This window comes from Marmota monax, unplaced genomic scaffold, assembly GCF_021218885.2.
Source record: "Marmota monax isolate L192 unplaced genomic scaffold, Marmota_monax_Labrador192_F-V1.1 WCK01_AAM20220418_F8-fsc00088, whole genome shotgun sequence".
NCBI classification, from domain to species: Eukaryota; Metazoa; Chordata; class Mammalia; order Rodentia; family Sciuridae; genus Marmota; species Marmota monax.
Window position 1 is genome coordinate 86,994 of NW_026694492.1, and position 288,358 is coordinate 375,351.

Sequence of the window (288,358 nt, forward strand, 5' to 3'; positions counted from 1 at the left end):
AGACGCTTGACTGAAAATATTCCAGATTTCTTTCTAGTCTTCTAAATGCATAAACATTTGCCTTAAACTTTTCTAGGAGGCAGTTGTTTCTAGTCTCACTCAGCCCAATTCAAAAGTTAATGCATGTTTAAAAAAAAAAATTCATGAATGAGCCTGTATGGGAAAGTGGGTAGAAGAGAAGAAAATTGAACCTAGGTTGGAAGACCTCAAGCATAGTCTCTGTCATTGACTATTAAGTGCTGCCAAGCAAGTGAGGTTCTCTGAGACTCAATGTCTATACCATCAAAACTGGGTTAAATGAAATTAGAAGTTCTTGAAGGCAACTTCCAGTGTGAACCATCTATTGATGCTCCTGCCCCCTTATCCTTCCCCCCACATTTACCTCTCTTGCCCTCTTTTTCCTTCCTTTTCCCCTTCACTCTTCTTTTTCCTTTTCTCTTATGTCTGCTGTTTTTCTTCCCAGACCTTGACACAGACTCTTTTATTTTCATCATCAGGAGATTTGTTCCAGCGAATGTGATGCAAATAAAGTTAGACAGGATTTTGGTTCTGGCTGAATAAGAATCGCTTCACTTGAATTTATAAAACAACAACAACAGTAACCCAGTCCCTCTCAACTGATTCTATTCAAAATTTCTTGGCTTCTGAATTTCAAGAACAAGCTGTTCTTGTAGGAGGTTAATTATAAAATGTTTGGCCCACCTCCTTCCCCATTAGTGACCAACACCAAATGAATCCCCAGAGAAGTGTGCAACGTCGGAACTGCCCTCAAAAGTCAGGACTGGCCCCTCTCCTGCTAGTTCAGGAAACCCAAGTTTAAAATGTAAAAATTGTCTACAAAGCCATGAGAGAAAGATTCCCAGAAATGGTTAGTATTCACATACACACACACACACACACACACACACACACACACATGGCTTTAATAGTTCCTCTCAAAGCAGACCGACTTTAGCAGCTCTGACTTTCTAAATGTTCTCCTTTGCTTCTGGAAACAAGTGGCAGTGGTGAGCTGGTGGCTTTGAGAGGAACAAGAAAAGCTACACAAATAGGGAGCATCTTGAAGCTGAGACATTTGGAGACCAGAAAGAAAAGTAAGTGCAGTGGATTCAAACACATAAAGCATATACAATTCCATGAGCTTATAATGAAAGTAAAAATAAACACATTGTTCATCTTTGGAGGTTACTAGGGTGCTAATTCCTTATACTGAAAATTGATAAATAAGGAGAAAGAATCAAGCATTTATTACACCTGTCAGGATGTATGCTCCTTTGCAGACAACCTGCAAAAAGTTTACTAGGAAAATTATTCTTCATAGATGAGTCATAGGTAATCATTGCAGGAACAGCAAAGAATTAGAAAACTCACAATCTTAAGGCTTAACAAAATAATAGATATAGGCATTTCTCATCAGTGATTGCTAAAAGCATTTAGATGAAAGATGGGATCACAGAATGGATGAGATAAGACTTCATATGAATGCACTGGAAGCTTAGTGTCGCTAAGTGGAACATCTAGTCGGTTAATGCATCCTGATAAGAAGTGTAGGAGACAGTACTTCCATGAAATATTCTTGCCCTTTCCCCACATTGGACCTAAATCCAATCAGACTCTAGGTCTACCGGAGAAATACAGGAGATAGTGGCACATGTTCAGCAGCACCACAGAGATGCAGGCAAGGCCTCAAAGGGGTAAATGCTAAGTTGTACAAGAAAATCACCCAGTTTAATAAAATATATGTGGCAGACACAAAGAGAGGGAACAGCTGTAGATAAAATGAGACAACATACAAAGGTAAAATGCAATGTCTACATGGTGTTTGGATCTTGAACTAAGTATGCCAGCTACATTTTTAGATAATCAGGGGCTTAAACATGGACTATTAGATAAAGCTGAGGAATGATTGCTATTTTATTGGTTGTGACACAGATTTGTGTTTGAATTTTTTAACGTTTTCTGAAATAGAATAGCCGAAAGCTGATGTTTTGCATTGGAATGGAGATGAGGAGGTTCCACTTTTCTGTGTATTTGAATTTTTCCCTAATGGAAGGTTAAAAAAAAAAAAGACAGCTTATGTAAAGTATCTAACATTGCTCCTAGGAAGCACTCAAACATGTATGATTAGCTATAATCATAATAATCATATGCATAAAAATATTCCATTTTTTCTGACAAAGTTAATAAAAGACATTGAAGTTGCTAATGTTGATATGGTTTTGTTTAGAGTCTACTGTAGTGGGGAGAAAAACACTTAAGTTAGGGCTCTGTGGCTCAATTTAACATATTTAGTTGATGTCTCAAGTACTGCATATAAATAAGCTCTTGGACTGTGAATAAGAAAATTAAAAACAAAATTCTTAAGCTAGCAGTTTAAAATTTTCTTGGTTTAATGTTTCTGGAGGACAGTTTATTTTTAGCATATTCTGCTTAAGTAATTTTATCCTTTTTATTTTTAATATCCTTATATTTTCTGAACTCAGGTATTAAAAAAAGAAAATTAAATCATCTGGAATTTTCAAATTACTGTTAGGAGAAAAAAAGCAAAAAAGATATCTTATCACATGATATGTATGATAAGATATGATGTCTAGTGTCTTTCACTCTTGGGATCCATTTCACATGTACTCTTTTGCTATACAATTAACCCAGCTAACTTCTGATTAGCCTCTAATATGTTAGGAGGGTTCATTACATCTATAGGACCATTTGCTTTCAGAAAATAAAAACCTCCCTATATCGCCCACATCTACTCCTCCTCACATGTGGGTTGTATAAAAAGGTGAGAATAAAAAAATATGTTGAGATAATGCTGTGGTCCATGAGCTTCAAATGCAGTTTCTGGAAATATCCTCTCCAAGCCCTGGGTAAGCCAAGTCCCTAGGTGAGACTGGCCACCTTAGGGAGGCTTAATGTAACCATTAACTTCCAACTTTCCAAGTCTAAAACCTTCTGGAACTCCTTCTATTTTTAGATGATAGCCAGGTGTGATGGTGTACATCTGTAATTCTAGTGACTCAGGAGGCTAAAGCAGGAGGATCCACAAGTTCAAGGCCAGCCTTAGCAACATAGTGAAGCCCTAAGCAACTTAGCAAGACCCTGTCTCAAAAAAAAAAATAAAAAGGGCTAGGGATGAAACTCAGTGGTAAAGCACCCTTGAGTTCAATCCCCAGTACCACCAAAGGAAGGAAAAAAAAAGGAGAGAGAGAGACTAAAACACAGTAGGTCCTCCACACCCTTAAGTTTTATATCTGTGGCTTAAACAAACTTAGAAAATATTCAGAAAAAATATTTCTGTACTGAACATATGCAGACTTCTCCCCCTATTTATATAACATTTACATCATATAAAGTATCAGGTATTATAATCTAGATATGATTTTAAGTATATGTGAGGGTCAGCCTTGGCAGTGTACACCTGTGATACCAGCTACTGGGGAGGCTTGGACAGTCTGAGTTTGAGGCCAGCCTCAAAAACTTAGCAAGACTCTGTCTCAAAATAAAAAATAAAATGGGTTGGGGTGCCGCAGTCTGGCTGGACACAAAATCACGAGCCACTCAAGCAGGAACAAAGTTTATTTTTTGAAACTGCCGCCAATGTCCGGTACCGCCCGGGAAGAATTTTTTCTTCCACCCACGCGGCCTCCTCTCGGACCCGCAGAGAGAGAGCTCCTCCCCCGGAACTCACTCCTACTGTACTTCCCCAACCAATGGGAACTCTCCAGGAGTCCCATAGCCGGCCTAGGTGAACAGCAGGAGTCCAATATCCATATGAATGCAAATCTTAACATAATCATATCATCTCAATGGCTAGCTGGCGTCACCTTTCCACCAAAAATGCCATGCATCATATACTTGGCTCTTAGCATCTCCCCCCTTCTGTTTAAGTAACAAGCAATCTGGCTAGGGACCGTGCCTGTTAGGTTTGTCCAATTCAACATATGGTTCTTACCCGTCATCGGAAAACTGACTTTTAGGCGTCAGCCTCCTGTCTTAGGTTGATACCACTGCAATTGGATTATACCCGTCACTGACTACCGGTCCAGCATATAGCCATACTTGTGGATAGGCCTATGTACCAGTGGGGGGGTGAGGTTCTTTGCCTCACCTCTGTTGGCCCCCAAATTTGGCCTTGGTGCCGGTGGGGGGGTGAGGTTCTTTACCTCACCTCTGTTGGCCCCCAAAATTAGACCATCACTAGTAGAAGGGAGGAGGATACAGAAATGTCATGACACCAAGTCAATTAACGGCTCCTAGGAAAAATTGCATCACTGGTGACACATCAGCAAAGATACGCTAGCACTACCATAATTTGTTGCATCAACAAATAGATCACAAAGCATACAAGTGATACATAGTCCAGGCAAGTTCTGTAAGCAGTTCAAAGCAGAGGAATCTATCAATATATCCATATCCTCCCAAAATAAAGCATACAAGTGATACATAGTCCAGGCAAGTTTTGTAAGCAGTTCAAAGCAGAGGAATCTATCAATATGTCCATATCCTTCCAAAATAAATCGACTCATTGATTGAGCATTACTTGTTGAGTTATAAATCATTGATGTATCAGTTTACACGGTTTGTTGTGATAACTCTCGAAGAAGTTGTAGTTTGGTTTTATCTTTGTCTTCACCGGCACTGGGATGAAAATAGGAATTTTGACAATGATGCTAAAAAAAAATATGTAACATTTCAACAGGTACTAAGAAAACAATATTTAGAACAATTTACATTATCCTGAACAGAATTATTAAATATAATGAAAAGGAAAGGTGAAAGTAAACAAACAGATTTGTTAACCTTCTATTTGTTCATATATCAGAACAATCCTCAACAGCTGTTTACCCAAATTAAATTAAACTATTAAAATCACGTGAATAATAAAAAAAAAATTTTTTTTGGATCCATGTGCATGAGTGCTCCTCATATGTGATATATGGACATACGCACATACAGACATACAACACAAAACAGAAGTGTGCACACGTAACATATAACACATAAGACAATAGTAAAGGCCTTGTAGCTTTACCTAGGTGAAATCTCCATTGCAATGTTCAAAAACTCCACAGTCAAAAAATAAAACTGATCAGAAAAAACATTAACCTAGGTCTGTATGAGCTCAAAAATAAAATAGAACTTTATGATGTGGGAAAAAGCAATAATAAAATAGATATTGAAAAAAGCATCCTGGTTAATCACTGTCGCAGATGTAAGAATAGCCAAGCTGGAGATCTGGATATCAGCTGTTATGGATTTGAGTCGAATCATCTTCCTTTTGGTCTGTAGAAACTGTTTTAGTTAGTCTCTCTGGAATCCAAATCGGCTGCTGTTCTTCCTGTGGAAAAACACAAACAGAGCCCCGACTCCAGACTATCACTGGGTCAGAACCTTTCCATTGTCCTGTTAGAATATCTTTCCAAAGTACCTTAGGCTTATGTACATTTTTTGGATACAAATGTCTTTCCGCAGCACTAAGCCCTGATGAATCCAAATTTAAAAAGTTTAGAGTAAAAAGGGTTATTTTAAGTTTATCTTTGGGGGATATATACCCCTTTCCAATTCCCTCCTTTTGTTTTAATAAGTACATTTTAATAGTTTGATGAGCTCTTTCAACTATGCCTTGTCCTTGTGGATTGTATGGAATTCCTGTTATGTGAGTAATGCCAAATGATGAGCAAAATTGTTTAAAAGAGGTGGACGTATAACCAGGACCATTATTGGTTTTTAACTGTTTTGGAACGCCCACAGTGGCAAAATTTTGTAAGCAATGAGCTATAACATCTTTAGTTTTTTCTCTGGCATGAAGGGAGCCCATCAGAAATCTGGAAGAAGTATCAACTGTAACATGTAAATATTTTAATTTTCCAAATTCTGGCAAGTGTGTGACGTCCATCTGCCAAATATGGTTAGGTATCAGTCCTCTAGGATTGACTCCAAGATTAACTTGTGGTAAAAATGTCACACAATTTTGACATTGTTTTATTATATGTCGGGCTTGTTCTTTAGTTATTTTAAAACGCTTTTGTAAAGTATTAGCATTGACATGGAACCTTTTATGAAAATTTATAGCTTCTTCTATTGTGGAGAAAATATGTATGTCATGTGTAGATTTATCTGCTAACTCATTGCCCAAACTAAGGGCTCCAGGCAATCCTGTATGTGCCCTGATATGTCCTATAAAGAATGGATCTTTTCTGTCCCAGATTAGACTTTGTATAGTAGAAAACAAAGAGAAAACAGTAGAAGAAGGGGAAATCCTACCAGCATCTTCAAGGGATACTATAGCATTAACTACATACTGACTATCAGAAAATAAATTAAACACAGAATTTTTAAACATCATAAAAGCTTGTAATACTGCATTAAGCTCTACCTTTTGAGCTGATTGTTTGGGTACTAAAAATGTAAAAGTTTGATCAGGGGTAACTACTGCTGCTGTACCATTATTTGACCCATCAGTGAATATATTTGGAGCATTCATGATAGGGGTTTTTTTTGTCATCTTTGGAAAAACTACAGGATGTTTAGACCAAAAAGACAACAAAGGATTAGACGGTAAGTGATTATCAAATGAAACATTAGATTTACACATGATTATTGCCCAAGTATTTAACTCATTAGCTAACTCATCAATTTGATCTATAGTATATGGAGTAATAATTTTATTGGGAGAAATCCCAAACACTCCCTTGGCTGCTTTTATTCCTTTGAGTATTAATTGTCCTACAGCCTCAGGATACCTAGTAAGAATAGTGTTAGGAGAATAAGATAAATGTATCCACAATAATGGACCTTCTTGCCAGAGTACTCCTGTAGGAATATTTTTTGTTGGCAGTACAATAAATAATAAAGGCAAACTTATATCAATTCTATCCAAATGCATATTTTCCATATATGTTTCAATGATTTTTAATGCCTTTCTTGCTTCAGGCGTCAACATGCAGGGTGAATTTGGATCTGATGGACCTTTTAGAATATCAAATAAAGGTCCCAACTCTCCTGTTGGTATGCCTAGATAAGGCCTTATCCAATTTATGTCTCCTAATAACTTTTGAAAGTCGTTAAGTGATTTGAGTTGATCTACTCGTATTTGAATTTTGGGTGGACGGACCATGGTTGAGGATAATAAAACCCCTAAATAATTAATTGGAAGATTTAATTGTACTTCATCTATTGCTATCTCTAGATTATAATTTTTTAATAAATTTGTAAGTGTGGCATAACATTCTAGCAATGTGTTTTTATCTTTATGTGCCAATAACACATCATCCATATAGTGAAATATTTGTAGTTCAGGATTTTGATTTATAAGTGGCTGGATTGCTTTGTTAACATAAATTTGACACATAGTTGGACTATTAGCCATCCCTTGAGGGAGTACTTTCCATTCATATCTCTGATCAGGACCTTCATGATTTAGTGCAGGGATAGTAAATGCAAAATGTGGACTATCCTGGGGATGAATTGGAATTGAAAAAAAACAATCTTTAATATCTATAGCTAAAACATACCAGGTTTTTGGTAAAGCAGACAATTGGGGAATCCCTGATTGAGCAGGTCCCATAATAACCATCTCATTATTAATGGCTCTTAAATCTTGCAATAATCTCCATTTACCAGATTTTTTTTTAATGACAAAAATGGGAGTATTATGGGGAGATACGGAAGGTTGTATATGTCCCTCCGCTAATTGTGGTTTTGGGCCCCGGAGCATTGGGCCCCCCAGTCCGTTTTTTGGCAATGGAGCCTGATGTCTTTCTCCATGATATCGTGGGTAAACACTTGGTCCTTGTCTGTTTTTTGATAACGGAATACTTTCTATGGTGGTTTGAGAACGGCATTCATTAGCCCAATGTTTCCCTCTACGGCATCGTGGGCAAATACCCGGTATTCTATTCCTTTGATATCTAGCCTTGTTAAACCCTCCTCCTATGGGGCAACTCCTTTTAAAATGTCCTGTTTGATCACAATTATAGCATGTTTTTGGCCTGGCATCTAAAGCCTGTTGTACTGCTGCTAAGACTTGCCCTTGTTCATTAATGTCTCTACATAATTTAATATATGTGTTTAAATCTTCATGTTTCCATGGTCTGATGACCTCTCTGCAGCAACGATTTGCTTGGTCATAAGCCAGTTGTTTTATAAATGGCATTGCCTGTTCTGTATCTCCAAATACTCTAGATGCTGTCTGAATAAGCCTATCTACAAATTCAGCGTAAGGTTCATTAGCTCCTTGTATTACCTTAGATAATTGTCCTTGTAAATCCCCATGCCCCTGTAAAGTTTTCCATGCCTTAATTGCATCTACAGCAATTTGTGCGTATACGCCAGGATCATATTCAATTTGTTGCCGTTGACCCTCATAAGGTCCTTTTCCTAATAACATATCTAGATTTCTTTGAGGGTAACCGGCTGCTGCATTTCGCCTAGCTGTCTCCATGCAAAATTCCTCATTGGCAACCTTCCATAACAAATATTGTCCTCCATTTAGCACAGATCGACACATGTTAGCCCAATCTGCTGGCGTCATGTCTAAGTTGGTAATGGATTCGACCATGCTCACAGTGAAGGGTGCTTGCAGCCCGTAGGTTGTTACAGCCTCCTTTAATTGCTTCACTGTTTTGAAATCTAAAGCACGGTGAATTCGTTGCCCTCCTGCCTGCTCAAGTACAGGGCATGCCAATCTTTGGGGTCCTGCCTCAGGGTTCCGTCCATCAACTATGGGAGTTGAGGGCCGCTCAGCTGTAGATGGAGCTGTTGGTTGAATTACGCCCTCTGGTGATAGGACGGGGTTAGTAGCAGCCTCCTGTTGTAATTCCCTGCCTGATGGTTGTTTTTCCTCTAAGCTTTCTTTCTTCAAATCTTCCTCTGTCTGACTAGCTTGAGAGACCTTCTCTTTCGCTTGACCTAACATGTTTTCTACCATAGTCTGGACCTCTAACAATTTACTTAACAGTCTTTCGGTTTGTTTTTTACTAGTTTCTAATCTACTATAATGGTAACACAACCCAATAAGATAGCATAAAACAAAACCGAAACAGAATGAAACAAAAACCGAACAAAGAATAGTTGTATCAATTTTCTCTTTCTCAGGGCCGAACAACTTCAAACCTTGAGCCAACCATTTTTCCCAGTTTGCCTGAGAAAATTCTAGGGATAGGCAGCTTGAAACAAAAACAAGATAAATCAAAACGAGAACACATTGTTTTTTGAAATGGTCACCCATTTTGTTGCCTTCCCTCAGGGGCGAGCAATTTTACTCACCTCCAAGCTTCAGGCGTTCCCCGTGCGGGCCGCCAGTTGCCGCAGTCTGGCTGGGCACAAAATCACGAGCCACTCAAGCAGGAACAAAGTTTATTTTTTGAAACTGCCGCCAATGTCCGGTACCGCCTGGGAAGAATTTTTTCTTCCACCCACCCGGCCTCCTCTCAGACCCGCAGAGAGCTCCTCCCCCGGAACTCCCTCCTACTGTACTTCCCCAACCAATGGGAACTCTCCAGGAGTCCCATAGCCGGCCTAGGTGAACAGCAGGAGTCCAATATCCATATGAATGCAAATCTTAACATAATCATATCATCTCAATGGCTAGCTGGCGTCACCTTTCGACCAAAAATGCCATGCATCATATACTTGGCTCTTAGCATTGGGGTACACCTCAGTGGTAAAATGCCTCTGGGTTCAATCCCCAATATGCAAAAAAATAAAAATAGAGTACATAGGAGAATATGCCTAGGTTGTATGTAAAATATCAGGCTATTTCATAAAAAGGGACTTGAGCATTGGTGGGTTTTGGTATATGAGGAGCGTCCTAGAACTAAAGCAAGTCAGAAGAGGCTGGACACCTGATCCTACTTTGGAACCAGTCCCTTACTGATGCAGAGGAACAACTATGCGGTAAGAAAGAGGAGCAGGAAAATGCTTTTCAAGATCACAACTGCCTTCATGCTGTGAAAGTCAGAGCTACCAGAGTATTTGCCAGTCTTCTCTGGAATGGTTAATGAGCCCTGCTTTTCCACTGGGCACCATGATGGCTGTTATGGTTCAGATACCATAAAAGCTCATGTGTGAGATAATACAAGAATTTAGATATTAAATTTTTGAGTTATGAGAGGTATAACCTAATCAGGACCTTAGTCCATGACAGTGATTAACTGGGTGGTTAGAGGCAGGTAGGGTGTTGCTGGAGGAGGTAGGTCACTGGGGCGTGCCTTTGGAGTTTATATTTTGTCCCTGGTGAAGGGAGTGAGCTCTCTCTGCTTGCTGGTTCCATGTCCTGAGCTGGTTTTCTCCACCACATCCTTCCACCATGTTGTTCTGCCTCTCCTCTGGCCCAGAGCTATGGAGTTGGCCATTTGTTGACTGAGACCTCTGAAAATGTGAGCCTCAAATTAGCTTTTCCTCCTCCTTGTTGTTCTTGTCAGACCTTGGGGTCATAGTGATGAAAAAGCTAACAACAACAATGGCTGTTGGTTTGGGTTGCTGCAGGCGTAAGGAGTAGGCGCTGAAGAGAGTTGAAGTGCGTATCTTAATCAATAAGAAGAATAATTTGTGATTTCTGTGGGCAATCTGGTGGGGGGAGGGAAAGGTTAAAAAAAAGGGACTAGATGGGCAAAAGAGAGCTAGATAGTTGATATCAGATTGGGGCACCATATATGGTAGGGAGTCTGACCAGTAAACAGCTAGTGGCATAGTTGCCAAAATGACCTTTAGGAAGAGAGAGGGTTAACATGCAGTTTTAAATTGTGTTTCTGCAATATAAATATTTTTTTCCCAAGCATTGCTGTAACAACAAGGACTTTTATGATCAGACAATGTCTATGTCTTATTGCTTTCTTGGTAGGAAAGGGGTGTAAGGAATCAAAGAAACTGGCTCAGTTCCCTATCAAGTTGGGTGGATCCAGTAAGGAATAGTGTAAAGTTCATAAACTCAAGTAATTCATCACAAGAAAGAAATTAGAGCCAGGGGTGACCATCAGGACATAAGTCTTCAGGAATGTTCAAAAGTCTGAGGTAAGAGCTTAGACTTTCTACAAGCTGTGAACTGTGTATTAGAACCAATCTTCTCTTGCTTTTAAGAGGCTGGGTTACCTCAGTTGATAAGGAATTGCAGGAACCTGTTGTATGTGTTTGTCATAAAGCACCGCCCAGCCTTCAAGGAGGTAATGTCTAGTTTTGGTTTGTTTTCTTGATTTTGTCCCCCACTTTTTTGGGGGGGGTGTCTAGGGATTGAACTCAGGGGCACTCAACCACTGAACCGCATCCCTAGCCTTTTTTTTTTTTTTGTATTTTATTTAAGACAGGATCTTGCTGAGTTGCTTAGCACCTCTCTTTTGCTGAGGCTGGCTTTGAACATGAGATCTTCCTGCCTCAGCCTCCCGAACCTCTGGGATTACAGGCATGTGCCACGGTGCCAGACTTCCCCCCACTTTTTTGAGAAGGGTTTCACTGTGTTGTCCAGGCTGGGCTTAGGTGATTCTCCTACCTTAGCCTCCCTAGTATCTGGGACTACAGGCACTCACAACGATGCCTGGCCATAATGTCTACTTTCTAATGCTGAAATGAAAGCTAAGTTTGCTTCATTAGTCCCCTTCAATCTGTTCCCTTAGAGCCTAAATAGCTGTAATCATTTCAATCCATCTTCATATGAAAATAGTTCCATCTCCACAGGCGTTTTAGTCGAGCTTCTCTGATTTGTTTCTATGATGACTTATTTCTTGTGTAAGCTTGTGTTTAAAACAAATTTACCCAAATTCAGTGCTTCTAACCCTACTGCTGCCATCAAAAGGGCTGAGCATGCAGTAGATTTTCCTCATCTTAGGAAATGATGAGGATTCCGGACCAGGAATCTGCAAGTCTCAGCTTGGGGTCTCAGCTCTGCCACTTAACTCACAGTGTGATCTTGAACCTTCAGTTTCCTAACCTGCAAAACAGGACAACAGGGATGGGGGTGTAGCTTGGTGGTAGTGCATGGTGGCACTTACCTAACATGCATGAGACCCTGAGTGCCATCCCCAACATGCCAAGAACAAAAAAACAAAAATCCTGCACTGTCAACTTCACAAGATTTTGTAGAAAATCAAAAGATAACACACCAATGGTCTTATTCAGAATGTGTTCTGAGAGTAAATGAGAATAATAATTGGACTGATGATAGTTAGAAAACAAGGATAAAGAAATGCATTTCCTTTGTTTGATTTAGTGGCAAACCTGAGAAAAGAGTTCCTGAACCCTGAATGTTCTGAATGTTTTTTATTTCTCAATGAGTGACCTGGTGATGGTCTAAACAAACAAACAAAAAACTGGGAACCCCTTTAAACCTTTATTTTAGCTAATTTTATTTCAAGCTGGTCAACAACCCAACTAACTTCCAATTTCTCTCTGATGAATGAATTCAAAGTGTTCTGAGAATTTCGGCCAAACTTAACTTGAGCCACTGCTACCCTGGGGTTCTTGGTGGTTCAAGAAGTACTTGGATAAGCCAAGAACCAAATCTTTGGAGAGGGCTGATCTCAGTGAAATAGCTTCAGGACTGTAGGACTTCACTGCAGAGGAGAAAGCCAGTTCCCAACAGTGTCTTCCAGCTCTCCTGCTGGATCTGAGCCTTTGGTTGCCTTTCTCTGCTGTACTTACTCTTCCTTGCTCCAGGGAACAGGGCTAAACCATGAAATGTTTATCAGACTTAGATACCTGGGCAGAGCTTTTTATGATAGGGTGGGGAAAGTTACTATTGTGTCTCTGTAAATACAAAGAAATTCAGAACAAGCTCCCTATGCATCACCCCTGGGTACTTGACTGTTCTGGGAGAATGGCTGTGAGTCTGGAGCCACCATGGCTTGACCTTGGTTTCCCAGACTCTCATTCCTGAGCATGTAACAGGTACTGAATGACAATTAAGGCCCCATACTCCCTGAGAACGGATCCCCACTCTGTTCCTCCTTTATTTTTCTCTGTTACATTCTTTCCTCAGGCTTTCCTCTTTTCTCCTCCTCCTCTTTCCATTCCCAACAAGTCCAAGTGTGATCTACTTATTCCTTTGCCGGGTTTCTGTTCTCGCGATTAAAAGGCTCAGGGGTCACTCAGGGCTGACTGGGCTGTGCAAAATAACCACACAAGAGACACAATTACCTTTTTCTTTGGGGTCACTGTGACGGCTCCTCTGACCTTAAGGGTCCGCAGGAAGAGAGAGAGTGAGAGCACATGCTAACCCCCTTTATTGAGGAGAAGCTATTCAAATGAGGCAAGGGGTCAGGTTTCAGGGGGCTGAGTCTATCTTCATGACGTCCACTGTCAGCAGGTTGACTGACATCTGGGTAGGACATACCCAAGGGCACAGTAAGAGAAGGGGACACACACAAGGCACTTCCATGGAAGATTCTATGTGGGAAGCCGTTCTCACACGTGATTGGGTACCTCCCTGACTGGGTGTGAGGCGCTCAGGCCAGCTGTGTCAGAGCTTATCCCCACCCTTTTTAGGTACGAGAGCCTGTCTGTGTGGGAGTGTGACTGACCATTGACCTTGAAACCAATCACTGACCCTGACCTTGGAATGCTGTCCCCTCGACCTTCCTTGGATGGAATTTTCCCCTGAATTTTTTGTTTCCCAATAAAAGCCCACTCTCTGGCGTGCTCTTTCTCTCTCCTGCTGGTCTCTTGTGTAAACCTCGCTACCACATCAGGTGGCTTGAGGCAGGAGCCAGGAAGGGCATTCTCTTAGCTGGGCAAGAAAAAGGTAAATTGAGTTTATGTGTCTTTATTTTGATCTCACTAGTTAACTTCTATGTTTGGAACCTCTAATATGAAGCTAACGTTCTGGTTGCGCAGCAGAATTCTATCCTAAACAGGGCAAGGGGTTATATTACAAAGGAACAGGTGAGCATAGCTTCACCCACGGGGCTGTAGCAAGACACACCCATGCACGAGACACCGACCCTCGCACCTAAGAAGGGTGGGAAAAGTTCTGCCACATTTCTGCAACTGAGCGCCTAGCACCCAGCCCGGGAGTGTGACTCAGTCACGCATAAGGTTGGTCTCCCACATTTCTTTATTGTTCAAATACTATCAGCCCAACTTTTAATCATAGACCCCATAAAGCAAGTCAGTCAGAGAGCAAGGAACAGATTCCATTTTGGTTATTCTAAAAATGTATATTTGGGGAAAATGAACAGTTGGAAGTAATTATAAGGCTTCTTAGAAGAATAAGTTTTTATAAAATAATAGATGCTCATTATAGAATTTGGCAAGAAAAAAATCTGAATAGCCTTAAAATCCTTTCGTTGGATATACGTGATTGTGCATTTGGCTATGGATCCCAGATGTAGACCAATTGTACCTTACCCCAGAGACCCTTCCTCTCCACCTAGTGCCCATAGGAGGAAAATGCCAAAGGAAGCAAGGCCAAGAAAAGGAACTCCTTACCAAGAGGAGGGGTTGGGCTCTGAAGCCAAAAGTAGAGAGGCTCAGTACCTGCACTGGATCACACCAAGTGCTTCTTCTTCTGGAAATAATTGGGCCCTGATGGATTTGAGCCAATGCCAGCTACAAGCTCTTGCATCTAGGACCTCCAATTCTGACCTAATGGGAGTGACAGCTGAAGCTGGAGCTGTCACTTCCTCTTCTTGGAGTCAAGGAGAAGAAGAGTCAGAATAGGGGCTACTTAGGCCACTGTTGCAGATTTCTGATGGGCAGAGCCTTGGAGAAAGAAAGAGAGGGACCTGAGTCAGCTAGGCCCCCACTCAGCCGTGCATGCTGGCTTGCAACCAGACCCCTCCATGACCGGAGCCCCACTGGGTGCAGAGCCCTCTTGTCTTCCTAGGGGTACAATGAGGAAAGTGCAGGGCTGCAGAGCAGGGTGTGGGAGATAGGGGAGGAGTGTTCCCCCAGAGGCCTTTACCTTTGGCCCTACACTCTACTTTTAGGAATTCAAAGGAAATAATCAAGTACATGCAAAAAGCTTTGGCTTTAAGAATGGCGAGTACAGCATCATTCATGACATCACAAGTAATTTGAACGTTAAGTTCACATAAATTATGGTAACTAAATTGTGAGGCTTCGAAAGGCAGACTCTACTAGATCACTGGGTCCATCACTCTATCAAAGCCATTTTCTGATGTCAAGGCTATTTTCAAGGAGTTCAGCCCATAGTTCAATATTTATTTTTCTAAATTTCATGTGATCAATCTATTTTTCCAACATGTTAAAAAACAGGGAAAAAGGGGCTGGGGATATGGCTCAAGCGGTAGCGCGCTCGCCTGGCATGCGTGCGGCCCGGGTTCGATCCTCAGCACCACATACAAACAAAGATGTTGTGTCCGCCGAAAACTGAATAATAAATATTAAAATTCTCTCTCTCTCTCTCATCTCTCTCTCTTAAAAAAAAAAAAGCAGGGAAAAAGGACAGAAAAATAAATGCCTTTATTAGATCCAAAGAGTAATGAAAAAGCCAACAATACGAACATTTGGAGCTTAACATAATCCTGGAGATAATAAATTGAATAAATAATAATTTATTATTATTTATTATTAAATAATGATAATAAATTGAATTAAATATCCCTCATTATGTGGATAATAAAATGAAATCCTAGCGAAGGAAAGTGACTTACCTAAGCTTAGGTTGAACCAGAATCCTGTTCCTTTGATACTCTCTCTCCCTAACCCCAACCAAGGGCTCCCTGGGCTGCCCCTCCCTGAGGCTGTAGGCTTGCATTCTGGCAGAGATTGGATCAGGCCCCCTCTCTTGATACAATCAGCATTCAGACAAAGATGCTCAGTTTAACAAACACAAATACTCAGTAAAATCTGAATGTCAGATAAACAATAATTTTTTAGTGTGCACATGTGCACTTACATTTATATTATATTATATATTATTTATAATATTTATTTACATATGTATACACATTAAAATTATTATTTACTTGAAATTCAATCTGAAAATTGAAATTTGAATGTTTATTTTTTTAAAAGTGCATTTTTGGGGGCCAAATATATTTCCTATATTCAAAAAGAGATGAGTCAAAGATTGTTAGGTTAAGAAATACTAACGGGGTTGGGGGTGTGGCTCAGCGGTAGAGTGCTCGCTTAGCATATGCAAGGCCCTGGGTTTGATCCTCAGTGCCACATAAAAATAAATAAATAAATAAAGGTATGTGTACAACCAACTACAACTAAAAAATAAATACTAAAAGAAAAGAAAAAGAAATACTAACAATTCCATTCCAATTTCAGGACTTTAAAAAAAATATTTTTTTAGTTGTAGATGGACAACATGCTTTTATTTTGTTTATTTTTATGTGGTACTGAGGATTGAACCCAGGTCTTCATATGTGCTAGGCAAGTGCTTTATTGCTGAGCCACAACCCCAGTCCAATTTCAGGACTTTTTACAGATGAGAAAACTGATAAGCAGAGGGAACAGTGTTTTGCCCAAGGTTCCATAGTTGACAGATGACCAAGTTGAGACTAAATTGTGGATGACTCCTCGAACACACCACCATGTGTGTCTTGTCATTAAAAAAAGTCCACTTTGTTGGGCCGGGCTGTAGCTCTATAGTAGAGCACTTTCCCTAGTGCATGCAAGGTCATGGGTTTGATCCTAGTAATAGAAACACACACACACACACACACACACATACAATTTGTAAATCTTTTTAGGCTACAGCATTACAATAAATGATTTCTTCATTGCCAAAACATAAAGTAGCAGAAGATTTTTGGAAGATCTTTTAGCTCTCAAATTCCAGCATGCATCAGAAAGAATATCATCTGGAGGGCTTGTTCAAACATACATGGCTAAGTCCCATCCTCAGAGTTTCTGAGGCTGGTGGTCTGGGATAGGGTTTAAATTTGCATTTTAACCAGTTCTGATGGAGGTGGGGGGGTGTTCTGTTGCTATCGGTTCAGGAACATTGGAGCACCATCGGTTCAGTCAATGTGAATGTGCCCGATCTACATGAGTTCTCTGTTTACATGAGTAAACAAAAATCCTTGTGATGAGAAATATCATATCTTGGTTATAGAAAATCATTCTCTGCACTATTACAGACACTTTTTTTTTAGAGGCGAAACCAGTCCAAATAAGTTTGCTGACCAATGAGACTGGACTAGAGCAATGAGTTAAATGATAATGAGGCAAATTTAGCTAAGGGAAAGAGAGAATAGGAACAATAAATAGTGTCAGAAATGAGGAACCACGTGAACAATATGAAAATTTGCTGCACTCAGACTGTTCTGTGACCATTTCATACCTTTTTTTCTCCCCCTATCCCAACTTAGCTCTTCAATTATGTGGCTAATTGCAGCTGAATGAGACATTTTGTTGAGATTATTATGGCCATACACAAAGTTTTGAGGCCTTTGTTCCATTGCTCCTGTGGGAACACAGTGCCCTAGTTCTACCATCACAGCTTCCTGCTCCATTGCTCCTCCCCCACCAGGGCTGCCTCTACTGCCCCTGAACAATGACCAGATTGTTACACCTCTTGGCTTCTGAAGGATCCCAGAACTGAAGTTCTCAAACCCACCTTCTCATCCTTGTCCTTCTTCAATTGGCCCCTGTGCAGCTCTGAGCTTCCAGGCCCAGAAGTCATGTAATGATGGCATCTCGGACTTTGCATGTAGCAACACATGTATGTGATGGGCATTTCATCTTCCACCTGATGGCATCACCTGATTCTAAAATCACTGGGGAAAATGCTATTAAAACAGTCAAATTACATCTCCAAACTGAGAGGTCTGAGAGAGAGATTCACTTGGAAAGAGCAGTCTTTTCTGAAAAATTCAGGTGATTGTGGTGTAATTCTGCAGACAAAACTTAATTGGAAAATATCCATGGCAGTAAATAAAGAACAAAGGAGAAAAAAAAAATCCTCCCCATTCTCCAACACTCAGGCGGAGAGGAGAGCCAGCCCTGTTCAATGCTTATGGATCCCCAGGAGCCGATTTCCAGCTTGCCTGAGGCATAGTCACTGGCCCCGAGAAGTCAGAAGGTAAAAACAAAGGGAAATATTTCCCTAAATGTAACTGGCAGCCTAGCAGCCCTCCCAGGAAACAAATGATATTTCACCCACATGGAAAGTGCAGTAAAAGCAGATTTCAGATCTCAGCTGGGAATTCAGGAGATGAAGTTAGGATTGATTCCTTCAAGTATACAGGGTTCTGGTTTCATCTCTGCCTCTCAAACACCAGGACTGTGATTCCCTGCAGAGGAGGCAGAGAGGCCAACGGAGGCCAGGAATACAGAACTGTAATAGATTCGAGCAGCATTGATGTTCAGGATGAAAGCAGTGAAAGGAGAGGTGGGCTTGGCCCCCAGACTCTCTCCCTGCCATGAATCAAAGTCGTCATGGGGGTGGGCTGATATTTCTTGGGGAGGGGTTACATATTATTTAACAGGCCACAATTAAGTGTTGGTCAAATTGATCTACAAGAATAAACAGTCTTGGAGCTGAGAAGCTAAGCAACCCCTCAAATGTGGGCCAGAGCAGGCAGTTCAAAGGAAAGTTACCTATACCTTAGACCTGGACCCCAGGGACCAGCCTTCAAAGTGTTGGAAGGCCATTATAGTGGCTTATGAAATCAAGATGACTTTACCAGTGGGCCAGAAACCAGCTGGGTACAAAAATTGATTTAAGGGCCCTATGAAGATTTCTGTTGCCAAATTCTCGTTCTTGAAACTAAACTCTATAGTCTTTAAAATATAATCCCCCTTGAAAGATGGTGGCTCACCATCTCCATGGGCACTTAGCATATTTTGATCTTCTGGATAATCTCCTCAAAAGAGTTGAAGAGATCTTACACCCACCCCTACTGTCTGGTGTCTTGGGGCCAACATCCTATACAGGGGCCAGTCACTTGCTCTCTCCACCCAGTACATCATGGACTAGAGTCAGTCGTAGCCTAAGCACAGCCAGGGAGGGAGCTGCCTTTCCCCAGGTCTCTGGACCTGGGAAGAGTGTTTTGTAGATACAAAGACTAGATTTCTATCACAGCAGCAACAAGCAGACTCTGCCTGCTTTATGACCATCTCTAGATCCTGCAACTCCTCTTCCAGGCCTGATCCTCCAACATCTTAACTTTTCTGAGCCCCAATAAATGCTTTCTCCTCAAATGAACCAAAATTGGTTTCTGTTGCTTATAGCCAGACCACTGACTAATAGAGTCTCTAACTAACCCCTGCATGTGTTTATGGGGCATTTGCATCTCTTAGCAGTGGGATGAGTTCATTAGGGGTGTGACCAAGAGGAGTAGCTGCCCAAAGAAGCCAAAAGGAACATACTTGGGAGGTGTGGCCTGACAATTAACTCCCTGTCAACTTCATGGAACTGTCCCAGGTAATGATAAAAAGGTGATAATATGTACTTCCGAGATTAGAGAACATCTTTACATATATCTTCTGATTTGATCCTCAGAATTACCCTGTAAATTGGACAGAAGGAGAATTATATCCACTTTTTAAAATGAAAGAGGTTCAGTAGTTAAATATCCTACTAAGTTCCAGCAGCTCTAATGGCAGAGTTCAGACTTGAATTGAGGTCTTTGTCTCCCAGCTCATCTGTGGTCCACACCAGAATACAGTCATGCACCAGGAAAAAAGTAGGCAAGATAAAGGAGTCAATCCTTGGGTTTAGAATTAATGAAGAGAATCAGCATCATGTCTTTCCAAGAGTAATTGAGCTAACGGCATTTTGAGCAGAACAGGTGAATGAGAGAGCACAGGAAGGATGTAGAGTAGCCAGGGACAAAAGAAAGAGCACAGAGGATTGAAGGCTGGAGAGGAAATGAATAAGAATAGGAGCAAACACACACACACACACACACACACACACACAGTTGCTAAGGGCTTTACCTAGGTAAGTCATTTTTACTTCATAATCCTGCAAGGAAAGTAGATATTGGGATCAATAAGAGAAGGTAATAGCAGTATTGTCATTTCACAAACAAAAGTACAGGGAAAGTAATTAGCTCACCCAAGTTCACATTGCTTGACTAAACTGCTAGTAAGTAGTAAGGCTTAGATTTGAACCTGTGTGGGTCCTTTCACCCTCTTGCACTTAACCACCATGATTTCCTGGCTTTTCTAGTGTGTAAGTCAGCTCTGGAGTTACCATCAAAGTAGAAGGACACTGAGGTGTCTGAGGTCCATGTGAAGCCTCTCTAGGTAGGACTAGAGGAGCAATCAAGGATGAGCTTGGTAGGTGGAAGAGCAGAATGACCTGTTTCCCTGACCAAGCCTTATTAGCAAGTATGTCCAAGTAAAAGGAGCATGGATTTGGACCCTGCTCTGCCTCCCATGAGCTGGGTCATCCTGGACAAATCACATAACATCTGTAGTCCTGAATTCTTCATCTAAATAATGAGTCAATAACGCCTCTTAGTGAGGAAACCAATATAATCCTTACAATATGGAGTAAGTAGTAATTAAACAACGCTGCCCTGTTGCTCTCCTGGGGATATTTAATGGTGTTTCACAGAAAGTGTCAAGGAATTGAGTGATGGGGGATTGCATTTTGAATCCCTCTCCAACCCAGGAAATTATTTTTCTCCCCAGGGGAGATTTAAAACACTCATCTCTTTGCCACCATATGCAAAGAAAGGCTGGCCCTGCAGAGAGGAAGCAGCCAACAAGGAGAAGACACACAAATTATCTGTATTAGACAATCAGAGAGGCACTAGTCCGTTTATTACTGAAGCAGGCAGACAACATCTCCCAGAAGATACTGATGGGAACTGACTTTGTAGAATCCACTAGATAAAGGTTATAGTAGTCAGAGTTCTCCAGAGAGACAGAACCAATATAATGGATGAATGGAAGGATGGATGGACGAACAGACAGATAGATAGGAGAGGAGATTTATTAGGGGAATTGGCTTGTGAGATCATGGAAGTGAAGAAGTCCCACAATCAGCTGTCCACGAGAACCAGGGAAACTGGTACCATCATTCAGTCCAAGTTCATAGGCCAAAGAACCAGAACCAGGCTGAAGACTCAACAACCCATGTGTATACTGGCACAAGTCCCAAGTCCAAAGGCTAGAGAGCATTGTGATTCTGTTGTCCAAAAGCGGGAGAAAAGGGCGTCCCAGCTCCAGGGGGTGGAGGACAGAGAGGGAAGGGCAGGGGAGGGGTTGGAGTCTGTCAGGACTCCCAGCTAATTAGATGGTGCCCACCCACATTGAGGGCAGATCTTCCCCATGTAGTTCACTGACTCACATACCAATCTTCTCTGAGAATGCCCTCACTGACATACCTAGATGTAATGCCTTAGCAGCTCTCTAAGTAACCCTTAATCCAGCCAAATTGATGCCTAAAATGAACCACCACAGAGGCTGAGTTTGGAGGGAAGTTTGCTCACATTTGGTGGGAAGCTTGCTGCTGAGGGCTTTATCCGAAGCATGAAGCAGGTGCCTCAGCACACAGCCAGGGAAGTCCTCCAGCCAGGCCCAGCAGAATCTTGTCTTGGCTATGGACCAAGGCTCACCAACCGATCCAGGGAGAAAGTGCTGGAGGGTGGCATCAGAACTCATGGTTCTCCCCGTAGTTGCTTTTATGTAGCCATATCAAGATCTATGTATCAATCTATCTCTTCATAAATATACAATCCACACAGAATAGGAATTCAGTCCTCTTGATGTACAGACAGAAAGTTTAAAAAAAAAAAAACCAGCCAAAAGATTACATGTATCTGTCTAGGTTTGGTGAACCCCTTTAGTCACAATTCTGTGCCTATGATGGAGAGAACAGGCAAGTGGCATCCCTTAAAAACTCCACATTGGTAAGATTTATTGATTTATTGCTATTTTACAACATTAAATTACTAAGAACAAAGCACTTAAAATATAATAGTGTTTTGATTGGGGCAGGTACTCTATAAGCCACTCTCTCAGGCTGCCTCATTTCCCAAGTGCCCTAGTGACTGTATTTGACTTGGTAGAGACTATAAGGAGGCTTGGGCTGACGAACTATAGCTGATCACACACATGCATCATCATCAATGGCTTGCCAGGGTGAGAAGAAAGGAAGGGTCCCATGAACCCAGCAAGGAGGAAATTTGGTCAATGCAGTGCAGGCAGACAGTTACAAAGCAATGGAAAAAAGGCGGTTTCAGGTTAAGAGAAGGGGATACAGAGGTGCCTGAATTCTGGCAGAGGCAGGAGATAGACTAGAACACAAATATGACATGAGCTAGGTGGAGAAAGGGATGTCACTAGAGAAGCTCAAATGCACAGTGAGGGATGAGATCAGGGTGGCTCGGTCATACACCCAGAAGAGGCCTCCAGCAGGATCAGAAAAATTCTGTACCTTAAACAGGACACAGAGATGAGCTTCTTGCCAAGGTTGTGATAGGTAGGAAAGTGACAAACACTTCCCAGGAGAAAGAAGGACGAATCAGGGCAGGTGCAGAGCAAGGATTCCCAATATATTCTGCAGGAGGATATGAGCACAGCCGAAGAGCTGATATTGATCCCTGGCTACAGAACAGCCCAGTGTGCACATGAGGCCGGATGATGTCATGGGAAAAGAGCTGTGTGTGTGTGTGTATGTGTGTTGTGTGTGCATGCACATTCCAGGGAGTATTTGGGTAGCAGGAGAAGACACTGGGTTTTTCTGTGGGAGTGTCAGGGCCCAGCCAGGTCATTTTGGCCATCAAGCCGAAATAGACAAGCATGCAAATAGGGAAGAAAAGGCCACATAGAGAAGGAGAGATTCCATAAGTGGTGCAAGAGTCTCGCTAGAGGAAGTGGCAGGACCAGAGGCTTGTGGTATGGCTTTTGAAGGAGAAGCAGGAAATCGATGAAGAAGAGAACATTCTGTTTGGTGTTTCAGTTCTCTACTAGCAGGTCTCAAACTTGAGCACCCATCGGAATCACCTGGAAGACTTGTTAAACAACTTTCTGGGTTCCAACCCTAGAATTTCTGATTCAGTTCTGGGACTGAGCCTGAGAATTCACATTTCTTGAGAGTTCCCTGATTTAAAAAAAAAAAAAAGACATTGCTGGCCTAGAACCACACTTTGAGAACCATTGATCTGAAGTAATGGTGTGGAGAATAAATTTGAAGTTTTACTTGTGCCCTTGGCAAATCAGTGTCCTTCAGAGAGAAACAATTTGGCCTGGCCAGGGAAAGGAGAAAGGAAACTTCACAAACCAGGATGGTGTTGGTAGAGGAAGGTGCCAAGGATTCAAATCCCAAACTAACTGAAGAAGCAGAAGGACCAGGGGTCAGGGCCAACCAGGGAGCCCTGTCAGACATGGAGAGTCTGCTTCTGCATTCAGTGGAATTGAGGGACACTCAAGAAAGGGCAACTGAAGCCAAAGCAATTTCTTCCCATTTTTACCTGGGAACTTGCAAGAAATGCAAATTCTGGGCCCCATCCCTGACCTGAATCACATTGTCTCAGGTATTTGAAATCCTGGAATTAAGGTTCATTTATAGTAACAATAACAACTAAATCTCCAGGTACTTCCCTCTTAACTGATAAAGAATTCAACCAGAGCACAGTATAATTTTGTCCACCCCGGATCCCGCCTTGCACAGGAGGTGCTGCCCTCCTTTAGCTCACATCAGCAGCTCGCTACCTCACACCAGGATTGTCTGAGCGCTTGACACAGGAGACCCTTCAAGGCTGAGATCACTTTGTTTCTTGCCCTACCCCCACTGTGGGAGTAGAGAGTTACACACAATTGGTTCTTTTAAATAGTTAAGAGTTGTTAAATATTAATAGTATAATAGTTGTCGAAGTACACCAGTACACGGGAACTCTGTCATAAGACAGTCTGATTTTGAACTGTTATGTTTTATGCACACATTCACGTGGGACAGTTTTAGGTGTAGAGAGCTGGACTTGAAGTTGCATCTTGGCTTCTGGGTCCAGCTCTGACACTGAGAAGCTGGTGTGGGGGGGTGGGACTTGGCACCTTTCAGGTTATTTGATTCCCCCATCAGTTAACTGGAGACAGAAAAAGATCAAGTAAGTGTGGAGAGCCATTCTCACGCATGACTGGGCGACTCCCGGTTTGGGTCTGAGGCTTCTGGCTGTGTCGGAACTTTCCCAGCCCTCTCCTGATGAGAGAACCCGTCCTGTGTGGGGGTGTGACTGACCACTGACCCCGGGGGCCCAATCACTGACCCTGACCTTGGAGTGCGGCCCCCCCTCAACCTTCATTGGATGGAATTCTCCCCTGAATTTCTTGTTCCCCAATAAAAGGCTACTCCCTGGCGTGCTCGCTCTCTCTCTCTCCTGCTAGCCCTGAGTAATCCTTGCTGCCCTACGGGTGGTTCAAGGTTGGAGCCAGAGAGGGGAGCCGTCTCGGACCTAGTCATAGAAAAAGGTAACTGAGTCTGTGTGTTTTATTTCGATCTCTGCTAGCGAACTTTTATGCCAAGAACCTCATTAATGAAACCAATGCGCAGGCCGCATGGTGGAAGTAAGATGAGTGGAGAGGTCTTTGAACTTTTAGGAATGCCACAAACACAGTGGGGGTGGGGTGCTTCTTTTGACCTGACTTCTCTCTATTATTCCCTTTGGAGAGTATATTCTTGTCTGTCAACTTTGATCCAGCCATTATATGACAAGTGGGTGAGACAGAGATTCTCCTGTCCTGGCCTTGAGAAAGGAAGTCAACTTCCTTTAAAGCCCTTCAAGGAAATACTTAGTCTGTGCATGAACTGAGATCAAATCCCAGAGCCCTGTGAGATCTGATAATAGAATTAATAGACTCACATTAAAAGGGCAGCAGTGGTCATGCCACATTGACAGCGGTGGATATTGTTACACGGATCCCTTCAGAGTGAGGTAAATAATTATTAACTCAGAAGGTTCAAAGTGCCACTCTAAGCAAGACCACATCTTTCTTGTATTTTAGATGTGCAGTTGTCTCTTTGGGCCAATGTACAGGACCTTCTCTTTATTATTATTTAACTTTATTTCCTTGTGGAAATATGGAAAAAATATGAGCTAGATGCAAAGAGAGCTAAATTTAGTGGTGACCATTTGGAGACAGGCATAGGCTAAAGCTAGAGCTTGAGGAATGTCTCTCCCAGGTGGTGTTAGTGCCATTAGTCAGGTGCTCTTGGGTGTTCAACCTAGCTGGGCTGTCCACTGTCTGATCTATTTCCCAGCCCTGAAACCCTACCAAGGATGGAGATGAGGTCAGGGTTTTCAGGCTGGGCCTGGGATTGCTGCTTCTCCTCACACGGCCCCACAAACCATGACTCAAATCCTCTGTATTGACATTAAGTTCAGTCCATTTATTGTCTTCTGGCACATCGCTCCCTCTCCAGGGTCCTCAGAAGCATGACATGGGTTGATCCATCTCTCCCCTGTCTGCTCCAGATGCAGCCTGTCCATGCTGGGAGGCACTAGGCCAGCTCAGCACTCTCAGACTCGCTCTTCGCTCTTCTCTTCACTCCTGCTCACCCCCGCTGCCCTCTGCAGTCCATGGCTTGTCCTTCTTGGTAGGGGGAAAAATAAAACAAAAACAGAAACATAAGGGAAAGAGCAATGGAGTCTGTTTGCTCGATGTCGTTTCCATTGTTTTTTGCTTCAGTCTCCTTATGGAACTCATTCTTCAGTATCCCTCACTGATCCTTGTTTTCTGCAAGATGTACAAAATTCTGAGGTCACCTGAACCTCCATCCATTGCTATAGTTGAAGTGGGGCTGCTTTTGGTGCCTGGTCTCAGCAGGGATTTCTATCCCACCTCTGGGGGGTCCTGGCTGGCACCCACTGGAGCTAACTTAACAGAGGGACCTTTGGCAATGAAACTATAGGCAGGTAGAAAACAGAATCCTCTTTGGTATGACAGTGTTCAGGAAACAAATTAGCAGGGGCTTAGTGCTGGCAGGATGAGAGCTTTGACTGTTCCTCCATCTCTCAGCCTGAGGTTAGATCACACTGAGGGTCTCCCCCTTCACCCCTTCCTGATTAGAGGAAGTGAAGTTTCTCTGGCCCCTGCAAGCAGGTGGGCACTTGGGGCATCAGAGAGTCCAGAAAAAAAGACCCTGAATTTATTGAACAGTTTAGGAGGTCAAGTGGAATGGATGGTCCACTCCCTAAATTCCACACTCCTGGCAATGTTGTGTGTGTTGTAACATGACTTTCAAGGGAGCAATGAAGGACTGCTCACGCATACATTCCTCTGAGGCCCTGAGTGTGTTCAGCTGGCTCAGAGTAGGGCTTCCTGGTGAGGGATGCACCTCTCCAACTCCCATCACCCCACCCTGTTCCTGTGATAAGGGGCAGAGCTAGCGATTCATTGGGCCACATTCTTTCTCTGGCACGCTGCTGACTCACTTTTACTAAGGTGCCAGCTGATTACTATGATGTCTACGAGGAGGCCTGATTGCATTCAATAATATCAAGCCCACACATAGGTATCACCTGCTGGCCATGTGTGGGGTCTACCATCGACACTGGGGCTATAGCACAGAGTAAGACAGTATCTACTCCACAGGCTTCACATTTTAGAGGGGACATTGAGTGATCAATCATACATTTTAAGCTATAAGAGGAATGTGTACTATAAAAGAGGAGCTCTAGGCCCTTGGAAAGTCCACACAGGGGAACTTAACTGAGCTTGGGAGGCCTGGGAAGTGTTCCTTCAGGAAGCGACATTTCATCTGAGTTTTGAAAATGAGTAGGACAGAAAGAGGTGAGCCCAGATATGACTGCACTGAAGTAAACAGAAAGAGTCTGCTATGACTGGAATAGAGAGACTGAAGGCAAAGATACAGAGGTGGGCAAAAGCCAGGTCACACAGGGCCTTGCAGACTGTTTCAGTGCTGGAGGATTTTATTCTAAGACCAATGGGAAGTCAACTAAAGGCTTTAAATAGGGGAGTGAAAAAGTTAGATTTGCATTTTTGAAATGCTGGTGGAGGGCTGAGGATGTGGCTCTGTGCCTGGCATGTGTGAGGCCCTAGGTTCAATTCCCAGTCTGGGGCTCCGGGGGTGGGGAGGTGGGGCATGTGGATAGAGTATGGAAAACAGACTTAAAGGGTTAAGGGAGCAGGCAGTGAGACCAGTTTTTTAAAGATCAAGGTTGACACGATGAACTAAGGTGGTGGCAGTGACAAAGAGATATGAATACATTTCAAAGCCACTTAGAAGATCAGTTAGCCATACAGAGGCATAATTACATATATGATGTGAGGGAACTGTTCAACACGGCACGTGGAAATGGCCTTTGCTGATGTAAGGATGGTGAGGGAAAGCAAGTATGGGAAGGAATCATGGTTATGCTTTGCAAATGTTGCATTTGAGGGATGCTAGAAACAACCACGATCTTCATGTGACAGTCTGAACCTGCCATCAGGACCATGGTGCATGCCTGCCAGAAATAGGCCTCCAATTACAGACCAGCCTATCTAACGATTCTGGCACCTGAAATTACTGAAGTGTGGGTCTAAAGACAGAGAGGAATTGCTAGGAGAAGTTGCAAAATCACCACATTAAACTACATAAAAGCAAAGCCCCAGCACACTGCTTAAAAGTTCATTTTGTAATGCACCTTTTTTTTAGATAAATTATACAACATTTACCTTTTAACTATTCTAAAGTATACAATATAATGGTTTCTGTTCATGCACAATGTTGCACAGTCTTCACCACTAATTTCATAACATTGTCAGCATACCCAAAAGAAACCTTATAGCCATTAAACAGTCACTCCTCATTTCCCCTCCCCTCCGCCCTCCTGCAACTGTTAGTCAGCCTTCTGTCCTATGGATATACCCATTTTGAACATGTATCATATACATGGAATCATGTAGTACGTGGTTTAAGGGTTTCACACAGCATAATGTCAAAGTTCACCCATGTTGTAGCATATATCTACCTTCATTCCCTCTTAAGGTTGAATAATAATTCATCATATGGTTATACAACATTTCGTATATGCATTCATCTGTTGAGGGATATTCGATTTTTTCACCTTTTGGCTATTGAATATACTACTGTGAACATTCATGTACAAGGGTTTGTTTGACTACCTGTTTTCAATTCTCTTGGCATGCACTTGGGAGTGGAATGCTGGACCATATGGTAATTCTATGTTTAACTTTTTGAAAAACTGACGTATTTTTCCCACTGTGAGCTACACCAATTCCATCAGCAATGTATTAGGATTCTAATATCTCTTCATCCTCCCTCCTGCTCTGGTTTGAATGTGTCCACTGTAGTTCATGTGCCAATCATTTACTCCCCAATACAACAGTGTTGAAAGGTATGCCTTTATTTTTTTTTTGGTACCAGGCATTCAGGCATTGAACCTAGGGGCACTGAGCCACATGCCCACCCATTTTTTATGTTTTGTTTTACATAAATGTCTCGCTAAATTGCTAAGGGCCTTACTAAATTGTTGAGGTTAGCTTTGAACTTGTGATCCTCCTGCCTCAGCCTCTTGAGCTTCTGGGATTACAGGCATGTGCCACCACACCTGGCAACAGGTGGGCCCTTTAAGAGTTGTTTCGGTTCATAAGGGCTCTGCCTGTGGCAATGGATTAATGCCATTCTCATCTCATAATGGCATAATTCTCATAATGGCATCCCGGTAAAAGAATGAGTTCAGCCTCCTTCCCTGCTCTCTCCTACTGTTTTTATAAACGGTTAATCTTTCGTAGCTCCCTGTTCCATCATTTTCATGGACAGTGTGTCTTTGTCTAAAAGACTTACAGGCTTCAAGTGTTGGCAGATTCCATGGCTGGTGTGAAACACAGAAGCAGAGAAGCTAAATACTGCCAGTAGCTGGCTTAAGGATGGGCAATGTCTGGGAAGTGGGACTAGGGACCAGGGTACAGGCAGACCCATCCAGTGCAGACCTACAGATGGGGTGAGGGAAGTACTTTTTCCCACAGCCTTGCCAATAAGGCATGACAGGCACTTTCCTAACAGTAGGTGAGAAATGGTGGCCTGGCATTAACCACTCAAGAGTCACATAGAAACTGGTCCTCAACTGCAAACAAACAGGTGTCCTTTGGTGGGCTCTCCAGTGCTGCCTGAGCTGCAGGTGGTTAACCTTCCAGTGCCCATCCAAGAAGGAATCCCACCAGTGGCAGCTAATACATCCCTCTGGCCACCCAGTAGGAATGCTGTCTGCCCAATTGAGCCCCCAAACTCTTCTCAGTTCCCATTTGGCTAACCACACACCATCACCAGGCTGGCACCCTTTCAGCCATTTGCCAAGATGGAGGTGCTGTGGAGCGAAAGGGAAAGGCACCTGCCCCCTGCACCCACTCCTGACTTGTGTGGGACTGATACAGCACCCCTGCTATTGCCTCAAGGTGGACAGATGGAGAGGTAAACAAAGGATCAAGGACCTGTATCAAACACAGGCATACTCAACTTTCTCTTGAAAATTAAGAGTCAGTGCCTCTTAAATGAACATCTCTCCTTGCTGAGTATGCCACTTCCTACCCACGGAAACTGTGGAGCAGAACTTAAAGGGAAAAGGGGACAGTCAAATTTGCCAGTGGTTAACTTTCAACTCATAATTACTTTCCTAATCTGCGCAGCTTGCAAGTACAGGACCATACAGGAATTGCCTCAGGTCTCGTATTTTAATACCCTTCTATGAAACCCCTCTCAGGAAGCATGGCTTAGGTGCCCTTAAATCCCTGACCTGTGACCCCCCTTCCTGGGTTGTTGATTGCAGTCCCTCCTCACTAACTGCAGTTACATGGTACATCCCTAATGCTCTGGGTTGCCTCAGAGGCTGCTGTACATAGAACATTTGTAGAATTGATTCAGTGAGCCAAAGACAGTCTTAACATTCCATGTGCATGAACAAGTAGGATTAGCCCAAGTGGCCTTTCAAAACCCTTTGCAGGATGCAGTCAAGACCTAAGTTACTGCCCAAACATTGATTTCCATTGTTACCTTGACTAGAATAACGCTGTCCCTTTCACTGCCACCACATACAGTATTCATTCCCATCCACTTATCTTTGCTCTTCCACCCCCACCCCAGATTGGACTGTCCTCCTGACCATGCAATTTCTGTGCATCCTTTGAGGTCAAGGTCAGCTGCGTCTTCTCCAGGAAACTTCCCTGACCTTCCGGCCCCATCAGTCTTCCCTTTCCATCTACCAGCACTTTTGCTGGGATCCTCCCCTTGCTTGTCTCCTATTGCCTTGTGACATGGTTGTTCTGATGTGCCAAATGACAACCCCCCCCCCACTGTCTTTTAAGTGTCTTCAGTGTGAAAACCATAGATGACAGATTGCTTTGTTATTTTACCCGATGTCTAGAATTCACTAGGCACCCAGGAAGTCTGCAGCAGACAGGTGCCGAATGAACCAGCGACTCTGGCTCTGCTCCAGACGCGGGAACTATGGTAGTGAACACAGGTCATCATTAGTTTTGACCCCAAACAAGGCTCTTACTCACTGCTTCCTCACCCATGAGGTCTCAGAATATGCCTGAATCATTCCTGATCAACCAGCACCTGTGGCCCGTTCGTTCTTTCTCATTAAGACTCCAACCTAGTTCCCTTTGACAACAGGAGTCCCAGAAATGTGCTGTTCTGCAGGACCCGCTGGCAGGGCCACCTATCTCAGCAGCCACCTTCCTGGGTCCAGGCTCTCCCTCCCTGGCTTTTATCCCTAGAGATGCTGAATATTGATGCTGAAGGGAGCAGCCTTGTTCCCCAGACTCACGTGCCCTTCTCAGCTGAGGCTGCTGCTCTTTGTGACCAAATACTTTCCAAGCATCTGAACCCTATCAAGAGAGGCTCCTCTGAATGCTCCCGTTTGCCTTCTTGCTTTCCTTTATATAGAAACCATTGCTTGCTCTTTCTTTGGACCTATTGCAGGATTTTCAGGAAACAAACAAGGAATTTCCATTCTAAATGGTAACCTGGAGGCAAGCCATTTGCTGAAATAAATGGAAAGCAATACCAGAGTTCTAGGATAAGTTCTTTGCTCAAAGATTCCCTCAATGGCTTGGAGTCAAGAAAAGTAATACAGGACAGAGCATCCATCCATTATAGACTTTGGCTTCCCCTCGAGCAATAGTCAAAACAGCACACGTTCACACAGCTTCTCATGGTTTGCCAAGTATTTACGTATTAATTACTTCACTTGACCCTCAGAATCACCTTGTGAGGTACACATGGGTAGTTTTGTCCTGTGAGGAGGTAGGGACCTCTCCAGGCTTGGGCACCTGTCTCCCTTCCATGGACTTTTCTCCCTACATGGAATATCACAGCATTCCCTGTGCACTTGGAGAAGAATTAGATTTAAACATGGGATAATGGATGGCCTAATAAATGTGTTCCTCACTTGTTCTTAAGGAAAGCCAGAGAATCTTCTAGAATGAAACCTGTTCAGAGGAAATGACTACTATATCACTGCCCATGAGCCAAATAACCCAAACTGAGATATAAGAGCCTGGAGCTGTGAAGGAGGGTGGGTGGATGGGCAGGGTGTTTGGATTGCTGTGTGTTGTGATGCAGCCCCCATATTCATCTGCAGTGCTCCCTCCTGTCCATGCACTCTGAGGACCAGCCTCTGCCATGCTGGGCTGATGTGATGCTGCCACAGATGAGGCAAGAGCCTCTCTTCTTCCCAGCTTGATGCCATGCAATGTGCTCTGAGTAGCTGGGGCTAGTTGTTCATTGCTGAATATTATTTTCAGTCTACATAGAGATCTCTGCCTGAGCCTTCTACCTGTGTCACTTGGGCTAAAGGAGTTTGGGCTGCAGGGGAGGAACCTGACCCCTCCTAGTGCTAATTATCAGTATGGCTCTTCTTATTTTTGCAGAGGAGAACACCACGGCCCAAGAAAGGGGATAAACCAAATAAACCAAGAAAAGAGAATAATAGACTTGTGACTAAACATCACATTTGCTTCCAGGATCCTTGGCTGCCTGAGACCAAAGGGAAACATGATGTTTTGCATAGACCTCTGCAGTGGTTGGATCCTAAATGTCCTCCAAGGGCCCTGTTTGGAAGGCTTGGTCCCCAGCCTCTGGCACTGCTGCGAGGGGGTGGAACTTTGAGGAGGTGGGGCCTACTGGAAAGAGGTTTGGTTCCTGAGAGTCACTGGGGGGTGTGTTCCTGAAGGGGATCTATAGCCCCTTCGTCTCCCTCTCTGCTTCCTGGTAGCCTTGAGGTGAGCCCCTTTGCTCCACTACGTGCTCCCTGCCACGATATTCTGCCTCGTCCCAGGCCCCAAACCAACAGGGCCAAGAGACCCTGGGCTTTAACTCTGACACTGTGAGACGGTATAAATCTTTCCTCCCTTTACCTTGTTTCTCTCATACCTTCTTCTTGGACACTCAGACCACCTGCTGGCTTTTCAGGTGTATGTACTTCCAGGGCCAACCCCATACCCACTACCCTATTGCCTTTCCTTCAGAGCAAATTTCATCATTTTTATTCATTTATTTTTTAAATGACAATTTTTATTTTCATTTGTAGTTGTAGATGGACACAATGACTTCATTTTATTTATTTACTTACTTTTTATGCAGTGCTGAGGATTGAACTCAGTGCCTCACACATGGTAGGTGAGTGCTATACCACTGAGCCACAACCCTAATCCAAACCCAGGGTCTTGAACACGCCAGGCAAGCACTCCACCACTGAGCTACCTCCTCAACTCTTTGCTGCCTGTTTCTTTGCATATAAATAGAATATATTTATACATCACAAGTTTATAATCATATTTTATAGCCTGCTTTTTTTTTGCTTCAATTACGAACATTACTCCATGTCATTAAAACATTCTTTCTCTATCATCTATATTGGTTGGAACAAGATTCCATTCTGGAAACATACCATAACTTATTTAATAATTTTGATGCTGCCTGATAGTCACATTGTTACCAGCATTTGTCTATTATTCATAAAGTAGCAATGATCATCCTTGTACCCAAATCTTTGTTAGTATCTCTAATTATTTCCTTGGAGTAGAACCCTGGATATAAAAAATCTAGTTCACAGCTTGGCAATATTTTCAACGTGTTTGTATGATACACTCCCTTGTAAGGAGTGTATGAGACGCCCTCAAAGCTACTTGAAAGAACCGTCTCTATTTGATGTCTCCACTTCCTTCTCCCTTTTCTCCTTGACCCAGTGAAATCTGACTTTTGCCCCCTCGGCTTCTCTAAAATGGCACCCATACTTGACCTTATACTTGAAAAATCCCAGGTATTTCCAGTCTCATCTTACTTGACTTCTTTGTACGTTTGTGCTGTCAATCACTCCTTCTTCCTTTTGAAAGCTCAAGAGGAAGAAGGAATGACTTTTGAATCTTTGTCTTTCATGTTCCTCTTCCTAGATTTTTATCACATCTTCCTAGGTTTAGTAATGATTTGGGCTACCAGTGACAAGTGAAGAAGGATTTATTTTTCTTACACACAAGATGATGGATAGCTGCCAAAACTCGTTTAGTAGTCCACTGATGCTAGAGCCAGCATTTATGAGATTCTCCTGTCTTTCCTGGCATACTTGTCCCCTCAAGATCACAAGCTAGCTGCTGTAGTATCAGACATCACATCTGCATTCAAGAAGTGGCAACTTCTCTGGTTCTTGTTTGTTTGTTTGTTTGTTTAATCTAGGAAGAAAGTTCTCTTAAGGAGACTTCCTGCTATTTTTCATCACCCAGAGCTGGGTCACACATCTGATTTTAAACCAACAATAATCCATCCTCTAAAAACCAGGGAAAGTGTTAACTTCTTGAGGTCAAGAGACCTTAACCCACTACCCCAACAGATCAGTGTTATTTTAGGAGGTATGGTCGCTGTAGAGAATGGCTTTGCATGGACAATGGAGAGCATGGCTGTAATTGGTGATTTTAGATTCCTTTCTCAACCCACAAACACAGATTTCTCCTCCTGCCCACACTGATGACAGCTCAAAGCCTGTATCTGCAGCCCAGGATACAGCTACTCCCTTGCCTTTCTCTGGAGTTCCTCGGGCACCAGCGTCCCCTTCATCAGAGACCCACTTTCTCCTCTGGGATGACTTCTCCAAATTTATCCCAATTACTTATGCCAGGAGCTTCCGAACATGTTCTAATGTCAGAACATTTTTGTTTTATTATATTACTTATTTATTTTTGTGGTACTAGAGATTGAATCAGAGGTAGGCCCCTGAGCTACATACTCAGCCCCTTTTAATTTTATTTATTTATTTTGGTACTGTGCATTGAACTCAGAGGCAGTTTACCATTGAGCTACAACCCCAGTCATTTTTATTTTTTATTTTGAGACAGGGTCTCATTAAATTGTTCAGTCTCGATTCTAATTTGCAATCCTCCTGCTTCAGCCTCCCAAGTCACTGAAATTACAGGTGTGTGCCACCATGTCAGGCTTAGAACTTTTTGTTTTCAATGAATCTTACCTGGAAAGATATTACATAAAACTGACAACTTGACTTCTGTCTGGTGGTCCTATGGGGGGTGGGGGATGGGAAATGAAGGTTGAACATCTGCAGTATTCCTTGGATGCTGATGAACGGAGGTGACCCTGGAGACAGCCTGAGGTCCCCAGGCCAGAGCCCAGGATAAATGCTTATCTTTTGCTTCTATACTAGGAAGTGCAGCATGTCAGAGAAGCCAATGGGGGAAGGGGACTAGGATTGGGAAGGAGGGAGGAAAGGCAAGGATCACATGAAGGAACCTGCTAACACCCGGCATCAAGTTCAAATACTTGCTGCTTCTTGCTAGACCCTCTTCTGTTGCATCTCTCTCTGGGAATAAGGTGAGAAGAATGTGCCTGCTGGCTCCTACGACCCACAGACCCAACATCTTCATTCCCCTGCCCATCTGGTCTGTTGTATATGAAGGTACCCACTGAGTCTCATGCTACACCTGCTTCAGGGGCATCAGGAGCAGGTGGCTAGAGAGGCACAGCATGATAGCAGGTGAGGTGCTGCTGGGGTACCTGAGCAAGGACAGCCCTTAGGTTGGGCAGCCAGGCCAAGGTGAAGCCACAAAATCTGAAATGATGCGCAAGAGGTCTTTGATATAGGTGAGCACTCCCCTCAAATAGAAGAACTCTGTAGCCCAGCGAGGGGAAACACCTTTCTGGGTGTCATCCAGCTAATTAGTGGCAGAATCTGCCCCGTAGACTTGATCCAGAGCTCCTTCATCACATGACACTGTCATCGCATGCAGTTTTTGTCTGTCTTTCTCCCGAAGACACAAGCTGAGCATCATTAAAGCCCTGTGCCCGCTCAGCTGAATCTCCTAAGTGGCATTTACTTCATCCACCACAGACTGGTGCATATATGTGTTGAGGGCCACAGCCGAGTCCGGATGACACATGGCATTTTTGCCAGAAGTAGTGGTTGAGAGGTGACGCTACAGAGCCATTAAGATGATGACTTTTGAGTTCTGGTGCAGTGCCCGTTGAGTTCCGCTTGAGCTCTCGCGGGGATTCCCGGAGAGTTCCCATTGCTTCGGGAAGTGCCGGAGGAGGGATATTTCTGGTTGCTGGTTCCTGGAGGAGCTGCATGGCGTTCGGGGGAGTTCCCGGGAGTGTGTGTGGAGTGTGCTGGTGGAGTTCAGAAATAAAGTTTGTTCCTGCTTCAGTGGCTCGTGATTTGTGCCCAGCCAGACTGCAGCATATATGAACTAGATTTTTTTTTTTTTTTAATTTTTGTCAGCCAGGTTCCTTTGGAGTCAAGGAAAGCAACTCTTCGAGGGCTAAGTGGAAGTCTGTCACTATCAACCACACCTGCCAATACCTGGCAATGACTTTCTCTACCTTGCCTGCCAGAATTGAGCAGTACCTGTCCTTATTTAATAAGATGTTGAGGATAATGCTCAACCAAAACTTCTGTGAGTGCCTAACCACTTCACATCTTTTTAAACACATTACCTCATACCACTTTCTGGAATTGAAAGAGTATAATTCAGGCACAACTATAATAATCATAAACAGATTTTCTTCCAGAAAACAAAACCAAACTGGGGAAGAGGAATTAACAATTCATAAATAAGTCCGATTTGTAGTGGCACAAAGATGGTCATTCGCTACTTCGTTCTAGAGCCTGGACCTTCCTGAGAACTGTTACTCTGTAAAATGGTTTCCAGAGGTGGGTGCCTCCTAGGAAATTACACTGAGGAAATTCACACTTTCTTGGAGAATTCGGGCACAATCCTACTAATTGACAAGCAGCTGGTAACAGACACACCACAGCAGCTGTGTAAAAACAAACCAATGATGATGGTGACCAGCATGCAGGGTCACACTCCCAATAAACTCACTGGTCCTTGCTTTCCTTCCTGGTACACACATTTCCTCGCTATGAGTCAGCCTATATGTGGCTCCAGGTTTGTGGGAATTCTTTCCCCAAAGTCATAGCACTTCCTAAAATAGTTGAGGTTGTAAGATTCTTGAGTCAGTTGAGTAAACGATGTGTTCTGATCTTTGATAGCTGCCTGATTGCCCTGGTGAAATAACTGGAACTCATTATGCTTTCATTGGAGACGTGTGTGTGGTGTGAGTGTGTTGTGTTTGCATGTGCCTATGTGCATTGTGTATGTGTTATTTACACTAAAAGCATAAAAAAAAACCCACAATTTATATTTGATTTACTCAGCCACAATTTTCTTCTCTTTTCTTTTTTTCAATACTGGGGATGAACCCAGGACCTCATGCTAAGCAAGTGCTCTGCCACTGAGCTACTAGCCCCAGTCTCACAATTTTTTTTTCCATGAAAATTACTTACACAAACTGGATTGATCATAAGAAGTACCATTACTAGTAAGTTTCTGATACCTAGACACTATGGTATGGCTGGGGTAATTGAAACTATATTTTATTTCCAATTATGCAATCATTTTTAAATGATGGTCTCCATACGGCCAGGAATAATTTCTTTTCACTTTTGAAGCAAAAATTATTTCAACACTTAGAAAACAAGTCCTTAATGTCCCTTGAGGTTTATTGTTTGTTAGTTTGTTTTAGTTCACAAACACTACCATCAACAACTGTGGCACGCATGTGCAATTATAACTGCATATTTCTCTTCTGGCTTTGATAGAGGTGGGGGTCGGAGATAGTAATCCAATTCCACATCTACTGTGTATGGGAACCAGTGAATGACTGACTTCCATATTTGTTAAATCCACAGCCATGTTTGGAAAATCTGGGGTCACAATAATGCTAGCTTTGGGTAGAGAACAGAGGCAGGGGAGGAAGAGAACACAGATTGTTATGGTTTTGATATGAGGTGTCTTCCAAAAGCTCATGTGTGAGACAATGCATGAACATTCAGAGGTGAAATGATTAGATTACGATTGTTGTGGAATAACTGGGTGGTACCGTAGGGACATAGGGTGTGGCTAGAGGAGGCAGATCACTGGGGCATGACTTGGGGTTTTTATTTTGTCCCTGGTAAGTGGAGTTCTCTCTTTGCTTCCTTGTGCCATGTCCTGCGCGGCTTTCTTCCTCCACACCCTTCCACCATGATGTTCTGCCTTATCTTGGGCATAGAGCAATGGAGTTTGCCATCTATAACTTTTCTTGCTCTAAAATTGTTCTTGTCAGGTCCTTGACAAATCATAGTGACAAAAAAAGCTGACCAAAACACAGACCAAGTTTAAAAAGTTAGACAACCAGTACTCTTTGTTCAATGGGTTAAAGTTGTCAGTGTGCAAATACAGAATATTGTTCCAAGTACGTAGTACACGCTCAAGAATTGACTGAGAGGGACAAGTATTTCAATTGTCCTCTAGGTCCCTGGATGCCAGAGACCACCCTACCTAATATACTAGTTTAGCATAACGCCAGCTCTTGTTGGGACAATGTTAGCATAGTAGTTAGCTCACTGGGTACCAATAAGACACGGGTGGTGAGCTTTATGTCCTTATAGGTATAGATTACTCAACAAACCATGAGCATTTTATGAGTAATAGCCACTGCTGATAAGGAGGAGAAAAACTCAAACTAAGCACCATGTTTAGGGGAAACACTCAAATATATTCCAAGAACAGTGGGTTGTTCTTGGAGAAACAGGGTATCTTAATAGACCCGAGGATGAATAAAACTGACTTGAAGAATGGAAATGAGGTGAGAGAGAACAGAAGGGTCTTAGAAAGTTCAAGTTTCTAACCAGAGCTGATGAAACTTTTTGAGATCATGACCCATAATTGATAAAATTATCTCATGTTGTCACCTGTGGTGTGCACGTGCTCGCGCGCACACACACACACATCTGGTATTAAAATGTCATAAGGTGATACTTTTGTTACAGTGAACTCTAATATTGTCTGTTCTATTTCATTGTTTCAAGAATACTGGCCTGATCTGTCTCACTGATTTCATGGCCCGTGAGTGATGATTGGTGGTTTGGAAAATGCAGGACTACATGAAGTCAGGCCTTGAGGTAGGGAACATGGAATTGGAATTTTGGCCAGGTCTTATCTATCCAGATTGACAGAAGAGAATGCTGGGATGGTCCAAGCTCCTCAGGAAACTTCTAGGAAGTAGCCTGAGAGGTCTGTCCCGTCCAAAGGGATGAGGTGAGAGTCCGCTGGGCCCTGAACTATTGGATACCTGTCATCTGGGTTGACTTGCATTGGAAGTGTGGTAGAATTTCCAATGAAACCTACAAGATATTGAGCATTTAGGGAAGAGGAAGAGCTGTGTCACTGAACAGTGATGGTGACAAGAGATCCTGGAAAATGCTCCCTTGCTGCAGTTACGACTTTTGCAGACTTTATAGAGGAAGTAGTTTCCAAGGGAGAAGCTCAACTCCTCCCGGCTGAAAGTGCAGAAAGGGCTTTCCACAACACTCAGGATAAACACTTTTTCCTCAGGATTCTCTCAAACTGTTCCCCTTGCTTGAGACACTTTTCCCTCTTCTATGCCCAACTTAATATTTACTTCTTCGCAAAGCCTTTCCTCGTAAGTACTGTGCTAACCAACTGCTCCTCATGAAGTTTCATTTGAGGTTAGGTCTCGCGTGTGGTTAGGCCCTTCATACAAGGCAAATCAATCATTTGTGTAAACATGTATTTGATAAATATAGTCCCCAGTATTGTGAGCTCCATGAAAGTAGGGGGCATATCTGATAAAAATAACAACAGCCAGGCATGATGGCGTGCACCTGTTGTCCCAGTTACTCTGAAGGCTGAGGCAGGAGGATCACTTGAACCCAGGAGTTTGAGGCCAGCCTGGGCAAATAGGGAGACCAATCACAAAAAGACTAACAAACGTAACCACTCTAAAATCATACTAGGAAATAATTCTCAAATTTCTTTGAAAAAGTTTAGAATATATTTTGACTCCATACTTACATCACCCTTTTCATTGACAATATTCTTATAATTTCTTTCTCTTTTCCTTAATCAGACTTCTGAGGAGTTTACATACTTTATTTTTCTCTCCAAAGAATTGGCTTTTGGTTTTATTTATTTTTCCCAATATTTCTAGCCACATTGCCACAGTCCCTTGGTTTGTTTGTTGTTGTTGTTTAGCAGTGCTGGGGATTGAACCCTGGGCCTCGCACATGCTGGGCAAGTGCTCTACCACTGAGGTGCACCCTCAGACCCATCTGTAGAGAACTTTTGTCTCTTCCTTTTCCATGCTCATATCTATTATTGCTTTTTCATGTCTTATTGCTTTATTTTAGCCTCTGAAACAATGTTAATAATAGTGGTAATAGCATGCGCCTCTTCCTCAATTTGGTGTAAATGGCTTTTAATTTTGTATGTTGTTTACTTTGTTGTTTTGAGTTACTAGAATTTATTGCTTCCTGAAAAGCAAAGTCAAATACAAACAAGAAGGTCCTGGGAACCAAGTGAAAAAGAAGAAAGGAGTGATTAACTATGTTGACTGCTAAGTTCTGAGTAGGTCAAGTAAGAGAAAGCCTAAAGAGAAAGAGAAAGCCTGTTTTTACCTAATCACTAGGTTTAAAAACACGGAGGTCACTGGTCCCCTCCACAAGCATGGTTTCCACAGAGTGATGGTTGGAGTGGGTTTGAGAGGGAGAAGAAGAAGTGTGGACAGTGAGAGAAGGCAAGTTTTGCCTTGCTGGGTTTTGTTGTAAAGGGTGAAGAGAGTTGGGCAGGGATTGGAGTTGTGGCTCATCAGTAAAGCACTTGCCTCTCACGTGTGAGTCACTGGGTTCGATCCTCAGTAACACATAAAAATAAAATAAAGATGTTGTGTCCAAAGAAAATTAAAAAAATAAGTAATAAAAAATTCTCTCTCTCTCTCTCTCTCTTGCTTAAAAAAAAAGAGAGTTGGGCAGTGGTTGGAGAAGAGAGGAGTCAAAGGTATTTTTGTTTTGTTTTGGATTTGTTTTTTAAAATTGCTGCTTATGTCCTAGTAGTGAGAAGTAACTGATGGTCAAAGGGAGAGAAGAGCATTTGCCAAATGATGTCCTTGTAGTGAAGGGAGAGTGTGAAATCCTTGCACAAATGGAACGTGACTTCATATAGAGCAGGGACAGTTTATTTATTTTTTATTTTTGGTGCTGGGGACTAAACCCAGGGACTCTCACATATCAAGCACCTTGCTCTACCACTGAGCCACACTCTAGCCCCAAGAAATGACTCGTTGTTTACAGTAAGAGGAGGGAAGGCAGAATATGACAAGCAGGGACAGATGTTGGTAAGTGGGTCATCGTGTCATCTACTGCTTCTTTTTTTTTTTTTAACATTCCTTTTTTTTTTAAATTTTTTATTGTGGGTTGTTCAAAACATTACAAATTTCTTGACATATCATATTCCACACTTTGATTCAAGTGGGTTATGAACTCCCACCTTCACCCCATACACAGATTGCAGAACCACATCAGTTACACATCCATTGATTTACATATTGCCATACTAGTGTCTGTTGTGCTCCGCTGCCTTTCCCATCATCCACCCTCCCCCCTCCCCACCTCTCCCCTCCCCTCCCCTCCTCTCTCTCTACCCCCTCCACTGTATAACCCTGAGGGTCTCCTTCCATTACCATGCAATTTCCCTTCTCTCTCCCTTTCCCTCCCACCTCTCATCCCTGTTTAATGTTAATCTTCTTCTCCTGCTCTTCGTCCCTACTCTGATCTTAGTTACTCTCCTTATATCAAAGAAGACATATGGCATTTGTTTTTTAGGGATTGGCTAGCTTCACTTAGCATAATCTGCTCTAATGCCATCCATTTCCCTGTAAATTCTATGATTTTGTCATTTTTTAATGCAGAGTAATACTCCATTGTGTATAAATGCCACATTTTTTTTTATCCATTCATCTATTGAAGGGCATCTAGGTTGGTTCCACAGTCTTGCTATTGTGAACTGTGCTGCTATGAACATCGATGTAGCAGTGTCCCTGTAGCATGCTCTTTTTAGGTCTTTAGGGAATAGACCAAGAAGGGGAATAGCTGGGTCAAATGGTGGCTCCATTCCCAGCTTTCCAAGAAATCTCCATACTGCTTTCCAAATTGGCTGCACCAATCTGCAGTCCCACCAGCAATGTACAAGTGTACCCTTTTCCCCACATCCTCGCCAGCACTTGTTGTTGTTTGACTTCATAATGGCTGCCAATCTTACTGGAGTGAGATGGTATCTTAGGGTGGTTTTGATTTGCATTTCTCTGACAGCTAGAGATGTTGAGCATTTTTTCATGTACTTGTTGATTGACTGTATGTCCTCCTCTGAGAAGTGTCTGTTCAGGTCCTTGGCCCATTTGTTGATTGGGTTGTTTGTTCTCTTATTGTCTAATTTTTTGAGTTCTTTGTATACTCTGGATATTAGGGCTCTATCTGAAGTGTGAGGAGTAAAGATTTGTTCCCAGGGTGTAGGCTCCCTATTTACCTCTCTTATTGTTTCTTTTGCTGAGAAAAAACTTTTTAGTTTGAGTAAGTCCCATTTGTTGATTCTAGTTATTAACTTTTGTGCTATGGGTGTCCTATTGAGGAATTTGGAGCCCGACCCCACCGAATGTAGATCGTAGCCAACTTTTTCTTCTATCAGACGGCATGTCTCTGATTTGATATCAAGCTCCTTGATCCATTTTGAATTCACTTTTGTGCATGGCGAGAGAAAGGGATTCAGTTTCATTTTGTTGCATATGGATTTCCAGTTTTCCCAGCACCATTTGTTGAAGATGCTATCCTTCCTCCATTGCATGCTTTTAGCCCCTTTATCAAATATAAGATAGTTGTAGTTTTGTGGATTGGTTTCTGTGTCCTCTATTCTGTACCATTGGTCCACCCACCTGTTTTGGTACCAGTACCATGCTGTTTTTGTTACTATTGCTCTGTAGTATAGTTTGAAGTCTGGTATCGCTATACCGCCTGATTCACACTTCCTGCTTAGCATTGTTTTTGCTATTCTGGGTCTTTTATTTTTCCATATGAATTTCATGATTGCTTTCTCTATTTCTACAAGAAATGCCGTTGGGATTTTGATTGGCATTGCATTAAACCTATAGAGAACTTTTGGTAATATCGCCATTTTGATGATGTTAGTTCTGCCTATCCATGAACAGGGTATATTTTTCCATCTTCTAAGATCTTCTTCTATTTCTCTCTTTAGGGTTCTGTAGTTTTCATTGTATAAGTCTTTCACCTCTTTTGTTAGGTTGATTCCCAAGTATTTTATTTTTTTTGAAGATATTTTGAATGGAGTGGTTGTCCTCATTTCCATTTCAGAGGATTTGTCGCTGATATACAGGAATGCCTTTGATTTATGCGTGTTGATTTTATATCCTGCCACTTTGCTGAATTCATTTATTAGCTCTAATAGTTTCTTTGTAGAGCCTTTTGGGTCTGCTAGGTATACTGCTTCTTTTTCTCAGTGTCCTTGAAGATTTCCTAGAGGATTCTTCCTGTAGTGAACATGCAGGATTAGAATCACCTGCTTATAGCTAGAGCCATGCAGCCCAATGAGCCTGTTGCTTTCTTCCCCCAAATCTACACTTGCATCTTGGATTGCATCTTTCTGCTGGAGGGAAGACATTTCCAGGGTAGCCTGAAGCAACAGGGAAGAGGGAGGGATCTCTGATTTCTAGGTCTTAGGCTGCAGGCTGTGAGACTACTTCAAGACAGTCTCATCTTCCTGGCCAGACACAGGGGCACCATTCATGAGAGGAAGAAAGACACACAGAGTTGTTTCTAGTCCTGCTGCTGAGGGGCTCCGTCATCTAGAACTCAAAGTCCAGTTGGTTCCTCAAACACAACAGGTCCTTACCCATCAGAGAGAGGCAACATTTTGGGGGCCTGCAGTGATGTCAATTCCTCCTTGGTGTAGAAGGGAATGAGGTGGGGAATAGAGTTTAATAATCTAGGTTGCTTCCCCTCCACCACTTAGTCAAAATTGGAGAGATTAATTGGTAGGCATGGTACTTTCCTGCTCCATGCAACAGCCCCTTTCCCCACAGCATACCTAGCCACCATAGACGCTGGCATCCCTGGTCTAGCTGCCAAGGAACAGTTGTGATGTCCAGTCATGGGCAATGGGGAAATGCTCACACATTTTTTTCCCCCCGAAAAAACATGACTCGGTGACCTTCCCAACACCTGGGTTTTATGCAGTTATTTTCTGTTGATTGACCTCTACCCTAGCCAGTTGTTTTCTGAGAGCAGAACACACAAGAGAAGGACCCCCATGTGACACAAGTGTGATGGAGGGCACCCAGATAAAATACCCAGTTCTTATTTGTTCCCCTGCCATTGTGCAGTAATGGATTCTGATATTAAAATGCATATTTTATAGTCTATTGTCCCACAACTTGGAGGAGGGCCATTCACCATGCATGAGCCATTCACTCACACTCATCACGTGGAGAAAATTACATTTCCCCGGTTGCCAAATGGAAGAAATAGATTAACTTACGTGGACAAGCACATAGCTCCCAAGAGCATTTTCCAGAACCCAGACACTGAGCTAAAACACCCATAAGGGAGACTGAGCTTTTCTGGTGTCCTGGGTCATCCTCTTCATTTGAACTCACTAGATCCTCATCTGGGTTTACTTTGGTGGGACACATGCCCTGTCTCTTTGGATAATATGAGCATCTTGGGGCCTCTTGTTCTTTCTTAGAAGAGATGCTATAAAAATGAATAAATCAACACAGAACATTTCATACTTATGCATACTTGCTGAATTGATAATACTTATTTGTAATGAAAATTAAGCAAGCAAAATGTTAAAATGTTCTCTTTGGGAAAGACACATTGGAATGTCTTCCCACAGATATACACACATTTGCTTGTTAAACACGTGGTCCTCATCCCTACCTATTCTCTTAGGTTAATGAAAGTCCAGATAACTACTGTCTCTAATTTAGCATATAATCCTAAACCTCTTACATATCTACATACATGTGATTCGTGGCAGTTGTATCTGCATAATTACAGCCAACATCTATTACCTATCACATGACCATCAATATACTAACAACTTACTTCATTTTCCAATATGATGCCACAATTTTTAATCTTTTTTTCCCACATAAAAATTAGCCCAGTTATATGATTCGCTGATTAATTCTTTCAACAATCACTAAGAGTCTATTAAAACACCTGAAATTGTAGAAGACTGGGAAAGGGGATGAAGCAGAAATAACCTTAGTATACATGCAGCAGACCCTATGAAGTTCCAAGAGCTGTTCTCACTTTGAATGCTTTGGTTGGGAGAAGAGAGGGCTCATGGACAGCTAAGCCACTAATGACCTCATTATACAATATTTAGGTTATCACATTTTTCTCTGCCTATGAAAGCAGCTCTCCAATCACTCCAGTGGGATACTGGCGTTCAGTGACGCATCTACTTGGTGCGGACTTCTTTGGCTTGCTAGAAGGCATCGCATACGCCAAATTATTACCAAAGTTAGGAATCTGGTGGCTTCTGTTCATTTTTTCTGGTTTCCAAAGTATTCGTTCCCTTCTATTCGTTTTATTTCGGCGGTGCAAATGAGCACGGATCACAGCCCAGGCGCTCCGCGGTGAACACAGGGTAGACACGAGACTGGCGCACGTGCGTTCTGCATCCCCTGGATCCTGGACCCGCTGTACCCAATTGTCCACGCGGGTCTCCCCGGGCCTGGAGCCGTCCGGTTCCCGCCGGCTCCTCTCCCCGCCCTCTCTCCTGGCCACTACCACAGCGCCAGCTGACCCGGCGAGGTGGGGTTTCTGTCGGGTCTCGTGAGGACCCCATTTCCCGCCTCTCCATCTCTCCCGGACAGAGCCTGGGGGATCCCCTCCCGGGAAAGTAGCAAGGACAGGCTTCTAAGGTGACAGGGAACCCTGGAGAATGTGTGTCCAGGAACTGTACTGTCCAGGTAAGGCTGTCTCCGGGGCTGGGTTGGAGAAGGCCGTCTACACGGCGCATCCTGGGCCGGGTAGCAGCGCGAAGGAGCGGCTGCGAGGCTGCAGGGGGAAGAACAGGGCGCGCGCGGAAGGCTGCCACCCCCGGCCGCCCTGGGCCCGGCTGCCCCGCGCCGCCGCCGCAGCAGGTGGGGGCCCGGCGGGCCGGGGGGCGGGGCTCGAATCGGGGCGGAGCCGTGGCGGCGGCGCGGGCGGGGGCCGGACCCAAGCCCGAGCCCGAGCCCGAGCCCTAGCTGGAGCTGGAGCGGCGAGCTGGGCTGTCCGGGCGCCCGCGGGAGCTCGCCGCGCGCCGGGGCTGGGACCGGCCTGGCTGAGCGCGCTGGCGCCACGGCTCCACAGACAAAGGCGCCGCTCGCGCCCGGGCCGCCGCGCTCTCCGGCTCTGCCTGGGTAAGTGGCTCCCCCCTTCGCAGGCTTTCTTCTCCCGTCGCCCGCGCCTCTCGGAGTTCGGCGGGCTCCGGAGAAGCTGGGAGAAGGAAGAAATGAGAAGTCCTCGCTCGCTCTGCACCCCCGCCTCACCTTCACAATAAACCCTTAGGCCAAGCAAACACCCTGCGAGCGAGTTTGCGGGCGGTGGGTTGTCTCCCGCGGGACCCACCCTGGCCGCCCTCGGTGACCTCTTCCTTCTCGGACCGCGCGCGCTGGTGCTGTTCCTAGAACGCTGGTTTGGATGTGAAGGTTGCCGCTGGGCTCCTCCGTGAGGGTGCATCGGGGAGGAGGTAATAGGGACCAGGTGCCGCGGGGGGACCCCACCCCCAGGAACAGACTCGCGCGATCGGAGTCTCCGAGGGGCGGTTCGCACTGCGAGTTCAGATTCGGATCTCGGTTGAGGGGTCTGCCTCAGTTCCCTATTATCCTCCCTTCCAGCCTCCTTCCCTCCCTGTTCAAGGGTTAATACAGCGCCCTCCCCTCGCCCCACCCGATAGAGGCGCCCACTCTGCGGGTCCTCGGGAGGGAGGGAACCCCGCTGCTTTCCACGGCTCGGCAATCCCCAGCCCGAAACTGCTAGGGAGGGCGGGCGGTGCGGGTAGTGGCTGGTTTGACATCACAGCTCGGTCCGGGCCGGCCCCCGCTGCCTCCTCCCGGATTGCTTTCCATCAGAGAAACAACCGGGATCCCGGGTGGCTTTTGCTTTTGTTCTGCTCGCTACTCTGGAATCGGTGGAGAAGCCCGGTGGGCGGATGCCCTGGAGGAGGCTTTGGTGGGAGTTCCAGGTGCGGCCGCGAAGTGACAATTGAAAGAGGCAGCGGTTTCCTGCCCCTGGATTGGGGAACGGATTCCGATCGCTAATCAATACCCGGGAACCTTCAGTGGAGGTCTGTAATGTCCGGAATGAGCGCGGTACCTACCCCCCACCCCCCCACCCCCTGCTACCGCGCACTGTCACGCGCTTCCCCAGCACTCTAGAAAGCGCTGCTTCCAGACGCGCATTTCCATTCATGGATCTGTGCCTGGGATTTGATTAATGTCACCTCTGCCTGGTTTCTCTAAAGAGTGAGTGCTACTATTTGATTTCATAGCCTTTTACTTGAGGCCTACTATGTGCAAGGCAGCTGTACTAAGATCAGCTTAATTTAAGAGACATTCATTGATCATCTACTATGTGAATAACTGATGTGCCAGGAGGTTCTCAATTTAAAAGATATTTAATGAGTACCTACTATGATCAAGGTAGCTGTGTTATAGACTTCGTATTGTAATAGATATTTACTGAGCACTAGCAAAGTGCAAAGGACTTTTTTTTTTTCTGAAGGATTGTCCATTGTAGTTTTGAGGGGCATATGGAAACAAGCAGGTGAGAATGTCTTCTGGCCCTTGAGTCTGTATCTCCTCAGTAAATTGCATTTTGACCTTCTGGACTTCTTAAGGTAGGACTGGGAAGAGCCGGGACATTATCGTCAACTTCCACAGTTGAGGATAATGTCCCAGTTTGAGGGTTTGTCAGACAGGAGCTGGGCAGAGTAATGAAAAGTCATACTCTGGGACCTCTCTACGATTCAGTTTCCTTATGAGAAAGAGAGGAGAGAGAGAGAGAGAGAGAGAGAGAGAGAGAGAGAGAGAGAGAGAGAGAGAGAGAGAGATTAAACGCCAGTTTCTTTGAAGAAAGCACTGGTCTAGTTATTGCAGGTAATGAAGCAAAGGTTAATGAAGCAAAGCCCTGGTGCTCAAAGGGATGGAGAATCTGTGGTGAGGACAGAAGGAAAGACACTCCACTAAAAAAGGAATGAATGAATCGACAGGGGAGGGGAGAAGGAAGCATGAGGTTGGGGATGGCTGGACCTTCAGCCTCTACCAGCACACTAGCACCAGGGGTGTTGGAGTGATAGTATTTTAAAAATCCCATCATTGCACATGGCTGAGGACGGTAGGGCTGTATTGAATGGTTTGAGGATCCTTCTGCTAAGAGATTTGATTAATCTGTTAGTCTGATTATCCTGGGAACTTGAAACACAATAGAATAACCAGAGTGGCAAGCAAGTTGTGCATGTCATATAGGCCATTAACAAGGACCTATAGTCCCAGAGACATATAGTCTTTGTCCACAAGGATCTAACAAAGGTCTTCAGAAAGATTCATAAAATGACAAGTTGCGCAGCATATATGAAAAGCCAGGAGCAACTTCCTCCTAGAATTACTGTCAGAAAAATAAATTCTGACTTCACGGAATTAAAATTTTTATTTTATCAGACCTTGAGAATGCTCCATATGCCTCATATGTTTATCTTTTTGCATTGGTTTCCGGCAGTTTCTGATAACTCTTTATCCCAGTCTCTTGCTGTGGTGAACTTTTTCTTCATAAACTATTTCTGGCATCCATTTTAAATTCTTTTTAAAACTACATTTTATTGTTTTTGTTGTGAACTTAAAAGCTCCCCCCCCCATCTTTTCTGGAAGTAGGACTATTATGAAAGATATTTGGAAAATATGGTAAGCACCAGATGAATGTACTTGGAGGCCTCTGCTTGCTCGTTAGAAAAGGGGAGAAAAACCGAAGGAGAACAACACCAGGAATTTATAGAGAAAACCTAAACTGGCCTTGCAAGATGAATTAGGATTCTCATGGCAAAGACTGAAAAGGATCCCCTCCCACACTGAGGGAAACAGTGCAGCAAGGGTGTCAGAGAAAACAAAGCCAACCTAGAGCCTCTGGGAATTTGATGGATCTTTATCTAGAATGCTTTCTATTCGCTCAACAAAAAGAGACACTGTCTGAGTATTTTATTGTGTGTCAAGGCCTGCGCTGGGGATCAGGCAGGGGCTTCACTCTGCATAGTTTCAGGTTCTTGGAGACCCCACAGCTGCAAGGACCCTTGCTCATCTCCTGTTCCAGCTGCCAGGTCACCCAGTGTCCCCACCATCATTCCCCCATGCATTCCTGGAGTGTTTTCACCTGAGCCAAACTTGACTGTAATCTTCCAGGCCAGGAATGTGACTTCTTTCTACATCTCTCCTTGCAAGTTCCGGCAAAGTCTGAAGAGTAGGTGACACTTATTTCAGTGCCCTCCTCTGCCTGTTTTTTTTTTTTTTTTCTTCACTTTTCCTTCCCTTCTCGGGGCCTGCGATCCTCTCCTTGTTCTCTTCACCATTTTCAGCTGCTCCAAAGCCTCTCACTATAAGAAAACTGGTCTCAGGGGAAAAACAATCTGTCACCTGTCACTTTGTCTTGAATATGAATGCAGGTCACTGTGTTTTCTCTTCCAGGGGTCTTTGCTCTTTAAGCCTCATCATGGCATGAAAGGCTGAGTCTGCAGTGAGAGGGCATCAAACACAGGCTAGTGGGTATTGGAGGTAACTAGGGGGACAAGGGGCCTTTTCTGGTGCTCCTGCTATGTTGCCACTACCTCCTCACAGAGCTGTGCTTGGCTAGGGTCCTTGAGTCCCGTGATCCATCAAAGTCTGGAGTCTTCATTGTTTTTTATCATGGGATGGTTTTGGTGGTAGATGTCAGACAGTAGCTCTCTTGGAGTCACTGCAGGGAAGTGGCAGGAGAGGCTTCAGTTCTGCAGGAGCTTGATGCTTATCTAACTGGGCAGGGGATTGGCTTTAAGAAGAATACAAATGTCCAGGTCTTGGAGTGCACTGTAAGGACCAAGTGAAGGGCTCTGAGTTTATACTTTGTTAGCTCCAAGGCACATGGATCTCTGGGAAAGGTTTCGAGAAACGATTGGACAGCGGTGTCTGCAAGGGCAGGTTACTAGGGGCTATCTTCCACTTAAGACTGGCAAAGCTCAGAGAAGCTTCTTAGAGTATTGACTTAAATTGAGAGCATGGATCAAAATAGAATTGTTAATTACAAGGTGACCTGTACTTCTGTTAATATCCACCCTCAGAAGTAAGAACTTCCATCTCTTCAGCAACTCCAGTGAGCATCAGCACCAGCAGCATCTCTGTAGGATGGAAAGAGGGTAAGGTTAATTCCATGTGAGCAGGAGGCTGAGTTCCATAAGTGAGTAAAAGTAACTTGTTGCATCATGTAAGTGAATTTAGGCAAGGCCCAAGTTATTGCTTCAGAAATTGTTTTTCAGGTCGCTTGAATGGTATTTGAAAGCCTTCAATGAGAGTTCATTTGATTTCAACTTCTCTTTTGGAATACCCAAACCTGAGGTGAGACTTGACCTTGTATTAAAACAGGCCAAGCAGAAAATATTTGTCCTCCCTTTCTTTGGGATGAAGGGGTGTAATTTAAGTACTTAAAAATGATAAAACTTTAAAAAGAAACTTTATCATTTGGACTTTTTATTCACTCATTATTTAGTTAATTAATCTTTTTTCCTTAGTCTAGATCAACCTAACTTCAACGAGAAAGCTTATTTAAATTGTCACTGGACTCTGTGAGGCTGATCGGTCAACATATAAAAGTCTTTATTACCAAACATTGAAAGGCTCTCTGTGTGAAGATTTAAAGGGATTTTTTTTTTTTTTAAATTGCCAGTCTTTAAATTGTATTTAAACTGATTTGATTTGTATAAAGATTTTCAAGAGTTGAGACCCATTCAGAGATTTTTGGGTTGTCTGCATATTCACAGGAAATAGAACTAAAAGAGATTTTAGGGGACCCTGACCATCCCTCCTTGCCCATTGTTTACATGGGGAAACTGAGGCTGAGAGCAGTTAGATGGTTTGCCAAGGTTACACAGAGGTCAGCATGGAGGCTGGGATTAGAGCCAGGAGTTTGCCCCTTCCCTTGACACACAGTGCTTCTGGGAGATTGTTCTGTCTTCGTAGTAGCCAGAGATTGTTGGTGGAGGGGACCAGGCAGGAAAGGGCCTTAATAATTTCTCTCAATTCCAGAGTACCTAGTCCTGGGAGAACTCCTCAAAGATTCAAACTAATTTACCTCTACACCAAAGATCTGTGTACACGTAGCTAGTACTGAAATGAAAGAGTTGGATTGATGGAATGAGATTATTTAAAAAGCTTCCTTCAATGTTCTTTTATATCATCTTTTCAGCAAATAAATCATAATGGGAACTTTTATTTTTCTATTTAGAAAAGTAATGCATATTCATTGTGGAAAGTAGCAAAAAGAATATACAAATCTTACCTGTGATATTTTTGGGCCCACTCACATTTCACTTTGTTTTTAGTATTTTTTTGTCTCAACTCATTTTTAAGCACGAATGAACATGGAGACCATACTGTCCATGTAATTTAAATTTTATCTTTGTTCAGTTAATATTAGAATAAACAATATTTGTCATAAACTCTTTTGTAAACATGATTTTTAATGGTCGTATAAGTCAATATTTGAGAGGTCCTGAATTTTTCAGAACACTTTGCTATTAGTGGACACTGTTTGCTCCTGGTTTCTCCCTGCTGTATCATTGTGTAACTTGGTGTCCCTGCTTTTTTTTAACTATTTGGAATGTTTTCTTGGTGTATATTCCCAGACCATGAGATTAGCTAGGGGTGTGAGTGCATTGAATGATTTACAAAAATGGTATACCGGTCTACCCTACATTGATAGCATGCTGTGGGTGATGGAATTTCAGCACATCATTGAGAGCATACAGCACTTTGTATTTTTGTAATTGCTTGTTTGACAAAGTTAAAAAAATATATCTTTATTGCTCTCATTTGCATTTCAGTTATCAACATAAGATTGTTTCCTGTTTGTATTTTTTTGGGTGAATTATCTATTTTTCTATTTGGGTTTAGTGGTTTTTAAAAGTTCATCTGAAAGCCATTTCTCAAAAGGGAAAACTGATTTCCAAGGTATAATTTTAGGAAATTTTATGAAAAATTCCATTTAAACCTGATGTTCCATGATTCTAACACCTTGAGTGCCATGTTTCAGGCTAATTTGTTCATAGTTGTAGAGCTGCCCATTAGTTCCTGAAGCAAGCTTAAATGGAGGAGGGTGCTCTGGCCTCTTGTGGAATCTAATGTCCATTGAGCATTTGCTTGTGCTTCACAGATGTTAATTCTTCATTCCTACAACAGCCAGTGACATGGGTTTGTCAGTCACCTCCATTCACATATAAGGAAAGTGATATATGGAAAGGTAAAGTAACTTACGCATACACTTTGAATCATTGCCAAATACCTCTGGATCATTGCCAAAGTGGCCTATCTTCCTTGTGTAATTGGTCTTTGAGGGACTTGGAATATCGGCAACTTCCTCTGAACTCTGCTGCCTATTTCTGGGAGAATTTTGTGGTATGGGTTATTTTGCCATCTTATAAAGTTTCCTCACTTTATCTTCTGTATATCTTATCTGCTCCTATGTTTTCTGTCCTTAAACAAAACAAAACAAAACAAGACTCTTCAGGCTACATTCTGAATAATTTCTTCTGATCTGTTTTCCAAGTCATAATGTGTCTCTTCAACTTTATCTACTCTGTGGTTAAATCCATCTGTAAGTTGCATACTCACTTTTAATTATTGAATTTTCATTGCAGAATTCTAATTCTTTTCCATGTCTTTAGTGTTACTTTATATAGTTCCTGGTTTCTTATAACTTTTAAGTCCAGCTTTTATCTTCATGAGTATGCTAAGCATCGATGTTTTACATTCTGTTGGGAATTTTTTTCCATCTGTAATACCTAAGCATCTGTTTTTTCTGTCTGTTGTTTCTTTTAATTCTCTCACTGGTACATATTTATGTTGTCATGTCTCGAGTGCTTGGTTATCTTTAAATGTTTGCTGAATATCATTTTGAAAAAAATGTATGTATAAATACCATATTTCAGCCATTTTATGTTGCATATTTTTACATGTTAATTTCTGAAATTGGGATGTGTTTTACAGTTAATAGAATCTGACATTTATACTTGATAGCATTTTAAAATTTTTCCCTGGTACATAATGGTGCACCATATAATTAGTGATATTTACATTTGATGATGTGATAATTTGTGGCTTTGGATGAAGATGATAAAGACGACAAGAGTTTAGAGAGGATTTTAATTAGTTTCTGCAGAATTTCTGGGGGATCAGCCATAGTGGGTCAATTTGGAGACTTGAGATTTTCTAGGCTGCCCAGATGACATGAAGCCAGATGAGTTTATTTTAAACTCTCTCTTACTCATATCTTGCTCTTTGGGTCCTATCCTAAGTGTACAGTGGCCTACCCTAGGGAGATCTTGGCCTCCTGGCCCATGAAGCTGTCAGTGAGCTTCTCAGCTTGGGCTTCCTCTTCTGGATTGGCAGGTTCCCCCAACAGGCTAAAAGTGCTTACTCAGGCCCACATGTGTAGGTCTTATTTTTCTCCCGTATCTTAAATCTGAAAATTTCCCCTATCTTCTTAGCTCTTTCATGCTTTCAGGAAGTTTTTTATTTGTGTTTTTTAAAATTTCCTCCAGGTTTTATTCCTGTGTTCACTGGGGAGGTTGGTTCAAGTTACCTAGTTCAGTGTTGCCAGGGAGGAGGTGGGACCAAGGTCAGTCAATCTTGGAGAATGACCAGAGAGAAGCACGAGTCACCAGCTGCTCTTGTCCTGCCTGTGACTAGAGACCTTTCTCCGTCTGCTCCCAACACATCTTCCAGGTGGCAGCTGGAAAGAAGGAATTGGGATGAATAAATTTCCACAACTGGACACAACTCAATGTAGATGTTCCTCTATCTAATTCCTCGGGCTTTTCCCAATAAGGCAGGTGACCTGGCAGAGGGAGTAGTCACAGGAGTGGATCTGGAGTCCCATCTGTCTCCATCTGGATTCTTCCTTTTTTGTCCATTCTGTCCTACAAAAAGATGGGAAGATAGAGCCAAGGGAAGCTGTGAGGGAGGAGGATGCTCTCTAGGCTAGCAGCTGTTAAGAAGTGAAATAAGTAGACTGTATTTGCCGGCAGGGCTTCTTCCAATCGGCCTGGTCCCCTAACACTTCCATATGGAAGACAGAATTTCTCATCCTTGGCCAGGGATTCTCCTTGTAGAGGCTGAATGATCCTGTCCAGGCTTAGGACTCAGGGTGGCCTTCCCAGGTGACTGTTCTTGGTTCTGGTGTTTCAAAAGAAGCTTTCTGAAACTGCATAGTCAACCATGTGTTATCGAGATCAGCAGTCAAACGTATCTTCCCCCAACCCTGTTCTAATCCCATTGTTCCTCTCCAACCTTCATGAAGCTGGAGAAATTTGCCATGAGGAAAATGTAATCACTGAGTTTTAAAAGGTTGGGAACAAGGTTATTGAGTGGTGGCAAGTCCAGGGTTATTGAGTGGTGGAAAGTTTGCTTCCCTCTTACTAGAGCCTGCATGGACACTTTCTGGGGTAGGGAGGAGATTCACATTTTTATTTTTGAGTCCCTTTCCCCCTAGAAACTTTAGGACTAAGATATTCTCTCTCTCTCTCTCTTTTTTTTGTACCCTACTCAATGAAACACTGATCCTCTCTCACCTTTCAAGGGTATAGATAAAGAGGCAGAGGGTGTGGGCAGCAGGAGTCTGCCCTTATAGAAAGGACCTGTTTGGGGTGGCAGGTGTCCCTACCAGCCTTTTGGAAACCACCCATAGCGTGGAGCCTTTTTTGTATTCCATAATGATTTATCCAGTTGATTTTTATTTTTATTTTAAGATATTTAACACATAGGAAGAATATATATAATTTTAGTCGATCAATTTTTTTTTTGGTGGTGCTGGGATTGATAACTTTAGTCTACCCTATTGCTAAAAATAGAAATCTTCCAATTAGGTTTTAATAACTGTCCCTAAAAGAAACAGATCCATCATTCCACTCCCATGTAGTTCTAGATTGCGATTGATCCTTTTGAAGAAATGATAATGGCTTAATTAATTTTGAAGAGGCAGATTTCCTATTCTCCAAGAAAAATGTACCCTTCCTTGCTAATTTTTAGGGGCATAATCAATAGAAAGTTCTAGAATTTATGAACCATGATGTGTGAAAACTTTTCAGCCTGAAATGAAGTAAGTTGATTCACCCTGCAAGTACAAGCCCAGATTTATATTATATCCCTGACCCAGGCTCTTAAGCTGATTTTTCTGAGGAGATATAGTTATTTGAGATTCATCAAGATGATTATCTATATTTATTTTGTCAAATTTTCCATTTATTTGGATTCAAATTTTTTTTCCTAGCCATTTTGAAACCATCTAGTCTGCTAATAAGAGAAAATATGTTGCAGTTTCATAAACATATGGGGAAACCATGGGGAGTTCAGACAGAGTTAGGTGAGCAAACTCCTGTACATGTACAGGAGACCAAGATATTGGCTTCAGTGTATGGTGAGTTTTTACAAAATGTCCAGAATTTTTTAGAAAACTCAGAACAGTAAAGTATGATGACTCTTTAAACAGAAAAAAGTGGGGAAGGGACAGAAAAGTTCAGAAATATGAAATGATATTTTTTTGTAAGAGAAGAATAAGGAAGATGATTGCAGTAACATAACAATGCAGTAGCTACAGTAGCCTGCTCTGAGTTTCCCAGGTTGGAGGAGAGAAAACGAAAAATTTCTTATTATGTAGTTCCACGACCTGCATGTCAGACTCAGAGAGGGCTTTAACGACCACCCATTTACTATGTAATACAGCCCTTGAAAGGTGTGCCATCTGAGCGACAGAGAGAACATTAGGGTATACAGAATCAGGGGTGAGCCTTTTACACTGTGAGCGAGCGTACATCTGGTAAGTAGTTCTGGGCTCATCGTGTCCTGAATGTCTATTCATTTTTGTAGGCATCCTCACTTTCTCGTATTGAATGAATATTAAAGATGAAAGGAAGAAAAAAAGACTCAGGTGCTTATTGGTTTTGTTGGGTCTCTGGATGGAGGAAGATCCATCAGTTCAGAGTGGAAATTTTCTTTGTTTAAGAGTTAAAGGTTCAAAATACTGTTTCACACTTTATTTATTTATTTGAGATTCATCATTATTTTTTAGTTGTAGGTGGACACAATATCTTTATTTATTTATTTTTATGTGGTGCTGAGGATCAAAACCAGTGCCTCACATGTGTGAGGCAGGCACTCTACCACTGAGCTACAGTCCTGTTTCAAACTTTTTTGTGCATACTTCGTTCTTCAAAAGTTCTCCAGTGAGTCTGTTATTCCCTAAATCTCTCTCTAATGAGTAGTTTCTGAATGTGAACCTGGAATGCATTTGTGCAGCAAGAGGTAGTACAGCTTTCCCCCTTTGGTTTCCCCCTCCAGTTTATCCAGAAGCAGATCCCCAGAACCAAACATCCATCAGTCCTTTACCTGTTTGCTTTTCTCTCTTATTTAACCAACAAACAATATAATGCTTTACTTCATATTCCTGAGTCCCGGATTTGGCTTTCATAATATAGTTAAATAACCTTCTAGTCTTCCATTCTACCTCTTTGTGGGTGAGAAATAATAATAGCATTCTTATTAAATTATCATCACCAAAGGCAATGTCAGATTTCAGTAATCTAAAACTATATTGCCTTAAACTTAGATTATTTGAAATAAGACCTTTCCTCTTCAGTATTGAGTACCTAGAAGAGAAGGTACCTACCTGTAGATCCAGGAGACAGACCCAGTGACATGTACATCTACATAAGCTTTTTTTCTAGAAGGACACAGTTTACATTGTTAGTAGAGATAGAGTAACATTGAGTTGGGGAAAAGAATTCTTTGTACTTTTTATTTTGTACTTTTCTATACCATTAAAATTTTAAAATAAAGCATTTAAGTGACAGAAGAATATTAGATTATGCAGAGTAGGGAAAGAGTTTTTACACTGATTTTACAAATCATTAGACTGAAATCTCTAGACGCATGTGGTCAGTATATGTCATATATATCCCCCATGGTTTTGTGTAACTTTATACATCCTTTTATAAAGACCTCTCATGACGGTGTCTTCTTTGAACCTCTTGGTAGCACTGTCCAGTAAGTCGGACCAACATTATATGATTCCCATTTTACAGAGGGAAAACTTAACTTTGGGGAAGGTGGGTGGTTTGTCTTAGATGACATAGTCACTACCTGCTAAGTCTAGAACCAGAAGCCAAGTTTGATTCCATGTTCAGTATTCTTTCATCCCTGATAGAACAATTTTACTATTTATTCTGGACATTTCTTTTTTAAACACTCTGAACTACCTCCTTTCTGGTTTCTTGCTGCATCATCTATTTTATTCTCTGTTGGATCACAGTTAGATGCATAATTGTTCTCATTAATTTTGTCCACACAGGCTCTCTCTCTCCCTTTTGTATTCTGACTGTGTCTAGTATGTTATGTGTATATATTGGACGCTTAATCTTTGCTTTATGGAATTTTATACTCAAGGTACTTTCTTCCGAAATAGTTATCCATTTCTAGGAAAATAAAATTAATACACTTAGCCATTGCTACAAGACTAATGTTATTGTCCACAAGGGAATGAGAACCACATGATGTTTGAATTGGAAGAAAACCATCTTTGAGAGTATTTATTCTCTTGTTTCATAAATAAGAAACTGGAGATCATATAACTTGCCCAAGATCCCACAGGGAAGTAGAGGTGATGCAGTACACAGAGCCCAGTTCTCCTGACTTCCAGCCCAGCCTCCCTCCTGCTGCATCAGTCATTACAGAGGACAATTGTCCTGGTCATTGGGTCTTAGATAAATGGTCAGTACTGGCAAAAAAACAGGTCACACTGAATGAAAATTCCAACTGTGAAGAGAGGTCATCTGAAAAAGAAGAAGCTGTTGAGCTTCTTTTTCCAAGTTTTGAGGAATGATTTTGCAGGCATACCTCTTTATAAGCAGACTTGCTGTATCAACATCAGTATTTGCACAAAAAGATTCACTATAGGAATTATTTAGGTGATGCGTGTCCCCACCATGTGCATTTTTGTTAGAGTGACATCACATCACTTATTGGGTAAATCCAGGCACCTGGCATCAAAGTTGTGAACTGAGGAATAAATAGTATTTTCTGTCTTACCTCTGGACTTTTAAAATATGAGCCATTATGTGACATTATGTTAAGTGAAATAAGCCAGGCACAGAAAGACAAAAATTGCATATTCTCAGTCATATGTGGAAACTAAAATAGTTGATCTCATGGTAGAGAGTAGAACCCTGGTTACCAGAGACTGGAGAAAGCAGCAGAGAGGGAGGAGGTTGGTTAATGGGTACAAAGTTACATTTTGATAGGAGGAATAAATTCTAGTGTTCTTACAGCACAGTAGAGTGCCTGTAGTTAACAGTGATTTATTGCATATTTCAAAATAGCTATAAGAGAGGAGTTTGAACATTCCCAACACAAATAAATGATGTTTGTTGTTGTGATATACTAATTACCCCAAGTTAATCCCTCTGCATTGTATACATGCATCAATTTATCACATCTGTTGCTCTCCCCCCATCAAAGACATCACCTGGGGGCTGGGGTTGTAGCTCAGAGGTAGAGCACTTGCCTAACATGTGTGAGGCCCTGGGTTCGATCCTTAGTACCACATACAAACAAAAGATATTGTGTCCGCCGAAAATCTAAAAAATAAATATTAAAATTCTCTCTCCGCGCTCGCCTGGCATGCGTGCGGCCCGGGTTCGATCCTCAGCACCACGTACAAACAAAGATGTTGTGTCAGCCGAGAACTAAAAAATAAATAATAAAAAAAAAATGCAGAGTCTCATCCCAGACCAACCAAAAAAAATTGATATTTAACAAGATCCCAAGTTGATTTGCAAAATTCTCTCTCTCTCTCTAAAAAAAAAATACATCACCTGGAGAATATATGTGTATGTGTATGTCCATGCATATGTGCGTGTGTGTGTGTGTGTGTGTGTGTGTTAAGCACACATGTTCAGGCTGTAGCCCTAGAGAGCCTCATCTCTGCCGACTGGGGTGGGGTCCAGATATCAGTATTATTTAAAAGCCCAGATTGGCTTTATATGGGAATCATCTAGGGAGTTTCAGAGATACTGATGTCTGGGTCTCACTCCAGCAATTTCTACGTCGTTGGGTCTGGAGTCTGGTCTAAGCATCAGAATTTCTTCAAAGCTCTTCAGGTGATTCTAAAACACAGCCCATATTGCAACTCTCCAGGTGAGTAAGACAGACCAGGTTTACCTTGAGCACAGTAGGTGCTCAAAAACCGAGTACATGTGAAATGAAAGATAGTCGGGCATCTAAGAATGTTAGTGTTGAAAGTGGTACATATCTGGTTCTTCGGTTATTTCCGCAGGCCTAGTGGTATTATGCTGTGGGCAGCAAAACCTAATCAATTCAGCTCATGGCAGTAGCCTTCATCGTGGCCAACCAGGGAACTTTGAGCTGAAACTGACAGTCACAATCTTCCTAATTGCCATTCCATTGTCTCTCCATGGTAGGCGTGGCACATCTGCCTATCACACTCCTGATGTATCTAACATTGTTCTCCAGAGAATAATAACCAGAAACTGGCATCTGTGAAATGAAGGTGCTCCAATCCTGGCTTTAGCCTCAGGTGAACTCTGTCCAGTTCAGCAAGTATCTACCCATCCCTCCCTTCTGCCCAGGGCTCCCTGGAGCACAAGAGCTCCCTGGAGCACAGAGTGCCTGTGTTGCTTGGTTTCCTTTGTTCCCTAGATGATTCTTGTTTAGTTCAAAGGAAGGGGAAGGGAAGTACTTCCAAATCTGGCCCCTGGGTGAATACAAGTGCTTTGAAATACGAAAAGACTCAGCTGTCCTGGGAAAGGGCAGCGGCCAGGCAGAGGGTTCATTGTGGCTCCTGAGTGCAATCTGAGCTGCTTCTTGTGGTCTCTGAAGGGCTTAGGGTGGTGGTTCTCTAACCAGTGCCATCAGTATCACCTGGAGGGCTGTTAAACTAGAGTGCTGGAGGGCCCCAGAGTTTCTGCTTCAGTAGGTATGGGGTGGACCCCAAGAATGCACATCTCTAACACCTTCCCCACAGATGCCAATGCTACTCACCCAGGGACAACCACTGCTCCCAGAGGAAGGGGAGGAAGGACGTGGTGACGGCACTGTGTTGTTTATGAAATGGTCAGAAGATCACTGTATAAGGAATTGACATGACCTCTCAGCCAACAAGAATGATAAATTAATTGATTAAAAAAAACTCACAAAACAGCTACTACCTGCTAAGTATTGTGTAAGCTTTACTGCTATAAGAAAGAGAAAGATGCAGTTACTATGTGAATCAGCTTGTCTAGGGGATGCTGGGCCAGTCAAGGGACTACCACAGCACTGTTCCCTTTGTGCTCTGTAGAGGGGGCTCCTGGGGCTTCCAGGGACACACATGTGCAGGTGGGCACATGCCCACTATAGCTGCAAGCCAGCTGTGCACGAGGGAAATCAAGAAGAGGGCAAAGAGGTTTAATGGTTGGTTGGGGCCAAGTGCAACAGGAGCCAGGAGGCTTTTGGGATCAGGTGAGGCCTGGGTGGAGTCCTGGAGGATGACCAGGGGTTTGCCAGGGGAAGAGGGAGGGGCCGTAGTGCAGGAGCAGCGAAGGTGCGAGAGAACACAGCCTGCGTGTGGCACTGTGTGTGGCTTGGGATGCTGAAGGCGGTCATGGAGAGGGAGTTTAGTCAGCACCGGCAGGCAGAGGCTGATCACAGGGCCCTGGCTTCACATGGAAGAACCTGGGCCCATCTGAAGACAAGTGCAGTTTTTAGGGGTGAAAGCAGGTGAGGAAGATGATCTGATTTGCCTGCTCACTGCCTGCAAGTTGGAAAACAGACTGGAGGGGACACGCGCCTCCAAGAGACTGTCACAGGAGTCCCTGTGGGAGGTGATGAAGCCACAGGGGACATGGCCTTTACATCATCTTGTCCTTGCATCACCCTCTGCCTCTGCTGAGCATTGCAGACTTTCCAATGACTATATGCTTTCAGAGTGCCACCAGGCAGTCATTCTGGGTCCCCCATACAGATATTGGTTTTTCAAGGAAAATGAAGTTACAATGAATGTCAGGGGAACATTGGAGCAGGTGAGCCACAGGAATGCAACCAAATGAGGGGTGTGTGTGGGAGGGAGTGGGCCAGTACCACCTCCTTGGCTTAGGGGAGGTCAGGGAGGGACGCCTGCGGTGTCTCTGTGGGGAGCTCCGACTGTTCCTCCTTTGGCACTAGCTGGATGCCGCACTTCTCTCCTCTGCTCCTACCTTGAGGCACATTACAGTTGTGGCCCAGCCACCTCTCCCCACCTCCCAGCTCCATCCGCCTTCAGTTTTGGGGTGCACCCAGGGCAGGCTCCTAAGTTCATAGTGACCTCGGGGTGACTCAAGGTGGGCACTGTGGAGGGAAGGGGCCACCCTGAACAAATGAGGCCCACTCTATGCCCACCACAGCTGCAAGCCAGCTGTGTGTGAGGGAAGTCAAGAAGAGGGCAAAGAGGGCTAATGGTTGGGTGGGGCCAAGTGCAACAGGAGCCAGGAGTGGTGAGTCCTCCTCTCTCCCTGGCCCCTCTAAAAAAAAAAAAAAAAATCCACAGCGATGGATTTCACTTGTGCTTCTCCCTTCCGTCTGGTAATGAAAATTTGATTTGTGGTTTCCTCTCACAGGGCTCTTCATCACACAGCAATTGATATGCCTCCAACAAGTGGCTCTCGAGGAAATCAATTCTGACAGGTCTCATCAGCACCTGGATGGTCTAACAAGGAGCTTTGCAGACCCTGTCTCCCCTGTGGTGCCCCTTCCTCCTTCAGGAGGTGGGATCACCCCAGTGGCTGAGTTAGGGACTCCCTCAGAACCCCTGAGGGGGCTGCTAGAGGAAGAGGTGGCAAGGATCCCATGGAATAGATGGATGAGCAGGCAGACTCTGTGCTCTGAGCAATGGCATCAAGATTTAGATGTCACCCTTGAAAAGGTGGCTGTGCTGCCTCAAACCAACAAACTGGATGTGGGTGAAGGGCGGGATGGGAACTGGCAGCCCCCCTCAGACTGGAAGGAGGTGAGAGCGAAAGCCCCGGATGAGCTGCTGTCCTGTTTGTCCTGGTCTGGGAAGGCAGACGGGACCTTGAGTGCCTCACACAGGGAGGGGGCCCAGACATTCTGCTAGGGTTCTCTTGCGAGCCTGTTGCTAAAACTGCTTGGCCAAATGTCAGAGGAGGCTTTCATCCACCTTTGGTTGGCCAAGGTAGAGCTACCTTTTCCTGATTCCATCTGCTGTTTGGCTCTGGATGAAACTCAGCCTCCAACGCGTGTCACTTGGAAGTCTGTCCTTGGATCACTTGAGGCAGTACCGCCTTCTCCCTCTTTCATGGTGTTTACTGCCAGCCCTACTCCATGAACCAGAATATCCACTGCCTTCTCAAATAATGTCAGTTGTGTGGTGCTTGTCTCTTCAGATACTTAGTAAACCTTAAGGCAGGGACTTAAACCTTTCACAGAACTTCTTTTATACCACTCCCTTGCTTCCCTCAGGTGCTGTCATGTGGCTGGATGCTAGATTGACATATCTGAGTCCCCCTCGGTTCTGAGTTAACTCACGGTCTGAACTCATCTTCCTTTCTAGTGTCTATCAAGTACGGCTCATGGCCTCTCCCCTGTGACTCACCCAGTAGGTCTGCTTGATGCATTTAGTCATCCTTTATTCTAAAAGTCATACTCTGCATGTTCATTCTGGGTTCTCCCAACATCCCCAAATGCACTAGTGCTTTTACTTAAGAAGTGAGGAAACAAAATGAATTAGTTATTCAGTGATGTGTAACAAACACCCCCACTACTCAGAAGCTTGAAGCAGCAAATGTTTACTAAGTCAGGGATTTGGAAGCAGTTTAGCTGGGTGGTTCTTGCTCAGGGTCTTTCATGAGGTCATTGTCAAGATGTTGACTAAAGGCGTTTGACATCTGAAGGCTTGTCTTGGACCATGGGATTGGCTTCCAAGGTCACTCAAACTGACTTTTGGCCAGAGGCGTCAGTACCTCTCCATCTGGGCCTCTCCATAGGGCTTTACGAAATGACAGCTGATATAAGGAAGAACTAGTGGGAAGTTGCAGTGTCTTTTATAACCTAGACTCTGACCTTTGGTATCTGTCATTACCATTTTCTTTCTATTCATTACAAGTGAGTCACTAAGTCTAGCCCACACTCAAAGGGAAGGGGAATTATGCCCAGCCTTTCGAAGGGAGTGTCAAAAACATTTTAAACCACCCCATAAAGTGTGGCTCCTGGTTATGACCATATGGGCAAGCAGAACAGTTGAGTCATCCCCTGCTAAAGGTTCCCCTCCTGTGTGGAGGGCTTGCTGCCCACTTTGGAGGGTTCATGTGCTTGTGAGTTGAGAGTGGAAGAGGGTTGGATCTGCAGTTACATAACTTAGAGTTAGTCTGACAATAGTTATTGACTTAGCAATATTACATGTTCTAGGACCAAGGAAATTTCCATGTGGTTCTTTGCCTTCACAGAGCTCATAGCTAATGATGCCTTTAACAAGCACCATATAATTACCACTGTTCTTTCGAAGGCTTTATCTATTGACTAGACTTCTAGTCTTTCTAGAAATACAAAGAATGGGCAGCCTAAAGAAGTGGGTTTATCTCTTGGAGGATTTAGAGACCCTTCATTCTTTGGGGCCTCAGGTTTCTCATCTGAAAAATGAAGTGTTCAGTGGGTGTACCCCGAGTGCTTGTTGGAATCACCAGGGGAACTTAGAAAGAAAATGTCCTCAGAAATTCTAATTCACTCAGTATCAGGGAGGTCTATGCATAGGAGTTCCTCTGATGAGACCCACCAGGCTAGCAGATTATGAAGATCCTATAGGCTGTGACACTGGGTGGCTTTGGTGACTCTCTGGTCATCTGGTGTAGAAAAAGATGCACAGATGCCCTTGTCGAAGAGCCCAAATCCTGAAACTACCACCCTACTCCCCACACCGGTCATCCTCAGTGGCCTAAGAAGGTGCTGGGCTATCTTGGGAGTTACTCAGCTCTCTGTTGCCACAGTAGCTCAGCCTGTGCCCATATCCAGGGATCCTAGGGATGTTGTAAAAGGAATTCCTGCATCGGCCAGTGGTTCTCAAAGTGTGGTCTGTAATCCAGCAGCAGCACCTGGAAGATTTTTTTTTTTTTTTTTTTTTTTTTAGCAATGTTCATTTTCCCTTCCTGCCACACTAAATCAGAATTTCTGGATCTGGGGTGATCCCTGCAGTTGCTCCTGATGGAAATAAATTTAGAGAAGCACTGAACTAGAGGACTTGTCAAATACCGCTGACCCCCAACTTTCTTGTCTGCAGCAGTGAGTTGGGGGCATGTCTGTCTTGCAAACCTCACAGGGAGTATTGGGGATGGAGCGACTTCGTGATCATCACAGTGGCTGTTAACTTCTGCCAGTGAACACCTGAAGTCATCCTGCTTCTTAAGGACTGATGCCAGGCTTTCAGCTGGGAGAGATTCCTGGATAAAAACCACACAGAGCTTGTCACTCCTAAGCATCTGTGTCCCGCTTGCTACTTTACAGCATGTCTTAGCTCTTGCTTGCTGTAATCCAGGGAGTCTGCCTCAGCTCTTTGTGGCTTTTCTTTATCTTCAAGAATTGCAGCCAGGTATAGTGCTGCTCACCTAAAGTCCCAGCAACTCTGGAGACTGAGACAGGAAAATCACAAATTCAAGTCCTGCCTCAAAATAAAAAAGTAAACAGGGATGGTCATGTAGCTCAGTGGTAAAACGTCCCTAAAATCAATCCCCAGTATGTGGGAGTGGGTGGGGGGACAGTGTGGAGATTGTCCACACTTACAGTAGTGTTCTGGGGATGTGGCAGAGTGGTCAAATCAGAGTGTGCAAATCCTGATTCCCCACCCACTTTTTTGTGTCTCTGGCAGTGACAGGATATGAAGCTGGAGGAATGGAACATGTCCACAGCATATCTCATATTCTTTAAAAAAATGAAATATCTACTTTTAAAAAATAACTTGAGCAATTCAGTTTGTTTAATTTGAAGAGAGTAAAAATATGACTGAACTCTATCTACTTGGTCCATTAATTTTGTGTTGTCACCTACTCACAGAGTCCCGATTCTTATCAGTGATCCAGTGCCCTTGTGGCATGTGAGGCAAACCCAGCTGGCAACAGTCTTGGGGGGGACTATTCTCCAAGGCCCCTCTATTTCCACACCAGAAGGTCTCAACTGCACTTGTCTGTGGGAACAGTCCCATGTGGTATTTATTTTTGGTAATCACCGAAGGAGTTATTTTAATTCAGAAGCTTACAAGGGTAACAAAAGGATTAGATGACAATGACTGAAGTGAAACCAAGAGATTGACCTGCACACGAAATGCTAAGTAGTCAACAAAGATGCAAATGCTAACCATGAACTACAAACACAAGGAGCAGTGAGTCCAGACTCCCCACCCCAAGGAGCTCATGGCACCCATGGCCTCCCACAACTCATGAGAATGTCCTTGTCTTGCTCCTGTAGAAATCTTTCTTGCTTGTCATTTTGGTTCTGTGATAGAATGGCCATTCCTATGGGAAAGAAGGAGAAGGAATTTTATTGTAATCTCAATTTATGCTGCATTTCTTTTTTGGGTGGGGGGATACTGGGGATCGAACTCAGGGACACTCAACCACTAAGCCACATCCCCAGCCCTATTTTGTATTTTGTTTAGAGACAGGGTCTCACTGAATTGCTTAGTGCCTCACTATTGCTGAGGCTGATTTGAACCTGTGATCTTTCTGTCTCAGCCTCCCAAGTTGCTAGGATTACAGGCTTGTGCCACAATATCTGGTGCAAATTATGCTGCATTTCTATCAGGTGTATGTTTCTCAAGCTATGCGATCATCTTGGTTATTAAAACAAAAACAAAAACAAAAAACCCAGATGCATGGGTTCCAGAGGTTCTGATTTGATGGTCAAGGGTGTGGTTCACAGTTCAACAGGACTGGTATTTTTATTTTATTTTTTTTATTGGTTGTTCAAAACATTACAAAGCTCTTGACATATCATATTTCATACATTTGATTCAGGTGGGTTTTGAACTCCCAATTTTACCCCAAATACAGATTGCAGAATCACGTCGGTTACACATCTACATTTTTACATAATGCCCTATTAGTAACTGTTGTATTCTGCTACCTTTCCTATCCTCTACTATCCCCCCTCCCCTCCCCTCCCATCTTCTCTCTCTACCCCATCTACTGTAATTCATTTCTCTCCTTGTTTATTTTCCCATTCCCCTCACAACCTCTTATATGTAATTTTGTATAACAATGAGGATCTCCCTCCATTACCATGCAATTTCCCTTTTCTCTCCCTTTCCCTCCCACCTCATGTATCTGTTTAATGTTAATCTTTTCTTCCTGCTCTTCCTCCCTGCTTTGTTCTTAGTTGCTGTCATTATATCAAAGAAGACATTTGGTATTTGTTTTTTAGGGATTGGCTAGCTTCACTAAGCATAATCTGCTCTAGTGCCATCCATTTCCCTGCAAATTCCATGATTTTGTCATTTTTTAGTGCTGTATAATACTCCATTGTGTATAAATGCCACATTTTTTTTATCCATTCATCTATTGAAGGGCATCTGGGTTGGTTCCACAGTCTAGCGATTGTGAATTGTGCTGCTATGAACATCGATGTAGCAGTATCCCTGTAGTACGCTCTTTTAAGGTCTTCAGGGAATAGTCCGAGAAGGGCAATAGCTGGGTCAAATGGTGGTTCCATTCCCAGCTTTCCCAGGAATCTCCATACTGCTTTCCAAATTGGCCGCACCAGTTTGCAGTCCCACCAGCAATGTACAAGAGTACCCTTTTCCCCACATCCTCGCCAGCACTTGTTGTTGTTTGACTTCATAATGGCTGCCAATCTTACTGGAGTGAGATGGTATCTTAGGATGGTTTTGATTTGCATTTCTCTGACAGCTAGAGATGGTGAGCATTTTTTCATGTACTTGTTGATTGATTGTATGTCCTCCTCTGAGAAGTGTCTGTTCAGGTCTTTGGCCCATTTGTTGATTGGGTTATTTGTTTTCTTATTGTTTAATTTTTTTGAGTTCTTTGTGTACTCTGGATATTAGGGCTCTATCTGAAGTGTGAGGAGTAAAAATTTGTTCCCATGATGTAAGCTCCCTATTTACCTCTCTTATTGTTTCTCTTGCTGAGAAAAAACTTTTCAGTTTAAGTAAGTCCCATTTGTTGATTCTTGTTATTAATTTTTGTGCTATGGGTGTCCTATTAAGGAATTTGGAGCCCGACCCCACAATATGTAGATCGGAGCCAACTTTTTCTTCTATCAGACGTAGAGTCTCTGATTTGGTATCTAGCTCCTTGATCCACTTTGAGTTAACTTTTGTGCATGGCGAGAGGAGGGGATTCAGTTTCATTTTGTTGCATATGGATTTCCAGTTTTCCCAGCACCATTTGTTGAAGATGCTATCCTTCCTCCATTGCATGCTTTTAGCTCCTTTATCAAATATAAGATAGCTGTAGCTTTGTGGATTAGTCTCTGTGTCCTCTATTCTGTACCATTGGTCCACCCGCCTGTTTTGGTACCAGTACCATGCTGTTTTTGTTACTATTGCTCTGTAATATAGTTTTAAATCCGGTATCGCTATACCACCTGATTCACACTTCCTGCTTAGAATTGCTTTTGCTATTCTGGGTCTTTTATTTTTCCATATGAATTTCATGATTGCTTTCTCTATTTCTACAAGAAATGCCATTGGGATTTTGATTGGCATTGCATTAAACCTATAGAGAACTTTTGGTAATATCGCCATTTTGATGATGTTAGTTCTGCCTATCCATGAACAGGGTATATTTTTCCATCTTCTAAGATCTTCTTCTACTTCTCTTTTTAGGGTTTTGTAGTTTTCATTGTATAAGTCCTTCACCTCTTTTGTTAGGTTGATTCCCAAGTATTTTATTTATTTTTTTTTTGAGGATATTGTGAATGGAGTGTTTTTCCTCATTTCCGTTTCAGAAGTTTTGTCGCTGATATACAGAAATGCCTTTGATTGTGCACCATGATCAAGTAGGATTCATCCCTGGGATGCAAGGATGGTTCAATATACGGAAATCAATAAATGTTATTCACCACATCAATAGACTTAAAGATAAGAACCATATGATCATCTCAATAGACGCAGAAAAAGCATTTGACAAAGTACAGCATCCCTTTATGTTCAAAACATTAGAAAAACTAGGAATAACAGGAACTTACCTCAACATAGTAAAAGCTATCTATGCTAAGCCTCAGGCTAGCATCATTCTCAATGGAGAAAAATTGAAGGCATTCCCCCTAAAATCTGGAACAAGACAGGGATGCCCCCTATCACCACTTCTATTCAATATAGTTCTCGAAACACTGGCCAGAGCAATTAGACAGACGAAAGAAATTAAAGGCATAAAAATAGGAAAGGAAGAACTTAAATTATCACTATTTGCAGATGACATGATTCTATACCTAGAAGACCCAAAAGGGTCTACAAAAAAACTACTAGAACTAATAAATGAATTCAGCAAAGTGGCAGGATATAAAATCAACACGCATAAATCAAAGGACTGGTATTTTTAAAAGCTTCCAGGTTGATTCTAGTTTATGGTTCAGTGTGTGAACAACTGGTTTAGAACTTTCACAGTTGCATTCCTATGGCTTTTGATATGATTTCCTCTAATTTGCAACTGTCTGATTCATCCCAAGCTGACCATTGAGGATGTTCCCTGTTTTCTAGTGTGTGCTCTGCTGGGCTGGTGAGGGTCCATTGAGGATGTTCCCTGTTTTCTAGTGTGTGCTCTGCTGGGCTGGTGAGGGTCTCTCTCTCTCTCTCTCTCTCTCTCTCTCTCTCTCTCTCTCTCTCTCTCTCTCTCTCTCTTCTCCTCTTCTTTGGCCTTTCTTTGAGTTCTGTGTGGAATAGTGGAGTGAGTTACATATTGACATGTCTGGCTTTAGCTACAGAGAAAGTTAAAGAGAATGGCACTTGAAAGTTGCCTCCAATGTACAGAAAGATGACTTTCATCTTGCCTGTTATTTCTAGACCAGAGGCAGCATTCTGCATTGATGTCTGACTATGCACAGGGTGCCCTTGTTCAACAAAGGGTTCAATGAGCGGATGTAACCATCTCCTGAGTGATTCATGACCTGTTGCTATCAGTGAAAAAACAAGTTGAGGATCCCGGCTCTGTATTAACAGTGACATCTATATCTATTCACATGGACTTGTACAGGGTCATCAATATTTGTGCCCAAGAAGCTTTTGAAAATTGAATTCATGACATTTGCTTTTCTATGTCAGAAAACAATTCTGAGCAACTTCCTAATTGACACTGACTTGTCAACGCTGCTGGATTTGGCTCAATCAACTTAGCTAAGAGACTTTTAGTTATTACCAATTGTCATCTTTTAAGCAAATTACTCTTAGCTAGAAATCCTATAAGAAAAGCTAATTGTAAGGGAGGAAGGGTACTGAAAAATTAAAGTGCAAAAAGCACTCCTGTTTGCTTGAGGAAAGCAGAACTAAAGGAATTTGAGTTTTGGTGCTGAACTATTAGACCTGGAGTCCATCAGCTTGGCTGTGAATTCCAGCTGTGGAAGAATTTACCTGTTGGGCAGGTAATTTATTTGGGCCTCAGAGTCATCATTTGTAAATATGGGGTTAATGATAGAAGTTTTCTTAGAAGGAAATAAGAAAATCCAAATAAAGCTCTTGGAACAAACAGCACAGCTCATGGTAAGCATTCAGTCTAGGTTAGCCATTTTTATGGATGCATTTGTTTTCTTTCTGCTTATTATGTTAAGTGCATAAAAAAGAAAAAGGAGATTTTCTTTCCACAGGGCTAGAGCAATACCATCAAATGTTCTCAATACCATCACTCCAGACAAGTTCTTCTATACATTGTAAGAACATGAAACGCATTCTTCTTTTTTTATTTAACCTTTACTTGGGATTTTGGAAGACACTGATTTATGAACAGTTTCCATCTGCTGGTGAAACCCTCAAATTGCAGGGTTTTTTCTTTTTGAAGGATGAATAAATCTTAAAGAGTTTCAGTCTGAAAAAACAAACTATGAAATGACAGCTGGTAAAAAAAATATGTCATATTTTTTGGAGCTTGTCAACATAGTCTATCTAATTTGGCTACTATAAGAAGTCTGTAGAGTAAGTTATCCATCCTGAAAATGCAACACTCAGAAGAGATTGTTGTAGTCTGAATGTTCGAGACTTCTCAAAATTCAGATGCTGACACTAGTTCCCGGAGTGATGATGGTATTAAGAGTTGGGCCCTTTGGAAGATTAGTAGGTTTTGAGGTCTGTGTCCTCATGAGTGGGCTTTGTACCATGTGAGGATGCAGCTAGAAGGTGCCGTTTGTGAGGAAGAGGGCCTTCCCTAGACACTGAGCTTTCCAGCACCTTCATCTCAGACTTCCATAACTTTCCTGACTGCAGCCTCCGTAACGGCAAGGATTACATTTCTATTGCTGATAAGCCCCTCAGTCTAAAGTACTTTATAATAGCAGCCTTGACAGACTAAGACCGATTAAATGCTGCTAGTCAGCTTTCCATCACTATAACAAATATCTGAGAGAATTAACTTGTAAAGAGCAAAGTTTATTTTGGCTCATAGCTTTGGAGATTTCAGTCCATGATGGACAAGCCCCGTTGTTTTGGACCTGTGGAGAGGTGCCACATCGTGGAGGAAGTATAGGGCAGAGCATAACTGTTGGCCTGTGGCCAGGGTGACAAAGGGAGGAAGAGGAAGGGGCTGGGATTCCACTGTCCCCTTGGAGGGCACATCCCCAGTGGCTTAGAGAATCCCCAATAGGCCCCACTTCTTAAAGGTTTAACTACCTCCCCAGCTTGACTCTAGGGACCAAGCCTTCAATGGATAGGCCACTGTAGGACCTTCAAGATCCAGGCTGTACAAATGCCTTGCCCAAAGTACAGGAGAAATCAAAGGGCAGAAGTCAGAATGGGAGCTGAGGCTCCGCAGGCTCTTCTGACCTCCCGCTAGGCAAAGCCCTTATATGATACCTGGTAGGGTTTTTACAAACAGTGTTTATCAAGTCAAGCAGGAAAGTAGGAGCACACTGAAGACAATTTAACTTCCTAGACTGTGCCTGGATGATTTTAGCTGTTTACTGCACAGGTAGTTTGGAATTCTCTGTCGAGATGGTTGATGGTGCCATTTATGTTAGTATTATTGTCTTTTTGTGACAGAATGCAGACATTGCTATTTTAGTTATTTGCTGAGAAATAGCAAAACACCCCAAAAATTGATGTCTTAAAATGACAATGGTTTATTATTTCTCGTAATTCTTCGTTCCATGTGGCATCAAAAGGTGTCACTCATTCGGCTGCTCTCAGCTGCTGGCTGGGTTAGGCTGGGCCAGAGGGTCCAGGAGGCCTTGCTCACATGCCTCACACCTGTGTGCTCTTTCCTGTGACCTCTCTCTGTGTCTAGCTTGAAGTTCCACAGGGTAGCTGGACATCTTCTGTAGATCCTGGCTTCTGAGAAAGGAGGCACAATTCACTAGTTCTTATAAGACCCACCTAGTCTCAAAGTCCCAGAGTGAACATCATTTCAATCACCTTCTGTTGGTCAAGACAAGTCACAAGACCAACCCAGATTCACAGGAAGGGGAAACAAATTTTACCTCTTGATGGTGATGGTGGTGGGGAATTCTCATAGGGTAATGGGAGGAATTTATGGCAGCCATAGTAATATCCATGTATCACTTGCTAAGAGAAGCAGGCATTTTTAGTAGCATGTACCATTCACAGGTACAAAGAGGACTCTGTTAAATCCACTAAGTATGCACAAGGAATATTTTTAAAATTCCAGGACCAACCCATTCAATCCAAGGTAAAAATATGGTAGAGGAATGATACTGGAACAAAGATCCTCTGGCTATGGACAGTCCAGGTCCCCATAGGCTCCTATTCTGGGACTGCCCATAGCTTTAGGAATCATGTCTTGGTCTTAAAGATTACTTAATGCATCTAATCCAAACTCAATTTGACAGGCATTTGTAGATAGAAGAAAAATGGGAGACATGACCCCATTAGATGGTAGAAAAGTATTAGCTCTTCAGGTGTAATGGCTTTTCCAGAGCCTTCTGCAGCCAAGTTACAGTTCATATCCAAATGCTCTGGTCAAATATGCACTTCTTCAATTGCCTGTGCTAGAACATGGTTCTCTCTCCATTTCTGTCCTTCCATCCAACTGCATTCTTACTTCATAAGCAAGTTTCTGTTAGTTCCCAATTGCCTTGCGAGAACTGGGCTACAAGAGTTCAACTTGCAATTAAAAGAGAATTCACAGCTGGAGCTTCTGTTCTGTATTGTGGTTGTCCTCTCACCTGCAGATCTGCATTGCTATGTATTTGTGGAATAATTAGTTCTTTCTCAAGAACTTTCAGAGGCATTATTATACTTAATTTTCTTGGCAACTTCATAGGATAACACTCAGTAAAATTGCTCCCTGCAGAAAGAAGAAAGCTGGAATCCACGGATGCTAAGAATTTGATCAAGAGCGGCAAAGCCAGACCTAGGCCCAAATTTCCATGCCCTCCCATCTCTTCCACACTGCCAGCCTGTGCCATGCCTATACTAATGCTCAGCTCAGGGGGAGCAGCTGTGATGAGGACTAAGGGCTCTGATAGTGACTTAATAATGGCCTTGGTCATGAAGTTAGGATGCGAAGATATATAATTTTAACTTGAATCTCAAGGAGTAGCAAATGAAGGAACTATCAGGAAATGTGTTTTTACCCAACCCTGGCAGTGACGTCTCCCTAGAGGAGGATTTGAACACCTTCACGCACAGACCTGAGCATCATGGAGGGTAGGAACCAGGGCAGCACAGTCGCAGCTGCAGAAGCACTTCCATCTGCTCACTAGGATCAGAGCTGGGCTGAGCCGATGGTTTCCAGGCCTGTTAGCAGCCCTGTGGACCTGGGCGTCCAGCCCACAACAGCTCACGCAGCCTAATGAGGAAACTTTCTCAATAACAACTAATGGGCTTTCCTGCTGGGCTGAAATTAGACCTGAAAGGTAAACACAGATATATCACTGGAGTGGAATAATAAGGTTATGCCATATGGGAAAAGGAGTGTGGCTGAACACTGCTTTTGCCCTTGGAGTCCATCAGAGCTCTACTGTGAGCTGTGTAGACAGGGGACTGCGCATTCTGCTTTGCCAAGGACAGTCTCAGCACAGCTTGTCATCCTGACATAATTCTTCATGTCGTCTTTCACTCTTAGGTGCTCAGGTTTGGATGTTGAGTTACAGGGTCCTCTAATGCAGGGGGCTTTGTATGTCACAGGCATTCAGGAAAGCCAAGTTCTCTGGCTCCATAAGCCAGTACTATGTCCATGGAAGTAGCCACACAAACAATGTGCATTTTGTGTTTTTAGTGAATCTATTCTTCTTGACTCTAGAAGTTGAAATCAAAGCTTTGAACTTGATTAATGTCTTCCTTTTAAATGTGAAAGTGTTTATTCAGATTTATAATGACGCCAAAAAATTGGCCTGACTTCTGCGGCTTTGCATTCAATTGAGCACATTAGAAGGAGTCTCTGGTTCTTTGCAGATGAATCAAGAAACTCTTCATACTGTTGTCCAGGGTATTCATACTTAGTAAGTTGTTTCTTCTCTTGCTTGACTTTTTGTTTGAGATGGGGTCTTGCTGTGTTGCTGAGACTGGTCTCAACCAATCCTCCCACCTCAACCTCCTGAGTAGCTGAGCTATAGTCGTGTGCCACCACACCTGGCTTGTGTGTGACTGTATTTTCTCTCACTGCAACCCTGTTCAGTGTGAGAGTCTCAGGAACTGGAGACAAAGACAGGATTACCGATGGGCTTCGGATCCCACAAATAAATGAAGAAAATCAGTGAAACTGGACCTGAGTGAGCCTCCTGCATTTTTTTTTTAAAAAATTATGATAAAGTGAACATAACAAAATCTACCACAATGATTTAGTGACATTACACATTGTTGTGCTGTTGCTACCACCATCCAGTTACTGAACTCTTTTCATCTATAAAACTGAAATTCTGATCCCGTTGAACCCAATACTCCATTTCCCCCTCCCCTGCCCCTGGCAGCCAGCATTTTCTTTTCTGTCCCTATCAATTTGACTACTCTGGATACTTCAGTAAGTGGAACCATACAATATTTATATATTTGTAACTAACTTATTTCATAATGTCCTTTAGTTTCATTCATGTCGGACTATGTTAGAATTTCCTTCCTTTCTGCAGACTGAATGATAGCCAATTGTTTATTCACACCACATTTTATTTTTCCATTCATCTTTTTGTTTTTAAACTCTAGATAGGGCAGAGGGGAAGGAAGGGGGCACGGGGTTAATAATGACAGTGGAATGTGATGATCATTATTATCCAAAGTACAGGTATGAAGACGCGAATTGGTGCGAATATATTTTGTATACAACCAGAGATATGAAAAATTGTGCTCTATATATGTACTAAGAATTGTAATGCATTGCCCTGCCTTTTGATTCTACCTCCTTCCTTTAATCCTGTCTCGTGCAGATGTTCCCAGCAGCAGTGTCTGGAGTGGTCATGTTGACTTAGGATGATTCTTTTAGTACGTAATAAATTTAGGACCCAGTAACATTGATGAGGACGTACTGACCTAGGTGACAGTGAAGACCTTGGTGATGCTGGAACGTGCATCATTGCTATTCATTCAGTGTGGCCAATGGGCAACCACAGACTTGTTTAGCATATGTATGGTTTGCAAAACCTGTATACATAGTGTCTGTTTGTGGCCATCTGTTTGATGCATCAGAAGTATAAGGCCCAGGGGAACAGTAGAAGTCTCACTATCACCACTTTTTTTCCTCTTTCAGAGGAAGAAAAAGGCTCAAAAAAATTTTTTTTAAGTGAATTTCCCCAGCTCACAATCTGGTAGATGACCACATATGGTACAGACTTCTGATCTCTGGTCCCTCCATGAGCTCCTCATGCCAGCCTGCTGTCCAGGGGTTTCTCCTCCACATTATCAAACTGAACTGCAGGGCTCCTAATGAGCATCTCTTGAAATGCTGAGATGGTCCTCCTCTGCGGAGGGGAACATGTATGGTCTCTTAACTGCTGCAGTGATTAAACATACAGCAGCCTTGTACATGGCATGAGCAATGTTTAATGGCCAGAAAGACCAAGAAGAAGTGCTGGGAATCATGAAGCAGCTCATTTTCAAATGGAGCCAAGCAGGCTGAAGGCAATTAGAGGAAGGGAAAGACTACCCACGAGGATAGAGAGCCTTAAGAAAGGCCCAGAAAAGGCTGCAAGGACACACCAAGTGACTTCTCCTATTAGGACTCACCAACATGGAATTGAGGACAAAAATCCCCACGTTTCCCTAGTTTGGATGAGGACATTCCCCCTCACCACGGTCTTTGACAGATCTCAGAGAATCAGAGACACTGGCTCTCAGGCAGCCGAGGCAGCCGGCTGGTGTCAAGAGTGAGTTACTCACCAGCGCTCTGCGTGGCGCCTGGTCTTTCTCTATTACTTTCTACCACCCTGCATCACCGAAGGCACACACTGATTTAGATTTTCTTGCATCAATTAAAGGCTTTGGTTTCCAAGCAGCATGGGGATTTATTGATCAAATAAAGTGAGAATATTGATTGATTGAGGAGAGAAAGCCAGCAAGTCTGTTATTTTGTACATACTTGGTGTGTGTGTGTGTGTGTGTGTGTGTGGTGGGGTGCTGGGGAAGAAAGCCAGGGCCTTGCATACCCTAGGCCAGGGCTATACCCCCAGCCACATCCCAGCTTTTCAAAACTTTTGAAGGAGTTGACTTGGAATCATTAGGACTGAAGACAAGAATGGTAGAGAATGTGTGGCCCAACTTTTCAGCTAATACAGGAGTCTTTTCTGAAGCTTCTAAATAGATGGCAATTTCAACATACTTGAAATGCTTTCAGAGTTAAAACTTATTGTCTCACAAAATCATCTGTTCCATTTCTCAACTTTTTACTTTTTAACCCACATCTAGCACCTCCTGTATACAAAACACTGGTGTGAGTTCTTTACAATAACTGTCATTAACCTAGTATTATTTGTATTTCAGTTTTACAGATGAAGAAATGAAGACACAGAGAGATTAGGTGACTTGCCCAAGATCAAACAGCTAGTAATTGATGAGATTAGAACTCAGGTAGCCAGTCTCCACACTCTGTGCATTTAGCCACCAACTTTGCTGTCTCTAGGATGACAAATCTCTAGTAATTAGGGGTACTTTTCCTTATTTTGAATCATCAAAATGGCCTCTGCTAATTTTTACCCCAGAGTCTTTCACATGGTGATACTTCAGGTAATTTCAGATAAACCGTCATGTCTTCTCTTCATTGTTCCTCCTCCAGGCTGGCAATCCTTAGTTCTCACAACAGTCTCTCCTGTGTCATGATTTCTGGCCTCCTGATGCTTCCTCAGTCTACATGCTGACTTTGCATACCCTGGTGAGAAGCTGCTGAGATTTATGGTCAGACCCACCTGCCCAGCTTCTCAGCTAACTATAGGTACTCAAGCAGATGCTGCTGTGTCTTTCTGAGAGGAGGGCCCTCCATTTGTGAAGTGGGACTAATTCTAAGCCCCCTGGGTCACTGTAAAGATAGGCAAAGGGCAGACCCAGGGCAAGCCCCAGTGAAGAGTGACCACTGCTATTATTATAGGCAGTGACAACTATAGCATCCCCCTAATGGATCTGGACATTCATGAAGTCCTAGTGAAACTCTGGCAGGCTAATTTGAATAAATTGGCTGATTATAACATTTACATGAAAAGACAGAGGATGTAAAAATATCAAAAAAAAAATCAAAAAATAACAAATTTGGAGGACTCACATTACTTGATTTCAAGATTTACTATAAACTATAGAAATAAAGACAGTGTAATGCTGGCATAAAGGTAGACAAATAGATTAATGAAACAGAAGGGAGAGCCTGGAAACAGATCCATTCATGTATAGTCAATTGATTTTTTGACAAAGACATGAAATCAATTCAACAGGAAAGGCTTTTTATCAGATCATCCTGAAAAAATTGGTATCCCTCTATAAATAAAGCAAACCTTGATCCACAGCTAACTCAATATATGACAACGAATTTGAAAAGTCTTTTTTTTTTTTTTTTTTTGTTGGTCCAGGTAATTAAATCCAGAGCCTTGCAGGAATTAGGCAAGTGCTCTACCACTGAACTTCATCCCTAATATGTCAACCAGGTTGAGATATATCATAGACTTCATGTAAAAACTAAGCCAATCTTACTGGAGTGAGATGGTATCTTAGGGTCGTTTTGATTTGCATTTCTCTGACAGCTAGAGATGGTGAGCATTTTTTCATGTACTTGTTGATTGATTGTATGTCCTCCTCTGAGAAGTGTCTGTTCAGGTCCTTGGCCCATTTGTTGATTGGGTTATTTGTTATCTTATTGTTTAATTTTTTGAGTTCTTTGTATACTCTGGATATTAGGGCTCTATCTGAAGTGTGAGGAGTAAAAATTTGTTCCCAGGATGTAGGCTCCTTATTTACCTCTCTTATTGTTTCTCTTGCTGAGAAAAAACTTTTTAGTTTGAGTAAGTCCCATTTGTTGATTCTCACTCCAGTAAGATTAGCAGCCATTATGAAGTCAAACAACAACAAGTGCTGGCAAGGATGTGGGGAAAAGGGTGCTCTTGTACATTGCTGGTGGGACTGCAAATTGGTGCTGCCAATTTGGAAAGCAGTATGGAGATTCCTGGGAAAGCTGGGAATGGAACCACCATTTGACCCAGCTATTGCTCTTCTCAAACTATTCCCTGAAGACCTTAAAAGAGCGTACTACAGGGATACTGCCACATCGATGTTCATAGCAGCACAATTCACAATCGCTAGACTGTGGAACCAACCCAGATGCCCTTCAATAGATGAATGGATAAAAAATGTGGCATTTATATACAATGGAGTATTACGCAGCACTAAAAAATGACAAAATCATGGAATTTGCAGGGAAATGGATGGCATTAGAGCAGATTATGCTAAGTGATGCTAGCCAATCCCTAAAAAACAAATGCCAAATGTCTTCTTTGATATAATGAGAGCAACTAAGAACAGAGCAGGGAGGAAGAGCAGGAGGAAAAGATTAACATTAAACAGAGACATGAGGTGGGAGGGAAAGGGAGAGAAAAGGGAAATTGCATGGAAATGGAAGGAGACCCTCATTGTTATACAAAATTACATATAAGAGGTTGTGAGGGGAAAGGGAAAAAAAAACAAGGGAGAGAATTAAATTACAGCAGATGGGGTAGAGAGAGAAGATGGGAGGAGAGGGGGGATAGTAGAGGATAGGAAAGGCAGCAGAATACAACAGTTACTAATATGGCATTAGGTAAAAATGTGGATGTGTACCCGATGTGATTCTGCAATCTGTATTTGGGGTAAAAATGGGAGTTCATAACCCACTTGAATCTAATGTATGAAATATGATATGTCAAGAGCTTTGTAATCTTTTGAACAACCAATAAAAAAAAACTAAGCCAAAATCTTCAAGAAGAAAACATAAGAGAATATCTTTAAGATGTTGGTTTTGTCAGTGATTAGGGGCACAAAAAGCACTAGCCATAAAAGGAAAAAGGATTAAGTAGGAATTTGTCAAAATCAGGTATTTCTGTTTATGAGGTTATTAAGAAAATGAATAGGCAATCAACAGACTGGAAGGAAATATTTGCAATACATGTAACTAAATAAGGCTTCAAAATGAAATATTTGTAGAACTCCTACAAAGGAATAATAAAAGATGAACAACCCAATGAAAACATTTACAAAAGACTTGATCAGGCATTTGATATTCAAATGGCCAGTGAAGGGATTAACGTCACTTGGCATAGGGGAGGTAGAAATTAAAACCACAGTGAGATATCATTCACAACCTCTAGAAGAGCGACAGTCAGAATGACTGGCATACGGAATATTGGCAAGGACAGGGACAGCTATCGCCTGCAGCCTGTGGGAACATGGAGTGATGCAATTCCCTTAGATTACTGTTGGCAGTTCTTATAAAGTTAAACATACACCTACCCTTGGCCCAACTAGTTTACTCTTAGACACACAAGAGAAATGAAAAAACACATGTCCATAAAAAGACCAAATGAGATAGCTGGGGTTGTGGCTCAGTGGTAGAGTGCTCGTCTAGCATGTGTGAGGCACTGGGTTTGATCCTCTGTACCACATAAAAGTTAATAAATAAAATAAAGGTATCGTGTTCATTTACAACTAAAAAATAAAAAATAAAAGACTGAATGAGAATGTTCATAGCAACTTTATTTGTAATGTCCCAAATTAGAATCAACCCCGGGCCCATCAACTGGGATAAACAAAGTATGATCATGGAAAATGAAATAATACTCAGCAACAAAAGGAACAAAATACCCAGGCAATAGACATAATGGTGAATTAAAAAAAAAAAATCCAGGAGACAGAGTAGCCCCCAGGTGGATCTAGCTACGTGAAGCTTAAGAGCAGACAAAACTGATAGATGATAGAAATCAGAGCCATGGTTGCTTTTGGAGAGGGTGGGGGGGGGTGACTGAAAAGGAAGGAACTCTCCTGGGTGATAGAAACATTCTATTTCTTAATCACAGCGACCATCACATGTGCAGACACAGTCAACAAAACCTGTTAAATTGAACACATCAGATCTGAGAGATTTCTATTTAAATTTTATTTTTAAAAAATCAATGATAATATCTGAAATGGAAGATATGGAGATTTACTCTGAACTGCGAGTGCAGTGGGACTGTTGTTATTCCCGTGACTTGAACATTCTGCCTCTATTAATGGGGCCTGGGATTTAGCTGCTTCATCACACTCTTACCATTTCTGGAATTTATGGCTAATGGTAACAGCCCAGTCTCTCTTTATAGGAATGAACTGCTACCAAGCAGGGCTCCTTTCTCAAGTACCTTCTTTGTTTATCTAAAGGGGTATATGCAGCCCTCGAAGGAACGAATGGAGCTCGTCCTCTTCTAATTTTTACCCCAGAGTCTTTCACATGGTGATACTTCAGGTATTTTCAGATAAATTGTCATGTCTTCTCTTCGTTGTTGATGAATACAATTCTATTCCAGAACAGATAGCGCTGTACATCATAAAAGCAGCTTCCAATTAAATAGGACTGAGTGCCGACAACTCTTCCTGGGCTAGGTGCTGCCATCATCCCCACTTTATAGACGGGTCCCCTTGAGGCCCAGCGAGGTTAAATGACTTGTCTGGCACTGGATTGGAGTCCTGGTGAGTCTGGTGACCTGTGCTCTTACCCCTAGGCTGCATTCTGCCTGGCCCTGGGTTTGTGTCTTCTGCTCGATGCCTTCGCTCCAGTTGACCTGGGATTTTATGTGTCTCTCTTAGTCCTCTCACAACAGCTCAAACCGAGGTCACTCCCCTAAGGAACGTCATACTGGGACACTTTATGAATGCCTCACGGGACTCTTGTGGAAGAACCTGTTTATGAAGGTCCCTCAGGGGACTGGCTCTCAGGAGCTCCATGGCCTCACAGCGGTCTCTCTCCACACACCAAAGTTCAAAGAATTCCTTAAACTGCATCAGGCAGCCGTGGGGTGCACGCTGCTTTCTGTGCATCCACTAAAATCAACACCAGTGGCATGAAGTCACATGGGGAAGCACTGCTTTTTTTTTTTTCAGCTTGTGCCTAGGAGGAAGAGAGGCTCAGCAGTTATCATTGACCACAGATTCCCTAAATGTCGGTGAAGCTGCTAGAAATACCAGCAAAGCTTCCCACTGTCTCAGTCCCCATGGATAGAAATGGAAAGTTCAGATCACGGGAACGACAGCCCTGCTTCACTCCTTTACTGTTTAGAGTAAATCACAACATGTTCAACTTCAGATGTCATTGTTGCATTTTTTTTTTCAAAGTTTAGGTAGGATATGCATAGATCTTAAATGTTCGGTTTAGTGGATTTTGTCAACTGTGCCCACCCATATATCCATTACCCTCAATCAAAGTAGAGAATGTTTCTGTTCCGCAGTTCCTCTTGTCCCCTTCCAGTGTGTTCTCCTTCACCCCTGGGAAAAGTGTACTTTGATGCAAAAGAAGAGGTCTTCTGGACCTTTACCAAGCACTTTGCATATTATAAATCTGGAAGAGTCCCTGGAAGTGGATGCTGTAGGCTGGTGACCGCTCATGGCAGAGGCAGAGGTCCTACCAGCTGGAAACCCTGTAAGCCGATGTCTGCTCGAAGCAGCCAGTCCCAGGTGATCTCACCCATCTCTAGATCCTTATCCACCTGTTCATGTCATGACCAAAGGCCCCAGCAATCTTGCTGGAGCAAAGCTTAGGTTTGTGGTTTTGTGTCTCAAAGAAAGCTGCCCAAGAGTGTGTAATTAACTGGAAAGTTCCAGGTGGTGCTTTCTAAGTCTTATTTAGACCTTTTCAGCGATCAGCTTTCTCAATGATCTGCCGTCTTGCCTACTACCTTTAAGTTGCTTAAAGTGGGACAGAAAGAAGACACGAGATCATACTGGACCAAGAGGCACCCGTAGAACATCGCATGGTATTAGGGACAGATATATATGCTTGCAGAAGAAACTTATCACCAGCCAGCCAAACAGGCGATATGAGCTTGGTTCAAAGGAGTAATATGAAATATATATATCAGTAATTATGAAGAAACCACACAGCACACAAACTTAAGTTTCTAAGACAGGGACCCCAAGGGTCAGCTCCAGCACTGGAAGGAGCAAGAGAGTAAGCACACCCTGAACCTCTGTTTTTATTTAGGGGAAAGACATTTGAGAAAGTTCCACCCAAATAAGGCAAGGGATTGGGTTTCAAAGGGTGGAGTCTTGCTTGGTGATATCTTGTGGTCAGCAGATTGACCGACATCTTGGAAAGCCACACCCATCTCAGTTGCTATGTGGGATCACAGGCAGAGCAAGAGAAAAGGCACACATATGTCACACAGCCCAATTGGGCAGTAACATCAGGCCAGTCCCCTCATATGCTCAAATGCGCATAGCTCACATGCACAGCCATGGATGGCTCACGACAGAAACTGTAGCTGTTTTTCTCTCTGGGGCTCCATTATAGTTCAGCTCTAAATAGATACTTAACTTTATTGGGCTGCAAGTCTTCTTCCAAAGACTGAGATTAATGCTGTTTCTCTACCTCAAGGTTATGGGTAAGGTTAAATGAGATGTTAAGTACTTAGAGTTCTGAGAAGGGGTAAAGTAGTATGGCATGAGGAGGCATTGCCCGGTAAATCCCTCACTACAGCTTCTCCCAGAAGCTGAGCTGAAGAAGCCAAGCACATAGTGGGGTTGAGAGCCTTAGCTTTTTCAGTCCCTCTGCGTTGAAAACTCACCCCTCACGTTTGTCCCTTTGTGCTTCAAGGCCCCCTCCATCCATCACCACTTTAACCCCGCCCCAGCTGAAACTTTCTAAGAAATATTAGACCTTGAAACTCGATCTGCAAAGTGGAGACAGTGGACTGTAATATTAAACATCTCCTGCACACCACGCACGGTGAAGAACGAGGAAGAAAAGCTTCAGCCCTCTAGGAATTTACAGCTTGATCTCATCGCTTACAGCAGGACACGCCCAAATTTGCCGTCCTGGTTTCCTTGGCTGACCACACTGTGGGCTCCTGGCAGTTTATCTTGGTCTTTGCTTTTTCACACATTAAGTAATTCATTCTTGAGTTTCCTGTCTACAGTGAGCAACGGCCTAGCCAAGAAAAATCCTTTCCTGAACTTCTAAGGCAAGACATAAGAGTCAGTAATTATGTATCTTTTGAAAGAATCATGAATAAACTTATGTTATCATGTTCTTAGTTTGTGATTTAAAAAAAAATAAATTTCCACACACCTTTATCTTTATAATTCATACCTTAGACCGACTTTTTTCTCTTAAACTAAACACACTTTATTTGGAAGCCATCACCTTTCCATTAATGTCTGCTCTCTGTTCCGGGCTCAGTCTAGTGTTCAGCATCTCACTTGATGATCATGTGTCCCCAGGCTCCTCTGGTCTGTGACAGTTTCTCAGTCTTATCTTGTTTTTCCAGGACTTGAACATTCTTGGGGATTACTGGGTCTGATATTCCTAAATCTAGGTTTGTCTGATATTTTTCTCATGATTAGATCGGCATGAGAGAATTTTGGAAAGGAACGCCACAGAGTTGAAGTGTCCTTCTTGTCATATCAGGCAGAGGTGACATCCTCCATCTGGGATGTAAATCTTTATCACTTGGTAGGATTTTTGTCAGGGGACAGCATTTGCCAAGTTTTTCCACTGTAAAATGGCTCTCTGTCCCTGTTCATATTCCATTCTTAAGTGAGTCCCTAAGTCCAGCACAAAAGCTTCACCTCCTGGAACAGAGAGTATCCACATTTATTATTTGGACGAATGTGTTCTGAACAGAATTAATAGTCAGGATTCCTACTATGGTACATAGTCCAACCTCACACTATATAGTTCACTCTCCATCTGCCCTTTGAGAACATTAGCTAATTAATCCTAATTAGAAATTATAGCAGAATCTCACTAATTCTCACTTCACTGATCTGCAAAGAAACAGCTTTTCTAAAAACCCATCAGTCTTCACTTCTAAGCTGAGATTTATGTAGCTAAAAGTAGCCATATATGCTTAATCGACAAAGTCCCAGTCTCTGAATGTATTTCTGAAGGGCTTCTCTGCAGAGACTCACCATGAGGAACTTCCCCCAAACATTTTACTTTGTATTTTCAGCCTTCCTGTGGAGCATTATCCTAAGTCGTTTAAAGAGAACATATTTGTGAAAATAGCCTTGGAATTTAATCTTTTTATTATATTACAGCCTCTAAATGGAACACCTCTCTTAAGGAGTGCAAAGCCGATTAAGATATTTAATTAAGTAATAATCTGTATTCTTGAAAAACTCCCATCTCCCTGTGAGTTGGTTTCCATTAGAGCAGAATTTAGTTTAAGATGAGTCTATCTTGGATTCTGCCCAGTGGAAAATCTGATGGAAGTGTATATTATAATTATTTCCCCTAGCCACACCGAATGATGTGAGAATAGTCTGTGACTTGCACCTCTGTCTCCCACAGTGTACAAGTGGCATTTACATAGGTGTTTCTGGTTGCCTTTCCAACTTCTATTTATGCCTTTCCTTTTGTTCAACAGAAACCATCTTATTCAGTTCCTCTCCCCCTTCCTAGCCAGGGATCTCAGGGGAAATTGACCACCCTGAGCTTCAGGGATGGTTCTGATTATGATACCAGTCTTGAAAATCAGGATTGGGCCTTGTTCCCCAAGTATTGAAGATTGAACACCTGAGAAATGCTGAGGCAAGAGTAGAAAGTAAATTTTATTTAAGAGACAGGAGAGAGAGCGAGAACGAGAGCAAGAGAGAGAGAGAGAGAGAGAGAGAACCCTCTAGAAAGGAGGAAACCAGAGCTGGTGCCTGTGGGAGTGGGGGTGTCGTGCCCTTTTATAGATTTTAGGTTTCCTTTCTTCTCATGCCCCCTCCTCTTATCTTGCCTGTGTGACCAAAAGGCAGGTAAAGAGCCACCCAGGAGGTGATTGCTTGTATTGGAAAGTATCATCCTTCTCTCCCCTGGAGGTATTAGCAACAAGTTGATGGAGAAGTGCTATCTCCTCATTTCCTTTTCTTTAATAACCATCTATCTGTAAAAGTTTTGCTTTTACTGAGCCTAACTTTAACTCCTGCCTCAGCTTCCCAAGCTGCTGTTATTTTGGTATGTTAAGCCTTAGCACAGGAAGTAAATTTCTTTTTTTTTTTTTTTTACCATTTTGTACCTCAATATTTCCTGGTTAATATTACCCAGGTGTATTTCCTACTATATATATATATATATATATATATATATATATATATATATATATATATTAGACTTTTATTTACTTATTTATATATGGTGCTAAGAATCAAACCCAGTGCCTCACCCATGCCAGGCAAGTGCGCTACTACTGAGCCCCAGCTCCAGCCCCTGTATCTCCTACTTTTTAACTATTTATTTCTTAAATTATCTTTCTCAGAATATAGTTCTTTAGGGTGCTCTAAAAGAAAAAAAAATCCAAAGAGAAAGTAACTTGAGAAATGCTGTGTACCCAGAGAGTCAGCAAGTACCTTCTAGGTTCAGATAAACCCTGTTTAACTTATTTGGCCATGACTCCCTCCACCTCTGCTGTCCTTCCCAACTGGGTCTATTCCATAACCTATGGAACTCACTGAACAGAGTTTTCAAACGCTCACACCTATTTGAACTTTGCTGACTCTAAGCAGGGTTTCCCTTGCCTGGACCTCTCCAAACAGCCTCCGTAGCTATCTGTCTGCGTGAATGGCCATCCCTGTGCCTTGAACCTATCTCAGATAAGTGACTGCAATAGTTTGCTTCAAAATTTTTCCACATAAAAAGTACAGCAAGATCGTGTCCACAGCTTAACCCTAATCCATGCCCTGAGGTGTTTAGCATTTGAAATATTCTAACCAGGATTCAACACTTCAAAACAGTCACTCAGCTTTCAGGTATGCTTGAAATCTATCCCAGAGGGCTTGTGAATTAGCATAAGGTATCAGAATGAATTTGCATTCCTGTAATGAATGATGAGATCAGTGATGGATTGTAAAGATTGTCCAGGCCACACCCCCATCATAACCAAGGTATGAGAATCCGAAAAGCCCCAGTGTTTGGTACAGCGCTGTAGGCCAGCGCTGGAGGGTCTTGAGGTCCTCTGCTTCATGTCAGACCCCTGGAGCCTGAGTTCCCTACAGGACTGGCCCATATTATTATTGTGCCTTTTGAGATGACGAGTGCTGGCCCAGGTGTCAGAGGGTCATGAAGGGCGCTTTCCTAAGCTGAGAAAACAGTGATTGCGATGCGTACACAGAGTGCTAATAAATATTAACAACTGGCTGAATTTCACTAAAGTTGTGCTTGAACCGTGCCCTGCCTCTGGGATCTCAGCTAAACCAGAGCTGCAGAGTGTTACCAGAAAACCCTGTCAGGGCTCTTCATGCTAGGTAGCTGCATACATTTTCCTGCCTGTGTTCCGCCCTCCTCCTCCTGCCTCCACTCTGATACACACACATGTTGGGGTTCCTTTAGCAGCCATGCTTGTATCCACAAATGCCACAAATTACCTTCTCTTCTCTGTTTTTCTTTAAGTTATTATCAAAGTTCTGACATAATAGCAGGCTCATTACACTAGTGTGGAATCGATGACAGCTTTCTGATAATCAAGCCAGATGTCACAGTTGACCTACTAACGTTCACCTCTTGAGTCTGTTGGGCCCTTGCTCAGATGATTTGCTCTTGGTTTGCATGGAGTTCTAATAAGCTTGATTTGTCCTGCCTCACAGAAGATCAGAAACAACAAACTAGAAGGAATTTGAGGCAGGGGGAAACTCAAAAGCAGCAAGAAGTGGATTGCTGGTAGTGAAGACTGATAAAAGCATAAAAATCAGACAAAAGAACTCAATTCTGTGATGGTTTAGTTAGAAAAAGTCAAAGAGCCCCATACCTCAGTAGTTCTCCAACAATGACATTGTTCTAATGCCCAGGGTAATAGTTGATGTGTATCAAGGGATGCTTTATGGAGAGATTGAATGAAGGATTCTTAGCATGCTCTGTTTAACCAGGCGGGAAAGCATGTGGAATGCTTTAGAACTTCCAATAACGTGGCGAATGTTAAAGTTTTGATGCTGGAAGTAATCAGTCACGGTCTTGTTATTTGTTAAAGCAGTTTATCTAACATCCCGTTTCCACATCATACAGGATGAAGGGGGCATCATTTTACATGATTATAGCAGTTAGTAATTGGAAAATACCCACTAACCCATGAGGTACAAGCTCTTTATTAGAAAAACAACTCCCAGGTGTGACTCTTGTTAAGTTCCAGGTAGTTTTACAGATTCAATGAAGACAAATGGAGCATGTGGGAGAACAGACCTGAGGATGCTTGGAACTAAAGCAGCCCCTTTGCTAAGTTCTATTTTTAACTTCTACTTTTTGTCTTGCCCCAGAAGGCCTTAGCCACTGTTATGTTTTGCTAAGTTGGGAGCAGATGTATTTCAGTACCCGGGAAAGGCCTGTGGAATATTTTGCTTTGGGCCATAGAGACTGTCCCTGGATCGCTGTGCTCAAGTTTGCCCTTGGCTGATCAGGAATGGCTGATCTTGAGGGGCGCCTGGGCTCACCCCACCCCCTATGGCTTCTGCCTGCTGTAGTGATACCTCATTGGTTAACAGGTAAGGGATCTGAAGGTCTGCAAACAGTAAAGCAAGAGGCAGATGTTTGATTACTAGACATTAAGGAAGAGGAGAGGGTGTAGGAAGATGGGATCTACAGCCTGATGTTACTGCTGTGGCCAGGCACCATGTACACTGCAGCACCTTACTCGGATGCCAGCAACTCTACAAAGTAGGTACTTTATGTAATGAGGAATTTAAGGCTCAGAGAGGTTAATTGACTTGTGAAAAGTCACATAGCTAGTTAGAGAAGGGGCTGAAGTTGATACTCAGATCTGTCTGCCCCTAAAGGCCCTATTTTGAACCCTTAGATGAGCACTGGGGAACATCCTCTTACCCCTGGACCCACCCAACCTTGGTCCCTGGAGGAAAGAGCCATGAGAAGGCTCCCAGGAGAAATGCTAGGGACAAAGGTATGGATCCAGAGGATGGGGCCTAGATGAGACACAGATTATAGCCCTTCTCCTGGATGTGGGCCTCTGTTCTGGGGGCCGGAACAAAATCAGGCTGCGGTTGGAGCATCTCTTCCCACTGTGCAGGGAAGCCCCCTATATCCCTGCTCCTATGACCAGTGGTTCTTTACCCAAGGGCTGTCTGAGGGTCACTTCCAACTGGGCCGTTTGGCTGCTGATCTCCTTAGGTATTCAGCTCAGGCTTGAGTTGTCATTTGGGATGGCTCTCGGGCAACTGCAGAACTGCCGCTTCTCCCAGGGCACAAGCAGCAGGAGGTGGAGACGAGGAGGACCAGTGCCCAAGCTTCCTCCTAGCAGGGGCTACCCCCCCGCCCCAGGCCTTGGCCCTCTGTTCCTATTTCCAGCTGACTCAGCTGCCCCAGGAAACACGACAGCCTCTGTCCCGGCCTTTTCCTTGTCCCAGTTCCTCCCGGTTCTTGTCCTTTAGTTAAACGGCAACCGGAGGGAAGCATTAGAGGTGGATGTGGGCCCTGTGCTCCAAGGACAAGAGAGGTCAGGGCAGAGCATGGCCCAGTCCAAATACTCTGACTGAGCTTCTGACCCACAGGAAATTCTGAGCCAGAAAGAAAATTGGGGCTTATGTTTCTAATGGGGTTCAAGAAAAAGTGGGGAAGTCACAAGTATCATGGTAAAACAAGAGCATTGCCAAGGGAAGAGGAATGTGCTCTGGAGCCAGGCAGACAAAGAGAGATTCTGGCCTGCCTCTGGCTCTGTAACTGGGGACGTTTTCTTAGTTTCTGAGAGAGATGTGACAGATAGAAGAAAGGAGTCTTGGCAAGGAATAGAGTGGAAGTATTACAGGATAGGTGAAAGGGGCCAGATTTTTGAGTGTCTAAAGTGTCAAGCAGAGGAGCTGAGATTTTTATCTTTAATACACTAGGAATCCATTGAAGGTCATTGAGCAAGGTCACCTGATCAGAGTAGTGCTTGAGTGAGATTAGCCTTGTAGTGTTACATTCAGTTTGAATCTGTGCCCAGGCCTAGAAAAGTAGCATTAAAAAAATACTGCCCTTTTGATAGCATGGTGTGAGGAGCTGTGGTCGTCTCCAGTGCTGTCCCCCAAGTCTGTCTAGCGAGTGCTCTGCTTTCTGGAACACAGTAAGCCTGTGTTTTCCTGTCTAATTCAAAGTTAGGCATGACTGTGACTTACTCAGACCAAGGCAAGGGTTGGCAAACTTTTTCTTGAAGAACTAGATGGTAAATGTTTTCAGCTTCCGGGCCATATAGTCTCTGTGGCAACTACTTGACTTGACTGTTGTGCAGAAGCAGCCACAGATGAGAGGCACAGGGGAGGTGTGGCCAGGTTCCAGTAAAACGACATTTGTAGAAAGAGACGGCTGGTCTGCGGACAGTGGTTTGCTGTTGCTGGACCAAAGCTTATGAATGGAATTAACCCTTTTGGATAGAATCTCCAAGAGCTGGTGCCTGATTTGTCACCTCTGCTGTGATCCTAGAGGCTCATATGGAAGTGAAGCCTCGCCAGCCTGAGATCCCAAGTGACCCTCTGGACCAACTCCCTGCCTATGAGCCTTGCACATGTCACATGCATGAGAAGTCAACCCGGCAGTGTCCGGCCATGGAGACTGTGGCTCTGTTTCTTACTCTGTCACCACCTCTCCACTGTGATGCAGTGCCATCCTTGCAGACAGAGCATCACTGTCAGTGGTAAGTCCTCATGGTCATGGCTGGTATTTCCTGACCACTTACCATGTGTCACATAGAGGACTCTGTCAGCCTCGTTTCCATAATTCCTTCCCACGTCATAGGCCATGGGTGTTGGTATTGGACCCATTTTACAGAAAAAGAAAACAGAATATTAGAGAGGTGAATCAACTCACCCAGGGTCTAACAGTTCATTTGGTGACTGAGATGCAGATGTTCTGACTCTCACTCCTAAATTCTTAACCTTGGTGTCTCTTGCCTTGAATCTTGGCCTTCTGTTTATTTTTTCTTTTATTCCTTCATCCTTTTGCTGCTTTGGTCACTGTTCATGGAAGTATGTGCTGCTTTGTCATGATCCACAGTGGTCGGCCACAGGGCAGGAATGAAGAATTGTGCTTCCAGAAAAGCACCAATCTGAGCAGGGGAGGAGGTGGATGGAAATGCCGGAAGGATGACTTGGATTGGATGTTCCGATACCCACAATAAGATGCCATGTCAGAGAGTGGCAGGTCCTCAGAACCCCTCAGTCGTGTACCTATGTATTTTTGCCCATCATCTTCAAAGTCTGTTTTATCTTTCCACTCTCAGCCATGTTCTTGTCTTTCTTTGAACATAAAAAATAATTTCTATTCTGGAACTGTCTTGAGAAATCGTGTTACTCCCCTTCCTGGTCTGGAGGAGCAGTTAATAAGCTGTGACTGTCACCTGCAATGGCCTTGAGGTAATTTACCAGTCTTGAGTCACAACAGCCTAACTCTACCATGTAATAAGCCTCATTAATGAGTTCTTGTAACTTCTCAAGAGCTACCATTGAAGAGACTATATATCACGCTGTTCAATATTCTTTATTTAAAGTCCTGTCTAATTAAAATTTTATGTAGTGTCATGGAAAATTTCTTTCAATAAGTAATACTTTCCCAAATCAGAATGAGAGTTGCATAGGTGATTGTATTTCCCCTTTTACCTTGTCTGTTGGGAAACAAGATTTATTTGATACTTGGACATAATAAGCATTGCCACTGAGGATCATGGTAGAGTATGTTTCCTTTCCCTCCACTCCTCCTTTACCTTTGTGGGTTCAGATCTTTGTTTCTGACTTCAAGTTTTCATGTAACGTTTATTATTGAAAACTCTTCCTGGAAATAGATGTCAATCAGAATTTATAACATTGTTTGGCCATGAGATGGCAAGTCATGGTGTGGTGCAGAATTAGCATTTAGAGCTGTTGCTTGCCTCAGCCTAGTTGGAAGTTCTGATTGTGTATCATCACAGCCAGAGTTGTGGTCCATCAGAGCTTCAGATGCCTTACATGTATAGATCTACTTCCTTCCACAATGGCAGCTTGAAGGGATCCTTGTTCTACCTCACTGTTTGCATGTACCAGTGATCTAGAAGGAGATTTTTGGTTTATGAGATTTGATAAAATCAACAACAGCAGCAGAAACCTTTTATTGAACACTTGCTTGGCAGATACTGCACTGAGGACTTTGTGTTCTTTAACACGATCAGTCCTCTATCCTGTGTGATATTTTATTACAGGGTTGGGGAAACTGAGGCTCATATGGGTAAAGCTCATCTAGGTAAACTCACATACAGTGAGCAAGAAGCAGAACCAAGATTTAAGCACAAATGACTAAGAATGAGAATTTGCCCTTTTCCTACTTGGATACAATTGCTTCTTATGGCGATGACTACAATGATACCATCATGGAGACCAAGTGCTAGTCTAAGTGCTTGATAGGTGTTACTGCAGCCAACACAAGATGTTTTATTGTAACAGAGGGAATTTATGAGAGGGGACTGGTTAAGCAGGTGTAGGATCCTGCAAAGGCAAAGGAGGACCTGGGAGTGACACAGAGACATAGCTGCAGGAACAGCAGCTACCACTCCTGAGGCTAAGGCCACAAAGGAAGAAAATTTGGAGAACGTGGCTTTTGGGACTGTGGCTCAGACTCCAGAGGAAGGACAGCCACTTGACTGGTGCAGGTGTTGTAGGCCTGAGGAGGAAGCTCTCTTAGAGCAGAGAGTGGTCCTTAGGGAAGTGGGCCCTGCCCAGATGTTGGCTCTTTGGAGGGTGCAGGGAGGCTGGTGCTGGGAGTACGGGAAAAGGGACACTAGAAGCAAGTCCAATGCCTGCGTGAAGAGCGTTGCTGGGGCAGTGCTACAGAAACAGCCCTCCCTCTACTGCCTCCTGTTGTCAGAAACTAACAGAGCAAGCTGTCAGGGAGCCGCGTGATTGGCTGATTGGCTGATTTGTAGTCCAGCATCACTGACCGGGTAATAGAAGGGCTGGTTCAAAGCTGAGAGACAAGAGCTTCCTAACAGATACACCTTCTTCTTCTTCTTCTTCTTCTTCTTCTTCTTCTTCTTCTTCTTCTTCTTCTTCTTCTTCTTCTTTCTTCTTTCTTCTTCTCTCCTTCTCCTCTTCATTTGTAAAGCAGTAAGTCTGAACAGATAGGGTACAGGGGCCACGTGGTACTCTATTTACCCGGTCTCCCAGGCTTAGCAAAGGGTGTAGCTAACCAAGCTCATCTTCTCCCCTCCTCTCTCCCTACTTGGTGGGGAGTGACTTGAGGCCTACTGTGTCTAGTGCCAAAGGTAGTTTCTGGTGGGTTCTGCTCATTATATTCTTGAATTATATAATTATCAGTGTAGTTAAGTCACCACATATTCAATGACCACAGAAGGTGTACCCAGCCAGGAGACATGGAGTGATTATGGAAGAACTTGGGGAGGGTAAGGTAGAGTGTGATATCAGGGAAGGGAGAATGGTCATATCACTTGCAGTAGGAGATTGTTGTGAGCAAAGTGTTTTTATCAACCTCCAGTGTACTGATTAGGAAACACAATTTCTCCAAAAATGTACGTGCTTAGAGAAGGTGTTCATTCCTTTTTGTCTGAGGCTTCTTATTTTGTGCTCTTCTTCAGCTTCATCTTTTCATCATGAGCCCAGTAGTGTAAAACTTCCTATTTTTTTTTTTCAAATGAATGAGGAGTTACCAAGGAGAACTCCACAGTTACTTGTTCATGGCAGCAGAAAATCTGCAACAGAGAAGTCCCCATTGGGACAGACCTCGGTCATCTTCACACACCTCCAGCAAATGAGTGAGCAGAGTGTGCCTTTGCTAAAAGCTACCCCTGAGCTCCCTATCCAGTCCTGGACCAGAGAGTCACCTTGCAGAAATCACCCAGGGAGAGCTGCCGCTCCTTCTGACAGCTAAGGCCTTGTTCCCTGGCCTCAAGGGAGGCTTCAGAGAATCATCTAATGATGCAGCATCTGATCTTCAAGGCCTACAGAAAAAAATAAAGTGGCCCGAGGAAATGAGAGGGATTGTGGCATTCCTCTGGAGGCACCTGCATGCATCAGCAAGACCGAGGAACACTGGGTTGAATAACTGAGGAGTACACCAAGGCCCTTTCCTTCCAGCTGATCACACGTTGACACCATCTTCGCTGACAGAATGCTGACTCCTTAGAAAGGGCTGTCTCCCAGACAGTCTCCCTTTATCCTAAGTTGAAGTATCAGTTACATGAAGAAAAGCTCATGAATCTTAAATGTACAGATTGATGATTTTTTTACATGTATGTATGCAATGTGACCAGCTAACCTATTCTACTTCTAGATGACTTCATGTCCCCTCCTAGGAAGTCTCTTCACCTTCCCAATCTGACCATATATTAGTTTTGTCTGGATTTGCAGTTAATATAAATGGAATTATAGAAAACACACATGTGTGTTTGGTTCTTGGGCATATTATTGTTTGATTCCATTTTTTACTAATGAGAATATTGAAAACGAGTTCAAAGAAATGGCATGGCTTGAGCAGGGTTTCACTCCTGGCACCCTGGGCTCTTCCTCTTTACCCACCCCATTTATTATGACCCTCCTATTCATCCATCCATCAAGCCAAACAAGCATTGAGAGATGGCTTTGTGTCGGGGATGATTCTAGGTGTTACACAGGTGCATAGAGTAAATTTTCCCTGTCCTCAATGAGCTCTTGGTACAATGGGAGAGAATGTCCTCAGGTGGGTAATGGAGCAGGACTTGTGAGGGCACAGCACTCTGTTCAAGAGCCTGTGTGTTCATGTGGCTGTCCAGAGGAGGAGCCTATGACCAAAGGGCTCAGAGAGGAAGAGATGACACTAGAACAGAATTGCATTCTTGGACAGTCTTCTTGCCACCAGGCTGTAAGATAAGGAGACAGGTAAGATTGGCAACATCTTTTGTATATTCTGTGGCATGTTGTGATCCTGGACCTGGCAGGAAATTGTTGCTGGATTCATGACCCACAAGAACCTGAATAAGCTTGAATCTAACCCAGTCAAGGGCCCAGGTGACAGCACAGGCTAGCTGACACCTTCACTGAAGCCTTGTGACCCTGAGCAGTGGACCCAGCTAAACTGTGTCTAGACTCCTGAACCATGCAACTGTGATATTATAAATGTGTGTTGTCTTAAGCTGCTAAGTTTATGGTAATTTATTACACAGCAAAAGATAACTAATGCACACACTTACCTGAAAATATTGTCAAAACAACCCAAATGACGTGTGGCTCTATAGGCACTATGAATCCTGTAGGCCATGCAGAGGGATAGAATAAAATGCCAGAGAGGTGTTTTGTTTTGTTTTTTTTTTTCTCTAATTTCCATTTAGCATTTTACTTTCACACTGTTGGGAGCTCCGACTTGTCAAGATGTAAACAAGGGCATTACATTGTTTAGGATGTGAGTTTAATCGTTCAAAGGCCCTTAACCAGCTCCTCTCCTAGCATTTGTAGGGCCCAGGGCAAGAATAGAAATGATGGAATACCACATGTGTAAAGAATTGAAAGATATAAAATCACTGTTTAATATTTTCTACTATATTGCCAATAAACCTCCATAATGACAGCATGTGTAAAGTAATAGTCTCATAGCTTGAAAGTCAACAAAACATTAGAGATAAAGGAATTTAGTTGCTATTATTCTGTATGTGGAGTATTCTACTGATGGACAGTGTTTGGATAGATGGTTAATTCAATAAATGTCAAATTTTAAAATTATTTAAAGCTGAAACTATTGAATTTCTGAAACATTTAAAATGAATTCTATTAAGCATTTTTATAAAAATAAAGCTATTGGAATTTGGAAGTCCATCCAATTTTCATTGGAAAGGTTTAGTTCCCCATGTCTTATGTTTTACCCCAGACCTGCCCAGAGGTGTGTAAAGTTAAAAGTTAAGTGAATTAGTTATCGGTGCAGACTGCCCCTCCATTTCCATCTGCAACTTTTGTGAATACCACACTTCTTCAGTGGTTTCCACAGCACCAAGAATTGGAGGATGGATAAAAACAAGAAAATGAGTATTCCACCCGCCTGTGAGACAACATTCTTCATTTTGGAGGAGCCTGTTGCACTGATGGTATCTGAGATGAAGGAGTCAATAGTAAACACCTAAGAGCTGGTACCCACCAACTTCTGCAAACTGAAGTAATACCTGTCCCAGATGCTAGTGATGGCATGATCTTTCATAACACTTAACACAGTAGCCATTTTTCTTTTCTTTTTTCTTTTTTTGAGTAAGAGATGTGGAGACATATTTCCCTGGGGCCAGAATGATGCTAGTCACACAAGTGGATGTTCAGATTCCCATTCCTGCTGTGTCGGTGCTCAGCATTGGGTGCTAAGTGACTGGTGCCTGTGCATTCTCTAATAATTGCATGTGTTTGTGTGTAAGAGACACAGAGAGACAGAGCATGTGCAGTCTCCAGGACTCCCATGGGTGGAATCCAGTGCACATGCCCCTCTTGCATCTAAGTTGGGAGGGGGGCAGTACCCCCAGTATTAGTTGTTTAATCACATAGACATTTATTTCCTTCTCATATAACATTTCAGGATAAGAAGCCCATCCACCATGGTATACAACTCCACAGTCTCAGGGACCCAGGCTGCTTCTATCTGGTTGCTCCTCATTTCTTACGATGCGGGCCTTATCTGCACGGCTTGAGATGATTCCCACCAAGCCTGTAATTTAATCAGAAAGAAGGGAAAGGCTAAAAGGCATGGCATACCCCTCTGCTTAAAGACCTGACCCTGAAGTTGTGTGATCACCTGTGTCACATCTCATGGCCACAACCAGCTGAGAGCTGGAGTCTTCCACACGATTCCCATGTGCACAGCTAAAGTTGTTTTTATGGAAGAAAGGGAGGAACAGAATTTGAGTGATGACTAGCAATCTCTGCCACAAGTCGATTTTAATATAAATTTGGGAGGGAGATGACAATTTGGAGGAAAGGATACACAGTTGCCTTAGTTTAACCAACAGACGCAGAGGAAGGAGCTTTGGATGGTCTTAAGAACAACTGCAGGCCAGATACTACCTGAAACATTAAGCCAAGTTTCCTAACTCTCAGAAAAAAACTGGACTGGGTTCAGATCCACAACCAGCCACAAACTAATACAGTGACTAGTTTGGTTGCATTATTTCTTGGCCTCGGTTCTCTTCAGTAAAATGAGGGCTTTGCATTAGATTCCCAGTTTGCAAACAAGATTCCAAGGAAGCTTAAGATTCCTCAGAGTCTCTTCAGGCACTAAGGGCTGGCTGTGAACTCTTCTTCCCTATTAGCAATAGCAACTCCATTTTGGTTGGTTGGGTGTCTTAGCTTTGCATGAATTTTCTTTTGGGGGAAAAAAAAAGAGGCTGGGAGATTTACTGCTAGACAGAGAGTTTAAAAATGCCTGGACACTGTGACACTTGGTAGAGGCTGCATGGTGTGGCGTCAGGTTTCCTGGATTTAAATCCCAGCTCTGCCACTTAACTGTCTGTGGCACATCGGTCAGAGCTATTGTTTGTTTGAGCCTCAGCCATGAAATATTGTTTCCTTACCCATAAAATACAGTCACTGTTACATACCTCTCAGGATTACCTGGAGGCCTAAATGAGATATTATTTTTGAGAGAACTTAACACAGAGTTTGGTGTGAAGGACATATTTAATAAATAACAATGATTATTATTATCATTGCCCCTACCATCAACTTTAGCACTGAGGTTTTAGCTCTGGGCTATAACGTGTTTTTATTTTTTGTCTTGGCAAAATATTGTGCAAAAGAAGACCCTTTTTATGAAGTGAATAATTATTAGAGGATTTTCCCCTTTGCTCCTGGATTTTGCACATTTTTCTCAAAACAAGGCATGCTAGAGTGAGTCCATTGTGGATGAAGTCATTTGATCCTAAGTAAGATGGACGGTTCCATCATTTCGAAGGCATTATTTAAATAACTTTTTTTGTAAAAAAAGAGAAAACAATTTTGATCTTTTAAATCAGGGAGGAAAGTAATTCCATTTTAGTGCTGCATGATAGGAAAATAGAGAGTAGAGTTTAAAGCACTTTAAATAAAGAGAAGGATACACAGGAAAAACCTATGTATTGCTTTTTGTCAAACATGACTTTCTAGGATTTAACCTGACTCTGACTTTAGACCCTGCTTATTCCAGTTGATTAAACCCTTGACAAACTTAAGGCTGTTGGACTCGGTCATACCTCACGAGAGGGTCACGCTGGTCTCTTTTGCAGACCAGGGAGCTCTGGTGATGATCCTTGGGAGCCCAGAGCTCTTCATGCTTTTCTGTAGCAAGGGTGGCTTTCAAACATTGTTTTGTAGAACAGGTTACAAATTGGGGATTCCCCAAGACCTTCAGGCCTTTTCCAGTGAGCATTCCTATATTTCAGATAAACCTGGAGGTAAGTAATGCATTTTAATTTTTTCTTGTTAAATTTCCCTTACCTTCCCCCCCCCCCCGGGGGGATTGAACTCAGGGGCACTTGACCACTGAGTCACATCCCCAGCCCTATTTTGTATTTTATGTAGAGACAGGGTCTCACTGAGTTGCTTAGTGCCTTGCTTTTGCTGAGGCTGGCTTTGAATTCATGATCCTCCTGCCTCAGCCTCCGGAGCCACTGGGATTACAGGCATGTACCACTGTGCCTGGACAAATGTCCCTTAGTTTTGAGGATGTCTGTGTTTTAGAATCATGTCTAAAATTTGTCAGGGAGATTAGCACTCTTTAGTAAGAGTATGATCATCATAATGGAGCAGGACAGGTGTTTGAAGGGACATATCAGGATAAATGGGACCATCCCAAACCCAGAGAGAAAACACAAAGATTGTACCCTGCAGAATACTATCTGGAAGTCAGGGTGGTGGGCACTCAACCCCTCTGAAACCCAGACACCTGGCCTTAGGAACTACCCTTCTATAGCATATCTCTCTGTGACCCAAGCTGGCTAAAGCCATTATGTGTTATGTAAGAAGGTGAATATAAACTGAGAAGTGGTAAACATATCCTTTGAATTAGGCCACCTCCCTGCAAAAAGAACGATTTGAAAGATTTCTTACAAAGACTCAAATTTCTATAAACCTGAATTAACATGACCCAGCCAGAGATTCCCAGCTTAAGGTGTACGAGGTCCTGATATTATCGACCAACTAGTTTGCAATTATGATACCCTTCATCAGAAAAAATGAAGTGATCAGCTCTGATTTGTTTTTCTGTGAGTCATTACGATGTTTACCCAGCACATCAGAATGTAGTCTAAAAGCCTTGAATCCCTGACTCACCCCTTGAAGCAAGCAAATCTCTGAGATCATCAATGACTGTCCCTCTCTTCCTCTTCTTCAGTACCCCGTTCTTTCCCAGTGCAGCGAGCCGATTCCCACTTCATGGAAACCCACTCAGGATACCGGACCTCCTTTTAACCATTTCGTCCTTTCACCAAAGCTAAGCCACATCAGTGATGTTTCTCTCTCCCCCATGCAGTCCTTCCTCTCGGAGAGGTGAGGCACAACCCCAGGATGCTGGGTTGTGTCGCAGAGCTGCCAGCTGTGGCAGGAGCGGCACTCTGGCCCTCCCCTGGACTTGCAGGCCATGCAGCTTCTCTGTTTGGGTTGGCAGCAACAGACATGCACTTCGCTTTTGCTGAGGCTCGATCACTTGCTGAGTATTTATTTGTTCCAAAGATTATTTGGCTATCCTCAGGAATCTAGGCGTTCCCGCCAACATTTCTCCTTTGGCATGGATTCCCAGTGGGGAATGTGAATGGCCCCTTCTCCCCTTCAGAAGGGGCCTTCATGACCGTTGGGTTGGAAGTGTTAGGGTAGAAAAGCAAAACGGGACCCAAGAGAGATGCATGACTTGCTAAGATGGCTCAGACTAGAACTTGGATCTTCCAACCCAGTGTTCTTCCCAGGAGAATCTCTCAAACTTTTGGGAGCATATCATTACTTGAGGAACTTGTTTAATAAAGTGCAGATTCCCAGGTTCCTTCATTAGAAATTCTGATGCCAGATCAGCTTGTTTAACATGTACCTCCTCTTGGCCACCATGTGGGGTATCATCAGTGTGCAAGAGACCACTAGGCCTCATCAACACCCAGTCCTGGTTGTATTCACCCAGGGAGGGAAGTGGTGCTATAGGTAAATATGAAGAAGGCCATACAACTTTTGCTCATTTTTTAAAATATCACATGATCTGGTGTAGTGGCATATACCTGTAATCCCAGCAACTTTGGAGGCTAAGGCAGAAGTATCACAAGTTGGAGGCCAGCTTCAGCATGTTCAAGGCTGGCCCTGACAACTTAGCAAGACCCCCATCTCCAAACAAAAAATTAAAACTGCTGGAGATGTAGTTCAGTGGTAAAATGACCTGGGTTCCATCTCCAGTACCATACACACACACTCACACGTACACACACATTTAATATAAAAATTATAGCATAGAGAATATTATTCATTAAAATAGCTTTACAGAAAGGAAAAAAACATAAACTAGTCCTCCATCTAACCATCTTTCGACTTTCCAGCTTTGGAGGGATAGTCCACGCATTTAAGTAGCTATCAGTCTAGTAATTATTTTGTTTTATTTTTACTTCATTTGGGCCAAGAAGTCTCTTCATTGTGTGACTTTCTAGCAAACAGGACCCTTGAAAGCTGTTAAAGAGGAAAAGTAGCATTTCCCCTTATCAGCATTTGCTGTGTTACTGAGCACCGTGCACAGTGCTTCACATCCATGCACTCTTTTCATCACATCCCGATTATTATCTCCGTCTTCCAGATGAGGAAACTGAGGCTTGGGAAGGATAAGTAGCTTGTACCTCATTATAAGCTGAAAGTCAAACCTTCTGACTCCAAAGCTCATGCTCTTCCTCCCCTGTTGCATTCCAGACCTGCAGGCAAGAGGCAGAAGGTGGCCGACTTTCAGGCCCCCTGCCCATGAGGAAAGCAGGAATCAACCAGGGGACAGGAATCACAAGTATACCTCGTGCTAAGACATCCACTAAAGACACAGTGTTGCAGGAAGTCAGCAAACACCTGTGTGAGCTGCAAGCCTTCGATGCAAGGGAGGAAAATGGGACATTACCCTAATGGCAAAGCCTGTCATAGGTTTGGGGAAAGCAGGATGACTCAGTGAAATGACAAGTCACAGAGAGCCCCAGTCTTCCACGCAGCCATCAATTTTGGCTGATGCTTCATGTAGCTCCTTCACGGGGGCCACTAGGGATTTGAGATTTAACTCTTCAGAGCTGAGACAAGACCCCAAATGGTGGGAAAGATGGGTGACAAGCTGGAGAATCTTGTTCTTAATAACCAAGAGGGCAGGTGTTACTAGGAACAGCATGTTTCCCAGAAAGGAAGTCTCCATTGTCACCAGAGAGTTGGAGAGTATTATGAAAGCTTTTCTTATGATTTCCCTGGCATTTTCTCAGTCCTTCTCCATTTGCAATGAGAATCAACAAATGCTGTCATTTGACAACGTCTGCTGGCATTTGCTCTCTGGGCCCTGCACTGTGAAAGGCATGGAATGGGACTGCCTGCCCTTGGGCATTTACTGTCTGGGAAGACAGCGTTCATCTGCGATCCAGCTAGAGCCTTCTTGAGTTCGCTGCGATCTCAGTGGACTTCAAGGTAAGGCAGGATCTAGGCCAACAATTGAGAGGCCAGAGGGAAAGTAGGCCAGACAGGGGAGGGAGAGGCCAGGAGGCCTGGGTGTGACCTGGGGCACCAGGGACCCAGCAAAGAGCCTGGAAAGGAGGCTGTGCAGGGGCTGGAGTCACACGGAAGCTAGAGCTAGGTGCCTCCTGCAGGTTTCCCTGGCTAGACCATAGCCTCTGGGAGGGGTGCCGGGTCCAGCTGACTCCCCTGGGGCTGGCTCAGCATTCCCCATTGAGGCCCTTGTGGGTGACACCATGGGGAGCAGCCTCTGCAACAAGGTTCCTGGAGAGGGCGTTTATTAGGGAGCACTCCTGGAATTGAGGCTCCAGAGAGGGGAAAGGAAGAGGGAAGTGGGATCCAGAGGTCGTTGGGGAGCGACGCAGTCCCAAAGAGAGCCTCACCCGCTCAACACTCTGGGGACTTCCCCAGCCGAAACGGTCTTTCAGAGTCACCCAAGTTGGAGGGCCTTTGTACTCTCAGGTCACCTTGTCTTTGGACATGGGCTGCCCCGGGGAAGAAAGGTGATCCTGGTGGAGGTGGCTGCACTCAGGGGAGGCGGTTGCTGCTGGCAGCAGCCCCAGCAGCCTGGCAGGAAGGCCTCATTCCGGAAGGGGACTGCCGGGCCCAGGCAGGAGCATCGTTCACAGTGTGAGGAGCACCAGTGTTCCTGAGCCCAGTACTGATTGTTGGGGTGGAATTAGTGACCGGTCCAGTGAGATGGATGGCATCAACTCAGATAGTGTCCCCAAAAGATTTTCATTTGGGGGGAACAGAGCCCTTGGAGTAAGATAATTACCCCTGTGTCCACCTGCAGTCACAGGTGTTCATTAATTCAAGAGACCACGTGTCAGTCTTCAAGAGAGCTATCGGGTTCAGAAGGAGGCGTTTATTCCACCTGAGCTTGTCAGAGGTGGGGGGAACCCCACGAGAGGAAGAGGTCCCCTCAAGTCTAGGTGGGAAGCCGCAAATCCAGAGCCAGAACCTGGGCCAGCCAGGCTCCGTGTGTGAAGCACTAAGCTCCCTGGGGCTGGGGGAGGCGGGGCTCAACTGGGCAGCAGTAAACACTGGGCAGCAGTGTAGCATCTTCTAGAAACTCCTTTAGACTTATCCCAAGTCGGTTTGTCTCCAGACTCTCCAGTCTGTGTCAATAGTACCAGTCAGGTACCCAGCCAGGCACACAATGAGGAGTCTGCCTTTAATTCTCCCTGGCCTCCGTCTTAAAGCAACTCCATAGCAAATCTCCTTAGAATACATCTCACATCTCACATCTCTCCACCCCGCTCTGCCACCCTGACACTGAAGTCCAAAACACTTTTGTCACCTACCTGGATCACCCTAGTGGCTGCCTGACGGCTTTCCCTGTATTCATTTTCCCCCCATGTTCATCCCCCCCCCCCAGTACATTTGTCACATTTCAGGAATTGGCCAGAGGGAACTTTTAGACCTACAGATCAGATCACATTACATCCTTGCTTGGAATACTTCAATGGCTTCCCAGTAACCCTGGGATAAAATTGAAAATCTTCATTGTGACATACGAGGCCCTACTCGATCCACCTGTGTTTTCCTCTGACCTTTCATGTCTTAGGCCACATGATATCTTTTCAGATAGTCTTCTAAGCCAAAAGAATTCATTCCCTGAGATATGCTACCACATCTATGTTCCTGTTTTTTTTTTTTTTTTTTTTTGACCTTCATGACCATAAGTGCAATCTGATTTGATTTTGTCTTGTTTTTTTAACTTTCTTCTTTGGATTGTTTGTCTTTTCTCACTCTGGTATAAGTTCCACCACAAAACCTGTTTACTTGTTTACTCCTATATCTCCAGTGCTAACACAATAATGAGGATGGAGCAGGCCTTTGTATTTGTCAACTCTTCATCATTATAATGAAACACTTGATGCAGGCTGCTTATGAAGACAAGAAGTTGATTTAATTCACAATTTTGGAGACTGAAAATCCGAACATCATGGCATAGACTGTGGCAAGGGCCTGCTCCTTGACAGCATCACCCTGTGGTGAATAGTAATGGTGAGGTCACATGTGAGAGGGACACATCACATCTCCAAACAGGGAGCCAGAGACTGGGGAGGCCAAGCTCAGGTTTCTATAAGAGCCCTCTGGCAAGAACCATCAAGCAGATGCAGGAAACCCCTTTACACCTAAGGACCTCTCGAAGGGGCCACCTCTTAAAGGCTCCACCTCCTGGACACCTTGGACCCAGCTTCCAACACCTAGACCTTTGGGGAAAACAAATTGAGACTCTAGCTAAACCATAATTGCACGAATCAGCATTTGGTGAGAGAATGAATGATGGCTTTGTGTGGCCTGTTGTACAATCGGAAGCAGAATACAAAAGCACCTGCCAGATTATGATTTCCCAATTACATTCCTAAAGATTTGTACGGTGACTTATAATTTGCGAATGTTTTACTTAAAATTCCAGAAGATTGCACTATTTAAAGGCGACCAACACAGAGTAAATTGTAGTATTACATGATGACACTGTGGAGCTATTATGGGAGAAGTGGTCTTCTGTTCACAGAATGTTGATACAGTGTATCACTTCAACAGTATATTCTTTTATGGTGAGGAGGGTGTTGCTGAGGATTGAACCCATGGCCTTGAGCATGCTAGACAAGCACCCTACTGCTGAACCATATCTCCAGCCCTTCAGAACAGTATATTCTAAAGGATCCTATTTTCTTTCAAAAAGCAAGCAAACAAACTATTATTTCATATGCAGAAAAGACTGGAAGGGTATTTGCAAAGTATTGGAGTTGGGGTTATCCTTGGTATTATAGTTATTGTTTCTGTTTTGCCTTTCTTATTTTATTACCTAGTGTTTTTATGATGGATTTGTGACTTTTTAAAAAGCAGCAATTGTTTTTGTTGTTTTACTTTTTAAAACAATATCAATGGCAAATCCTTTTGAGGGTGAAAGAATGATTATCGTATTCATTTTGCCCAAGTCCAAATGTCTCTACTTTTGTTTGCATGATTTTTATAAAGAAGTTCAGAGTCAGCAGTTCTGTGGGGTGGGGCGGTGTCATTGGTGATTATATTGTTTTGAGACAATCCTAAGCTGTACAGGTGCCCTTGTTAGAGGGCCCCACCTGATCTGCTTTCCTGGGGTAGCAGCCTGGGAAATTCTGGCTGCCTGAGGTCTTTAAAGATCTTATATCCAGAACGGGACACTTGAGAGCACCCGTGGCATGCTTGAAGAGTGCTGAGTCAGCTGTAAGTTTTGTCAAAGCGCAGGGCCTGCCTGGCCAGAGAGCCTGTTTTCTCCCTCAGCCTGGGGCACTGAATTCCATGCCCATTCAGTCTCTGGAGTACCTGGAACATGAAACTGACATCCTGGCTGCGTGTGCTCATTCCACACACCAGCATGGAGAGGCTGAAGCCCAGGCTGCCAGAGAACTCAGACAGTGCTGTGCTTTCCTGAGCTGACTGCAGGCACAGGGGAAGGTGCTGGAGAGGGGGCAAGTCAAGAGGACTCAGAGCTAGCCCTGGAAAATACAGTCTGCCAGCCATCATCACCCCAGGAGACCAAGCCCTGGTGACTTGGGATGTGAAGGGACAGAGAAAGTATTGGGCATGAATTGTGGTGAGATTGTCTTCTTCCTCCCTTCATCCTTACTTTCTGTCTGTATCCTTTCCTGGGCCCTCAGCATTATTCTTTGAAAGCCTTTCCTAGCTTCCTGCCTCCATGGGACATGAGAAGCATCACTCTGTGAAAAAATGCGTACCAGGTGCTTAGCTCGTGCAACAAGGGCTTTGGCACAGACCATAGCAGAGACTGGGGAATAGAATCACAGTCCCATCCATCAGAGAACTTCCTGTGAATTAAGACAGACATATTTTTGTGGACAAGACCAAGTGTAAGGCATGAATGTCAGAGTGGACCCAAGATGCTAAATACTAGCACCCAAAGGCTGGATCCTAGGCTGGGGTTGTGGCTTATTGGTAGAGTGCTTGCCTGGCATGCACAAAGCACTGGGTTTGACCCTCAGCACCATATAAATGTAAAACAAAGATATTGTCCACCTAAAAAACTAAAAATTAAATATAAAAAAAAGGCTGAATCCAGGATAAATAATATAGGGTCAGGGGCCCTTAAAGAGATTTGAAATTGTTAGGGCTCCTCCCAGGACTTGGAGCTCCCTTGCAAGTGGGGAGCTCTCAGCTTAGGTTCCATAAGTTTCTAATTATTATTACTGTATTAGTCAATTCTCCAGAGAAATACAACCAAGGGTGAGTGTGTGTGTGTGTGTGTGTGTGTGTGTGTGTGGAGAGAGAGAGAGAGAGAGAGAGAGAGAGAGAGAGAGAGAGAGAGACTGGGGGTGGGATTTCTTTTAAGAAAGGTTCACATGCTTATGGAGGTAGGCAAGTCCAAATTCTGCAAGAAGGGCCACAAGAAGAGTTGATGTTACATTGGAGTCTGGTGGCCATCCACTGGAGAAGGGCCTCTTGCTCAGGGGAGGTCAGTGTTTTCTGTTCAGGCCTTCCATTGATTAGACAAAGCCTGCCCACTTTACAGGGGGTGATCTGTTTTGTTCGAAGTCTACCAATTTCACTGTAAGTCTCATCCAAAAATACCCTTACAGGAACACCCAAAATAACCCAACCAAGTTGACACCTAAAATTAACCTTCACACCTGGTAAATCCACCTCTGAAGGTGAGGTCAGCATCTGAAAGGAGTGCTCTGAACCAAAATGGTCAGAGAAGGCTTCTTGGGAGAGGCGGACTTGACCCAGCCTCAGTGGGTGGAGCTGGCTTCATGGCACCTGCTGTCCTTGCTTACTGAGCAAAAGGAGGGACTGGTGAGGGTATGTCCCATGGCCCTGAAAAGTGCCTCACCACAGGCTGGAAGGATCCTGGGATAGTTAAAGCATCAGCAGCCTTTGACTCAAGTGGTCATCAGCGTTATAACTTGGGGCCCACCTACCCCCACAATGTCCCCCATGGGAACCTGCTTTTTTCCTTTTGCTTGTCCCCTCTCTCCTTTCTCTTTTCTCGTCACCCTTTCGTCCTGTCTTTAAGCTTCTGCCTCAGGTTAAATCAGGCAAGGCTCAGAAGAAGTCACAGGGAGACTCTAGGGAAAGACCTTCATTTCCAGATCCTCAGAATGAACCACAGCCTCTCAGCAGGCCCTGTGATCCCATCTGCGTCCCCACTGCCCGATGTTCATCAAGAGGCTTGGTCATGTGTTCCCCTAGCCTGTGGCCCTTTGCTGATGTGGTGGTGCACAGTGCCATTCATCAGGCAGGTGTGATTTATTAAGGGAGCCTTCTGTGCAGCTACACAGGGAAACCACCTCCTGGCTGTCCGGTCCCCATACATCTGTAAGACAAATGGGTGTTTACATTACACCTTGTAACTGAGGGAGGGAGGGGAGCAGGGACCAGTCCAGCTCTGCATTTTTGTCCCCCCCACCCACACACACATGCACACAGCTCATTTTGGTGCAGGGGCCTCCATCTTAGCTCCTGCTGTTTCTTCAGCTGGATTCTGCTGGGACTTCCCTCTGCAGTGGGTGCTGAAAGCAAGAAGCTGACACAACCACCTGAGGAGGGTACAGGGAAGGACAAAGGCCAGTGAGGCTGTAAACCCTGCCTTCAGGACATTCCTTCCTGCTGGCCACCACCAGCCTCAGGTTGGCCTGGACTCTGGGGGAGGAGAAGCCTTGGCCATGCTTCCCACTCCATGCCAGGACCCAGTGCTGAGATACTTTGGTTTGAAAGCAGAGCCTCAGCACTCTGCCACTATGTCGGCTTCAGACCAATGTTGAGTGGTACAGTGGTCCCTAACCTACATCTAGCACTTACAGGGCTCCGTGCTTTTGCTCACAGAAACCTGGAGGACACCGCATATGCCATCATCTCATGTTAGAGAGGTGGAGAGAGGCCCGGGGCCCCATGTTGGTTCAGGTCAGTGCCAGGACATGAAGCAGACCCCTTGCCTAGGACTGTCTGCCCAACAGAACACACAAAGCACAGGGGTTGGCCATGAGTTCGGATGGTATTTACAGGCCACACTGGAGACCTGGCTGCATAGGGTCCTCTTCTAATTACTTGGAGCCAGATGAAAGATTTTCCATGGGGTAAGTGGCTACATTTGGCCATGTTCATGTCTAGTGGGAGCCCCTGGGGCCTGGAGTGTGGGGAGTCAATGTTACCCTGACTGGGAAAGGTGATCCAGGGTGTTGGCTCAAAGCAGAGGAAGCAGAGACTGAGTCAGGGATCAGCTCCCACCAGGCCACCCCCACCCATCTGTCCCACTTGGTGACTTCTGGCACTCCCTCTGGGGTAAGGTTCCCAAGTACTGGGGGCTGGGTGGGAGGGAGGCTTGGTTCCCACTGTAGCTCTCCCCAGATGCCAAGTTGCAGCAAGCTCAGTTAATTGGCAAGAAAAAGAAAAGCAAAAATAGTGAAAATCTGTGAATTAATAAAACAGCCTTGAAGCAACCGCCAAAATGTGTACAAATCATGAAGTAATTAGAAGTGTGAAGAATTCTATCGGGTCGGCTGCTTCCAAATCCAGCATCTGATCACTTTAGGGAGCCAAGGGCTGGAGGCCACGGGGAGTAGAAATTCTTTCCACTGCTTTCTGATTTTGCCTCCCTGGGAGTCCGGGTTCCCTGGAAATATTTTCAAAGGTTCTTGCAGTTTCCATGTGACCTGCTAGAATCAAATGTGGGCCTTCCAGGGAACCTGCTAAGTACAGGCAACGCCTTGTCCCAGTAGCTTCGTACATTTTAGGATGAAGCTGTAAGATTTCTCAAAGTGCTTTTTGGATCCATGGTCTTATTTAATCTCACTATAACCAAATATTTTTATCAGTGCATTTCAGAGGTGGAAACAAAGGCCCAGAAAGTGAAGTGATATAAACCCAACTCCAAGAACTAATCAGTAGCAGAAGCAGGGCTAGAATGTAGAATCAGGGTCTTATTATTTGCTCATTTTGACATCATTTTATATTCATATTGGCCTGAAGCAAAAAAAAAAAAAAAAAAGCCTTCCTTATCCTTCTGGAAACTTGTTCCGAAAAGAGGTTTCAGGACCTAAGTCTCATCATACACCTGGAGGAAAAGGCTAGGAACAACATGTGGTTAGAGTTTCATTGTTTGGCTTTGTTCCTTCAGTCCTGTAGGGCTTTCTCAGGGGTAAGTGCTCCTGAGGGCAGAAAGGCATAACTTAGGGCTGAAATGCAGTGTGCCAGGTTTGAAATGCTGAGGGCAGAGCCCTGAGAGAATCATGTAACGAGCTTGACGTGTGTCGTTAATTCCCCAGCCGGTAGCGGAAAGCTCCGGGGAGGATGGAGTTTACATGCTTTACGGCCAGACTGAGCAAACAGTGTGATCAAGTTACACACATTAGTTGGCTCCATAACCAGAATAGAAATGTACTTGTTCGTTTGAGATGGAAAGTTTTCAGCTAAGCACTTGCTACTTGCACAGACTTGTCCCTGTTCTAAAGTTCGGCCAATAGCAAAACAGCCTGTGGAAGAAGTGTCCTGGGAGTCAGAGGGGCCTGGCTGCATAGCTTGTGGGACACTAGTGCAAAAGGAGATTAAGAATTCCAAGACAGTCGTGCATCAAATGAAGTGTGCAGCCCTTCTGAGTGTGAGTGGGGCGTGTGTGACAGCACAGTCATACAACATGAAGCTGGCCCAGGCTGGAAGCCACAAGAGACGTGAGGGTCTGAGCCCAGGGCTGAGTGGCCCTGAATGATCCAAACACAGCTCAGCATGATAGAGGTGGAGACCATATACAGACTAGCTTGAATGCCCAGTGCGTGTTCCCAGAGTAGTGAGCAAGCAAAGCCAAGAATTTTGGCATTAACCCTGAGGGGTTGAAGCGCTCTGCCTCCTCATAATTCATGGATTCCTTATTTGACAATCTGCAGACGGCCTTCATAATAATAATACCCATTGCTGCTGAGGACTCAGCACATTATTAGGCCTGTGCAGGTGTCTAGACTCATTAAGGGCTTTACTGAACATTAGCAAGCAGGCAGTAAATAATAGTGTGAGATGGGGAGCCAGGGCTCCAGTGTTGGAGAACCTGTGGGGCAGGCCTACCTTTAGGGCATTCATCCTGCTGGGTCCTGGCTCAGTCCTTTGTGCATGGATGCTGAGACTCAGGATCTTAATGCCACAAAGCCCCTTTCTGTCTCTAGACCAGCCTCTCTCCATTCTGGGAATCTGGAGGCACCAGGAGATGGGTGCAGACCAGCTCCTCTGTCCACAGCATTTCAGCTGCTGGTCCATCCTAGGCATCCTGAAATTCTGCTCCTTTCTGGTCCAGCACGAGCTAGGTTCTTAGTGTTCAAGCTCCTCATTGAAGCATTTGCAGCCCTCCTCGGTGTGCCCACAGCCACTTCTCACTGTGCCCACCATCTCTCCATCATGCAGAGCCAGCTTCCCACTCACCCCTCAGGAGCCTCCACTGTGGCTTTTCCCACCTGGGAGTCTCACCTGGCTTTGAGGCTTCTGCTCAGTTCCACAGACAGTGCTGAGTGCCTCTCCTCCATCCTTTCTGGAACGAGTACAGTCAATCCTCATAATTCACGGATTCCATATTTGACAGTTTGCCTACTCACTAAAATTTATTTGGACCCCCCCCCACACACACACACCCATAAATACCAAGTACTCATGGTACTTTTAGTTATTTATGGGCAGGCACAGGATGGTGAAAATTTTTCTTGGCCTGAGTGGTATATTCCCAGCTGAGGACAGACAGGGCAATACTCTGTCTTCTTCTTATTATTGTCCATTTAATGCCACATTTTTGTGATTTTTTTGTTGTTTTGCAGTATAACATGGCCCCTAATCATAGTGCTGAAGTGAGGTCTTGTGTGTCTAAGTGCAGGAAGGCTACAAAGGACATATGTATCACATACGCTCCTGGTAGGCATGAGCCAGTGCTGTGGGCTGTGAGTTCAGTGTTAATGAACCAACACTATCATCAAGAGGAGGAAGAGGAAATTCCCTCAAATGGCTGTGAGGTTGCTGCACTGGCGTGACCAGAGGTGCCTAGGAACCTAACCTGTGTTTCTCCTGGGAGCAGTGGTCTGTTGCCCACTCATTCAGAGTTCACCATGGCTTTGTAGAATATAGATGCTGCAGATAAGAATGAAGTGTATAAATGAATTTTATTTTTTAAAACAGGCTGAGCTTCTACCAAGTGCCACTCATCATTCAACCCCTTTGGTACTTTGAGGCTTCCTGCTGGGTCCAGGAAGCCTCCTGCTTCCCCTGTTCCATGAACTCGTTTTGATCATGATACTCACTAAGGTTCTGCCCTCTATTCTCCTTGGATTGGTTTTTAACTCTCCAAGTGTGGCCCCCAGATGGACAGTAAGTCCTTTAAGGGCAGAAAACCCTTAGCCTTCACGGTGTCCTTCCTGAGTCACGATGTGCTGAGGCCAAACATGGAGAAACTGTTTGGATAGAATGTGCTTGCTGATGGACACGAGGCTCCATGGAAATAATGACAGAACCTGTGACAGCAAGGAACCCTCAGAACAGTCACCCCCTCCGGGTACTCGCAAGAATCAGAGGAATTTGGAATCATGAGAATCAGAGGTTTTGGGAAAGCACAACTTGAACTTTAGGAAGTGCCCTGTGTTAGATGTGGGCTGCTGTTGACATCTGTGTGTGGCCTTGAGGAAAGCATCACTATTGAGGGGGTTGCCAGGTGGATCTGCAGCCCTCCATGGAAATTTCCAGAGGGGCCCCAGAAAGTCAAATCTGCCAAGTGTTTCATGTTTCTGAGAAGACAGCATGTTTCAGATGGCCCTGGGTCAGGTGCCCTCAGGTGGCTGCTTTCTTGCTGCAGAGCCTGAGTGTTTTCCTGTCAGCTTCACAAGGCACAAGGGATACGGGCTGGGGGTAGGGGTGAGGGGTCAGTGGCCCAAGGACTGTGGGCATTCCTGGAATCCAGTAGACTGCCTGTGGGTTGCAGGGCATAGGCACCTGTGTTTCTTTTCTTTAGTTGGGAGAAGCCAGTTATCTTCTTGTTGGTTGCCAAATAATTAGAGTTGCAAGGTTTTCCTTTGCAAAGACTATCATTCTGGGCTCAACTCAAATGTTATCTCTATCTAGACACCGTTCCCAAACTTTCCCTACCAAATGAGGCACTTTAATATCCCTTCTGCCTGTAGGATTTCCCTCGAACTCTTCTCTTGCATCTTTCATGTTCTGTTCTATTCTGTCTTTCATTACGGGTGTTTGTGAGTTCAATTCAACACCTCTGGAGTTTAACCATTCCTTAAGGACAGAGACTGAGTCTGGTTTGATCAGTTTATATGTGTCACCGTGTCTAGTACAATACCAAGGCTGTCATAATTTTTAGGATTGTTGTAATGATTATTATCTATCAGACTGAAGGAGTAACTTAATGAAAGCCTTAACAAAGGTTATGGTTTTATATCTGGGTTCCTGAAGCAATGAGGATGTGAGTATGCCCAAGTCACACTCCTGTCCTAGATGTCTCCATGTGGCAGGGAGGAATCAGATCAGCCTTCTGCACTTCCATGAGGAAAAGAAGCTGGTTGAATGTGGGAGACCAACCTTGCATGTGACTGAGTCACACTCCCCGGCTGGGTGCTGAGGCGCTCAGTCACAGAAATGTGGCAGAGCTTTCCCCACCCTTCTTGGGTTCAAGGATCGGTGTCTCGTGCATGGGTACGTCTTGCTACAGCCCCATGGGTGAAGCTATGCTCACCTGTTCCTTTGTAATATAACCCCTTGCCCTGTTTAGGATAGAATCTTCCATGGAAGTGCCTTGTGTGTGTCCCCTTCTCTTACTGTGCCCTTGGGTGTGGCCTACCCAGGTGTCAGTCAACCTGCTGACAGTGGACATCATGAAGATAGACTCAGCCCCTTGAAACCTGACCCCTTGCCTCATTTGAATAGCTTCTCCTCAATAAAAGGGGTCAGTACGTGCTCTTGTTCTCTCTCTTACTGCGGACCCTTAAGGTCAGAGGAGCCGTCATAGTGACCCCAAAGAAAAAGGTGTCTCTTGTGTAGTTATTTCGTGCAGCCCAATTAGCCCAGTTTAACTGGAGTGACCCCTGAACCTTTTAGTCGCGAGAACAGAAACCCTGCAGTTGAAGGCATGAGAGAGATGAGAAGGAAACAAGATATCCTTCTAGATATCTAGATATCTGCAAAGGTACTGAGGAATCCCCGTCCCTGGAAACCTTTAGGAAACAGTGGCATCTCTCTTTCTGGCAAGGTTGCCTGGAAACAGTGCCACTGAGATGGATAGCTGTTCTGATCCAGTGGTCACTGGCCCTGTCAGAACAGTCTGGTGGCTGAGCTGCTGAGGTGGAAGGGTCTGAGCACTTCTGTCCTACAGCAGTGAGCACTTCGCCCAGCTGACTTAAATACCATAACAAGTCCTGGCTCTAAGAGTGGCAAATGCATCTCTAGGACATTTGATAACACAATGGGCTCTGAGGACTTGGTTCTTGTAGGGGCCTCGATTGCTTAATGGCCTCCCAGCACAAGCCACCTGGGCACACTGCTGCCAGATTAACCTTCTGAAACACCTTGACCACAGGAGCCCGAAGTGGCTTCACACCAAGGGATAAAATCTAAACTCCTTACATCTGGCCCTGAAGTCCTTGAGGGCGTGGACTCCATCTGATACTGCTCTGTAGTCTCCTTAGAAGGGTTGGAATGTCAGTGATGAAATGCTTTGGCGGAGGCAGCAGGTGGATTTTATCTATGATCCCTTCTGGAGAAATGTGAGACTGTAGACTTTACTTTCAGTCACTCAGTTCTATATCCTAAGGTAGAAAGCACAATCCACCATGATCAGTTTCACCGTGGGATGTGGCTTTGCTTATAATTAGGTAGGGGCATTAGGAAGAATTCCAGACATCATGAATAAGTTTGAATTTGGGGTGGGGGCGAGGCAGGGGAACAGTAGTTTTGTTGGAAGTTGAAGTTCAGGACTTGTTTTCTCCAGGTTCCTGCCATTCTCAGACAGATGGGTGTACCATTTCTCTCCTTTCTAAACACTTTTGTGAGAACCAATAACTGCTTTCCCATTAGCCTGCAGCAAAGATGAGCAAGGGCATTCTGATTGGTGGTTGGCCCTGCTTCCTAAAGCATGAAGCGAACACCTGGCTAATGGTTCAAGTGTCAGTTGCTTGGCGTGTGCACCTTTTTTTCAGCATGGCTGTGCGCTTGGTTTTGTTTTCATTCTTTAGGAGAATTGAGGAATGTGTGTGCTTAGACTGGGTTCAAGGACAAGGTGAGCTCAGTTCTAGGAGTGAGAAATCTGAGTGGTTCATTGCAGTGACCTGGAAAGGTAGTCTCTGGCTTCTCTGAAATTCCTTGACATTTCTTTTGTTCCTCTCTCAATGGTGGGGATCACATCCTGCCTTACGTTATATTTGACTTATATTTTTTATTAGAACATCAGCTCTTATAGAGCAGGGTCATTGGTCATCCATTTTTAATTCCCCCAGAGGCATAAAGAGGTGTGTCTGTGTCTATATGTCACAGAAGATGTTCTGTGACCTGAGACAGCCAGGTTCCATTCTTAATGAAGGAGCCAGGGGACACCTAAGGACAAGGGATTACTAAGGATGAAAATATATTGGTTTAATATCCAAATAATATTATTCCCATTATACCCATGTGCTTTGGTATTTCTGCTCTAAATTCTCGAGGCCTAACAGCATGAGTCATTCCGCTGCTTCTCCTTTCTGTGTGATTAGACGCGGGCCACACTAGGTCTCGCGGTGGTTCTCAGCATCAACTGCATATTAGAATCACCAGGGGAGCACTTAGACATCTTGATGCCCCGTCGGCTCTCCTGACCAATTAACTGAACCTCTCTGGGGCTGGAATCCAGGCTTCAGTAGTTGTCAAACTCCCCAGGAGACTCCAGTGTGCAGCCAGGGCTGAGCATGAGCTATTTGAGGGCAGGGAATCTACTTTATTAATCACTTTATCTCCAGATCCTCATGTAATGCTTGGCACAGAGTGGGTTCTCAGTAACTTCTATCAGCCTCTCCTGATGGATGACGAATAACTGCAAACAGCCAGGCTCTTAAACAAGCCCAGAGGCTGTCCCTCTTCCAGGTTTCCCTGTCTCAGTATTTGTATCCCCACTCATGTAGTCGTAGGAGCCAGAAATTTAGGATTTATCTCTGATCACCCTTCTCTCCCCCTCCCCAACACAGTCCTTCACTATGCTTGTGATTTTAATATAATAAATATCTCTGGTTTATATCTGTGCATTTATTTCTATACCCACCAGCACCATCAAATCCAAGATTCTATCATCCGTCCCCTGAATTAGCTTAAACACTCCTGAGCTGGGCCACCAGTGTATTGCCCAGACCCACCAAGCCATTCTCCACACTATAGTCAGAACCATCCCTTCAAAATGCAAATGTGATTTTGTGACCTACTGATTAAAATGACTTGCTGTTGCTGTTAGGAGACCCATACCTCTTAATCTGACTCACAGGACTCCGTGGTCTGGCCCACAGGCCCCTGTGGGCTGGTTCAATAGGCCTTATGGTCTGGTCTATGCACCTCTGTGGTTTGGTTCACAGGCCCCTGTGGCCTGGTCTGAAAACCCCTGTGACTGGTCTACCAGGGTCCATGACCTTGTCCACAAGGCCCCATGGTTTACCCATAAGACCCTGTGGTCTGCTCCACAGACCTGAGTGGCCTGTTCACAAGCCCCCCTGGTCTGTCCACAGGTCTCCAGGTCTGGTCCACATGGTCCTGGGGGCTGATCTGCTGTCTCAGGCTCCGTTCCCTCTACTCTGCCTCATTCTTTGCACCCCATCCTCTTTAGCTTTCTCACACTTCCGAGTTCCATCCCCTTCACCCTTGGAGCCTTTCCCCCCATCTGGAACACTGCCCCCATCTTCCTCTCCCTCTCTGCCTAGTTAATTACTGCTAATCCTTCATTTCTCAGCTTAAGGACTCCTCACTCAGAGAAGTCTTCTCAGGCCCCAGATGAATGTTCCTTTGTCACTTGCTCTTGTAGCGTCAGGCTCACCTCTCTGTAAGCACTTCCCCTAACCTGTAGGTCCCCTTCCATGTGATTGAGCGTGGACCCATGTCTCTCTGCCGCTCTGGATGACTCCCCACGAGGGCAGGGGCTGTGGCTGACTTGACTCATTTTCCCTTCAGGGTTGAGCCATGGGTGGGGCCACCATGAAGGTGCTCGACAAATACTCGACTGAATGCCTGAGTGTTTTTGCAGAACGCCTCCAGACTGCATTGGTTTTGTTGCTGTGTGGCCAGCTGATTTCTCTGGCTCCATCTTCTCTCAGGCAGGAGCTGCTTCTCCTGCCTGCGACCCATGGGCTTCCCCCAACAGCCCGCTTACATAAAACATGCCACATGATGTGTCTGCTTTGCCCTATTTTCAGCAGCCTCCTAAGATCTATTAATATCCACATCCATCAATTGCTTTTCTATGGGAATCTTCTGATGTTTCTTCATCTCCCTAGAACTTCCGTGAAGCTGGGTTGTAGGGGTCTTGACATATGTCCTCTGGGCCCAGAAGGGTTTTCAGCAGTTCTGTTTCATTTGGGCTGTCATGTCACAGTGTCTTATGCCACACAGGTGCTTCCACATGTTAGTGTTAGTGGCCTCCCTGTAACCCTGGGGCACTGGGTGGAGTATGAAGGATGATCTCTGCTCACGGATGAGAACACCAGGCCAGAATGAGTCTCTCAACTCCTGTCTTATCTTCCTGATTGCCTCTACCCCCCTGCTCACCTCCTAATCTTAAAACCACCAGAAACAAACCTGCATCCCAATATTTGTTTTTTTTTTTTTTTTTTTTTTAGCCTTCCCAAAACAACAGAGAGAAATTAGAACAGACTTCAATTACCTGGTTTTGTGACTTTATAAGACGCATCCTGTCTCTGGGCCTCACTTTACTGATTATGTAAAATGACACGTTTGGACCAGATTATTGAGGATCCCTCAGTAGTAATAATGATGATAGCAATAACAAGAATAATAATGATATTAGCTAACATCCATTGAGTACACCCATGCGACAGGCACTGAGAATTTTATATACGGTGCAGTAGTAATTCATTTTTAAGTCATTTTGTCCCCTCTACAAGCAAACAAAGTAGAGATTTTTTTGCGTACCCACTTTATAAATGTTGAAACTCAGGCACACTGGAGTTAAGAAACTTGCCCAAAGCCACAGAGTCAAGACGTGACAGAGCCAGGATCTGAATCTAGGAACCCTGGCTCCAAACCTCCACTTGTAACTAGTTCCTGTAGAGGACAGAGAACAAGCTTTGGAGTCAGATCTGGCTGGAGAACTGACTCTGCTACTTACCAGCTGTGCAGCCCTGGCCAGGTTACTTCTGTGCATCTGTCTCCCTGATGTGAGATGGGTATAAGACCTACATCAGGGCTGCATGAGTCTGCTGGGGACACCACAGCAAAATGCCACAGACCTTTATTTCCTCACAGCTCTGGAGGCTAGAAGTGCAAGATCAAGGTTTCAGCAGGGCTGTTTCTTCTGCGGCATGTCTCCTTGGCTTACAGATGACTGTCTTCTCTCTGTGTCCTAATCTTTTCTTTTAAGGACATCTATCAATTGGATGAGGGTCCACCCTCATTACGTTTACTGTAATTACCTCTTTAAAGGCCCTGTCTCTAATAGCAATCACATTCTGAAGTATGGAAGCTTAGGGCTTCAACATATGAACTTGGAGGGCACAATTCAATCCATAACAAGTGGATTTTGTGCTCCTTCAAGGAATTCACGTGGTAAAGTGCCTGACTCAGTTAATGCTGGGCTCTTGCTCTCTGTCAGTTCTAACTCCATGCCGGCCCTCTATTCTGGGGTAGTCATTGTTTGGACACTCTGCAGGCAACATCTCAGTGAGCACTGGATAGAATCTGTTTGGCAGCTATTTCTAGAGTGGAAAAAACCTCTCCCTCATTTTAGATCACTTATGGCATGGTTATAGTCCCCGAGTTAACACTGGAAGCTTGAAGTCTTAGAAAAAATATGATAAATCACAGCCCTTCAGACTTGCATGGCTAACCCAAGCTCGTTAGCTTGCCTTTCAAAGGGAGGTTTACCCTTCTGTCCGAGCAGGGCAGTCTCTCTTTCCCCTTGCTGCTGACCAGCTGAAGCAGCTGCACATTTAATAAAATAGCAACAGGCTCTGAGAGATGCCAAGTGGTGCTGTCCCCTGCAAGCTCCCACGTTTACTGCTGGGCCTCACTTTCCCCCCTGGAGAGCCCCTCTCCAGTCATAGCAGGATAGAAGTGAACCACACAAGAGGATTCAGGGGAATCCAATCATAAGCCAGGGCTGTTGGGTTCACGAAGATGCTATACTACGGTGACGTAAACACGAAAAGAAACATGGGATCTTTTCAGAGAAAGAAGCACAGCCGCGTCATGATGCTAACAGCGGCTGCTGTTGCCCAGTGCCTGGTACATGCCAGGTGCTGAGCATGGTCCTGAGGTCTGTTACCTCTGCAGCTCACCCAGGTGCCACCCTTGCATCCTAGAGCCAGGATCGGAGCCTCTTCTGCTTACCTACAGACCTCACAGGGGAGGAAGGGTCCAGGGCACATCGTGGGAACCTCATGAGCTGACCAGGGGGACAGGGGAATTAGCTGCATCCTAACTCAGGAGGGAGTGCCCCAGTGCTCAGGCACTGAACCCCAACCCTGTCTACTTCAGAAATCCAAGGGATGGAGAAAAACACAGCGGTATCTGGGTCTGTGGGTTGAAGCAAGCGCTCCTGAAGGACAGGAAGTCGTTCCCTGAGGGATGGTGCCAGGCTGGGTGACTAGAAACCAGAGTGAGCTTGCAAAGCAGAAACGTGTACACCTGAGCCACATTAGCAAGGTTCAGAGACAGGAATCTGTCACCTTTGCTCTTGTAGTTTACATCCCACATGGACTCTTTTTCCATGGTTGTTCATTGAGTGGACTCTGAGAGCTTGGTGCTTATTAAGCAAGGTGGGGACTGGGGGCAAGCAGTCATCAATGTCAAGCCCCTTTTATCAATTTTTTTCTGGATATAAAATTATAAATGGTCATTGCAGAAAACATGAGAAAATTTGAGAAAATCAATTACAAAGGATAAAAAATCCATTGTGATGAACATCACAAAAATGTTAAGGCTACCCTTCCAGTCCTTTTCCTACATAATTTTAAAACAAACAAAAAGAAACATACTATCTATCACCTAGCAACCTCTCATCATTTAATGCTGGAACATGTGCAGTTCCAATATCTCCAAATATACTCCTTAAACATGACTTCTTCTCCCCCATCAGTGATGTGCCATAACTTAATTCCTTTGTTGTTGGGTTTTGGGATAGTTGTTCCCTTGATTAGCTCACCTGGTAGGGTACCTCATTAGGAACCTCAGAACAGCAGGTCAAGTGTCTGTCTTGGAAAATCTATGTTATTTATATATTGTCCACTCTTTTAATAATTATCTCTAATATTAACTAGCCAAAGGTCTGAATTTTAGTGTCAGCAACTGGTATTTGTGGACACCTTGCATTCTTTTGTCCCTCTAATGGAATCAGTTCAAATAGACCACTGACCTTTTATTCTAGAAGTGAACATTAGAGACAGATAATTCACCTTGGAAACTCCAGGCAGAGCCCCCATGTTATTTCTATGCACAAACACACATACATGTTCTTTTTGGGTACAGAGGGGGCAAGTGGCAAAAACATCCACTCTGGGAGTAGAAAAATCCCTACAGCCATGAATTTTGTGGAAGAAAATTGACAATCAGAGATGTATTGCAAAATGAGCCTTTTAACCACTTGGGTAGTGTGGCTGTCCAGGGGCCATGCTCTGTCACCTGGGATCACACCAAGAAAGCTTGGGTTTATATCCCAATCTGCATTGGCTGTGGTTCCCAGGATATTCCTAGAAAGGAAAAAAGGAGGGAGGGAAGGAAGGAACGGGGGAGGGAGGGAAGGAGGGAGGGAGATGACCTTATCAGGAATCATGGCTACTTTCATTTCTTCGACTGGACATGTGCCAGAGAAGCAAAGAGGTGAGGAAGGGATGGCTTAAAGAACGATGGAGAGCTTCTGTGAACCTACCTAGAGAAATAAGAAAAAAGGCTAATGTCCTGTAACACAAATTATTCACAAATGCGCAAGTCAGTGTTATCTTAAATTTGTTAATGCCAAAGAGAATTATCTGTCAATTTTTGGAGAGCCATATAAACTTGTTACCTGGAAAAAAAAAAAAAGGTTGAGCAAGAAGTTCTGTTTGTGACACATAAAATGAGGCTCCGTAATTTGTCTTTCCACTGGTTCACAAAGGAGTCCCTTTCCATATGACAATCTCCATGCAGCATTCCCCACCCCTCACCCCGCCCCCATCTGAAACACGGAACATAGACAGTGGACGGGGCGTATTGTCAGGAGAAGTTAGTTCTAATCCTACTCTGTCACTCAGTTCCCAGTCAGTGGGATTTGGACAAGTCTCTCTATTTTTCTTGGGTCTGTCTTTTCATCTATAAAGGGGTTTATGTAAGTTTTTAGTTTTTAGCTTTTGTTTAAAAGGAACTTTGGTGTTCCACAGATACTAGATTTGAGTTCGTAAAAATTGATTTTTTATTTCTTTTAAAATTTATACCCGAAATATATATCACACTCAAATGTGTTATCATTTTTTTATCTGAAACCCTCAATATGTCAATTTGATTTTTAAAGTTTATTCTGTCATCTCCTTTTAAAAAATATGCTCTAATCAGTTATATTCTGCTATCTCCTTTTAGCTTAAAAAAAAACCTTGAGATTCTCAATGTGAACTGTTTTTAGTTTTGTTTTTTTTTTTTGTTTTTCTTAAGATGTTACAACATTTGTCATAACTTAATGTCTATGGATCAGGATTTTCTCAATTACATGCAAGTAAACAAAATTTAGAAAGAAGCTGGGTTAGTATTACATAACAATCAGGTTCAGTGTTCTCATTGTCTTAGTAATTAAATGGTTAAAGCAAACTAAAAATAGAGTGAGCTTATGCTAGTGTCTGTGGTGTAACTGTTATAGTCTGGTGTCTATCCTGTAACGTTCAGTGACTATAAGCCGTTCTCTTTTATATATACTTGATTTCCTATAAGATTTTGTTTTTTCAAAAAGCTTTCCACTGGGACATTAATTCTGAGAGTCTCATATGTGACATTCTATATAAATTATATCTTCACATGTAAAACAAAATATGCTTGTGGCCTTGCAAACATAATTAGTATACACTAATGACCATCAGTGATTTTTAGTAAGAGGCAGGGGATTGTAATTAAAATAAGCAAATGGTAACCATGTAGAAGAAGGGAAAGCAGTGTCCTAATTAATGAAATTTCTAATTATTTCCCCTGCTGTGTGTTGTTTGGTTGTATATTTGGGAAGATGAAATTTACTTGAAGCCTTAGAAAGCTTGCCTGCACCAGAGCTCAAGAATTTCACCTCAGGGGATTTTAAGGAATGGGTTTGGGTGATTGTTCAATTGATCATTGTAAATTAAATTACAAAGTACTGGCTCGAAATTTGGTTTAGAAAAACTTGGCTGGTGTATTTATTTTGCCTTCCTTCCTCATCTTATTTTATAAAATGACCACCCCAATAGATTTAGTGAAGAAAAACTCCAAGAAATTGCCTCAACGCAAGCCTCTGAGGACTACTAGGAAGTTGTCTTCATGAGCAACTTTGCCCTAAAATATAAACTCAGGGAAGCCTAGTAGAGCCCCCTTTGGGGTCTGGCGTCCACAGGTAGAATGCATGCCCCTCATTTGATTGCCGTGGTGTTTCAGGAGGTCAGTGAGGTCAGGCCATGGGATTGGACCTGTGGCGTGGCTGAGCAGGGAAGGTGGTCAAGTTCAGCCCAGAAGGTCTCTCTGTGGCTAACACCCTGCTGGGGCTGTTGGTACCAGCCTTGGTCTTGAACTTTCACAGACAGACTAGAGGGGCTACTGTGCCCATCACCCTCTTGATGCTGCCCTTATGTTCTTTATGCTTTGGGAAAGGGGCTGTCTGCAAAAACTGTGACCCCCATCCTCCTTCCTCTAAGCCCCCTCAGTCACTGGATCTTGCCTTCCTTGTCCTGTGCTGTGAGTGGAATCCAGAGCCCCGAGCATGCTAGGCAAGCCTTCTACCACGAGCTACATCCCCAGCTCGTCAGTGGATCTTAAAGTCGGGTCCCTGGACCACTAGCATCAGCATTCCCTGGGAACTTACTAGGAATGCAGATTCTCAGTTCTCACTCAGGACACACTGAACCAGGAAGTCTGGCTGCAGCCCAGCCATCCGTACATTAACAAGTCCTCCAGGTCTCCAAATTGGAGACCCACTCCTCTAGGCAATAGTTCACTTGGGCAGACTGTCCATTCCAGGGTTGAGTCTAGGTCCTTCTCATTTACGTCATGTCAACTGCAACTGTGTTGAAACTTGGGCTTAGCCTAACTTTATTTGGTTCTGGTTCCAGATATTCTCTTCTTGCTTCAAAACATGCTATGGTGATCGGGCGGCTGGAGCGAGAATAGCAGCTGCTTTTGTGTCTTCCACCGGCCTCAGCACAGACACACACCAACCGATCTCCACAGTTGTGTAGAACAGTAAAACAGCTCCTCTCAGCTGTGCGCTCTTTCTGAGTTGCCGATATGACGCCTGCCTTCATCTTCTTCCTGTAGTCCTCAAGCACAGGGTCAGCACAGAGTGCCAAAAGCTTTGCAGACGGTTCTAGGCATGCGGCTGAGTTTGAGAGTCATCGGGCACCTAAAGGAGGGAAGGAGGAGGACGGAATAGGCTGTAAGGGACAAAGCTCAGTTGCTGACAAGAGGCGTGGTTTCCCCAGAGCTTAGCCCCAGGCAAGACTTGGGCCTGGGTCCTTCCCACATCTTGTCCCCTTGGACAGAGAGCCTCCCATCCTAGAAGCTCTCTGTGTCCCCCTGATGAACATGAGAATACTAGTAGGTGACTTTTAGACCTTTCTAACTTTAATCAGTGCAAGCTATGACTTTATTTTATTTTTAGCTCAAAAGGGGCTAATGAGGAAAAAGTGCTGACCCCTGTCCCCTCTCTGACCCCAAACTTTCAAGCATTTTTTTTATGAAGTTGTTTTGCTGGTTATCCCATATCTCAAAATAATATGCTTTCTCTGCCTTTTTTTTTTGCTTGTTTTTTGTAGAAGTTTTTGTTTGTTGATGTTGTTTAAGAAAAAAAATGGACAGAGAAAGAAGTAATTTAAATAGGAATGGACAAATCTGTTTGCCTCTCTATTAAATAAGTCGATATTTTGTAATAGATTTATCTTTCGGTGAATCCTTTTACCTCCTTTGCTAGAAAATACACACTGTGGTCAGCATCTTTGATTTTGATAAATATCACATTTTTAAGAGCTGATGTTTCTTGTCCTTTAGCTTTAAGTAGTCAGATTCATTATCTTTAGTTTCCATTTCCCATCCATCAATTTTTAGCAGTAGCTCTCAACTTACTGCAAGAATAATATATTTCTTTTCCTTCCTTCCTCCTTCCCTTTCACCTTTCTAACACTTTTTCTACTGAATTTTTTTCTTTCACATTGTCAGAGTTGATAGCCTTTACATCCTGTTTGTGACATATATATCTACAGATTGATTCTGAAAGTTGAAAGCCAGTAAGTAGCATTTACATTATGAATTTAGTTTTTGAAAAAAAAAGCCTCTCCTGGTTCCTCTCATCCCACCCCTTACCACCTACTACAATCTGAACAGTTTGCCTCTGGCTGCCAAGGAGGATTGAAGGAAGGGGATAGGGCAGGGAGGGAGGAACTGTCTGCTTTCCACTAGGCAGAGGCTGGTGATGGGAAGGGCCCTTTAGTGTTTCCATACAGATGTAATCCCACAGGCTCAGCCCCTCCCACCTGCTGGCCTTTGCTCTCTCTGACCTGGTCTGGGGGACTGACAGCATCCTCTTTAGCTGCTCCATCTCACCATGCATTCTGGACTGAGACTTGGGAATTCTTCACCTTTCCCAAAGTGCTGAGATCCCTTGGCCTCTGATCATTTCCTGTTCTCCTGTTCTGTTGGTTGTGTGGGCTTACATTGAGTATACCCCCACTGTCATCTGGAAGGGGAGATCAGTGCCTGCTTGGTCCACACTCAGTACAACATCTCATCTGTTGTTCCCTCCGCAGCTGCTTCCCAGAGGAACATGAAGATTTGGAAAGTCCACATTGGAGACAGGACTTTCCTTGGATAACTTTGCATTTGGTGGGGAAAGACAGATATGATAGTGTAATATATTGTACTCATTGGGTTGCCTTGGTAACAGCCTCCCTTTGGAAACAACACCTGGGAGATTGGGGGAAACAGGAGAGCCCGTGTCAGCCGATCTGGCAGGGGTTTGAATGAGGGTGGGAGGAGGGACAGTAGTTACCAGTTTGAAACTGCTGAGCAGCAAGGATCAGGCTAAGTGGCTGGGAACAAAGTCATGCTTATCGTTGGTATCAGGAGGGCCCCAAACCTGTTCAGTCATGCAAACAAAAGCCTCACCAAAGTTGCCTGCAGCCTGGAGAACAGATAGCAACGCTTTGGGGGCTGGGACTCTGCTTTAGTGACATTATCCTTTCCCCTACTGCCATGAAGACTCCCACATCTCCCTTTTCCTTTGTCTTGCAGCACAGGGAAACTTTTTAAAAAAATATATTATGCTTACATTTTTAAAAATACCTTTATTTTATTTATTTATTCTTATGTGGTGCTGAGGATCGAACCCAGGGCCTCGCATGTGCTAGGCGAGTGACCTACCGCTGAACCACAGCCCCAGCCAGCAGGAAAATTTTTAAGGTGCCAGAAACCATCCTCCCCAAATATCCAAGGTGACACCTAACCTTTGATAACCAGGGTATATATCGCAATAGTTAAAATTTAAACTACAGGTCTCCTGGGAGAGGTCACCCAGTAGAGATGGCAGAACACAAATCTTTACACAGGTGTGAAAGGGGACGGGGTGTTTGAAAAGGAGGAAGAGACGAACTGCAGAAAAGGATCAGAAATCAACTTGGAACCAGGCAGATAGATTTATCTTCCCATTGGTATAAGTCTGGCTGTTCCCCATCCTCCCACTCACTCCTGGTCTCTAAATTCCCAGGGGACCCTTTTGAAGGGACCCTGTGCAGAGTTGTAGTGGGAATTTAGGACTTGAATGAGGATAAATAGAGGAGAACCATCTAGAGAAGGAAGATGGTGGAGTGGGAGAGGAGGAGAATCGAGTCTGGGAAAGGATGCTCCTGGGTGGCTGGGAAGGAGTGGGAGGAGGAATGAGGGAAGAAGGGAAACAGCAGAAGACTCAGCAGCAGCTCCCAACTCACTACAAGAATAATATATTTCCTTCCTTCTTCCCTTTCATCTCTCCAATATTTTTTTCTACTGAATCTTTTCTTTTACATTGTCAAAGTTGATAACGTCTTGTTTGTGACATACTTATTTACAGATTGATTCTGAAAGTTGAAAGGCAATAAGTAGCATTTACATTATGAATTTAGTTTTTGAAAAAAGCCCCTCCTGGCTCATCTCATCCCACCCCTCATTTCCCACTGCAATCTGAACAGTATGTCTCTGGCTGCCTCAGAGGGTTTAAGGAAGGGGATGGGGCAGAGGGAGAAGGAACTGGCTGCTTTCCTCCGTGCAGAGGTAGGAGTGGGAAGGGCCCTCCAGGGTCCTATGGAACACTGAGAGGCTGGGGGTGTTTTCTGCTGGACATTTAAAGTTATGGAACTAAAGATGAGCAATGAATGCCAGCATTCTGTGCAAAATGGCCCTAGAAATTGGCAGAGCACCACACGCTCTACAAATTGGCAGAGAATATTTTGCTGTGCAGAGCAGAAAAGAGATGGACACGTGAGAATCTGCATGTGATTTTGTGCCATTTGATACTGGCAATGGGAGCCACAGTTGTCTTCCTGGGTTTTTAATCTGATTGCCATCCCTGTCTCACAAAAGAAAAACAGAGGAGAAGGTGCAGTCCCTGGTTGAAGGCTTGGGCACATGGCAAGCAAATGGTGATTGGGTCCCATCAGCCCTATAGTTTGATTGGCAGGAAGCCCTTAGCAAGTGTCTTGGGACATTTAATTCCCTCGGGCTGTAGAGCATTCTGGTAAGGGCATAGAGTCTGGAGTCTGACTCTTGGGGTTTGGAGTCTAGCTCTGCCTCTTTCCAGCTGTGTAGACTTGGGCAAGTTGTTTAACCAGTTTGTGGCCCAGTTTCCACATTTGTAAGATGGAGGTGAAACCACAGAGGGTGGATTTCTGCAAGGACTGTCCCCAGGGCATCCAGATGTATGAGACTAGGAAGCTTCTTTCTCTTCACAGAACAGAAGAGGGTGATATTCTTGCTCAGGCCATCCAAGTGGGGAATGAAATGGGTCCTTCTGAGCTGGCCTCACCTTCCTCCCTGGCCTCGTTTTCCACCTGTGGCTCAGCAGGATCCATCCCAATAGCCGTCTTTCTATTCTCTCAGTGTCAGACTTCTCAAGGTCATGGCATTGACCTTGAGAAGGTATCCACCTCTTGGATAGTCTCAACTCACTCTTCAAGTCTCAATTTTTTTAAAAATTTTTTTTAGTTGGAGATGGACACAATTCCTTTATTTTATTTATTTATTTTTATGTGGTGCTGAGGATTAAACCCAGCGTCTCACACATGCAGACGAGTTCTCTACCACGGAGCCGCAATCCCAGCCCTCAATTTAAAATTTTTTAAGGAACCTGCCATTTCACCCCAAAGTAATTGTCCCCTTGTCCCTTAGCATACTGTACTTCTCCATCAGACATTTATCACAACTGTGATCATCCAGACCTACTCTTTGTACCATTATTTGTGTTCTATCAGTCCCTCCCCCAGACTAGAAGATCCATGGGGCCAAGGACTGTGTCTGTTTTATTTGCCCTTAGATCCCGCACTGCCTGGTACATAGTGATACTTAATAAATATTACATGAAAGTATTGAATATTTAATAATATTACAGGCAAGTGCTTAGAACAGTGGAAAGTTGCTTTGCAAATGTGTTTTATCTTAACTTTATTGCTATCCATGGAGCTACCAAACAGTAAAAGAGGTGTCTACCACAGCTGAGCCTTCCAGAAGAGTCAGGCAAAACGATTCATAAGGAGGGTTTATTCAAGTGTTCCATGAGGCTCCATGATGTCTCGGGCAGTGGCTGCTCCTGAGGAAGGGAGGTGGAGAAGCGAGGCTGGGGGGACAGCTTGCACTCAGTCTTGGGGAACAACCTCCAGTGTTTGTCAGTGTGGTGATCTGAAAGCCAGAGATGGAAACAGAAGTCAGGGCCAGGGAGCTCATTCGAGGCCTCTCCAGGTTTGGGCTGTCTTCCTTCCATGTTGTTTGAAGCCCTGCCCTGCGGGATGCCCAGGAGAGCATGCCCAGGAGAGCATGCCATTACCTGGGATTTGCCAGCCATTCCCTCCCCTCAGTGTGGTCTCATTCTATTTTCTGGAACTCTCTCGCACACTCCTCTGCAGCCTTCCCCTCCTTCTCCCTCTGCTCAGCTCTCATGTGACTTCACCATTGGCCACTCCTTTGTCCCAGTTCCTGGGTGCTATTTCACTGCAGTCTGTAAACCCACTCTCACCTTTGATGCTGCCTTTTGTTTTTGGGGGGGTCATCGAGGATTGAATTCAGGGGCACTCAACCACTGAGCCACATCCCCAGCCCTATTTTGTATTTTACTTAGAGACAGGGTCTCACTGAGTGGCTTAGCACTTCACCATTGCTGAGGCTGGTTTTGAACTCACAATCCTCCTGCCTCAGCCTCCCAAACCACTGGGATTGCAGGTGTATGCCACTGTGCCCAGCTTGCTCCTTCATTTTGATCCCCTTTGACCTCCTGCTCTTGTCCTACAGAATTGATCACAGTTTCCCCAGGAAGTCACACCCTCCAGAGGGAACCACTTCCCTAAGCCCCTCTTGCCCCCATTTTCTACTGTAAGTCATTCCCATCCCCGTGTCTTCATTTATTCATCAACTTTTTGCTGAGTGTCTACTATGTGTCAGGAACAGTACATGCCTGTGGGCATAAGGGTAAACCAACCACCATGATTTTGCTCTTGGGGTTCCCAATCTATGGGAAGAAAGCTCCACAAGAGACAGAATTCCCTGGGCTAACCTCCACAGGCATGTGCCTTGTATGCTGTGAGCTAGAAGGAAAAGTTAACTCAGAAGATGTCATGTCCCCTGGGAGGGTGACTTTGGGGCACAGCATGGGTAAGGCCGCTCAAGTTCAAAGAGGACAGCATCACACGCAGCAGATGGACTTGCATGAGCCAGGAATGTGACAAATCAGGGAAGATCACCCCAGCCTGTGTGGCTGTGATGCAGGTTGCAGTTTGCAGAGGGGTTGGAGACGAGGCGGGAAGATGCGGGGGTTGTGAGAGGACCTGGGGCTTGAGCTCTGGGCATAGAGAATGAAATGAATAGAGATGATTTAGAAACAAACCGAAAAAAGGATGGATGGAAGGGGGATTGGGTGGCAGCAGAGGGAGACTTTGGGGGCTCATTCTAAGGGATGCCACCGATCCTACAGTGTTCTTGCTACAGGGAAGCAAAGGTGAACGGTTCTTGTACCTGCTGGCACTGGGGGCAAGAGGTGGCACGATGCAGGATCTAGACGTTGAAGAGGTAGACATCCAGGACTTAATCTGCGCAGTGTGGATGAAGGAAGGGGAGCAGCGCGATCCCTCCAGGAGAGGATTTACCTCCCCCTAACCCTTCCTCTTGGGTCACAGCAGTGCAGGACACACGCCCTGCACGTCCTCCATTGGGACAGGTCCTATTTGCAACCCCTTCCTGGGGCAGTCGTGGCGTCCAGCCCAGCTCTGCAGTATGGAATGGTGGCAGTTGATGCCATATTGTCCATAGCGACTTTTCCACGATACCAAAGAATTATGCAATGATTTCAGGAGTTTCACTGCCCCAGCCCCTTTATACTGGCCAGTCCTTGGAAGGAGGTAGGAAGAGAAAGTCCAACCTAAGTGGATGTCCTGGGCACTGGCCCAGAGCTTGGAAAGTCAATAGACGTTTTACAGACTTACACTCATTCACCTTTTTTTTTGACAACTCGAGGAAAAAAAAAGGCAGAGCAGGGGCGTTTTGGCCCCAGGAGGCTGGGGGGGCATGAGGTGAAGCTAGGACTCCATTCCTTTCTTCCATCCCTTATGTCAAAGTCAGAACAGAACGACCCCCAGGGTGAAGAGAGCTCACTCAAATCCGTGTTCCATTTGGCCTTTTGTTTTATTTCAAAGAAGTGCTCAACTTTTTTTATTTCAAAGAAGTGTTCAACTGAACAGAGGGAGGGAGCAGGCGCGGGGTCCCCATCTCCTATTGAGGTTCCGGCTGGCTCGACTCTTCCAGCAACACCCGGCTACACTGGACTTCCTCTCTGCCTTTCCCAGCTAGGCTCTAGAGTTGCCCCCAGACTCTACGTCTGCCCCCACTGAGGATTCTAATTTGCAATTTAAGTGTAAAAAAACAGACTCAGAACTAAGAACAATTTCCATCGGTTCTTACAGAAAGAAAACAGTTTTGTCACTGGTAACAGAAAAGACCTAGTTCTAAAAGCAACCCTCTTCCCACCCAGAAGATTCCCCCTAGATGGTGGGGGTTCTGTCCCCTCTAACCTTACCTAGTGGGCAGTCCTGTCACTCATCTTACTCAGGTGAGAAGTGGCAGGTGCTGGGAGAGGCAGGTCCCCGCAGGTTGCCTTGACCTGGTCTCAGCCCCCTGCCCCTCTCCTGCCTTTGCCTCCCTGCTCCATGCTCATTAGGAAAGCTCTGGCCCTGAAGCACAGGAAGCCCAGGGTTTTGCCTTCTCCTGTGAGCCTCATGGTGCCTTGTCCCCATGGCATTGGTAACAGAAAAGATGAGGATGGGATGAGGAGGGCTTGGAGGCAGGGTCTGCACACAATCCTAGGGGTGGCCCTGTTGGCTGACTCCCCTGTTGTTCCTGGCACTAGAGAACTCCAGGTTATAACAAGGAGAGGGAGCCTGGCCAGTGCTGGTTTTTCAGAACTCCTTTAATCCTGAGCATCATTTATCTGGCGAGTGTAGACAGAGGGAGAGACAAAGCAATGGTTTACTGCATTTCCAACCTGCCTGCCGCTGCCTTGGACTCCCAGCTAAGTGCCTACACCGTGCAGGGAAAATCCGGTTCCTACTCCAGGACTCCCTGTCCTGGGGGAGCTGTGCATTTTTCGGCTGCCCAGAGAATCGCATTTGTTGGGCTAGTGTGCTGTGGTGTGTGGGTCCTGCTGCTGCTGTGTTGAGGTTCCAGCATTTTCTGCAGTGAAGACTTTATCAATGTGTGTGTCTGAGGCTTCTGGACAGTGAGGATGGTCAGCGTGTGCCTAGTGCTGGTGACAGAGGTGGGCTGCTGCCTCTGGGATGGAGTAAAGCTTCCCACGGTCCCCTCTCCTGCTTGCTTTCTTCCCATTACTCTGCCATCCCCTTCCTGCTCTCCTTCTCTCTCCTCAGTCCCCCTCCCTGATCTCCTTCTCTCTGTTCCACCCTGGGTCCACACCCTGGCTCGTGTCTGTGGGATTCCGAGTGTCTGGTTTCCTGCAGAATCAAGTAAGCATGACTGTGCACGTGCTGTGATCCCCTTACTGCCTTGGTTACCCCTGAACAGACAGAGGCATCTTTTGCACCTGGCTCTGCTCAGACTAAAATGAAGCAGAACTTGCCTTACCCAGCAGACCCGCTTGACCCTACAGAGGCCAGGTGCAGTGCAGGACACCAGCCCTGCACCTCCTCCACTGGGACAGGTCCTGTTTGCCACCCCCTCCTGGGGAAGTCCTGGGGTCCAGCTCCGCTCTCCAGTCTGGGATGGTGGCAGTTGATGCCATATTGTCCATAGTGACTTTTCCATGATACCAAAGAATTATGCAATAATTTCAGGAGATTCACTGCCCTGGCCCCTTTGTACTGGCCAGTTCTTGCCATTCATAGCTCTTAGCCCACGGACTCAGGGTCCACTTCCTCACTTACAGATCCAGGAGATCATCCTGAGATCCAGAAAATGCCTTGATGAGCCTGCTCCAAAAAGAGGTACCTCTGCAGAACCTGGCCCCCTCTATTCTAGTGACTGGAGAGGAGTCCTTTCCTTCTGACGGGCCTCCATTTCCTCACTTGGCAGTGGGGGGAGGGGCTCAGCTCCTGTGTGATTAGTGGGCACTCACCTGCACTGATCTGACACCTGAAGACCAGGACAGTCACCTTTCTCCAAACAAAACCAAAACCAGCTAAGAATGCACATGTCCAGGGCAGGAAACCCAGTGTCACATTAAGCTGATTTTCGATTTCCTTTACCTAAGAACCTGCAGTAGGTTGGGGCCGCGGCCCACCTCCCTGGTCTGCTTGCTCTCTTGCTTTCTCTTCTGCCCTCCCTCCACCCTGTCCCAGGCAGCAGAGCCTCCTGTGCCTGCCTTGTGTTTTCCTCCCGCCGAATCTGACAGCTGGTCACTTCCCTCCTCCTATTCCGTATGCAGTAGAGTCTGATGACTTCCCATGGGGCCTTGACCATCCAGATGGAGAGGCCTGTGTGTGTGTGTGTAGAATGCCTCCCAGGCTTTCAGGGGACGCACTGTTCCCAAGAGGCTAGTGGTGTTCCCTGGTAGCCCTCCTGCTCCAGCAAAGGAGCCAAGGTTAATGCAAGCACAGAGCCCCAAGTCTCCTTCCAGTAGGTCATGCCCCGGGATGTGCTTCTCTGGCACATGGTTCTGACTCTGGGTAATAACCTTCCAGTGCAGGAGATGCTCCCAGAGGACAGAGGCCCAGGGCACCAGACACATGGCGACAGAGTTCATGGGTTAGAACAGAGCAAGTGGCATTGCCAGAATGGACTTGCTTAGTCAGGTGGTGATTCTTGGTAGATTTCTACCTAGGCACACTGTTCTAGGTCACATGTCTCAGCATGTTCTGGAAGAGAAGGTCAAGGTAATTAACCCAAAGTTCCCTCCAGGCTCCTGCCTCCACTCCCCTCCCAGGCAGCAGAGCCTCCTGTGCCTGCCCCTTGTCTTCCTGCCCCTGGGGACCTCCTCATCTGAAACCTGGTCACTTCCCTCCAAATGAGGCTCAACACACATACACACACAGTGACTGGGGGGTCAATACTGCTCACTGTGAGAAGCCTACTCCCTGTTGGAGTGTCGAGCCATGCCCTCGAGAAAGGGGAGCCCTGAGAAAGGGGAACCCTTCTGATCTCCTAGGGTCAGTGGCTATTGTTAGGCAAGTTGTCAATGTTGATAAAGTTGAGCTGAAGTCCTGACTGTCACCTCCAACTTATGTGTCTACTTTGGGTGGTGCATTTGTACCACCAGCCCATTTCCTTGTCCTGGTGAGGAAGGGGCTATTCCCACTTCCCAGAGATGAGCTCTTGGCTGGAGAGCTCACAGCAGCAGCAGGGCAAACCCAGGCTTTCTGGCTCCAGCTCTCCTCTGCTGTGACAGCCCCATGTGGGCCAGGGATTGCTGCTGTCACTCAAGCTGTCAAAGCACCGCTTCTGCAGCTTGTGAACAGGGAGATGCAATCGCCAGGAGAAGGAAAGCTTTTTTCTGCTCTAGGAATGATTCTTTGGTCTGTGAGCACCACCTCTGTACGTGATCAGCCTCCCTGGGAATAGCAGGAGATCACCCAGTGCACACATTCGCTGGATAATGGTCTGGCGTGCCCGGTGGGAAGTCGAGAACTCTATGAACCTTAAAGGATTGAATCCAGGATTTGAATCAGATAAGACTTGTGAAATTCTCGTGTTTCTTGGCTTCCCTTGTGGGGAGGAGAAAAGTATTCCATATTTGAATGGATGGTTGCCTGCAGCGTGGGGCTTCTCAGGATGCGTTTTCTCTGCTCAGTTGTTGTTGTTGTTGTTGTTATTATTATTTATTAGTGGTGCTGGGGATTGAACCCAGGGCCTTGTGCATGGTGTAATTATTTATTAGTGAGTCCATTAGGGATTAGGCACTGGGAATAGATGAGGCACAAGATAAAGAAGTCCCACCTCCCTCACCGAGTTTCTGGGAACATTGAACACTAGCAACCGAGGCTATAATAGAGAGGGACCAGAGGAACTCAGCCCAAACAAGTAAGCTAGTCTGGGGAGGCTTCCAGGAGGAAGGGACATTAAGCTAAGACCTAAGGGGTGGGTAAGAAGCAGCCAGGTAAAGAGGAGGGGAAGCTTTTGACAAAAGGAACAGATATGTGAAGGTGCAGAGGCAGCGGAGGGCAGGACATTTGCAATGGACTGAAGTACATCTTGTGTGACTCTGGGTTCAGAGTCTGGAGTCACCCAGGAAGGAAGTCACTCCCTAAAGTGAACTAAGTTCCTTCTCCAAGGAACTAGGAAAACTAGGAAACAAACGTAAGCACTCCTAGGTGGCCAGGCTGGGAGCACTCCCTAAGCGGCACCTCCCTGAGAGAGTGTACTGGTGTTGGAACCGAGCCTGGATCAGGACCGGGCTCCACCACTTCATAGTGTGTGACCTTGAACGGTCACTCTGACTGTTTGCAGAGGAAGAGGAGGAGGGGATTGGAGCAGCTCTGTGACCAGGCTCTGTGCTGCGTGTATTCATGGAGTGGGAACAGTGACCTCCTCACCGTGCTTCTGTGAAGGGCCAGGTCAGCCATCCTTAAATGCATGTGACTATGCGGGCACCTAGTAGGCCCTGGTCAGTGCTGTCTGAGTCGGACCGTGTGCAGGGGAGCAAGGCTGGCACAGTGCCAGAAACAAGGAAAGACCAGCAGCAACAGAGCAGAGGTCAGAGTCAAGGCAGGAACGCAGCCAGGCTACCTGAGCACCAGCCCCGCGACCAGCATCGGTCTTCTCTAAGGAGTGCGGTTTGAGAAGGATTCTGATTTTCCTGGCTCATCAGGATAGAGAGAGTGATGGTTCTCAATGTCTGCCATAGGCACAGATGGGTTGGCAGTAGTACATATGACACACATTTGCCATTTTTGGTCTAAAAGTAACAGAGTGCTGGATTGGGTGTGAGGATGCATGCCTATAGCCCCAGCGACTAGGGAGGCTGAGACAGGAGGATCGAAAGTTGGAGGCCAGTCTCAACAACTTAGCAAGGCCCTGTGTTAAAATCAAAAGGGTAAGGTATGTAGTTCACTGGGTTAAATGCTCAGCACCTTAAATAAATAAATAAGACACAATACTGACTCCTGTGGCCACAGACAAGACTCTTTAGTGACCCTGCCATGGGCTCACCCTGCAGGTAGGGAGTCAGGGGTCCTACTGAGGGGCTCCAAAGTTTGGCGGGAAAGATCAGGTCCGAATGCTGAGCTCCTCCAGGGCAGGGACCCTTTGCTTTCCCACAATGGTATGTCAACGTGGGCTCACAGTGCCCTGTGGGCTCTGCTCTGCAGGTGCTGAAGCAAGTGCTAAGGATTAAAGATGCAGGCTGGACCTTTGGGAAGCCTCTCTGCAGAGCAGCTCAACAAAGCCAGCCCCCACAAGGGGCCCAGCCTGATTAGCTGCTGAAGTCAGAATTGCTCTGAATTAGATTTTAAAAGAAACGGCCATCTTGGGCTATCCCAAGTTTCTTGCCTTTCAAGAGAGGGAATGAGAAGTTTCACCTTGAATCTGCAAAGGTCAAAGGTAGATGTCATCTCAGATCAGCAGGACTGAAGCCCTCTCGTGCACCCCACCTCCCCGCGCCCTCTCAACAGAGGCTGGATTCCCAGCCTGTGGGCTCTGCAGGTCCCTCTGGGCAGCCGGTGTTGTCCCTGTGATGACCAGCTCCCAGACTTCACATGCGGGGACCAGACTGCTCCCCTTCCCCAGCTTTGCCCATGTAGGGGCCGGAGCTCCGATGAGACAGCCAGAATTTCTCTCCCTGCTATTTTAGTGTTGGGAGCCCTGGGAAGTCTTTGTTCTCCCTGGCTGGTTACGTAATGTTGGAAAGAAAAATCAGCACAAAGCCTGAAAGAGTCGAGTCTTCCACAAGGAAGCACCCCCCACCCCACCCCCAGGATCGGATCTTTCTTCTGCTGTCTGCTGCTTTCCTTTAGCCTTCACCCAGGGAGATAAAGACAACAGGGTCCTCCTGTTTCTCTCTTGGTGACATCCCCACAGGCATGTTCTCAAGGAAACTGGTGTAAGGGAAATGCAGCCCAGGGTGGGTGGCATCACTAATTTCATTGAGCATTTGCACTCTCTGCTGACTCACAGAGACCTGACAATTTCTCTTGGCAAGAAAGCTGGAGGTAGGTAGTTGCAGGCATGGACCAGCTCCCCAGGGTTGTCAACAGGTTGCTTGCTCATCTGTCAACTCTGGTGTCCCGGCTTTGCTCCCCAGGCCTTTTCCTACAGGGTCTCAATATGGCTGCTGCGGCACCAATATCACTTCCCTTACAGCTGCATCCACAGACAGAAAGGAGGGTTTTCTGTTCTTCAGAGAAGGAAGGTTTTCCCTGAGCCCTTCCTGCCCAACAGACTTTCCCTTAAGGAATATTATCAAGAACTGGATCACATGGCCACCCCTGAGCCGGTCCCTACCAAAGGGGAATTGCATTATTTCAACTGGTTTAGATTCTTCAATGGAGATGGGTTTGAGAGGTGCCAGTGCCCTCTAGGACTTTTGAAAATGTGTGACGCAGGGACTAGGGAGTGCTACTGGTATTTAGTAGGTCAAGACCACTCCTGTTCAACTTTTGGCAACACAGCACAGTATGGACCCACAAAACAAAGGAAGAACTGCTGATTTGCAGGCAAGAATCATTGTGTGATCACATTTGTGAACTTATAGGAGATCTTTCTCCCCATGAGCCTTCAGCTCCTCTTTGTTACTGTAGAATAGAGAATGTTCCCATAGAACTTAGGGCAGGAATTGACAAACTAGGCCCCCATGCCAAATCTGGCCCACCACCTATGTTTGTAAATAAAGTTTTATTGAAACACATCTGTGCCTATTAATTTAGGAATTCTCTATGACTGCTTTTGCGTTACAAAGGCAATTCTGAGTAGTTGTAACAAAGGCTACCTGTCCTACAAAGATCAAAATATTTATTCTATGACCCTTTATAGAAAAGTTTACTGATCCCTGGTCCAGAGGACTTCATTCACATAGACTACAGTGATTTGCATCATGAGCCTTGGAATCAGTCAGACCCAACTGTGATGTGAATGGCGCCACCTAGAATTATGCAGTGCACAGCCCATTCAACTGTAAACATCAGCCCTGCCTGAGAATTTACTGCTGGTTTTTGGGTGTTCAGGAGAGGAAAGAAAGCAGAGTCTGTGAAATGTCAGCACCTCACAGGGGACCGTATTTCCTGCTGAAAGTTGACAGCATGAGCTTTGGGAGGATCTGAGCAGGCAGAGAGGTGAGTCTAAATTTAGACTTTCCAAAGCTGATTTGTAAACCAGAACCCCAGGAATTCCAGAAAGGGACAGTTGGCACACATCATCTTGTCTCTGATTTGCCTCCACATGTTAAAAGGCTGGGTGAGTGAGAGAATAATTAATCAAATAAGCTGTTGCTAAATCAGTGAGAAATCAGTTGAGGGCTGAAGCTCCATCGTTAGGAGTCTGGGGGTAGAAATTTCTATTCCTGTGTTTTATATGGATGCTTGCCGTGGAGTCCTGGGATCCCTTGCAATAGACACTTGCATTCCTCTTGCTTGGTGTCTTTCGATCGTAGCTGAACAGGTGACCTTTCTGTCTCCACAGTGAATGCCAACTGTTTGGGTTTGAAATCACACCTGTGACTCAAGGCAGATCTGAGCCACCACCTCCAAAAGGAGAATGACTGGGTCTTGCTCTAAGCAGCTGCATTGCCCCAAGAGCTGCTGAGCTGGCTCCCCTGCCCCGGGGACACATCTAGATGCAAGCCTGCTCCTATGGGTATTGATGGCCCCTGACTCTAGGTATACCATGTCAGAAGTGAATCGCTAATACGGGACTTAGAGACAAGATATTTTGTCTCTCGTCTCTCCTGTGGAGCAAGGCAAAGGGTTTACAGTACAGTAGACATTACAGCAGAATTGGAGAAGGAAAGAGAAAATGAAGAGGTTTGAGAAGAGATAACAATAAACGTGGTACGCAGGTCTTTCTAATCCACAGTTGTTCTCTGTGCACCACTCTGTGCACTAGATTTGTGAAGCCGAAAGTTTAGTTGGGAGATGAACAGGTATAAAAAGCTAAATAACAGCCCAGGTTAGTATATAGTAAATGTCAAATATGGGATTGACACCAAGGCTGAGAAAAGGAGGAGATGTCAGTGAGAAGTGGGATGGACACTTCAGAGAGGAAGGGAGACTTCATTTGGACTCTGAGTCATGGGTAGGATTTCAACAAGTGGGGACAAAGCAGGAGAGCATTTCAGGAACTGGGAAGGCACAGGCAGCGAAGCCAGGCAGGAGTTTAAGGAGGAAGGTGGCGGGCTGTATGGAGCCCAGGGTGACATGCTCTCTGCCCACTCAAGCTGACAGCATATTGGGAGAGCATATTCTCATGGTCATGCAGAGACACATACACACAGAAGGACAGTTCCTCCCACACATGGGAGGAAAAGGAGAGTTTAAAAATACACAGAGCCTCTCTTCATTATTCACAGATTATCTGCATTGCAGCGAATCTCCAACAAATCCTCCTTCCAGCTGGCTTGTGATGTCATGGGTGCCCGGTCCCTTCTCTGTTTACAACCCAGTGGGAGCCGGGAGGGAAGAGGGCTCAGGCGTCTCTCCTCATAAAACAAAATGTGGAATTGTCTCTCCTTGCTGTGCCCTTGGGAACCAGACCAGGCACATGGTAGAAGCTGCAATTGAGTCTTACTTCCCTGGTTTGGGCTGCAGGAATCAAACGGGTAGAACAGGGGATGGGGGGGGCTCTCTGGTTCCCCTGAGTTAGGTAGCCAGGAGGACTTCACTAGCATTGTTGGAGATTGTGGCCCAGTGGTGGTTATTGCCCACAATGGCTAGGTGCCCTCAAAAGAGAGAACGTCTATCTATGAATCACATGTTTATTGGCCCTCTCTATGCTGGAAACATAGGCTGAGGCGCACTGAGTCTCTGGGAAGAGGTGTTCTTAGCACTTGGGGATGATGGGGCAGATGTCAGTTTTTCACTAATGGGGTTGCTTAGTAGGATGGTCAACAAATGCTGCCCACTAAAAGCCAGTAGCAACTCCTACTCAAATAAGCCAAGAAAGGCAATACCATTCCCTGTTAAGGACATGGGACTTGTTCACCAGGATTGCTTCCCAGTCTGGAATTCTATAAGTCTGTGATTATTTTGCTGCTTTGCCCAACAAAAACTGCAGAGCAGAGTGGCTGAACAGTTGAGTCATCAGAAGAGTCAGGACGCTTTATTCAGATGTAAGGAAATGTTTGACAACAGCAATCACAGGTGGCATCTGTTGAGTGCTCACCAAGTTCTAGACTCTTGGCAAATTCCCTTCATTAGAACTCCTGGGTGGGGGAAGGCTCTGATTATTTACTATTTCTAGTAATCTGTGTCCCTGAGTTTGGCCCCTCAATTGAGTTCACAGTTGTTTTGCTTCATTTATCATTTGCAGAGTTACCCAGAGTTCAGATGGAGAAGTATCCCCATGGTGGGGGTGGGGAGCAGGGACTGCAGTGTTGTGAGAATGAAGAAGAAACAGTCCAGCCACATTCAGTCCTTGGAGCTGGACACAGTGTTCTTTCTGTGTCCATTGATTTTATGAACTTAGAAAACCTGCCACTCTCTTGGAACCCTACCATGTTGCCTTTGTTCAGAGTCCTGAATTGACATTGCTAGGTTTGCAGGGTTTTTTGTCTTTTTGTTTTTTGTTTTTTTCTCCCTACTTAGTTCCTATGCCTGTAATTTGAGTCAGTGACCACCAGAGGGGGGCAGACAAGCTTGGATTTAACCCATCACTGAAGAGCTAGGTTCCCGTCATCTAAAAGAATATATAGCTCACGATTTCAACCTGATACAGCACAGGAAAATCTGTGCCCTAGTTTCTGGGCTGAGTTCCTTTTTGTGGGTGGGAGTATAGTTTCCTTGTAATTTGGTATGTGTGCTTCTGCCACCTACATGGAAAGCGAGCAATACCAGTGTCATTATATCTCAGTCCACACCCAATTCGCTCTTAAAAATATACAGAATATTTGCAAAAGAAGGAAGAAAAGGGACCCATGTAGAAAAACAAGATCATTGATTCAATCCTTTATTTGCGGTCTGCAACTGGTTCCTTTTGACTCTCACACTTCCTAACTAGCACTGAGGAATATGTTTGGAGAGCGTCACAAATTAATTTTGCAAAGGTCAGGAGGGATGACTGCCACCCACGGTCTGCGCGTGCTAACCTTGGGGGAGCAGGTGTTGACATAAAAGGCATGCCATCTGATGGTCTTATCAAATCAGCCCGTCTTCCCTCTCTGCCGGGAAGCACAGTACACGCAGCAGGAGGGGCGGCTGAGCTGTGCGAGGCCGGAATCCCCTGAGCAAGCAGTGTTTCAGCTGGCTGGACAGATCAAATAACACTTGGGCTGCTTAACAAAAGACGCAAGTGGGAAGGTGTTGGAAGCTGGAGTGTGGAAATTTACCCAACCTTGTTTCTTTGACAGGGAAGGCAACTCGCTCTGAAAGATGCCCCGTTCCTGCAGCCCCTCTGTATGCAGGACAATCGTCTTGGTCAAGGTGGCATGGCTGAGTGGGTGAAAGAGGATGCAGCCCACCCAAGTCTTCGGAGGATCCAGCCTGGCAGCTGAGCTCTCCTTGAACTTGGGACTTCGGTATAAACTGGCATAGAGCTCACCAGAGGCATTTGGCTTTCTCTAGCTTTTTTTCTCAGGACTCCTCAGGCTACTTTGGGTTTGGGAATCTAAGGGGAGCTGGCAGAAGTAGAAGGAAGCCCCTAGAAGCCTCCAGAACCCATTGACGGGATCCCTTCCTACTGCTCAGAACACAGAGGGAGGCTGAGCTTGGGACCCTCAAGTGAAGGAAAGCAGCTCAGCTCATGACTCCCCTACGTCAGCCAGAAAGAGCTGCTCGTAACAGAGAAGGATTCAAAGAGGAGAGTCGCTGCACATTTTACTGAGACCCATGGTGACAGAAAAACATCACCTCCCTCCAGATAATCATACCAGATTTTCCTTCTAAGATGCTAGATTTGAAAGAAGCATGAGCCACTCTAAGCATCACGGAGGGTTTGGGAAGCATAACAGTTGGTGGACAGTCCTCCCAGAGCCAGCAAGGAAAGCAGCCTGAGCCCGTTGCTGTCCATCTCTGTGAGCAAGGACCTGCACCGCTCTTGCCTCCAGACGGCTGGTGGCAGTGACCTCACCAGGAGCAAAAGCGTCCCTCAGCTGGGGGACTTGGCAGAATGAGGAGTGCTGGGGAGGCCACCAGCTGGGACTTGGCCTTTCCTGACTGCCCCTCCCTCACACGGGCAGCTCCAGACCACTGAGCCAACAATGGCCGAGAGAGGAGACTGCATTGCCAGCGTCTACGGGTATGACCTGGGCGGGCGCTTTGTTGACTTCCAACCCCTGGGTTTTGGGGTCAACGGGCTCGTGCTGTCAGCCACAGACAGCCACACCTGCCGGAAGGTGGCTGTGAAGAAGATCGCCCTGAGCGATGCCCGCAGCATGAAGCACGCTCTCCGGGAGATCAAGATCATCCGGCGCCTGGACCATGACAACATCGTGAAGGTGTACGAGGTGTTGGGACCCAAGGGCACTGACCTTCAGGGCGAGCTGTTCAAGTTCAGCGTGGCCTACATTGTCCAGGAGTACATGGAGACCGACCTGGCCCGCCTGCTGGAGCAGGGCACGCTGACCGAGGAGCACGCCAAGCTGTTCATGTACCAGCTCCTCCGCGGGCTCAAGTACATCCACTCTGCCAACGTGCTGCACAGGGACCTGAAGCCCGCCAACATCTTCATCAGCACAGAGGACCTCGTGCTGAAGATAGGGGATTTCGGGTTGGCGAGGATCGTGGATCAGCATTATTCCCACAAGGTATGTCTGGCTGAATGGCTGCTCCCTGTGGCCCTTCGAACGCGCACATTGTTCCATAGGGTGTCCTTAGATTCTTGACTGTGGTCAGTATGGAGGGGAGGCTGGAAGGTTCTAGAAAGATTCCCAGGCCTGAAAAGTTGTTGGTGGAGATGTTGCTCCTCATCTTAACTCTGCCACATGGCCATGACCAGTAACTCTGGGCTGTACAAGTAAAAGGTTGGACTAGACAAATTCTAAAGTTTCTTCTAGCTCCAAATTCTATGGCTTTGAAATCATATGGTTGGTGAACTTGTCTGTAGCATCCCCTTAGCTCTGCTGTCCCCATAACCACTTCTTCTCCCTGATGTCTGCTCAGGACACCCCCTGAGGCTTCCCACCCTATGAGCCTTATACTTGTCTCATCAGAGCAGACCAATTCTGTCATTTTCTCTCCTTCTGTGGATCAGGGGCCCATATAGCTAATGTGATAAACTAATGCTCATTAGACATTATTAGCCACCTAATTCCAGGCCTCCCGAGTTCTGTGACACCCTCATCCCTCAGTGGAAGAGGAAAGCCATAAGGGTCAGGATAGTTCTATTAATATTCCCCATATTGGATAACTAAATGGTCCCCAGCTGCAGGGAGTGGAGTTGGCCTGGCCACATGGGTGGGGACACATGTCACATTGACCTTTGTTCTCATGGCCCAAACCTTCTGAGCCTCCCTGACCCACTCTTTCTTCAGGTGCTGCTAATTCTCTGACATTTTATCTGTTTCCCCACCCCATATTCCTGCCACTCTGAGGCACCTCTGAGCCCCTTGGGGTGAGCATATCACCAGGGACCTCTCTACAGAGCATGCAGGAACAGGCTGGTTTTCAGCCTCCTACTGAAACCTTTATACCTTGAAATTTGTCATTTTTAGAAAATTTTGCAGTCCTGGAGATGGAATCCAGGGCCTTTCATTTGCTGGGTGAGCACCCTAATACTGAGCTGCACCCCTAGCCCTGTACCTTGAAAACACCCCCTAGGAAGCACTTGCTCCATAATCTGTTAACAGCCAAAGGATGGGGGTGGGTCATGAGTAGTGAAGGTGGCTCTGACCTTGAACGTGCAGCTGTCCCTCTTAGGCCCACTCCTGAGTTCTCTTCCCTACATAGAAAGGCTCCGATCTGCCTGTAGCCACCGCAGTGGAAGGGCATCACCAGCAAGGCAGGCAGGTTTCCTGTGCCACCCGCAGATTTCAGAACCCAAAGCAACCTAGCTGCCTCTGGGTCAGTGGTGCCACAAATAATTTTGTCACCTTAACATTGAGTGTGTCCCCTGCCCCAACTCTGGCAGCTGAGACCTACTTTGTAGGTAGGAACGTCCACGGTAAAAACAAACATAGGACAATAACAAAAACATACCCTCTCTTGTCTTCCTAATGTCTGAACACTTCTCCATGGTCCTTCCAAACAATCAAACCAAAGGTTCAACCAAATCAGTTTTTATTTGATTAAAAAAAAAAACAAAAACAGAGAATCCACAACACTTGTATCTGGGACGCACAGAAATCACTTTGCATTGGAATAAGCGGTATATATGGGAATCCCAGTATGATGCAAAAGGCTGATTTAGTAGTGTTATAGGGAAAGAGCTTATAATGGCACATAGTAGGCCTTCAGTTAAGTCAGGAAAGATGGTTTGTTGTAGTGAAGATTGCTGTAGTAAAAATTCTTAGGAGTTGGCCCAGTATGAGAAAGAACCACTGTATGAGCGTCAGGGCTCTGGGCTCCCTTCTGACCTTGAGAGGTTGAACATGGATGGCCATTGACCCTCTGGAACTGCAGTTGCCCTATCTTTGACAGAGACAGCAGTCCACACCCTGTCTACCCCTCTGGCTGTGGTTGGACCAGAGTGTAGAAGTCCTTGGGAAGCAGTAAGGAGCACATCCATTCATGTCATGGCTGTTTGCTGAGCACCCAGCAAGCCCAGTGCTGGGGCCAGGGACAGACGAGGCTCCAGTGACTGTCCACAAGAGTTATGCTTGGCACTGTTGCCTCTCACTGCCACTTCCCCGGGGACTTTCATTTTCCCGATGCAGAGGAATGTAGATATTCTGACTTAACTCTTGTCAGGCTCTCTTCAAGAAAATTAGCTGTAGGAGGTTAGGAAAAATAATTGGAACCAGTTACTAACCCAGGAGGAGCTCAGATCTTCCCCACGCCCTGGGTTTGGCAGGTGCCACCCGCCCCCACCCCTTCTCCTTCAAAAGCTTTCTGCTTTTAACTTCCTGCCCTCTTCTTCCCCAGTGATGATGAAAGGGCTTTGTAGTTGGCGATTTTATTTATCCAATGTTCATTTAAATCAGTTCTCATTTAATCCTCATAATGCTATGAGGCACTTAGGGCAAAGGGCCCGTTGGGAAATGGACAGAAATGACTTTCTCGAGTTTACATGGCTGGCTATGGCAGATGAATCCTAGAACTGAGGTCTTCTCGGGTCCTGTTGTGGGGACTGTCCCTGCATACTCTTCTTAATGAAGTCTTCCTGGTTCTGGGTTGGAAGTAATCTCTCCTTCCTCTAAACTGCCCTATATCTTTTCCCCATGCTGAAGCCTCTGTCTTCTACACTAATGGTTCTTGACTCCATCTTATGGGTATTTGTGACTGTATTTGTTCTCTCCCAGGTGGACAGTCACTTGATTCTTGAGGGCTGTCTCTTGTTCATCTTGGTTTCCCCCATGGAGTCTGACCACTGGGGCTGTGGCATGGCTCCCTGTTGATCTTGTGGATTGTGTTGAGCAGATGGAAGAATCGCCTTCTACCAGAGCTTTGCAGATAAGAAGCCGACAGGGGAAGTAGCCCTGCTCAAGGTCATGCCGTGCACACGGAGCCTCACTTCTCAGTTGTTCTAGTTGCCAAATGTGGATAGTCATTCCCATTCCTCTTCTCTCCTAGAATTCTTGTTAGATTCAAATGAAAGTGTGGAGGTCAGATTGCTTTCAGACGTTCAAAGGATAGAATCCCTAACAGAACTATTTGCTTGGTGACACCAGGCAGACACGCAGGTCAGCTTACCCTCCACTGAGATGTGGACCCAACTCTTGACATCATGGCTCAGGGATGAGTCATGAGGCCCTGGTTTGCGACCCTTTCTGCCCGCCTCAGCAGGCCTACTGATGAGTTCTTGTCATTTCTATCAAGAAGAGACAGCTGAATGATCAAAGCATGTTTTTCTTTAAATTGGTCCTATTAGAAAGTGGGTGATCTCAAAAGAAAAAAAAAAGAAACTAAAAGTTCACTAAGCCCTGTGCAAATTAAGAAATGTCAGGAAACCCCCAGAGAGCAGTTAGAGGGCCCAGACTATGTGAGCTCATCCCTGTGGCCTGGAGAAAGCCCACTGTTTATCCTGCCATAGAGCCTCGCTGTGGCTGCCCGCAGACCTGCTCTCAGGGGTGCAGGGGGAAAATACCCAGGGAGGAAAAGAAGAGGAAAGGGGTTCATCAGAATCTGCTCAGCCGGAGGCTTGTATTTTGGGTGAATCATTCAAGTAAGTCTGAGCTTGCTGCTGGGCTGGCCTGCCTTTGAGCCCCAAGCCCTTTCTTCTTACCTCATTCACAGCTCAGTAAATCACTGTAGTTTATTGAGGCCATTTCTCATTAGGATTCCTTAAAGCTCAGCTAGTTCGGGGCTTCTCAAATTATGGTCCCAGAGGTGCGGACTCAGCTCACTTGGGAACTCCTTAGAGGTGCAGATTCTGAGTCCCTTCTCAGACCCACTGAATCCGAGAGGAAGTGGAACAGGCCATCTGTGTCCCCAGGCCTCCCAGTGATCCCAGTGTTCCAAAGCAGCAGGCCGCCTGCCTGTGGACAGACAGCAGAGGCTGCCCGTGAGCTTGCTGCTGCCAGGCACTGTGGGCAACACCAGCTCCTCCCAGCTAGCGAGGGGAAGTTGAGGCAGGCACCTTCACCAGGAAGGATGGCTGAAGGTGCAGCTCAGAGCACAGGATGGCTTTGCAGGTCCTGTCACATCACCTTGGAAACAGCCTGTTCCACCAGGGCACAGATTTGGCAGGGAGCTAAACAAACCAGGCACCTAAACCAAGAGGAGTATGGGTTCTGCGCAGGTTTGGTTTTAACGGCTCGTCAGGTGGTATGAGCAGTGATTTTTGAAAACATATACTTTTTCGTTCTGGTGTCAATTACTTCACTAAGATGTTATTTTAAAACAAAAACACTGGTTTCACAGCTCAGGAAGATTGGATGTTTGAGGGCTCAGTAAATCACTGTAGTTTATTGAGACCATGGTTCAATAATTCAAGGGCCCACAGGAGGCAAAGAAGGGCGGAGCAGAGCTCCCACGTGGGTCTCTCCTGTTCATGGGCCTACTTCCCCCTCTCTGGCCACTCACCTGCCTTTGGAGACTTCTGAGGCCAGGATCACCTCCCCATCTTCCTGAGAAGATGCACAGAAAGGGCCTTTTAAGCACACATTCCCTTGACACCGAGCCTCAGAGGAGGAGAACTCATCCCCCTGGTCTGTGCCAGCGCCCTCTTGTCCATGTGCTCGTATCTTGGATGGCTTCTGCATGACAGATGGCAAACCCCAAGGTTCAGGGAGGGGAAGGATTTGTCCAGACCCTAGAATAGGATCAGAGTCCATAGTGCTGGCACCATGGGGGGCCCAGCCACCCACAGAGGCCCTGAGAAAACAGGCTCATGGAAGGACACCTGGCCAAGGGACCAGCTAGCTAGAAGGTCACTTTCTTCTTAAGCCGCTAAACATGTTATTCCAAATCAGTGGAGCTGAAAAGATCTATGTAGAAGACTATGAAGGGGAAAAATATGGCCTAGAGGATTAGCACAGAGGTTGTTCTGGAGAGTCAAGTGTCCCTGGACACTCAGGAAGAGTTAGAAAGCTCATTTTGTTGGCTTTCAGTGCCCCCTTTCCCCGAAGAAGAGGCCCCAGGAGCAGGAGAACACCGCACACAGGCCCCTACCACGGGAAGCTACCCACTGAACCCCAGGAATGATGTTATACATCTTTCACAACTGGCACGACCCAGGCACCAAACAATCATGATGTCCCAGCCAGAGTCCTGAGGCAGGGTCCTGGAGGTTCTCTGCTTCCCAGAAACTGGCCCTTGATTGCCTGTTCACGGGCCTCACTCTGACATCAGGTCTAGCATGCCTGTGCCTGTGCCTTCTGGCCTGCCTTATGGCTGCCCCTTAAATCAAAACTCACTCTTTCAAATGTGCCTGTAGGTCTGGTTTTCCCCTGGGGGTGAGCAGCTGATTAAATGTTCCTCCTGACAACTTCTTACTCTCAAAACCAGCCTACTCACCCACCTGGTACTCACTTGTCAATCAGAGGTGCCACTTCTGATGGCAAGCGACGAAGCTCTAGACTTCAAGAAGCATTCAACTGGCCAGGGAGGCTAAAGCGGAGCTGGTATTTCACGTAGGCTTGTTGGTGACAAATTCTTTGTCATCTAGAAAGTACCTTTATTTTTGAAGTTTATTTCCAAACTGTATATAATATTATGAATGTGTGACTTTTTATTCTTTCAGTATTAAAAAAAATCATTGTTTTATTTTCTATCCCTATTGTTTTAAAAGAGAAGTTGGTTTTTATTCATATCATTATTTCCCTCTATGAAATATCCCCACCCCCTCTGGCCACTTTCAGGATTTTCTCTTAATCTTTAACTTTCAACAGCTTGACTGTGATGTGCCCAGATGTAGTTTTATTTATCCTGTATGAGGTTTAGTGAACTTCTTGAATCTATAAATTGATTCCTCCCCCCCCCCCACTTCTCTCTTTACCTTCTGGATTCTGGTTATTTGTGTATTAGTGAGTCTAGTGTTGACACAAAGATTTCCCAGTCTTTTTTCTCTTCTTTATTCAGAATGGACAATTTTTATGTTTCTGTCTTCAGCTCTACTGACCTTTTCTTCTGACATCTCTAATTTGCTGCTAAACCCATTTGGGTGAATTTTTTATTTTGGATAATATGCTTTTCTGTTCTAGAATTTTCATTTGTTTATATATATATATATATATATATATATATATATATATATATATATATATATATATATATTTCTCATTTGTGTGCTTAGATTCCCTATCTTTTTACTCATTAAGACCATATTTTTCTTTAAGTCCTTAAACATACTGATAATGCCTAAACTCTGTTAATTCCAACCTCTGAATGCATCAGGATCTGTTTTCTATTGACTGTTTTTTTTTTCCTTGAATTTGGTTCATGTTTCTCTACTCCTCCACATTTCTAGTATTTTTTATTGTTTGCAGCCACTGCAGTTGATACTCTGAAAGGAGTCCAAGTTATATTGTCTTTCTTTGAAGAATATCAATTTTTGTTCTGGTAGGCAGTTAATTTATTAGTAACTCTCCTGGTCCTATCAAGGCTTTTATAGGCCAGGTCTACATAGTCCTTACCTGAGAGTGTGGTCCTTAATCTGATGGCTTGGCCTCTCTCCTGTTTCACCTCAGCGCTTGCAGTGTTATCAAGGGTCGCCCCCATGGCTGGGCAGGGACTCCACTCTCTCCCAACACTCTGCTGCCTCTCATATCCTGTTCTGTTGAGTTCCAATGTGGATGCTGTTTGCTAGACCTTGACAGAGTCTCACACTGGGTGTGTGCAGCACAGTCTTCAGTTAGAGATCTGTGGGGACCCCTCTTGCACAAACTTCTGGACCCCTACCCTGTGACGCTCCTTCCTCTCTAGGATTCACGAAGCTCATCTCCCATGCTTCCATCCTTTCTCTCGGGGACCTGCAGAGCCTGTTGTCCAGTGCCTGAAAACACCTGCTATGTATGTTTTGTCCAGGCTTGTAGTTGCTTATAACAGGAGGACAAATCCAGTACCAGGTACTCCGTCGTGACCAGAGGTAGTCAGTCCTAACATTTAATGGTGGTGACGTTCTGTGGAATGGATTATTTTTGGATAGCAGATTATGAGCACCTTGGAGGAAATGATGGCTCACTCATCTCTGCATCTCCGGTGGCGTGCTTCGTGAATATTATTCAGTGGGATTAAATGGGAAAGCCTGGGGGATTTAATGTTGAATAATGTGCTCCTCTTCCCTTTGCACCTGAGTTCTGCCAGGGCTATGGCTTAGATGTGGTGTGTCCCCCAAGGGTTCATGTACTGGAGACTTGGCCCTGGTGTGAAGTTAAGAGGTGGTGGGACCTTTAAGATGAGAGGCCTAGTGGGAGGTCATTAGTCCCTGATTTTGCAAAACATTGATGTAGCTCTCATAAGACCCTGGTCAGTTTTTGTGAGGTTGTTATAAAAAAGCAAGCCTTGCTGGTCCTTTCACTCTGGCTTCCTGTCCCTGAATGTGATCTCTCCCTCTCACATACATTCCCATCAGTTTGGGGCAACATGTCACACCGTGGATGGGCTCACGTTAAGCTGGTTGCCAACTAAACTCTGTTAATTCCATATTCTCTGTTTTACATTTATATAGTTGGGTTTTTAGCCCAACTTACAGGATTTTCTTCACTCTTATCCCTGGTAGATTTCATCTTCTTGGCATCAGACAAATTTTCCAACCAGAGGAGATCTTTTTGGAACTTTGTTCCATCACATAATCTTGCCGTTTACAGCTTCATAATTTATAAGCCTGCCTTCCAGAACTTTACCCTTATCTTAATTAAAATATGTGTGAAGAGATTAGGCCAAAGGCCTAGCCTCAAAACCACTAGACACTTCCCCCCAGGTGACACTGACCCAAAAGCTAGCATTCTCTGGGTTTCATTCCCCAGCCAGTTATGGATTTACATAATTGTGTAGTTGTCTACATGTTTTTATAATTGTCCACAAAGATGTCCTAAGAGATTTAACTAAATGCATTATGAAGATTCAGAGACACTGTCTACAGAACCCTCTCATTCTACCTTCATACACTTTAAAACTCAGTCTAAAGATTCAAACAGCCAAATTCAAATCACATGACCAGCTGTAACACCTTAATTCCTAGTTACGCAGAGCACAGAGGTTGCCAAACACTACCCCCTTACTTAGAGAAAACCTGATACATGAAAATCTAAACTTACAGAATCATGTTGAAGGTTAGGGCATGGTTCAATAAACTGTAGTTTGCCCATTGAATAGAATGTTATACAACTGAATAGAATGTTATACAACTGTCTTCGGTGGTGTTTTTGAAGAGTTTGCAATAACAGGGAAAAGTTTTATGTAATAATGATGGATTTAAAAAGCAAGATGCAGAATTGTATAAATGGTATGATCATAACAGCTTCAAATAAGAAGAAAAGAACTACACACAAGAAATAAACTAGAAGTAAAAACTCTAAAACATTAATAGTGTTGAACAGTGAATGGAGTTTTTCATTCTCTTGTTTCTCTATAATTCTCCAAATTGTGCATGGTGTCATCATAGTAAACTTTACAGGCAAGAGTGTGAGGAAGTTTGCCCCAAGAGTAAGTTTACCAAGAACATGTTCTTTGCACAAAGAACAGTGAACCTGAGTTATTTGGTTACCAAGAGAGGAGGGTCAGGCATGCTGGCATCTGGCCCCAAAGCACAGGTATGCAGCCTCACCTGCATCCTCTGTATGGTGCCCACCGTGTCATGTATACAAGGCTCACCTCCACACCAGAGTGGCAGCCCTGCCTCTGCTGCTGCCTCCAAAGGAACTTTCGAGTGGGCTGGTCTGGGTGCACTGTGACAACCCTACCTCAAGGTTGAGTGGGCAGATGCCCTGTGGCCCCAAGCAAGCTACTCAACCTGCCTCAGGCTGGCTCTGTCCCCTCATAATAACAGGCTCTTCTTCATGGGTCTGTGTGGACACAAATCAAATGATGTGTGCAATGTTCAGCCTGCTTCACGCATCTGGAGAGCCCCCAGTAAACAGTAGCCATTTTTTTACCTTGATTCTTAATAGGTTCTCACATAACTGAAGTTCCACCACAAACAGTAAATTGGGGTGGTCAGCCATGCTTCAATTTATATTCTAAGATACAAGTTAAAGGAGTGAAGAAGAGTGGGAGCCAGTGGGAAAACCAGTATTTGAACCAACTTGTCAGAATAGGTTGATGAGAAGGCTCTGGGTTTTATGGGGTGGGAGCGGGTGGCTAACTCAAGGAGACCAGCATAGGGAGCCCCTTTAGATATTTTGAATAAATATCACGAGGTGTGATATTCAAAATATCTAATAGTTAGCTGGGCACAGTGGCACACTCCTATAATTCCAGTGGATCAGGAGGCTGAGGCAGGAGGATCATGAGTTCAAAGCCAGCCTCAGTAACTTAGTGAGGCTCTAAGCAAGATGCTGTCTCTAAATAAAATATAAAAAAAGGGCTGGGGATGTGGCTCAGTGATTAAGCACCCCTGGGTTCAATCCCTGGTACCAAAAATATATATTTCTAATAGTTGGTAAGTTTGGGGACCACCCGTCAGAATAGACAACAGCTGTGAGCACCCATCACCCCTACAAAGACTAGAAAGCAGGGCCCACCTTTCTAGGGGTGAGCCTGCAGAGGTCCACCAGTGACGTCCACACCAGGCACATGGAACAGCAGCCAGAGGCTGCCCTCACAGTCAGCTGCTGAGGAGAGAGGCACTGGTCCCACAGCCGCCCCAACACTCCTATCCTTGCCTCCTCCTCTTCCAGGATATTATGTTTGCCCTCTCCATCACACCTAACCAGAGGTGAAGGAAGGCATCAAGAGAGAGCAAGCCATTCCCTGCTCTCCCTCCTGCACCTTGCTGTCCCCTCCTCTGGTTCTCAGAAGACGTAGCCAGTAGATTTGCTGGCACCTGGGGCACTCTAGGATATGTGTGAAGATTTTTTTTTTTTTTGGCAATATCTTCTATACACAATTAATGTTATCAGAGTTGTAGGCCAGAGGCCTACCCATGCCAAAAACAACAAACAAAAGGTAAAGTGAAAATCTTAACTTTAATCAAAATGGCCGTATTGGGAAGGCAGAGTGAGATCCACCATCTCAGCCGTGTCTTCCAGGTGCAGCTACTAACAGGAGCTTTAGGTTTAAAGAGAGGAAGTCCAAGTTCTGGTCCTGTGTGGTTGCTCCAGAGAAGTCTTTATCACTTGAGGAGTAATTTCCACGCGTTGCTCAGGATGTTTATCTATCAGACCTGTGATGGTGGGAGGAGGCAATTCCGTTCCCATGGATGATTGCTCCTGCTTAGGGAGGCAGTCTGATCGTGGATGAGTTCCTGGAAGATGCAGGACAGCGACCAAAGACTTCTAGGCACCACTCTATGGGTCTGAAACAGGATGCTCCCAATCTTGATCATCGAACATCTCTACAAGTCGTCTTGTTTAGGGGCAGTTAGGAAAATAGGCCTTATGCTACTAGTTTTTAGATGAACCTTCCATACATGGTTAACACACATGCAGAACTGAGCAGGAATCTGAAGACAGATACAGAAGAAAGGTGGAGATGCCAAACTTTATCCTGCTTTTAGTTACCCCCTGGGCATTTGCAGGCCTAAGTGAAGAGTCAGTGCTTAGAGCAAAGGCAGCTTCTCTTCCACTCCTACCATCTGTGACAGTACATCCCCAGTAAGGAAGCTGCGAACTGAGGCCTTCTGCCTCACCTGGCTTCACAGTCCTAAGAAACCTATGGTACAAAGGTGGTTTTCAGTAGCCCCTGAGCTGAGTGAGCTAAGAGGAGCCCAAAGCCAAAACAGAGTCACAGGTCTGTTTCTGCGTGTCCTGTTGTCTAGCTGTGTCCTAGGTCACTGTCCTACGCCTTCCAGGAACTCATCCATGATCAGACTGCCTCCCTAAGCAGGAGCATTCGTTCATGGGAACCAGCTGCCCTCCCAACCCTGACCCCGACCAACTTGCAATCACCGCACGGGTCTGAAGCTGGTGTGGGTATGGGTAGCTTTGCTTCTGTAGCTGGGGATGGGCATCTTCATTTGACCCTGAACTAGTTCCTGGAACTCTGGAACTCACAGTACTACACCCTGGGGGTTCTTTCCCACCAGTGATAACTGCAAATCCTCATACCAACCCTCTGGGAGGCAGGTCAAGTTAATGAGTAGATGAAGACTAGGGAGCCCCTGAGCCTGATGTTGGGGAGCACACCTAAGGTCCCACTGCTAAGCTGGGACTGAATCTGAGCTCCTGGGACCAGGAAGAACAGCCGATGGACCCCCTGGGCTACAGAACTTGGGAGCTCTCCTATTGCCCTCTGTGAGGAAAGGAGAGCAGAGTCACAGACTGGGGGTATTGGCCTCTGCCTTTCCCATGAAGGACTTGGAGCACAGAGCAGTTCCCTGACCTTCCTAGCCCTCACTCAGCGGAGATGGAGCTAGGACAGAAAATTTCCATGCCTGTGTCCTGGGCCGGCCGTCTCTCTGTAGTTCCCTGCACAGTCTCCTGTGGGCCTCCTGCACTGCTGTCTGTGTTAGCAACGTAGGCTCCCACCATGGGGCCCAGAGCTCCCTGCCCCAGCAGGCAGCCAGATGGCAGAGGCCACCAGCAAGAGTATTCCCTTTAGTAGAACAATGCTTCATATTTTCTTTTAAACTCTATTTTTAAAAACAACTCTACTGAGCTATAATTAGTATACCACACAACTCATGCATTGAAAGAGTATAATTCAGTGATTTTTACTATATTTAGAGTTGTATATCCATCAGCAGAATTAATTGTAGAACATTTCCTCACCCCCAAAGGTAACCTGGCTCCCCTGTCACCTCCCTCCCAAAGTCTCTTGTCCCCCGCAACTCTTGGTAACCACTGATCTTTCTTACGGATTTTTCTGTTCAGGGTAGTTTTTTATAAACAGACTCATACACCATTTAGTCCTTTCTGGCTGGCTTCTTCCATTCTGCATGATGTTCTCAAGATTATCCACGTGGCAGAAGCAGGTGCAAGTACTTTGTTTCTCTTTATTACCAAATAATATTCCACAGCATGCACATTCCATTTTTGCTTATCCATTCATCGGTTGATGGATGTGGTATTGTTTCTACCCTTTGGCTAATGCGGCCGTGAATATTCCTGTACAGTTTTTATGTGATCATATGTTTTCCTTTCTCTTGGGATATGCCTACAAGTGGAATTACTGGGTCTTAAGGTACTGTCTGAGGAGCTACCTGACTGTTTTCCAAAGTGGCTGCACCATTTTGCATTCCCATCAACAATGTATGAAGGTTCATTTTCTTTATATTCTAACACTTGTTGTTTTTCTATTTCTTTTGTTTCAAATTCTTTTTATTCTAGTGAATGTGGAGTGGTATTTCACTATGGGTATTTTTTGGTTTTGCTTTGATTGCATGTGTCTGTGTGTGTGTACACATGGGCACGTGTGCATGTGTGTGTGTATTTTTATTGGGGATTGAAGCCAGGGATGCTTTACCACTAAGCTACATCCCCAGCCCTTTTTATCTTTTTATTTTGAGACAGGGTCTTTCCAAGTTGCCCAGGCTGGCTTGGACCTTGTGATCCTCCTACCTTGGCCTCCCAAATTGCTGGGATTACAGACGTGCACCACCACTCCTGGCTCACTGTGATTTTGGTTTGTGTTCACCTGATGGCAAATAATTCTTATCATAGCCATTTGCATATCTTCTTTTAATTTGTTTTAAATATTTTTTTTAGTTGTAGTTGGACACAATATCTTTATTTTATTTATTTATTTTTATGTGGTGCTGAGGATAGAACCCAGTGCTTTGCACATGCTAGGTGAGCACTCTACCACTGAGCCACAACCTGAACCCTGCCCATTTTAATTCTTTTATTATTGAATTGGAAAGGTTCTTTATATATTCTAAATGCAGGCTCCTCCCGGATGCAGTGGCACATACCTATAATCCCAGTGGCTCTGGAGAATGAGGTAGGAGGATTGCGAATTCAAAGCCAGCCTCAGCAATTTAGCAGAGTCCCTGTCTCTAAATAAAATATAAAAAAGGGCTGGGAATGCAGTTAAGTGCCCCTTGGTTCAATCACCAGTACCAAAAAAAAAAAAGAGAAAGAAATGCGTCCTAAATGCAGGCTTCTTATCAGATGAATGATTTGCAAAAAAAAAAAAAAAAAAAAACAAGTCAGCTCAAATCCTGTTGGTTGGCTTTTCACTTTCTGGCTCATGTCCTTTGAAACAATTTTTTTTCATTTCCGTGATATCTAGTTTGCTTATTTTTTCTTTTGTTGCTTTAGTTTGTGATGTCATATCTGAGAAATCATTACCTAATCCAAAGTAATAAAGATTTATGCATGTGATTTCTTAGTTTTATAGTTTTAGTTCTTCATTTAGGTCTTTGATCCACTTTTAGTTGACCTTTGTCTATAGTGTAAGATTAGGGTCCAGCTTCATTCTCTTTTTAGTTTTTTAGTTGTTGCTGGACCTTTACTTATTTATTTTATTTATATGTGGTAATGAGAATCAAATCCAGTGCCTCACACACACTAGGTCAGTGCTCTACCACTGAGCTACAACCCCAGCCCCCAACTTTATTCTCTTGCAGGTGGATATCTAATTGTCCCAGCCCCATTTATTGGAAACACGTTCTTTTTCCTCTTTTCAATTTCTTGGAATCTTTAAACATACCAATTAACTATAAAGGTCAGGATTATTTCTGGATTCTCCATTGTATTCCGTTGGCCTGTATGTCCCTCTTACGTCCGTATCACACAATCTCATCACTGCAGTTTTGAAGCAGGTTTTGGAATCAGAGTGTATGAATCCTCCAACTTTGTTCTTTTTCAAGATTGTTTTAGAAAGTCAGTACATAAAAAGCAATGAAGCACTTATGCATGATATAACGTTGATGAATCTTGAAACCATTATACAAAGTGAAAGAAGGCAGACCCAAAAGGTCATGTATTGTGTTTTCCTGTTTATCTAAAATGTACAGAATAAGAAAATTCATGGAGACAGAAAATAAAGTAGTGGTGCCCAGGGCTGGGGAACAGAAGAAAATGGGGCATGCCTACTAGTGTGAATAAGATTCCTTTTGGGGTTGATGAAAATGTTCTGGAATTAGTAATGATAGTTGCACATTCTTGAGAATATACCAAAACCACTAAACGAAATACTCTAAAGTAGCAAATTTTATTTCATACAAATTGAATCTAAAAAATTTTTTAAGAAACAGGTTGTCTGAATATATTTACATCTACTAAAGAAATAATGTATATAGTATAAACTCTTTCTCAAAAGAAAAAAATACTCCAGACCTATTTTATAGGTAAATTCTATCACATATTTAAAGAGAAATAATACCAGTTCTACAAGTTCTTTCCAAAAATTAAAGGGAGTGATTCTTAACTCATTCTAACCATCCCTGGAATAACAAAACTCACACACACACACAAAAAAAAAAACTATATAAGAAAGAAATCAATCAATATCTCTCATTAACATAGATGCAAAAATGCTGAACAAAATTTTAGCAAATTAAATTCAACAATATACAAAAAGGATAATACATATTAACCAATATGCAAGTTTGGAATGCAAGTCTGTTCTAATATTTGAAGATCAATGTTATTACCGTTTTGGAAAATGGTCTAGCAACAACTTCTTTAGAAGTTAAACTTACCTCTGCTATATGATCCAGACATTTTATTTCTATGTAGGCAAGCAGATATCCATACAAATATTTGTACACAAATGCTCACAGAAGTTTTCTTTCTCAAAGCCTATAAACTATCTAAATGTCCATCAACATTCACATGAACAAACTAGTGCATCCAGACAACAGAATTACTACAATATGAGGGAGTGAACCACTCAGCAATGAGATTGAATCTCAAGATAATGATGCTGAGTGAAAGAAGACAGACAGAAAGAAATAAATAGAGTAAATACAGTAAGTTTCCATTTATATAAAATTCTAGAGAATACAAACTGATTTATAGTAACAGAAAACAAATTAGTGTTTGCCTAGGGGTGAGGCAGGATTACAGAGAGACATGAGGCAACTTTGGGGGTGATGGATAGATTCATTATTTTAATAGGTGATGTTTTCACAGATGTGTATATGTCTCAAAACTTTTCAAAATTATATGCATTAAATAGGTGCAGATTTTTTAGTTACACCCCAATAAAGTTGTTTTAAAATAAAGATACTTATCCAATCACCAAATGCTTGAGTGCTAGCTAAGGGTGGCTACTGGAAATACAGGTTGAAATACAAGATCCCGCTGTGGTGGAGCTGGTATCTAGGTGGGAGCTTGCATAGATGGCAGGTGGTCAACAGCGCCAGGGTTTGCGCACGCAGCTCCCTGAGTTTTCTCCCATCCAAGTGCAGGAGAACTGGCAATGCAGCTGAACGCGGGGCTGCCTGGAGCAGGAGCCCACCACAGGAGGGGTCGGCTCTTTCTCCCTGGATGTCCCCTTTAGACATCTTATCACCATCCAAGCTCCCTGCCCAACAGGGAGAGGCCACACCTAGTGTTCCCTCTTGTCTGTGAACAGAACAGTCACACCACAGAGACCTGATGAGCGGAGAAGGCCACGCTGTGTTGAACAGATGGAAAGGGCTGAGGAGAGAGGGGAAGCCAAGGGTGGGAAGACTCGGAGCCCTGCTGCTGGAGAGCTGTCCAGTTGATGTTTTCAGTGCTTTGGGGCTTGACTGTAGCCCTGCCCCTAATCTCCATTAAATACCCCAGGTGGTGTCCTTTGGGGGCTTAAGTTTCTTTGAGTGGCCTCTATTCTTGCAACCAAGGAGAGTTTTGACTCCCCTTCATTCCCTTGGGTGGACTCTGTCTTCAGAATTCTCTTCATTGTCTTTGGCCTCATACTTGGGTCTTCAGAGCAGTGGCCAGGGCCCTCAGAGGGCAGAGACAATGTCCCCTGAGGGAGAGGAGGAGGTTGGGTAGCTCCCGTACTGAAGACAAGTGAAGGCCGGCCCGGGTGACACCATGGGGCTCCCTGGAAGCCAGGAGAGGGAAGGCCCTGGGAGGAAGCTGAGTGGGATGGACGCTCAGGGGATGAGGAGGCGGTTCCAGGCAGCCCTGGAGGAGCCAGGTGAGCAGCAGTGTGTGGGGGGCGGTGGGGCAGCAGCCGGGAGCAGGATTTTCTCACCTGCCTTCTCATCTTCTTGTTTCCTTGTCTGAGTCTCTTTGCTCACAGCACTCATGGAGGACCAGAAACACACAGTACTCGTTTGGGAACAAAACCCTGGCCTGAGGTTTGGACAGTCTGATTTCTAGTCTTTTCTGTTTCCAACTCACCAAGCAGCTAAGAGCAAATACCCCCACTCTATGCCTTGGTTTCCCCATCTGCCCTCTGAGGGCCCAGAAGCAGTGTTAGGACTTAAAACCACTGGCCTGAAGGACCAGCAGGCTGGTGTCAGTGACCTGGGTTCCAGGCCTGCGCCCCAGTTACCCTAGTTACCCCTGTGACTTTGAGCAAGCCACCCAGCTCTGTGAGGCTTAGCTTCCTCTCTCACTCTTGGATGAAAGAGAATAGAGGTCTTCATCCCTCACGTAGCCGTGGGAACATCAGCCAACAGAAAAGAACCCCCTTAGAGATGTGAATCTGTGGGCATGCGCAGGAGAGCCATGACCTCAGGGAGCTGGCCAGATGGTGCCTTGCAGGCCAGGAAAGGACTCCCTGCCCAGCCAGCCACCTGGGGGCCAAGACCTCAACCTGCATATGCCAGGCCCTGCGAGATCCGAGCAGCCTTCGTCTCCTTGCCTCCCCCACCTTCTCAAGGGAGGCGGTTCTGTTTACTTCACACCTTCAGATTGTGTTTGGGGGGTGACGCCAGGTGTGAAGCCTGCCATCTTCCTCAGAGTGGTTCCAGATAATGACGCTCAGCTCTCCAGGAGCACGCTGGGGTCTCAATGCATTGGTCTGCCCCCTTCATGTGATTCCCCTGAGGATGCCAGCAGGTCAGGTTTCTCAATAAGACAGTGGCATCAGCAGAAAGCAAAATAGCAATGAATGGGGACTCTAAGTAGAGCAGCACGGTTTTCAGACCTGCACCTGTGACAGCCAGGTAAGAACTCAGAAATCAGCCTGTACCAGAGAGGCCTCCAGAAAAGGAGGCTCAGAAGAGGAAACAGGAAGACACAAATGGGAAGAGAAGACAAGAGCAGGAGGCGGAGGAGAGGCAGGTGACGTGGTGACACAGCCTGGATCTGACTTTGCAGAGAAAAGCAAAGGACAGCAAAACAAAAACAAGTCTCGTCAGGAATTCTGTTGCTCTTGGGGTTTTAACTCCAAATTAGTTTCTAGTCTGAACATTCTGTAGACCAAGCTGCAAAATGTAATTCTGGGTTTCCACACTTCCACCTGTGGTCTTGCACCATAATAAACTCAAATTCGGTAAGACCTGGAAGCTAAGGAAGTCATTCGATCATTGAAAATTAAATTCTGTTCCCCGGGTGCTCTGCACCAAGGCAGGACATTGAACAGGACATTTTACAGATGTTTCCGGAACAGGGTTTGAAACGAAAAGTCTGTTCTGCTTAACCCTCAGCCAGAATAGCACACATTACTCCCTGAAACTTTGTCTACATTATATTCTTGTGATACTCTGCTTCCTTTTTGAACAGTGGATTTTCTTCTCAGATGTGGCTCTCAATTAAGCAAACCAAATCTACCCGACTTTGTACATACTGGATCCCTCAATAAGGGATGTTTGTTCGCTTTACTAAACTGCCACTCAGTTTGCAAATAGACTTCCTGCAGTTCCCCTTAAGCTTGTACCCTTGAAGGGATCTAGGTTTTCCTCTACCCAGTGTGGCCCGACTGTCTTGTCTGCTGCATGAAGTGAGATTCCTGAAACCTGTCAGTTACCTATTTGCACCCAAGGCCATCCAAGAAAGTGTGTTGGTTCCTTCAGCTTTACTTGGACTGATCGGAGGAGAGGGGAGCAAATTGGTCAGAGGCCACCGATTCTGAGCAGTGATACCAAGGAACAAGATCAGGGAGACCTAAGGTCTCTCACCAATGCTCTACCTTAAACTCTGCCACTGGTCTTTCCCCAAAACCCGTATGAGGATGGCTAAGCACATATGTACATGTAAAACAACTTAAGTGAGATATCGACCACACGCCTGACCGTTCACTCGCTAAAACTGTACAGTTCCATGGCTTCTAATGTATTAACAGTCATGTACCATTACCACAATCAATTTAGGACATTTTCTTCACCCCCAAAAGAAATCCATATCTACTAACAATCACCCCTATTTACCTCTACCCTCCCCCAGCCCAGCCCTAAGCAACCACGGGTCTTCTTTCTCTCTGGATGTACCCATTTGGGACATTTCATATAGATTGAATCATGTGATATTAGCCCCTTGGGGACTGGCTTCTTTGATTTAGCATCATGGTTTTAAGAACCATCCATGTTGTAGCTCGTGTCAGTACTTCATTCCTTTCTATGGCCAAGTAATATTCCATTGTATAAATGTATGCTTTGCTCAGTCCCCTCATCAGTTGATGGATATGTGGGTTATTTCCACTTTTTGACTATTGTGAATAATTCTGCTGTGCACATCTATAGGCTAGTATTTGTGTGACCTGTGTTTTCGTTTCTCTTGGATATGTACCTAGTGGTTGTTGGAACTGCACAAATTTCCTGAGTTTTCTCTCAAGGGTCTCTATGTTTAAAAGGAGGTTCTCCTTTTTGTAGACTCCCAATACATGAGAGTCTGAATAAAGGCTCTGATAAGTCCTATGATGAATGAACTTGCTTACTTTAGAGTCATCCAAATTTATTTGACATAAAACTACTCAGCAAGTAATATCTCACAGTTATTTATAACACCTTAGGAAGACTAAGTTAGTCCAAGTTCTTTTTGTAAAAGGTGTTTTAGGGATTAATACCACGGACCCTGGAATCTGGTCCTCCTTATCAGAATGGGATCCTTGAGGCCCCCAATTAGGGCTCCAGGTTCCCATCTGGATAGTACAGGTATGCAGGAGAGAAAAGGGGAGGACTCCTGGCCTTTTCTCCTTCACCTAACCTAGACCCCCAGAGGGCTTGCCTCTACTGCCTTGTCTATATGAGGTCAGGGATGTGACCCTCCGGGCCAGATCTCTGACCTTGGCTCTACAGATAAGGAAAGTGACAGCTGTACCCCCTTTTCTACAGTGACACTTTCAAGTTGAGCTTTTACATTTCTAAACCCCTCTAACCCCCTCCCACACCTACTCTTTTAGGCCCAGGTGTGCGTTTATATGCAAACTCTACTGATCATCTTTTCAGAAAAACATCTTGCTACTAAGAGCTCAACACAGGGAGTTAACATAGGTGGAAATGTCTGAGAAGAGCCAGACTCCTATTGAGAACAACCCATATAGAACAAAAACGTAAAGAGCTTCGGACAGAGATTTTAAACAACAAAAGGATTCTATACCATGTACAACTGTTTAAAAAGCTCTTCTTATATGAAAAGTCACCTGCAATGAATGAAGTGTAAAAGTGGGGTAAGGTAAAGTGAAGTAAGATCATTTCCTTTTGAGGAAAAGAGAGAGAGAGAGAGAGAGAGAGAGAGAGTGTGTGTGTGTGTGTGTGTGTGTGTGTGTGTACATGTGGAGAGAAGGAGGGAAAACCAGGAATCACTCAGTTTTGATACCCCTTAAGGAATGGAGTTGGAATCTTGAGAATTGAGGAATGGCATTCACTTTAAAATTTCCTTCTTTAATGATGGAATCTTTAAATATGAGCGTAAACCACTTTTGTCATTTAAAAACTCAAATTTAAATAGAAACCTGCCCTGCAAGACAGTAAAATGAATCTCCCGGGACAAAGTGGCATGGGAGGGAGCAAGGGTCTGACCTCACCAGATGTAGAAAGAAAAGAGCTGAGGTCAGTTAAAAGTTGGCATTTGTTGATGGGAAGAAGATCACGTGGGCCCAAGCCAGCCAACTTCAGTCACAGGGCATATTCTGCATAAGCACCTGGCTACGTACATACAGAGCTCTTTACACACAAGGTCACTGAAGTACCCACGTGGCAATCAGGTAGAGGCCACTTTCAAGAACCAACCACCCTCTAGCCAGGGCATATAGAGAAGACACCCTTGGCCCAGATAATTCCTTTGCAAAATAGGAATCAATCATTTTCATGCTTCTCTCAAAACCCTCTATAGACCATTAAAAGGAAACTAGTGTCAGCCATTTGCACTTTAGTATATGAATTTGAACCCAGAGCCTCACAGAGATGTAAACATCTAGATTTTACTTTTGATTGGGGAAGGGAAGGTTAGATCTCAGAGAAAGGACTCTTCAGATGTCAGCCAGCAGGTGGAGGTAGTATTTTTCCAGCAACCTTTTGGTTATTTCTCCTGAAATTGCACCACCTGACTGTCCTCGCCCTGAAGCTGAAGTGAGGCCCTCTCACCCTGGGCCTCCTTGCTGAGGTTCATCCACTTCTGGTGGCCCCCTCCACTCCTCGGGAAGAAATTTATCCTTCTTCTCCATGAACAAGATGACACACTTGTCACCTCCATTGCAGGCCATTGTACCCTTTGTAGCAGAGAATTTTGACTGCCAGGATTGAGTAGGATTCACCGTTAAAAGCCCAGGAGAAATCACGCTAGAGAGTAGCAGAGAGGATGATACCGGTGTTGGAGATCAGGAACGGGGCCCTGTTCCCCTGGTGTGGAAGATTAAACATCCCAAAACGCCAAGGCAGGCAAGCAGAGAGAGCAAGTTTTATTTAAGAGAGACAGAGGCAGCTGACTTCTCCAGAGAGAAGGGGGCCCAGAGCTGGGTGCCTGCAGGAGTGGGTGTGTTTTGCTCTTTTATGGGCCTCAGAACCCCCCATCTTCCCTTTTCTTCTCTTTTTAAAAATGTCTTGCCTAAGGGCAGGAAGGAGCAGGAGCACAGGAGTGTCCCTTGTGTCCGAAAGTGCCATCTGGATCCTGGAGGTGTTAGCTCTTAGCAACCCTTCCCCTTTTCTTTGATAACCAGCCCTCATCTTCTCGTCCCCATCATCCACTCCCTAAACTGACTGCCAGACCTTCCGCCCCCTGCCTCAGAGTGTTGAGCAACGTGACATTTCCTGTTCCTCAGGGTAGGCAGGGCTGCAGGCCATTGCTTTTTGGCAAAGAAAGCATGTGGAGAGTCAGTACAGGGGCTCATCATATTATAGAATTATCCTCTTAACCTTGAGCTCCCGCCATCCTCATCTATTTGTCCCCTTACAAGGAAGGGTACCAGCCCTCTTTCTACCGGCCCTGGTTCTGTTCCTAAAGAATTGTGGGACCTTGGGCAGGTTGTGCACCCTCTCTAAACAGTTTTCTTATCAATAAAAGGGATATGACAGCATCATTTTTTTAGGGTTATTCTAAAGACTGAATGAGATAGAGAATGCAGAGTGTTCAGCACAGAGCCCAGCAGGGAGGGGACCCTCAGCAAACAGGAAGTTTTTTCCAATTCTTATTTGGAGGAAAGAAAACAGAAGGACCAAAGTAGGCTAGAAGCTGGGCTTGGAGGACTTGGGAAAAGACATCTGTTTCTATTGACCTCTTCTTCTTTGTTTTTTAATTTGTTCTAACTAGTTGTACATGACAGCAGAATGCATTTCGATTCATTGTACACAAATGGAGCCCAACTTGTCATTTCTCTGGTTGTACATGAAGTAGAGTCACACCATTTGTGCAGTCAGACATGAACCTAGGGTAATGATGTCCATCTCATTCTACCATCTTTCCTATCCCCGTGCACTGGCCTCTTCTTTGATCCAGTGTTCCCGTGGGAGAGTACTGGGTAAGGACAGCTGATCACTCCCAAGTGCTGTTGAGTTTTGAACTCATGGGTGGGGACAGCAGCTCCCCTGTTTGGCAGCCTCATCCATCTGAACCACAGGCAAGAGGCAAAGGGGAAAGGTCCACAGCAGCTACACGGATGGCGCATACCGCACGCACGAAGGGAATACACTGTCCCTGAGCCCGTGTATCTTTGCTTTACACATGCTTGTAACAAACTTCATTATCTGGTTGTCAAATCCACAGCGGAGTGGAGACAACAAACTAGGGACCAGACAGGCACACTTCAAGCAGAGAGAAGTGACAGCTAATTGTCTGACAAGTAAGGAGACAGAAAAAATATAAAAGCAGATGAAAGAATTCACAGTCACGGCTCTCAGGCTCTTTAGAGGAGCTTCCGAGAGCTGATGTTCCAAATCTTTACCCCGTGGAAGGACGGTCAGCTACATTTGCTGTATTTCAAGAAGTCAATTGAGTGGATGTGTGAATGCTAGACCCCTGGGCGGGTAGAACTTTCCAAACTTGCCTTGCCTTTGATTTTCACATGTTTGAGTATCATCAGACCCATAACAAGCCTTTGATATAGGAAGGGAGTGTATTATTGTCTCCCATCTTGAAGATGAGGAGACTAAGACCTAGAGCCTCTTACAAGGCCTGCCCAGGCTTATAAAACTAGGAGTGATGGATTTGAGCTTCTAAAACTAGGAGTGATGGATTTGAGCTTGTCTCCTCCCCCCACAGATGTTTCAAGCTGTGTTCCTTGGAACACAGGTGTCTCTGCCCAGGGGCAGGAGTTGCACAGGATGCAGAGGTGGCCTGTGAGCAAGGCTGTGGCTTCCCGCCTCTGATTCATTGAGAAGTGCTCAGTGTTCATCTACAAGAGACCTGGATGGAGGAAATCAGGAAGGTCCCCGTGCCCTTACTATTTTGGGATCATTTCTTTCCAACAGGATTAAACCCAAAGAAAGTTGTGGGCTGTGAGAAGATGGGGACAAACCTGCTGTCTGGAAAATTCCATCATTCAAATGACTTCCCTAACTGTGTCTTGCTGGAGTCAGTTCTCTGAGGACCACCCCAGGCAGGCCCTTGGCCTCCATTTTCTACCATGCAAACAGGGTCCTCAGGCCACCCAGAGCCACTGGCACCCTTTATAATCCCTGTCTGATGGGACAAATATGTCCCTCCTCCTCACCTCAAAAGTCCCCCAGCTGAGCACTATTTCCTCAAAGTCCTGCTGAGGGACAATGGGCAAACTCCCAAAGGACACTCCACCACAGAGCACACTTATTTCACGTTTGTAATTCTCCATCCAACACAGCCCCATGTTCAGCTCTTTGAGGAGGCTCATGGATGAACCTCTCCAACTCTGAAAAATCAATACTTATCAAATGAATGACAGGTGTCACTTTTTAAATTTTATTTTTAGTTGTCGACAGACCTATAATTTGGGTTTTATTTATATGTGGTGCTGAGAATCCATCCCAGTGCCTCACACATGCTAGGCCAGTGCTCTACCACTGAGCTGTAACCCCAGCCCTGTAATATATTCTTAATGTGGGACTATCAGGACCCTAGGAAGAGGGACTTGGACAAAGAGGCCTTTGGTGATGTTCATCTAGGTGGCCACTATTTCATCCAGGAAGATCTGGCCCTGCTCACTCTTGGCCAGCCTCTTGCTCTGCTGGCTCCTTATATCTGCATCTGCACCACCCTTGTCAGGAGCCAATGAAAGAATAAAGTGGCATCCTAATGCTAGGCAATAACATGCCACTACTGTCATCACCCAGCTTAACCCAAGATGAAACATCTGTGCTGAGCATCGTAAGGGGAAAATTATACTTTTACTTCTTCACCTGGCCACTCTGAGAATCCAGTATACCAAATAGTAAGCATTCGCTAAGTAGCAGTGCTTATTATTCCTGTTGCTCCAAGCCTGACGGGAGCAGGTAAGTTAACTAGAAAAACAAGCCTAGATTAAAATCTTAGCGAGTCAGACAGAGGTGGCTTAGACAGCTAGTGTGGACTGAGTGACACAGACGGGTCTTTTCCTTCCAACCTTTCTAGCCCCATTTTTCCTCTAAGTATGAGGTCATTTGGAGCTGGAGGACATCCTGAGGACCTTTGTGGCTTTGAAGGGAGCCTTCAAGATCTAGATAGCAAGGGATGGGGAAAGAGGAAGGGTATTCTAGATGAGGGCAAGTGCAAGAGCCAAGGACAAAGGTGGTGACATCCCAGGCATGGAGACGAGACCTGGGAAGAGGAGGCTGCATAGAATGGAGGGGCAGGTCAGAAAGAACCTGAGAAATGAGGAGTTGGACATAATATAACAAGCAAAGTGGAACCATGAGATCTCTTTAGCACTTAGCTGGGTCACTGTAACAGAAGGGAGACGAAGAAAGGGAAGACAGGGTGGCAGCCATGCACAGCTGAGGGCTTCCTGTATGTTTTCTGTTTCATCCTGACAGCAATCCTATGCCACAGGTATTATCTCCATTATGCACATGAAGAGCCTCAGGTTCAGAGAAGTTAAGGAAGTTTCTTTAAGCCACCCATAAGTTAGTTACTGGTGCAGGATTTGAACCAGGTCTAAAGTTGATGTTCTCAATACAGATGTGCAGCCTCAGAAGAATCTCTGACAGAGGATTGCAGGATGCACTAGGTAAGATGAGAGCCATGTTGTCCTGCTAAAGAAAACAAAACCCCCAAATGTTTACCATACAGTATATGAGGGCAACCTTGTGCTAGAGCACCCAAGAGTCAGAGCCCCAGAAGAGCAGGAACACCCAAGATGGATTTGTAAAGAATTTTAATTTTTTATTCTATAAAAGAAAAATCAAAGTAGTAATTGGGGGTGGGGGTGGGCAATTGGACCTACGTTGGACTTCCAAACACTTATGATTTGTGCTGGTTTTATTTGAATTGCCTACAGAAAGGGACACCATTTCAGTATTAGTCCTAAGAGCCCCCAAAGAGCTTCATCTGCCCCCATGGACCCACTGAGCTGAGTGGGCTAAGGCTCCGACACCTAAGGCACAGAAAATAGTATGAAACAAGCTGTGAACTTGAATCCTGTGGTTCAAATCATAGGTGTTGGAGCAAACCACATGGGCTTCCTTGGAAACATGGAAGTAACAATGCAGCAGAACCCACAGATCTGAGAGGACGAGCCTGGGCAGCATTCACCCAGCAGGGAATCCAGAGAACCTCCTCTGGTCTGGGTGAGGGCCAAAGCATCAGCTGGTGTGATGCCCATAACACAGCCTGAGAAGTCAGGTGCAGAGACAGCCCCTTTTTAGCAGCATAGCTTGTTTACTTGGATTGTAAGCAAGAGCCTGTTTAATGAAGGCAATTATATACATAGACAGATGGTGACAGCAGCCAACACCAACGCTAGCTAAAGGCTATTGGGTCGAGGTCTAAAGGATACACCAGAAGTCTTCCTAGGCTGGGGCTCCTTGTGTATGCGTGGAGGAGAGGTGTGGCACTTGAGCCCTGAACAGAGAAGGAAGGTAGGCTGAATGAAAGCAGGAAGGCTCAGACATTTCATTCTGTAGAGCAGAGGGGCTCTCAAAGTGTGATCCCAAACCAGCAGCAGCAGCACCTGGGAACTTGTAAGACATGCAATTCTCTGGCCCCACCTGAGCTTTGCTGAGTCAGAAGCTCTGGGAGGGAGCCAGCCCTCTGAGGTTTTAATAAACCCTCCAGGTAGTTCGGATACATGCTCGAGTTTGATAATTGAGGGTATAGAGTACACATCACTGTTGAAAACAGGACCCAGGGCCCAGATTTAACACTTAGCTGGGTCTTTTCAAAACCTTACTTTATTAATCTGTAAAACAGGAATAAGAATACCTGATCTGCCAGGGTAGCATGTGGATGCCATAGGACAGGAGTTTGTCTGCCCATGATTACTGCATTAGTGGGCCAGGCAAGGGAAATGAGGCAAAGCTATTATTGTCCACAGATGATAGCAGTGTCTAGAGAAACCTCAACCTACAGAGAAATTAGTGATTTAATTAAAGACTTTATTTAGCAATGTTGCTGAATATAAGAGCAATATACAAAAATCAATTTCATTTCTATCCACAATCCCTCTCCTGGAGAGTACCCAGGGCCTTCCCACAAGTTCTCTAGGATGACCACTCTGTATAATTGGCCTCAGCCTGTGAGGACAAGGGCTCTCCCATCAGTGACTTCAAGAAAGGTTCCCTGCTTTGCTTCCTAGTTTGGAAGTTCTAACAAGAGGCTTTCCTGTTCTCCTTGATCATTATCCTCTTCTCTCACCTTTTTGTTCCTATTCAGGGCTAGATTTATCACAGATCTCATGAAGCTTAACCTCAAGCCTCTCACTTACACAACTCTGCCCAAGGCATACGATGTGTTAGTCAGATTTTTTGCTGGGAAAAACAAATTGAAGAAAGAAAGATTTATTCTGGCTCATGGTTTCAGTCCCTGGTCAGCTGGCTCCATTGCTTTTAGGCCGGTGGTGAGGCAGAAACATCATGGTGGAAGAGTGTGGTAGAGGAAAGCTTCTTACCTCCTGGCAGGAAGCAGAGAGACAGAGGAGGGGCCAGGGATAAGATACAACCTTCTAGGTCATATCCCCATTTCCACCACTCCCTGGTAATGTCATCAGTTATGAACTCATCAATGGATTAACCAATTGATGAAATCAGAGCCCTCATGATCCAATTATTTCCCAAGAGTCTCACCTGTGAACATCACTGCTTTGGGAACCAAGCCTTCAACATATGAGTGGAGCATTCCAGATCCAAACTATAACACATGATCATGTATTTTTATAATATTCACAAAAAAAGTTATTTTGAGCACAATATGTTATAAAGTGGTCTGTTGACAGTCTGACCTTCCCTCCACCATGCTTCCTTATGTTTGGTGATGATCACATGGCCAGGCATTTTGGGGGGGAATCTGACCAAGGGGAGGTTGAGCATTTAGTTCGACATTAGTGGGATGTGTTTTCATGATTTGCAGTTATTTTGCCAGCAGTCCTGGGGTAAGATTAACTTCTAGGAGTCCTCCTCTGACCCATTGAGTCACCTTAGAGGGGTCATGGCACAGAGAAACAGGGTCCATCCTACAACCCAGAGCATGTTAGGACATCATCAAAAACCTGGTTGTGTCATCAACTTAGAAGTTTAGTCACCACATATGAAAACTGGAAAGGCCCCTGAATCTTACAGCTCATCTACAAAAGAATATGTAATAGGATTCTTCCCAAATGTGATCATAATCCTGCAAATGCATAAGATATTACCATAACTAGTTTTGAACATGAGAGAAATTTCTAAACTATCAACCACCTAAAATATCAACTATATTAGAACACTGTTATCTTTTCAATTATCTCTCAAGCCCTGTTATCTTAAAAATTCTCTCTGTAGAATATTATATTGCAAAATTGTCATAGAAGAGAAGATTAAAAATTATGCATAATGTTCATATTTGCTACCAAGCAGATAATTAGCAAAAATATTATTTTTATGAATTATGGTTATAGTATTTGCCAGCTTTTTGTAATTTGTAATTTGCTTCCATTACTTTTCTGATTCAAAATAATTATTCACTTCCATACCTAACCTTATGTTTATAATTCGTTATTTTTTAAGAGACCCCCGCAGGAGCTGGGGATGTGGCTCAAGCGGTAGCGTGCTCGCCTGGCATGCGTGCGGCCCGGGTTCAATCCTCAGCACCACATACAAAGATGTTGTGTCTGCTGATAACTAAAAAATAAATATTAAAATTTCCTCTCTCTCTCTCTTTCTCTCTCTCTCTTTAAAAAAAAATAAGAGACCCCCGCAAACACAGATCCATCCTGACCCACTTTCTCTTTCTTCATATAGTGACTACCCGACTCACATGCAGTCTGTGTCTCCCATTCACATAGAGCCATATTCAGCAGGTACCAGGCATCACAGTGTTAAGTCTTGCTAATAGAAGATAGTCAATGTTCCTCTCCCAGCCACCATACTGACATGTGAACAGGCTTGCTTGGCGTTTCCCATAGCCTGCCCTGAAAGTAATTGGTTCCTAAGATGCACCTCCAAAAAATTGGATATGTGGTCAGGGAGGTTTGATGAATGTCACATGCTAAGCCCCATCTAAGAGATCCTAAGACTTCATAAATATGTTGGTGGTTGCCAGTTTGTCCCAAGGGTGTTTGGACATACACCCTTATCTCCCCTAATACCTATTAGTATTGTTAGGATGTGAACCCATTCAGGAAATGCTGCCTTAACTAAAAACAGTGATCTGTAGTGAGATTCGCCAGGTAGCCAAGTCCTGGGCAGGCAGGGCCTCCCTGGCTCCTTGACCGTATGGTTCAAGCAGCTACTTACTACCAACATACTGATCACTGCTCAGGGCTCTCCCTGCAACGGGAGCCTCATCCTCCCCTAGATCCTGCCCTTCTTCTGCAGGCCATGAAAGAAGCACCTCTAACACATTTCAGATACGTTTTCTGGGGCCCATGGCAGTCCCCTCCCACAGCCTCTGTATAATTAAGCCACCCCAGGGCTCTAAGATCTGTCATACTCCACAGACCTAAGTTCCACTGATCCTGCGTCCATAAAAGAAAGCCAGATGATGACATATCTCTTTGTACTTCTCTTAGTCCACTGACTGCATCTGAGCTATCTTCAGGGAAGATTGTGTCTCAACCCAGAACTCAGGCAAGGGGCAGTTCGGGGAAGTTCCTGAACCTCATGTTCTTCTGAACATGCTCTGAACTGAACTAAGGAAGATTCCAACCATCTGTGAGGAGCTGAGCAGACAGCAGGAGGTTGCAGCAGGAGAGGCATGCAGGGACCTGTCTGATGAGGGACTTTGTGATGTCTCTCCTGTGCCATCAAGCTCCCTGCCTCAGCTTCCTCCTCTGCAGAGCAGGGATGTAATACTGCCCACCTCGTACAACTGTCTTGATGATCAATTGAAAGAAGACAGAGCTGAGGACAGTACCCAGCGTGTGGCCAGCACCTGCCAGAAACTCACCATTACACACATTACTCAGAAGTGCTTTTGAACTGATATTTCCTGCCTTTTGGGAGGTGAAGTGGCAGCCCTAAGTCTGACCTCAAGGGTGGCCCAGGACAAAATTAGCAGATGAGAGGGCTCAGTTACTATCCTGTAGCATCACCATCCTGTGACATAGAAATCCAAGCCCATACCCACACCTGGGGGAGCCCTGAGATTTCAGAGGGCTGGTCTTGAACAGAGACTGACTTTGCCCTATGGTTTTTTAACATGGCAGTTAAATGTTAAAATAAAAACCAACTTTCCTCTTGACTAGTGTTCAGTTACTAACATGGACTTATCATTAAATGATAAATTCAAGCGCACAATTGTGGACATAGCAATTATCCTTTAGATTAAGTCTTTTATCCCATTCATTCAACATTTAAGTGAGCACCTATCATAGAGTTGTCAACTCTGTCATCAGCTTTGTCAGTCAGATGGAATGAATCTGAAATGATTTCCCCAAATAGAAATTAAAAGTAAATACAAATCTCGAATAGGGTTCTCATGAGGTGAGCTGATCTACTGCCAGCAAAATCCCTGTGCATAATGGACACTCCACCTGTACTGCTTTACTCTCTCTCCTCTGAGATGTTCTCGATGATGTATCCCTGCATGCTCATGAGGGATGGGAGAGAAAGGTTTGCTAGGTGGCAGGAGAAGTGAGAATACTGCTCTTCTTTGGGTGCAGAGGTGGAAGATAGAAAGGGGAGACTGGCAGCTCAGAGCTCACCTTCTCGGGTGCCCTTCCCCGGGGGGCCACGGGTTTCCTCCCTTGATTTGCTCTGTTTCTACTCAGATGTCCTCTGATGAGAGAGGCCTTCCTGAACCACCCGCCCCATTTCTCCCTATATCCTTACTCTGCTTTATTTTTATTCTTCACATTTATCTCCACTGGACACATACATTTGTTTGTTCAGCTGTCTTTCCTACTAAGTCGTGTGCTCCATGATTATAGGGACTTTGTTTTGTTCGCTGCTGGGATCAAATCTCAGCTCTGCCAATTATTAGCTAATTTAACCTTGGTCAAGTGACTCATCTCTCTATGCCTTTTCATAGGTCATTTTGATAATTGAAGGCACTAATGAGAAAGTAGCGCTTGGCACAGTGCCTAGCACATCACAAGTTCTCAGTAAATATTAGTTATTGTTTGATTGTCCTTTTCCAATAGATTTTTACTTCCACCAGATCAGACCTCAGCAGCAATTCAAGGAGTCATTTTGTGTTAGGCGGAGCTAGAAATAGTAGAGAATTGCATTAGTTGGGAAACCATGAAAATACTGCTTACCTTTTCAAAGTAGGTGAACTACAGAACTCTAAGATTCTGGTCCTCAAATTTGTCTACACCTTGAAATCACCTGGGAATTTTAATAATTTTGGATGCCTGGGTATCACCCGAGCTTCTGATATAATTGGTGTGATGAGTGCCCCGAATATCAGGATTTTTTTAAGTTCCTCAGGTGCTTTTAACCTTAGCAGATCTGAGACACACTGCCACAGAGAGCCACCAGATTTCCCCTTGAAAGTCAGCAAGACAAATGTCTTTTTATGGTCTGGCAGTTAATGCATCTTCCTAAAAGGAGCCATTTTCTCACAGACAGATCCATTAAAAATTAATCACTGTGGCCCAGCAGGGCTCCTCACTTAAAGATTGCTGCTGAAGACTGGTACAATGGCACACGCCTTTGATTCCAGCTACTCAAGTGGCTGAGTGTGGGTGGAGGATTGTGTGTGAGGCCAGCCTGGCCAACAGAGACCCTGTCTAAAACAAAACAACAAAACAAAACAAAAGATTGCTGTTGATAATGATGCAGCCATCTAGGATGCTAACACCCCGCAGAGGAGAGGTCCGGGCAGCACAACAGGTGCAGACACTGAGGCTGAAGCAGCTGGACCAAGCATTCCCCCCACCCACCTCTCTAATCAGCCCAGCCACAGAGACTGGTGAGGATGGTGGTGGTCGGGATGCCGTCCCTGGTACCTCTCTGGATAAACAAAACATTTTATCATGTCTTCGAACTGAAATAGCATTCAGAGTCTGCGATTTGGACCCCATGATGATAAGGTCCACAGCTCGTATCTGTGACAAGAAACTCTAGTTGAATTAGAATACAACTGCATTGTGACAAAGTGCTTTTTAAAAGAAGGCCATCTCCATTGGCCCCTCCGTCCTGCTGTTGAAGCGTAAGGGGAAGAACATTATGCGAAGTGAAACAAGCCAGAAACAGGACCAATCCCATGTGATTCCCCTTATTAGGAAGACCAGTCCCGTCAAACTCATAGAGTCGGGAAATAGAATGGGGATTGACAGGGACAAAGGGAAAGGAAAATAGGGAATTGTTTAATGGGTACAGAGCTTCAATTTTGCAAGATGAAAAGAGTTCTGGAGATGAATGGTGGTGATAATTGTACAACATTATGAATGTACTCAATACCACTGAACAGTACATTAAAAAAATCGTTAAGATGTTGAATTTATGGTATGCATTTTTTAACCACAATTAAAAATAAATTTTTAAAAAAGCAATTTTTTTAAAAAAGTAAAGTGACCACATATGGTCTGAAAAGTCTGTCCAACAAGGGTTGCCAGCCTAAAGGAATTTGACTAAGTTTTTCATTTTATTTCCATGGAAACCTGAGAAGAGATGGTGAATTCCAATGGACAGGATTCCCCGAAGCACAGAGTCCAGAAGAGGGAGTCTGAGAAAGAGGGTTAGCTGATCAATATTCAGACCATGTGTTAGTTTATTTATTTAGTTAGTTAGTTTATTTATTTATCAATGCAGGGGATCAAATCCAGGGGTCTCATGCATGCCAGGCAAATGGTTTACTACTGAGCCTGCAGATCAACATTTAGGGCATCTTAGAAGTTCATGCAAACTCCAATCAGCTGATTTTACGAAACTGTTTCTTCCTCCGTGTCTATAAACTTCATAAATGGAATGTGCCAGATGACTTACCAATGATTATGGTTTATGAACTGAGCTTTAAAGATTGTGTGTTTCCTCCTTCCGTTGGAGAGATTTCCTGCTGTGTGTTTTCATGGAAATGGGTTAAATGGAAGGAGTCTGAAGTCAGCAACAAGAAAGGCTATTTGGCAAATCTTTTTTAAAAGGATTTGTAACATGCCTAATATATGTATTGGCCCAAATAAGATTTATACCTTCACAGGGAACAGACTATGGAGAAGAAAGCCATATTTTTCTGCTTGAACTAAGCCTGTGGCAGGGTATTGTTTTTCTAAATGATCTTTTGATGAGCATCTGGAACACAAAGAATTAACTTCTATTGAATGTCATTCTGTTGCTGGGCTTAAAGAAATCTGTAAGCAAGGTGAGTCATAAGTTCTTAGGCAGGCCAGCATATGGAAGATCATCTAGGGACTGGCTAAGTGGCCCCCCAAAAGACAGCATCAGCATCACCTTGTGCAACAGAAATGGAATCTGTGTTTAACCAATCAAGATCCCTGGGTGATCTTGTATGAGAAGCCAACTTTAGGACATCCATCAGGAGCACAATATTGGCATGTGTCTCCATGAATCTGTCAGTTCTGTATTGGACCCTCTGCCCTCCTCGAGAGCCCAGTCCCCCCACGGCCAGCCCTAGATATAAGTGATATTATCACATCATAGATTTCTGTCATACACCTTGGCTCTTGCCCTCTCCACAACCCCAGAGACAAGATTAACTGGCTCTTCCCAATGACAAACGTCTGAAGGTTTGTTATGAAGCTCTTTCACCAGCTGCCATGTTCTCCAGACGACACATACTGGGTCCCCCCATTCCTTCAGGTCTCACCTATGCTTTCTGCTGCATGTTCACCGGGAGGTCTACTAGAGACCCAGACTCTGCAAGAACCACAGTATCCATGTGACAGCCTCTTTCCCCTACAAGGACAAAAGTTCTGCTTCTCCATGGTCTGGTTTCTTTGAGGCTTGACCTAGTTTCTCCTAGATGGCGGTGGGTGGTGGGGGGACACTATGCACTTCAATCCCTTCCAAGGAAGCATGTGCCCAGGGCCTCCCGAGACCTTCCAGCACCCACCAATCCCCTTCTCTCCAGATAGTGGCTTCCCTGCTTCCAGCCTGTCTCGCCGTCTCTCCCAGCTGGGTGTGCTGGAGGACTACAGAGCCTACAGCCCCCCAACACTGCCCCTCCTATAGGAAGAACAGCAGGGACCCCACCACAGGGCTCCCATCCCCACTGCCATCCCTCCTTCCCCATTGTCTTCCTCCTCCACAGCACCCTTTGTTCCAGCTGGGGTTCTCAAACTGGGAAGAGGTAGAAGCGTTTCCTGGGAGCTCATTCGAGATCAGAAGGCAAGAAGTCAGTAGTTTTGTGCAATCTACAAGTTCACAAGCACTTCCCTGGATTCAAACAAAGGAGAACCTTGGGGACCATTGACTTTCAGAACAAAGGTCCTTCCCCCCTATCGCCCATCTGTCCCTGAGTCGAGATGTCTCTCTGTCTCCTGTGCACATTCTAGGTCTTCTCACCCCTATCCCACTTTATGCACACTGGTTCCAGTCACCACATCAATTCCCCCCACATACACACACACACACACATCTCAGAGGTCCCCATCCCTCAATACCAGCTCAGACCTCCTCCAGGGATCTCCTCTGGACATTTGCACGACGAGAGGAGGGCTGTCCTGGCATGTCACAGTGGGGAGGTCCCACAGTGTGCATGGGCACCCTCTACTACTTCCCTGCTATTGGGCCTGGGACAAGTTGTTTCACCACTCGGGGAAGAGCCGAATCCAAAGGTGGATGAAAGAATTCCTGAATGATTTCCTTGTAAAATGCTAACACAGGTCTGGGCACAGAACAGGTTCCACCTAAATGCTGAGCATGGCTACTTCCTGTCCTGAAATCACTTTTCATATCAATGTGTCCTCTCTCTAATCACATGACATGTTCTTTGAAGAAAGGGATGATGTTAACCATCTCTGTATCCTCCACACAGGGACTGACATATGTCAGGCTCTAAGGACACATTCCAGAGACTTCTGGTTGGGAAGGTCAGGCTGTTAGATTCCTCCCACCCTCTACATCCTAGCCTGGAAAACAGGAGCCACCCTAAATATTGACTTAAAAGGAGGAGAGAAATAACCCTCCCTGACTTGTCCCACATCTACCCCCACACTGAACCACAGTTGGCTGAGCCTTTATTCGGGGATAATGTTGTCCCATTTATTATATCCATTGTACCTGCAAGGGATTAGAAGGCACACTGTCACTAAAGGGTGGAATAGAAAGTTATTGAATCATGCCACCTCTCCCAGCTCCAGCTCCCAGACATAAGACAGCAGGCTCAGAGATGAAGGGGACGTGGAGGAGCAGGCAAGGGTGGTATCTACCTGCCCAGTGCAGACTCACTGGGGCAGCACTGGGGCCCATCCTGCTGGAGTGACTTGGATCCAGGCTGTTCCGAACACCCTCACAGACGACTGGGACTGAGTGCTGGTTCCCTGCTCCCTCTGCAAGGGGAGTACTCAGAGCTTTAATTATACCTTCTCTCTAGAACTGTTGGGGCTCCCTAATTATGCTCTGCACAAGCAGCTGTTGCTAGGTTATTTCCCAAACACCTTTGAAGCTTTCAAAGGCAATGCATCCCGTGGGTTCTGCACCATTCAACAAGGACAGCAAAATGGCCTGGTAGGAACAACAGCTGCAGAAGGCCCAAAGGCCCCCATGGAAAGATCTAGAAAAGAAACTATATACAACTGCCCACCACCACCACCCCCACTGCTGCCACTGCAGTAGTGCCTCCAGAGTTCTTCTCAACAAGGAACACAAAGTGACAAGGTGGCAGAAGGAAAGAGACCATTAGAAAGAACCACTCCAGCCTGGCCTCTTGCATGCCAAATGGCTGTGAGGGAGAATGAATGACAGGAGTGGGGGCTCTGTCTTTGCACAGCAGTGATCCTTGTAACCTCACTCCATGGCCCGCCCCAGCTGGCCTGCAACACCCACATTCAGACAGTGCCCACGTGTTCATCCTGCATGTGCCCACCACCTCTCCCTGGCCAGGGGCCATGAGCATGCCCTGCCTGGGAGGACCACCTATGACCCCTGAGGACAAATTCTTCTCCACTCAGATGGAGGTGCAGGCAGGGCAGAGAGGCCACGGGGGCATTTCCCTCCCTTCTAGATTCATGAGCCCTGATGATAAATTCAGTTTATCACCTGGGTATTTTTTTCCTCCCTAGAAAATTCTTTTATTGGGCTGGAGTTGAAGCTAAGTGGTAGAGTGCTTGCCTAGAACGAGCGAAGCCCTGGGTTCGGGTCCTCAGCACCACATGTAAATAAAATGAAGGTATTATGTCCAATTATAACTAAAAAAAAGAAAAGAAAATTCTTTTACCACATTCACTCAACTGGAACTCCTCTTTTCAACTCTGATTACCAGTCTTGTGTCGTGGGCCCCAAGGCAACACTCACTGAGACCCCCTCTGATCTTCTCAATTGCAGGCAGGACTCCCTGCTCCCTGTAACCACCCCTCAGACCCAGGAATGGAGCCTCTTATGGCTCCCATCTCACCTTTCCAAGGCTTCTCATGTTTCAGAGCTCAGCAGAAGACATTGCAACTTCCCAAGTTCCCTTCTGCCCTGTGGCTCCTGAAACACCTCAGTAAAGCACCTTGGCCATGCCCCTGTGGAGAGTGGCCCTGGTGGCCAAAGGCAGGCACTGTCCCAACATTGCACCCCAGACCCTCTCTGTCCTTGGTCACATTCACACAGAAACATGAATGAACAGCAACAGAAAATGGCCTCAGAACAGAGGGACCAGCAGTTTTGCCCAGGAAGATTTGGGAGATGTTATTTATTGTGGTCACCGTTAGTTGGGACAAAATTGAAAACGCAAGATGAGTTTGGTGCTTTGGAAAGTGCACAAGCTGCCAGGGAACTCTGTGTTCCTTCATCACAAGAAATAACAGAAATTAATGAAGCACTTGCAGAAAATTCAGAGCTGTCAACAAACCCCTTTATCAGCTCGTTAGCTGATAACAATGACATTGAGTAACCTTTCAGAACTAGATGCCTAGTAAGTGCAGAATATGAGAAATACATAAAATCTGTAAGCCTACTGAGGAGTGAAAGCAGGTACCTAAATAAACTGGTGTGAAATCACCTATTCCAGCATAGCTGTCTTAAGTTAGTGGTGGACAGAAGGGTTACAGGAACTGTTTTCAGGAATATCAATGGGAAAGAAACTACTCTCAACACTGCTCCTGGAAGAAAATCCTTCCCTTCCTAACAATTTCAGATAAACAAAATATACACCTTAAAAAAAAAAACACCTTATGATTTTTAGAGCAAACTCTAAGCTCTGGTATTCAGAATTCATGAAATTATCCATGATCAAAACTACCTTTAAAAATCATGCGATTCAAAGATAACCCTGTTATCCTTATATAATTTTGCAACTTGCTCAAATCCATCCCTGGATTTGGTTCAAAATACTTAATGATCTTCGGATTAGAAATACCTAGGAATGGAGGAACGTGTTGGTTGTACAGCGTCAGATGAAGAACAATACTATCTTAATTGTACAATATGCTGCATTCGCTGGTACTATTTTTACACAATGAAGAAACCGCTTTGCAGTAAAATAAGAACCAAATAAAATATTCAGCTTCTTCATTTTAAAAGAAAGATCCTTTTGTGTTGGTGAAGAGCTTAAGGGACAGGTAGCCTTAGGGAAACAGCAAGCTTGGCTTTCATTCAAAAGTCAGGAAGAGCCAGGGAGGAACATCCCTAGCTGGTACCACAGCCTGGTCCATGATTCTGGCCCAAGGACAGGCTTGTCATATGAATATCTTTCAGGGAGGGTATTTCAGAAGGAAGCCCTCTGTCCCCTCTTTTCTCCAGCCCTGGACTCTGCAGAGAGAGACAGATTAATTCCAGAACATTCCATTCCATAAAAGACTGTTCATTGACCTGTCAGAGAAAACTCCCCTTAAGCCACCTCCCCTCTGGATCCTCTTTGCTTTAGTGTGCCCCTGAAAATCTCACCCTCTGACTGGAAAATGAAATCAAGCCATTATTTATTTACAACCCACCTATCCCAAAGTGAAGAAATTGTACAGACAGTTTGGCTGGTCTCTGTAATTCTTAGAATAACACTTAAATTCCTAACAAACTACTGTACACCCAATCTGGGTGAGTCTCAGATGCATTATGCTAAGGGAAATAGTTCAGACTCAAAAGGCTACCTACTGTAGTTCCATTTATATGACATTCTATGCCAAGTAAAACCCGGGTAGGGTGGAGTAGGGGGACAGAAACAGTGGTTGCTAGGGCCTGGGGCAGGGGTGTGCAGAGGGGATATGAGGGAGTTGTTTGAGGTGATAGACTTGTGAAATGTCACGTTTATGATGGCAGTGACATGATTCTCTGCTTTCATCAATACGCAGAACTGTGCCCTAAAAGGTCAAATTCTACCTCCACGCATATTAAACCTGACTTTAAAAAAATTAAACTCCTATAATAATTACATCAGCAAGTCTATTCTGAAATAAGACAAACCACAAGGAGCTATCAACCTGCGTGAACTCTCCACTAACCTTTGAAGGTGGCAATTGGAACTCCATGTCCATAAAGTCAAATATGTCAAAGACAGGACCAGTGGTTCTTGCAGAAGGTGCCACATGGGGAAGGGGGTCCGACCATGGAGCCGCAGCTGGCTCACTCCGCCTTCCTTTCATGGAATGGATTCAACAGTGTTCCTTCGCTGTTCCTCAGAGGCAGGCACGAGCTGGGCCAGGCGGACGCTGCTGTAGAGCAAGATGGTGCTGCTGCTCATGAAGGGCACATCCTCTGGTGCTCCTGGGAAGGGGCAGGCTTGCTGCAGAGACGTAAAGAAACAGTAACAGAGCAGGGAGAGGACTCGGGCCTGAGTGTGTCAGCCAGCCAGGGAGGGAGAGGAATCTGAGGACCTTCCTGGAGGAGGAAGACTGTAGGGTGATGGAGCCCAGGGCTGGGGGGGCACTGAGGGTAGAGAATAAGACCCAGTTCCCACCCAGCTCCCCTGTTTTCTGCTCCCAACACACATCACTTCTGTGACCCCAAAAGATGTGGGGAGGGAAGGAACAAGCAATGGATTCTGTAGAGGCCACCTGCTCGGCAGCCTCCAATTCAATTCAACTCAATTCTGACACTCTGCCTGGAGAGTATTGGATCCCACAGGATGAAGGCTAGTCCCACCAGACTGTCCCCACTTTAGACACCGGTAGCAAGCTGTGGGCTCTGGACCTTCTGACCAGCTAGCAACCAATTCAGATTCCCAGGAACACTTCCTTGGGTTTGATTAATCTGCTAAAGAGGCTTACAGGACTCAGGGAAATCTATTTACAGGTGTATTATAAAGGACATCACAGAGAATACAGATGGAGAGATTCGCAGGGCAGAATGGGAAAGGGTACAGAGTTCCCATGCCCTACGGCCTCATAAGAGTCCCTCTCTGGGCGCCCTCCAGTGCCCTCTAGGAATTTCCTCATGGCCAGCTAAAGGCAGAAAGGTGGGGTAGATTAGTGTTTTTATGACTCACTTTCGGGGAGAGAAATTCAAGTTTTGGAGTCTGCCTTGGGAGGGACCTGTGGACCAAACAAAATAAACAAACAAACAAAATATATGTGTGTAAAAATATATATATATGTGTGTGTGTGTGTGTGTGTATGTATTAATATCACAAGATTCTTCTGCTTGCTTCCTTCCTTCGGCCAGTTTGAGGACCTGCTCTGCAGAAACACAGGCCATAGAGTGGGGGGAACAGCCGATATAATTTGGGGCCCTCAGAAGGTTTTAGAATTTAATAAATCTTTGATCAACAAATGAAGAGATTTCTGATTAAAAGAACAAAAGGTCCTGGGTGCTTGGGCTTCCTGATTTCATCAGCTTTAACCTGGGTCTCTGATACTTTTTACATCAGTAAAAAGGAAAATTCTGGTGCCAAACAGGGAACTATAACAGCAAGTGACGTGACTGTCCCTAGACTCTCCCGTTAGATCCCATCAGTCCTAACCACCTCACCTTCACTCTCACATGGTCTGAGTTCTCTGTTCTTCCATCAGGGAGATTGCTCCAGGGGATCCAAGTGGCTGTTCTCACACTTCACTGTGGGGTCAGCTTGCTAAATTACATAGAAAACAATTTCTTTTTTGGGGGGTGGGGGGATGGACAACACTGGGAATTGACCCAGGGACACTCTACCACTGAACTATATCCTCAGCCCTTTTTATTTCTTATTTTGAGTCAAGGTCTCATTAAGTTGCAGAAGCTGATCTCAAACTTGAGATCCTCCTGCCTCAGCCTCCGAGTCACTGGGATGACAGGTGTGCACCAATGCACCCAGCATACCAGCATAGGAAACAATTTCTAAATTGCCTGGGCATATTTTCCTATCTATGCCAATCCATCTATGTCATCACCATATGCAATAGGAAGAGACTCCATCCCACAGCACAAATCACTAGTCATTGGCCATACCAGCAAAGAAATCTGTTCCTAACAGATTCTATGTAGGATCCTCAGATTCCTCTGGACCAACAGAGCTGTGACCACTCCATCCCTCAGGCTGTTTCCATATACCATTTACCTGTATCCATTACGAAGATGGCCGTTTCATTCTCAGAGGGCCTGGTGTCTAGGTTTTGGGCAGCATTAATTATAAACATCAGCACCAAAGCTACTGCTCAATTTCAAATATGTGACTATTTCTGAGATTTAGCCTCTGGGTAAATGAAATTTCAGTGTTTCATCATTACTCTGTTGATGGCAGTAATGAACTTGGGAATGACTCCTATTTATCCATCTTCTTACTAGATGTGGGCAGACGTATTGTGCTTAATTACATCAAGTAGGGTGGGAAATCATTCCTTCCAAAATAGTGATAACCTGGATCCCTTTCCACATAGAAGAACCCTATGGCCTCATAAGATTCCCAAACTCAAGCCTTTGAGTCCCACAGACCAGGCCCAGACACTCTAACTGGACTTCTGTTCACTAATGTTCCTTCAAGGTCAATAGGAAAGGAGCAAGAATGAAGGGGATCCCCAAAAGGACCCTGTTTCCATGAGAGGGCAAATGGGAAGGGGCATAGGAGGACATCTGCAAACAGCGGGTCAATGGAAGGGGGACTCTGTCTTTCAGGGTTATCTGTCAGAGGGGTTGGTGACAAAGTGGTACCGCTCTCCACGACTGCTCCTGTCCCCCAACAACTACACAAAAGCCATCGACATGTGGGCAGCCGGCTGCATCCTGGCCGAGATGCTCACGGGGAGAATGCTCTTTGCAGGTAAGTTGGTAACTGCTTCTCTTTAATGTCTTTCTGTTAAGAGGGGAAACTGAGTGCAAACACTTGCTTATCCCAAAACATGCTCCCCTTCTGCTGCAATGACTTCTTAGGCTTTATGGCACTTCTTGGAGTCACCCTATTATAATTCCAAGCAACACTGTAAAGACTAAAATTAGCCTTTTGAGCACAGAACCTTGGCAGTTGAGAAACCATTTTACTATGGTCTGAATGTGTGAGTCCCCCTATCATCCTATGTGGAAATCCTGTCTTAATCCCACCCCCCCTGATGTGGTGGCATTAAGAGGTGGGACTTTAGGGAGGCAAAGCCCTCATGAATGGGATTAGTGCCTTTCTAAAAGGGACCCCAGAGATGTCCCTCTGCCTTCTATCACATAAGGATGCAGCAAGAAGGCACCATCTATGAGAGGGTCACCCAGGATGATTAGGACATAAACCTCCACATGGACTTATTCCATCAGCTTCTCCCAGAGACGGTCCCTGTCCCCCAGCTCCCAGAAGGCAAGGGAAGCCGAGATTGATTAAACACCCACTACAAGTGGGAGCCTCCATGCTGTCAGATTGGTCAGTCCATGTGTGGGGACTCCTCCTCATTCCACAAAAGAAGGAAATCAGAGAAGGTGAGGGCCGGGTCTGCCTCTGGGCATCTGCCATCAAAGCCCTTGCTTTCTGCCCCATCATGCAGCTTGCTGGACTCCCCTGGCTGCCTCCAACATGACACCATTGACCCCTGGCAGGAACAGACAACAGAGGGACTGGTTCTCTGCCCTCTCACCATGTTGCTGAAGAAGTGATTCCAAGCACCAGGCTGTGATCCCTGGTCTGTGTGTCACAGAGGAGCAGGGTGGGTTCTATGAGCAAGAACTAGGATCCTCTGTCTGCAGCTTGACCTTGTGTTCCCTTGGCAAGTAGTCTGGAGTGTTCATTTGAAAAAGGGACCCATAAAGGCCTCCCAGAGTCCCTGAACTGGCCTTCCAAGAATAAGCCCATTTCAGGGAGAGGCCAAAGGGCCCCCTGAAGCTGCAGACACTTGCTCAGCATGCAGCCACAGTATTTGAACATGCTTAGTACCACACAGGGCATCCTGAGGGACATGAGAAAGTCCCTACTGTAGACCACCAGCTTCTGGAAGACAGGGATTTCCATAGTAACCTGTGGGCAGGGGAGGCCCTCTGCAGGTGCTGGTCAGGGAGGCTTCTTGAGAAAGGAGAGGCGAGACTGGGGACTGAATCCAGCAGAGCTGAGTGGAAAGGCCACTCAGGCTAAAAAATAAAAAATGGAAGTGAGAACAGTCTGGGGTCAGAAAAGGACAGCAGGGAGACGGCCCTGACTAGCACCAGCAATGGAGCACAGATGCACTCAGTGGTCTCCTGGAAGATGAGCTGAGTTGCTGAGACACACAGACTGAAGCTCCTGATGGACCAGAACTCTCTTGCTCATTCCAGCATGGCCACAGGACAAAGCACTCGACACACACTTAAGAATGAACACTTGGTTCCATCTTGTCCTGCCTCACTGCTCCCACAGAACCGGAGTAACTCGTTGGCCTCTCTGTGCCCAAAGAGCAGAGATGGTGTGCTCATGGCGCATTCCATACTCAGTCGACTATTCCTGATGTTCTTCCTCTTGAGTATTTTCTGGGTGGAATCCTCCTAATCAGAAATTACATTAAAACTGTTTCCTTCCCCAGCCTGGTAGGAAGTGTGCAAGAGGAGGAACACTCGAGAAGCCAGGGTTAGGCTGCTGTAATCATTAGCACTGGCCAGCTCAGTGTACATCAGACTGGCCCGCTCCAGGCACAGAATCACAGGGGACTGGCTGGGGTCCGGGGGACTACCAAATTCAACCACTTCTTTTCTTTGACAAAACCAAGATGGCAAACAACCTGCAACAGTCATAGAGGAAGTTAGTGGCAAAGTGAAAACAAGAACCCAGGTGCCCTAACGCCCAGGCCAGTGCCATCCCACTGCCCTGTGTTCTCCCTCCCAGGCCAGCCGGAGCCTCTGCGGGGCTTCTACACACTGCAGCCACATCTAACCATCTGGTGTTTGCCTCCCCAGGGGCTCATGAGCTGGAGCAGATGCAGCTCATCCTGGAGACCATCCCTGTGATCCGGGAAGAAGACAAGGACGAGCTGCTCAGGGTGATGCCCGCCTTTGTCAACAGCACCTGGGAGGTGAAGCGGCCCCTGCGCAAGTTACTCCCCGAAGTGAACAGTGAAGGTACCTGCGCCTGACCCCAGGCCAGCACCTCAAGGGGCAGAGTACTGGCTTCACCCTGAGGGCTGGGTGTAGACGGGTCTCCCAGAGAGCACAGCACAGTCCTGGGTATGGGGTCAAGGTTCCCTTGGCAGTGGGCATTGGCCTTCAATACGGGTTGAGAATCCCTAGTCTGAAAACCCAAAATCCATCGTGTTGGTGCCCCAAAAGTTTCAGATTGTGGAGCATTTCTGATTTCTGATTTTCAAATTAGGGATTTTCAACTGGTACCTTCTATGCAGATATTCCAAAATCTGAACAAATCTGCAATCTGAAGCTCTACTGCTCCAAGCATTTCAGACAAGGGCTGCACATCCTGTTCTTCCAGGTCCAGGGCTACCGCCCCTGGAGCTCAGCCCTAGCTGCCTTCGGGCACTTATTAGTGGCCTCCGTGTTCCACCCTGATTTTGCTTCCTGTTCCCTCTCATCATTCTTGTTTGCCTTCTTGCCTCTCTTCCTGTGTCCCCCTTACCTTTTTCCCATGGACGGCAGATTGTGGTAAGGAGAACAGGAGGGCCAGACCCTGGTTCAGTCCTCAGTTCTCAAGTGACTGACTGTGTGCTGTGCATTTGAGGCCCCACAGAACTGGGATGAAGCCAAAGATCAGCCTGGCTATACTCTCAGAGACTCACAGGTCTCTGTCTAGGTGACAGGATCCCTCAGCTTCCCAAAAGGCCATCAATGACAGATGCAGGACAAAAGAGACAGGCCCAAGGCCAAACCAAGGGTGCCCAATTTTGAGCTCTATTTAAAACAAGTAAATATACCAAAAGGGACAAAAGTGATAAAGACAGTTGGCATACATAACAGGTAAAGGGGGTGCTCTGGATGAGGCAGGGGGAGAGGCTCAGGGTCCTACGAGCTTGCCTCTCAACCTCTAGAGGTGCTCCTAGGAATCCTTCCAGAATACCTAGTCTGAGGAGCCCAGCTTGGAATCAGCTGGGCCAGAGGAAGGTGACAGATTGTACACAAGCTTCATTATATAAGAAATGCCTTAAAAACATTGGGGGAGGTTAATTTCAGCTTGGCTTTGCCAAGGACCAAGCTGTCAGTACATGGTATACCAGGCCTCCCTGGGTGGCCACCTGCAGCCAAAGCCAAGACTTCTGCAGGAGGCTCAGGCTTAAAGTGGGGTACATCACTGCTGCACTCCACCCCCTTGGCCCAGGTCATGCTGCCATCGCTCACTGCAGGAGGGGCTGGGAAAGGCAGGCAGAACTTGCTTGTTCAGGGGACCAGTGAAGGCAGAGCTGGGCCCAGGGCTGAAAGTTAAAGGGGACAGATCCAGGTCCAATGGAAGGAAGAATTTTCTACTATCTTGGGATTTCCAGAAGTGTCTGGGCAGCAACTGGAAGATGAGCTGTCAGGGAGAGGGAAGAGAAGAATTTCATCCCAGAGAGTAGAGCAGCCTTGGGGGCCAGCACTTTCCAGCTCCAGGGTTCACTAGTCTTTCTCAGTGAGGATGACAATGGCAATGCTGCTACCAGTGTTTGGTGCTTGAATTCTCTATTGTCTTGTCAAAAGGTCCAGGGCCCCGAGAGAGGGGCCCCAAGAGAGGGGCCAGAGGCCCAAGGAGGGAAAGACTTTCCCAGCCCTGCTTCTGGGCCCTGCCCTGCCTAACCCTTCCAGTCCTAAGAATGTATTAGGTGGATCCTATTCCGGGTCTGCAGCCCCAGACCCAGAAGCACCCTCTGAGTACCAGGAAGTGATCAGTTACTGCTGCTTACCTCATCTGTCTGCTGAGGGGTGCATAGTGACTCTCTGTCCTCCTAGGAGGCTAGTCACCTTCTGAATATATTGATTTCCTGAATCATTGATGACTTTTTCTGCAAAGAGATCCAGGGCGGGCATGAGGGCAGGTTAATGGAACGGGCTGAAGCCCACCCTGGATCCCTTGGAGGGACTGACAGCTCAGGCTTTGAGCTTAGCTCCATTTCCCCCTCAGAACAGGAGTGGCCAAGTCATGGTTTAAGCTGATCCTGAAGAGACTCCAGTGCTGAGGAGGACCACAAACCTCTAAAACAGGCCTTGCCCTGAGATGACCCAGGGCAGAGCTCACAGGACAGAGTGGCCACTGCCCCTCTCAGCATGACAGCTGTGCCTATGTGCAGGACTGAACCCCGACACCCCGTGGGCTGGGGCACTCTTGCTACCCTGCCATACCAGTTGGCAAACAACCACTGCACAAGGCCTCTGAGTGTCCTGTTGACAGGTTCCCACAGCCTAGAACTCTCCTTGATCAGCCACAGAAGGGTCATTGCCTGGCCCAGAGGGGAGCTGCAGCCTGGTTGTTCAATATTTTGAACATCAATCAAGCCACCTACCTTTGTTCCTCAAACTTCCAGGGGCCAAATATGGTGCAAAGAGCCCTGGCCTTAGAGGAGGCCTTGGCCCTCCTTCCCCTCCACATTCTTCTTTTTTGGGGGGATAGGAGGTGGGGGGTGCTGGGGATTGCACTTAGGGACACTCAACCACTGAGCCACATCCCTAGCCCTATTTTGTATTTTATTTAGAGACAGGGTCTCACTGAGTTGCTGAAGATGGCTTTGAACTTGTGATCCTCCTGCATCAGCCTCCCGAGCCACTGGGATTACAAGCGTGTGCCACCGTGCCCGGCACATTCTCCTTTCTTGCTAAGGCTCCCCACTCCCTCTGCCTTCCCCCCCAGCAGCCCTCAGCCCAGAAGAAGTGGGTGTGACTACCCCAGTTTCCCTGCCCCTCGAGGGCCACTTGTGAGGTGTGTTCCACACTCTCTCCAGGTGAATCCCAGTGGCACTGAGCCCCTGGAGACCCAGGAGTGACTGCTCAGCAGCATACCTTGTCCTGAATGCTCTCCCACTGCCCCAACCTGTGCTTCCTGGAATCCCCCACAGAGCAACTGCCAGGCCCCCATCCCTGGCTCTGAGAAGCCAGTGCAGGACAGGCTAGCCACCTCATCACTCTGGTTCTCTTCATTCATATACAAAGTCGCCATGCTGAGGGGTCTCCTTCTCAGCTTGGCAGGGGCAATGTGTGACTTTCGTGTCCTGCTTTGCTCCCCACAGCCATCGACTTTCTAGAGAAGATCCTGACCTTTAACCCCATGGATCGCCTAACGGCTGAGATGGGGCTGCAGCACCCTTACATGAGCCCGTACTCCTGTCCTGAGGACGAACCCATATCACAACACCCCTTCCGCATTGAGGATGAGATTGATGACATCGTGCTGATGGCTGCCAATCAGAGTCAGCTCTCCAACTGGGACAGGTAGGTTCCCGGGGCTTCTTGCCCTGTTGTCTAGAACCACGTTCCCCTGTCCTCTCATTTCTATTTTGTCTCTCATCCTCTGTGACCTTTTCCCCTGTCTCCTGAGTTGTCTGGCCCATCATGTGCTTCCCCTGTGCTGCCTGTGTAGGTCAGGGGCTGCTTTTATGCAACACGGCCACCCTGAGCTCCTCAGCACCCTGAGTCTACTGAATGTGGGTTCGGTATGCAAAGTGGGCCCTTAGTGAGTACTCGCTGGAGGATCTCACTCCTAGCAGGCTGGGAGTTTACCCTTGAGAAGCCAAAGGGAACAGTATAAGAAGTATACAAAGAAGTACAAGAAGTACACAAGACAACTCAGAATTTACAACTGCAGATGCTTGCTCATGTTTTCTGTCATCTACACCTCCTGAGAGTGCCATTAAAGGAGGTTGCATTGCCCGTAAGGAAGCCTCAGCTCAGAGAGGTTGGGAGTGGTGTTCTGTCACATAGCTAATATGTATGGGGCCTCCCCAGTCTGCCTCCCTGTCAGTGCACTGCAAAGCAATCATAGAACTCTTTCCTACTAAACTGGGCTTGGCCTCAGGATCCTTCACAAGTATCCCCTGAAGCCACTACCAATGAATCAGTGTTGGGTAGTAACATTTCTAAACAATTTCTGCCTGGGCACATAATGATCTCATAGATCCTTCCCTGTTCTGACGTTCTTAGATCAGACAGCCACACACTTGGGCTTCGCCATCTGCTAACTCCAGGAGGCGGGGCCCATAGCTTCTCAGTTTAGAAACAGCAGTGGAGGCTCAACAGCTCGGGCTCTGAGGGGACCTAACTGGGAGTCCCACTGCCATGGGAATGTGACAGCTAGTTATATAAGTGACAGATGAGCAATTCCTCCTTTTTAGTCATTTGACAGATGATGGGTTTCAGAATAAGGAGGCACAGAGGGAGGGCCAGGCCAATGCTGCTATTCTGGGACAGGTCTGCTGGTTTGTTGTTGTTGTCAATTGTTGTTTTCAAGTGTTGCCAGAAAATAAAGATTAATGAAGGTTCTCTCATCTGCCACCCCCAAGCTGGGCCTGCCCTGGACTATGTTCCCTGCAGCCCCTCCCCTCCACTCCACAGAATTTGAGGGCATAAACAGTGGCTTATAAAGGCTCATGCTACTTGTAAGGTGGCTATGGCCAGGGCCAAAGTCAGAGAAAACTGTAGCAGGGATCCTAGGCCACTGTCCATCATCTGACCAACACTAAACTGGATACACCTATGCTCCCAAACTTCCCCATCACACTTGCATTAAGGAAAAGGATGGCAAAGGTTGTGACAAGTGCCTTGCTCCAGGCCTGCTCCTGTGGGCACTGCTTCACCTCTTGGCTTGCTAGTTTCCTCTCCTATAAAGCAGCGGTGACACTAAGTCTGCAGGGTTGCTGTGAAGACTAGAGATAACGGATGTTTGGTACTTGGTGTGTAGCAGCCAAAGGTCCGGTCTTCGTATGCTCTTCCTTCTAGAGATCTCTGTAATTCCGAGACCACTCAAGGGAGGAGGCAGTTCCAAGGTCTAGGAGTGATTACTGCCCTATGTGTCAGGGGGAGGAGGGCAGTAGTAAGGCCTTCCCATGCCTCTCTAACCACTCTCTGTGAACTGCGGCTGCCTGGCCTGCCCCTTCACACAGTCACCCTTCTTGTCCTTGGCTTATCTAATTGTCCTGTGTGAGCACCAGATGAACTGCTCAGGAAGCAGCTGGCCAGGGGCTGCTGCCTCCTGGGTGCTTCCTGACTCCCCTCACCCCACCCTGGCTCTGCATAGAGCACCTGACAAAAGGAAGGAGAGCTGACACCTGTCTGCTTGCACATCTGCCCTTCGTTTGCGCTCGGCCATCTGACTTTACTCTCCATGGCTGCAGCGCAGTTGGCAGAGGGCAGCATTCTAAGGATCATTTTGGCCTCTCCCAATAGTGTCGTGATCTTTCTGTAGGTCACATCTGCTCTAGTCAATGCACGAGCTGCAGGGCCCCATCCAGATCCACAATGCCAGGGGCTCTCAGCCCTATGGCTTAGACACCCCTGTAAAACTTCAGAAAGTTTTACAAACTTGCTGAAGCAGGACCCCATCTTAGACCTACTGGATCAATGAGGCAGGCCTGATACCTGATTAATTCCCCTATTTGATTCTAATGTGAGCAAAGACTCATTAAGTCTTGCTATTCAAAGTGTGATCTAAGAAGCAGCAGCAGCAACAATAGGGTGCCTGTCAGAAATGCAGAATCCCAGGCCCCACCTTGGAGCCATTGAAACAAGGCCTACATTTAAATAAGATCCCCAGGTGATTTGCAGGTATATTAAAGTTTGAAGATTGCCATTAAAAAATAAAATAAAATTATGGTATTGGCCAGTAAGTGGATGGAAATGGACAATATCATTCTAAGTGAAATAAGCCATACTCAGAAACTCAAAGGTCAAATGTTTTCTCTCATTGGCGGAAGCTAGAGTAAAAGAAAGGAAACGGAGAGGGAAGGATAGGATAATATAAAGAACCAACCAAATAGAAATTAATAACAAGCCAATGGGTTCAAGTAGAGGAAGGAGAATGGGAGAGGGGAGGAGGGGAGAGAAAAGGGGGGGGGTGGGGAGATCATGAACTGAAATTGATTTCCATGCATGTAAAACCATAAAGCTCTAATAAAAAAGAAAAACTGTGAGGGTCATTATTTAGGAGGATCCGTTAGAAAGTTCCATGAGGACAGGGATTTGATTTGTTTACAGCAGTATCCAGTAATGTCTGGAGCCAGTAAGTGGATGGAAATGGATAATATCATTAAATAAGTCATACTCAGAAACGGCATCTATAGTGGGAGCTCAAGAATATTGGTAGGGCTGTGAATGAATTCAAGGATAAGTTGAACAACCATTCCCCCTAGCTGAGCCCTTCTAGACCCATCTGTACCTGCGCCACCACCTTCCCACCTGGGGAGATGGGAGGGCCCAGCAGGAGGGTCTGGGGGCGGAGCGGATGGAAAGCAGGCTTGCAAATGGCAGGCAGGGATTGGGTTCCCTCCGGGAAGCCATCCCGCCTGGGTGTCCCATCACCGCTTTGTGTGCACCCTTGCAGGTATCCGGTGAGTCTGTCCTCAGATCTGGAGTGGCGGCCCGATCGACGCCAGGACTCCAGCGAGGTGCAGCGCGACCCGCGCGCTGGGTCGGCGCCGCTGGCGGAGGACGTGCAGGTGGACCCGCGCAAGGACTCCCAGAGCAGTTCCGAGCGCTTCCTGGAGCAGTCTCACTCGTCCATGGAGCGCGCCTTCGAGACGGACTACGGGCGTTCCTGCGACTACAAGGTGGGGTCGCCGTCCTACCTGGACAAGCTGCTGTGGCGCGACAACAAGCCGCACCACTACTCGGAGCCCAAACTCATCCTGGACCTGTCACACTGGAAGCAAGCAGCCGGCGCACCCCCGATGGCCGGGGTGGCAGCGGACGCGGTGGCGCACGAGGACGAGCCCGCCAGCCTCTTCCTGGAGATCGCGCAGTGGGTCAAGAGCACGCAGGGCGGCCTGGATCGCGCCAGCCCGCCCCCAGAAGGGCCAGAGCGCCGCCTGTCCTCCTCTCCCCCGGAGAGCCAGACCCCGGTAGACCGAGGCGCCAGCCCTCAGTTTGACCTGGACGTGTTTATCTCCCGCGCCCTGAAGCTCTGCACCAAGCCCGAGGATCTGCCTGACAATAAATTGGGCGATCTCAACGGCGCATGCATCTCTGAGCACCCAGGAGACCTTGTGCAGACGGAGGCCTTCTCCAAAGAAAGGTGGTGAGGCCAGAGCGGAAGATCTAGGCCTCAGCCACTGGAGAGGGAGGCCACCCCAGAGAAGCCGGCATGGCAGGAGGCCACCTCCCTGGCACCTCTGCCACCCTTCCCGCCCCTCTCTGCTGCCTTGGAGTCAGCAGAACACATGAAGGATCCGAGGAGCGAGAGGAATGTCTATTTCTTAAACTGCCTTAATAACTAGCCTTTAACCTCTGGGAGAGGGTTGATCAGGAGCCTGGCTGAGAGGGAGGCCTGGTTTTAGAAGTGGTGGAGGCAGGGAAGAAACACCTCTTAGACAGGAGTCTGCAGTCCCTACATGGGTGGTAGGGTGCAGAGGCAGCTTGCAGACTTAGTTTTGAAGCCATCTGGTCCACCTAGCCTCAACCAATAACTGAGGACAACACTTAGGCCCAGAGAAGCAAAATTACTTGCTTAGGACCACAGGCCTCCTCAGTCTTAGGGTGAGCCTTGAATCCCAGTCTCCTGGCCCCCAGGTCAGTGTCTGTCCACAATATCATATCTTCCTCTTCTGGGGTCACTCTGACTTTTTGGTAAGAAAACTTAGTCCAAGATGTTTCTTCCCAGTCCATCACCATCTGACCCATGCAATGTTCTTTCCTTCAGAACATTGTTTCTTGTATACTGAAATTTGAAACGGAACTAGTTCTTTCTCCTAGTCGCCAAGCATATTTTTTTTCTGGCTCTCCAAGTAGTTAAATGTTCTCATCTGCCACCCTGCTGCATTTGCCTCCTCCCTGCATGGTCTGAAATCTTTGTTTCAGATTAGAGCAGTTTGAGGCCTGACTCAGTCACTCTCCCAGGCCTGTGCATCTGCCTCCTCCAGCAGCCCTATGCACTTTCCTGACATGCGCAAAGACACAGCCCTCATTCCCCAATGGATGTCGTACACGGGTGAGTTTGAAGAAAGCAATTCCAAGAATCCCTCCAATCTACCCCACAGTCCCCCACCACCCCTGCCCACATGCACACAGCCCCTCTCCAGCCTACCTCGGGACCAAATGTTCTTGGCACAAATTGCTCCTTTGGAGGAAAGCAGTGAGGTGCCTGCCATAGATCAGAGGGTTTAGGATGGAAGGTTCACATGGGACCTGTCATCCTTCATTAATACCATCTTGATTTTGATCATCCATTTAGCCTTGGCTAAGAGCAAGCCCTGAAGAAGTGCACTGGAGGGCTAGCAACCTTGGAGCAAGGAGCCCAGAAAGGTACGAAGATGTAGAAGGAGGGGTGCCAACTTCAAGGGCCCTCAGGGGTATGTATCAGCATGGATGGAGACCCCACAATAAAGAAAGGGACTCAACACCGCCATGCCCTCATACCTCCTCTTAGCCTAAGATGGACCACACAGGCCCTCTACAGAAGTATGTGGTGGGGACAAGTACCCCAGTCCGGTCCCTGGAATACTCTTCCATTTGTACCACTGGTGTCCATCTCTTCCCTTCCCCACAATACCCCAAAGATACCTACAGGAAGACTAGTCAGTCTGTAGGGAGAGGATCCCCCAGTGTTGGGCCTGGACTGTGTTCCCCCTCCCTTCACAGCACCTTAAATCTAATCAGCAAACTATGATTTGTGAATTAAAACTTGCAACACATTAGAAAATTATATTTAAAAATAAAATTAATCACACTGATGAGTTTTTAAATGGAAAAAAATGTAAATATGAAGTATTTAGGTTTTGCTTTTTTTTTTCTTTTAAGAAAAGGAAATGTACACCTCTCCTCATGTGCCATTTTGTTCTCAGAGGGCGGCTTTACTTTTTGGGAAAAGGAACAAGCTGCTGATCTTGACCAGGAGTTCATATATAGTTATTATTACAGAGGAATTGTTATAACTACTCATATTTTAAGAAAATCTGTTAAACATTATTGAACTTGATCAGAATGGGCCAAATAAAGTTTTACTGGAACACAGATTCATCATGTGTGATTACATTCATTTATGTCTTATCTGCCCAGTCTTTGACAGTGATTGATTCACTTAGGGCCTAGTTAACTTCTCCCTGAATCGTGAAGTTCCGTGTTTTGAAGGGTTGAAGATGGGGGATCTGAGAGAGGAGAATCTACACAAACTGGAAGTGATTCCAGAACCCTAAGGTGATGCATGGCATCCATGCTGTGGGTTTCTAGGCACATCTTGGAGTCAACTCCAAACCTTCTGATGAGGGCTGGTCCTTTCCTCTAGGCATAAAAGGTGCAAAAACCATAAGATGTGAGGGAACCAGCTGCCCAGAAACACCTGCCTGAGCCACACCTCACAGGTGCCTAAGATACCACCCATCTGAAGTTGCTCCCTCTATAACACTTATGTCAAAACATTTGCTCTAACTTCATTCATTGTTAATATGTATAGACAATAGAGTTTAAGAATTTTGTTTTTGTTCTTTGTAACTTCCCTGAAAGGCCTTTTGGTTAAAACACTTACTCCTGTTGAAATGCATCTGGGCCAAGAACAGTTTATTCAAATCCTCTTCAAAGCATCAACTGAGAGTATTCCCACTTTGTCCACTGTTTCAATTTCTGAGTTACCCACAGTTGACTGCAGTCTGAAAATATTACATAAAAAATTCCAGAAATAATTCACTAGTTTAACATTTCGCGCCATGATGACATTTCATGAAGTCCTGCTCTGTCCTACCTGGCACAGGAATCATTCCTTTGTCCCATGTATCCACTCTGTATATACTACCCACTCATTAGTCACTTAGTTGTCATCTCAGTTATCAAATCAGCTGTCAATGTATCCAGTGCTTATAAACAGGGCTGGGTACTATCCATAGTTTCAGGTATCCACTGGGGCATCTTGAAAGGCATCCTTCCTTGGATAAAGGGAGACTACTGTAGCAGAGACTCTCTGCTAGTGGATAAGAGTAAAGATAGAGGCCCAGAATTTACTTCTGGAATGTTCATTTTTCAAACATGGAAACTTCCAGGGAAAAGTCTCCAAAGGTACAAGAAGGACATCAGTCTTAAGCTCATCCTGATAAGAGGAAGAAAAGTACAGACATTTCAGATAAAACAAAACAAATGTAATATCACTTTAAACAGTTTTGAAAATCTATTTCTGCATTAAACACCTTAACAAAGCAAGAAAATTTAGAGAACTTTGAACTTGTGATGAGAATCAAAGGAAAGAATATGCCAAGGAGAAAAAATGAGGACTCAAAAGAGGAAATCGTTTTTTTAGCCAGTGAAGTGTGAAGAGAAAAACTGAACCCAGTATCACTATAAAACCCAAGCATTTACCCACTGCTTCATTCTGGTTTTTTAAATATGTAATAATTGGAAGACTGTCATACATTTGTAACATTGTGAAATTTCCCGCCATACGTAGAAATGCCAAACTGTAAAATGATGATGTTTGCCCTGGGTCCTGCATTCATTTGTTTCATTATTCATTTATTCAACCAAGAAATCATTTTGCACCTAACTCCAGATGCCTGAGATATAAAGATGAATAAGATGCAATCCTTCCTTTTAAAGAATTCTTATTTTAATGGGGGAGAGAGACAGAACAAACACTTGCTACCTAACTAACTACATTTTCCAGCATGATGATGGCTGTAGTCACCAAATGCTGGAAAACACAATCTTCTCCGCTGGACACCTGTTCCATTACACGGTGTGCAGTGGAGGGGAAGATGTAAAAATGTTTTATCGGAATAGGTGGAGCCCTGAGCTGAATTTAAATGGCTGCAGTGTGAATGAATGGAGCTGTGGGAACAATGGCATTGATTCGGCTGGATTTCATTCTTTAGAAATGCTGCGTAGGCAGTGTTATCTACTCCAGCAGAAAGTAATGCTTAAAAAGAATAAAATCTCACCTTGTATCCATAGGATGGTGCAAAGTGCCTAGGCTATCTAGTGGAAATCAGTTGAATTATAACAGTGCAACATTTCTTCAATATATAATTACAGTGAGAAAACATTTATATGAAGGATAAATAGCAAGTATTTTTGATATTTTGAATTCCAGGTTTAAATCAGCATAATGGAAAGAACATAGTTCGGGGTCCAAATCATGGCTGTCACTTATTAGCTAGTGAATTTGGGCAAATTATTTTACCTGCATAAGCATCAGGATGTCCTTCTCAAATATGGGGAAATGATGGTGTCTTCTCTATATGATTATAAGGCTTTTGAGGAAATTATTTATAAGGGATAAAGTATGTGCCTACCATAAAACAGACACTCAGAAACTGATAATTATTGTTATTAACACATTTAACACATTAAGCATTTTTAAAATGTCTAGCGTTTAAAAAAAAAAGGCTCAGAGCAAGGGCAGAGGCCTGGTTGAAGTTTTCTATGGGAGAAAGCTTGAGGCTCAATTTCAGGCTTAGGCTACCAGAATGTAGGAAGTGGGGTGTGGGGCAAAGGGAACTGAGAGACCCACACAGCAAATAGCACCAAAGAGGAAGGACAACAAATGAGGAGGGTGAAAACCCCATCCCCCAAGGAAATATGTCACGGTTGCATCTATACACCACCGATGTTAGGCTTAAAACTTCTCTTGAGAGAATCCCAGGAGAGTCTGTGCACATCAGAGGAGTCAGCAAACTATTCTCCAAGGCAAAGAGCTTAACATTCCTTCACATGTTATGTGAGCCTGTCTTTATTTAAAATTTTGATAGTTTGCTGTTCATGGATTTTTGGCAGTAATTTTTTTAATTTAAAAATACTGCATTAAAATATTTACCTTGATTACTGAGATTATGGGCATCCTTAAATTCTGCATCTAAGATGGGTGCCTCACCCACCTCGACCCTTGTCGTCCCTGGTCTGTGGCTGCTTCCATCCCAGAGGGGCAAAGCTGACTAGCTGCAATGGAGACCTCATGGCTCCCAGGCTGACCTTTTGCAGAAAAAGTTTGCTGATCCCCAGTGTAAGAGGCCACAGGGTCTCCACACCATTGTGAGTGAGCATGTGGCTGGCCTGGTCTTCTCCAGCCACAAGCATTCCTCTTCAGAAATGTCAGATTCTCATGTGTGATTGTCTTATTTCACATCCTACTTTACTTTCCATCTTTAGGGAATGTCTTCATTTGCTGGTGAGAAGTTACCCTGGCAGCCTGGGAACCCTCCTGCTTGGGCTGAGCAGAGGTCACTGCTATGGTCAGAAGCCAGGCTTTGAGCTAGGATTGTTAAAACAGGCAAGAGGAAAGGCCAACTTGAAAGTTGAGATTCTCGGGTGAAGCTCCAGGTGGAAGGGGGATGTCAGATGTCCTCACCTGTGTGGTTGAGACCAGGAAACATGCACTTTCTCCATGGAGACCAAATCACTGAGAGGAACTTAACCCAGCTAATACCTTCCCAGGAACTAGTGCTGCCTTCACTTATTCAACAAATATCAATGTGGAGTGTGGGTGGGAAATGACAGGTCATCTAACCCAATCCCCTTGTTTTGTAGATGGGTAGATTAAAACCCAGGGGAGGATGGTAATTTGCCTAAAGCCACATAGTGGCAGAACCAGAACTGGAACCCACATAATCTTTCCAGAACCAAGCTCATCTTATTCACCCTAACAGGGGTACAGATGCTGGGATTTACACTGGAGGAATGAGATCAGCCCAGAACATGGGAACCTGCAAAACACAAAGGTCACAGCCCAGCCACCAGAGGCCACATGCTTTATGCTTTATTTGCATCTGCCTGGAAACTGGAGCCGAGGGCCTCTGGCTGCCTGAAGCCCTAGGGCTGACCTTAGAAATGGTATTCTGCCCCTCCTGATATCTTGTGCCTAGCTTGGGGCCTGGCTATGTAGTCAGAAAAGAAAGCGTTAGTTTGATTTCCTTCAGGAACAAATCATAAGATAAGGATTGGAGGGCAGGAGGCAGGGTTTGGGGAAACAATGAAAGGGCAGTGGAGAAGCAATGAGGAGAAGAAGCCATGGGCAACAGTCATGGCCTCCTGACCAGGACACCAGGAGAAAGTGGGCCATACACCTCAGGGTTTCCCTAATGCAGCCAGGCCTCGGTGGACAAAATGCTCCCCTGGGGTAGTGCCTGCCCCAATAATCCAACTCTAGAATCAGCACTCCTGGCTTGGCCCCTGTTGATGTGAGCTGGTGTCAGACCAAGGGGTCTTTGTATCAAATCCTGCTAGCAGACCTCTGGCTTAAGTGAAAGAGCTGTGTGTTCTTGCTGGACTTTAGGGCCATTTTGATTCTTAAGATATGAGTTTTGCCTCATGAAATTACATCAAGAACTTCACTAAGACCACTGGAAACCCTTCCAGATTTTGACACTCGAGATCTTGGCGTTCAAGTTATTTAGTGTCCACTGTTGTCTCTCTTACTCTGCACATTCCCAACTACCTGGTGTGTGAACACTCCTGCACCTCTAAGTCTTTTAGCATACATGGGGGTTCTGAACACAATCTGTGGTCAGGAAGCCAAACACAACCCACTAGGGTAGGACATAAGTCTCAACCTGTGGCATAAGTCTCAACCTGTGACATAAGTCTCCTTGAAGTTTGGCTTATTATTAAAATATAATAACAAAAAAGCTAAACTCTGGGCCCCAAGCCATTTCATTTGCAGAGATTAGCCGTTTCCACTCTACAACCAAGAAGAACCATCTCGACACTGAAAGGTCTCAAAGTCCCTGCAGAAGGCTTATTTATATTGTCCCTTGGGCCAGCTCAGGCTTCATTGACAGATATGAAGCAAGAAGCTCTGTTGTGGGAATGAGGGAGCATAGGAATGATATGAGTTTATGGCTAAGAGTAAAACCTCATTTTCAACAATTTTCTATGCTCTGACTCCCAGGCTGCTAACAGGTAGACAACAAGGTCTTCTCTGCTTTACTTCACAAGCTCAATTCCAAATAGAGTTCTGAATGACTGAGAAATTCAGAAACAAGGATGCTGGGGTCCGGGCTGTGGGTTCCTCCCCTCCATTGATGTTGTCCTGAAATGTGGATGTGGGGGTTCCAATGGCCCTAGTCCAAAGTCTATTTCCAGGCCTGTCATTCTTGATTTCTTGCCATTGACAGTCCCTAAGTTACCTCTCTGCTGCTGCTCCCCAGCACAGTACTTTAGCTGAGTGACCTTGTAGGGGTCCCTGAAACCACCCTTGGGCTTAATGATTTGCTATAAGGATTCCCAGGACTCAAAAGAGCTGGAATTAACTCGTTGTAGTTTATTAGAGTGAGCAGATGCAGGATCTGCACAGAGAAAGGGCACATGGGGGTGTCCAGGAGAAACCTGCTGTGAGCTTCTGGGTGATCCTTCCCAGGGCAGTCCCACAAGGATGGCTTAACTCTCCAGTTAATACTGCAGGACGACACATGAAGTGTGTACCAGGGAATCTCACCTGCAGTAAAAAATCCTGCAGCTCAGGATTTTTAGGGAGCTGACCAGTCACATAGCCACATGGTGCCAACTGGACAGGCCTGAACTGTCATATGACGGGTCTTCATATGCCCCCTCCTAGGAGTTCAAATGGATGCTTCGTAGCCCAGCGCCTCAGGCATGCCCAATGGGCAGAGGTTATCCCCCAGGAGCCAGGAAGGAGCAGCCTTCCTAAACCTAGGCCTCCCATAAGAAGTGCAGGGTTTTAACAACCAGTGCCTGCTGAGTTAACCCTTTGCTGCACAGTGCCAACAAATATATTTGTGCCTCCTGCAATTCCAAAGTCTTATGAGAGTTTTGTCTTATGTGAACATTACAGCAAAGGTGTCATTTATAATGGAGATCCTATTTGGTTCTATGTGCCTATATACTTTTAAACATGTGTTGCATTATTAAAATATCATAATATAAAAGCATGCAGGCAGAGGCAGAAAAGGTATAGCACCTGAGATTCCTTTTCTTATTAAACAGTGGTCTGCTTATGAAAGTTGAACCTGTCAACAAATTTGCAAGCCAGCTGCTGCTGCATCTGTCACCATGGTTATTTCCACCGAGGCCACTGCGCCACATGCATGATGAAGTGCTTTGGAACACAAGCGTTCCAGCTGCCCCAGAGCTGCTGGGGCTCAGAGCTAAAGGCTTCAGAGTTCTGAGGCTGAGGGGTGGCCCTGGCTGCACAGCTGCCTGAGGGACAGACACATGAAGAAGAGGCAAGGTCAGGGATGAAGATGTCACCAGCCAGGCTGAGCCATATCCCAGCTCTAACTCTCAGAAGATGTCAGGCTTGTAGAGCCAGAGTCCTGGGGGCTCTGGAGTAGGGAGAAAGACGGAGGTCAGACTCCCCACAACACACCGTTCCAGGTGTGTTTAGAGGCTAACTGGATGTGTAACTTGGCTGGACCACACGGTGCCCAGACATTTGGTCGAACCTTATTCTGAATGTTTCGGTGAGAGTGTTTGGATGTAATTAATGTTTCAATCGGTGAGCTTTTAGTCAAGCAGATTGCCCTCAGTAATGTAGGTGGGCCACATCCAATCAGTTGTAGGCCCCACAAGTATGACCTCTCCCAAGCACAAAGGGATTTTGACAGCAGGTGGTCTCCCCACTTCAACTGCAGCCTTGAGTCTTCCCTGGGTCCCCTGCCTGCTGGTCTTTGGACTTGCCACCCCCCCCCCCCATAATTCCTCAAATTTCTTTCCCTACACACACACACACACACACACACACACACACCCTTACACCTACCTTATTAATTATTGATGGTGCTTTTCTGGAGAACCCTGTCTAGGGCAGAGGGCCAGGGCTTTACATGTGCCATCCCATTTTAACCCCAGAACAACTGGGGAGGTTGGTGTTATTATGCTCATTTTATGAATGAGGAAACTGAGGCACAGAGAAGTTAAATAATTTAGCTAACATCAACAGACACAGCATTCAGGGCAAGGACAGACTGGCCTGGAATTCAGCTCCAAGACTTTCTACTACCTGTGTGACCTGGACAAGCTGTTCGACTTTTCTGTGCCTCAGTTTCCTCATCTGTAAAACAGGGTAATGATAGTTTTGCCTCTACTGGTGCCATTATGAGAATTAAATAGGTTAAAAGGCACTTAGACCAGCACAATATTTTGTCTGGAGAAAACATTATAAGAGAGTTTGAAAGATAATTAAAATATACAAGAGTATGCCAATTATAAATGATGAGTCCAGAATTTGACCCTAATAATACTTTACTATTATACACTCTCTGATATTTTTCGTGTTACATCAAACAATGTGAAAAACAAAAATCAACAACCAACCCACCAGTTTATGGAGTATTTGCCCAGCCCCAGCCCCAGCCTCGTTCCCTGAAAGGTCAGTACCCCCTGCCCCACGCCCAGGTCTGTGCTATGGTGACCATTCTTACTCCTCTTCCACCCCACCAGAGTCACGGGACCAGGGTGCCTTTCGGGGGGAGTCTCCTTCTCTCTCCTGTGAATGCAGATTGCAGGCTGGTGGGCTTTGCTACGGCTGGAATGGAGGACAAGAGCCTAGGAAGTGTTCAGATAAGAGCTACACTCAGCCCCACCCAGGGAGGGCAGCAAGTGCCAGATGCCTGTGGTGGGGCCTCCTGGGGCTAAGGTCCTGCCTGGAGCTGACTCTCCCTGGGCAGGGCAGACAGTCCCTTTGGCTTGGTGCACAAAGAGTGGCCTTTCAATACCGCTGGAGCCCGATGGTCTCCCTGGGAAGAAATACACAGGGACCAAAGACAGGAGGCTGCTGATACAATGAAACCTCCATCAGAGTCCTTGATCAGCTAGCAAAGGTCCCCTGACCATGGAGAGGAGAAGAGCCACAGCTGTTCTTACCAACTGGATCTCATTAAATTAACTATATCGCCACTGGACAACTCCTTCAGTGCCTTCAGAGAGTTTTAATAAAGCAGGAATATGAAAGCAAAAAAGGTCATCTAATGAGTCCAACCCTTCACCCTAGAGATAAGGTTACAGGGTCATCAGGAGGCTAAATGACCAGGGCAAGGTCACACAGCAAGCTGGTGGCTCCTGGCTCATAATCTTGTGCTCTTCCTTCTGTAGCATGATGCTTCATCCTGGTGATAGGGATATTCACTGTGGATGGCTATTCAAAAGACCATTTCTGTACCCTTCTTTCTTCTCTCTCTCTTTCCCTAGAAGCTGAAATATTCCCTTTCACAGCTTTCCTGGGATCAATTCACAGCAGGTAGCCTAGTTCAGTAAAATATAAATGGTGTTTTCTGAGAAACTTAACACTCAAGTTAAAAGAGCCTCATCAAGGGGCTGGGGTTTTGCGACTCAGTGGTGGAGCACTCACTTGGCCTTTAGTGCGATCCTCAGCACCACATAAAAATAAATAAATTAAATAAAGTTATTGCGTCCAACTACACCTAAAAAAAAATTTTGTTTTAAAAGCCTCATCAGAAGAAAACTTTTTACCCTCCAACTTTTAGACAAATGCAATGTTGGAACTGCAGCAACCATTTTGAGATCATGAGGCAAGGAGCCAAAGAATGAAAAAACAAACAGACTAAGGAAGTAAAAAAGAAACAGCAGGAGTCCATGGTGACATCATTAAGCTGCTAAGCCAGTCCTAGAACTGCCTACATTCACACTTTAGTTAAGAAAGCAACAACTTTTCTTATGATAAAGCCAGTCTTCAGTTTTCTTTCACATGTAGCTGAAAGCAGCCCAGTGAATAGAGGGCTTTTTTTTTTTTAGGTCCCTGATCCCTCTTCTGTCTTGATGCTTCATTGCTGGGAGCCATCTGTGAGCTGTGTGTGAACCAAATTGACATGGAAGCCAATGGGTAGGAAAATCTGGTATCTGGGAACTCCCAGAGGCAACCTTGCTGGTTTGACACTGCCCAATACATGTGGCTTCCTACCTAGCTCTAAGTTTAGCACAGCGCCAGAGATGGGGTGACCCACTGGAACCACATGGCCTCTTGGAAATGGGCGTGGCTTGGCAAGATGCCAATCAACCTGTTTGCTGCAAGACCCCTGCCACACCAAGAAGCAAGACTCCTCCTGCTGAAACCTTATCCCTTAAATAAAGAACTGAGCCATTTTTTAGTTGTTGAGTTTAGCTCCTAACAGGACTAGAAAACCTATCAGGCGCTCCGCCTCCTTTAAATCTTTTTTCTGGCTCTGTCTTTTATTTCTTCCTAATTATTTCTGACTTTCGTTTTCTCAGGTGGCTCACACCTTCTGAGCAGAAAACTGCCCTGGCAGGGTGCTGGCCTCCCTGCAGTACTTCATACCTGCCATTGTGGCAGCCTGGGCTCCCTGAAGCTTGGAAGGCTCCTGGTGCATCTCGCTGTCCTGTTTTCTGACACCTGCTATTGATGAACTTAGCTGCCTGCTTGTGACCCCAGGGGCATATTCCTGCCCAGCATTATTCCTTTCAGTGCAAAGCAGCTAACTTTTCTAAAACACACGAGCAAAAGTTTCAAACCACTGTCTGTGCTCTGGTAGATTCTATCCACAGCCATACGGTGCCTCTCACCCCCTCCTGCCACTCAGAGTAACCTCCTTGCTCTGCATCTTGTGTCTGTAACTTAGAATTCTCTAACCATCCCATCTCTCCAGCTTGTTTGGTGAGATGTTTACTGGACACTTATCCCCTCTGGGGAAAAAAAAAAAAACTAATTTCTCCATTTTCAGGTCCTCCTCCTTGGCTTTACCATCCACTGGATCCCCCATCTTTGCATTTGCAGGGAGATGATAAATATCTATCCAGATATTTATCCTCATGGTTTCCAGTTGTGTTACATAAGAGCTCAGGACAGCTTAGGTGGAAGAGGAGAACCTGGGGTACTACTGCTGTCTGTTCCTCCTGCCCTAAGCCAGCCGGCTCCCTGCAGGGCAGTCACCGCTGAGAACAAGATGCACAAGGTGATGACTTGGAGGCCGTCCTCTACCTGTTCACAGCCTGCCTGCCCTGCCTCTCTGAAATGCTGCTTGGTGAAAGTTCCCAGTCTGCACCATCCTCCAAAGCCACCTGTGTCTGCTGAGCGCTTGAAATGTGACCTGCCTGGACGGAGATGTGTTAATTAGGGAAGGCAAAAACTTCTCCTCTGCTCTCTCCTCCTCTACTCTCTCTCGGGAGAGAGCAGAGAGTTATTCTTCTCTAACTAATCTGCCATTTCTCAAAATTGTCTCTATGCCAAAGCAGCATATTTGGGGGTGGCATATTCTGATCCCCTTCTTCTATAAATGTAAAATACACATCAGATTTCCAAGACTCAGCACCCCACCAGGAATGTAAGCTATCTCATTCACAACGTTTTTATACTGGTTACATGTTGGAATGACAATATTTTTTATTGGTAATGAATGACAATATTTTTGATATCTGGTATTAAGTAAAACATAGTAACACTAATGTCACCTGTTTCTTTTTAATGTGGTGGGCTAAAACAAAAATTCCAAATTGCACCTGCGGCTGGCATCGTAGTGCTGTTGGAGAGCACGACTCTGGAACGCTATGGGCTGCCTGCAGTCTAGATCCTTCTACAGCAGTAGTTCACCTCAGCGGTGAACTAGTTCCTCTTCTGGAACTAACACTGTGGTTCTCATAGTTGAACCAGGTCCCTGGTAACCTCGTGGGGCAGATCCTTTTCAAATAAATCGTAAGAGTATGGCCCCTTGTCTTAAAAATTATTTGCAAACTCATTTAAATAGCCTTAAAAAAAAGTGATGGGACCAGCTCAGTGGTGCACACTGGCAATTCTGAAAGCTACAGCAGAAGGACTGCAAGTTCAAGGCCAGCCTGGGCAACTTAGTGAGACCCTGTCTCAAAATGTAAAATAAAAAGGACTGGCAACGTGGTAAAGCACCCCTGGATTCAATACCCAGTGCCACAAAAAAATAAAAAATAAATAAAAATTTAAAGAGTGGTGTGTATTAGACAGATAATAGCAGTGCCTCTCACAACTGAGGGCAAGAAGCTGGGGCTCCTGAGAAGCCATCATCCTTATGCCTTTGGGAAGCCAGGAGCCACGACTTCTCTCCATGTCCCTGTGCAGAGGGGCCTATTGTCTCATCTCTGGATCCAACTGCTTTCTGAACCTGAACGTCCTTCTTTCTGCTTCATCCAAGTTTAGGAAAATCAATCTCTGAAGTCACCAGAACAGAGAGGAGAATCAAGATGACCCGCTTACCAGATTACAGGTAATTGATCTCCAGTGCGCCAGACGTTGCATTTCACATTTGATTCTCTGGCTCAAGGCTGTGATTTATTTATTAGACTTGCCGATGAGATCAGTCGGCCTTGTGCATGCAGAGGAAATTTCAGCCTGATTCTACAACTGGTAGGAGCAGCTGCCAAGGATGTCCCTGATTCAATAGGTGGGTGTTTTGCGGGGGATGCGGTTCATGCTCACAGAACTCTTCTCCTGACTTGCAAAAAAGGTCAAAAGGCGTGGAACAAACTTGTAGTGATTCATGATTATGAAGATCAGCAGAGACAGAGGATTGTGGATATAAAACTCCAATCCTTAAAAACCTTAGGGACTTGGTTAGGCAGCCAAGGTGTTGGGGTAAACACTAATCAGTTCCTAGGCAAGCTTGCAGCATGTAAGGCAGTCTCTAAAGAATGTGGTGAGGAGGGAGATTGGGGGTGGAGGTGGGGGTGGGGGGGAGCTGGCTACTTCTCTTATCTCCAATCTTTAGGAGAGGGTATAAACAGTGACCTTGATTGCAAAGTAAAGAAATGGACTCATAAAACATCTAAAGAAAGCCACCTGCTCAGAGGGCATGCAACCCATCCTCTGTGCTCCCCTGCTTGTAGGCACCATGTGGCCCTTCAGTATAAGGAGCAAATAATAAAATGTCCACAGCATCTCCACTGAGTCCTCCAAGTTCTTTCTTTGGGATTAGAAAATAATATGCTTGGGGTCTTTGTAGCCCTGGGGTTGAACAATTGGTGTAGTCAATGGATCCCAGAGAGAAACTTGTCAGGTGGACTCTGGAGTTGGGAAAGAATATAGAGTCTGCAGGGGACATCCCAGGCTGGCCACATGCCATATGGTTGGAAATAGTTTCCCTAGGGGAGGGGCAGGGACCATCACATGAGCATGGGGCCACCTTGAAATGCAAAGACCGGGGCTGCAAGTGTTCGAAGCGAAAGGAATCCAAAGTAGCCTCAGGGAAGCCAACAGGATGTCACCAATGTCACCGCAGTGGTGGAGAGGCTGTCGGCTCCATAGAGTTGGCAAGAGTTAAAACTAGAAAGAGAGGCCTGCTGAGCGCGGGCTGACAGCACTAATGTGCTGTTGAACTTGCAGCTGAGTGTCTGCAGGTCATGGCATGCCATTAGGCTAAACTGAGGGGACATCATCAGAGCCTATATTAAGGTGTGCAGACCGTGGCCCTCTCGGGGAGTCCACTAGTTTTGGTGATTAGCAGTCAAGGTGAGGATGAAGATATAATAGAAGTTAGACTCTACACCTGTAATAGATCAAAAGTTAAAGATCCAGCAGGAGCCCCCTGAGGGGACACATCCAGATCTGCTCCCCGCTCCAGAGAGATATTTACATACCACACTGAGACCATATACCCTGCAAAGTCAGTGGAACTGAGGTCCAAGTTCAGACAGTGAGAAAGTGTAGCAGCATGGTGGCTCCTCTGGTAAGACACTGGAGCAGATGGGATAAGATGGACTGGTATGGAATTTTCTGAAGTGGCTTCAGTAACTGTGGACCCTGCTTTACATCAGCAGCTTTACACCAGAGCCACTGATCAAAGTGTGAGGTCATTACCAGCTTGGTTGCCTCTTGCTACTCACAGTATGTAGCCAAATCATGAGACGTTCCAATGCTCAGAGGCCTTTGGGACCCCATGGAAAAATTACAGAGCAAATCACAGGAACTGGGAATGAAACATGCTGCGTATATATATCCTTTCCCGGGACGGGACAGTATGACTTTTACTTCCAGGATGAGGGGTACAGTATAACACACAGCCCCTCCTTTTATTTATGGTACCCAGATATCAATACTATTCTCATTAGTAGACCAGCCCCCACTCCCCACCCCGACAAGCAATGCAGCTGATAGCAGATCTAGGGGAGTCCGAAAGATTTCGACAGAAAATGGGAGTCTGGAAAACCCAGCCCAAACTGGAAGAACCTCACCAAGTCTCTTGTACACAGATGTGGGTGAGCTTAACAGCAGCAGGAATGGACAAAAGGAAATAGATAAACAACCTAAGGTCACCCTGGTACAGTTATGGAAGCGATGGCCAAAGGACAAGAGGTTTCAGCCATTACTTCTCAGTAAAGAAGCAAAAGGAGAGACTGTCAGGAAGGTAAGCATGGACTCTTCCAGAAAGAGAGACAAGTCTCTTATTAGATGTAATGAAAGCAGGGACCACAGCTCCCCTCAAGAGTCTTTGAGCCCTTGGGTATGGGATGACTAGGGGAGAAGCCAGGGTCCAGGGATCGGAGCCATGCCTCTGGACCACAGGCCACATATAGAAGTGACAATACATTGATCTTCAAAAAATATTCCTTGGTGGACATGGGAACTGAGCATGCACTGATATGTGCTAATCCTGTCAAATCCTCAGGCAGGTTAGCTGCTTTTGATAGATGTGGGGGTGGAGGACAGTGAGAGCTTAAGTCATAACGTTGACTGTGGCTTGGACACCTGCCACCTGCCACCTACCCCCTACTGGTGTTCATAATCCCCATTCCTGAATACATAATAAGTGTTGCTGTCTTGTGGGGTAAATGCCTACAAATGACCATAGGGGAGTTCCATTTTCACTGTGGGGAGATTAAGCATGTGCCAAAATTAAACCATGTGAAGCCAAAATTAAAGAGGGCATGGAAAACACTCCCTTGTTTTGCCTGCACCCTGTCAAATCATTGCCACCAAACAATATTGAGTCCCCAGTGGCCATCAAGAGATAACAGAGACCATATGTCAACTGCTAACGTATACACTTCACCCAACTCAGTCCTTTTAACTCCCCTGTGTGGCCAGTGAGAAAGCCAGACTTAACTTGATGTGTGACACTGGATCTTAGAGAATTAAATAAGGTGAACCCTCCACTTTATGCAGCTATTCCTAACATAGCCACCATGCTGGAAGAACCTGGCTGTCCACTGGGAACACATCTTTGTGTACTAGATCTTGCTAATGCCTTCCTTATCCTAAAGTCTCTGAGAGTCAAGCCCCGTTGGCCTCCATGGGGAAAGGCCAAGAGTGGATGTTTATGTCGTTGTTCTCAAGGATATCTCCCTTGCCCCATCTTGGGTCAGCTATGGTAAAAAAAAAATCCTGGTGCTGACCTCTGCTAGTAAAAATGTTCAAATAATGATCACATCAGATTCTCTTTCCTTTCTCACGTAGGCTACCCACTGCTCTTGACTCCTCTGCAAGGGGGAGGACTGGAAGACAGTGCAGGGCTCTGGCTTATCTGTGAAATTCTTGGGTGTCGTCTGTTGGGTAAGACAAAGGTTGTACCTCAGGCTGTGACAGTCAGTGCAGGTGTTTCACTTCCCAGCACAGACAGACACATAAAAAATTTGTGGATCCACTGGGTTGTTGGAGGGCTTTCATCTATCGTCTGGCTCAGTTGTTAAAACCCCCGTACAACTCATGTTGGAGGGGCACAGTATGGGGCTAGACTGGGGCACATACTGAGGCATTTAATCAAGCACAGGCCCTGGGGATAGGAGGCACCTCAAATCCTGCTGAGCTTACTGTCCATGTCACTCCAGACAATAGAGTTTATGGCAATGGAATAGGGGACATCAGGCCCCCCGCCCTGGGTTTCAGTCATAGTTATGGAAGGGAGCAGAGGAATGTTATAGTTTATTGGGAAACACTTGTAGGCTACCCTGGTATTCTTCTTGCCACAGAGCCCATCACCAGAGAAGCACCAGTCAAGGTTGGAAAGCTGCAAAGATAAGATGGCCGGAGAAATCCCCAGCAGAGAAAATTGCCACATGGCTACACTATAGATTAAAGCATGCGGGTCAAAAGCTACGTGAGCAGCTGAGATGCCTAGGGATGCCCATAAAGAGGTCCGGTGCTGCTGCTGCTTGAGAAGACTGCCTGCCTGCCTGCTCTCAGCACCACCCAGGATGACGGGATGCCACCGAGGGGCAAATTGGATGAGGTTACATCCCTCTTGAGTGATGGCAGATAGACCCCCTTGGCCCTCTTCCACTATCAGAAGGGGCCAAATAGGCATTGACTTGTGTGGAACAGTTACAGGTTTGACGCAAGCCTTTCCCAGCAGGAGAGCCACACGGAAGTCAGCTATTAAGGGACTGATCTGGTTGAGTGCCATATGTGGCTCCACGGTAATTGAGAGTGACCAAGGAACCCATTGCACAGGCCATGACTTACAGCAATGGGCTAGAGACCAGGACAGACTGTGGACTTTCTACCCACCATACAATGCAACATAATTAAAGCATGCAGGTCATTTTTTGTTTGTTTGTTTCATTAAAAAAATAAATGACCTGCTGAAACAGGCCATAAGGACTGAGTGTAACCCCATGCAGGAGTGGGCTGCTCATCTACCTGAGGCACTGAGGACACTAAGTGAGAAACACAGACATCAGCGACCTGCAGCCATTCCTTTGTTACCTTGCTCATGGCCACCAGCATTAAGGTTACAGCATTAAGGTTCACTGCCAGCAGGATTACCACCACAAGAGCCTCTGTCTGGACACTCCAGCCTGGACCTGCAGGTCCAGTGTGGGGGTGACTGAGGGTTTGGAGGAGCCAGGGTCTTCCTGCTGAGAGTGCTGTTGGCCCTTGTCTTGCTGCTGCACCTCGGGGTTGCTCCTTTGCATGAGTGTATCCCTGGTGGTCTCTCTGCAAGTAGTAGCAGCTCTGAGATCTTGAGACTGCAGTGTGGCCAAACCTGAGATGATCCCAAGAGATGTCAGAGAAAGGGCTGAGAAACTGTTGAACAATGACAGAGACAGTTCAATTTTCCAGCAAGATTGATTTTATTTTACTTTTTGATTCAGTAATCTCTCTACCATATTTGGAACAGGATGTTTTTTATGCATCAGTGTGTGGAGGACAATGATATATGAATGGTGTTTTGCATTTTTGTTGTATTCTTATGTCTTAAATTTTTTCTCTGTTCATATTCTTCCTGTCTCTTGTCTATTTTCTTGGATTTTCTTTCCAGCTTTTCTCCAACCAACAGCCAATCTCTGTCGGCTCCTCTACCCCTCTTTCTGTGAATTTTTACTTCTAGCTTCTCTCTTACCTTCCTCACAAATATCACATACTACACTAACTCTGTTCATTCATCCACCATTTGGAATTGTAAACCATTTTAACAAATTTTCTGTTTGTACTATAGATAGTTATTGAACTCATCATTTTGGTTTAATACGAGAAAGCAGTATTTGCCTTAGTGGGAGCTATTAGGTTTAAGGCTATATATTGTATACACTGGGCGCTGTTGATATTGGTCTCACTATTAAAGGTGAAGCACTAGAAATCTTCAGGGACACTAGGCATCTACAGGGTAGCATTTATGCTGCCTTAGATCCGTACTTCTAGATAGGAAAACACACTAACAACATGAAAAAAAAAAACAACAAGGGAATAGAGCACCCCAAACCAAGATGCTTCACCAACAGAAGCCACTGAAAACACAGTAGAAGAAATGTTCAAGAAAGAGTTCGAATTGTACATAGTTAAGCTAATATGTGAAGTAAAGGATAATATAAGGAGTAAAATAAAAGAAAAAATATAGGAAGTGAAAGACCACTTCAATAAAGAGTTAGAAAAAAATGAATGAATGAATGAATAATGAATAAATAAATAAAAGAGTTAGAGATTGTGGGGAAAAAAAAGAACAAGCAGAAATTCTCAAAATAAAGGAATCAGTAAACCAAATTATAAATTCAATAGAAAGTGTCTAGACTAGACCACTTGGAAGATGGAACCTCAGACAATGAAGACAAAATATATAATCTTGAAAGTAAAGTTGACCATGCAGAGAAGATGGTAAGAAACCATGAACAGAACAGGGCTCTGGCTTATCTGTGGAATTATGGGATAACATGAAAAGACCAAATTTAAGAATTATCAGACTAGATGAAGGAGCAGGGATACAAACCAAAGGGATGCACAATCTTCTCAGTAATATAATAGCAGAAAATTTCCCAAACGTAAAGAATGGAATGGAAAATCAAATACAAGTGGCTTATAGGACCCCAAATGTACAAAAATTACAGCAGACCCACACCAAGACACATTATAATGGGAATGACTAACACGCAGAATAAAGATAAAATCTTAAAGGCTATAAGAGAAAAAAATCAAATTATGTATAGGGGGAAACCAATTCAGATCTCAACTGATTTTTCAACCCAGACCCTCAAAGCTAGGAGGAACTGGAATAGTATATTTCAAGCTCTGAAAGAAAATGGACATTAACCAAGAATTTTATATCTAGCAAAATTAAGTTTCAGATTTAAAGATGAAATTAAGACCTTCCATGATAAACAAAAATTCAAAGAATTCACAACTAGAAAGCCTATACTATAGAGCATTCTCAACAAATACTCCATGAGGATGAAGTGGGGAAAAAAATGAAAACCAGCAAGGGAAGATCTACACTAAAGGGACAGTCAACCAAATGAGAAACCAAGACACAGCAAAAACCAGAAATAAATCAAAATGACAGGGAATACAAATCATATCTCAATCATAACCTTGAATGTTAATGGCTTAAACTCATCAATCAAAAGTAGATTGGCAGATTGGATTAAAAAGCAAGACCCAACAATATGCTGTCTTCAAGAGACTCACCTCATGGAGCAAAGACATCACAGGCTGAAGGTGAAAGGATGGAAAAAAAACTTATCATTCATATGGATTGCGTAAACAAGCAGGGGTTTTCATTCTCAGATAAAGTAGACTTCAAACCAAAGTTAATCAGAAGAGACAAAGAAGGACATTTTATACTTCTTAGAGAAGTATATATAAGCAAGACATAACAAATATAAATATTTATGCTCCAAACAATGTACCATCTATGTACATCAAACAAACCCTTCTCAATTTCAAGAGTCAAATAGACCACAATACAATAATACTGGGTGACTTTAACACACCTCTCTTATTACTGGATAGATCTTCCAAACAAAAACTAGATAAGGAAACTATACAACTAAATAATACAATCAATAATTTAGACTCAACAAACATATATAGAATATTTCATCTATCAATGAGCAAATATACTTATTCTCAGCAGCACATGGCTCCTTCTCTAAAACAGACCATATGTTATGCCACAAAGCAACTCTTGGTAAATACACACACAAAACACACACACACACACACACACACACACACAGAGATAATACCTTGCATTCTATCAGACACAATGCAATGAAATTAGAAATGAATGATAAAATAAAAAATTCAAGCTATGGTAACAAATGGAGACTAAATAATATACTATTGAATGATGAATGGATAGTAGAAGAAATCAAGGATGAAATTAAAAAATTCTTGGAGATAATGAGAACATTTATACAGCTTATCAAAATGGGACACTATGAAAGCAGTACTAAGAGGAAAGTTTATTGCATTGAGTGCATTCATTGAAAGAATAAAAAGTCAACAAATAAATGACCTAACACTACATCTCAAAGCCCTATAAAAAGAAGAACAAATCAACACCAAAAGCAGTAGAAGACAGGAAATAATTAAAATTAGAGCTGAAATTAATACAATTGAAATTAAAAAGTTAAAGAAATTGACAAAACAAAAAGTTGGTTCTTGATAAAATAAATAAAATAGATAACCCTCTGGTTATAATGAAGAGAAAAATTACTAAAATACAAGATGAAGAAGGAAATAACACAACGGACATGTCTAAAATACAGAAGATAATTAGAAACTATTTTGAAAATTTATACTGCAATAAAATAGAAAATATTGAAGACATTAACAAATTTCTTGAGACATATGACCTACCTAAACTGAATAAGGAGGTAATATTTCAAGGAGATCAATTTCAAGTAATGAAATAGAAAACACCATCAAAAGCCTACCAACAAAGAAAAGCCTAGAACTGAATGAATTCTCAGCCAAAGTTCTACAAGACTCTCAAAGAAGAATTAACACCAATACTCCTCAAAGTATTCTATGAAATAGAAAAGGAGGGAACCATTCCAAACTCATTCTATGAAGCTAATATCACCCTAATACCAAAACCAGACAAAGACACATTAAGGAAAGAAAACTTCAGACTAATATCCCTGATAAACATAGATGCAAAAATTCTCAATAAAATTCTGGCAAATGGCATACAAAAACATATTAAAAAGATAGTGTACCATGATCAAGTGGGATTCATTCCAGGGATGCAGGGTTGGTTTAACATATGGAAATCAATAAATGTAATTCATCATATTAATAGACTTAAAAACAAGAATCATATGATCATCTCAATAGATTCAGAAAAAGAATTTAACAAAAATACAGCACATCTTTATGTTCAAAACACTAGAAAAACTAGGGATAGTAGGAACATACCTCAAAATTGTAAAAGCTATATATGCTAACCTCAAAGCCAGCATCATTTTAAATGGAGAAAAAAATGAAAGCAACCCCTCTAAAACCTGAAACAAGTCAAGGATGTCCTCTTTCACCACTTCCACCATGCAGCCAGCACATTGGTTTCATTAATGAGGTTCTTGGCATAAAAGTTAGCTAGCAGAGATCGAAATAAAACACAGACTCAGTTACCTTTTTCTATGACCAGGTCCGAGACAGCTCCCCTCTCTGGCTCCAACCTCGAACCACCCGTAGGGCAGCAAGGATTACTCAGGGCTAGCAGGAGAGAGAGCGAGCGAGCACGCCAGGGAGTAAGTAGCCTTTTATTGGGGAACAAGAAATTCAGGGGAGAATTCCATCCAATGAAGGTTGAGGGGGAGCCGCACTCCAAGGTCAGGGTCAGTGATTGGGCCCCCGAGGTCAGTGGTCAGTCACACCCCCACATGGACGGGTTCTCTCATCAGGAGAGGGCCGGGAAAGTTCTGACACAGCCAGAACGCCTCAGACCCAAACCAGGAGTCGCCCAGTCACGTGTGAGAATGGCTCTCCACAACCACTTCTATTCAACATCATCCTTGAAACTCTTGCCAGAGCAATTAGCAAAAGAAAGAAATTAAAGAGATACAAATAGGTAAAGAAGAACTCAAACTATCACTATTTGCTGATGACATGATTCTATATCTAGAAGATCAAAAAATTCCACCAGAAAACTTCTAGAACTAATAAATGAATTCAGCAAAGTAGCAGGATATAAAATCAACACCCATAAATCAAACCCATTCCTATACATCAGTGATAAATCCACTGAAAGAGAGATTAGGAAAACTACCCCATTCACAATAGCCTCAAAAAAAAAAAATGGGAATCAATCTATCAAAAAAGGTGAAAGACCTCTACAATGAAAACTACAGAACACTGAAGAAAGAAAATGAAGAAAACCTCAGCAGATGGAAAGATCTCCCATGCTCCTGGATAGGCAGAATTAATATTGTCAAAATGGCCATACTACCAAAAGCATTATACAGATTTAATGCAATTCCTATTAAAACCCCAATGACATTCTTCATAGAAAAATAAAAAGCAATCATAAAATTTATTTGGAAAAATAAGAGACCCAGAATAGCTAAAGCAATCCTTAGCAAGAAAAATGAAGCAGGAGGCATCACAATACCAGATCTTAAACCATTCTACAGAGCCTATAGTAACAAAAATGGCATGGTATTGGCATCTGCCGCAGTCTGGCTGGGCACACAATCACGAGCCACCACACAGCTTGTAGATTCAAACAGCAACTCTTTATTCCCGAACTCACACCAGCCGTCTACAATCACGTTCTGGGGAAATCCACGTTCTCTGCCCAAATCCAAATCCACTGGGCTTCTATCTCCCAAAAAATACTGTCTGAATCCCGTGAGAACTCAAGGGGAACTCAGGCAGCAGGATACGCCCTATTCCCAGCAGGAATAATCTTAAACCTTAAACCTGGAACCGAAACTGGGAACGCCCTAAACCCGATTATCTTAAACCAGGAACACCCTAATCTGCCCTGGTCCTTGAGCAAGGTCACCTACATTCAATGTCACTGCAACATGGGGTACGCTGGCAAGGAAATTATCATACCTACTTGGCTAATGGCTCCCAGCAGGCATCAACATAGACTTGTAACCAATGGTGCAGGATAGAGGACACAGAGACAAACCCACATAAATATGGTTATGTCATACTAGACAAAGGTGCCAAGAACACTCACTGGAGAAAAGATAGCCTACTCAACAAATGGTGCTGGAAAAACTGGAAACCCATATGTAGCAAATGAAATTAAACCTCTATCTCTCACCCTGCACAAAAAATCAACTCAACGTGGATCAAAGACTTAGGCAGTAGAACAGAGACCCTGCACCTAATAGAAGAAAATTAGGCCCAAATCAACACATTAGCCTAGGATCTGACTTCCTTAACAAGACTCCTAAAGCATAAGAAGTAAAATCAAGAATCAATAAATGGGATGGATTCAAATCAAAAAGCTTCTTCTCAGCAAAATAAACAATCAATACCATGAGGAGAGATTCTACAGATTGGGATAAAATCTTTATCACATGCACTTCTGATAAAGCATTAATCCCTAGGATATATAAAGAACTCAAAAAACTTAACACCAAAAAAACAAATAACCCCATCAATAAATGGGCTAAGGAACTGAACAGGCACTTCACAGAAGAAGAAATACAATCGATCAACAAACATATGAAAAAGTACTCAACATCTCTAGCAATTAAAGAAATACAAATCAAAACTACGCTAAGATTTCATCTCACTCCTGTCAGAATGGCTATCATCAAGATTACAGGAAACAATAAATGTTGGCGAGGATGTGGGGGAAAAGGTACACTCATACATTGCTGGTGGGACTGCAATTGGTACAACCACTATGGAAAGCACTATGGAGATTCCTCAGAAAACTGGGAATGAAACCACCATTTGACCTAGCTATTCCACTCCTCCGTTTATACCCAAAGGACTTAAAATCAGCATACTAGAGAATTGCAGCCACATCAATGTTTATAACAGCTCAAATCACAATAGCTAAACTATGGAACTAACCTAGGTGTCCCTCAATAGATGAATGGATAAAGAAAGTGTGATATATGTACTCAATGGAATATTACCCAGCTTTAAAGAAGAGTGAAATTATGGCACTCACCAGTAAAAGCATGGAATTGGAGAATATCATGCTAAGCAAAATAAGCCAATCCCATAAAACCAAAGCCCAAATGTTTTCTCTAATATGTGGATGCTAATTCATAATAAGGCAGGGGGCACTAAGGAAGAATAGCATTACCTTAGATTAGGTAGAGAAAAGTGATGGGAGGGGAGGGGAGGGGACGTGGGGATAGGAAAGATAGTAAAATAAAACAGACATTATTACTGTATGTATATATGGGACTACATGACCAATATGATTCTGCAACATGTACTCCCAGAAAAATGAGAAATTATATCCCATCTATGTATGATATATCAAAGTGCATAAATGCATTCTACTGTCATGTATAATTAATTAAAACAAATTTAAAAATTAATTTTAAAAAAAAGTCCATCAACATCTATAAAAAAGTTTAAAATAAACAAATAAATAAGTAAAGCTTGCTGTGTTGGGAATCTGGACCTCACAAATATAGGTGATGTACCTTCAGGTGATGAGCATTTTGTACCAATTAAAGGCAGTTATATATTACAGAGGTGTCTTATTTTTTCTATACATCTGAAGTACAAACTGATAAAATGGTCTGGTACGCTTCCCTAGGCAAGCCTACCATGCAGGCTGCTTTACTAACACAAGATTGTATACTGCCTCATGGATGATTTGCCCTTATGGTGCCTATGAAACACTCGTCATACTCTCCATAGGTTAGCAATAAGTAACCTATTCCTGTCAATCAGACCAGCCATCGGATCTACCCAGAACTCACTGTGACTGCAGCACAAGGATATCTCTGGTTATACCAACTGGCAAATGAGACCAAATGGACTTGGATAAAACAGAACTGGACTAAAACACAATACCTCTCATGCTTTAACCCAAGTGTCTAAACAAACAAATGCTATCTTAATTTTCTTAGCTTGCTAGCTGATAGGTTCTTGCTCTTTGGGTTGCTGTTACAAGATATGGATGCCATGTGCCTCTAGTGCCCTGTCCTGAGGGCCTTGGAAAACATGGGATGGTTTGAGATTGTGAGAGATGTTAAGGGCTTCTGAGGCACTGAAGGGTAGGGTGTTGGGGTGCACCCTAGTCAGTGCCTAGGACAGCTTTCAGTGAGATAAGGCAGACAAAGAATGTGGAAAGGAGAAAATGCAGAGGGGTAGCTGGCCACTCATCTCCAGTGCTTAGAAGAGGGTCTATACAGAGTGACCTTTGTGGAAAAGTAAAGGAATGTACTCATAAAACATTTGAGGAGATCCAGTGCAGCAGGCGTGCAACCTATCTGATATATTCCCCCAGCTCATAGGTGTGGTGCAGCCCTCTATTGCATCCCAGTCAGCCACCAGAGAGGAGTGAACAATAAAATGTCCAAAACCTCTGCACTAAGTCCTCCAAGTTCTTTCTTTGGAGTTGGGAAAGAGTACACTGGAGTGTTTGCAACCCTGGGGTTGAACACAGGGCTAGATTTTTTTGGGAGAGTGGCAGATTGTCGTGAGTGAGCTGTCACTAACATAGACCAAACACACAAGGTCAGAATTCATTAAATAATAATAAATTCACAGGCGAAACTACCTTCAGTGGTGGCAGTTCACCAAATATTTGTAGGTCACTTGATAGTCACAAGCCAGGCAAACACAAGTTCTTTTATTCCAATCTAAAGGCTAAGAAAGGGTTAAGCCTGGAGCAGACATGGAATGCAAAGAGACACTGTAGGTGGTCAGATAAGACCAGCCCTGAACTTATTCAGGGCCCAGAGCTGTCAAAGCACAGCAACTTATCTAGGCCAGGACCCAGATGGACAGCAGTTTTGCAGTGTTGGCTTGGACATCCTTTTGAGATGTCAGTTTGGAGTGGGCCACTGAATGGTCACCATGGGCAGAAGAAACCTCCGTTTGCTGAGGCCCAAGGATAGTGATTCAGAGGTTCATCACTGTGACGATTTTCCTGAGCAAGGCTTTTTTTTTTGTCAAGGGACCAGGTGACAGGGTCAATGTGCTGCTACACCTCCTTTTCTGGGCTAGAACATAGGGATTGATTCATTCATGGTCTGGGATGCTTAAACAGCTCATGGGCCTGGTTTTTCCACTGTGGGTTCGAGATGCCCAGGCATCCATATGCTTCCAATGAATTTGATATGTCCATAGTTGATCATTTTATTAGCATGTAATTTGTTTATCAGTTTGTGCCTTATGATTTTGCTAGGCAGATGGTGGTTGTGTGCTTATACAAACAAGGTGTAGAGTTATTCTGTCTCAGCATTTAAACTCAAAGTAGAGTAACCCATGGCAAACCACTGCTTTATAAAAATGGAGCAACATAGGTTTAGGCATAGTCTGAAAACTACTATTCCATACATCATAGAATAACTACAACCTGGAGCAGAGCACAGCCTGCTCCCCACACAGATGTACCCCCAAATGGAGTAATCAAAGCTCTCTTCAAAGACCTCCACCCCTCCCTTCCACCCAGGTCCGTCCCTGGGTACCAAACTTTTCTCACCACGGCCTTTCCTTGAAATTGCACCTGTGTTCCTGGAAGGGACAATGCTTCGCTAGCATGAGATCTCTCAACAGCGCAGCCAGATTCAGAGCAGGTCAGAGAAGAAGTGACAGCAATCAGCCCAGATTGATGAGACACAGGACGTATGTGAGCCTGCGACAGTCTCTCCTTGCAGGAAGAGAGATAAAGACCAGGTGAAGGACACTGGGGGAAGGTGCTGGAGGTCGAACCTGACTGGGAATGAAGGGGCAAATTTCTTCAGGAAAAGATCTTCTGGGAAAAGTTTTCCCTGGACAGAGAATGGAGAGCCCGCCCCCAGGTCAGGTCAGAGATAGCCTGCCCTGAGGCCAGAGTGGACAGGAGGCAGAGCAGAAGGGTGACTGCAGATGTGGAGGAGGCCCTGTGTTTGACCATGACTGCCTCCAGAATCTCAGATCGTACCTCCCTGGGTTGGCCTGCTTACTCAACAGAAGACTTCTAGTGGATCTTTCCCTGGTGGGCAAGGCCTCATTGATCATTTGTCTTTTAAAAAGCTATTTTGTGACATTTCCTAGGCCTACTAACCTGAGAGCAAGGCCAGCCTTGGGTGCCAGGAGCAATGAGGATATCTGTCTTTGGTTCTTCTTAGCCTGGGTCAAACCATTTTTAATTGTGAGGCCATTAGCCTAAGAGAGACAGTGAACCACAAGGTGAAGTTAAACTGCAACACAACGATCAGAATCTGCCAACTATCCCTAACTAGAAATTTCTCACCAGATGATACCACATATGGCGAACACACAACCGTAGCCAATCCAGTAATTCCTTGGTTTTGCTCTTACATTCAGCCCATGAAATCCCTGGGCTCATGCTGCTGAAGCCAAGCTCTCTGAATCTCTTTTTGTTCTGAGTGCTGCCTGGTTCACAAATTGTCCTTTGCCTAAATAAATTTCTTAAGGCTAATTTATTGATAATATTTCTTTTAATACCTGATATTACCTGCTACAGTTTGAATTTTAAGCATCCCCCAAAGGTTTATGTGATGAAGGGTTACTCTCCAGCTTGGTGCTATTGAGATATGGAGGAGCCTTTAAGAGGGAGGGCATCATGGGAGGCTTTTAGGTCTTTGGGGATCTGCCCTCCCACCATGAAGCAAGTAGTTTTGCCCCACCATGTGCTTCTGCCATAATGTACCACCTCACCACAGACCCAAAGGCAAGAAGGCCAACCAATCATGGACTGAAACCTCCAAACCTGTGAGTCAAAATAAACTTTTACTCTTAATAAGTTAATTACCCCAGGTATTTGTTGCAGTGCTGGAAACTCTATCACACTACCTGACTTCCAGCTATAGCCAATATTTTTCCAAAAATTCCTGGGGTCACCAGGGGTTGGGAGGGCACCTCACTATGCCAAAGAAGCTATTTTACTGACCTGAGTTTCTCCCTCTTCAGCTCTGAAAGGTCGTGTTTGTTATGGAGGCCCCTGGGGCCTGGTGTCCAAGGGGCAGCTGCTGTGGCCATGATGGTTGCAGGCCATACTCTCAGAGACCCTTCCTATGGCTGACAGGGTCTCTCGTGAATTTTACAAATACGGCCATCTCACATTCTGCTATCTCATGCTTCAAGACTCTCTTCCCCTAGATGCAGCAGTGGGTAGGGGTGCTCCAGCTTCTCAGGCAAATGGACTCCTTGCTGAGCCTTCTCTACCAGGCCTCCAAGCAAGCTCAGACCTGTCTCCCTGAGTCCCTGCTGTGTAGGAGAGACACAGGTCACTCGGCTTCTCTAGAAAGAAAGTCTATTGACTTAAGAGGAAGAAGAAAGCTTGCTAGGGTGATGGGATTAATTGCTGTTAAAGCTTTAAGTGTGAGGATGATTACCCTGCAGCCCACCAGCTGTCCCCTTGCAATCTGGGTGCTGCTTTGCTTTGGAGAGGCCAGAGGTTCCATGGCCGGAGGGGTCCCAGCAGAGAATGCTCCCTGTTAACACCTCTGGTTGCTTGTAGGGAAAACTTCCAGGTTGCTTTGTGTAATTTTTGTTTCCCCTTCTCTTTTCTCACCTCTCTGTGGAGGCCACTGGCCAAAATCAATCACCTCTTCTCTCTCTCTCTCTCTCTCTCTCTCTCTCTCTCACACACACACACACACACACACACACACACACATTTGTTCTCTCATGCCACAGTCTGGCTGGGCACAAATGCCGCAGTCTGGCTGGGCACACAATCACGAGCCACCACACAGCTTGTAGATTCAAACAGCAACTCTTTATTCCCGAACTCACACCAGCCGTCTACAATCACGTTCTGGGGAAATCCACGTTCTCTTCCCAAATCCACCTTCTCTCCCAAATTCCTCCACTGGGCTTCTATCTCCAAAATATACTGTCTGAATCCCGTGAGAACTCAAGGGGAACTCAGGCAGCAGGATACGCCCTATTCCCAGCAGGAATAATCTTAAACCTTAAACCTGGAACCTAAACTGGGAACGCCCTAAACACGATTATCTTAAAACCGGGAACACCCTAATCTGCCTTGGTCCTTGAGCAAGGTCACGTACATTCAATGTCACTGCAACATGGGGTACGCTGGCAAGGAAATTGTCATACCTACTTGGCTAATGGCTCCCAGCACTCTCACCTGCTTCAACCCAGCCTAGGGGAGACATTTCACTTGCACAAACCAGGAGGATAACAGATCAACTATTAATATGCAGAGCCTGAGATCCAGGAATTGACTCTTGGGTGAGGGGATGTAGGCTGGGCTGACATCGGAAGCAAACTCTGGATTCTCTATTCTTGATGCCAACTCTGTCTCACCTTCTGTCAAATGGATCTTAGCCACCCGCGATCCTGAGAAGTGCCCAGATGCAGCCAACTTGCCCAAAGCCAGGCTTCTTCCCACTGATTTAGTAACAGGTCACTAACAAGATAAAGGACCAAGGAAGATCACAAATAATACGTTTGTGTGTGCGGAGATCAAGGTCAGAATCCAGAACTGCAGAGATTTCCACGTGTGGGGTTTTTTTAGGTAACCAGTTGTGCCTCAAGTGCCCTGAAATATCCTGTAAAGAGGGCACCACACTGCCAAGGGCCAAGCTGCTCCACCTCCCTGACCCCTGAGTCACACTGCAAAGGGCCTAATCTGGACACCAGCCCGGGGACCAAAGGCAAGAGGGATGGTGACAGAGGACAGAGTTGGGAGCTAGAGATGGCCTACTGCCCCTATCTTACCCTCTCCAAGGCCACCACTGCTTTACACATGCACAGCCGGCCTCTGACCTTACAGAAAGACTGACACTACCTTTAACTGCCTGTTTCCTGACTTCCTGCACTGGCGGTGTAATGAGAACCGAACGTGATGGATTCAAAAACATTCAGTGCGAGCTTTGGTGACAAACCCTCACTTGACAGAGGCCTTGGTTTTAATAGCTGTCCTTCTGGTTCAGGATGCAGTGGGTGGCCTCTGATAATATGTTACTGAGTATGGCTTTTTGTATGTGAAGCTTACAAAGCAGAAAGGTTCCTTACTTACTATACGGCTTTGCTGCTTATAAATTCACCTCTGTGAACCACCTGGGAGGAGTGGGAAACATATTTGCTTCAGGGGTTGAGAGAGTGCACAGAGGAAAATTGTGTTCCTTCAAGTTAAAACTGTAGAACGCTGAGCGATAGCGGTACAGGGGTTCACTACAGGAAGGCAGGGGGCTGAGAGAAGACTCTGGCTGTGAACAGAACATCTGACAGCTGTGACCAGAGTCCAGTTGTATGTCCATATGGTGACATACAAGTGAGAGAAGAAAGTTTTCAGCAAGCCACTCCAGGGAGAACAAACCCCCAGAGAGGTCACTCTAGATTCCCACCCCATCACCTGCCCAGAGCATCCCTGACTTTTCTGTACACCCCCCCCCCACACACACACACACCTATACCCCAAGACAGGAACACGGAGGAAAGTAGAACAGTGAGTGCCATTCCCTAGCCTCTACCTTGGCAGTTGTTTTGTTCCTAACCAGCCTTGAGGAGGGGAAGAAGGAATGTCAACTATGAAGAAAAGTTAAGCAATTTTAATTAGGGATTTGAAATGCAAATGTCAACACACTGAGCCTGGGGGACAATGGTTCACAATAGTGGTGGTGATATCTTCTAGAGAAGCTAAGAGGATGCTTGGAAATACCCACTGAACCAGTGTCCAGGTGGGAGAGAGAGGAAAGGAGACAGCTGATTCTCAGGAGGGGACACACATGGAGACTCTGAAACCATCTAGCCTGCAAACTGAGACCAAGGGGGCTCTAGCCCATGCCCAAACCCAGAGCACTGGGTAAGGGGTACAAGGGCTCTATATAGTCCTGCCCTAGGCAGAGTTTTTAAATATTTTGGGTTTTGCCTCCTTCAACAAATAATCAAGAGCTCCTCAATGACATTTACACATTGATCCATCCCAATATGACACCCCAACTCCCCAAGACTGAGGGACAAGTAAGACTGGAAATTATAGCAAGCCCCTTTGAAATGAAAAGTTCCAATCTCCCCTATTTCCTAATAAATTATTTTTCTGCAACTAAGTTCCTCATGCTGAGAATGGAAACTGAGGAACTGGCTCCAAAGTCTGGGCAGCATCAGGGAGGGTTGTAAAACTGGAATTCTAACACATTCTTTGGCTAGCACAGCAGCTAAACCTATATATGTATCTCTCCTGCCCCTTGTCCAATTGTACCCCTTTCCCTCTCATTAAATCTATTTGCTCCTTAAGCCCCCCAAAGATGGAGAGATTTGAGACTAAAAAAGTCTCCTCTATCTTCCTCAGGGCTGGCTTTGATAAACCTGTTTTTCTCCACCAACCTCTGTCTCCTAAGCTTTGGTTGACGGGTGAGCAGTAGAACTTTCTTCTCTCAGTTGTAACAACTGTAACAACAGGAGTTCTGGGTCTTGATCTCTCAGAGCCTTCGCTTGCCCACGTGCATCACAGGCAGTGAAACCTGCTTTATCTACATCTTGTGATTTGGGATGATCTAATGAGATGGGGATGGAGTGTGGCTCAGTGATCACACATCGTAGCATCCACAGGGCCCTAGGTTCCACCCCCAGCACTACCCAAAAAAAACTGTTCTGGATGGGATGATGAGCCTAGAAGTACAACGTATCCCAAAGTTCTACACACTACATAGTGTGAAGGAGTCCTTCTGAAGGAGGAGTTAAGGTTGATAAGCACTGGGTGGATGGCTATCCTTTGGGCAAATCTCCATGGCAAGAAGAGCCCCAGGCGGGCCAAACACTAGTGAAAACGAAGTACCCCCTGTGGGCTATGCCCAGCACTTGGAGCTGAGGACGCCATTGAATATGTCAGTGGGCAAAGCGTCCCCACTCCTGCCCCACAGGAATAGGCGGCCAGGTGAGGGGAGTGGAAACTTAACCCACGTGGGGGCTCCTATCTTCCCAACATCGCCAATCTGATGTGGACAAATTTCCATGCTAGGTCTCCCCATGGGGACTTTGATGCCTTCCACCTGCCACTTCTGGGAGGCCATGAACCCCTCAGCGTATCAAATGCCTGATGATGGAATCAGCAGGAATTCCAGGGGTAGTAGGTGGGGAGGGGCTGGTGGAGAGGGAGTAAGCAGCCCCTGCAAAGTCCAGGAGCACAGGATGACATCCAACTGCTCTGAGCAAAGGCAGAGCAGCCGGCCTCCTGCCCATGTGGCTGACCACCTGGTTCCTGCTGAAAATGGAAGCCATCTATCTTGTAGGCTCTCTGCACAGGCCAGACTTGCCTCTGGGATAAGATAAATTTATCTCTTCCTTTCCCACCTCCCTGAATACTTCTACCCAGTCAAATTTGAAGTTGGCCAGCCTTATAGGTGGGGTCTATAGGATATGACCTGAGGGTTACAAAATGGGCTCAAACGTAAAAATACCCCACTCCTGCCACAGTCTGGCTGGGCACAAATGCCGCAGTCTGGCTGGGCACACAATCACGAGCCACCACACAGCTTGTAGATTCAAACAGCAACTCTTTATTCCCGAACTCACACCAGCCGTCTACAATCACGTTCTGGGGAAATCCACGTTCTCTGCCCAAATCCACATCCACTGGGCTTCTATCTCCAAAAAATACTGTCTGAATCCCGTGAGAACTCAAGGGGAACTCAGGCAGCAGGATACGCCCTATTCCCAGGAGGAATAATCTTAAACCTGGAACGCCCTAAACTGAAACGCCCTAAACCCAATTATCTTAAACCTGGAACACCCTAATCTGCCTTGGTCCTTGAGCAAGGTCACCTACATTCAATGTCACTGCAAAATGTCAGCAACATGGGGTACGCTGGCAAGGAAATTGTCATACCTACTTGGCTAATGGCTCCCAGCATCTCCCCCCTTCTGATTAATTAAACAACAAGCAATGTGGCTTAAGGACCCTGCCTGGTAGGTTATCCAATTCAACATATGGTTCTTACCCGTCATGGGAAAACTGACCTTTAGGTGTCAGCCTCCTGTCTTAGGTTGATACCACTGCAATTGAATCATACCCGTCACTGACTACCAGTCCAGCATACAGCCATACTTGTGGATAGGCCTATGCACCAGTGGGGGGGTGAGGTTCTTTGCCTCACCTCTGTTGGCCCCCAAATTTGGCCTTGGTGCCAGTGGGGGAGTGAGGTTAATGTGGCTTAAGGACCGTGCCTGGTAGGTTGTCCAATTCAACATATGGTTCTTACCCGTCATTGGAAAACTGACCTTTAGGCGTCAGCCTCCTGTCTTAGGTTGATACCACTGCAATTGGATCATACCCGTCACTGACTACTGGTCCAGCATAAGCCATTGGCCCCCAAATTTTAGACCATCACTAGCAGAAGGGAGGAGGATACAGAAATGCCACGACACCAAGCCAATTGACGGCTCCTTGGGAAAAATTGCATCACTGGTGACACCATCAGCAAAGATATGTCAGCACTACCACAATTAACATGGGGTGTGCTGGCAAGGAAATAAAAACTGCATCACTAGTGACACCATCAGCAAAGATATGCCAGCATTACCACAATTCGCTGAACCAAACGATAGTTACATAGTCCAGGCAAGTTCTGCAAGCAGTTCAAAGCGGAGGAATCTATCAATATGTCCATTTCCTCCCAAAATCTGTTTCCTCCCAAAGTAAGTTGACTCCTTGATTGAGCATTACTTGTTGAGTTAAATTCATTGATGCATCAGTTTATACAGTTTACTGTGATAGCTATCATAGAAGCTGTAGTCTGGTTTTATCTTTGTCTTCACCGGCACTGGGATGAAGATAGGAATTCTGGCAATGATGCTAAAAAGACATTATCCTGAAAAGAATTATTAAATATAATGAAAAGGAAAGGTGAAAGTAAACAAACAGATCTGCTAACCTACTTTAAAAACAATCCTTAACAGCTGTTTACCTAATTTAAATTAAACCATTTAAATCACGTGAATAAAAAAAATAATAATAATAATTCGGATCCATTTTTTCATGAGCGCTCCTCATATAAGAAATATGGACATACGCACATATAGACATACAACACAAAACACAAATGCGCACACAAACGTACAACACATAAGAAAATAGTAAAGGCCTTGTAGCTTTACCTAGGTGAAATCTCCATTGCAATGTTTAAAAACTTCACAGTTAAAAAATAAAACTGATCAGAAAAACATTAACCTAGGTTTGTATGAGCTCAAAAAATAAAAATAGAACCTTATGATGTGGAAAAATGCAATAATAAAATAGATATTGAAAAAAGCACCCTGGTTAATCACTATCACAGATGTAAGAATGGCCAGGCTGGAGTTCTGGATATCAGCTGTTATGGATTTGAGTCAAATCATCTTCTTTTCGATCTGTAGAAATTGTTTTAGTTAATCTCTCTGGAATCCAAATCGGCTGCTGTTCTCCCTGTGGAAAAACACAAACAGACCCCCGACTCCAGACAATCACTGGGTCAGGACCTTTCCATTGTCCTGTTAGAATATCTTTCCAAAGTACTTTAGGCTTATGTACATTTTTTGGATACATGTGCCTTTCCGCAGCACTAAGTCCTGATGAATCCAAATTTAAAAAGTTTAGAGTAAAAAGCGTTATTTTAAGTTTATCTTTGGGGGATATATACCCCTTTCCAATTCCCTCTTTTTGCTTTAATAAGTATGTTTTAATAGTTTGATGAGCTCTTTCAACTATGCCTTGTCCCTGTGGATTGTATGGGATTCCTGTTATATGAGTAATACCAAATGATGAGCAAAATTGTTTAAAAGAGGTAGAGGTATAGCCAGGACCATTATCGGTTTTTAACTGTTTAGGAACGCCCACAGTGGCAAAATTTTGTAAGCAGTGAACTACAACATCTTTAGTTTTTTCTCTGGCATGAAGGGAGCCCATCAAAAATCCGGAAGAAGTATCGACTGTAACGTGTAAATATTTTAATTTTCCAAATTCTGGCAAGTGTGTGACGTCCATCTGCCAAATATGGTTAGGTATCAGTCCTCTAGGATTGACTCCAAGATTAACTTGTGGTAAAAATGTCACACAATTTTGACATTGTTTTATTATATGTCTGGCTTGTTCCTTAGTTATTTTAAAATGCTTTTGTAAAGTATTAGCATTAACATGAAACCTTTTATGAAAATTTGTAGCTTCTTCAAATGTAGAGAAAATATGTATGTCATGTGTAGTTTTATCTGCTAAATCATTGCCTAAACTAAGGGCTCCAGGCAATCCTGTATGTGCCCTAATATGTCCTATGAAGAATGGATCTTTTCTGTCCCAGATTAGACTTTGTATAGTGGAAAACAAAGAGAAAACAGTAGAAGAAGGGGAAATCCTACCAGCATCTTCAAGAGATACTATAGCATTAACTACATACTGACTATCAGAAAATAAATTAAATACAGAATCTTTAAACATCAAAAAAGCGTGTAAAAGTGCATTAAGCTCTACCTTTTGAGCTGATTGTTTTGGTACTAAAAATGTAAAAGTTCGATCTGGGGTAACTACTGCTGCTGTACCATTATTAGACCCATCAGTGAATATATTTGGAGCATTCATGATAGGTGTTTTTCTTGTCATTTTAGGAAAAACTACAGGATGCTTAGACCAAAAAGACAACAAAGGATTAGATGGTAAATGATTATCAAATGTAACATTAGATTTACACATGATTATTGCCCAAGTATTTAACTCATTAGCTAACTCATCAATTTGATCCATAGTATATGGAGAAATAATTTTATTGGGAGAAATTCCAAACACTCCCTTCGCTGCTTTTATTCCTTTGAGTATTAATTGTCCTACAGCCTCAGGATACCTAGTAAGAATAGTGTTAGGAGAATAAGATAAATGTATCCACAATAATGGACCTTCTTGCCAAAATACTCCTGTAGGAATATTTTTTGTTGGTAGTACAATAAATAATAAAGGCAAACTTATATCAATTCTATCCAAATGCATATTTTCCATATATGTTTCAATAATTTTTAATGCCTTTCTTGCTTTAGGAGTTAACATGCGGGGTGAATTTGGATCTGATGGACCTTTTAGAATATCAAATAAAGGTCCCAACTCTCCTGTTGGTATACCTAGATAAGGCCTTATCCAATTTATGTCTCCCAATAACTTTTGAAAGTCATTAAGTGATTTGAGTTGATCTACTCGTATTTGAATTTTTGGTGGACGGACCATGGTTGAGGATAATAGAACTCCTAAATAATTAATTGGAAAATTTAATTGTACTTTATCTATTGCTATCTCTAGATTATAATTTTTTAATAAGTTTGTAAGTGTGGCATAACATTCCAGCAATATGTTTTTATCATTATGTGCCAATAATACATCATCCATATAGTGAAATATTTGTAGTTCAGGATTTTGATTTCTAAGTGGCTGGATTGCTTTGTTAACATATATTTGACACATAGTTGGACTGTTAGCCATCCCTTGAGGGAGTACTTTCCATTCATATCTCTGATCAGGACCTTCATGATTTAATGCAGGGATAGTAAATGCAAAACGTGGACTATCCTCGGGATGAATTGGAATTGAAAAAAAAACAATCTTTAATATCTATAGCTAAAACATGCCAAGTTTTTGGCAAAGCAGACAATTGAGGAATCCCTGATTGAGCAGGTCCCATAATAACCATCTCATTATTAACGGCTCTTAAATCTTGCAATGATCTCCATTTACCAGATTTCTTTTTGATGACAAAAATGGGAGTATTATGGGGAGATATGGAAGGTTGTATATGTCCTTCCACTAATTGTTGTTTGACCAGATCATGGGCTACTTGTATCTTTTCTTTAGTCAGGGGCCACTGAGGAACCCACACTGGTCTTTCTGATTTCCAAGTAATTTTGATTGTCTCAGTGGCCCTTTCTGAAAATCCAACCCATGTCTGTCTGTTCCTTGATCTATTTGTATTGGTGCTGTTATACCTTGCCCTTGTTTTCCTAATCTTTTTTCTTTCCTAAAGCCTTGTCTAGCCCTAGTAGTGGGCGCATTAGGATTGATGTTATTTGTTAACGTCAAACCTAATTGATCTAGGACATCTCGTCCCCATAAATTTATAGGAAGATGATCCAATACATATGGCTGTATAGTTCCTTCACATCCTTCAGGATCCTTCCAATCTAATATCATAGAACTTCTATGGGGATTAGTCGCCACTCCTAGGCCTCGAAGCGTTTGAGTGGCTTGTTGTAATGGCCAATGTTTTGGCCATTCTTGACGAGATATGATGCTAAGGTCAGCTCCTGTGTCCAGTAGCCCATTAAACCCATGACCTTGAATATTTAGTTTTAGCATTGGGCGAGAATCTAAATTTAAAGACAACATAGCCCAATCTACACCTGTGGAGCCTAATCCCCTGGAACCTCTTTCTACACTATGACTAGGAAATTTATTATGTAGGCTGGGTATTATTAACAACTGTACTATTCTATCTCCAGGTGAAATTACTGATATACCTCTTGGAGAACTAGCTATAATTTTTATTTCACCTACATAATCGGGATCAATTACCCCAGGACTTATCATAAGTCCTTTTAATGTAGATGAACTACGTCCCAATAATAAGCCTACTGTTCCTTGGGGAAGAGGTCCTTTTACTCCTGTGGGAATGATTTGAACTCCCATCTCTGGAGTTAATACTGCTCTGGCAGAGGCGCAGATGTCCAACCCTGCGCTCCCTCGGGTTTGTCTGATGAGGGATTTAATGGACAATGTGTCCTGGGCACTAGCCTGATGGTGTTGCTGGGTTCCTCCACTGCCCCGTAGATTTGTGGTTGTGGGCCCCGGAGCATTGGGCCCCCCTGTCCATTTTTTGGCAATGGAGCCTGATGCCTTTCTCCACGATATCGTGGATAAATACCTGGTCTTTGTCCGTTTTTTGATAAAGGAGTACCCTCTATGGTGGTTTGAGAATGGCATTCATTAGCCCAATGTCTCCCTCTATGGCATCGTGGGCAAATACCCGGTATTCTATTCCTTTGATACCTACTTTTGTTAAACCCTCCTCCTATGGGGCAATTCCTTTTAAAATGTCCTGTTTGTTCACAATCATAGCATGTTTTTGGCCTGGCATCTAAAGCCTGTTGTACTGCAGCTGCCAAGACTTGCCCTTGTTCATTAATATCTCTACATAATTTAATATATGTGTTTAAATCTTCATGTCTCCATGGTCTAATAACCTCTCTGCAGCAACGATTTGCTTGGTCATAAGCCAGTTGTTTTATTAATGGCATTGCTTGTTCTGTATCCCCCAAAATTTTGGCAGCTGTTTGAATTAGCCTATCTACAAAGTCAGCGTAAGGTTCATTAGCTCTCTGTATTACCTTAGATAGCTGACCTTGTAAATCTCCATGTCCTTGTAAAGTCTTCCATGCCCTAACTGCGTCTGCAGCAATTTGTGCATATATAGCAGGATCATATTCAATTTGTTGCCGTTGACCCTCATAAGGTCCTTTTCCTAACAACATATCTAGATTTCTTTGAGGGTAACCGGCTGCTGCATTTCGCCTAGCTGTCTCTGCGCAAAATTCCTCATTGGCAACCTTCCATAACAAATATTGTCCTCCATTTAGTACAGATTTACACATGCTAGCCCAATCTGCTGGCGTCATGTCCAAGTTAGTAATGGACTCGACCATGCTTACCGTGAAGGGAGCTTGGGGACCATAGGTTGTTACAGCCTCCTTTAACTGCTTCACTGTTTTAAAATCTAAAGCACAGTGAATTCGCTGCCCTCCTGCCTGTTCAAGTACAGGGCATGCTAATCTTTGAGGTCCTGTCTCAGGATCCCATTTATCAACTACGGGGTTTGAAGGCCACTCAGCTGTCTCCATCGGTGGGGCTGTTGGTTGAATTACGCCCTCTTGTGATAAAACAGAGTTACTAACAGCCTCCTGTTGTGGCCTTTTTCCTAACAACCCCTTTTCCTTTAAATTTTCTTCCTCCGTCTGACTAGCTCGAGAGACCTTCTCTTTTGCTTGATCTAAAATGTCTTTCTCCATGGTCTGAACCTCTAACAATTTACTTAACATCTTCTCGGTTTGTTTTTTACTAATTTCTAATCTACTATAAAGATAACACAACCCAATAAGATAACACAAAACAAAACCGAAACTGAATGAAACAAAAACGGAATAAAAAATCGTTGTATCAATTTTCTCTTCCTCAGGGCCGACAAACTTCAAACCTTTAGTCAACCATTTTTTCCAGTTTGCCTGAGAAATTTCTAGGGATAGGCAGCTTGAAACAAAAACAAGATAAATCAAAACAAGAACGCACTGTTTTTTTTTGAAATGGTCACCCATTCTTTTGCTCTTCCTCAGGGACTAGCAATTTCACTTACCTCCAAGCTTCAGACGTTCCCCATACGAGCCGCCAAATGCCACGGGGCAGGGGAAGGAAGCTCTGCTGCTGGGGACCTCTCCCTTGGAGAGGCTTGGAGATGCGTCAAAGGACAATACAGTGAGTCCCCTTGGGAACGAACAGAGTTCAGCCTTGTTAGTTGCAGTCAGTGTTAATGAGTTCAGCTTAAAGGAGGGCCCAGGGAATGAGAGAAGATGTCCCCAAGAGGGATGGAGAGAGAGCCAGGAGGGGAGCTTACGCAGAGGTTAAAGCTGTGAGGAGAGGAAGGAGGCAGGGTGACAGAAGAGTAGGAGTAGAGGAGAGAGGAGGGAAGGGGGCACAGAAAGGAGACACCCCTGGAACAATGGCCTCATGTTTCCCACTGACCTCGTCTGGCACAAGCTACCCAGGGGCTCCTCTGCCTGTTATTTGGAACATCGCTCCATTTGGTTTTGTGTGCTAACCCCACGAGCTATTGTCTTGAGGTATCTCTAACAGCACACTCCTCTGAAGGTCAGCCTGACCTTCAGGAGACCAAAAACAGTCCACACCCATCAGATGGAAAAGCTAGAGGTTTCAGGAAGAGGAAAGGTAGACGTGTGCTTCTGCACCTTGGAATCAGCCACCTTCAGGCAGACGCCTGTGCTTGTCACCTCCCCAGGACTTTCTCCAGCAGTTTGGTCTCTGCTCTTCCCTGGGCCCTTAGGTCACAGATGTCCACCCTTGCCCCCAGCACCCTGACCACATTGCCTCCAGAAGACCAGGATGGTGGAAGAGAACTTTCATCTCAATCAGAGAAGAGACTCCACAACAGATTGAGCTTGGAGGAAAGAGATGCCATGTTTATAAAGGTCTCCCGCCATTGTGGCCCCAGTTTGAATTTGATCCTCAGGCCTCTGTTCCATGGATGATAAAAAATGAGGACAGGAGACAGCTGACAACTGAACAAGTGTGTCAGCCTGAAACTGCTTAGGTCAGATCACTCAGCTCCTGTGCCTCCAGGGATCAAAAATCTCTTCAATTATTTCCTCCATAAACATATATGGAGGGAAAGTCCATGTCACCCCAGAGACTGCGCTGAGAGCTGGGGGAAAGGAGGGAAATTCAACAGCCTTAGAGCAACCCAGCCCTTCACTTTTGAAAGGACTTTAGCGTTGGCAGAGTGGACACCCCCAGGTGACCACAAACATGAGGGAGGCAGGAAAGTTCCAGATGAGAACCCTGAGGGCAGGTGGTTCAATATCTCTCCACACCCTCACAGCAGGTCCATCACTGGGCTAAATGGTAAACCAGACCCCAAGCTTGAGGCTCAGATGACTTAGAGGTTCCGGGGAAGCCAGGGAAGAGGTTTTGGGGAAAGTAGGCCATAACTTTTCTGCTCTTGGGCTTCTGCTATCTCAAACTTAGCTGCTTCTCAGCTGGCTAGAGACTAAGAAGGCACCAGTGGGCTAGTGGGATTCCAAGCGACGAAGAGAATGCTGAGCACTTGGATGAAGGGAACCTGGAACCAAGGATGGGAAAGAGCAGCCCCACCACCTCAGGGCCCTCAGTAATCTCCCATGAATATCCCTTCCCTGACAGATGAGGCTGGGCAGGGCCCCTACCACCACTTCCAACTCACGAAAGTCGAGGCAAGTTCTTCCGTTTGCCGTTTACTCGCTACCTTGTTGAGCACCTGGTTCTTATCAGTTACTTAGGGGATCCAGGGATAAAGAAAGCGAAGAAGGCTCCTACCTGAAGCTTATCGTCTGGTGCAGTGCATCCAAGATTTTTCATCTCAGGGTATACTCAGAAAAAAAAATGTGTATACATATGCGCTTCCCTCGAGTATCAGGGTGAAGGAGGGCATTCTGGCTAGAGGCCATCAGCCCAGATCCTCTGACTGACCCAGGCTCCCCACTTTCCCCCAACCACTGCACGGGTCCCAAGGGCTGAGAGGGGACCAGCATAGTAAGCCATTTTCAGCAGCACACTGACTAGGAAGCTCTAGTTACAGGGTGACAGGTTGATTTCTGATTTCCAGCTCTTGGCGCAATTGAGGCTGACGGATGATCAGGACACTGTAACCTACCAGTATGAGGTCGCAGAAGAAAAAGATGGTGGTGGCTTTAAATCATGGCTGCAAATCCTTAACACTCCCTCAATGAAGAGATGGGGCCTGGGTCCCCTCCTCCTGAATCTGAGTGGGCTTGCGATGGCTTTGACCAACTGAGCACCACAGAAATGACTCTGTGTGACTGCTGAGGCTGGGAGGTAAGAGAGCAGGCCACTTCCCGTTTGTTCTCTGGAACCTGTGCACTTGGACAACTGAACCTTCATGTGAGAAGTTCCATTACCCCTAGATCTCCACCCCAGAGAGACCCCCTGCATGTATGCATGTCAATAGCCCCACCTGAGCCCATCCTGCAGACAGTCGCAGATAAATGAGCAAAGAAGCCTTCTGGTGACATCCAGCTATTCAAGTCTTCCAAGGCCCCTAGAGCAGAGAAAGCCATTTCCCTTGTACCCTGTCTGACTTCCTGGCCCTCAGAGTCTGTGACATAATAACAGGAGTACATCATTGCATCACTGAGTACTGGGGTGACTGTCGCTCAACAATACGATAATCCAAACAAATTCAGAGCCTAGCTGAGGATGCTGAGGGCCCCAGGGGTGAGGAAGACTCTCCAAGGCATGTCAGAGAAAGTGGCTTGAAGCCCGTCATTCCAGCTCCAGGAGAGACTTGGGACAAAATTAGATGCCCCGTGCTAGGAAAGGTGAGGGGAGTGAAGGATAGCTTGTAGAGCGTCAGCTTCCTCGCCCTTGGATTTCCTACAGTGGCAGGGCAATCTCTGGTGGTGGCTGGAGCCCGTTCTCTCAGGCTTTTCACGAATCTCGCCAGCAGCCCATTCACTCAATCAAATCCTTTTCTGTTGACAAGAGCCAGAGCAGCTTCTGGATGCACCTGACCTGCCTGGTCCAGGCCCACACCCCTGCTTAGACTTCCAGAGCTGGCTTGATTCCTGACCATTTCAGAGTATAAATCCCAGCCTTCTTGTTCCTCTGAGCTACCCAGAATCCTTTCAGTAAAATTTTCTGCTTTACCAAAACGAATTGTGTTGATTGTAACCAAAGAATCCCAACAGAAGAAAAAGTCCCACTGCAAGCTAAATGGATACCTTGTATTTAGCTCCCTTTTGAAGAACCACTTTTCAGATAAACAGTGTAGGAAAGAACGATGATTTCATTGGATCAGTGCCGCAGTCTGGCTGGGCACAATCAGGAGCCACTTGTCAAAAGAAACTAACTTTATTTTTAGAACCACACACGCCAAACAAAACAGCCTCTCAGGAAAAACCCTCAGAGCCTCAACTGCCACCACCGGCTTTCCACAAGCCTCTCTCTCCCCCACAAGCTTCTCTCCACCTCCCACAATCCTCCTGCTCTTGAGGCCGATTGGCTGGGTCACGTGGGCGGAGCCAAAAAAGTCCCCCAATGAGCAGCTCCGTGGTCTGAAAGGGCAGGGAAACAGCCCAATGAGCATCACCGCAGAGGAGCCAATCAGCTAGATGTTGCTGGGGCCGCTGTGAGCCAATCATCAGCTGGCAGCTGGAAGTTTGCTGGCAGCTGGAAGTTTGCTGGGGCCCCTTCGGCTGTGGCTCTCAACAGATCAGAAAATATAATTATGATTTTTTAAAAAAAACATTTAATGGTGATTTTTGTTCAGAAAATAATATTCAGACCAAATATGTTAGTGCACGTCTGCAATCCCAGTCCTCGGGAGGCTGAGGCAAGAGGATCCCAAATTCAAAGCCAACCTGGGTAATTTAGTAAGACCCTATCTCAAAATAAAAAAGAAAATAGAAGAGGGCTTAGCTGGGGCTACAGCTCCATGAGAGCCAATCCCTAGCACCACGAAGAAAAAATAGTAATAATATTCAGGAACCACTTTGGTATTTCAAATTGATGTTCCACTTATTACAGAAACAAATTGATAGTTTCCCCTAAGGTGTTTTTGTTGTCATGTTTGGTTTTTGTTTTGTATTTGTTCTTTTGGGTTTGTTTGTTTGTTTGTTTGTTTTTGTTTTGTATGTTTTTGGGTTTTTTTTTTTTTGTACCAGAGATTGAACCAAGGGACACTAATCACTGAGACACATCCCCAGCCCTTTTTTATTTTTTATTTTGAGACAGGATCTGGCTAAATTACTAATGCCTCACTATATTGCTGAGGGTGGCTTTGAACTTGCCATCCTCCTGCCTTCGCCTCCCTAGCCACTGGATTGCAGGAGTGTGCCACCATGCCAGCTCCTAAGGTTTGGTTTTATTTTGTTTTGGAGGGGTACGGGGGTTCCAGGGATTGAACTCAAGGGCACTTGGCCACTGAGCCACATCCCCAGCCCTATTTTGTATTTTATTTAGAGACAGGGTCTCACTGAGTTGCTTAGCATCTCACCATTGCTGAGGCTGGCTTTGAACCCACGATCCTCCTGTCTCAGCCTCCTGAGCCGCTGGGATTACGGCATGAGCCACCACACCTGGCTTCCCTGAGGTTTTCAAGTTCAGTTTAGAAATAATATTCCCCTTATAAATCTTCACAATTTCCACAAAAATTTTTAAGATTTTTTTTTAACTTACCTAAATTCCTTTGAATATTTTAAATGTATTTTAAGTCCAATATATTCAATATCCTTTTTAAAGTAATTCATTGGCCTGGCTAACCAACTTTCCCAAGCACTTAAATAATTTTTGCAAATCTAATAAATTCATTTTATAAACATGATGATGTTCTTTTAAATGTGTCAGTGCTGTTTACACAGGAAGATTCGTTTGTAATGTTCAGCTTAAATTTTTTAATTAATTGCTTTGTACTCTGAGTAGCCTAATTCTCCAAGTATTTCTGTATCCCATTTATGTCCCACCACCCATCCTCTCAGCCCTCCTTTTGCTTCAGTCAGCTGACACAGCAACCAGCTTCACACAGGTAGGACCTAACGGTACTTCTCACCCTCAGTCTTTTTTGCTTTTCATCTTTCTTTTGGGGCACTATGACAAAGGACCCCTGGGAACCACACTACATTCATCCACACACAGACCAAGAAGGTTAAGGGACTTGATACCCTGGAAGAGAAATCCAGTGAGAATAGAAGCTAGTGGATAAAGGCTCCCCCATCCTGTTCCTGGGGCAGACACATCTGAGACATTCCACAAGGTTCCTAACAGGTGTCCAGCATGATGGAGCCTCAGTTGCCCATGATCAACTCAATTATGCTGTCAGTTCTATTGCTTCACTTCTCTTCCCATCGATCCCTTATTAAAATAAACTACCTGCCTGTAAATTTTGTTCCAGCTCTGCTTTCTAGAGGGAATGCAGACAAATTCTAATTTGCACAAATTGTTTGACTAAGACAAATAGAAATATGCACAATTCATGCTCAGATATTACACAATAATAATAGCACCAGTTTGATTTGCTTCATAATCTGTTCTCAATTCTAAAATATTCCCAGGGTTAAAAGACCCTTCAGAGCTACCATAACAAAGCACTACCATGTGGGTGGCTTAAAACAACTAAAATGTATTCTCTTGCAGTTTGAGAGGCTTAGGAGCCTGAAATCAAGGTGTCAGCAGGGTCATGCTCCCTGTGGGATTCCCAGTGGATGCTCCTTGAATCTTCCTGGCTTCTGGATGACTGGTAGTCCTTAGTGTCCCTTGGCTTGTAGCTGTGTCACTCCAGTCTGCTCTATTGTCATGTGCCATTCTTCCCATATGTATCTTCACATCGTCTTCCTTCTGTATGTCTGTGTCCACATTTCCTTTCTGTTTTTACAGGGATATCTCTCCTATTGGACTATGGCGAGCGCTAATGACCTCTTCCTGGTTGGATTATCTGCAAAGACCCTATTTCCAGGTAAGGTCACTTGCTGAGGTAATAGGAATTAGGACTTCAATTTACCCTTTTGGTGGGACATAATTCAACCCATAACACCGGCCTAAGAAATAATTACAAAATCTAACAATTTGAGGGCATTATAGTTTGGATAAGAGATATCCCTCAAAAGTTCCTGTGTTGAGGCAGGAATAGTCAGAGGTGAGATGATTAGATTATGAGAGCTGTGACCTGATCAGTCTAACAATGGTAACTGTAGGCAGGTGGGGTGTGGCTAGAGGAGGTGGGTCACTGGGGGTAATTCCTAAAAGGGCTCCTCTTCTCTGCAGCCCCTTCCCCTTTCTCTCTCTGCTTCCTGGCTACCATGAGGTGACAGTACTCCCTTTGGCCACACCTTTCCCCCCCGTGATGCTCTGCCTCACCACAGGCCCAGAGCAATGGAGTCGGCTGACCGTGAACTACCCCTCTGAAACCCTAAGACAAAATAAACTTTTCTTTGTTCCTGTCTGGTATTTTGGTCACAGCAACACAAAGCTGACTAACACAGAGGGTTTCCAAGCAAACTTTCGGGTTTCCTGTCAGCAGGCCAACTTTGCAAATCGACCAGAAATCCTGGCAGGATATAAGATCAGAAACTGTGGATCTCCGGGCTTCCACGGTCATCATGCCAAAAGAAATCCAAGTCCCTGCCTTTTGATGGTATTGTGGAAACAGATCACAGGCTGCATATTCTTGAATTCAGCTTTAGCTAGAAAATGTCAGGGGATGAGGAGTCTCCAAGTCCTAGTTAGCAATTGTTCAGGAGGTAAACTGAAAAAAAAATGAGAATTTTGATAAGGGTGCTTTGGGAAAAAAATAATAAATCATGAGGGAGCCATTAAATCTTATGAGATAGAAAAGGAAAATAATGGTGAATATTTACACACCTGGGAACAAATAATACAAGCACAATCTATCTATCCTCTATCTCTTTTGCCATCAGAGATGAAATCCTATCTAGCTTGCAGAAAAGTAAAAAGAGCTTTGCTGTTATATTGAAAGATTTATTCTTATGGTTCCAAGGATTTTGATTTGTGATCTTAAGACTAATATGTTTGCTTTATGTAACTATATTGGAGAGAATGCTTAGTGTAGAAAATAGTGCTTGTTCACTTGAAGTTCTATGCTACATTTGTCATAGGAAGTTGATTTTTCTCAACAATCTTAGTGACTAATTAACTTGCTATGACATCACTTGTCAGACTCAAATTAACTCAACCCTTATAAAAGGATAGAACCAGTTTTATAAACATTAGGAACATAGATAGAGGGAATATTTCTCCTTGCAATATTCATTGATTTGTAAAGTGGTTCTAATAGATTAACTTAAGCACAATTTGACAGGGTGATCTGCTGATGAAGTTGCTTGAATTCAAGTTAAACCCTACCTCATTGTTAAGTCCAATGATCACATGCCTAACCCCAAACCAGCTGGCAGTCACTTGATGGGATTGGGCTATTTACTTGATTCTATTGTGAATTTTTTCCATATTCTCCCTGCAATCTATGAATGCATTTGAATCCACCAAAATGACATTTGATTGTTTCATAGACCAGAGGCAGGAAATCCCTAACTTTGTCCAGCTTAATGGTCATAACATCCAAGGTCATATAAATGACAGGAGAGAGGGGAATTTCACAAAGAAATATCTAATGAGCCCCCACTTTCACTGTTGCCATAAGAAACTTCTAGGTGAAAAATAAGTAAAGAACCAGAAGGCTGATCCTTACAATGAACAGTTAAAACCCTTTAAAGAAAATCAGAATTTCTTTGGCAAACATTGTGCATTCCAGATTTATTTATATTAAAATGAAAACAAATTATATCAAAATAATGCTAACAAACACATCAGAACACTTTGCACCAAAGGCTCCTTCCTCTCTCTGGTCTCTGGAAAGTAATGAAGGAGACAGGCTGTGAGTACAGTCTGATAAAACAGTGCAAATGGTTGCCGAGTCAGTATGAACTCTGTGCTGACCTACGAAGTCCCCGCAGCCTCTGTTTTATTATTCAACAGCAAAATGCCTCTTATTTTCTGATATGCATCCAAACTGATCAAAAGATCAAGTGGGGGGAAAGTGGGTACTTCCAAGACACAGACAGGTCAACCATATGGAGATGCCCATATCCAGGCGGAGGACGGTGGAAACTGAGCAATAAACTTGCCAATAAAGCATTTGGGGTGGAAGGGACCAATTAATACATAGTTGAACAAACAAATAAATTAAAGAGCAGTGAGGCTGAGGGGAGCTGCCACCTCTTTCGGGGGGGTTTCTGTTCCCCCTGGTTCATTCTCTTGCTTCATCTTTTTCCGACTTGCCTTGCCAGTGCATGGAGCCCACAGCACCTCCCGGAAAGGTCCTATGGGAGGCAGAGTCTCCACTGGGAGCTCCCTGTGGTGTGGTTCCAGGGTTGGAAGTGGGAGCGCTATTCTTTAGTCTGGCACTACACATTCCTCCTGCTCTCCTGAATCTGCCGCTGCTGACAACCGGAAATGGACTCAAGGCTGTTGTTGTCTGAAGGTGTTCCCCCAAAATTAATTTTTGGAACCTGCCCCCAAGGCAATGTATTAAGAGCTGGGTGTCATTAGGTCACAAGTGGAACTTATGCTTCTTATAAAAGAGGCCTAAGGGATGTCATTAGGTCACAAGTGGAACTTATGCTTCTTATAAAAGAGGCCTAAGGGAGCTTGTTCACCCTTTCCATATGATGGAAACAGCCAGAAGGCATCACCTATGAGGAGCACAACCCTCAGAAGACACTGAATATGCCTGCACCTTGATCTTGGACTTCCCAGACTCTAGAACTATGAGCGATTGATTCCTGTTGCTTAGAAGTTATTCCGTCTAAGCTCATTTGGTTTGGGATCCCAAATGGACTAGACACAGTATTATCTACTTGTAGGACTCAGCCCAGTACTTACTAGGTTCTGCAGGGGTTATGAGCTGTCGCAAATTCTTTTTTTTTTTTTAAATTGATTTTATTTTTAAAATGCATGAAAGCAAAATGCATAACAATTCTTTTTTTTTTAGAATTTTAATATTTATTTATTTTTTAGTTTTCGGTGGACACAACATCTTTGTTTGTATGTGGTGCTGAGGATCGAACCCGGGCCGCACCCACGCCAGGCGAGCGCGCTACCGCTTGAGCCACATCCCCAGCCCTACAATTCTTATTACACATATACAGCACAATTTTCCAAATCTCTGGTTGTATATAAAGTATGTTCACACCAATTCATGTCTTTACACATGTACTTTGGATAAAGATGTCTATTCCACCATTATTGTTAACCCCCTGTCCCCTCTCTTCCCCTTCCACCCCTCTGCCCTATCTAGAGTTCTTCTACCATGCTCCCCCTCCTTACCCCACTATGAGTCAGTCACCTTCTATCAAAGAAAACACTCGGCATTTGTTTTTTGGGGATTGGCTTACTTAGCATTATCTTCTCCAACTCCATCCATTTACCTATAAATGCCATGATTTTATTCTCTTTTATTGCTGAGTAATATTCCATTGTGTATACATGCCACATTTTTTAATCCATTCCTCTACTGAAGGGCATCTAGGTTGGTTCCACAGTTTAGCTATAGTGAATTGTGCTGCTATAAACATTGATGTGACTGTGTCCCTGTAGTATGCTGTTTTTAAGTTTTTTGGGTATAGACTGAGGAGAGGGATAGCTGGGTCAAATGGTGGTTCCATTCCCGGTTTTCCAAGGAATCTCCATACTGCCTTCCATATTGGCTGCACCAATTTACAGTCCTACCAGCAGTGTATGAGTGTACCTTTTTCCCCCACATCCTTGTCAACTCTTATTGTTGTTTGTCTTCATAATAGCTGCCATTCTGACTGGAGTGAGATGAAATTATAGAGTAGTTTTTACTTGCATTTCTCTAATTGCTAGAGATGTTGGACATTTTTGCAAATTCTTTCACTGCTGAGGCGCCTCTTCTGCTGTCTAGGATAACTCACACACATTCCTATGGGCTGCAAGAGTCAGAATGTGGCACTACAAGATGACATTCAGTTCACCCTTCGGTTTCAATTTTACCCACAAAACACCATCCCCAAGGAATTTTACTCTGCTCAAACAGCATCTCAAGTTTTTGAAATAGGAGAACAAATATTCATCTCTTTCACCTTGGGAAATACCACAAAGTCATAACCACTCGTGGTGGGGCTGCACTGTAGAGGGCACCTCACACCATTGACTCTCTGAGCCCCTGGGTCCCTTCTTGTGCAGAAGATTTAGTGAACAGGAGAGTAACCAATACATCAGCAACACCCTAACCACCAGTCAGCTGCGAGGGTGATTGCAAGGGGTAGACAGGCTTCCAGGTGCAATAGTAGCATCATAAGCCACTTGATTGATACATTCACAATACCCTAACAATAGCTATAAATTCACATAACTACATTTATTTTGTTATTTATGGTGTTAATACAGTTCCAGAACTTTCACTTGGTTTAGCAACTTTTAGATATCACTTATTAACATAACATATTATATACTATATAAAACTATGAGACCTAATACCAAATCCTTTTCTGCTCCTTCTAGCCCAAGGAAGTTATGATTTTTGAATTAAGTCCATATTTAGAATGCATTACTCCACATTTATTGATGAGCTAAGTAGTGTTATCATTACATGTCGTTTCTTATATTTTGTTTTTCCTGGAGTTAATCATTCTCTTGTTAAAATTCAATCATTTTCTTAAATTTATAGCTCTAAGTCTTCTGACAACCTCTAAGAGCTCTATAAAACAGTTCTCCATCAAAATGTGTATACTGTCACCCTGCCAGATAATCTGTCAGTTCCATTTTCCTCTGGGGGATTCCTCCCAGAGCTGCCTATTCTCTGGCTCCACTCTGAGCCAAGGCTTCTGACACTCAAGACTGGCTGCTCAGCTGATACCCTCAGCTCCAGCCTTTGTCTCTTGAGTTGGACCCCAGTTTTGCTGGATTACATGTGCTTTGTTTAACTTGATCATTTTGATGAGCACATTCTCCAGTGGTTTCCTGATAAAGAACATGGGGAAGTATATCAGTCGGGCTGGGCTGGGCTACGTTGCAGTTAACACACAGCCTCAAAACCTTAGAGACTTAAGCACTATCGGTGTATTCCTTGCTCCATGACATGATCATCAGGGACCACCAATGTTTTATACCTCCTTACTGCAGAATCCTAGCTACTGGAAGAGTCACCATCACAAGCATTGTAGATCACTGGGATCGATGGAAGTAAATTGCACAGTGAAGCTTCCATTTGAAGCTTCCAAGTGACATTTATCATTTCCCCTTGTTTGATTTGGCTACACCAACTCAAAGGGAAAAGAGAATTCCCAAAAGAAGAGTGGAAGTATTTGTTGAGTAGCATTAATAACTATAGCAAGTAGGTAATTTTAAAAAAATGATCTGTATGTCTTCGAATGTCTTTCTCACATCTCATACTTAGTGAAGTCTGGGAATCAAATTCAAGATTGGAACCACTTTTTCCCAGTATTTTGAGCAGAAAGTCTCCTGTGCCCTTTAGCTTCAGTGTTGCTGAGACACCTCACTATTTCCTGATGCTCCACAACTGACTTTTTGCCTCCATTGTTATTGATGCATATTTTCTCTTTCTCTCCCTTGTAGCTCTCAGGATTATCTTTTTATCCCTACTGTAATACTATTATGCAATGACAAGCCTTGATATGGATTTTTTTTTCCTGTTTATTGTGCTGGGCACTTTTAAAATTTTTTTTTCAATTTGTTTTAGCTAGTTATACATGACAGTAGAACGAACTTTGATACATCATATAAAATGCGCTTTTAATCTTATTTACTCCCATTCTGCTCAACATTCTTGTATTATTTGATAAACCCCTACTTACTGTGTTCTCTCTTCTTTCTGGAGTGGCTTTTAGAATGTCAGCCTCCTGGAACAATCATTTATCTTTACTTCCCACTATTTTTTTTTAGTGTTCTTTGGGGGACATTTTTAAATTTTATCATCCCATCATTTTACATGGCTTACATAGTTTCACTTTTAATTTCAGGAGTTTTCTCCTAAGTCACTCTCCCTGTCCTGTTGCACTCCATGCCTTTCTCCATGGGCACCTTTCCTTGGCCACTCTTTTCTGTCTGGAACCTCACTTCCCAGGGGCACACCTACTTGTGATCTTGCCATGTCTCTCCATTGTGTTCCTAAGGATTTAGCACCTGGATGTTAAACCAGGATATTAAACTGTTATACACCCCCACCCCAGCTCTTCCCAATTAGGATGATGTTGCAGCCAAATCTCTCACAACTCCTGTGTTCCATTTCCCAGTATTTCAGGCCGATCCACATTCAAGAAAAATTTGGAACAAGAGGCACACTCAGCCCAAAGCCATAATCACCGTAAGGGGAAACCGACCTAAGTGAGAACACAATTCTTTAAAATGCACATTTTCTTTCCTCACCTATGTTGGAAAAATTCAAAGTTCCTGACTTTCAAAAGTTCCTGACTTTCAATTAAATCATACAAGAGTTTATTGGACATCCAATCCAGTTTGGGATACTGAGGACACAGCAAGGAAAAGGACCCTGATGATCCCTGCTCTCTGTTGCAGTCAGAAGAGTCAGATGTGCAGAGTGTCCCGGCAGAATATTAGACAAAAATAAAGAAGGCAGCTAGGCTAGCAGTGCCGGCAGCTGGAGGTGGGAAGTATGTTTCATTTAAGATGGTCTGTGTGACCAGGTCTCTGCTCAAATGTCACCTGGAGGAAGAAAAGAAGCAAGCCCTGTGCATAGGGAGGGAAAATTATTCCAGGCGGAGAGGACAGCAAGAAAAGAATGCCTGGGGCAGAGGGTGGCAAACAGTCAAGGCACATGGGGGGTCTGTAAGCACAGCGACAGGCCCAGCATCTGGAAAGCCACTCCGAATTATCTGACACTGTGAAGAATCCCGTTCTAGTCTCAATAATTATGAATGTGATGGTGCAAAATATTTTCTTATGACATCTGTTGAGCTACCTATCAGTCCAAAGAGATGACCTCAGACCTGAGAGAGAAGACTAGGAGAGATTTAAGGTAGGGCCCTGACCCGAGTTTTATGAAGATTCAAGTTTTAGGAAACTTGAAGACCCACTGTGAAGATAAGGTTCTGAGATACAGCAAGGGAAAAAAAAAAAACAACCACTGACAATCCATGCTCCTAAAGCCTGTGACGCTATGTGTGTGTGTGTGTGGGGGGGGGGGGGGTAGAGACAAGTGACACATTTTTGTCACCAATCTCCAACAATCCAAGTGGAAGGTATTACCTCTCAATTCTGGACTCAGACCCCCTCCAGGTTGTTCCCATTGAAGGTAGAACCTACTATCTCACTCTAAGTAGCAAATCCTACCTTTAGTATTCTCCAATGGTGTTCTGACCAATCCCTGGCCTCTTGGCCCCTGCAAGGCCCTGCCTGCCTCAGCTGACTCCCACAGACTTGACTGCTTTCTTATAAAACATGCCTGAGCCAGGCTCAGTGACACATGTCTATAACCCCAGCAACTCAGGAAGCTAAGGCAGAAGGATCACAAGTTCAAGGCCAGCCTCAGCAACCAGGCCCTAAGTAACTTAGTAAGACCCTGTCTTAAAAATTAAATTAAATTAAAACAGCTGGTGATATGTCTCAGTGGTAAAGCTATTCTGGTTCAATTCCTAGTACCAAAAAAAATTTTAATTAAAAAAATAAAACCACAGGCCTTGCCCCTCCAGCCTTATGGTCTTCTATAACTTGGTCTTTCCTTCCAGATTGGTTGTATTGGTCAGGCCTCTTGTATTAGTTTAGTTTTTGTTGTGTTTTGTTTTCTTGTTTTAGCTTTTATATTTCTTGTATTAGTTTAAAGGCTTTCTTTTATGAATAATGGAAAATGCAATGCCAACTCTCTTAGCCTCTGGGGAAACGTAAAAGCTCATGTAACTGGAAAATGCCAAAGTACAAGGATTTAAGACATGGTTTCACAGATAGCCTCCAGTTATCTGTGATTCTCTCAGCCGTGCTCCCCTTGCTGTGTCAGTCTCTGTCTGAGGCTGGCTTCTCACATGGAAACAAGATGGCGCTTGGAAATCAGTCCACTATTTTGGGCTTCATGGTTGTATACCACATTCCCTAAAGTAATAAGGTTAACCTGTGTCTAGGGTTCCTGTGTTAGTTCACTTTCTATCATTGTGACCAAATACCTGGGATGCTAACATATAAGGAAGCAAGGTTTATTATGGCTCATGGTTTCAGAGGTTTCCATCTATGGTTTGTTGGGCTCTAGTAAGGCAATACATCAAAGAGGGAGAGTGTCACAGAACAAAAATGCTCATCTCTGGGTGGCCAGGAAGAACACACAGGAAAAAAAGAGGCTAGGGTCCCAACATCCCCTTCATGAACACACTCTTGATTCCCTAACTTTCTTCCTCTAGGCCTCACCTCCTAAAGATTTTACCCCCTCCCAATAGCACCACACGCTGAGGACTGATACTTATACATGTGGCTTTGGGGGCCACATTCAAACTCCAAACTCTATAGCAATTCTCCACGAAAGTCCTGTGGAGCCTTCTAATTAAAGTGGCTTAGATCACATGGCCACTCAAAACCAGCTCCTCTGACCGGAGAGAAGGAAAGCCCAGAGCTCAGCACAATCCCACCTGGATCTCAGGGGAAGTTAGCATTGTCGGAGATCGCAAAAGAGGAAATGGAGGCCAAGGAGACACACAGGAAGTGTCTAAGATAGCCCACCCATTGGCCACTTGATATCCACGTGTATCCTTCTTCCCTTAAGTCCACCTTGCAGAAAAACTCTGGCCATATGCTGTATGCTCATCTGTCCCTCACCAAAAGAGTGCCTAAACATTCAGTCAGTTGCTGATTCGATTATGAAATCCAGGATCTCCACAAGATGAGCAAGTCCCTGCTGGGCCTTGAGAGAGGGCGGCAGTGATCAAAGACTGAAGAATAAGGAATGCATCCAGCAAGCCTGAAACACAGTGGCGGGAAAACAGGAGAATAACAATACAAACCCCCACTGGGAAAAAAAGGAGAATGGGAAGTCAAACATGGTGGTCACTGGGGTAGAAATAGCCAGGACTATTTCTGAGGATGGTCTGAAAGTGTCTCCCCAAATTCATGTGTTGGAAACTTCCTCCCCAGTGCAACAGTGTTGGGAGGTGGCATCTTTCAGGGAGGGTTTGGGGACTGCCCTTATGAAAGCTGCTGTCAGAAGGGCTGTCAGAAACGGTTTCATTCTCTTCTGCTATTCTGCCATTTGAGGGCACAGAGCCTGTTCTTTTTGCCCTTCCACCTATTGCCATGTGAGGACAACAAGAAGGCCTTCACTAGACACCAGATGCTAGAACATTGATCTTGACTTCCTAGCCTCCGAAACTGTGAGAAATCGCTTCTGTTCTTTATAAATCATCTAGCCTCAGGCATCTCGTTACAGCAGCACAAATGACTAAGACTACTCTCAACTTCCACAGCCACTTCCCAGGTGAACATGGAGAAGAGTGGGCTTTTGTAGGGATCCTACAGGTTTAATAGCCCCTTGTCTGTATGCAACTTAAGGACTGGCCTAGGAGTTGTCTATTAGCTCTGTAATTTCTCTGGCAATAAAGTTTCCTTAAAATATAATAGGATTCAAGTCTATTTCTAGTAGATGTCATGGGATGCTACCTCAAACCCAGAATTCTTGACTAGTTTTAATCTTGTGGTCTAGCACTGGGCCTAGAAATTTCAGTTTTCTAACAGTTTACCTTGGCTTTGGTGTTCTAGCCTCATCCCTGGCCCTCAGTTTAACAGCCTCCCATTTTTAGACATGTCAAACCTGCAAGCTGTGATGAACAGGCTATGAAATTTTGATTCTTACCCACAGGCTGTGTCTCAGCTCTATCTCCATGATGAAAAAGACTGTGTCTTTTGTCTGATGGAGGATCATTAACAGGATTTGTTTACTTGAGATCCTTGTAGTTAAAGGATATCAGTTGCTATTTTAGAAAGGGAAACATGAGCTCCCATCTATGGGTCTCTTTAAAATGGGATAAGCTTTTCATCAAAAAAAGAAACTGAAACAAATCATTTGGGATCTGACAGTGCTTTGTTATTTAGTATCTTAAGTCCCTTCTGGAAAAGGAGTTAGAAGATTAAAAAAAAAAAATTTACAACTCAGGGAGACAAATGAAAAAACAAAACAAAAACCAATTTCCTTGCTAATCAGATTGATACAAGGTCTCAAGAAAGACAATTTAATTATGTTTTATTTAAAAGACACATTCCTTTGTTTTTCTGCAATTCAAATTAAAAAGATAAGAACTTGCTGGTTTCATTCCAGAACCACTATTTACCTGTCTGAAGCACAAGGTCTAATATCTGTGTTAATGTTAGCATTTGTTAAACACAATTTAGGTAATTCAGGAAAATGAAAACATGACTCATGCAGGGGGTAGTGTGTTCATTTTCAATAATATGTAAAAAATTATCCCAAACTTAGTATTTATTATTTCATGATTTCTAGAGGCCAGGAGTCCAAGGACAGTTTAACTGGGTGCTCTACTCAATGTCACAGGCTGCAATCAATATGTCACCTGGACTGCATTCTCATCTGGAGGCTTGAAGAAGAAGAATCCACTTCCAAGTTCATTCTCGTTGTTGTGGGTAGAATTCATTTCCTTGAATTTTTTGACTGAAGTTCTGGTGTGATTTTTTGCCATCTGCTGGAGGCCACCAGCAGATCTTAGAGACCCTTGTAGTTCCTAGAGATGACCTGCAGCCCTTTGCCTCTGTCATGGATACTAACTCCATCAAGTAGCAGTGAGCATTTCACCAATGCCATTGTCATATCCTTTTGGTTAAACGCAAGTCACGTGGTCTGCTCACATTCAAGTATAGTACAGGTTAGACTGAAAGACTGGCATGTTAGGAGTTGTTTGAACTCCAACTATATCGCTTTCTAAGCTGTATATTCTTGGGCAAGTAACTAATGTCTTCTAACCTCAATTTATCTATGCATCAAATGAGCTGATTATATTCATGTGTTAATTAGGATGTTTCCAACTGCAGGCCAAAGAAGACCAATTGAAAGCAATAAACAATGCGAGACATATTTTTTTACAAGGAGTCTAGAGATGGAGCAGTTTAGGGATCATTAATCCAAATTTTCAATGTCAGGATTTTGCAGTTGTTTTGCGGTGCTTAATTCTGCTTCTGTGGTGATAGAGTTTGTTCCCTGCTCCGTGATTTAGTGCTTGCAGTTTGAATACAGCAATTCACAGCACTCTACTGGGTGGGGGGGGGGGGGGTGAACAGCATTGAAAGCACAGACGGCTGACTCTGACCTTGATCTCACTCCATGTCTCTACTTCTTGCCTTCTGATGAAGTTTGAAACATTTTAAATTAATAGACTGTATTTCTTAAAACAGTTTTGGGTCTAGAGAAGAACTGAACAAAAATTTGGGTCTAGAGAAGAACTGAACAAAAATTCCAGAGTTCCCAGTACCCCCTACCTCTGTCTCTTCACTTTCCCCTATAATTAACATCTTGTATTGGTGGGATACATTTGTTACAGTTCATGAACCAATATTGATATATTATCATTAACTAAAGCCCAGCAGCTCCGGAGGCTGAAGCAGGAGGATGGTGGGTTCAACAACCTAGTGAGGCCCTAAACAACTCAGCAAGACCCTGTCTCTAAATAAAATATTTAAAAGGGCTGGGAATGTGGCTCAGTGGTTAAGCACTCCTGGTTTCAATACCTGGTATCAAAATAAAATAAAATAAAGTCCATGCTTTACATTAGAGTTCATTCTTCATATAGCTCATGTTTTTCTCTCATGGAATAATGTTTCATTGTGTGACTGTACCACAATTCGTTTATCCATTCACTTATTTGAAGGATAGGTGAAATTTGGGCAGTTATGAATAAAACTGTTATAAACACTTGCCTGTCAGTTTCTGGGTAGAGCTAAAATTTCAACTCATTTGGGTAAACACCTAGTAGTGTAATTGCTGGGTCAGATGGTAAGGCTATGCTTAGCTAAGAAATCACCAAGCTGCCCCAAAATGCCCGCCTCACCTCGCTTTCCACCAACAAAGAATGAGCATTCCAGTTGCTCCCCACCCTCTCCAGCATTTTGTGTTGTCAGTGTTTTGGAGTTTAGTCACCCTGAAGGGTGTGAAGTGGTTTCTCTTTGTTTTAATTCATGGTCTCCTAATGCTTTAGGAGGTGATGGTTGGGGCCTGGGATTTCTGAAACTGACTCTGGAGAGTGGAATCATTGGTGGTGTCAAGGTCAAAGGAATTGTCAGTGAAAGAGGGTGGCTGTCATGGGGTAGAGAGAAAGGTTCCTAAGGACAGGAGGCTAAGAACTAAGGGATCAAATGTCAATCAAAATAATTTCCACAAATTGGGTTACAAGGACAATTAGCAATTCACGAACCAGGCCCCATTCAATTTGAAAAATTCAAAGGAATTCTATGAGCTAAACAGAGTGGTTGTGTTTTATAGGCAGAAGAAAGCAGGAATATGGAATTCCTGATACCATGGTCATTTCAAGGTTGCTCTCCTCATTAAGATGTAAGTGAAATGTTGTTGGCTTAATGAGATTTTTGACTAACTTCTGATTTCTCAGATCAGATGTTATAAATAAACAAGTTAGGTGTCAGTATAGTGACATGGAATTTCAGCATAAGTGAATTCATTTAGGGCCTGCTGTCTTTTCTGTATGATTCCAATTATATGATATATACAGGATGGATGAAGCTATAGAGGCAGAAAGCAGGTTTGTGATTGGGGAAAAAGGAAGGGGAAGTGACTGATTAAAGTGCATGGAATTTCCTTTTGGGTGCTAAAAATGTTTGGAACTAGAAAGGGCAATGGATACACAACATTATGGATGTATTCAATGCCACTGAAATGCACTTTAATAGCTAAAATTATAAATTTTATGTCATGAGAAAACATGGAGAAGCACTTCCCTTGGGGCAGCCCAGGTCAGTGTGAGCGGGCTGGGCAGGGGAACCTCCGAGTCCAAAGATGCATCTGCGGCCAGAGCTGTAGGAGCAGGGTACTGATCCCCCATAACAAGTGCCCTAGGGATTAGCAGCAAAGCATGACAAAAACCTTCGGCAGATACCTTTCAAAGGCTGAAGACATGAATGAAAGAAATTTCATGCCTTTCCAGGGAAGCGGGACACCCTCTCCTCCACAAGCAGCAGCTGAACAAAGGCTTTCTTGCCCTGACAATTCCAAGGGTGATCTGGAAATTCTAAACCATTCTGTGTTGAAAGAATGGCTCTTTGAAAGGTGAAAGGCAGATGCACCAGGCCCTGGGTTCGATCTCCAGCAGTGCAAAAGGAAAAAAAGAAGAAGGGAGGGAAGGAGAGAGGGAGGAAGGAAGGAAGGAAGGAAAAAGGGAAGGAAGGAGAGGAAGGCAGGGACATTGCTGCCCTCCCCTGGTCACTGAGCAGCTTTGGTCCCATTGGCTAGTGAAGTGGAGGCTGGCCGGGCAGCTGCCCTTGCAGCATGTGCGGGGCAGGGTTTGGAGACGGCTGGAGCTGCCATGATAGCAGCTGGCCCTTTGCTGTCCCTGACCTCTCCACACACACACTGGCCTCCTGTGCCCTCTGTCCTCCCATGCAGCCAGCTCCTGGGACCCATATGACCCTGCAGACACCCACTCACCTCTTTGCTTGCTACTGAATAGACAAGTTCATGGCTGTCTATAAAAGTTTCTTGCTATCCCCCACCGGTCGGTCCGTTTTCCATCTCTGAATGTGACCACTCTAGAAATCTTATAAAAGTGGAATTCTACATATTTGTCCTTTGGGGTCTGGCCTATTTCTCTTGGTATGATGTCTTCATCCACACCCTTTTAAATCTTTTTAAAGCAGCTGAGGGCTTTTAACTACTTTTCTTTGTAGTAGTTTTTGTTGTTTTTAAAGGTCTCCAGCAAGCTAGGCAAGCACTCTACCACTGAGCTACACCCCCAGCACATCTTAATTTGGACTAAGAACTCAGCAGTCACCTGTGGCTGGTGGCTACCATTTTGAAGAGCACAGACTCGAAAGCCAAGGTACAATACAAATATCTCCCAGAAGGGTACTGCACAATCACTGCTCACATGTGATGATCCAACCACTCTGTTTCCTTGAAGGTCAGAAGGAGTGGGGCCCTTGGGAAATCGGACATGGAATTATTCATTCTAAAGTATGTCAGAGAACAGTCAAGGCCAGGTCAAGAAGAGCAGGTTTACATGGGGTCACTGCCATCATCTGAGTCTGAACAGGGACCCCCATTAGCAGCTTTTTGCCTGTTCATGGCCTAATGCATTAGGCTAAGGGACTATGGCTAAGGGACTGTGGGGAATACATGTAAGAATTAAGACCTCTCATGAGTGACCAGAACTTTCAAAAGAAGGAAGCATGAATGAGTGTCACAGGACTGGACAGAGAAGTGAGGAGTGTCTCTTATGCCTCCATCACCATCCAACTGAGGCCTCAAAGCTAACATCACCATCGGCTATGACTGCTCACAGAGCACCTCTCTTCCAAGGAACGTTCCATAGCAATCAAAGGAGAGATGTTAGCTCGTGTCAGTTCAGCTGAGTCAGCAGAATCATTCAAGCAATTCTTCCAAAGTGAGGGTCCCAGAACAGGATCAGCAGTTCTCAATATAGAACACCTTCTCAAATAGATGGAAAAAAATACAAAGGGCCTGATCTGAAGAATCCCATCTTCTTCAGAGGCTAAACACCTCGAGTTCAAAAGTTAGTTATCAAATTGCAAGCACCCTTAAAAGAGAAAGTAAAGAGAAGACTAAAAAGGAACCCCATCTAAATCTGGCTGTTATGGTGGGGTGGAAGTTGTTTGATTAAGCACTCCTTGAAATACACACTACTTGAAAAGTAGAGTGCACTTGGAAGTCTCTTCTTCGCAGAAGCAGCACTCAAACATACCCTATACATACATACATATACACACGGATAAATATATATATATATATTCCCCAGATTACATACAACTCACTATGTTGAAGTCAGAGAAATATGTTTACATTTGGGAAGAAATGATAATGTGATGGTGAGAGGCAGTGTACAGTAATCCTGATTGGCCACGCTTGCCTTCCTTGCAGTTTCTGAGCTTGTGTTAATACAACTCATGCTACTGAATTGTTCAGAAAGGGCAAGGCAGCAGGAGGTGTGTGGAGTTCTTTCTGCAACCCGCAAACCTGCTGCAGCAGGCTCTGGGCTGAAATAATCACCAGCAGAAGAGCATGAAGGCTAAACTGGGTAATCAATGTACACCTAACAGCTGACCTCCAGGGAGAGGCTACACTAGAAAGAACCAAGGAAATGTGCCCAGTAGGCTCTGGTGGGTGACCGTTTATGATGGGGAAGGAGGCACTAAGTTTCAAGGGGAGAACTTCTCTCTACTACCTCACCACATGTGCCCTGCCAGAATGCCATCCTAGCCAAGCTTTTCCTTAGTAAAAACACCAGTAATGTTTTTCCCCTTTCTGCAAGACCTCACATACTACAAGACCTCGCATACTACATTAAGCTGTCTATATTCTTCCCAGGGGAGCCAGGGCACATCCAGAAAGGGGAAAGTAGAGGTGAGAAGGAGAGAAGAGGCAAGGGATTTGTCAGTTTGTTGCTTGCTTTTAGTGATTGTTTTATGCCCACCCATTAAAAAAAAATTGACTGTTCTTTCATTAGTTAAGAGATCACCATGAACCACTTGAACTTTGAAAGTGAAAAAAGCCCTCAAGCCAACCCTCTGCACAGGCTGCCTTCGGTGCACCACACCACTGGGTTCCAGCTCTAGGAACACCTACAGGCACAAAGGGCAGGACCTGGAGGCTCCTTAAAGAGAGGATGGCCCAGCCTGGTTCCCTCATTTACCCCCACTTCACCCCCCGCCACACACACACCCATCACCCTCTTCAACCTGACTCCACAGCCTGAGATGCGAAGTCACAGCCTGCTGGGGAGACTTGCATCAGTGCTGGCAACACCCAAAGTTTCAGGGGTTGATTTCTCAGGCAGACCTTGTTTATTGACATGCAAATCTATATCATATGTCATAAAAAGCCTTGTAAAATCCAAAATGCTGGACCAGACATGACTTTTCTTGGGAAAGGCTCAAGAGGTTAATCTATATAGTTAGGTCCAGGCATAAACCCAGAGGCAGGAAGGACAAAGGTCTTTTAAGATTAAACAGGCTTAACTGTGCCCATTTCACTACCTTCATAAAATCCTCTTTGTTTACTGATAGTTAATGAGAGGAAGCAAGACATAAATAAAATAGTCCAACCATCTAAACAAGTAAACTGTGTTTAATACAGGAAATTGTGTTTGTTCTCTTAAGTCATAAAATTTTTTATTTAGGAAATTGGATTTGCTCACTTAAGTTGTAAAATGAGGTTGGCAGCTTTGAATGCATTTAATCCAACATTCTGCACATTGCATAGTTTTCTTGCCCGTCAGAAAAATTAAAGATCCCTGGGTTTGCTCTTCTCAGATTTGTGAAGGGCTAGTAAATGAACTGTCCCTGTAGCAGATTTAAATCCAAACATATTAAATTTTTCTTTTTTCCCCAATGGGAAAATGAGGAAATAATTTTTGAGTTAAACTTGATTCTAATAGTAGAGTAATCCAAAGACAGAATTGCAGTTTTCCCACAATTTCTGAATGTCACTTTTCTATCATACTGAAAAAGTTTGAGCATAACTAAATTGTACAAAATAGACACATGTTAATTTTTAAAATAATTTTTTAAAATTTCATTTAAAAAATTTTTTTAGTTATCAGTGTATCTTTATTTTACTTGTATGTGGTGCTGAGAATCAAACCCAGTGCCTCACACATGCTAGGCAAGCGCTCTACCACTGAACTACAACCCTAGCCCTGTAAACTAAATTTCACAGGTAATGGGGGTATTTGTCATCTGGAAAGCATTTTTAGGTACAACAATGTATTAGATTTAATTTTAATGTTTATATTTTAAGGCTTTAAAAAATACTGATTAGTTGTTGCTTTTAAATTGCATTGGATGTTAACATTCTATTTCATTCTTTCCACCTTTCCCTTCCGATAAATAGTGGCTACCATGTAAATAAGGACTCTTCCTTGTGGGCTAACACTTCAGTTTTCACAGGTTGGCATCTGATCCTCACTGTATCTTGTGGGATGGGTTGTAGCCCCATTCTACAAATGAAGATGCCGAGGCTCTGCAAGCTTACATGACTTGCTCAAGAGCAAAGCTAGGTCTTTGAACATGTAGCCTATTGTCCTTGCAGCACACACAAGTCACACTGGAGAACTGAGTGTCCTCCCTTCCCAGCAGGTGTCTGCTGATGCACTCAGGCAGGCTCATGGAAAATTTGCTTTGGATCTCTCATCGCATTTTTGCCAGGACAGAAGCATGTGCCTCTAGCAGTGTGGCTTAGGAAATGACATTTTAACTGTTTGATCTACATTCTCAAAGACATTTTCTTCTTGCAGGGAGACCTTTGGGTCATTAGCTGGTTAACATTGGCAAACTGCTGTAAGAAATTCATTAGCTTGAAAAGAACACGAATACAGCAGGCACATCCAGAAACAGAAGGCGGGGCATTAATTATTAACAAGAGATTGCCTAACAGAAACAATACAGAATTATTAATGGAGCTGTTGGGAATATTAGAGGGGGGACGAACAGAGCCCATTGAGACCATTTCCAGAGCATAAAACAGGATTGTGCCTGCTCTGAGCATTCATGACACCCAACAAGGGCCCATGGGAAAGAAAAATTTGCTGTTCACATTCCTTTGCAATTCACATTTTTACTAAAATTCCAAAACCTGTCAGGTGGTAGTCTCATGTTTGGTTAAGGCACCAGTGTTTGTAGTTCGATAAATTCAATCAATCTCTACTGAATGTCTATGTCAGACCAGGCTCAAAGCTACATTTTTGGAGAACTGGTGGGGAGTAGGGTGCAGAAGCTGTCCTAAGGGCCAGAGGACCAAGATAACACTCAGATTACCGCAAGTCACTCCAGAACAGACCTCCCTGAAGACCAAAATAATCCACATTTCCAGAACTAAGCACTTCTTCATGCCAAGCACTGTACCAAGTGCTCCAGTGGAATCTTTGTGGCCCAGCAACTCTATGAGCTGGATTATTATCTCCATTTCACACACAGCAAACTGAGGCTTGGTGCACTGACCTGCCACAGTCAGTCTCATGGGTAAGAGGCAGAGCCCAGCCCCATCCTCCCAGTTTCTCTGTTCTACCACTGAAGAAGGGGTGTGTGGAGTCAGTCCAGGGAATAATGGATAGAAACAAGGAACGGGAGAGCCAAGTGTTCCATCCAAGCAGTAGGAATTGAGGAAGATCCTTGGGAAATTATAAGTTGGTGTCTACTGTGAAGAATCTTAAACCTCTGACTTGGGAGTCTGTACTTAATGTAGTAAATAATAGAGGCATTTGCCTATCAATTCATCTCTCCTTGGTAAATGGGGCTATGTCAGGTTTATCTAGAACCCAAGGTTTTTCTAAGAACATTAAACACATAAATACAGAAACAAAAGACTAATTGTACAATGATCAGACTCAAATAATGTAAATTCAGTAACACAAAGTGATAACCAGCCATAAGCCATTATGTCATCAACAAGTTATGGCATCGACAGGTCATTATCATGACAGGTTACAACAAATTGGCACGTAAGGGCAAAGGCTCTTGAGAATGAACAAAAATGACCATCCCAGGCCTTCCAAAGCATGTCATTCACCCTGAGGGACATTTAATTTTTTCTTTTTTAAAAGGCATTTTGCATGTGTTTTATGATTATAAAAGTAAAACATGCTCATATAGAAAACTTTGAAAATTCAGGAAAGCACAATGTGTATCTGACTTATTTACATCACTTATTGCTCACTATCCTACGCAGCTCTTGTTTCCTACTAAACAGTATTTTTTTTTACAATGAGTGAAGTCTTTCTTCAATTAATTGCCTTATGGACTAGAATAAAGCTTTCTGTTTACACTAACTACCAGAGATAGTCACACCCATTAGATTCTCAGACTTCCTCTGGTCTTGCCCCTTCTTTAAGACTGACTCATATCTGTAATCCCAGCAGCTTGGGAGGCTGAAGCAGGAGGATCACAGGTTTGAGGCCAGCCCCAACAACTTAGGAATATCCTATCTCAAAATTAAAAAGAGCTGGGATGTAGATCAGTGGTAGAACATTCCTGGGTTCAATCCCCAGTACAGGGGAAAAAAAGGTGGGAGGAGAAAGAAAGGCTCATCTCACAAGGCTCATCTCTTCCCCTGAAAGAATTTTATGTATAGCTCTACCCTGAGCACTTAGCACAGTAACACAGAAACATCCCTTTTTCTTTTATTCAACTGTCCCATATCTAATGTTAAAAAGTAAGAAATGTCGAAGCATTTCCCTTAGATTTACATTTAATTAATAGGCTTCTTATGATGAAGGGAAATGTTAAATAAATAAGCATAAAGGTAATTTGTGAATCAATTACAAGAAGCTAGTGAAATAACAACCCTTACTTGTCAGAATGGGGTCCTTCCAAGAAGCAGTAATAGCTCTAGTTAACTTTTGACTTTTGCCTCCCTGGTCAGCATTCATTTACTGAGCACCTACTGTGTACCTTTGCGATCACAAGAGAGATACAAGACAGCTTCTATCTATGAGGGAAAAAAGGACATTTCGGTGGAAAATCCTCAGATGAGAATAAGACAGTTTAAGTGACACGAGACTGCTAGAATCTCCTGGGAATTCAGAGTTTCGAGCTCTTTCCTGACCGAGGGGATCTGGTGTTGGACCTATCTTACTTACTTGTGAAATTGTGTGTGCATGCGAGTGCAGGGTCCAGGGTGGGGGTTGCATTTGAAATAGCTGAAAAGAAAGAGTGTGAACCCACAGTTGAAAGAGCAGAATAGCAGAGTAGACACTGACTTTATTCCCTCTATGATTTGGAACCATTAATCAGTCAGCGAATGTTTCTTGATCAAATCTGCTCCGTGGTTGGGTCTGTGACAGATACGGCAAGATGCAAAAGAAAAACAAAGCATAGTCCCTTGCATGCCCCTTGCATAATCACATAGCTTTCTAGATGGAATTTAAATTCAAAGAGGATTTATTAAGAGCAAAATAAAACCAGCTACAATGACAAAATTCATGAGGGGGAATTTTGGGGTTACTTATTGCTGGTGACAAACTATCCCAAAGGTTAAATGACTTAAAACAGCAATTATTACTTATTATTAATTCTGCACTTGGCGGTGTGTGTGATGGGAACAGCAGCTCTTTCTCAGGCCATGTCAGCTGGAGCAGTTTGAATGACAGGGCCTGGCTGGACCAGCCCACCTGCTCCAAGGCTCTGGGCCTCAGAGTTTGTTGTGGGCTGGGTTCCTCCTTCACACAGGGATCTCAGACATTCTCCTTTGTTCCTGGTGATTTGGCTTCTTATGTGGTGGTTGGCTTCCCCCAGAGCGCAAGAGGAAGCAGCCCAGCATGGTGGCCCTTTCTTCACATTCTAAGGGGTAAAGCAGTCACAGGACTAACCTGAGTTCAGGGGAGAGGACTGCACAGGGGCATGAATATTAGGAGGTTTGGTTCACTGCAAGGGAAAAAATGGCTGCCATGGAATCTTGAAGTCAAATCATCCAACAGCAAATTAAATCAACTAAAGGACACTAACTGCATAGATTTTTCAACTTGAGAATAGGTAAGTCCACCCACCTCCCCCCACCCCCACCTTTTTGAGTGCCAGCAAATTCAGATGTGTCTCATGCCACTTACTGATCGCTTCAGAGAACCACATCAGATTTTTAAACCAACGTGGCAAGGTAGTTTAAACATGCCAACATCTGGGGAAGGAGAGGGATCACAGCTTAGGCCCTTCCCACCTGCTCCGGAGCCTCACTCCTAGGAGGTCCTGCTGTCACTCCAATTTCAAAACAGGAAGAAAGAAGCTCCACTGATAGTTGGCACTTGCTGCCCTGTCTGCTATCTCCACATCCTGTCTCCCAGAATGCTTCAGTGCACCCTCAACTCTCAGAGCCCGGGATCTGGGAGAAAGGGCCAGAAACTGAGTTCCTGGTTCTCAGAGTGCCACTTTAGATCCTTCTGTAGTTTTTATGACCTTCTCATGATTTCCCTCTTGGTGATCTTTCAATTTCCAAAACTGAACACAGTGTTCCGGGAATGACCAGTACTGCGTGCAGTGGTGGTATCAGAATTACCATAGGGGAAGCTTGGGAACCAGTCGAGTTGGTGGAAAGCAAAGAAACTAAGCATTTTTCTCCTCTGAAATTATGTTGCCCAAATTAAAAAAAAAGAAAAAGAAAATGAAAAAAAAAAAATCATGTTGCCCAGGCTGGTCCTGAACTCAGTTGTTCAAATGATCTTCTTGCCTCAGCCTCCCAAATTGCTGGGACTACAGGTTTGCACCACCAAACCCAACTGAAACTTTTTATAAGAGTGATGTGATCTCTCAGATAACTAGGATTGGTCACCAAACCATTGGCATTTCAGTCAAGAAGTGATTAGTGATGAGCACTTAGCTCATTTAAATGAATAAAAATGTAAATCAGGTATCACAGCAGTTAACTGTATTTAATAGAGGAGCTGAGATGAGGGTTTTTATTTTATTTTTGTCTGTTTGTTTTGTTTTGTTTTGTTTTAATTTATTAATTTGTTCTATTCAGTTATACTTGACAGCAGAATGCTCTTCAATTCATTGTACACAAATGGAACACAATGTTTGACTTCTCTGGTTGTAAGGTCACACCATTCATACAATTATACATGTACCTAGGGTAATGATGTTCATCTCATTCCACCATCTTTCCTACCCCCATGTCCTTTCCCCCCTCTCCTTTACCTCATCCAAAGTTTGTCCACTCATCCCTTGCCCCCCGCCCCATTATGGATCAGCATCCACTTATCAGAGAGAACACTCCAGCCTTTGGTTTTTTGGGATTGGCTTACTTTGCTTAGCATAATATTCTCTAACTCCATCCACTTACCTGCAAATGCCATAATTTTATTCTCTTTTATTGCTGAGTAATATTCCATTATGTATATATGCCACAGTTTCATTATCCATTCATCTACTGAAGGGCATCTAGGTTGGTTCCACAGTTTGGCTATTGTGAATTGTGCTGCTATGAACATTGATGTGGCTGTGTCACTGTAGTATGCTGATTTTAAGTCCTTTGGGTACAGACCAAGGAGTGGGATAGCTGGGTCAAATAGTGGTTCCATTCCCAGTTTTCTAAGGAATCTCCATACTGCTTTTCAGATTGGCTGCACCAATTTGCAGTCCCACCAGCAATGTATGAGCGTGCCTTTTCCCCCCACACCTTCGCCAACATTTATTGTTGTTTGTATTCTTAATAACTGCCATTCTGACTGGAGTGAGATGAAATCTTAGAGTAATCTTTATTTATATTTCTGTAATTACTAGAAATGTTGACCATTTTTTTCATATATTTGTTGATCGATTGTATATCTTCTTTTGAGAAGTGTCCGTTCAGCTCCTTAGCCCATTTATTGATTGGATTGTTTTATTTTTTGGAGTTAAGGTTTTTGAGTTCTTTATATATTCTGGAGATTAGTGCTCTATCTGACATGCATGTGACAAAAATTTGCTCCCAAAATGTAGGCTCTCTGTTCACTTCATTGATCATTTCTTTTGCTGAGAAGAAGCTTTTTAGTTTGAATCCATTGTTTTATTTTTGGTACTAAGGATTGAACCCAGGGGTACTTAACCACTGAGCTACATCCACAGCCCTTTTTCTATTTTATTTAGAGATGGGGTTTCACTAAGTTGCTTAGGACCTTGCTGAGTTGCTGAGGCTGGCTTTGAACTCATGATCCTTCTGCCTCAGCCTCTCAAGCTGCTTGGATTACAGGAGTATGCTGAGATTTTTCTTGTTTGTTCTGCCTTTCACCATCAAAGTTTCCCTGAAGAGTAACTGCACACAGCTCCAGAAATCAGGCTATATGAATTTGAATTCTGACTCCACCGTTTGTCTTGGGCAAGTTTACTTACTTTTCCCATGCCTTAGTTTTCTCATTATAAGCTGAAAACAATAATAGTACCTATCTCATAGGGGTTTTATAAATATTAAATAATAATTGAAAAAAGTTCTTAGTGTCGGATAAATTGTAAACACTCCCAATAAATGTTACTGTTTTATTCCATAAGTTATCAGCCTGAGGATTTTCAACATATACTTCATAGATTTTTTTTTTCTCTCCACTAGTTCTTTTTTAAAGATATCTTAAAGGCCATGCCATGAAAAGACCATGAAAAACTAAAGATACCCCTGCAAGCTATTTTCTTGGTATCTTGGCCAATTTTAAATAAGTCTTGACAAGAAAAGGCATCAATAGCAAATAGTGAAATATCAATATTTTTTAAAAACTTTTAAGGTAACCATTTTTCCGCTAAGCTCAGAAGTTTCATAAGAGATACAAGATATTTGGCAGCAACGAACTTAAGAAGGAAATAGCTGAGAAATAAGCACTAAACGAAACTGCATATACTTTATGTGTTTTTAGGAAAATATTTTCTCATTAAATTTGGGAGAAAATGAGATATGTGAAAGCAATTTAGAATTTTTAATTTGGGTATAATTATGCAATTCCATGGTATTACTTTTGCCCCCATCTGTTCTCCTGACATCCTCTTTTCTAGCAGAAGAGGCATCCAATGAGACAAAACAGAGGGAACACAAGGGCCCCCGCAGGACACTCATGTGGGACCATTCTCCTGCCTCTCCCGCTTACAGAATTTTATTTGCGTAGAAGAACTGCAGGAGCTCTGGATGATAGTGACTCTGAAAGAAATTAGCAAAGGTACATGTGAGGGAGGAACTCAGTAAACCTCCTAGATATAACTAGTGGACAGCTGCAGATTCAGGGCACTGGGATAGGCAACAGGAGAGTAGGCAGCATCGCCTGCACTTAGCTAATGACCTGAATTGGAACTGCCCTGACACCGTGTGCCTAACTCCCAGGAGTTCACCACTTACATACACAGCATCATGGGTCAATCACAATTGAATAATTGGTCTGAGACATTTTATGGGTGGATAACTCCCTCATGTGCTTGGCCACCTTTGTCTTAAACACTGGGAGGGCAGGGACTGAGGAGAATCTTCTCCTGCCCTGGCTCGCTCACCAGCTGCCTGGAGAGTTTGGGATTCCTTTGATCTTCTTCTGTCCGGAAGCTGTTTTCGTTTCTCAGTTTCAGATACGGAGAACAGGCTCGAAAAGTTGTTTTGCAAGCCTGAGGGGGAAAAATATGACCATCCTATTGGCAAAAACATCAGAATTCTAGAATCCCAAGCAGGGAAGGGTATCCCAAAGAAGTGGACCCAATCTATGGTCAGGGCCACTACACTACAATGTGAAAGTGACTTTACAGGTAGTTCACAGACTTGAACTTACAGGAAGTATGCTTGCGAAATGCCATGCCTATAATCAGGGGGCTGGTGGGGAGGGGACGGCATTGCTTGGGAGTTTACACAGCACTTGTCATGGGAACCCTGAATGCTGAATTCAATCTCTCCCCCCACCCAACACAAATGGTTTCAAAACTCTTTGCTCCCAGTTTTGAAACATTCACCCAGGCCTGAGGTTGATCCAACCTTGTTAGGGCACATTTTCTTCAAGAGCAAAACAGTTCTACAGGGAATCTTTAACAGGTGCAGTGACAATCACTAATTGTGTGAATAGATATGTGAATAGATATCCTCATTACATGAACCTAAACCTGCACCCTCTGCCCACCCACCCTGAACCTGGGCTCATCTGGCCTTGACAGGCACTAACATGGGCAGGTGGGGCAGGAAAACCACATCTTTGTTCTGGAAAGGATGACATGTTGGGGAGGCAAGTTCTTCAGGATTCATGGGGACACGCTGCTAGTTTCATAAGGGCATTGACAAGAACATGGAGAATCGTGGTCTTACCGTGGCAACCTGTGGGTTTCTGTCCTGTAAATGGATTAGGAGGGAATCTCGTGTCTGCTTAACCTGACGGGCGAAAAACTTCTTCCATTTCCACCCAGCAAAGGCCGCCAGTTGCCCGAGCAAGACAAAGGCCAAGTATCTCATGCTGTCGTTCTCCTGCGGGTTCCCATCAACAAAACAACAGAGGCAGGTCACCATCAAGAGACAAAAGTGTCAGAGCACATGGCTCCCACCACAGCCATCGTTCTTGCATGGACATCACGGGGTGGGCCTCCAGACACAGAGCACTTCCCCTCTCTTTTACATAAACGGACAGACACCAACTGGTGTCATGCACCTTGGTTTAACTACCAATCTTTGTAGGAGCTCTTTCCACCTAAACACATAAAGGAATTTTCATACTTTTTCTCTTTTCTCTCTTTTCTTTTGCTTTATTGTATCATGATTTGCTTGATCAGTCTCCTGTTACTTCTAGCAGGTCAACTCTCAGTCTTTCTCTCTCCTTTTTTTTGGTACTGAGAATTGAACTCAGGGGTGCTTAACCACTGAGCCACATCCCCAGCCCTTTTAACTTTTTGTTTTTTGAGATAAGTTCTCATTAAGTTGCTTACAGCCTCGCTAAATTGCCAAGGCTAGCTTTGAACTTGAGATTCTCCTGCCTCAGCCTCCTAAATGGGCTGAGATTATAGGCATGTGCCACTGCACCTACGTAGGTCACCTCTCTCTACTTTTGGTCTGAGTTCCTTCTACCTGTAGTGGAAATAAGGATTCTGTTTCCCGCACCACAACCACCACTCTCTTCTTTTACTCTGATGAGTTGGCTCCTCCCTGAGCACAGGTGAGTGGACTCAGCCCTCCCTTTATCTCCTTTGTGAGCTGTTTGCCCCATGTGTCTCTCTTTCCAGATGAGAAGTCCAGGGCCCAGGGCATTTCAGTGACTTTCCCAGAGTCACACTGTCAGGTAACAGAACCAGCATAGGATGCCAATCATTCGACTTTAGTGCACAGATTTTTATATCAGTGCTTCATATCTCTGTTCAGCTCCAAATAAACCAGAAGGAACAAGGCCAGTGTGGGCCACTCCAGGAAGCAAGGAGAAAAATATCAGAATTCTAGAATAATTGGTCTAAGTCATTTGATGGGTGGATAACTCCCTCATGTGCTTGGCCACCTTTGTCTTAAGCACTGGGAGGGCAGGAACTGAGGAGAATTCTCTCCTGCCCTGGCTCACTCACCAGAACTGGGGTCACAAAGACTCAGCAAGACGACCACTGATTGTTTTGTGAAGTATTTAAATATATATTTTATATGTTTTAATATACAAATATACTTATATATTCTTCATATATTTTAACATATATGTACATTTCTATATTACAATAAATGTAAATTATATATTTTAAAATATACATTTAGTGCTGGGTACAGTGGTATACACCTGTGGCTCAGAAGGCTGAGGCAGGAGGATCACAAGTTGTAAGCCAGCCTCAGAAACTTAGAGAGCCTTAAGCAACTTAGAGAGACCCTAACACTAAATAAAATATTATAAAAGGGCTGGGGATGTAGTTCAGTGGTTAAGCAACCCTGGGCTCAATCCCCAGTACCAAAAATAAATAAATAAATAAATTTTTAAAATATATATTCAGCACATGTGACATATACAGAATTACCTCAAGGTTGCTATTTTGTTCACAGCCCTATCGGTGGGTGAATGCACCCCATCCAAAGCCCTCCCCTATTGCTGAGATAGACAGGAAAGCATAAGACAGGTGCATGTCGCCCAGCAGCCTGCCAATCATCCAATGGGGGCACAGGCACTAACATAAAGCAGGCAGCAAAGAACGCCGACTGTGACAGAGATATAAACTGTCAGCAAGGAACTCAGCAAGAGAATTTCCTCAGGATACATTGCCAAGGATTTCTCACCAAAAATCACGGGCAAGGTGGGTTTTAAAAAGCTGCTCAATCCAAAATAAACCTTGGGTTGTGGTTGTGACTCAGTGGCAGAGTGCTTGCCTAGCACGTGTGAGGCCCTGAGTTTGATCCTCAGCACCATATAAAAAAAGATAAATAAATAAAAAAGGTATTGTGTCCATCTTAAAGAAAAAGAAAGGAAGGGAGGAAGAGAGGGAGGGAGGGAGGGAGGGAGGGAGGGAGGGAGGGAAAGTAAGCCTGAAGTTCAGATGACTCCTCTAGAGAGATTTAATGCCACATTTGCTGGCATTGCAGGGTGGTGAGGTAAAGACCCTCCTCTCCCTTCCTCAGGGAGGTCTGGTGTATATTCAAGAGCAAAAATCTGTCTCTCTCTGAAAGAAGGTGGGACAACTACGCCAGCAGCTTCTATATAAGCTGCAAGCTTCATAATCTCACGGTCTCTCTTGCTCTCATGTGGGGCTGGCACCCCTGCTTGCTCTGTGCGGCTTCCTGGGGAACTAGGGTGTGACAAACTGATGCTAGTGGCTCTGGGAGCAAATAAAAGGCCTGTTCCCCATTCAACAGGTCTTGCCTTTCATAGAGGCGAGAATAACTGCAGCAGGCTGACTCACTAGCTGGAAAACTAAGGCTCTTGGACTTCTTTCCCATGGTTCAGACTAAATGCTGTCCCAGCACAATTCTTGCTTGGCCGTCTTTTCATCTGGTAGTTACCAGTCAGTGCAGGCGCTGCAGCCAGAGAGCTTGCTCTGCAAACCTTGGGCAGGTTCCAACCTTTCTGTGCCTTGGCTTCCTCATCCATACAGTGAGGATAGTTACAGTGCCTCCCTCACAGGATGACTGCAAAGGTTATAGAAGATGCTCCATGTAAATGGCCTTGCACTGTATGTGGCACACGGGAAGGGCCCACTAGGTGTGACTATTGTCATTCTTACATGTATGAGGGAGTGCTGACTACACGCTGCTCACTGTCATCAGCATACAATATTCACTCCTCTATTAAGATGAAAACTCCTTAAGGAGAAGTGATGGAATTCTACACATCTTTTATGGCTTTCTTAATCCACACACAGTACCGTACTAGTCTCTGAACAAGATTCATTAAAAATGTTATGGTTTGGATCTGAAGCATCCCTAAAGGCTCATGTGTTGAAGGCTTGGCCCCCAAAGTAGCAGTGTTTAGAGATGGGACTTTGGAGCCCTGATCTCATCAATGGATTAATCCATGAAGGGATTCATAGCTGGATGGCATTACTGGAAAGTGGTGGAAACTGAAAGAAGTGGGGTCTAATTGGAAGAAGCAGGTCACTAGAAGCATGACCTGGAAGGATGTATCTTGTCCCCAGTCCTTTTCTTGCTCTCTTTCTCTCTCCTTCCCATGCATCCCAGCAGCCATGGGTGAGCACTTTTCCTTCACCATGTCCTTCCACCATGATGGTCCACCTCACCTCAGGTCCAAAGCAATGGAGCCAGCCAACCATGGACTGGAACTTCTAAAAGTGTGAGCCATAATGAATTTTTCCTCCTTTGTTTATGTCAGGTATTTTGTTCACAGCAATGAAAAGTGACTAGTACCTGAGCAACAAACTACCCAGGGCTGTCACTGCTAATCTCACTTTGATTTTAATACCCCCAAATTTTTATGAGTTGTGTCACTTACATCATCCAATAAAGTCCTGATCTGAAGCGTGATGTCTACGAAGAAGGAGCCCAAACGTTTGCCCTGAATCTTGCCCAGGATGATGGTCAGTGTCTTCATACTCTCGTGGATGACTTCAGAACTCACAGGGTCATACAATCCATGCACCAGCAGATCTAGCATAATTTTCTTGTGTTTTCTCACCTGTTATCGAGATTTGAAAACATTACTAAGCACGGAAATTGCTCTCTGTAAATCCCAAAACAACTCCACTTCTAATCTTTCAGTAACCTAAGACTTGGAATGAGAGACTCCGGTTTTCTTCAGAGTTTGCTGCAACTCTCATCAAAATGCCAGGGCTTCTATTAGCCCAACCCAGGAGCCCAACTCAGTCTTGGAAGGACAGAAAGAGAAAGCTGCAGGTGGCATCTGGGTAGGTGAGACGAGTAGGATACTTCAGGAGGGTGGTGGACCAGGGTGACTTAGAGGTCTGAGGAGGGTTATGTACCTTTATGAAGAGGAGGACTTGAAATTGCCACTGAAGTTGACACATACTAAAGAAATAGGAGTGAAGGGAACTTTTACTTAAAAAAAAAAAATCACGAGGAAATCACTGGAATTCCCAAGGAGGATGATGTTGGCATATAACGGTCCTGCCTGCAACTACTGCCCGTGGTTGGAGATGCTGAAATGACCCTAAATGAGCCATGCCCTTGAACAATCTGCTCTTCCCAGGTGTGGAAGGGAACTGTGACTTGTCAATATTAACAGAATGTAACAAAGGTAACAGGATGACACGCACATGGCTACTTTACATTATGCGACACTCCACTGTAGCAGACAGGAGTGAGTGATACCCTCCTGCTGGCCTTGAAGAATAAAGCTGCCACCTGTGAGAAGGTGGCCTCAGGGCACTGGGACTGGCCCCCAGAGGACAGCCAGCCAGAGGACAGAAATCTCAGTCCTAGAATTGGAAAAGCCAAATTGTGCCAAAACCACATAAGCTTGGAAGAGGACCCTGAGCTTCAGAAGGACACAGTCCAGCCTGTGGGGTCCCGGCCTTGCAAGACCCTGAATGGAGGACCCAGGTGAGCTGTCCCCAGACCCCTGGTCCACAGACACTATGAATAACTATCACATGTTCTTTATGCTGCTAAGTCTGGTGGTTTGTTAGAGGGAAATGGTACTAGTCCAGGGGGTACCCCACCCAAGCCTGGGCGCCACCCACGAGGGCTGGAGGGTTTGGGGAGATTGACTCAGCTCCACATCCTTCCTCACCTGGTCAGGGGCTTCACAAGCCATGGTGCCCAGGCCTCTCATTGCCAGGTGGCGCTTTTTGGCATTGGGGTCCCGAGCTCTTTCTGCCAAGATGAAAAACACATTCTTTGAAGACTCCTGCTTCTGGAACTTGAATTTCCAAGAGACCTGAGAGGTAGATCAAAAGTGTGTTCATTGGGAGTGTTTGGAGTCGTGCTCTGAACCCAGCCCCATTCCCTCCCTCTAAAGAAAATTCTCCTGTCATTGCCTGCTTGGTTTTGCTCTTCTTTATCCAACTAAAGATGTTGGGGTGTGTGTGTGTGTGTGTGTGTGTGTGTGTGTTTTACCAGGGATCAAACCCAGGGCTTCATCTATGCTAAGCATATATTGTACCACTGAGCTGCACCCCAGCCCCTATAAATGTCTGATTTTTGTTGGAAAATACATTAGTTTGATCTATATAATGAAGAAATTAAAGGGGGGAATTTGGAGGGGGAAGTAAACTAATGCAGGCTGGTGTTGAGCTGTGTTTTTTGGGGGGAATTATGGAGAGAGATGCTCATAGCTGTGAGGAGGGTGACAAGTTGAAAAGAAAGGGACTTTAGAAGGGTTGATGTGGGCTGAGAATACACATCCCTTTCAAAGTACATATTGGTATTTCACTCACTTTGAAGAGTTTCCTAACCCTCTCCCTCCAGCCCCTCCCCATCTTTCTGCTCCACTTTGTAGCTTAACACCTCCAATGACATGTCTCTATGGTGCGTGCTTCCCTGCTTCCTCTCCTATTCTGTTCTGAACACTCAGCAATTGGGCTGATGTTCCCCCCTCTCCATCCCTCCACGTGGCTCATTCCAAGGGTCCATTCTCAGCAGTCACCTTAAGCTCGTAATAGCATGTGACACAACTGGCAAAGCACATCCACAAAAATCTGTTACACATCTACAAACATTTCAGGGTACTTGAAGGCTGTCCCAACTCTGGAATGCATGTATCTGAGCAATTAAGATTGGGAACAGGAATGCATGAATAACGCAAATTGGGGAACACTGTGTCTGATGCAGAAAATGACTTCAAAGCCCTAACTCTAAGTGACTGCAGGGCAAGAGATGGGGCAAGAGATGGGCTGCCCCCTGTAGTGAGCAGTTGAACTCTGTTGCCAGGAAGGCCCTGCTGTTCTTTAGAATGCAGAACAGACAGTATTAAAGTCAGAATCCAGACAATGAAAGATCCAGATAAAATCAATGACAAAAGCCACTGCGCTCCCCCCACCCCCACCGTGTGTGTGTGTGTGTGTGTGTGTGTGTGTGTGTGTGTGTGTGTGTTTGGAGGGAGGGCTTGGATTCAGGTCTCTTTCCATAGTGCTATTGATGAGATTTAGTAATATGCAAGCTTCATGGTTATTTCTGAATATTAATCATGGTTTATTCTATATTTTTACTATTGGGTTAGCAGCAAGTTAAATCCCTCTCAACTTATCTTCTTGTCTTCCCATAAATATTCTACCCATATTAAAAGAATTCACAACCAATTTTTTTTTTCCAGAAAGAACTTCAAAATGGCTTTTGGGAGGGAACATTTAAATGTACATGATATTTGGGATCAGACCTTGGAAAAGAAAGCTATCATTGATGTCATTTTCCTTTTGGGCTGGGAAGGAGGTACAGAAGAAGGCTGGTCCGGGATACTCTGTGTTTGGTCCATGGAACTAAAAGAAGAAGAAAAGCCAAGATCATCACATGAGCCACAAACCCCTCCAAAGCTTCATGATTGACAAACACTGCAAAGTGCTTTTCCAGGGAGGATAGGAAAAGGTGACAACCCCAGGCCTGTCCTTAGGAACCTTTACCTTGGTGAGGAAACAGAGTCACATAAAAAGTGAAAGAGCAATTCCAGGCAGCCCAAGAGGAGTAGAAGCTTGGGGCTCAGGGCCCACCCCCTGGCTCCCCATTCCATCCTGCAGACTTCTTGTCTCACAATCACCCAAGAAATAAAATTCAGATTCCTGAGCTCCACCCACAGAATCCTTGAGAGTTGAAGTCAAGATTGACCCCAAAAATGTCAATAGGTACTTTTTTTTTTGGAAGGGATCTTGATACTCTTTACTGTTTTAAAATAGACTACTCTTTTGCTCAGCAATTCTTTATTCTTACAGAATTAGCACATCACATAAAGGACAGCCAACATAGCACTGTAACAGACAAAAATGTGTCCTTCCATGATTATAATTTAAGTAAACTACATCTATATTACACCTGTACAACTCTTTGATGACTACTATGTATGCAGTCATTTAAACGAATATTGGGCAGATCTACATGTGCCAAAATTCTCTCCAAAACAGGTTGTTGAGTGAAAAGTGAAAATCAGTGTGTACAGTATGTTACCATCTGTGTAAAATCAAATTGAAGGAAATACTTATTACATTGTGTTTGCATCTGCATTAAACAGAAGACCCAGGAAACCTAACAAAGATTGCCACTGCGGTGGAAATTCACTCCCTAATCTCCAGTCCCACTTTCTCCATCCATCATCTCTGGTCGATGGGCCTGTCTGCAACCATTGTGATAGGAACCCAGATAAAACCCTAGAAAATTATACCACCACCACCACTCCAGACAGAAAGGTCTTCTCTTTTCATCAGGTAGCTGGCTGAACTAAGATTCTCTTTGTCAGAGTTAAAGGCATTCCCGTAGGCCTTTGTTAAACAGTGGTTCTCACATTTGAGCATGCATAAGAAATCACCTGGCAGATGTGCTAAACATGCATTCCCAGGCCAGATCCCCAGAGTCTCTGACTGTGCACCTGGAGCAGGCAGCTAAAATATATGATTTCTAGCAGACTCCTGGGTGAGACTGATACCAGGATGCAGCTAGCTTGGGTACCACACTTGAGAGCCACTGAATTAAGAGAAAGAAACCAAAGCAGCACAGGGCCACTTCCCCCTAGAATAAAGGGTTATAAACTTATATTGAGGCAGAAAGAAAGGAAAACCCCACAACAATAAAGAAAAACATGTTTGATTTTTTTCTTTCTGGGGTTTTCTTTGACCTTATGTTCCAGTAGAACTTGCCACCTCTCAAAAGGAATGCTCTGAATCAGATGCCTGACAATGAGTATGTTCAGTTTAAAAGAAGCCCAAGTCCTGCAGGCTGGGGGCCTGCTCACTGAGAAGGGCATCAGCCTCATTGTAAACCAGCTGGTGTCGGTGTTCCACGGCACAAGAAACCAGGCCTGGAGCTCCTCCCCATTGGGAAGGACAACAACCTGCTCCTTCATTTTTTATGCTTGACTTTTCTTGCAAGTTAGCAAAGCAGTTAAGGGTTCTAGCCAGCCAGGGCCGGAGCGGAGTGGGGGTGGGGGGTGGGGGGTCCCAGGCCTAAAAAAACAAGCAGCCAGTCTGGCCTTAATAGTCAGGTCTAGAGTTCAAGAATGTGGAAGGCTCTCAATCAGGGCAAAGGGAGGGACAGCTGAGCTTCATGGAAGTTTCAGGATATGTGGTCAGAGAGACACACACAGGCTCCATTTCCAGCTCACACCTGTCCCGGCAAAACCTTCCTCACCTGCCCACCTCCCTATCACAAAACAATTGTGCTCTCATTTAACCTCACAGTTGTCTCCCAGAGCTCATCTTGATCTCTGGTGAAAAATCAAAACCATTTCTTGCAGTGTTGAGGGAATCTCCTCTGTCAGAATTCCATGGTACATGTTATAAACTGCAAGACTTCCCCAGAATTACTGGACAGAATCTTGGTGTGCATTGGGCCAGAGCTTTGCACTCTTTGCACAAAGTTACATATGCTGGTATATAAAAACCTCTGAACTGGAAAATAATCCCAGGATTGGCATACCCCATAAAGCCACATATCATGAGAGAGCCCAGAAGTCCCAGGAGGAGCAGGGGTGAGAGAGAAGCACATCGATGTCTTTGCAAAGAACCAAGGATTGATAGGATAGCATGCTTGTGAGGCAATGAATTTCACTGTTGCTATAGTTGGAATACAGTTTGTCCCTTCCAAAACTCATGTTGAAATTTAATCCTCATTATGAGAGAGTAAGAGGTGGGATCTTTAATGGGTGATTAAGGCTCTGCCCTCCTGAGATTAACCCACTCATGTAATTAAAGGATTAATAGGTTATCTCCAGAATGGGTCTGCTATGACATTTAGTTTGGCTTGGTCTCTTCCGTTCACCTTGTCTCACTATGGGTTGTCCTACACCAGCTCGGGACTCTGTCAGCAAGGACGCCATCATTTGATGTGATCCCTTAACCTTGGACCAGAGCTGTGAGCCAAAATAAGCCTCTTTGCTTTATAATGTACCCAATCTATGGTACTGTGTAATTAGCAACAGAAAATTGACTAAGATGACTGTCAAAATAAAATTAAAAGCATAGCAGGGGCTGGGGGTGCAGCTTAGTGGTGGCGTACAAGCTTAGCAGGCATGAGGCACTGGGTTCCATCCCCAGCACCACCACCAACAAAAACACAGGGAGATGTGCAACCATGATTTGTACTTTGCTAGAATGCTATTCTTAAATTTTCTTAAAAAAAAAAAAAAACTAGAAGGTAAATGAGAGTCACAAAGACCTTGCCTGGAGCTTGGTGTTTTCAGACTTGCAGTTTTTAAAAGAACACCCATCACCCACACACACCCCTACTGCCTGCAGTGTCTTTGCCTTTCAACCAGTTGCATCCTTTACAGCCAATCCAACCAAAACAAAAGGATCATTCCCATCTGTTGCAACACAGGATCTGAGAGAGGAATGTTTAAACACACACAAAAATGAACACAGTACACAGATTCCAAGATTCCTTAGGCATTCTGACTCTTTCTAGAAGCCCACTCGCCCCTTAGCAGTGGTTCTTCCTATTAGAAAGAGGCTTTTCTGTTGGGTTTCCATGGCGGTCACAGGTGCAGAGCCTACTGTGACCAAAACTTTGTTCATCCCTGTGTACATTGTTCAACTAATCCTTCTTCCTCTGGGAGACATTCCCTGTGTGTACTATGCCTAGACCCCTGGTTTTTACCACCCGGGAGGCCCTGGGGCTTGTCTTCATCACCATGCCATGGTCCTACCTGGTCTTACTGAAAAGACATAGATTTGAAGTACCATAGAAGACTGCTTTATGCTTTATACCGACTCCCAGATGCCTTTGCAAACTTAAATCCTTCTGAATCAAAATATTAGGTTTATAATCAATAATCCTTTTACTCATTGAAGCCAAAAGGTATATGTTGAAGGCAAAATTTTAAACACTTGGATCTTTTCTCATCTATAAAATTTTGAAGAAAAGAAACAGATTTCTAGCCGTCCTTGCAACTCTGAGCTTATTAATAACAATAGGAATAAGTTACCAGCTATTAGACACTTTCACATGCAAGGCACTAGGTTAAACACTTTATATAGGTAGAGTGCAGGAGAAGCTGATTTAGCTGACCTCTACTGAACCAACCCGGAGGGCTAACTGTGATTCTCCAGGCTGCCTGGGAACTATACCAACCATTGCTGCTATGGCCCCACAGTAGTTTCATGTTTATCAAGAATTAGTTAATAACAACGTACTTGTTACTGTCACTGTGAAATTTTATTTGTCTGTTTGTTTGTTTTTTTTTTTTTTTTTTTTTTTTTTTTTGCAGTGCTGGGGATGGAACCCAGGGCCCTGTGCATACTGGTCAAGCACTCCACCACTGAGCTACATCCCCAGCCTTGCAGCTTGAAATTTAATTAAATATAAACTAACAAAATATGAGTACACAAGAAAAGGAAGTTGTTTCTCTGAATGCAAGATTGAATGTTTTAGGAGGATTTCATAATGGGAAGCTGCTAAAATATTGTTGTCTAATTAGGTATGTGAAGAGTAAAAGTTTTGGAAGTATATAATCATTTGGTATGATTTTTGGAACTGACATGATTCTGTAGAAAGAGACTTTACAAGTGCCTTCCCAGGTGTATAAATTCTTGCTACATTTAAAGAAACTAAAGCTAGAACTCACAGATAAAGTATTATGCATATAGTTTATGCAAGAAAGACAATGCAGAAATGCCAACTATATTCAAAGAAAAGACCATGGCCTGTATTAAAAATAAATTTTACATTTTAAGGTAAAACATGTGAACTATTTACCATCTTTTATGATTCTCTTCTTTAATCAACTTCTTAATTAATTCTGTGAAATCCAGTCCCAATATCTCAAATAAGAGAACTTTTCTTTTCTTTCTTTCTTTCCTTCCTTCCTTCCCTCCTTCCTTCTTTCCTTCCTTTCTTCCTTCTTTCTTTGGGTACTGGAGACTGAACTCTGTACCACTGAGTTACATCCCCAGTCTCTTTTATTCTGAAACAGGATCTTGTGAAGATGCCCAGGCTGGCCTGGAACTTGTCACACTCGTGCCTCCGCTACCCATTAACTGGGATTTATAAGTTGTGCATCACCATGCTCGTCTATAAATAAGAGATCTTTTATGATATTTCATTTAATCCTCTCAATCCTTGAAAATTGTGTATAATTATTTATTTTAGAGAAGAAACGGGCTTAGAATAACATTAAACAACTCACCCAAAGTCAAATATAGCAGAGTTCAAGACTTCAAAATCTATACTGTTTTTCCCTTTCTGGATGACAAAATCTATACTTCTGTTTTAAGTCTGTATTCGGCTCCTAGACAACCTGTGCGCTGACCACCTAAGTGTGTAGACCCTTCAATTTGAAGCATTGACGCCTTCCACCAGTCCCTCCCACTCTAATGCTCTTTGTTGACAATAATCTATAATTTGTGAAAAGAGAAAAACAAATCTGTTTCATTCACTTGGGTTTTCCAAAGAGAACATCCCAGATAGCTACTTCCTTAGGATTCAACTCCCTCTGACACGGTAACCGGAGTGGCATTCCAGGAAGGGTTTGGGAGCCAAGCGCCCAGGGGACTTCTCCTGCAGTTCGGGAGGCCTGAGGCTGCATTCCTCTTACCTGCGCTCCTGGGGTGGCTGTCACGTGACGAACTGCTGCGGTGGGGCTGGAGGTTGGTCCTGGGCCACTCCGGAGGGCTGCTATTCCGGGGTGGAGCCAAATGTGATGACTCGGCTAAATCTTCCCAGTCCCGAATTTCTAACACACAAAAAGGGAAATTAAAAGGTGAAGCAGTATCTGTTCAGGATAACGGGGCAGCACAGAGCGTGGGAAAATGAGATTCAAACGGGGGGGGGGGGATCAAAGTGTGTAAGATCTCGAGGTGGGGGCGGGAATTGCCCCGAATGACACCGACGACGTGGTGGGTTATGTCCTTTCGGTCCCCACACTGTGATGAGGTGTTTCTTCTTCCCTCTTGCTGTGCTTTCTCTTTATTCTTTCCTCTTGTCCAGTCTCATCCCCACTTTATCCAGAAAGGACGGCAATTCTGAGGACCTTCCCCTGCACCAAATGACACCGCGCTGCCCAGCGACGTTCCCTCGTGCTGCCACTAGATGGCGCCATCACTCAATGCGCGGCTTCCCCGCGCTGTGGCCGCTGCCTTCCCCACGCAATCCCCTTAGAGCCGCGTTTAATTTAAGAATGGGACGCTGTGTTCCACGCCAAGAACACCACTGTGACTGACAACTAAGGCTTTAACCGCTGACGCCCTTCCTGCTCCTAGAACACCATACATCTCATTTAAACTCTCAGTAATTTAAATGGCTTATTGGTAAAAACATAAAAACGTGGGTCCTACAACCCCAGCAGACCTTAGGAGCCCTCTGCTATCATCATTCCACCTTCCCTGAGCTTTTTCACCACTGCATAAATCTATGTGTCAATAATTATTTATTATCTGGTTACATCACGTTGGTGAATGCGAGCAATATGTCCTAAAAGAAAAAGTTCTGTTTTCAAAGAACAAGGAGCTTATTGTTAGGCTAATGGGTAACACTAAAGAATATTCTCATGGTCCAAATCTTGATGCAAATATTACAAGGACTGTCCCATTTGATTCTTGCAACAAATCAAGGTAAGAACTCTCCCTACCATCCCCATTTTAAAACTGGTGAAACTGAGGCACAGAGAGATAACCTTGTCCAAGGTCATGCAGTTCATTAGTGGCAGAGTTAGAATTCAACCACAGGCACAGTGATCCCAGACTTGGACTTAGCCAGGATGCTATGCAGTGGACCAGTTTGGAAAATTCATTTAGGAAATAAGGGAACAAAAATAAACCAGAGAAATACATCAGAGTAAGGTAAAGAAACTCAGTGCTCCTGAAAAAATAAGAATAATGAGGCTAAAACAAAACCCTTTTTGGAATGGGCTCCAAGGGCACCACTGTTGACTTTAAAGGATGCAATTTCAATAGAGTGACAGAAAAGGGAAGCTACACTGCCAAACCAAGGGGCCACAAGGAAAGAGGAAATTGAGATGTCTCCCTGCAAAAGGAAAGCAATAAATAGACTAGAAGAGACTGCAAGGTCAAGGAAAGGCATTCTGATTTTCTCGTGTGCTTTAAAAATAGAATAAAGCCTGGGCATGTTTGAGGTCAGTGGCAGGAGAGCCCTAAAATGTGCCAAGTGGTGACAGTGTAATAGGAAAATATGGAGGGAGGTGTGAAGGGTACCGGGGAAAGGGTTAGCTCTGGGCAGGAGGAAGAGAGAACAAGCCACAGAAACAAGGATGCATCAACATGAAAATGAGAGTTCACATGGAGTTACAAGTTCAGTTTTTCCAAATTAGCCTTGATCTTTTTGGTATAACCAGAGGTGGGTTCTGCAAGAGTGGGAAAAAGACATAATCCCAGCTGGGGACATAGTTCAATGGTAGAGTGCTTGCCCAGCATGAGACCCTGGGCTCAATTCCCAGACTGGAAAAAAAAAAAGACATAATTCATGTGCTGAATTGATCCATGTAGTGCTTAAAATCAAACCAGGAACAGAGGAGGCTAGAGAAGGGACATCCACTCTGTGACTGTGAAGATTCTCTGTGAAATCTCACACCCATACATGAGCAGAAACACACTTTTTCCCCCCTAGTGCTGTGAATCAAATCCAGGGCCTTGAACATGCCAGGCAAGCACTCTACCACTGAGTTATACCCCAGCTCCTACAGGAACGCTGTTAATACCCCCTTCTTTCTAATATTACTTTGTATTTAACTTTGAAGACATTTGACACAGAAATCAGAGAAACAGTGTCTTCTCTACTGATAAATGGGAAATCCAAGGGGGAGAGTTTCCTAGTTTGGCTTAAAGCCATGAAGGAAATCAGGGCCAGAACTAGAATTGGTCTCCAGGAGCCCTCCTGGTGCTTATAGTGGCCTCATTTCAGCCCTCTCACAACCTTCTCATGAGTGACATGGGTAGAACTGAAATGGCCCCAGAGCGTTCCAGACACTGTACCAACCTGGGGAGAATCTGAAACCAGGGCACAAGGCCCAAGAGAACCCAAGATTCTCCTTACGTGGCCTTAGGCTGTAGCACAGTTCTTCTGGGAATAAGAGAGAAAGTTTCTTGAATAATTTGATTGCCACATATTGTTGTACTGATGACATGATGTCCTTAAAAGTAACACATCATAGTTATTTGATTTAATTGTTTAATGGTTTTCTTTCATCCTTTTGAAGGATTCCTCTTTGTCAGAGGTACCCCAGGGCTGATGCCACTGCAAAAAAATCAAAAGGGTAATTACTGAGCCTGCATCCTGACAAAAAGGGTAATAGGCAGAACTAAATCCATCAACAATCCACTTGCCATCTAAACTTGGGAAATAGGGTCAAGTGACAGTCACCAATCAAAGACATTTCTCTTCAGTTCCACGACTGTCAAAACACCTCCTTGTGTGAGTGTGCTTTGTTTGCTCTGGAAACTTGTCTAAAAGTGAGAGGTTTGTCTCCTCCTTCTCATTTTCTCTCAACAGATATCCCCAAGTTAGGCCAAACCTTGTCTTGATTTTCATTTCTAAAAAGAAGTCAAGTCAGGGGCTGGGGTTGTAGCTCAGTGGTAGAACGCTTGCCTAGCATGTGCAAGGCCCTGGGTTTGATCCTCAGCAACAAACACACACACACACATACACGTCAGCTGCCTCCTCGGCCAAAGATTGGGAATGCCAACTTCCATCCATTCATCCTCCAAATGTTCATTGAGATCCTACTTCTATCAACAGCATGCTCAGCAGGTGGGATCAAAGCTCAAGGGTCCCCCAAAGAGAACTGACCAGGAGAGGACTTCACACTGGACCTTATCACAGGATAGTGGCAAGTGCCACAGAGAGTGCTGATAAACAGCCATGAGAGTCAAAGGGCAGTCACTCAGGAGAATCTTCACGGGAAATGCACATCTGTACCTGGGCTGAACAGAAATAGTTTGGCACCAAGAGACAGAGGAGAAAAGCATGGAGGGGAAGGTGGAATGTGGAGGCCATCTAAGCACCAGCTGTCTAGTTAACCCTGATAAGCCCCAGAACCTGCTGGTTCTCTGACTCTGCCTGGGCAAATGGACATCCCTGGCAGGCTCTTCTTGAACTTTGTGCAACTTTCAATTCCCACTGCTCCATGTGTGGCTCATTTTGTTTTTTGCAGTGCTTAGAATCGAACCCAGGCCCTCACACATGCTAGGTAAGCACTCTGCCATTAGGCCATGCCCCCGCCCATGAATATATTTTAAATAAAACAATGGTATTCTTTGCTTCAAATTTTTAAATAAAATACATGTCACAGGAAAAAGTACTGGGCTTGCCTCTCAATTTTAAATATGCCCTGGCAGGGGAAAGCAGAAGTCCCCATGGCCCTGGTCTCCTCCCCTGCAAATACAGTGCAACAAACTCTAGGAACAGAAAGCTGCTCTCAGTTGTTTCCTTGCCCCCCGCCCCCATGAGGCTGCTGTGCCGTGTTTTCTGACCACATTACGTGACAGTCACTCTTAGTAATGGAATGCAAGAATGATTCCAAGCTCTTCCTGTGACCTCTTGACTTGAGGTGATCTCTGAAAACGATTCGCTGCTTACTTGGCCCAGAAAAGCCCACAAAATCATGCAATCAAGAGGTTCAAATCTTCAAGTCCCCTGAAAAACACCCAGAAAACTTCCCACCCAGGCCATTACATTTCTAAAAAGACCACTAAGTAGGGCTGGGGTTGTAGCACAGTGACAGAGAACTCACCTAGCATGTTGGAGGTCCTGGGTTTGATTCCCAGCACAGTAAAAAATAGATAGATAGATAGATAGATAGATAGATAGATAGAAGTTAAAAAATTTAAAAACCACCAAGTAACTGAAAGCAGTCACTTCACAAAAGCAGTGGGTGCCCCTCTGTCACTCATTATGATGGTAGAGTTGAGAGGTGTACCCAGGCCAGAAAGCAGAGCTGGCACAGGATCTCAGTGACCCAAAGAGAGTGCTGAATTTTTGCTGCACATGCTTAAAACTCACAGGAATAATGGCCTTACTGGTTAACTGCAGATTCTTTGATTCCTGAGCACATCCAGGTGAAGCAAGCCCCTCCCCCCAAGGTGTACACCATATATACAGAGGGCACTGTCAGATCCATCCACCCAGGAGCTTCCTCTGCCGTGTTGGCATGATCTTCACTGAAAAGAACAAACCTCCTCAGTCAGGGGATTGCACAAAAGAAACAAAAGTGCCTCCCGCCCCTGGGCTGGGGGAAGATATCCCAGAAGAAACTTATGGCCCAGGAATAAATCTAGTATAAAATAAACGTAAAGGATAGTTGCTTTTTAAAGAAAAGAAGTTCAAGCTTAAATACATGTTTACACTAATTATCCCCATAGCTTCACCAGTATTCCTAATTCCAAAGAGTAATCATGGACTTATGTAGACATTTTTCAACCTGACTGATTCAATCTATAGCCATCGATCAACTGTGTGGCACAGGAGTGTTTAGCAGAAGGGGTGAGATCCAGAAAATGTTCTGTGCCATCTTACCTGAGCTAGGCGACGAGTTGCTTAGTGTGCCTGGCTTGTCCGTCTGTGCTCACCCTGATGGAAAGCAAATGTAACTAATGCCAGGAACATCACTGGGCTTTAATAAAAGAAGCTCGTGGTGCATTGTAAGCTACGTTTTGTCCTTGAAGATGAAACATCGAACAGATTAGAGTTCAAACACATAATGAGACCGTTTTAGGCAATCCGCCCCCTGATAATTACTAGAGAAACATAATATGTCTTGGAGTTTTGCAAACTTATGCTTCTCACAGCACATTTTCTGTTTCCTTCAGGGTCCTCGGAAGCCATGGGAGTCTGGTGGTGGACGAGAGCTGGACGAGGACACAGAGCAAGAGAAGGCAAATGGCCCCTCAGCCATGACTGCCTGCACTCTCATCTCTGCTTTTGATATCCCAGAGCATTGTTGTGCTGTGTGTCCTTTGTCCTCCCAGACTTGGGAAGGGGATCCTTCTCATGCTGTAACGTAATCCAAGCCTGGATACGAAATAAACTAAGAACACTGTTGTGAGAATTAGGGGAGAGTTCCTCTCCCCTTTCTAGTCCATCTTCAGAGAACTTGATTAGCACCATCCACTCCCATCTTTTGGAATGTAAATGACTTCCCCCAGGATTATTTAGACTAGGAATTTTGTGACACTAGATAGCCTGTAAAGGTTGTAGAAAACTGGCTCTCAGAATCTGGAGTCTGATCTCTGGGCCCACCGGTTAAAGTAAAGTTTGGAGTTCTCCTCCTTTCCCAGGGCTGCTTGCTGCTTCTCCACCAGTCTGCTTCCTGCAATAATGCTTCTTGGAGAAGCAGGGTAACTGAGGGGCTGACTGGGAAGGGAACTCGCCCAGAGTCTCAAACCTAGTTAAGGGAACACCATTCCACTTGCTCTCCCCCTTGACCAGCCGTTCACTGCTAAGGTCATGTTCCGATTCTCATTACTCTCCTTCATCCCACCCTGTTACCTTTCCCCAACAGGTTTTCTTCTCCACCCCTTCCCCCACCTTCCTGGTCTCTAAGTTTGTTTTGAACATGACTTACTATGTTCCTCCTCTTAAAAATAGTCATCCTCTCGAAGGAGTAATAGCTCAACGGTAGAGTACTTGCCTAGCACGTGTGAGGCACTGGGTTCGATCCTCAGCACTGCATAAAAACAAATAAATAAAATAAAGGTACTGTCCATCTACAACTAAAAAATAAATAAATTAAATAAGCATTCTCTCAAGATTCCCTTTGCTCTCCCTTCCCCTTCACATTTACTGTGGAATCCAGTAGAATCCCTAGGAGAGACAGACATGCAGGCTTCTCAGGATGATGAGAGTAATGTCAACCATAATTGGACCAATAGAACAATAAATAAACCCATGTCCAGAAGGACCTTACGATAGGTGCGGCTATCACTTTCAGGGTCACTGGGACGGTGGACCCTTCCTCGATAGTGGAACATTCTTCTATCTACCCCTAAATAGATGCCCCACAATGACCCCATCTGTAATCCCATAACACCAGCCTCTCAATACAACTCCACCACAGCACTCTGTGTAATTCCTCCAAAAAAGAGCAAAAGAGGACACCGTTATCAACATTTCATGTTTAAGAACCAACTATGCAGGTCTTAGGTGCCCTAGGACTAACACAGGGTCCTTTGAGGTTGGTGTCCATTGCTTCTGAGGACTGCACATTAGGTTGTTCCCAGAACTGAAGGGAAAGTTAGCAGGAGGTGTACTCATGACTTGGGGGTGTGGGGGCCGAAGCAGGGAGATTACAAGACTGAGGTCAGCCTGGGCTACTTAGAGAGACCCTGCCTCAAAATAAAAGGAGCTAGGGATGTGGTAGAGGGCTGGTCTACCATGTGCAAGGTCCTGAATTCAATCCCCAGTGCCACCAAAAAAAAAAAGGAGAGAAAGACCATTATTCCCATCGGGAATTACTTTTTCTTTTTTTTTAAGATTTCAACTATTCTGTTCTTACCTTTTTTTCTTTCTTTCTTTCTTTTAGTAATACTGGGAATTGAACCCAGGGCCTTGCATGTGGTAAGCAAATGCAACACCACTGAGCCACATCCCCAGCTCTTATTTTCCTATCACTTCCAGTAAGTAGAAGTTGACTATAATTGAAAATGACATAGTAAGTTTTAGATTTTTTTAAATCAAGCACTAAATCTGTCAAAATTGAGCAAAAGAGGCAGGAGGATCACTGAGTTCAAAGCCAGCCTCAGCAAAAGCAAGGCACCAAGTAACTCAGTGAGACCCTCTCTGTAAATAAAATACAAAAACAATAGGGCTGGAGATGTGACTCAGTGGTGGATTGCCCCTGAGTTCAACCCTGGTACCCCCCCCCCGCCACACACACAAAAAAGTTTATTCAACTTTTGGAGGGACAGTTGATAATATCTATCAAATACCCTTTGATTCAGTAGTTCTGTGGATAGTTACTCAGGGCCATGGTGATTTTGTGCAAATTATAAAAAAAAGAGTGCCTTCATCAAACCATTTTATATCTACCTGCCAGAAAATTATCATAAATCTTTGAAGTTCTGATATCTACAGAGTGAATGGGGCCCACAGAGATGAGACACTTAGGGCACTGTCTGTGAATATTGGCCTGTGAATATTGGCCCCAGTTAACATATAAATACATAGGATATGGAGGATATTCATTGTAATAGCAAAAAATGTTGCAAAAGACTACAAGAAAGGGTCTGGTTAAATAACTAGATTAGAGCACAATGGAATGCCAGGGAAAATTATAAAAAATATGGGAGATCTATGTGTGTTAATACAAGGAAATATTCAAGGTATATTATGAAGTGAAAAAAGCAAGGTGCACAAGACAATATATTATAAGTAAATAATGGGCATCTTTTTAAAAAATATATGCTAGCATATCACCTTTTTTGTAAAAACAAAAATACACTTAAGAAACCATTAACGAGTCTCCTAGGAGTAGAGTCATTGGGTGAGGAAGGAAGCTTTTAGTTCAAACATACTTCTTTATATTATTTGAATTTTCTTTTTTTAGAATTTGGGTTTTTTTTATTTTTTTATTGTTGGTTGTTCAAAATATTACATAGTTCTTGATATATCATATTTCACACTTTGATTCAAGTGGGTTATGAACTCCCATTTTTACCCCGTATACAAATTGCAGAATCACATCAGTTACACATCCATTGATTTACATATTGCCATACTAGTGTCTGTTGTATTCTGCTGCCTTTCCTATCCTCTACTATCCCCCCTCCCCTCCCCTCCCTTCCCCTCTTCTCTTCTCTCTCTACCCCCTCTACTGTCATTCATTTCTCCCCCTTGTATTATTTTCCCCTTTCCCCTCACTTCCTCTTGTATGAAATTTTGTATAACCCTGAGGGTCTCCTTCCATTTCCATGCAATTTCCCTTCTCTCTCCCTTTCCCTCCCACCTCTCATCCCAGTTTAATGTTAATCTTCTTCTCATGCTCTTCGTCCCTACTCTGTTCTTAGTTACTTTCCTTATATCAAAGAAGACATTTGGCATTTGTTTTTTAGGGATTGGCTAGCTTCACTTAGCATAATCTACTCTAATGCCATCCATTTCCCTGCAAATTCTATGATTTTGTCATTTTTTAATGCAGAGTAATACTCCATTGTGTATAAATGCCACATTTTTTTATCCATTCGTCTATTGAAGGGCATCTAGGTTGGTTCCAAAGTCTTGCTATTGTGAATTGTGCTGCTATGAACATCGATGTAGCAGTGTCCCTGTAGCATGCTCTTTTTAGGTCTTTAGGGAATAGACCGAGAAGGGGAATAGCTGGGTCAAATGGTGGTTCCATTCCCAGCTTTCCAAGAAATCTCCATACTGCTTTCCAAATTGGCTGCACCAATTTGCAGTCCCACCAGCAATGTACAAGTGTACCCTTTTCCCCACATCCTCACCAGCACTTGTTGTTTGACTTCATAATGGCTGCCAATCTTACTGGAGTGAGATGGTATCTTAGGGTGGTTTTGATTTGCATTTCTCTGACTGCTAGAGATGGTGAGCATTTTTTCTTGTACTTGTTGATTGATTGTATGTCCTCCTCTGAGAAGTGTCTGTTCAGGTCCTTGGCCCATTTGTTGATTGGGTTATTTGTTATCTTATTGTTTAATTTTTTGAGTTCTTTGTATACTCTAGATATTAGGGCTCTATCTGAAGTGTGAGGAGTAAAGATTTGTTCCCAGGATGTAGGCTCCCTATTTACCTCTCTTATTGTTTCTTTTGCTGAGAAAAAACTTTTTAGTTTGAGTAAGTCCCATTTGTTGATTCTAGTTATTAACTTTTGTGCTATGGGTGTCCTATTGAGGAATTTGGAGCTCGACCCCACAGTATGTAGATCGTAGCCAACTTTTTCTTATATCAGACGCCGTGTCTCTGATTTGATATCAAGCTCCTTGATCCATTTTGAATTAACTTTTGTGTATGGTGAGAGAAAGGGATTCAGTTTCATTTTGTTGCATATAGATTTCCAGTTTTCCCAGCACCATTTGTTGAAGATGCTATCCTTCCTCCATTGCATGCTTTTAGCCCCTTTATCAAATATAAGGTAGTTGTAGTTTTGTGGATTGGTTTCTGTGTCCTCTATTCTGTACCATTGGTCCACCCGCCTGTTTTGGTACCAGTACCATGCTGTTTTTGTTATTATTACTCTGTAGTATAGTTTGAAGTCTGGTATCGCTATACCGCCTGATTCACACTTCCTACTTAGCATTGTTTTTGCTATTCTGGGTCTTTTATTTTTCCATATGAATTTCATGATTGCTTTCTCTATTTCTACAAGAAATGCCGTTGGGATTTTGATTGGCATTGCATTAAACCTATAGAGAACTTTTGGTAATATCGCCATTTTGATGATGTTAGTTCTGCCTATCCAAGAACAGGGTATATTTTTCCATCTTCTAAGATCTTCTTCTATTTCTCTCTTTAGGGTTCTGTAGTTTTCATTATATAAGTCTTTCACCTCTTTTGTTAGGTTGATTCCCAAGTATTTTATTTTTTTTGAAGATATTGTGAATGGAGTGGTTGTCCTCATTTCCATTTCAGAGGATTTGTCACTGATATACAGGAATGCCTTTGATTTATGCGTGTTGATTTTATATCCTGCCACTTTGCTGAATTCATTTATTAGCTCTAATAGTTTCTTTGTAGACCCTTTTGGGTCTGCTAGGTATAGAATCATGTCACCTGCAAATAGTGATAATTTAAGTTCTTCTTTTCCTATTTTTGTGCCTTTAATTTCTTTCGTCTGTCTAAATGCTCTGGCCAGTGTTTCGAGAACTATGTTGAACAGAAGTAGTGAGAGAGGGCATCCCTGTCTTGTTCCAGATTTTAGAGGGAATGCCTTCAATTTTTCTCCATTCAGAATGATACTAGCCTGAGGCTTAGCATAGATTGCTTTTACAATATTGAGGTATGTTCCTGTTATCCCTAGTTTTTCTAGAGTTTTGAACATAAAGGGATGCTGTACTTTGTCGAATGCTTTTTCCGCATCTATCGAGATGATCATATGGTTCTTATTTTTAAGTCTATTGATGTGGTGAATAACATTTATTGATTTCCGTATATTGAACCAGCCTTGCATCCCAGGGATGAATCCTACTTGATCATGGTGCACAATTTTTTTGATATGTTTTTGTATCCGATTTGCCAGAATTTTATTGAGGATTTTTGCATCTAGGTTCATTAGAGATATTGGTCTGTAGTTTTCTTTCTTTGAAGTGTCTTTGTCTGGTTTAGGAATCAGGGTGATGTTGGCCTCGTAGAATGAATTTGGAAGTTCTCCCTCTTTTTCTATTTCCTGAAGTAGCTTGAAAAGTATTGGTATTAGTTCCTCTTTAAAGGTTTTGTAAAACTCTGCTGTATACCCATCCGGTCCTGGGCTTTTCTTAGTTGGTAGTCTTTTGATGGTTTCTTCTATTTCCTCAATTGATATTGGTCTGTTTAGGTTGTCTATATCCTCCTGACTCAATCTGGGCAGATCATATGACTTAAGAAATTTATCTATGCCTTCACTATCTTCTAATTTATTGGAGTATAAGGATTCAAAATAATTTTTGATTATCTTCTGTATTTCTGAAGTGTCTGTTGTGATATTGCCTCTTTCATCCCGTATGTTAGTAATTTGAGTTCTCTCTCTTCTTCTCTTCGCTAGCATGGCTAAGGGTCTGTCGATTTTGTTTATTTTTTCAAAGAACCAACTTTTAGTTTTGTCAATTTTTTCAATTGTTTCTTTTGTTTCGATTTCATTAATTTCAGCTCTGATTTTAATTATTTCTTGCCTTCTACTTCTTTTGCTGTTGTTTTGCTCTTCTTTTTCTAGGATTTTGAGATGAAGTATGAGATCATTTATTTGTTGGTTTTTTCTTTTTTTAAGGAATGAACTCCAAGCAATGAATTTTCCTCTTAGAACTGCTTTCAATGTGTCCCATAGATTCCAATATGTTGTGTCTGTGTTTTCATTTATCTCTAAGAATTTTTTAATTTCCTCCTTGATGTCTTCTATAACCCATTGATCCTTCAGTAACCTATTGTTCATTCTCCAAGTGATGCATGCTTTTTCCTTCCTTCTTTTATCGTTGATTTTCAGTTTCATTCCATTATGATCAGATAAGATGCATGGTATTATCTCTACTCCTTTATATTGTCTAAGAGTTGCTCTGTGACATAATATATGATCTATTTTTGAGAAGGATCCATGTGCTGCTGAGAAAAAAGTGTAACTGCTTGATGTTGGGTGGTATATTCTATATATGTCAATTAAGTCTAGGTTATTAATTGTGTTATTGAGTTCTATAGTTTCCTTATTCAACTTTTGTTTTGAAGATCTGTCCAGTGGTGAGAGAGGTGTGTTGAAGTCTCCCATGATTATTGTGTGGTGGTCTATTAGACTCTTGAACTTGAGAAGAGTTTGTTTGATGAACATAGCTGCACCATTGTTTGGGGCATATATATTTATGATTGTTATGTCTTGTTGGTGTATGGTTCCCTTGAGCAGTATGTAGTGTCCCTCTTTATCCCTTTTGATTAACTTTGGCTTGAAATCTATTTTATTTGATATGAGTATGGACACTCCTGCTTGTTTCTGAAGTCCATATGAGTGATATGATTTTTCCCAACCTTTCACCTTCAGCCTATGTATGTCTTTTCCTATCAAATGCGTCTCCTGTAGGCAGCATTGTTGGGTCTTGTTTTGTGATCCATTCTACTAGCCTGTGTCTCTTAATTGGTGAGTTTAAGCCATTAACATTTAGGGTTATTATTGAGATATGGGTTGTTCATCCAGCCATATTTGTTTATTTATGTTACTAAACATGGTTTGTTTTCCTCTTTGATTATTTTCCCCCCTTTAGTTTCCTACCTCCCACTGTTGGTTTTCATTGTTATTTTCCATTTCCTCTTCCTGTAATGTTTTGCCGAGGATGTTTTGAAGAGATGGTTTTCTAGCTGCAAATTCTTTTAACTTTTGTTTATCGTGGAAGGTTTTAATTTCATCTTCCATCCTGAAGCTTAATTTCACTGGATACATAATTCTTGGTTGGAACCCATTTTCTTTCAGTGTTTGAAATATGTTATTCCAGGATCTTCTAGCTTTCAGAGTCTGTGTTGAAAGATCAGCTGTTATCCTGATTGGCTTACCCCTAAATGTAATCTGCTTCCTTTCTCTTGTAGCTTTTAAAATTCTCTCCTTATTCTGTATGTTGGGCATCTTCATTATAATGTGTCTAGGTGTGGATCTCTTATGATTTTGCACATTCGGCGTCCTGTAGGCTTCTAGGATTTGGGATTCTGTCTCATTCTTCAAGTCTGGGAAGTTTTCTCACATTATTTCATTGAATAGATTGCTCATTCCTTTGGTTTGAACCTCTATCCCTTCCTGTATCCCAATGACTCTTAAGTTTGGTCTCTTTATGTTATCCCATATTTCTTGGATGTTCTGCTCATGGTTTCTTAACAGTCTTGCTGAACTGTCTATGTTCTTTTCAAGTTGAAATACTTTGTCTTCATTGTCTGATGTTCTATCTTCTAAGTGTTCTACTCTGCTGGTAGTATTCTCAATTTAGTTTTTAAGTTGGTTTATTGCTTCCTGCATTTCTAGGATTTCTGTTTGTTTGTTTTTTATAACCTCTATCTCCCTGTATAGTTGATCTTTTGCTTTTTGGATTTGTTTATGTAATTCATTGTTGAAGTGATCTTTCATTGTCTGATTTTGCTGTCTGATGTCTTCCTTGAGACTCCAGATCATCTGAAGCATGTATATCCTGAATTCTTTATCTGACATTCCATCTGCTGCAGATATTACCTCTTCTAACGTTGAGTTGACCTGCATTGCTTGTGGTCCTTTCTTTCCTTGTCTCTTCATACTGTTCGCGTTTCTTTCTGCTTGGTGAAACTGTTGTGCTATTGAATTTTCCCCCTATATATTTATATTGCTCTTGTATAGTTGCAAAGTCTCCCTCGCAGGCGCGGGCGGCGGCTCTGCCCCTCCTCCAATTGGGGCAATGTGCCTACCACGCCGGCAGGCTGCTGGGCCTGTTCTACCGGTCGGTAGCAGGTCCGCCTACCTTGCAGGCGCGGGCAGTGGCTCTGCCCCTCTGTGGGCCGCTAGGCTTGTTCTGTCGGTGGTCACAGTTCTGCCTACTTTGCAGGCACAGGCAGCGGCACTGCCCCTCTGCAGGCCGCTGGGCCTGTCCTGCCGGTGGGTCGCAGGTCCGCCTACCTTGCAGGAGCGGGGGGGGGGAGGGCGGCTCTACCCTTCCGCAGGCCGCTGGGCCTGTTCTGTCTGTCGGTTGCAGGTCTGGCCTGTTCTGTTGGTGGTCACAGGTCCGCCTACCTTGCAGGCATGGGGGGTGGCTCTGCCCCTCCTCGGGCCGCTGGGCCTGTTCTGTCGGTGGTCACAGTTCCGCCTACCTTGCAGGCGCGGGGGGAGGGGGCGGCTCTCCCCTCAGCAGGCCGCTGGGCCTGTTCTGCCGGTGGTCACAGTTCCACCTTAGAATTTGTTTTTAATATTTATTTTTTTTTAGTTTTTCGGTGGACACTACATCTTTGTTTGTATGTGGTGCTGAGGATCGAACCCGGGCCGCACGCATGCCAGGCGAGCCACATCCCCAGCCCTGAATTTTCTTACTAAAAGCATTTTTTATTTTCAATTTGAAAATCAACGAGGATTATGACAGATTAGGTAGATAAAAAGATGATAGATCTTTCTTTTCCTCATATCTTTTAGCATTAAAAATCAGAGATATTTTGTTATTGCTATGTACATCCCCAAATAGAATACCTTAAAAAAAAAAGACTGCAGGATTTTCATTGCAAGGAGAGCTAAGAAGGGGCAGGAAGAAACAGTTTATTCAACTTTTGGAGGGACAGTTGATAATATCTATCAAATACCCTTTGATTCAGTAGTTCTATGGATAGTTACTCAGGGCCATGGTGATTTTGTGATTTCTGCTGGTGAAGGGGGTTGCTGAGGAACCCAGATCACCTCTTCCTCTGTTCTCTAAGGGCATTTCAGTTCGCTTTTCTGAAAACAAATATTCCATTCACTTACCTATTAGATAATTCTTTTCTTTCTTTCTTTCTTTCTTTCTTTCTTTCTTTCTTTCTTTCTTTCTTTCTCTCTCTCTCTCTCTCTTTCTTTCTTTCTTTCTTTCTTTCTTTCTTTCTTTTTCAGTAGTGAGGATTTAACCCAGGTACATTTTACCACTGGGCCATATCTCCAATCCCTTTTATTTTTTAGTTTGACACAGGGTCTCATTAAGTTGCTGAGGGTCTCACTAGTTGCTGAGGCTGGCCTCAAACTTGCCATCCTCCTGCCTCAGTCTCTCAAGTCACAGGGATTACAGGTATGGACCCCTGCGCCCAGCAACAATTCATCTATTTAATCATAGAAAAAGAATATCATTAAGTACATTTTCTTTTCTTTTGATTCCATCTTTTTTTTAAAAGCATGCTTTTATTAATTCAGTTCTAATTGAGCATAAGCTGAGCGCATACAGAGTTGCCCATCGTTGAAAAACCCCAGGACCTATCAGAGAGCCCCTGATCGCCTACTTCCTTCATCTTACAGTACTAAGTAGGCATGGAAGAATGAAATTCTCTTTCTCCCTTAGGTCTTGGGCCCTAGGGAAAGGAAATTATAGCTTTCTATTTGTTCCTAAATTTAGAACCACTGTTATCATAACAGGAAAGTCAAATTCATTATTATAAATCCTATGCTAAGAATTCACCTACCCATGAATATTTATTTAGGTAACACATACATTATTCAAAAAAAAAGTGTGAATAAGTAACACAGTAATCCCAAATCTAAAAATGCAGTTACATTTATTTTTTTCTTAAGAGAAAGTATTTGTATTAAATGACATCTTTAAAAAATTCCCTTCAAGAATGAATGTCAGAGGAATGTACTTTGAAATGTCATAAATTTTACAAAACATTTTTCTACTTTGGATTTTTTGCACTGTGTATTTGTTCCAATGTCAAAGGATGAGACCTTGATTTTGAGTACAAGTTATAAACATCTTTATTCAAAGCTACAAATTCTATTCTTCTACACATTGGAAAAGAGACTTTACTGACCTTGTCCCAGAGCAAGGCCTTCTCTTGACACATTAATGCAACAAATACTCTTACACCTTGCTGAATTTCTCTTTGGAGACTGATTTTTTACAGCCCCAGTATTTATTTGCTTATTATATTTGCTTAGCTGTTCTATGTCATTACACAAATATTTGTTCATTCTTTAAACATTTATTGGGAATATTCTACGTCCCTGGATCTCTGCCCAGCACTAAAGAATACAAAGATACATATAAAATTAAAAACAATATGGTTCCTGCCCTTTAAGAAGTCAAAGACTGGTAGGCCATGGGTTCTTCGGTCCAATGTCCATTATAATGTTTGTTCCATACAATCAGGGCTAGGATAAGGTGAGGCAAGAGCCGCCTAAGGCATTCGCTCTCAGGGTGTGCAGTGTGAGCACCTGATAGTGAAGAACCCAATCCAACTCGGGCTCTAGACCTCTAGCTTCACCCTGTTCTGGCCCCAAATGCATTAGTCCTCACTGACAGGCAAAGCAAGAGCATTTAGTGTCATTTCACATGTGACAAACAGACTCAGAGAGTTTGGATAACTTCAAATAGGACTACCTAGATAGTAAGTGGCAGAAATGGGACCTAAGCCCACAACACTGGCTCCTGTCTCTTGAGTGATGGTATGTTTATTAGTTTTTGTTGAGAGCCACAGCCGAAGGGGCCCCAGCAAACTTCCAGCTGCCAGCTGATGATTGGCTCACAGCGGCCCCAGCAACATCTAGCTGATTGGCTCCTCAGCCCCAGCAACATCTAGCTGATTGGCTCCTCTGCGGTGATGCTCATTGGGCTGTTTCCCTGCCCTTTCAGACCACGGAGCTGCTCATTGGGGGACTTTTTTGGCTCTGCCCACGTGACCCAGCCAATCGGCCTCAAGAGCAGGAGGATTGTGGGAGGTGGAGAGAAGCTTGGGGGGGAGAGAGAGGCTTGTGGAAAGCCGGTGGTGGCAGTTGAGGCTCTGAGGGTTTTTCCTGAGAGGCTGTTTTGTTTGGCGTGTGTGGTTCTAAAAATAAAGTTAGTTTCTTTTGACAAGTGGCTCCTGATTGTGCCCAGCCAGACTGCAGCAAGTGTTCTACCAAGAAAGAGGACCACTAGAATGTGTATACAGACAGTCATGCTCACTATCCAAAAAAAGTCTGTGCATGATGAGCACAGACACAATTTTTCCCCCAATACTTTAAATCCACAGTTGATTGAATCTATGATGTGGAGCCCATGGATATGGAGAGTGGACCATATATATAAATGGAGAGAAAGAGAGAGAGAGAGAGAGAGATTAATTTTAAGGAGTTGGCCCATGCAATTGGAAAGCAAGCCCCAAATCTGATGGGGTAGCCAACAGGCTGGCAACTCAAGGAAAATTTAGAGTCCAAAGGTCATCCGCTGGGAGAATGCCTTCTTGCTCATTGCCAGGTCAGTCTTTGTTCTGTTCAGGCCCTCACCTGATTGGTTGAGGCCCATCCACATTAGGGAGGGTCACCTGCTTGACTCAAAATCCGTGAATTTAAATATCAACCCCATCCTTAAATACCTACCCTTGAAACATCCAGAAAAATGATTGACCAAACCTCTGGCCACCATGGCTCAGCCCAATTGACACATGAAATTTACCATCACAGTATATAATGCATGAATACCTGTGTCATATTTATTTAAGGACAATCATTTTTAATTGTTCCACTTGGCTTTTTCACTTCCACTCCTCTGTTGTGATTTAAGTCTTTTCTCCTCCCTACCGATGCTGCTCTGGTTAAAGGCCCTTCCAAGATCCCTGTAGAAGTTTCCTAACCTATTTCCTGTCCTCTCTCCCCAATCCATCCAACATGTTAACTTCCAGTGTCATCTTTCAGGAGGCTAAAACCATGCTATGGCTTCAGTGGCTCCTCATCCCTAACGGAATAACTATACTTCAGGTTGGCAACCAAGCCTGCCAGAATTCTAGCCTGATGTTATGGTTAAGATGTGAGGCGTCCTCCAAAAGCTCTTATGTGAGAATTCAAGAAGGTTTAGAGGAGAAATGACTGGGTTAGGATAGCCTTAACCCAATCAGTGAATTAAGCCTCTGCTGGGATGAACTGGGTGGTAACTGAAGACAGGTAGAGTGTGGCTGCAGGAGGTGGGTCATTGGGGGTGTTTCTTTGGGGTATACATTTGGTATCTGGTGAGTGGAGTCCTTCTCTGCTTCCTGATCATCATGGGAGCTGCTTCCCTCTGCCACATTCTTCTGCCATGATGTTCGGCCTCACCTCAAGACCCAAGGAATGGAACCAGTTGTCCATGGACTGAGACCTCTGAAATTGTGGGCCCCTACATAAACTCTTCCTCCCCATGTGGTCAAGTCTTTTAGTCACAGCAGCGAAAAAACTGACTAAAACACCTGAG

General features: G+C 44.3%; 2 protein-coding genes across 9 annotated transcripts; one reads left to right on the plus strand and one right to left on the minus strand.

Annotated features, from left to right (window-relative positions):
• Positions 1-24,074: 24,074 nt before the first annotated feature.
• On the plus strand, positions 24,075-190,192 carry Mapk4 (mitogen-activated protein kinase 4). Of its 7 annotated transcripts, XR_006846191.2 has the most exons (7): positions 44,986-45,223; positions 137,542-138,936; positions 178,797-178,941; positions 181,020-181,181; positions 184,262-184,463; positions 187,567-189,168; positions 189,412-190,192. XR_006846191.2 is itself a non-coding variant. In XM_058571329.1 (6 exons), the coding sequence occupies exons 2-6, from the start codon at positions 138,391-138,393 to the stop codon at positions 188,261-188,263; spliced, it is 1,752 nt and encodes a 583-aa protein (XP_058427312.1). In that variant the 5' UTR covers positions 24,075-24,330; positions 137,542-138,390; the 3' UTR covers positions 188,264-190,192. The 7 variants fall into 7 exon arrangements, 6 of the variants coding, with proteins under 6 accessions (XP_058427312.1, XP_046275454.1, XP_046275455.1 ...); XM_058571329.1 differs by lacking the exon at positions 44,986-45,223 and adding an exon at positions 24,075-24,330 and having other exon boundaries at positions 187,567-190,192; XM_046419498.2 differs by having other exon boundaries at positions 187,567-190,192.
• A 67,073-nt stretch (positions 190,193-257,265) lies between these two features.
• On the minus strand, positions 257,266-270,904 carry Mro (maestro). 2 transcript variants are annotated; one of them, XM_046419482.2, is made up of 7 exons: positions 270,433-270,903; positions 265,075-265,174; positions 263,491-263,637; positions 262,234-262,416; positions 258,642-258,797; positions 257,849-257,956; positions 257,266-257,504 (listed from the first exon to the last, which is right to left on the minus strand). In XM_046419482.2, the coding sequence occupies exons 2-7, from the start codon at positions 265,168-265,170 to the stop codon at positions 257,451-257,453; spliced, it is 744 nt and encodes a 247-aa protein (XP_046275438.1). In that variant the 5' UTR covers positions 265,171-265,174; positions 270,433-270,903; the 3' UTR covers positions 257,266-257,450. The 2 variants fall into 2 exon arrangements, with proteins under 2 accessions (XP_046275438.1, XP_046275437.1); XM_046419481.2 differs by lacking the exon at positions 257,266-257,504 and having other exon boundaries at positions 257,511-257,956; positions 270,433-270,904.
• Positions 270,905-288,358: the final 17,454 nt, after the last annotated feature.

Excerpts from the sequence above, each read along its gene's own strand:
- Mapk4 (XM_058571329.1), top strand. The coding sequence starts at position 138,391 with ATGGCCGAGAGAGGAGACTGCATTGCCAGCGTCTACGGGTATGACCTG. Across the intron at positions 178,942-181,019 it reads GGGGAGAATGCTCTTTGCAG|GGGCTCATGAGCTGGAGCAG; the intron begins GTAAGTTGGTAA and ends TTGCCTCCCCAG. Across the intron at positions 184,464-187,566 it reads CAGCTCTCCAACTGGGACAG|GTATCCGGTGAGTCTGTCCT; the intron begins GTAGGTTCCCGG and ends GCACCCTTGCAG.
- Mro (XM_046419481.2), bottom strand. The coding sequence starts at position 265,170 with ATGGACCAAACACAGAGTATCCCGGACCAGCCTTCTTCTGTACCTCCT. Across the intron at positions 263,638-265,074 it reads TGATAGCTTTCTTTTCCAAG|GTCTCTTGGAAATTCAAGTT; the intron begins GTCTGATCCCAA and ends TCTACCTCTCAG. Across the intron at positions 257,957-258,641 it reads GAAACCCACAGGTTGCCACG|GCTTGCAAAACAACTTTTCG; the intron begins GTAAGACCACGA and ends TTTCCCCCTCAG.